General features: G+C 44.3%; 2 protein-coding genes, 1 pseudogene and 2 gene segments (V, D, J or C); 3 read left to right on the forward strand and 2 right to left on the reverse strand.

Annotated features, from left to right (window-relative positions):
• Positions 1-16,378: 16,378 nt before the first annotated feature.
• EIF2AK3 (eukaryotic translation initiation factor 2 alpha kinase 3) lies at positions 16,379-86,608 on the reverse strand. The gene is made up of 17 exons (XM_047852862.1): positions 86,086-86,608; positions 73,808-73,937; positions 54,818-55,012; positions 52,950-53,080; positions 50,714-50,948; positions 49,381-49,543; positions 47,947-48,087; positions 47,139-47,261; positions 45,598-45,818; positions 45,141-45,253; positions 41,388-41,510; positions 36,900-37,049; positions 35,131-35,908; positions 30,944-31,111; positions 24,988-25,089; positions 20,588-20,650; positions 16,379-17,581 (listed from the first exon to the last, which is right to left on the reverse strand). Exons 1-17 carry the CDS (start codon positions 86,394-86,396, stop codon positions 17,381-17,383), a joined length of 3,348 nt encoding a protein of 1,115 aa, XP_047708818.1. The 5' UTR covers positions 86,397-86,608; the 3' UTR covers positions 16,379-17,380.
• A 405-nt stretch (positions 86,609-87,013) lies between these two features.
• RPIA (ribose 5-phosphate isomerase A) lies at positions 87,014-162,048 on the forward strand. Of its 2 annotated transcripts, XM_047852509.1 has the most exons (11): positions 87,014-87,572; positions 89,857-90,010; positions 90,094-90,119; positions 139,758-139,818; positions 141,226-141,281; positions 148,537-148,596; positions 150,882-150,946; positions 152,387-152,455; positions 153,188-153,329; positions 155,537-155,636; positions 161,122-162,048. In XM_047852509.1, exons 1-11 carry the CDS (start codon positions 87,498-87,500, stop codon positions 161,217-161,219), a joined length of 906 nt encoding a protein of 301 aa, XP_047708465.1. In that variant the 5' UTR covers positions 87,014-87,497; the 3' UTR covers positions 161,220-162,048. The 2 variants fall into 2 exon arrangements, with proteins under 2 accessions (XP_047708465.1, XP_047708464.1); XM_047852508.1 differs by lacking the exons at positions 87,014-87,572; positions 89,857-90,010; positions 90,094-90,119 and adding an exon at positions 130,820-131,155.
• On the forward strand, positions 95,491-97,654 carry LOC125162006 (eukaryotic translation initiation factor 4B-like; annotated as a pseudogene).
• Positions 162,049-193,572: 31,524 nt separating the features above from the next.
• LOC125161553 (immunoglobulin kappa light chain-like) lies at positions 193,573-279,554 on the reverse strand. The segment is given in 4 exon segments: positions 193,573-194,098; positions 197,924-197,958; positions 279,042-279,336; positions 279,461-279,554. Coding segments are annotated over 4 exon segments (717 nt in total).
• On the forward strand, positions 212,680-213,510 carry LOC125161554 (immunoglobulin kappa variable 4-1-like). The segment is given in 2 exon segments: positions 212,680-212,812; positions 213,017-213,510. Coding segments are annotated over 2 exon segments (528 nt in total).
• Positions 279,555-288,358: the final 8,804 nt, after the last annotated feature.

Genomic DNA, 288,358 nt, shown 5'->3' on the forward strand with positions numbered 1-288,358 from the left:
CCTAGTCCCAATTCTGGCCTAGTGCATAACTGTGTTTAATCAATAGATTCAGGAGAAGCCTGCTTTGGTCAATAGACATTTTAATATTCTCAGAAGAAGACTCAGCTCCTCGTCCAGTTTATTATGGGGCAGAACATGGCTCCCTGCCAGCAGCCACCCCAAATGTCCTCATCCGTTTTGCATTTTTAGAGCCCCCCAGAGTGCCTGAACATAAGGGAGAGAGCAGGGAATCTGGAGCAGGTGCGGTGGGTGGACCCATAGTGCCACCGGGTGGGCCAGCCCATGTCAGGCACAGTGCAGACCTTCTCTAAAATCCCACCAACAGCTGTCAACCGCATTTTATAGCGGAGGAAACCGGGGGCTCAGGTGATCTGGCCAAATGTCACAGGATAGGAACATCTTCCTTCCATGAAACCTGACTTCCATGAAAACCTTCAGTTTTAGCGTCTGTAAAAAGAGGGTAATTATGTTCGTTTCGCAAGATGCAGATAAGAATGTGCAGGAGCGGGCCTTAAAAAGTTTTTTTAAATTTAACAAAGGGCTCCTTTCCAATTATTGACATAAAAGACGACAAGCTGACACCTGTCTTGCTGCCCTTGCTTGTAGATTCGCCCCTGCCCTGCGCTGCGCCCCACCCCCCAGCTGGAAGTCAACTTGAAGGGATGTTTTTGTCATTCCTGGGCCTGGGGAGGGGCCCTGATTATGACGCTGCAGAAACAGGATTGGGAGGCTCCACGAAAATGCGATAATGCGAAGGGCCCTTACATGTGTATATTCTTCAGAGTTTACAAAACACAGCCGCAGATGGTATCTCCCTTCAATCTCATTTCATCTCTGTGACACACGAGCTCTTGCTCCCATTTCACAGAGGGGACAAGTAGCTCAGGCTGAGGGGGGATGCACACCCCGGGCTTGTACGGCAGTGTGCCTTTTCTGGATCAAGCAGCCGTTCACCGTGGAGCAGTAGCTCTGAAAGAGTGCCTCGCATCGGAGCACCTTGGTGAAATGCTGATTCCTCAGCTCACCGGGTCTGGATGGTCAGTGGGTCTGGAGCCAACTCCAGAAATCAGTACTTGTATCCGGTTCGCCTGGAAGCTGGGTCGCTGGTGCTCTGTGGATCACAGTTTGAGCTGCAGCAAAGGATGCAGAGTTCTGGAAATCTCGGGGCAGACACCAGTAAATCCCTGCTGGAGATAAACACCACTGGGAGTGGGTGTGGGAGGGGTTGGGGGAGCAGGAGGTAGATCAGAGGAGGCACGTACTGAAACATCTCAAGAACGTTTGGGCCATGGGTGCCTGGGCCGCTCAGCCGGTTAAGCATCCGACTTCGGCTCGGGTCGTGATCTCATGCTTCCTGAGTTTGAGCCCCGCATCGGGATCTGTGATGACAGTGCGGAGCCTGCTTGGGATTCTCTCTCTCCCCCCATCTCTCGCCCTCTGCCCCTCCCCCACTAGCTCACACACTCACTCTCTCTAAATAAGTAAATCAACTTAAAAAACAAAAACAAAAACAAAAAGAGTGTTTGGGCCAAGCACTATGCCAGAATGTGTTCATTAATTTCCAAACATTAAAATATATATAGATATATCCTCCACTTACGTGAAGTGCCTAAAGTAGTCAAACCTAGAGAGATGGAGTGTACAGTGGTGGTTGCCCACGGCGGGGAGAAGAGGGGATAGGGAGCCACAGCAATGTGAATGTACTTCACGCTACTGAACTGCACATTTTAAAATGGGTGAGTCAATTTTATGTTATGTGTATATTTTATCACAATACATGTATACACACACATATGAAGGGGAGCTTCTCTGAGTATGACATAAAGCCTGGAAACCATAAATTAAAAAAATCAGGGGCGCCTGGGTGGCTCCGTCGGTTAAGCATCTGACTTCGGCTCAGGTCATGATCTCACAGTTCCTGGGTTCAAGCCCCGCATCGGGCTCTGTGCTGACAGCACGGAGCCTGGAGCCTGTTCCGGATTCTGTGTCTCCCTCTCTCTCTGCCCCTCCCCTGCTTGCACTCTGTCTCTCTCTCTCAAAAATAATAAACATTAAAAAAAATTTTTTTAAATAATAAAAATTTAAAAATCAACACATTGCCTACACGATAATCAAAATTTCTGCGTGGAAAAATTACCATACACAAAATCAAAAGGCAAAGAACAAACTGGGACAACACGGACAATACAAAGGATGAAAGCATCTGAGTCCCTTATACGCCAAGAAGAAAAAGACCAGGGGCGCCTGGGTGGTGCAGTCGGTTGGGCGTCCGACTTCAGCCAGGTCACGATCTCGCGGTCCAGGTCACGATCTCGCGGTCCAGGTCACGATCTCGCGGTCCGTGAGTTCGAGCCCCGCGTCGGGCTCTGGGCTGATGGCTCAGAGCCTGGAGCCTGTTTCCGATTCTGTGTCTCCCTCTCTCTCTGCCCCTCCCCCGTTCATGCTCTGTCTCTCTCTGTCGCAAAAATAAATAAACGTTGAAAAAAAAAATTAAAAAAAAAAAAAAAGAAGAAGAAAAAGACCAACAATGCCGGAGAAAAACTACTTTTTAATGGCGTCATTTGCCCTGTTAGCAAATATCTGTTTGACACGTAAGCACCTGACACAATTCTAAGTGCTGGGGATATCACAAAAGACAAATAAACAAATAAATATATAAAAACACTATTAAGACAAGGAGATTCAATACCCGTTGGGGAAAATGACAAAGTCAATGGGGAAAGTATATAATACGCTGGAAGGCAATGAGTGATGTGGAGAATAGTGCAGCAGGTGTGAAGGAGGAGACAGTTGTGCCGAGGGGCGTAGGTTAAGTGATTCATCAGAGCAGGTCTCGCTGTGAAGGTGATATTTGAGCAAAGCCCCGAAGGGAAGAGAGATCTTCTCACGGTGACGAGTGGGGCCAAATGACCAGGAAAGACCCTGAAGGGTCAGGCCTGGGAGGCCAGAGGGCAGCACAATGAGGTCAGGGAAGTCACAGGGTCCCACATTATTGTCTACACATGGGTGAGTGGTTGCAAAGATTCCTGGTCCTCTTTCACACAACATGGGAGCCCCCTGGCAAGTAATGAGCAAAGAGATGACCTAAGCCGATTTCTAGCTTTAAAGAGAGAGACTTTGGCCACTGGGTTACCAAAAGACTGAGAGGGACAAAGGCAGAGGCAGAGACGTGGATTAGGATAATCCACGCAGGCGGCGCTGGCCAATGGGGCCAGAGCTTCAGCTGTGGAGATGGTAACTGGTCGGCTTTGGGGTGTATTTGAAGGGACAGCCAATGGAATTTCTTAACAGATCGGCTGGGGAGGCCACGTGACAGGAAGAGACGTGTCAAGATGACGCCATGTTTTGGGCTTGTGCAAACTGGAAAGGTGAGCTGCTATTTTTTTGAACTGGGAGAGGGTTGGGGCGCCTGGGTGGCGCGGTCGGTTAAGCGTCCGACTTCAGCCAGGTCACGATCTCGCGGTCCGTGAGTTCGAGCCCCGCGTCAGGCTCTGGGCTGATGGCTCAGAGCCTGGAGCCTGTTTCCGATTCTGTGTCTCCCTCTCTCTCTGCCCCTCCCCCGTTCATGCTCTGTCTCTCTCTGTCCCAAAAATAAATAAACCTTGAACTGGGAGAGGATGACATCTGAAGGGCGTTTGGGGGGAAGATCGCTTTGGAACTGGCGACATTAAATTAGAAGTGCCTCTAGGACATCCAAGTGCAGATTTCGGTTGGCCACACAGGGGAGAGGTCAGGGCCAGCTGGGGATAGAAACTTGGCAGTGAACAGCCTTTGGAGGGTACTGAAAACCGGGACACCCGATGCCATTGGCACAGGGTGGAAGTGGTCCAAGGACTGAGGTCTGGGGCAGGTCAGGGTTGAGAAGTCAGGGAGATGAGGCGGAGCCGTGAGGTGGGAGAAAAACCACGGGCGTGTGGTGTTCTGGAAACCAGGAGAAGAAAGGTGTCAGGGAGGAGGGAGCCCTCATGGGATCAGTGGGGTCAGAGGCTGCTTCTGGGCCAGGAAGCAAGAGCTCTGAGAATTACCGCTGGATGCGGCAAGGCTGTTGATGACCTGGCAAGGAGCCCGGGTTGGGGTGAGGGTGGAGGAAGAGGGTAGGCAAGAGAGAATGAGACAGAAGAAACAGAAGCACTGAGTGTAGAGAACTGTCGAGAAGCTTCGCAGTAAAAGGCGGTGGGGGGAGGGGAGCCGGACAATGGGCAAGGACTCGGAAAGTTCCCAGAAACAGAAATACGTGTGGCTTTTAAACATATGGGAAGACGCGGAACTTCATAATCAAATAAACGACAGAGATGTCATTTTATACCTCTTAGACTAGGAGAAATTAACAAGTCAATACTGTGTTATTGGAAGAGCAGAGAAGCCAACTGTCATCCCTTGTTTTAGGACTTTAAATTAGTACAGCCTTTCTGGTTGGTAAAAATGCACTTACAGGGGCGCCTGGGTGGATTTCGGCTCCGGTCATGATCTCGTAGTTGTGAGAGGGAACCCTGCATTGGGCCGCGAGCCAGGCATGGAGCCTGCTTAAGATTCTCTCTCTCCCCTCCCCAGCTCGTGAGCACACACTCTTTATTTCTCTCTCTCTCTTTAAAAAAAAAAAAAAAAAAGTACTTACACTTCAGCTCAGTAATTCTACTCGTAGGAATGTCCCAATGCATAAAGTCACACAGATATTCAATGACCATGTACGGGTATACACACAGCATTATTATGTATGATATTTATAATAAAACCCTGGAAGAAATCTAGATGTCTATGAACTGGCCTCATGGTATAGCCATAAAGGGAACACAAGCAGCTGTGTGTACCAGATGGACTAGGAAACATTCTGGATGATCATTCTGGACTAGGAACCAAGGAAAGCAAATGTATATTGTCTCTCATTTGTGATGAAAAGAGGATGACGGGGCGCCTGGGTGGTGCAGTCGGTTAAGCGTCCGACTTCAGCCAGGTCACGATCTCGCGGTCCATGAGTTCGAGCCCCGCGTCAGGCTCTGGGCTGATGGCTCAGAGCCTGGAGCCTGTTTCCGATTCTGTGTCTCCCTCTCTCTCTGCCCCTCCCCCGTTCATGCTCTGTCTCTCTCTGTCCCAAAAAATAAATAAACATTGAAAAAAAAAATTTTTTTTTAAATAAAAAAAAGAAAAGAGGATGCCTACATTCATGCCTGTGCAGGTCTCAGAGATTTCTGGGAGCACACACAAGACACTGAAATCAAGGGTGACCCTGGAAGGGTGGTCTAGGGTTCAAGGTAGAGACATATTTTACTCCACATCCTTTTTCACTGTTTGAAGTTTTACCCATGAACATGTACTGTGTTAAGAATTCACTTTATTATTATTATTATTATATTTGAGAGAGAGAGAGCGAGCAGGGGAGAGGTGCAGACAGAAGAGAGACAGAGAGAGAAAAAATCTTAAGCAGCCTTCATACTCAGTTGCAGAGGCCCATGTGGGGCTCGATCCCACGACCCTGGGATCATGACCTGAGCTGAAATTAAGAGTCGGACACTCAACCGACTAAGCCACTCAGGCAGCCCAATAATTCACTTTGAAATAAAACTTCTGGGGTGCCTGGGGGCCTAGTCAGTTGAGCATCAGACTTGAGCAACTGGTGATCTAGCAGTTTGTGGATTTGAGCCCCACATCGGGCTTTGCACTGACAGTGCAGAGCCTGCTTTGGATTCTGTGTCTCCCCCTCTCTCTCTATTACATAAATCAACATTAAAAAAATTTTTTTAGGGCTGCCTGGGTGGCTCAGTCGGTTAAGCATTCAACTTCGGCTCAGGTCATGATCTCACAGTTCGTGGGTTCAAGCCCGGGTCAGGCTTTGTACTGACAGCTCACAGCCTGGAGCCTGCTTCGGATTCTGTGTCTCCCTCTCTCTCCTCCCCCACTCGTGCTCTGTTTCTCTGTCTCTCAAAAAATAAATAAATGTTAAAAGAAGTTTTTTTTTTAAATAAAAAAAAATCTTTTTAAATAAAACTTCTGGGGGCGCCTGGGTGGCGCAGTCAGTTAAGCGTCCGACTTCAGCCAGGTCACGATCTCGCGGTCCGTGAGTTCGAGCCCCGAGTCGGGCTCTGGGCTGATGGCTCAGAGCCTGGAGCCTGTTTCCGATTCTGTGTCTCCCTCTCTCTCTGCCCCTCCCCCGTTCATGCTCTGTCTCTCTCTGTCCCAAAAATAAATAAACGTTGGAAAAAAAAAAAAAAAGATTGTCCCATGGAAAGCCATGGGATTAAAAAAAATAAAAAAAATAAATAAATAAATAAAACTTCTGCCGTGGAGTCATGTCATGCGGAGTTGGGGGGACTTTCAGGTGATCTAACCCAGTGGTTCTCACACCCCGCCCATGGTCAGGCTGCATCAGAATCACGTGGGGGCTGCAACGACACAGAGCTGATGGGCAGATCACATCTCGTGGGGATATGTGGGGATAGCATGGGGATAACAGCTCCTCAGGCCATTCCGAAACACAGGCAGGAGAATGCAGTGGGCACCGTGCTCACCGCAGTGTACAATTCTCTGGAAAAACTGATGGCCTTACAAGCGTCAAACATCGTTCTGGCAGCTGTTTTCCCCACAGTCAAGAGTCAGGCAAGAAGATCCCAGCGAGCTTCCCCGTCAGTAAGAAGAGACCGGTGATAAAGCAATATAATGACTTGCACTAACTAATGCCCTTAACAGCCCTATGAGGACAGGCCCTATTACTATCCCCATTTTATAGATGAGGAAACAGAGGCACGGTAAAGTCACAAGCGAGAGTGAGTGGTCAAGCTATGATGTGAACCCCGACAGTCTAGCTCTTAAGATTAGAAACAGGAGAAAAAAGAAAAAAACACAAGGATTCGGACCGACAGCGCAGAAGCGCACCTCTGGTCGGGTCAGAGCAGCACTCCCTGCAACCTGAAAGTCCGGAGAAACCCTGGGAGTGAGAGACTCGAGGCAACTGCAAGGTCATTTGATGGAGAAGACAGGTGGGGGCACTCATGGGACAGGAAGAAGGCCGATGAGACTGGCTGTGCCCATTGAGAAGGACAGACCGACTGAATATCTGACCACCTTAAAGCAGTACTTCTTTCCTGGTGTGACGACTTCTTTTCTTTTTTTAACATTTGTTTATTTTTGAGAGAGAGAGAGTGCGCGCAAGTGGGGGAGAGGCAGAGACAGAGAAGGGACAGAGTATCAGAAGCAGGCTCTGTGCTGACAGCAAAGAGCCCGATGCGGGGCTAGAACTCGAGAACTGTGAGATCATGACCTGAGCTGGTCGGTTGTCCAACCAACGGAGCCACCCGGGGGGCCCTGGCCCGACTGCTTTTTTATGTTGTTGGTGCAGCCTGGAGCTCCAGCCTGCTCTCTCCACAGTCCGGCTTGGCTAGGCTACAGGAAGAAGGTTGAAATATATCTGAAACCTCACACATGCTCTATTGCAAATATTAATGTGCGTGTGGATCCCTTGGGGCTCCCGTTGAGATGTGGATTCTGACCCGGCAGGTCTGGGGGAGAACCTGACATGCTGCATGGCTGCCCATGTTCCCAGTCCAGCAGCCACACTATGAGTGGCAAGGTCTGTGCTTCTCTGCCTTGACTGCCCCTGGAAAACATCCGGGAGCTTTAAAAACTCCCAGTACCTGGGCCCCACACCCAGAGGTTATGAGTTATAGGGCTGGAATGTAGCCTGGCTATTGGCATTTTCTTTCTTTCTTTCTTTTTAAATTTTTAAGCTTTATTTATTTATTTTGAAAAAGAAAGCATGGGCAGGGGAGGGGCAGAGAGAGGAGAAAGACAGAATCCCAAGCAGGCTCCACACTGCCAGCACAGAGCCCAACTCCGGGCTCAAACCCACAAACTGTGAGATCATGACCTGAGTGGAAATCAAGAGTCAGAACTTAACCTACTGAGCCACCCCGGCACCCTTTGGCATTTTCTAAAGGGCCCAGAATTAAAAAAAAAAAAAAAATTATTTATGCTTTATGTTTATTGTTGACAGAGAGAGACAGAGCACAGCGGGAGAGGGGCAGAGAAAGAAGGGCTTCAGGCTCTGAGCTGTCAGCACAGAGCCCTGCCTGCAGCTCAAACTCTCGAGCTGTGAGAGCATGACCTGAGTGAAGTCGGATGTTTAACCGACTGAGCCACCCAGGTGCCCCTAAAAGAAAACATTTTTTAAGTTTATTTATTTAGGAGCAGAGAGAGAGAAAAAGCATGAGTAGGGGAGGGGCAGAGAGAGAGGAGAGAGAGAATGCCAAGCAGGCTCCAGAGCCCAATGCAGGGCTCAAACTCAGGAACAGTGAGATCATGACCTGAGCCAAAGTCGGATGCTTAACTGACTGAGCCACCCAGGTGCCAGTATTTTAAAATGTTCTCAATATAGATAAGAGGTGCTTTAGAATCACCCGGGGAGCTTTTAAATATGTAGGTTTGGGATGCCTGGGTGGCTCAGTCAGTTAAGCCACTCTCCAGCTCTGGTCATTATCTCACAGTTGGTGGGATAAAGCCCCAACATCTGTGCTGCCAGCCCACAGTCCGCTTGGGATTCTCTCCTTCTCTCTGCCTGTCAGGGCCCGCGTGCGCTCTCTCTCTCTCTCAAAATAAATAAATAAATGTAGGGGGAAAAAAATGTAGGTTCTAGGGCAACCATCCCTAAAGCTTTTTTGATTTTTAAATCTTAAAAAAGGTCCCCAAAGAAAGTGTATTTTAGTAAGCACCCCTGGAGATTCTGCTGCAGGTAAATGGTACTTACACTTGGAAGCTTCCCCCAATGCCGATGTCTGAGGGCTGTGATTACAGAGAAAGGGTTGGAGGGCCCCATTATCAGAATTGGCAAGTGCCCCATTGAACCCCAGGCTCCTACGGCAGTAGGGCAATGGGGAGTAAATCACATTTAAAGAAATAATCTCTTTACCTGCCTTTCCCACTAAGGTTAATATACCTGTGTGATTATTTCTGTAGAACAGATCCAGAAATAGACCTGCTTCGGGAAGAGGAATTAGCTTTCCAATACAGACAGATACTGACTAGAGAATTCATTGAAATGCATCCCAGGTAAATCTTTTTGCCATCGAATACAGGAAAAACGGGATTCCCGTTGTGGCTTTCATTTGTATTTCCCTGATGGGTAGCGACGTTGAGTTCTTTGCGTTCATTCGTTCATTTTAAAATACTTACAACTCACTTGTGATTTGCTTGATTACACCCACGGATGGGGTAAATCCTTAGACTTAGTAACCCTCACTTTCCTCCTCCATAAGACGCGGGCGATAACGTCTCCCAAGGTGGTTGTGAGGCTTAGGGTGCGATTTCATGAAGGTGCCGGACCGGGTGCGCAGCAGGTGGCCCCGAACCGTGTGCCACGGAACGCCACCAGGGGCCCGTCCTCCCGCCGCGCAGCGCGCCGGGGTCCCGGGCGGAGCCGCACAGCTGGAGGGCGGCGGCGGACAGCAATTACCGACCTGCGAGGACCCGCGGCTCCTGCCACCTCCTCCGGCTCCCGCGCAGCCTCTCCCCCCGCCGCACGCCCCCTTCCCCAACGAGCACCGCCGGCCGCGGCCCCTCCCCCCACCCCACGAAGGGCCCGCAAACCCCGGGCCTTCGCGCGGGAACGCGGAGCCCCAGGCTTCCCCCGGTGTCTTGTCGCCCCCACGTGGCCAGTGTGAGCTCCTCTGCCTCCCGGGGCCGGGTTCTTCCCCGACCTTTCCTGGCGCCGCTCCCGGCTGCGAGCGAGCCAGACGTCCGGCCCCGGCCCGGGGAGTCCGGGGCGCATCCTCACGTCTTTGATCTCCAAACCCTCTGGCCACACCGCGCCCCGGCTCCCCGCGGAGGCAATCGAGGGAAGACTCGCCTGCTGCCCCGTTGACCGGCAGCTTGGGGTCAAAGTCCGGGAAGAAAGAAGGAATTAGCAAACACGAGCCCCTCGCCCTTGCCCTACAGGCAGCGCCAAACCGCCCAGGATAACAACAAAGGGCGCTCCTTGGTTGCTTTAATAATAAGCATACTTTCACATCAGCATAACACGTTATCCTCACGTGATCAAAAGCCAGCCTCTAGTCCTCGTCACACGCATATTCAGTATCTACCCTTTTGCAGACTCGTTTTAGTGCTACATATTTTACTGTGCAGTGGTTTTTCTTTCCTTCTTCACCTCCTGTTTCCTTCCTTTCTGCTCTTTGGGTACCCAACAGGAATAGCCAGCGGTTCTTCCTCTGTCTTTCCCTCTGGTCTTACAATTATAGAGTTGCATATATGCACATATTTGTATGGCTCTAACCCACACTTCGGTCATTTTGTCCTTGCAATAAGTCTTGCCCAGTTATGCCCATTTTGGAGTTCAGGAAACTGAAGTGATGATTACACTTATCCATTTACATACTGTTTACTACTTACCAGTTTCTATGCTAAACATTGTATCTCTTCCTGCTGAATGTTCACAATGCTTGCACTTGAGGAAACAGCACAAGGGAAATCAAAAACAAGTAAATAGTAATGTGGCCCAAGGTGATGCCAGAGCCCGCTGAGGTCTTGTCACCTGTCACTCCCCTAAATGCCCTCTGGATTGAAGCGAATTCAGCCAAGTAGAATTGTTATGCTAAGGGGGCGGTGGTCTGGTGAGGGCATTATTACAAGCTTCCTGCTGTGTTCCTGTAGTTATCTGAATCTTTGTGTTCCTTCCTCACGTGCAGAACAGCAGTGAAAATATCTGAGTTGCAGAGGCCTTAGTAGAATTAAATGTGACCACGTTAAATCTTTCTAAATGATAGAGCAGGGTACAAAATGAGATCAATGAACATACGGTAAATGCTATTTATTGGTTTCCTTTCTCTAGTTAATTTAATAGTATTAATTCCAAAAGCAGTGTATCCTGTTGGAAGAAGTCAAACAATACAAAGGAGACTGAAGTTAATAATCTTCCCCTTGCTCCCCCTCCCCCAACTTCACTCTCCTGAGGTAGCCAGTGTGGCCTTGGGTAGGGTGTGGATACTCCTCTTTTTTAAGTTTATTTATTTTTAAAGATTTAAAAAAAAAATTTTTTTTAACATTTATTTATTTTTGAGACAGAGAGAGACAGAGCATGAACGGGGGAGGGTCAGAGAGAGAGGGAGACACAGAATCTGAAACAGGCTCCAGGCTCTGAGCTGTCAGCACAGAGCCCGACGCGGGGCTCGAACTCGCGGACCGCGAGATCATGACCTGAGCCGAAGTCGGACGCCCAACCGACTGAGCCACCCAGGTGCCCCAAGTTTATTTATTTTGAGAGAGAGAGAGAAAACGTGAGCAGGGGCGGACAGAGAGAAGGCGAGAGAGAGGATCCCAAGCTGACAGTGCAGAACCCAACTCGGGGCTCCAACTCACGAACTCATGACCAGAGCTGAAAACAAGTCAGAGGCTTAACCAGCTGAGCTCCCCAGGCGCCCCTGGGTGTGGATACTTTTAAACTTTCTTTATGCCTAAGGAAACATTTCATTTAAACAGATATAGAGGCTGCTGCTTTTGGTTGCAGTTGTCCCGGTCACACTCCTCTGCGACTTGCAGGTTTGTCGTTTATTTGCTGAATAGACATTTTATAACTCCACTTATGCTGCCGACTCATTTGTATAATGTCCACAGGCTGAATGTATTCTCACTCAGCCGCCCCCCCGCCCCCTGAGGATTTCTTCAACTGGAGAGAGAACATCCTTTAACCTTCATTACTTCTCAGTATCAAACCCCCCTCCCTGCCTCTAGGCAGGTTTGTGACCTTTCTGGATAGTGAGAATTTTCCCAGGATCCTCCCCCCCCCCCCCCCCCCCCCCTGAGGCACCTGAGCTCTGGGCCTGCAGACTCTCCGTTGTTCTTTAACCTTTTCCTACCCACATTCTTCCTGCCAGCAAGACAGGAGTCGATCCTGAAGTCGCTGTCATCCTGACGATGTTCTCTGGGTGCTCTCTAAAAGCTCACGGCATTTCAGATGAAGGCAGATAGGAAGCCAGGCACTGAGGCACCCCCTTTGGAGAAATCCTTCAGAAGGCAGCAGTACAGAGCAGTAGCAGGGGTCCTCCCCTGGGCTATTGGGGGCCAGCACCGCTGTAATGGCCGGACAAGGGATGTCTTTCAGCTCCCACTGACCTGGCTCAGGGCCTCTGACTCTTGCTGGATGAACGCATCCTGCCTGGTTCTGTCTCCAGCCCCTTCTCCCTCCAGTCAACCCTCTTCCTCACTCGCCACGACGATCTTAAAATTTCAGCAGGTTCTTCTGTTGGTGGGAATGCAAATTGGTGCAGCCGCTCTGGAAAGCAGTGTGGAGGTTCCTCAAAAATTAAAAATAGACCTACCCTATGACCCAGCAATAGCACTGCTAGGAATTTATCCAAGGGATACAGGAGTACTGATGCATAGGGGCACTTGTACCCCAATGTTCATAGCAGCACTCTCAACAATAGCCAAATTATGGAAAGAGCCTAAATGTCCATCAACTGATGAATGGATAAAGAAATTGTGGTTTATATACACAATGGAGTACTACGTGGCAATGAGAAAGAATGAAATATGGCCCTTTGTAGCAACGTGGATGGAACTGGAGAGTGTGATGCTAAGTGAAATAAGCCATACAGAGAAAGACAGATACCATATGATTTCACTCTTATGTGGATCCTGAGAAACTTAACAGGAACCCATGGGGGAGGGGAAGGAAAAAAAAAAAAAAGAGGTTAGAGTGGGAGAGAGCCAAAGCATAAGAGACTGTTAAAAACTGAGAACAAACTGAGGGTTGATGGGGGGTGGGAGGGAGGGGAGGGTGGGCGATGGGCATTGAGGAGGGCACCTTTTGGGATGAGCACTGGGTGATGTATGGAAACAAATTTGACAATAAGTTTCATATATTAAAAAAAAAAGAAATTGTGGTTTATATACACAATGGAACACTACTTGGCAATGAGAAGGAATGAAACATGACCTTTTGCAGCAATGTGGATGGGACTGGAGAGTGCTCTGCTAAGTGAAATAAGTCATACAGAGAAAGACAGATACCATGTTTTCACCCTTATGTGGATCCTAAGAAACTTCACAGAAGACCATGGGGGAGGGGAAGAAAAGAAAAAGTTAGAGTGAGGGAGCCAAGACATAAGAGACTCTTAAAAACTGAGAATAAACTGAGGGTTGATGGGGGGTGGGAGGGTGTGGAGGGTGGGTGATGGGCATTGAGGAAGGTACCTGTTGGGATGATCACTGGGTGTTGTGTGGAAACCAATTTGACAATAAATTTCATATTAAAAAAAAAAATTTCAGCAGGTTCTTTTTCAGCCCAGCAACTGTCAACGGTTTCGCATTTTCTCCGGAATAAGCCCCAAATTTTTAGCATTGACTCCTGGGGAACTCATCATTTTTCAAAGAGCACATCTGTCCCCAAACCACGCCCTTGTTCTTCTGGATTCTATCCAAGTTCCTGCACCCGAAATCTGGGAGCCATCTACTCCTTCGTCTGTATTCATTTAATTCCAGTGTCCTGGCCTTCCTGCCTCAAAAACAGTCCTCAAATTCATCTGTTTTCTCCACTACCATGATTGAGAGCTCTCTTATTCCTCCCCTTCCCCATAAGTCTTCCCCTGGGCTGTTTCTGCTGCCTTCTCCAGTCTTTTCTTAGTGCAATCCGGGGCGCAGAGCAACCAGAGGAAGCCACTCTGCTGCTCCAGAGAGGGGGTGCTCATGGAGGGATTAGGGATGCCAGGACTGTTGCAAGCAGTCGGCACATATTGTCCCCTGTTTATCGTTTTAAGCCATCGTGCACTTGAATTTAAAGGCGGCTCGTGGCAAAAGCATTATGAGACATGCCGTGGTTGAACTTTATCATATCTGGTATGTTCTTGACGGTCATGCGTGGACACGCATGCTGTGTTGTTCTTGTAATGTGTTGTCTCTTTGGGGGGGGGGGGGTGATACCCTTACAGGTGCAAGAATGTGTTTTATCCCCACCCTCAACAATTTGCTTCCTGTGGGGGAAGGTGAAAACGAGCCCCCTAGTGGCAGCTACTGTAGTTGCATGGGTAGAATCTGGAGGAGGACGTCTCCTTAAGCAGTGCCTCGCAAATCTAGTTGTGGAAGGAGCAAATGTCCCCAGAGGTGGACTAGAAAACATCCAGCGTTTCTGCTTACTCCTTGACTTCTCCAGGAGTCAGACCGAGTCACTCCATGGCCCATGGTTGGATTGGAAACTTGTTCTGTCTCCACTTTGTTGTAGAAATAGAATTGCTTTTGGTGCAAAAGCATCCAAGGAGAAGGGATCAGTGAGCAACAACAGGGAAAAGGCAGACCACCCCAAACATCATCAGTGTCTGCTTTTTAGTGGACCACTGGGAGGCAGAGGGCAGAGTAGGTGGCTCGTTGATGAAGTTCTCACGTCTTCCCCACCTCTGGACCAGCCCTCACTGGAGTACTGTTGCCTTCGGGGAGGGCAGAACCTGAAAGATGTGCGTGAGCTTCCTCCTGGCTCCGTGTGAGCAGGCATGGGTGGCTCTCCCACCAGAATCCGTGCAGCCTCCCACCAGCCTCCCATGCAGGCTTGGCTGGAGGTGGTGGGTGCACTCTAGTGACAGCTGAGGAAGGAGCTAACTGGGACTGCATCGGACAGAGCCACAAGGTGCCAAGTGTCCCAGCCCATTTTTCCTCTCATTTAAAGCATAGGGCCCCCCTTCTTTCCGGAAACTTCCAGGAATTGAGACTTCTGTCTTTAGCATTAGGATTGTTCCGCCATCTTGTCTCCATTTTTACCAAGTATTTATTGCAGTGACTGGTACGTTTCTTTGCCTCCTCATTTGGCCACTTCCCGAGGGCTGCAGCTATGCCTGTCATCCCCTTACATCCTCCAAAGTCAGCGCCACAACTGTGTGATCAAGTGCCAAGCTTTGTGCCAGATGTTGCTGGGGTGGCGGGGAGGTGCGCCCCTACCCGTGGGGACCTTAGCTACTAAAGAAGGCGGATTTGCACCCGAGGACTGGCTCATCTGCGGCCTGACAACGACAAAGTGCTGGAGGGAGAGGCGAGTGTGGAGGGAGGGGCCCGGAAAAGCGCCAGAAAACACCAGAAGCAACAACTTGAAGGGAGAGGTAGGGTGTGGAGTCAGGACAAAGGGCTCTGGGTGAGGACTCGGGAGACTCTGTTCTGGTTACGCTGAGGACTTGCCAGGAGCCGCTGGCCCAGCCCCTAAACCCCCCATGCCTGCTTTCCTGCTGGTGGCCAACGAAGGCACACGCAGAACGAAAATGGAAGAAGGCCGGATTCTATCATAAAAGAAGTGTGCAAATCCTCAGACAGCTTGGTACAAGGGAGTAGACAAAACCCTGACTAGAAACCGTAATACCTGTGTTTGGTTCCCGGGCACCTAGGTCCAGCGCCTGTCTGGGACCTGAGCGTCACCAGGAGAGGGCACCGATGACAGCCGCCACGGCCAGCTCTCAGGGCTGTGAGGGAGGGAGGGTCCGCAGCTGGGACTGAGGATCTCAACAGGGATCTCAACAGGATCCCTCGCTGGCGTGAAGAGGCAAGAGGTAAGGGGACAACTAGGCCGGCCAAGAGACGAAGAAGCAAGAGGGCGGCGGGCTGGCCAGGGGCCAAGCGGAACCCAGGAAGGACGGTGATGCTCGAGCCGCCGCGTGAAGCACAAAGGGTTGAGGAGACACACAGATGCCCGTGACGTGCTTTTCCAGCTTACAGATGGCTCCGAACTTTGTGGGGCAGACATTATTTGCGTGCAGAACGGAAGTAATCCTGCATTTTGGCCCCTGAAAGTTGTGCCTGGCTGGCCGGCGCCTCATCCGCCCAGCATGCCATGCGCCTCCCCCCGGAACGTGCCGGACGGACATTCTGTGTCGCCAGCACAGCCGGCGTCTCCTGGGCCCTGTTCTCTGCGATGGCTCCCTTCAGGGCGGGGTCCTCTTTCTGTTCCCAGTGCCTGGCACAGGGTAGGCCCCGAGCAGACGTCTCCTAGTTATGAGTCCCGTGATTTCTGAAAAAGACTAGGTTTTGTCAAGTCTTTGGGAAAGAAGAGAGAAAACACCGTTTGAAAAAGGTTAGAGAAAGTTTTCTTTTTTCTTTTTTTTAACATTTATTTATTTTTGAGACAGAGAGAGACAGAGCATGAACGGGGGAGGGGCAGAGAGAGAGGGAGACACAGAATGGGAAGCAGGCTCCAGGCTCTGAGCCATCAGCCCAGAGCCCGACGCGGGGCTCAAACTCACAGACCGCGAGATCGTGACCTGAGCTGAAGTCGGACGCTCAACCGACTGAGCCACCCAGGCGCCCCTAGAGAAAGTTTTCTTGAGAGTAGGGCTATGACCCTTCCTAGACCTATGATCCTGTTTTATAAATTTGCAAAACTACCATTGGGAGGCAATTCCCCCGAAGAAGAGCCAACTGTAAATAAGTCTTTAAGGTTTTATTAAATCATTTAGACTTGAAAGAAGTCACAATACTTAACACACTTAAGTGCGTTCTGTACACCACCAACCCAAATGGATTGAGCTCAGAATTTTTATAAATAAAAAATAAACATATTTACAGTGAAAAATAAAAACATGTTAGCTAGTTAGATGATGAAACTGTTACCTATAATCAGTTTGGGGCAAGTACCAGCCTACAGGATTACACATAAAACATCTAAGATTTCATTAGGTTTAAAAAGTCCATCATTGAAGAAGTTAGTCGTAACATACGATTCATGTCTCACTACAGCTGTTTCCTTCCCCAAACCGGAACTTGTGGCCAATTTACACAAAAAGCTTCATTTTCCCTTTATTGGAGGTAAAAGTACAAAAAGCTCTTAAACTCTCCCTAGAACCATCTAAGGCATAAAGCTGTTCAATACTACAAATGCCACTATAAAACTAGCTATGGACATAAACCATTATTATACAATTTGTGCCACTTGTCCTCCAAAATAGTGCAGATTCTTCATCCACCCACCAGGTCAAAGACGGAGTCAGCTTTTTTGGAAATTAGTTTCAAAATCACCACTGCGTCTCTAGAAAGCATATTTCGAGAACAATATAATTACATGTAGGAACTGTCATTCTTCTGAACTATAAAAATATTTCCCTTTAATTCTCTCTTTATATTTTAGGGATTGCTTCTACCCGCCCCCAGACAAAGACGAGGGCTATAAAGCTTGGCCAGCCAGTTTCAAGAGACCCACGAAGAACAAGGACCACACGTGATTTCGTGAGAGCCCTCTTCTGGAGTATAGCAGTACAGAGTTGGCTCAAATTAGGTTATGCCCCCAAATCCAGTTTAAATATGACTTAGAAAGAGCAGTCCAAAATAAGACTGAGCGAAGAACAAACTTTTCAAGTTCACAATTTCGGAAAGCCACATTCCTCAGAGGCCATTCTGTGTCACCTGTTAGGGGTGTGAACATAAGTTAAGGCTAAGTGCTTGGCAAAGGGCTCCAGGAGCTGCTGCAGTGTCTTGAATGTTTTGTTCCTGATGAACTCATGGAGCGAGACCTCTGCCTGAGTACAGTTTTTCCTAGAAATTCCAAGTCTTCAAATACAGCATTTTCAATAATGTTGGTAGCTTCAGGCCGTTCCATGGGGGATGGAGAGAGCATGTCTTGAACCATCACATACTGAAATATAAAAATTGTCTTGTCACGAAGGGCCAAGTTTAGACCGTGAAATAGTCTGCTAAATCAGGAATCAGAAAATGTTTTCTGTAAATATATTCAGTCTCTGGGCTAGTTTCTGACGCAACTTCTCAACTTTGCCAGGAAAGTACAAAAGCAGCCGCAGATCTTAAGTAAATAAATGGGCATGGCTGTGGCCCAATAAAACTTTATTATAAAATTAGACAGAAAGCTGCATTTGGCCCGTGGGACATAGGTTGCTAATCCCTGGTCCAAATAAGCACGGACCATTTCATGGTAATTGAATTGATTGTTTTCTAACATATAATAAAGGGTCTTAAATCATATGCTTGAAACACAGACATAACCTGTCTTTAAAAACAATTCCATCTTGGGGCATCTGGGTGGCTCAGTTGGTTAAGCGACTGACTTCAGTTCAGGTCATGATCTCGTGGTTCATGAGTTCAAGCCCCGCATCGGGCTCTGTGCTGACAGCTCGGAGCCTGGAGCCTGCTTCCGATCCTGTGTCTCCCTTGTTCACTGCCCCTCCCCTGCTCATGCTCTTTCTCTCTCTCTCTCTCTCTCTCAAATAAACATTAAAAAAAAAAAAAAATTCCATCTAGGGGTGCCCGGGTGGCTTAGTCAGTTAAGCGACCAACTGCTGATTCCAGCTCAGGTCATGATGTCGGGTTTTGTGAGACTGAGCCCCACGCTGAGCTCCATGCTTACAGCTCCGTGCTGATAGCACAGAGCCTGCTTGGGATTCTCTCTCCCTCTCCCTTGCTCATAGCTCACTCCCTTTCTCAAGATAAACATTACAAAAATAATTCCATCTTATAACTGCATATGAATGTACAATTATCTCAATAAAAATTTCAATTAAAAACAATCACACCAGAGGGGCGCCTGGGTGGCTCAGTCCGTTGAGCATCCGACTTCGGCTCAGGTCATGACCTCGTGGTTCATGAGTTCGAGCCCTGCGTTGGGCTCTGTGCTGACAGCTCGGAGCCTGGAGCCTGCTTTGGATTTTGTGTCTCCCTCTCTCTCTCTGCCCCAACCCACTCACATTCTGTCTCTGTCTCTCTCAAAGATAAATAAAACATTTAAAAAAAAAAATTAAAAAAATCACACCAGAGATCAGTACCTAACCCCTTTTCTTGATTTTTTTGAGCTCCCTTAATGTGATTATATATATATATATATATATATATATATATATATATATATATATATATTATAACACTTGTTAGTGTGGGTCCTTTTCTTTTTCTTTTTTTCCTAAAGTTTATTTATTTTGAGAGAGAGATAAAGTGAGCGAGCAGGGGAGGCAGAGAGGGAGGGAAAGAGAGAGAATCCCAAGCAGGCTCTGCACTGTCAGTACAGAGCCCGATGCAGGGCTGGAACTCATGAACCGGGAGATCATGACCCGAGCTGAAACCAAGAGTTAGATGCTTAACCGACGGAGTCACCCAGGTGTCCCAATGTAACATGTATTTTTCCAGGTGCCCCAATGTAATATTCTTATAAGCCACCTTGGAAATTGAATCATCAACTTTGAAAAATATATAACAAAGTAATTTTTAGTAAAATATATTTCATTTTAGCTTAGTGTATCTCTATATTATAAAGATCATTTTTTTTAAGTTTATTTATTTTGAGAGAGAGAGAGAGAGAGAGAGCGGGAGAGAGCACACGAGCAGGAAGGCGCAGAGAGAGAGGGAGTAACAATGCTAAGCAGGCTCCACGTTGCCAGCAGAGAGTATGACCTGGGGCTTGATCCCACAAATTATGAGATCACTACTTAAGCCGAAATCAAGAGGTGGTCAGTTGCTTAACTGACGGAGCCACCCAGACACCCCTATAAAGGTCATTTTTAAAAATTTATTTACTGGGGCACCTGGGTGGCTCCGTCGGTTAAGCGTCCGACTCGGCTCAGGTCATGATCTCACGGTTTGTGAGTTTGAGCCCCATGTCGGGCTCTGTGCTGACAGCTCGGAGCCGGGAGTCTGCTTCAGATTCTGTGTCTCCCTTTCTCTCTGTTCCTCCCCCGCTCACACTCTCTTTCTCTCTCAAAAAATAGAGATTAAAAAAAATTTTTTTTAATTTACTTATTATTTATGAGAGAGAGAGAGAGCACAAGTGAGTGAAGGGCAGAGAGAGAGGGAGAGAGAGTGTGGAGCCCAGAGTGGGGCTCGAGTTCACCCGAGAGGGGCTTGAACTCACGTCGAGATCATGCCCTGAGCCAAAGTGGAACACTCAACTAAGCCACCCCGGCACCCCTATAAAGATAATTTTTGAATGCAGTTCTTCACTGACAGATAAAGTTGGACTTTTTTCTAATTTGATAATTAACACCCAGTCTGATTTACTTCAGTTTAATTATTTAAGAAAATTCAAGATTTATAAAATGATGTGTGTGTGGACCAAATATGTTATGAAATAAAAATAACAAAAGTAGCAAAAGCAAACTTCAAAGGTTCATTACATACAATTTCTTCCATCAAGACCAGCTTAATTTTCCCTCCCACTCTGCTGAACCATTTTAGTGTTGCTCTGAGTGCTTTCACTCCAACACACATAATCAATGGAAATTAGTGACCCCCCCGCCCCCCGCCGCCCTGCTTTTTAAAGAAATCAGCCAGTTTTTAAGGTCCCTCCCAAATTCACTGAAATAAAGAGATTATTGGCACGGTCCCAGGAGCAGCTCTGTGCCCGTGAGTGCGCTTAGGAGTTCAGCCTTACTCAAGCCAAAGGACACACAGGATGCACACACAGGACATCACCCAGCAGGGAACACAGAACACGGGGCTGAGGGCCCCACCAAGGACCCCAGACCCAAGTTCAGTCTGTGATTTTAACAAGTTGTGTACGCTTGGGATCAGGTCCCTTTCTTCTCTAGACCTCTGGCTTCCTCATCTGTAAAATGGGAAACTGATGAATTAATGGCTCAAGACCCTTTAAGTCCTGAATTTGATTCACAAGAAAATAAAAGATTAGAATTATACAAACCTCACGAGGATATTTCTGAGTAAACAGTGGTGGAAATTTGAGATTTCTCACATCAGTTAAGATCTATAAAGAAAGAAAAGTGTTACCGGTTTTTAAATCGGTTTTGACATATGGATTTATTTGTTTAAACGTATTTTTTGATACTCTCACAGAGTGACTAAGAAGAAAATTGAGTGTTAAACAGACGGAAAATTTATCAATAGCTTTTCCTGACCTGACAATCTACACAGAAGTGCTTCCAGAGCACAGATCTTACATGCCATCAAATCATCAAAATCTAGAAAATAATTCAGATACAATTATGCTTGAATTGTACATATTATACTGACACCTCGATTTTAACTGAAAACACATTAATTTGTGTAAAAAAAAAACCTCAATCATTCATGAATAAATTATTTGTGACCTTACGTGGGTAACTTTTTCTATTTGTATCTAGCCTCTTTGTATTTGATATGAAAGAGTACATTCTTTCTTCCTCTCTCTCTCTCTCTTTTTTTTTAGTTATCTCTATCCCCAACGTGGAGCTCAACCTCATGACTTTTGAGATCAAGAGTTTCACGCTCTGCTGACTGAGCCAGCCAGATATCCCTGTTTTTCTTTTTCTTATTTTTTTTATTTTTTATTTAAAAAAAATTTTTTTTTCAACGTTTATTTATTTTTGGGACAGAGAGAGACAGAGCATGAACGGGGGAGGGGCAGAGAGAGAGGGAGACACAGAATGGGAAGCAGGCTCCAGGCTCTGAGCCATCAGCCCAGAGCCCGACGCGGGGCTCGAACTCCCGGACCGCGAGATCGTGACCTGGCTGAAGTCGGACGCTTAACCGACTGCGCCACCCAGGCGCCCCTCTTATTTTTTTTTGAGTGAAAACAAAACAAAACAAAACAAACAAACAAAGTTAATTGTGCTGAATCCTGAGTATAAAACGAAGCTTTTCAAAGTTCATTGGGAAATTTTCATACATGTTATCACTCTCTTTATGTTCCAGAGAAAGACATAATAGAGAACAAAACTTTTAAAATAAGATTCTCAGATTTATTTATTTATTTATTTATTTTTTTTTTTTTAAATTTATTTTTAGGACAGAGAGAGACAGAGCATGAACGGGGGAGGGGCCGAGAGAGAGGGAGACACAGAATCGGAAACAGGCTCCAGGCTCTGAGCCATCATCCCAGAGCCCGACGCGGGGCTCGAACTCACGGACTGCGAGATCGTGACCTGGCTGAAGTCGGACGCTTAACCGACTGCGCCACCCAGGCGCCCCATAAGATTCTCAGATTTAAGAGAAGATGGTGAATCCACGTAAAAAGAATGGAATGTTCTAAAAAGGAACAGTCTTGGACATTAAAAATTGGATTGTCAAAATAAAAACTTAGGAAATTGGAATAACGAGTTAAGGAACTCTTACAAAAGAACCGTACAAACAAATGGGAAATAGGAGGGAAAAAATTAGCCAATTATAGGATTAAGGCAGGAGTTATAGAAAAACAGAAAAGTGGAGAAGAATTTCTAAAGAACTAGCACAAGAAATTTACTAGAACTGAAGGGGTCACATCTTCTAACTGCAAGGACCTACCGGTGTTAAGTACATTAAGTGAGGGGAAAAGAGATCAATGAAAGGACTGAATTTCGTAAGAGCTTCCAGAAAGGAAAACAAAACGGTCCCAAAGATTCCACGTAAAAGAATCAGGTATCACAGAGGCACCAGCTCTGCACCGCTGGACACTGTAAGGCGGAGTCAATGCCCTCAAGGTTCTGAGGAAAATTATTTCCAATCCAGGATTAGAAGCTGGCCAATTCATCAATTACATTTAAAGACGGGAAAAATATTTTTTAGAAGCGTGGAGACTCTAAAATTTCTCTCTCATACATTCTTTTTGAGGAATTGGCTGCAGAATGTGCTCTAGCAAAATAAGGGAGTAGTGCAAGGGAAGGGGGGAAACGTGGAATCTGGGAGACAGGGACCCAGGCGGGGAAGGGCATGTGTGCCCTGGGTGACACCTTATAGAAAGTCCAGGGGGTATTCAGTTCAGATGGGAGGACAAAAGCTTTGAGAAGAAAGACTCCAAGAAAAGGCAAACAAAACAAAACCAAACGCCCAAAACCAGACAGATAAGCTCTACCGAGCACCGAGAAAATACCGTGTGATAGATATGTGACAGATTTTGAACACGTTAAAAATGACAATAAAGGTTCACAGAAAACGAAGCAATTGAGAAAAGGCCATTCTGGGGGGAAAATGTATCAGAAAGAAAACAGAGAGTATGTTATTTGGTGTAGCCCATAGAACAATTTTTCACGGTCAAGATAAATTCTGGCTTCATTTAAGTCAAATTTTTTTTACATAACTACATTTTTAAAATATTTTTTATCGAAATAAAATGTAGTTTTAACCGCTTAAAAGTGCCTTCGGTGGTTTTTATTCTGTCCACAATGTTGGACAACTATCACCACTATCTAATTGGAGAACGTTTTCATCACCCCAAAAAGCAGCCCATTAAACAGCCCCTCTCCATCCCCATCTACCCCCAGGCCCTGACAACTACGGATATGCTTTGTCTCTATAGATTTACATATTCTAGATATTTCACATCAGTGGCATGCTACACCAGGTGGCCTTTTGTGTCTGGCTTTTCACTCAGTGTAACACTTTCGAGGGTCATCGGTGTTGTAGCATTTGTCAGTGTTTCATTTCCTTTCGTGGCTGAATAACATTCCATAGCACAGGCACACCGCATCATTTTGTTTTTCATCAGCTGACTCACATTTGGGTTGTCTCTACTTTTTGGCTACTATGAAGATGCTACTGTGAACACTTGCATACAAGTCTGTATGTGGACCTATGTTTTCACTGCTTTTGGGGAAATACCCAGGTGTGGGACTGTTGAGTCACGTGTAACTCTATGCTTAATTTTCTGAGTAACTGACAAACTGCTTTCCCCAGTGGCTGTACCATTTTTCATTCCTACCAGCAAAAGCATGGGACTTCCAATTTCTCTATATCCTTTCTAACATTTGTTATTTTGTTTTGTTTTGTTTATTAACAGTTGTCATAGATGGTGTGAAGTAGTATCTCATTGTGATTTCGATTTGTATTTTTTTGTTGCATTTGATTTGTATTCATTTGTATTATTTGTATCCCTTCTTTGGCGAAATGTCTATTCAAGTCCTTTGCTCATTTTTTAATTGTCTTTTTGTTCTTGAATTGTAATAGTTCTTTGTATATTCTGAGCACTAGACCTTATCAGATCTATGGTTCACAAACATTTTCGCCCATTCTGTAGGGGATTTTCACTTTCTTGACAGAGTTCTTTGATATACTTGTAACAACATAAATTTTGATGCCGTATGATTCTGATTCTTTACATATGTTGGACCTGTTTCATATCTTTCTAGAAGTTTTTAGAGTGTTCTGAAATTTAGTCATCCCGGTTTTTTAATTTTCTTCTTTTTTTCCCATTTATTATACAGAGTACTTGGTAGGTCCTTTTGGTTAGAAAATATGAGCCCTTTGATACTATGTGAGAACTGTATCCTCTTCTACCGTGGACAGGAGTCAATAAATAAGATCTAAAACTGATATAGAAATGGTGATAAGAACAAACTTTAGAAATACGGAGGTAAGTACTGGGGATAGCAGTTAGAAAAGTTGAGGGTGACCACTTATGAACAATGGGGGAAAATGTGACAATGGCCTCCTTTGAAAAGACTTTCAGTAGTTGGGGCACCTGGTGGCTCAGCTGGTTAAGCATCTGACTCTTGATTTCGGGTCAGGTCATGATCCCAGGGTCGTGGGATGGAGCCCCTCGTAGGGCTCCGCGCTGAGCGTGGAGCCTGCTTGGGATTTTCTCTCCCTCTTTCTCTCTCTCTCTCTCTCTCCCCCTCTCTCACTGCCCCTCCCCCACTCGTGCTTGCCTGCTCTCAATCTAAAGCTTAAAAAAATTTTAAAGACTTTCAGTAGTCTTCCTTAAAAGCCACGGTCATGGCTTATTTTCAGAGAAAAAAAACATTATTATGCTTAATTTGCCAGTTTTTAAGTGTATGAGTATGTGGCCACTTGCCCTCAGAAAAACTCTTTTCTGACCAAAGACCACCGTCACTCCCTCTCCGCCCCCATTACTCGTGGTCCTAGCTTTGCACTTATTACAAATTGACTGAGTGTAGGATATTGTTAATGATGAATTTAAGCAACAAGGAATAATCAAATAATTTTTGAAAACTGAGCTTTAAATGGAAGTAAACAGTCTACAAATCATCCCTGTAAAGCTCATGTGACCTTTTCCACTTACAGTCAACTAGTCTGATGGTATCCAGAATAAGTTACTCTCCTTTTAAAATCCTTTCTTTTGTAAACTTGAGTATTTTATTCTTGCATCTTTTCTGAGTAGGGGGAACTTACCCTGACTCTCTCCATCTGCGTGCCGAATGGGTACAGCAGTTCAAACAGAATGAGGCCTAAAGAAAAGATGTCCACTTTATGAGAGTAGTTGCTTCCATGAATCTGCAATCCCATATAAAGAAGAAATATTAGAAAAAAATGAACAGAGGTCGTACAAAATTCATATAGCCTTAGTGAATCCCAAAGTTGACCTAGTCGCTTCTTGGTTTAAATGTAATCGTATGGGTAAAAACGTCAGCAAAGAGTTAATAATCACTCCCAGCCTCTTTTCTTCAACTCACCACAGCAAGAGTAATTAAACTACTCAGCACTACAGAAGCAAAGCCCAGGTACTGCTCTGAGATATGCATCAGTAAAATAGGCCCCGAAGAAACCTGGAGCCTTGCAGTGCTAAAAAAGTTTGTGGGAGCCAGTAAAAGCTGCTCAACTACCCTCGAGGTGAAGATTTTCAAAGCCAACACTATCTAAAGCAGATATCTCATTTCTAATCATCTTAGACCTCACCCATTTTTATGAGAAAATCTTCATTACTCCAAACCACTAATCAACTGTGGTTAGCCCTCATTATGGTACTTAATTGTGGACGGCTTTGCATTCTTAGTTGTATTTTACATGCGTATATTTCTTATTGTTCACAACTAGATTATAAAGTCCTGGAGGGAAGGAAACTGCCGCTTTTGTGTGCTTTTGTGTTCTCACCATCAGGCACTGGGCTAAGTATAGAGAAGGCCCTCAATAAAAACTTATTTGTTAAAATGAACAGACGAATTACAGCCCAACTGCTCTATAAAACAAAGCCTCATTCAAATTAAAAGTGACCTCCCGGGACTTAGAAGAACCCTTTTACGTGTGAAAATTACTCTAGGCAGAGAACTTCACGTTTGGCAAACATTAGAGAAGGGCGTTACTCTGAAAGCACTCCATGGTGGCATTTTTTTTTAATTTTTATTTTTTAACGTTTTTTATTTATTTTTGAGACAGAGAGAGACAGAGCATGAACGGGGGAGGGGCAGAGAGAGAGGGAGACACAGAATGGGAAGCAGGCTCCAGGCTCCGAGCCATCAGCCCGGAGCCCGACGCGGGGCTCGAACCCACGGACCGCGAGATCGTGACCTGAGCTGAAGTCGGACGCTTAACCGACTGAGCCACCCAGGCGCCCCCATGGTGGCATTTCTTAATGGGGGACCCGAAGCCCTCTCCCACCTCCTAAGTGGCAGCTGACACCAGACTCCCAGGCTCCTTCTACCAGCCAGCCTGCCTCTGTGTGTAAAGAGTGTCAGCTCGGGAGAGTGTCAATGCCAACACTGGTGACATTACCTTTCCCTCTTCCCTTCCCTCTTATCTTTGGGGGTTGGGAAGTATTCCAAACTCCCCAAACTCTTCAAAAACAGAGCTTCTAGGGCTACAGTGAAAAGGACGCCCTCACACACTATTTGGAAAATCACACACCTTCATGAAAAGCAACTTGCAGTAAACACTGACTTCCATTTAACAGTCCTATTTTATTTCATCCACCCAAAGGTAGGTGGAAAGGGGGAGATCTATACGCAGGGACAGTTATTTAAGTAATACTCCTAATAGCAAAACTTGTAAGTAAGTAACTAAAATGCCCAAAACGAACATTGAATAAATTGCTTCACAGAGAGAATACTATATACCCAAAGCGATTTTCTAAAAACATTTAATAATGTGGGAAATGCTTAATTTTAATATTTTATCCAAAATCTTATGGACTAGAATCCCAAGTTTCTTTTCCAAAATAAAGTATGTATAAATACGTGTTGTAAAGGGTGTATACATATACAGAAAAAAGAAATCAGAACCACTGTTAATGTTTTAGAGATTTTTTAGTAAGTGATTTAAAATTTTTCTTTATACATTCCTAGATTTCCTACATACAGAATAGATCGATATATAAGGAGGGGGAAAAAGTACGATTACGTACATTTAAAAAACAATGTAGCTTCGTGATCTCTACAAAAAGTGACCATACAAAGTGATCTCTACAAAATATCTAAAAATTAAGGAATTAAGTGTAAAATCTCAAGAGGGGTAGAATATAATATAAATATACCCTTTGAGAGTTTATCACTGTGCAATATTAGAACTTGGACCGTATTTCTTGGTAATTACAACCAAGAAAAAAGTAGCTGGTCTCTGCTCACTTATTTTCTCCTAGAAGGGCAAAAAAAATTGAGAGCTTTGATAAAATATATTTTAAAACAATTTCTTAACACAGCTTCTGAAACTTGGTTAAGACAGTTCATACAAAGTATTCTGAGAGACTTTTAAAGGGACATTTTTTGCTTTTAAATTTTTTTGGTAACATTTATTTTCTGAGAGACAGAGCATGAGCAGGGGAGGGGCAGAGAGAGGGAGACACAGAATCCGAAGCAGGTTCCAGGCTCTGAGCCGTCAGCACACAGCCCGACGCGGGGCTAAAACCCACAAAACTGAGATCCTGACCTGAGCCGAAGTCAGACAGTTAACTGGTTTTTTTTGTTTTTTGTTTTTATATATCTATAAAGGGACATTTTAGGAGCACCTGGGTGGTTCCGTGGGTTAAGCGTCTGACTCTTGTTTGACTCAGGTCATGATCTTGCAGTTTGTGAGTTTGAGCCCCACACGGGGCTCTGTACTGACAGTGTGGAGCCTGCTTGGGATTCTCTTTCCTGCTCCCTCTCTCTGCCCCTCCCCTGCTCTCTCTCTCTCACTCTCTCTCACAATAAGTAAATGAACATGTTTAAAAAAAATAAAGGGACATTTTATAAAGTGACAGTGTCTATATTGAAGAGTGTATAATATAGAATAACAACAAGGTAATTGTTAAGAGAATTAAGACTATTTTTAACTACCATATTTTCACTGCAGTGTCAATGGCAAAATTTCTCCGGCTATCCTTGATTTCTAGTATCTTCAACAACAACAAATATGGTATCATTTATGATTGATCTCTTCCTTTCTTAGATGGCAGCCCTTTCCTCCAACAAACACACACCCACACGTGTGCACGTGAGCACACGCATCAGCCGCAAGCCACAATCCAGTCACAGCACAGCAGTGTGGGGTTAGCTGAGTCCATCTAGTGTCTATGTTTCCACTGACGTTCACACTCACTCATTCTATCACGGTTGTAGGTGTTCGGGATAAAGCAAAACAAGACAAAAATTAGGTCTGTCTTCTGATAGCTCGTATTTTACAGGGGAGGAGAAAATTTCAGAGAGTTAGAAATGCTGTGAGAAGAATAAACAGTACAATGGGATAGATCCTGACAAGGAGCGGAGGGAGAGTCATCTCTTTCAAAGGGTGTCTGGGGGCAGGGGTGGAATGGGATATTGTACAACAGTTAAATAAAGTCTTCCTTCTCAAAGGCAATTCCTATGACTGGTCTCTGATATAACCTTCCAAAGATCATCTAATCCACAGATTCTCAAAGTCTGGCCTACAGATCCCTGAGGATCCCAACATCCTTTCAGGAGGCCTGCAAGGTCAGGACTATTTCCATACTCCTACTAAGGCATGATTTGTCTCCTCTCTATGTTGACATCTGCACTGTGGGAAGCTTAGCGTGAATCAAGGCAGCCACACTGAGCTGTACCAGTGGTAATGATATTCTTCGGTGCCACATACAGTTAAACAACAACAAAAAAGGCAGTTTCCCTGAGAATGTCTTTGCTAAAGCAGTAAAAATCCTTAACTGTATTCCATCTCGACCCTTAGGTACCTATCTTTATAATGGTCTGCATGACAAAATGGGAAATATTCATAAAGCATTTCTGCTCCACATCCAGGCCTAGTGGTTGTCTCAAGAGAAAGCGACTGTGCGGTTGTTGGAGTTATAATATAAACTGGTTGCTTTTCACCTGCCTCCTTAGCACAGCAGGCAGCGCGTCAGCCTCATAAACTGGTTGCTTTTCCCATTTTTTTCACCATTTTGACTTGAAGCAACAACTGGTCGACAAGCTATGGTTATTCCAACTTGGTTACCTGACAGGCATTTTCTTTCTTTTTTTTTTTAATTAAAAAAAATGTTTATTTTTGAGAGAGAGAGAGAGAGACAGAGTGAGAGTGGGAGAGGAGCAGAGAGAGAAGGAGACACAGAATCCAAAGCAGGCTCCAAGCTCTGAGCTGTCAGCACAGAGCCCGACACGGGGCTCGAACTCACAAATGGTGAGATCGTGACGTGAGCTGAAGTCTGATGCTTAACCGGCTGAGCCACCCAGACGCCCGAGACATTTTCTTACAGGTGAACAAAGTGAGATTGGCACTTCAAGGAAAACTGACAGTGTTTGTGGCTAATGATAAAAACTGAGCTTTGGCATGAAATCAGAGTTTGGGAAAATTCATATTCACCATGGGGGCTTCTTAATGTCTAAAGCCTTTTCTAGTGAGACTGGTAGAGATATTAATCCAAGTGATTTTTTAAAATACTACATAATGACTTGTGACAACTTTTGGAAAAGTTGCATAACTTAGGGAACCGACAGTTTTCTTTTTTTTTTTTTTTTTTAATTTTTTTTTTCAACGTTTATTTATTTTTGGGACAGAGAGAGACAGAGCATGAACGGGGGAGGGGCAGACAGAGAGGGAGACACAGAATCGGAAACAGGCTCCAGGCTCTGAGCCATCAGCCCAGAGCCTGACGCGGGGCTCGAACTCACGGACTGCGCGAGATCGTGACCCGGCTGAAGTCGGATGCTTAACCGACTGCGCCACCCAGGCGCCCCGGGAACCGACAGTTTTCAAGTTACCAACACACAATGTGACAAAATCATGCAACAGCGAAAGATCCTTTCAAAGTACAAAAAGGACCAAGGACGTTACAGTAACAGAATACAAACATTTAGTGACACGGTTTTAGACTCCACAGGGCAGATGACTTTTAAGAAACTATCACTTACTAAGTTTTGATGCACTACCAAAGACAAACCCTCACAATTACCTGAAAATGCTATTAAATACTCCTCCCTTTCCAACTATGTATCCGTGTGAGGTCCGATTTTCATTTCCTTCAGCCAAAATAACACAGTGCAACAGATTAAATGCAAAAGCAGATTGAGAATCTAGCTGTTTTATGTCCGATAAGGTTTGCAAAAAATGTACACAAATGCCACTCTTCTTGCTAACTTGTTTTTGTTTTGGAAAATACTTATTTCTCATAGAAATGTCTTTGAGATGCGATGGGTTCAATATTGCTATTTTTAGCTAGTAAGATTTTTATGAATTTCTCAATATTAACCTCTAACTTGGCAAATATTGATAGGTAAGATCCCATAAGAAAAACTCTTGGGTTCTCAATCACGTTTACAAGTATAAACAGGTATCGAGACCACAAAGTCCTAGGTCGGCTGTCGCAGAAGCATCTGTAAGCCTGTGAGTATGGTTAGCCTGATGGTGGTTGTGCATGCTTCTCTGATGCTCTCGGGATGCCCTGGTCCCACTACTCTTCTAGGCCCTGTCCGTTCTCAGTGCGTGTCCTTGGGAGACTAAGCATACCACAAGGCAACACATCCTAGCCCATCTACCACTAGTTCCTGCCCTGGTACATTCTAGAAGTTTCTTGTGAATTACTGGAATGAGCAGCCCAGTACAGTACTCTGGCTCTGGCTGGCTCTGAAACCAGTTTCTACATAGTTTACGCAAGACGAACTGGAGTTACGTTTGGGAGAGGGGCATTCCAAGTCTTTTTCTAAATTTCCGGTTGCTGTCAGCTTTTGGTGCAGGGGTGAGTGTGTTTTATGCGCTGTATTTTTCTTAATTCATCCCCAACTCAGGTTGTAGAAATGGCACCCTGGCTGTGCTGTCTGTGAATACTACTATCAGTTTCCATGATTTTCAGATTTTACTGTGTTGTATTTTAAGGAGAATGTGGATGGAGATTCCTGGGGCTCATCTAGTTTGTGGCCATTCTAACTGAAAATCCATTTTCAATTCGGAAAGAAAACAAAAAACTTGCCTGCTCTGGGCTCATATACAGTTTGGTCCCTACTTGTCCTGTGTGTCTGGCACACGCTGGCATTGGGGTCAGAACCATCTGCTCTTCCTCGTCCTGGTCCATTGCAGTCACTAGTCCAAAGTCCCCGACCTTGACCACATCGTCCACTGTAAAGAATATGTTGGAAGGCTGGAAAAAAATAAGACAGACAAAGGCATGGTGGGTGTATATGGAGAAGAAGAGAAGTGAAGAGAATTATTTAAATGACTGTAGAAGATATATACAAGAAACTAGATAGTCTCAAACATGTTTCTCTTTAAAATGGACTAATATAAAAATAAAAGCAATCATCCAATGTTGAGTAAGGAAAAGGGAGGGGTGACAAAGGGAGCTAGTATTGATTGACCATCTATTTAAACTCTGAGAGATTCACATTCTCCAGGACCCAGTCCTCAATCTCAGTATTCTGGACTCTCCTTGGGCAGGCTTTTTATGTTTATGACTTAAGCCATGATAGTTAACAGTAATAATAACAGCAAAGGCATACATAACACTGGTAATGCACCAGTTCTAAAGCAGTTCACCACTACTGGGGTGCCTGGGTGGCTCATTCAGTTAAGTGTCTGACTTCAGCTCAGGTCATGATCTCACAGTTTGTGAGTTTGAGCCCCGCACTGGGCTCTCTGCTCTCAGCGCAGTGCTCTCTGCTGTCCGGAGCCTGCTTTGGGTCCTCTGTCCCCCCTCTCTCTGCCCACCCACCCGGCTCATGCTTTCTCTCTCTCTCTCAAAAATAAACAAAAATTAAAAAAAAATAAAGCAGTCTACCACTATTAACTCATGTAATACTTACAACCGTATTAGTCCTTTTAGACCCCCATTTTACAGATATGAAAACTGAGGCCCAGAACAATTAAGTAAATTGCCCAAGGTTACCCATCTAGCAAGTGGTGGATCAGGGATTCAAACCCAGGAAATTCAAGTTCAAGTTTCCCTAAGAAAAAGACTTCTGGGGGCGCCGGGGTGGCTCAGTCGGTTAAGCGGCCGACTTCGGCTCGGGTCATGATCTCACGGTCCGTGAGTTCGAGCCCCACGTCGGGCTCTGTGCTGACAGCTCAGAGCCTGGAGCCTGTTTTGGATTCTGTGTCTCCCTCTCTCTGACCCTCCCCCATTCATGCTCTGTCTCTCTCTGTCTCAAAAATAAATAAACGTTAAAAAAAAAAAATTAGAAAAAGACTTCTGGTTCACTGCCACATGGCCAGCATTCAGGACAATCATTGCCCTATGGTAGCTTATCACTTCTATTTGATGAATGAATAAAACAGACTGACCTTTGGGTTTGTGTCTGAGAGGGGGAAGTAGGCTACCAAGGAGAATAAGAGCTCTTCACTACTACCTTGTGCTGCCTCTTCTAATACCCTAGGCTCCCATATATTCCCAGACCACTGTCCTGAGTTCTAAACCCTCACATACAACTATTTGTGGGATATATCCAACCAGATTTCTTGTGGGTTCCTCCAACTGCCCGCGTGAAATACATCATCGTTCCTTCAGCACCTATGCTAACCCTGGCTAACATAAACACTGTCGTAGCCCTTGAAATAAGGAGAAAGGAAGTCATTTAGCTCATGACATTGAATGTCACTGGGCCTCCAATACTGCTAAATAACACTTTACTCCTAAACTGCAAAATACGCTTCTACAGTTTCGACTCCGAAGCAGTAGGTTATTGCACAAAACCCAAAGTCTACAGTAATGGCATCCTGCTCTCCCCCAAATGACTCCATGTGAGAGACAACAATAGACTGTGCTGCCTTAGGTTTCATCTTTCTCCCTCCCTGCTTCTTTTCTGGGGTCAGTTGTTATTTACTAAACACTGTAACGGACTTTTTTTTTTTTTTTTGGTCTTCCAGCATCTCCCCCTGTGCTTCCACCAGAAATATCCTGACTTGCCTTGGGGAACTCCCTTCTTCCCAAGTGTGCAGCAACCCCCGTGGTTCGTGTGGAAGTTGTCCTGAGGCTACTACTCCAGAGGTTATATAAGCCAGTCAGCATGGTTCCATCCCCTGGCTAGGAGACTGGGTTAGGGGTGGATATGTGTCCTTGGCTTATCAATTAGAAAGAAACCCAGGATTTCTGATGAATATTGGGGGAAAGAGATACTTTTGTTCCCATGCCCTATGCAACGACCCTCAAAGACTTACAACATGAAGCCCTGAGAACTGCTGATACCTATCCTGAGACCGTGAAGGGAGACCATGCCTGAAAATGGAAACACGAAATGGCGATGGGGTAGGGCCAGGTTCCGGCTATACATCTCTTGATCCTAGATCAAGCTTTACCTGAACCTTGGATAGTTCAGTTATATGGCCAATACATTTCCTTTTTGGTTAAATCGGTACAAATGCTTTTTTCCCATAAACAAAAGAATATTAAAAATAAAATTGTATGAGCATACAGAATGTGCCAGACATTGTACTAAGGAACTAACAAGTGAACAAAACAGACGTGGAAACCAAAGGATAAATAATACAAGTGTGATGAGAATTTAAAGGAGAAATACCAGGTTCTATGAGGACACAGTATACCTGAGGAACTGCGAAAAGCCCAGTGTGAAGCCCCAGCTAGAGAGAAGAGACTAGAAGCCTGGAGAACTGGGGGATGGGGAGCACCAATGACAAAAACTGGGCAAGGAACAAAAGCTGGGGAGTGGAAGGGCCGCAAGGTTTAACATGGCTCAGAGCCTTGGGTCAGAATGAACAGAATGCAGACCCTTTTACACAGGGAATAAAAATTGTGGGAGTAATTTTTCTGGCACACTGGAAGTCTTTAAAAACAGTAGGTCTTTACAAAGGAACAGACTTTTTGATTTCTAGAAAAACTAAGGGGAAATTGGAATTTTTTTTGGTGGATAGACAAACGCAGAAAAAACCTTTAGACAACACTGTGGCATTAAACAAATATTCACTAATATCTCATTAACATTATAAAATTGGCAGACGGATACATCATCAGTGAAAACATAATTACATTGCCTTTCAACTTGGCATCTTGTGTGTATAGTAAGTGCGAAGTACAAGAAGAATGTGTTTCCAACCAGATGATAAACGTTTACCGTATTCAAATAGCCAGCACCCTTTGGTTAAGGGGATCTGGCTTCCTGGAAGTTGTCTTCTCCCTTTCAACCAAAAGAAATCATCTCTGAACTTTTCCTACAGTGCAAAATAACTCCTGCTCATCAGTGTGGGCCCACCCTAAAAATCACTGAAGCACAGTGATTATATATACCTCAATAAGGATTACTTTGGAAAAGAGGAACTATTCCTAACTCTTATCCCTGTTATTCCAAACTCTTAAAACATATTCAAGGATTAAAAAAACTACTGGTGATTTGAGAAGAAAATAACTTGTCCAAGTAGCTACTTTGGTGCCTGAAACAAAAGTGTGTGGTCACGTGCAACAAAACTGAAAATGCCTGCAATCAATAATTTCAGCTACTTCGTCATCAGGAGAGTATTTACATATTCCCTACACATGTGCTGATGATCGCTATGAACGTATGGAATACGGCCGAAATTAGCCAGGTAAAAGTTCCATATACTTATTTCAGTGACACACGTTGAAGAAATATTGAGTATTTTAGCAAGAATCTTATATAATTTAGCATATCATATTGCCACAATATTCAATACCGTATATACCAAAAATAGAATCAAAAGTTTTAGAGCTAGAAACAATCATGTGGCTATTTGCTTTCTTTCCCCATCCAGCTTCTCACACCCTTCCCCAAATGGCTAATGCGGAACCTATGTCTCCCCTTCCTTCGTGGGTCCTTTCACCATGCTACTCTGGGGCCCTCTGGAACTTATGTCAGGGTTACCCAAAGCCATAGGAAAAACAGGGTGTATCTGCTCAGGGTGGATTGGTCCTTTTCATCAGGAGGACCGGGAATACTTTTTACTGTAAAATGAACATAAGCACATTATAGAGGACAGGGTATGCTCTGCCCGAAGTTTTCAAAACACAGGACTTCTTTTTGCAGAGGTTCCTTCAGGCTATTTCCCCTGACCTCTGCTCCCTTCTCTGATGCCTTTACTCTCCTTTGCCCGAGGGCACTTCAGTTAGAGACCGACAAATATCGAAAGAAAGAACTGCTCTCAATCACAGAATGTCAGACTGAAACCCCTGGGCGGTGTTCCCCGAATACAGACCTTGAGGTCCCTGTGCATGAGCCCTTTACTGTGCAGAAACTCTACCGCCTCTGCGATCTGCAGGAAGATGTGCAGACACACGCTCCTCTCTCTCTCCTCTATGGTGCACCGACTGTTCATCCAGTCTTTGAGGTTTTCCTTTCTGCACAGCTGCATCTGAATGTAAAGATATACCTTCGGTGAACTGGGCTGGAGCTTTTCTGCAGTGTTTTTAGTGAGATCTAAACTCAAAGTGGTCGGTCTTGGAGGAGAAATAGAGAAGGTAGGTTCGGAAGAAGATTTGCTACTGGAATGCTTGAAAGGAGTCAGTTTATTAGCACAATGGTTGCCAATATGCAGGCGGTCAGTTTTGTGCTCTTCTTTCCTGGATGCATTATCGCAGCCAGAATCTTCAAACACTATAGAAGAGGATGTTCGCTCCCTTGACCTTCCATAAAGAGAAGCTTCAGAAGGACAAAGTTCAAAGGAGTGCCCCTCCTCATTGCCGTCCATGGTACCGTCTTCCATATCACACTCTGTAAGGCAACTGTCCTGGAGGTTGTAGGCTGCATCCACTGATTCACTGGTATCTCCGTGGTTCGTTCCTGATAATTCCAGTGGAGAGAACTGGCTCTCAGATGAACTTGTCTGGCCACAGGAAATCCCTACTGAAAAAGACCTCCTTTGTGAAGAAGGAGCTATGATCTCAATATGTTCCTTTGTAGAGAAAGGGTCCATTCTGCATATTTTAACAGATGGTCCATCCACTGGACTAGGAGAGCTGAGTGGCCAGTCTGTGCTACAAGTGGGAGAGATACAAAGGGAAGAGAGGGAGTATGTGCTGATTAAATTATGTGAACTATACTCTTTATTCTAAAAGCTTCATCTGTAAGAAAGCCAGTTACCAAATGACAAACAACACACAGATTAAATAAAAACATGCTATATGTGACAAAGAAAGGTCATATTCCATCCATTTCTTCTAAGAAATTTAAATTGGAAAGCTTCATTTTATACTCGAAGCCATTATCTGTTGTGCCAGAGCAGCCAAGGCCTTTATGCAAAACACAAGGCACTGAGGGCCCACCAAAGACAGGATTCCTCGGCGGCCGTGATTCTGAATCCCTTGTCCACACTGGGGCAGCAGCTCCCAGGGCCTTGAGCTGAGGACCACCTCACTGGGTCCTTCCATGGTTTGGCTACTGACTGCGTCTATAACAAGTGCCACCTGAACAAATGGCTTCATGTGGATCTGGGACTGCGTTTGGCACACGTAGGCGGGGATTTAATCCCAGCTATTTGGTAAACAGTCTGTCTGCAGCCTGCCTCTTCTTCGTTCTCATTTAATCCTCTTTACAAGAGCCTTCTTTCCCAAGATATAGGAATTACCTTCAGTAAGTTTAAGTATTTTTAGCTGCAAATACGTATAACCTACTTCGAAAAAGAGTTGTGACTTGTTAACTACTGAGAAACTAAACATCTAAAATTAAAAAAAAACTGGAGACAAAAGCAGACAATCTCTCTTGATGAGAAAAGCCACCGTAAATCCCTCAGTGATTTACAATGTGTAGAGCCCTATCTACAAAGAATTTCAAAAATTCAGGTTCTAAAAAATAAACTTTTCAATTAACAAGTGGCTAGAGAACGTTCTAAAACATGACAGAGAACAGCAGTTTTTCCTAAAACAAACAAGACACATCTCTAGTTACAGAAATGATATTTTGTTCACAGAAGGAAAAACTAGCCTAAAAGGAAGTACTAGCTTTTAAGTCTATGTCTAACCAAGTTACCTTTCATCTTTCAGCCAGATTTCATCCATTTTTTCTTGCCACTTCTCTGGTGGTGCCTCCAACCAAGCATTGAAATATCTCACAATTCCTGGATGGTCAAGCTTGGCTAAGGCTTTAACTTCTCGCATTACCTTTTCCCGAGCCAATTCCCTGAAATATAGAAAAAAGACAACACTGAAGGTTGCTCTTATCTGAAAAAGTAATCATATCTAATAGTAAAAAATAAGAAAATAAAAATCTCGCTTGAATGTAAAACTAGAAACAGAGGAGTTAGGGGCTCCTGTGTAGCTCGTCAGTTAAAAGTCTGACTTTTTATTTCGGCTCAGGTCACAATCCCAGGGTCATGGGATTGAGCTCCATGCTCAGCACGGAGGCTGCTTAAGATGCTCTCTCTCTGTGTCTCTCTCTCTGCCCCTCTACCCCATTCATGCACTCTTTCTCTTAAAAAAAAAAAGAAAAAGAAAAAGAAAGAAAGAAAGAAATGAGTTAGCCTAGTGGCACAATTCTAAAAATCCACGTGGTAGGTTTTGTATTTTAAAAAATACACGTATTTTACGGGCACCTGGGTGGCTCAGTCGGTTAAGTGTCGGACTTCATCTCAGGTCATGATCTCACAGTTCGTGAGTTCGAGCCCCACATCGGGCTCTGCGCTGACAGCTCAGAGCTTGGAGGCTGGACCCAGCTTCAGATTCTGTGTCTCCCTCTCTCTCTGGCCCTACCCCTGCTCATGCCCTGTCTTTGTCTCTCAAAAATAAATAAACATTTAAAAAAATTTTAAAAATACATGTTTTTAGGTTTTTTCTTCTAAAAATAAATGTTACAGACATATCTATTGTCTCTTGGATGACTAAAAATGAATGACTACAGACTGTTAAAGATTAATGTTTAATGTTTGTTAAATCAATAAAAAGAGGAATAGGTGTTAAGTATTCAGAAAAGGGAGCTCAGAATGGCAGCTCAGGAGGATGGAGAACAAACACACTGGTACATACATAATTGGCACAGCACATATTATGATGCAAAAAACCTGTATTAGCATGTTTGTTTGAGGCAAGTCTCACATACTGAATATCACAGGCAATGAAGTGTGTTAGAAAAGCGTCTGCTGGGTCGCCTGGATGGCTCAGTTGGTTAAGTGTCTGACTCTTATCTTGGCTCAGGTCATGATCTCAAGGTTTGGGAGTTCAAGCTCCACATCAGGCTCTGTGCTGACAGCGCATGGGCTTCTCCTGCTTGGGATTCTCCCTCTCCCTCTCTCTCTCCCCCTCCCCAGCTCACGCTGTCTCTGTCTCTCTCAAAATAAATAAATACAAGTGTAAAAAAATTTTTTAAAAAGAAAAGCATCTGGATTCGATTTTCTGCTGTGACGGCTTTTCTGATGGATCTAATCTCACAAATCTAGGGATCCCACTATCACCTGAAACAACATAATGAATGCAAGTGACGTCCTCCTCCCTCCCCAGGAGATGGATGGCCACTCCCACCCTGCCCTCTGTGCTTGGCTGTTGTTGTCCTACTCTCCCAATCTGAGAATCCTGCCACATTTTTGAATTCTTCAACTTCTAGGTCCCCACCTTCAGTTACCAAGTCCTATCAGCTCTTCCTTTTCAATTCATTACACTCACTCGTTTCTCACCCGTCCCCACTACTGCGCACAAATGTTCCACATCTTAGGACTAAGCTTACAAAAAAAAAAAACAAAAACCCAAAACACCCAAACCTAGAACCTAACAAACATTTATCTCTGACCCTTTCCTCATCTCAGCCACTTATACGTACCACCTCCAGAGCCACCTCCACTTTGATCGCGTCACCTCTCTACTCAAAGACCCAACTGACTACGAAACAAAGTCTAACCCCCCTTGCTTGGCATATAGGGTCCTGAAACCCACATCTTACATCTCCTCCACACTCCCCCATCCTTACCCTTCACTCCACCCACGCCAGAATGCTCACTGTTCTCTGTGCCACCTCCAAGTGCTTTCCCTAGAGCCCTTCTCGGGCCATCTGTGTAGTGAGACATCCCTCCCTCACACATCCGTCTACTGAGAGACAGGCTACTCTTGAACACCCAGCCCAGATGTCACCACCTCCATAAAGCTGGCCTTCCTTGATTTCAGCTACATCTGCACTTTTGTCATGGGAAGCTATTTACTAATCTAGGCCACCAGGTAACAGTCTTCCTTGTATTGTAATTATCTGTATATACACAAAATTATTTTGTATGTACACAAAAGCTTCAAAGAGTTATTGGTTCTCAGGGACAGAAGTTTTGCTTAATTTCATATCCTACGTGGTAACTTACACATATGAATATGCAAACTACTCAAAAATTATATATCAAAGAGAAGAATTAGTCACACAGTACACAAATCCATCCCAGTCCTGTGTCCCTATCTGTTGGACAGAATGTTTAACTACCAGTTACAAGGACACTGAGCAATCAGTGCACATTTAATCAAGAACCAATAGGAGCATGCTAAAATAGATGGAAAAGAAGGCATTACTCAAAGGCAATCATCTTAAGCATGACACTGTTCTGAGTCAGAAATCCTACTTCGAGGAATCTATCCTAAGGAAGCAGATGTGGTAAAACATTTATATTAAGGATGAACATGGGGCACCTAGGTGGCTCAGTCGGTTAAGCGTCCAGCTTCGGCTCAGGTCATGATCTCGCAGTTCATGAGTTCAAGCCCTATGTCGGGCTCTGTGCTGACAGCTCGGAGCCTGGAGCCTGCTTTGGATTCTGTGTCTCCCTCTCTCTCTGCCCCTCCCCCGTTCATGCTCTGTCTCTCTCTGTCCCAAAAATAAATAAACGTTGAAAAAAAAAAATTAAAAAAAAAAAATAAACATTTAAAAAGACAAATAGGGGTGCCTGGGTGGCGCAGTCGTTTAAGCATCCGACTTCAGCCAGGTCACGATCTCGCCGTCCGTGAGTTCGAGCCCCGCGTCGGGCTCTGGGCTGATGGCTCAGAGCCTGGAGCCTGTTTCTGATTCTGTGTCTCCCTCTGTCTCTGCCCCTTGCCCATTCATGCTCTGTCTCTCTCTGTCCCAAAAATAAATAAACGTTGAAAAAAAAAAATAAACATTTAAAAAGAAATAAATAAATAAAGATGAACACTGCAAAGCTGTTTTTAACTGCAACAAATTTGAAACCCAAATGTTTAAAAAAAAAACAAAAAAAGGAACAGTTAAAAATATTTCACATGTATCAGTTGGACTATCATCCAGCCATAAGATACTTTTAGCGTATTTTAGCATTTTAATAAAATACTCTTAATAACATGGAAAATACCAAGAATTAAATGAAGGAAGCAACAGATAAAACTGTACTGTACTGGTAACTATGCTACTAAGAAAGTAAATTTATGATCAGACAAAAAAATCAAAAGGAAACACCCTAAAATGGTAATAATATTTCTGGGGAGAAAAGACACAGATGAATTTTAATACTTTCTCTATTTCCCACAATAAATAGATTATTTCTAAATGGTGCTATGTAGTAAAGTCTATAGTCATCATAATTCACTGTGGGAAAGCCCTGAGTTGTTAAGAATCAAAAACAAGGGCAGATTTTCTAAGTAGAGACAAAGCAATCTCAATAGATCACCCCAGGGTGTCTGGGTGGCTCAGCTGATTGAATGTCCAACTCTTGGTTTTTTGTTCAGGTCATTATCTCACAGTTTGGGGGATCGAGACCCACACTGGTCTCTGTGCTGAAGGTGTAAAGCCTGCTTGGGATCCTTTCTCTTTCTCTCCCTCTCTCTCTTCCTCTCCCTTGCTCATGCTCTCTCTCTCTCAAAATAAACATTAAAAAAATAAATAGATCACCCCTTTTATTAAATTTTTTTTTTTAATTTTTTTTTTTTCAACGTTTATTTATTTTTGGGACAGAGAGAGACAGAGCATGAATAGGGGAGGGGCAGAGAGAGAGGGAGACACAGAATCGGAAACAGGCTCCAGGCTCTGAGCCATCAGCCCAGAGCTTGACGCGGGGCTCGAACTCACAGACCGCGAGATCGTGACCTGGCTGAAGTCAGACGCTTAACCGACTGCGCCACCCAGGCGTCCCTTTTATTAATTTTTTTTAAATTTTTTTATTTTAATGTTTTATTTATTTTTTTTTGAGACAGAGAGAGAGGCAGAGCATGAGCAGGGGAGGGGCAGAGAGAGAGGGAGACACAGAATCAGAAGCAGACTCCAGGCTCTGAGCTGTCAGCACAGAGCCCGATGCAGGGCTCGAACTCACGAACTGTGAGATCATGACCTGAGCCGAAGTCAGATGCTCAACCGACTGAGCCACCCAGGTGCCCCTAGATCACCCCTTTTAGACAGCTGGTTACCTGGTAGCCCTCAGAAGCTAAGATTCAGAAGGTCAGAAATTATGTTTCCTATAGGATCTATCGAATATAGGAAGAAGGATGTATTGCCTGTGGGATGAGTAATATGGTCCTAGCTCCAGGTTCACCATCAGTGCCCCTCCCTTACCTGTTGGGGAGACGGATTCTCTTGATAGCATAATTGCAGTCATCAACTTTATTTCTGGCTTCAAAGACAACTCCAAACCCACCGCGTCCCAGGCACTGAACCGGCTCAAAATCTGTTAGGTATCTTTTAAAAAAAAAAGAAATTTTAATAAGGTAATAGTTCAATCTTATTTTATGATGTATAAAAGTGTCTAAACTCTGTAAGTCTTGTAGAACTTATTTTTTTTTTTTTTTTAAATTTTTTTTCAACGTTTATTTATTTTTTTGGGACAGAGAGAGACAGAGCATGAACGGGGGAGGGGCAGAGAGAGAGGGAGACACAGAATCGGAAACAGGCTCCAGGCTCTGAGCCATCAGCCCAGAGCCTGACGCGGGGCTCAAACCCACGGACCGCGAGATCATGACCTGGTTGAAGTCGGACGCTTAACCGACTGCGCCACCCAGGCGCCCCTGTAGAACTTATTTTAATAGAAAGTGTAGGGTTTTTTTTTTTTTTAATTTTTAATTATTTATTTGAGTAAATGCTAACCCCAACGTGGGGCTTGAACTCATGACCCTAAGATCAAGAGTCACGGGCTCCACCCACTGACTCAGTCAGGTGCCCTCAGAGTGTAGTTTAAATTCTACTATTAGCATTCTTTGTTCTTCTGTTTATATAAATGAAGCAAACCCATTCTAATTTTTTCCAAGAAAATGTATAAAAAATAAAAAAGCTCCTGTTTAGTTGGGAATCACCTGTTAATCACTTGTTTTTATAGCAACCACACTACTGATCTAACCTGTCTGATACTTTCCATCACCTACCAAAATATTCCATCCTTAATTCTCTAAACTTCTGCCTCCTGTAGCATTCTGCACTCAATGAGAAAAACACAGTTTAATCCTATGTCAGTGCATTTTTATGGCAAAAATGTAATCAATCCTATTATATTTAAGTGTTTTTTTTTGTTTTTTGGGGTTTTTTTTGCCAGAAATCTTTCTAGGAACCGAAGATGTCTGCAATTGGCTGGGATGCCTCCTGAGTCAGTGTGCTCATCACCGACTAACTCAGCATCTGTGACTTAAAGGCCGGGCTGCACACTTAGTCTGGTCTCCCTTCCGCGCCCGACCTCACCGCTCTGTGCTGTGTTCCAGCCAGCCTGCACGAGGTCTCACAACTTCGGCACTTCTGCTTCTGCTATTTGCTCTGCTGAGATGGCCTACTTCTTTGTACTTAATGAAACTCTTGTTTTTCCTTCATTCTGCTCATCTCGCCATTGCCGTAGGGCCTTCCTACACCCATCTTAATGTTCTCACAGCACTGTTCACACAGTACTCTGAACTACTTAAACGTAATCTCGATATTTTGCAGTTATTCGTACTCAGCTCACTCTCCCCACTGCCGCTGAACTGTGGTGGCCTTGAATGCAGAAAAGCATTCTTGTTTCTCTTTGTATTTCCAGAGGCTGAGCTTACCTGGCAAACAGAAGATCTAACAAATATCTATCGAACAATATATGACAAAATAAATGAATGCATGCATGCCTGCTATGAAGTTGTTCTCCAGGCAGATGGGGAGTAGTTGAATTAGATTAGATTATCTTTAGTGTCTCTCATAAGGCTAAGTTTATTACTTTATGATTTGCACACTCCTATTAATTTAGTAGCTGGCTCAGCTGGCTAGAGCATGGAGTTAAGGAGGAGAGGCAATTGATCCAAATCCTCCATGGGCCAATTACCTTCACAGAGAATGAAGAACAATACTCTGTATCCCTAAAAATAGCTAGTCAAGGCACTTTGGTACAAATCCATCTCCCCAGCTACAAAGCCCATGAAATCCATACCCTACTTCTGAAGGGCCAATTGAATTTTGCCCTATATTAAAGAAAACATCCATATGAAAATAAATATATCATCTGAAATGAGAGACATCTTATTTAAGACTATAGACTCTATAAAGGTAAGTATCATCATGCCTAAGGTCCCAACTGATAAATCACAAAGTTGGGTCTTGAACTCATGACCGGACCCAGAGCTCAGGTTCTTTATAATGCCTACAATATAGTAGGCATTCAATAAACATTAGGTATTATTATAGAGCTTATGTATTTGAAAAACAATCAGCTGTACTCTCCATATTGAATAAAGTTAAAGGAAAATAAAGACTAATTCAATTTCAGAGTACATTATTCTAATTCTCTTCACAACAGCCTTACAGATATATATGCTTATTCACTAATCCCCATTCCTCCCTGTGTTTACCTAATTCTTCCTTACTCACAATCTAAGGTTCAATGAAAATGTGACCATATGACATTTGGCCAATGAAAATGGTCGTTTATGACAACCTCTTCTCCACTTACAGAATCATCACAACCAGACTGAGTCATTTATAGTTCACGGCTTTTTTCTTGTATGTTTCCGTTTTGCCCCGTATTATCTTCTCTCATAGATTTTAAGCCCCTTCAGGATAGGACTAGTCCTTTTGTTTTTCCCAAAGCCTGGAATACTTTCCTGTGCTCGGTTGTTTAGAGTAAATGTTGAATGAACAATGAATGGCTTCAGTAGTGGACTCTACCCGATGAAGAGCTGTTGGGTCCCTAGTTCGCTCCCTCTCTCTACCTGCTGGTGTTGCTGTCCACTGACATATTGGTTAGCATCTTTATTAGAAGGGTACTAAAGCCTTTGCCATTTCTTAGTCACCTAGTAAATTCTCCTTTGGGCAACTTGTAGCTAAGACAAATTGATTACAGTCAATTCTCCATTTGTCATAATACAGTATGAATGCACCGTAGATCAATTAGGTCCACAGATAAAGTATCACATATTTTAGCTGTAATTTTCAATCTTTCTGTCATCAAATCATTACCCTAGGTATTGAACAGTGAGGTTCTGTATCTCTTCCTTGTTTCCATATTACCAAGTGTTAAGTATGATATCAAAACAAAGGGAAAACATAGAAATAAACCATGTAATTGAAAAATGAACCACAGTACCATTCCCTGTACCACAAAGCATAAAAAACTATATACCTGATGCTAACAGATTCTCTCTTTTATTTTACTTTCAAATTATTTGAATTGCCTACTTTTCAGGTGACTCACCTCCCTCTTCTATTTTTAAAAATGACCTATTGGTGTATTCCCCCCATTTTTCTATTTCTTATTCTAGACAGAATAAGGATGAAATAAATAACTGAGGATTAAGTAACATATAGAGATTTATACCATACTCTAATAACACAATAACAATTTGGTACTATTAATGACGAGCCCAGTACGTGGTAGATCCTCAATAGCTAAGTTAAGTTCCGGTAAGAACTTAATTTGGCGGCTGAAATTCTGAACTTCTATCACACTCTATTTTTATCTTTCTTAGGGTACATGCCACTTTGAATAAGTTTAAGTTACTTGAGGGTTAAATCTATGTTTTACTTACCTGGACATTTGTGCATTAAAAAAAAAAAGTTAGGGGCACCTGGGTGGCTCAGTGGGTTAAGTGTCCGACTTCGGCTCAGGTCATGATCTCACCGTTTGTGAGTCTGAGCCCCGCATCAGGCTCTGTGCTGTCAATGCAGAGCCTGCTTCAGATCGTCTGTTCCCCTCTCTCTCTGCCCCTCCCTCGCTTGTTCTCATTTTCTCTCTCTCTCTCTCAAAATAAATACACTAAAAAAAAGTTAAACAGGATCTTAGTTTAGGGGTCATTTCTTCTTTGATTCCAACAGTTGCCACCAGAAGCTGCACCACACACACATATACTTTATGGTAAGACTTACCGCGATATATATCCGGAATTTTTTATGTCATTCCAGCTACTGTCCTTGGCGTCTCCACTTACAGAATCGTATTTACTTTCAGTCTGACACTGAGTTTCCGATTCCTTCCTTTGCTGGTAAGGTGGGGAGAAAAATCACTGTCAAAACTGAACTGAAGTTAGCTGACTATCTTAAACTATAAAGTAACATTAAAAAAGTAAACAATGTGGGCAAAAATAAGCGTATTGTGAGAACACAAAATACAGCATTTCCTTGGTCAGTGGGAAGTGAAACGGTAGGGGTGCAAGACAGATTGCAATGGGTCGAGGAGCGAAGGGGTCGTAGGTCAGTGGACAGGAAGGGATGGGCAATAATGATTTCATGGTAAACCTACGTAAATGTAGTACCCTCTTCCCCACCCCCACACATTATTTACCCCACACTTTGAGGTACATCAGAATTCTAAAAAAGGTCTTACTCTGTGAGGATGAGGATGGAAAAGCCTACGCACGATAAAAGTTGTTGCTATGATACAAAATAGAATAGTTCCGACTATTTCTTTCCACCAGTGTAAGAGGAGAACGGGATCCTTTCTGCGAATGTTCTTGTTGTAATTTGGGTTATCGAGAAATCGGACTGTGATCTGTGTGCTCCGCTTGCTCCTCTCCCTCTTGTAGTATGGTAGGTAATAACCATTATCTTCAAAAACAAATGTTAAAAAGTTTTTTTTTTTTTAAAAGATAAACCAATATAGAGCCACCTTTAATTGTTAAAAAATTCTCTATTTTCCTGTCACTTCTATTACCAATTCCTTTTATTAAAGTTTCATCTCTTCTTTAACACATTGCAATAGCCTCATTACCCTACTTTTTCTTTTTTCTTATACAAACCTATTTTCCTTTATTCCATAAGCATCACAGATCTTCTTTGTACTGAATAATAAGACTAGAAAGAAAGCTTAAGGGCCACCCCATTCATTACCTCATTAAATAATTCAATTCTTTAAATTCGGGAGAGTTAGACAGTACTCAGTCTTCCTCCAAGGATTTTAAACTTTACTTCCATTTAGACATCAATGAAATACCATCAGCCATTCTTCGCAAACTGAAAAGAAAACATCTCCAACGCGCTCATTGGTTCATTGCACGCTGTCAGAATGAGGTTGTCCTGGGAAGCAACCTGTCTTTTTGGCTTCTATTTTGTACCACGTGGACAGACTACACAATTCTCTCTTACCTTGTGTTCTGATCAGCATCAGATAAAGACTGATGTTTCTAGGCCAGAGCCTTCTGTTTTTGTCAATTTAAATTCTACAATAACTTCCCAGTTCCAGCATCTAGGGTGACTGATGAGGAATCTATGCTTTGGCCTAATGCAGATTTGAGAGTTTTTCTTAACATGTAACTGTTGGGAATACTTTCATATCTAAATACATCCTAACTTTAAATACCCATGTCAAATTTTACCTCCTCTTACTTTTGCGCTAATTTCCCCTGTCGAAGGACAAAATGAACATCACCTCATTTTATAGCATTTCACACAGTATTATGGGAAACATCTGTTTTCTTCATTATCCAGGCTGATATTATGTAGTTTATATTAAATAGGCTTTTAACTAAATGAGAGCTAATGACCAGAACGAATGCTTATTGAATACTATTTGCAGGACACCATGCTAGCTAAGACTGTATGTGTATTCTCTATCTCATTTAGGCCTCATAACAGCCCAGTAGATAAATACTAGGATTACTATCCTCGCTTTACAGATGAAGGAACGAAGATGCAGATAAGCTGGGTGTGCCCAACCTGGTGTCAAGGGCAAAACTGGGATCTGAACCCTAACAATCTAACTACGGAACCCGTACCCTTGGCCACCATTCACACTATGCCTCCCAAGATATTTTATTTTCTACCTTCCAATGACTACCTTTCATTTGAATTGCAACCATTCATTTCAAAGGAATAAATAAATGCAAAGAAACACCTCAGCATTTTCAATGCAAGCTTCCTCACACTCACCATATGGGTATTGCAAGATTGAAAGCGCACCGTTGCTGTACTCTTCATGAGAAAACTTATCGTTGCTAAGACATTTGTCGAATTCATCAGACCCTACCAAGACAGGAGTTCTGGACGGGGAATCTAAAAGAAAATGGTAAAATCTTACATGTTAAGGCTTCAGGGAAATTGCATGAACCTCATTCATTCCAAACACAGATATTCAGTCACAGTTCTGTTCAAATATGTTAAGTCACACAAATGGCTCAAAGGTCTTTCCCCCCGAAAAGCACAGCCTTGTAGAGAAGCTGAGTCAGTTAAACAAGTAATTAAAATAGGACGTGATGTATGTGATAAAAAACTACACAAGCTACAGAAAGGAGGAAGGAAGGTGGTCTAATATCTGCATTCAACTCATTTAAGTGTCTCATAGAATATGCTGTAATAACCAGATAATGTCTCATAAGTATTCTTCACTTGATCTTAGCCAAAAGGCTGAGAAGCAATTTTTCATAAATATTCTTAGCATAAATATGTTAAAAGCTAAATGATACTCTGTCACAGTCAGTGAACGGTTAAGAATATTTCTCTGTTGTCTGGAGAAATATCTTGGTAACAACTGATTTCTCTAGAAGCAGCTGTTATTTCAATGAAATCATGTAAAAGATAATTAAATTTCACTGACATCTCAAATGCCTTCCTAGTTTCTCAGAAAATAAAGAGCACCTATGAGTTGTAATCTCTGTGCTACTCAATACCAGGACAAAGACAGTCATGATTAGGCCTCTGAACACCTCACAAATATTACAAAAGTTCCTAATTCACTTACGAATTAAGGGCTTCCATTTGATTGTTGGCAAAGGAACAATTGCATATTCATTATTGACAGATTCCAAGGCCTTGGGACTTGTAGGAAACTTTTCTGAAATTCTGACTGATGACTGCAGATACAGCTGACCTCTGTACATTCCTGAGTCAATGAAAACAGTATCAATTATGTTGAGAATCAAGCACCAAGGATTTTTTTCCAAAAGGGTCATTTTGATTTAATAAAATTAGATTCACTCCAGGTATTTCTTCATGTGCTACAAAATGCTTTTCAAGGAATCAAGCCCGAAGCACTCAAATGTGACCCCAACAAAAATAGGGGCGGAAAGTTATAATAATTTTCAGCAATTACTGGAAAACTCTTCTAGTAGGGAAGTTCAAAGCAATTAATCCAGATGCAAATACAAACGTAGAAAGTTTTAGACTCTGAGGATATATGGGTAATTCACAACATACTGTATGATGGCAACATTTCTTTCTTTTCTTTTTTTAAAGTTTTTTTCTCTCTTTTTTTTAATGTTTATTTTTGAGAGAGCGAGCACATATGCACGCACACGTGCACTCGAATGGGGGAGAGGCAGAGAAAGAGAGGGACAGAGGATCCAAAGCAGGGTCTGTGCTGACAGCAGAGAGCCCGAGCCGGGGCTTGAACCCACGAACCATGAGATCATGACCTGAGTCAAAGTCAGACACTTAACCAACTGACCACCCAGGAGCCCCAGCAACATTTCTAAGCCTTTTTTTTTTTTTTTAATGTTTATTTATTTTTGAGAGAGAGAGACAGAGTGCAAGCAGGGGAGGGGAAGAGAAACAGGGAGACACAGAATCTGAAGTAGACTCCGGGCTCTGAGCTGTCAGCACAGAACTCAACATGGGGCTCAAACTCACAGACCAGACTGCGAGATCATGACCTGAGCCTAAGTCAGACGCTTAACTGACTGAGCTGCCCAGGTGCCCCTCTAAGCCTTTCTGATATAGGTCTCAGAGGAAAAGAATATGCCATGGTAATTGGAAGTTTCAGAATTGGATAAATGGATGGGGCACCTGTGGCTCGGTCAGTTCAATGTCCGACTTCGATTCGGGTCATGATCTCACAGTTCATGAATTTGAGTCCCACATTGGGCTCTGTGCTGATAGGGCGGAGCCTGCTTGGATCATCTGTCTCCCTCTCTCTCTGCCCCTTCCCCACTCATGCTCACTCGCTCTCTCTCCCCCCCAAGAATAAACATTAAAAAAAAAAAAAAAAAAAAAGAAGTGGATAAATGGAAAAAAACAGGAATGTAAATCAAAGTATAAATCTTAAGGGCAACCTAAGCCAGAGACTGTATTTAGGAATTACAACTACTATAGGCACCGCTGAAGCAGAAAGGAATGATGTAGGAATAAAACCTAAATGTCAGTATGTCCTGTCACTAGATAAGAGACATCTACTCACCCAAGTAAACGCTGTTTTCTGTGGCTCCTCGAGCAGCTTCTACAATGTCTTCTTCATCTTCTAAAACTTCATCATTAGATGCGTAACTTGTATCATCAAAAAGACTGATGGGAATGACTTTTCCGTCCTTAACCAACCAGGCAGACGCAATGGGAGTACAAAACTAAACAAAAATGGACAAGAAATGTTATAGAATTTCAAGCAGTATTTACATAATTCAACTCCTAAAATGACATTTAAAAATCACAATTGTAAAAATTTTTCCAGCTTAATGAGGTATAATCGACAAATAAAAAATGTATATATTTACAGTATGCAATGCCATATTTTGATACAGTATATACACTGTGAGACGATTAGCACAATCAAGCTAATTAACCTATCCATCGCCTCACATCATTATTTTCGCGTCAACATTTGAAATCTACCCTCATTTCACAACATACACATATATCAAATCATCACACTGTGTAGCTCAAATGTACATAGTTTTTATTCATCAATTATACCTCAACAAAGAAAAAAAATTTTTTTAATCTACCCTCAGCAAATTTCACGTATATAGTACCATTAACTATAGTCACCACACCGTACATTACATCCACAGAACTTATTCATCCTGCATAACCGAAACTCTGTACTCTTTGACCAACATCTCTCGATTTCTCCTGCTCCCCAGCCCCTGGCAACTACCATTCTAGTCTCTGCTCTGTGTGTTCAACTTTTAAAATTCCACATTCAAGAGATCACGCACTGTTTACCTTTCTGGGCCCGGCTTATTTCACTCAGCATAATGTCCTCCAGGTTCATCCACGATTTCACAAGTGACAGGATCTCCCCCCCTTAAGGCTGAATAATAGCTCACTGCGTATATACACGCACCCCATTTTCCTTACCCATGCCTTACTATGGACGCTTAGACTGCGTCTCTATCTTGGTTATTGTGAATAATGGTGCGCTGAACATGGCAGTGCAGATATCTCTTCGAGATATTGATTTCACTTCCTTTGAATATATTCAGAAATAGGATTGTTGGATCATATGGTAGTTTTCTTTTTAATTTTTCAAAGCCCCTCCGTGCTGTCTTCCATACGGCTGCGCCCATTTACGCTCTCAGCAGCAGCGCGCGAGACTGCGAACACCCTCACCAGCACTTGTTTTCTGTAGCCTTTTTCAGAGTAGCCATCCTAACGGGTGTAGAGCCGCACATTTCTTAGGGCAGAGAGAACAGGCTGAGAATCTAAAATGAGAGATATTTCCCTCTACCCAATAAGTTTGGTCAAACTGGGAAAGGAAAACAACGTATTTATAAATTCTCGGTGGGTTTAGGTACCTGGTATTCCCATTCCAGATGTCCTCCCTTCTTATTAAACGCCATAACCTTCCAGTCTGCAACCGACACCTTTATCACTGTGTCCATCATGGCAGCTTCCTGTTCTTCCACATCTGAAATAATTTTAGACCCTTCTTTGTTCCCACTGGGCTTTAAGGTGCTTTCAATAAATCCGGCTCTAGTTTCCATGTCTGGAATATACCGAAGTTCAAAGTGGCCAACACTGAAATTCCACCTTAAATTTACAAAGGTTTGTTTTAGAAATTTACACTTAAGGAAAGGGATCAAATCATAAAGAACTGTTCCAGATTCAAGAAGCAAACACTAAAATTTTGTGAGGAGACAAAGAGTAACTCAACACAATTTTCTGGGAGTGCTTTGCTGATTTATGCCACAAGAGGGCATCACCTTGTCCTGATCTGTTAGAAACCTGGGATCTGAGTTGTAAACTGACAATGGCTATGGGACAGATTTTCTCTCAGAAATTAACAAATGCTCACATTTCCAAATCAGAGCGATTTTCTCAACACACATCAAAGTTACCTTAAAATGAGGCCAGCAGCAGTGTGCTTTGTCAATTAAATTAAAGCCTGGACACATTTCATTCAAGTGCAGAGAAATTAATTCGTCCCAATAAATCAATGTACACAGCAAGATAAATGCATCGGTTTTGTATTTACATGAAAACATAGCCCCAAAAGGCAATGTAATTCAGTGTACCAAGACTGAAGGTCATACCACCTCAGCTCCAATCTCAAATCTCTCCCGAGATCTGTCAAGTCACTGAACCTTTCCTGAATTTCAGTGTCCTCATCCATAAAGTGGCAGTAACAATGTTTCTTCTACAATTAATACACAGATCACTTAACTTTTGACAGTATAATGACTTGTCACTGAGATAGAAAATGACCTAATAATCCTGACATCTATTAAAAAATAAACTTAAGGAACATGGATCTTAGACCCCAGAGTCTTCTTATTTTGGTAACTCAAAATTCTGTTGAGATGGACATCTGTTCCTGTTGGTGGCTGGACACCCAGCAAGCACTCAAACACTTAAGGAAACGAAATCCCAGGGGCGCCTGGGTGGCTGTCAGCACAGTCCGCTTTGGATCCTCTGTCTCCCTCTCCCTACCCCTCCTCTGCCTGCTCTCTCTCTCCCTCAAAATAAATAAACATTAAAAACATTTTTTAAAAAAAGGAAACAAAATCCCATCAGGAAAAAGAAGGTCAGATTGCCAGCAGATGCAAAGCCCTACTCACAGTCCAGTGAACATAGAAATACATTCTTAACTGATTTTAAGAAAACAGGAAAGGAAGCTGAATTATATTGCATCACATTAGATAATATCTGAAAGTCTGGTTCACTTTCAAAAGATAAAGATGAGATCTCAAATTATTTTTATTACAGAGGCAAGTTAAAATTTAAATATTAGGTAGGTTAAAGAAAAAAATCAAGCATGTGATTTAGGACCAACATAAGTAATCCAACCATCTTGGTTTTTAATCCCATATTTAAATGTAAAAATTACATAAGGAACTCATTATTTGAAAAGGGAAACAAAAAGGCATTTGACCAAATGAATTATACTTCAACGATTTAAGAAAATAGACAAAAATGTTATTTTAAAATTGGGTTGTCAAACACACTATGAAACTACTGACTAGAGAGAACTACAGGGTCAAAGAGGCCCAAGTTGAAATAAAGTGCATTAACTTTGTCTTAAGAGCTTTTCACTGATCTGTATGATCAGTGAGGTTGCTACATTCATCGTATGGGCCTTCCTCTGGTTATCATCTCCAGAAGCATATGGTGGGAGTCTCGATTCAGGATTTGTTAAAAACCACGAGACCATTTTCATATATTTATTATTATTTTTTAAATGTTTATTTTTGAGAGAGGGGGCACATGTTTTGCGCCCAGGGGAGGGCCAGAGAGAGAGGAGGGACAGAGGATTGGAAGCAGGTTCTGCACTGACAGCAGAGAGCCCGATGTGGGGCTCGAACCCACAAACCGTGAGATCATGCCTGAGCCGGAGTCAGATGCTTAACCGACCAAGCCACCCAGGTGGCCCCCATGAAGGCCATTTTTAATTTAGGGCCTACATTTCTCTTAAAAGAGCTGTGTGTTTTTTGGGCAAGAAAACAGCTCAGGAAATTTCCATAAAGAAAAAAATCTGATAAATTTGGGTTTTGCTGAACTAATGATCAACAGCCACATCATCTGAATACATACTTCTCATTGCCACTGCGAGGTCCAACAGCTCTAACAGTTTTCTGGGAGCGTTGCAGAAGCAGGATGTCTTCTTGTTCCATTTCATCATTATCCCACTGGCGACAACCCAGAGCTGAGCAGATATACCTCACCTGAAAAGACAGACAGAAATTTTGTAAAGAATACATAAGTTACAGGAGATCGGAGATATTAAAAGAATCTACATGATTTATAAAAAAAATTGTGGGGATCTGTAATACCCGAGTATTAAGAAACATCGGTAAGACTACCAATTCCAAAAATGAGTTACTTAGAACTACAAAAGAAACAATAAATAAATATTTATTTCTGGAATTATTAAGGGAAAATCCTTATTTTAAGGATTTAGATAACTTTAGTTTTATTTGGGGGATTTTCAAGGATGATACACGAGAAGACATAAACGGTTGTGATCTCTTAGCAAGAATTTCATTAATAAAAGTCCAGGTGTATTAAAAAAAATTGGCCTCAGAGTTCCCATATGATGGAAGAATTTGGTTTTTAAAGACGTAAATCTCTTTTAGTAGCTATACTATTTAAAAGTACCTCCTTCAAACCTTCATTAGAAAAACAAAGAAGGACTCTTAGTATGATCTGAGCTAAAATCTTCACAGAAAGAAGCACATGTGCTAGAATACCCGAATTTTGCAGCAGCACATCAAATAGAGAACCAGACGATAGGGGTCAATTCCACTGTCTTAGAGATGAGAATACTGAAGGAGATAGAGGGTCACAAGGCCTCCTCAGTACAAAGCAGATGTGGGTAGTGGAGAAGGCAGAAAAGCATCTGCAAGAGCAAGAGGGGGCTATGGGCCTAACACTTAAATAAGGAATCGTTAACGTGTGAAAAAGTCAAGGGGCAAAAGGTCATTTTTCTATTCTTCCTTGTTCTAGTCTTAAGTCTATATACAAAATATTCACATATCAAGGTTAAGAGTTAAAAAAAAGGTTTTTACCTTTCTTTAAAAAATAAATTTTTTTAATGTTTATTTATTTAATGTTTAAATGTTTATTTATTTTTGAGCATAAGCCCGTAAGGGGCAGAGAGAGAGGGAGACACAGAATCCGAAACAGTCTCCAGGCTCTGAGCTATCAGCACAAAGCCCAACGTGGGGCTCGAACTCACTAACTGTGAGATCATGACCTGAGCTGGAAGTCAGACGCTTAACTGACTGAGCCTCCGAGGCATCCCAAGACTTTTACCTTTCTAAAAAGGATGTATTTAATTAGTTACTCCTAATAAGAGATTTATATTGTAAGACCAATCTTAGAAGCAGATGATGGTTATATCCTGAAACCTAACATTAGAGAGAGTCTGGGTCTTAATGGTATAACTTTTTCTGTACACAGACCTAAGTCAAATTGAACCTTGGAAATTTCTCAACTTTTAAAGTTTCAAGTTTTCTCATCTGTAAAATAAACACAACTTTCCTCTTGGAGTACAGGATCAAACTAGATAAATAAGTAGCAATTATTCTTATTGAGATTATTATTAATATTTGGAGGGTTCTTCATCCGTCCAAATGGAAACAAGAATGTGTGACCTCTAGGAACATCATGAAGATTTCAATATAACGTATGAAAAACACAACTGACACACACTAGACCTTATTGATTCATTCTCTTCCTCCTGCTTTTCCTGGCTCTGCTGTTTATTCTGTTGTCTCGGATACATTTAGTTTTCTTAATAATATTTTGCCCTTTCTACTTTGTAATTCATTTATTCAAACAAATAATATCCTCAGGGAAAAATAATAAACCTCAGCCAGTAATAGTATAGCTTATTAAGTTATTTCCTCTCACCCTATTTATTCTGATTCCTCCCCAAATAATCCAACATTTTCACTCACCTTTCCACTATATGCACTGAGTCCGTATGTAGTGAGAGACTTTCCTCCAACCAAAACAACATCGTCTCCAAATTTATAAGAAGATTCAAGAAGTGATTCAACTGTAAAAGGAACAGTTTCCATGCTCTCACGGTCCCGGTCCCACTGAAAGAGGTCTCCATCCAGGGAAGGAATGATCATCTTATTCCCAAATACCTAAAACAGAAGGCAAAATTTAAAGAAATATTTTTTATTTTAATGTTTATTTACTTTTGAGAGAGAGAGAGTGCAAGCGAGGGAGGGACAAAGAGAGGGAGACACAGAATCCGAAGCAGGCTCCAGGCTCTGAGCTGTCAGCACGGAGCCCAGTATGGGGCTCGAATGCACGAACTGCGAGATCATGACCTGAGCCGATGTCGGCCACTTAACCGACTGAGCCACCCAGGCGCCCCCAAAACAGAAGGTAAATTTTAACAGGGATCATAACTTTACAAGTAGTGACAAAGAGCTGGAGTCTTGAGCCTGATGTTCTCTAGCCTCCTTCTGAGCAGCATGTGGAGAGGCACAATTTATCAACCAAGAGCAACGTAAAAAGAGCTGCCCATCTCTCCTGGGGTCTACGCGTAATACTCTAGCACGGTTTTCTCAAACTTTGTTTGTGATGGGTGTCCCATAATGATACATGAGCTACCAAAAGAGAGTTTTGTGATCAAGTGAATTCAAGGAGAGGTTACAGCAACCCATATGCTAATATACAATACATTTTTCTAGCAAACAGATAGTATATGCAGTATTTTCCAGACCTGTTTTATCCAGGGCAATTACTATCATAGGCTCAGATCCACGGAACACAGGTCAATTCAAGCAGTATCCCATCTTTTATTTATGTTCTCAAATCTGCTATGAGCCGGAACCCTGGTAACAAAGCTTACTGATTTTATGCTCTTAGTTGTCCTTCCTTCTTTTAACAATGTGTATTGAGAGCCTACTATGAGCTGGGCATGAGTATGTTGCTTGGGGAGAGACCGCTGAGCAAAACAAATTAAAAAAAAAAAAAAATCACTGCCCTGTGGAGTTCAAACTCTGGTGTCAGGAGACAAACGACATAATGAATAATCACAGTATATGAGGTGATAAATAACACAGGAAAAAAATAGAACAAGATAAAGGGAGACTAGAAATGTGTGTGGGAGGGGAGGGGGACTGTCAACAGGGAGCACAGGGTAGACCCTACTGAGAAAGTAACATGTGAGCAAAATCTCAACTTGGGCCAGTTAACCATGCTGACATCTGGGGAATAGCCTTTGCAAACGCCATAAGGTGGAAGCACGCCCTCCACTTTGGAGGAAGCACAAGGAAGATGGACAGGCTATAGCGGGAAGGGCCGAGGCATGGAGAGCAGGCCGAAGCCAAGAGATGTGATGGCTCCAATTAGGTTGATAGCACCAGAGGTACTGCAGGGTGTCAGAACTGGAAGGCCAAGCCCAGAGGAGCTCATGGGGGATTCCCTGTATAGTATAAGCAAAAGAAAAGAGTTCAGGGTAACTCTAAAGGTTTTGGCTATGAACACCTTGTTTCTGGAGAATGGGTATTAGTGCATGGCTTTGTGACACTGACCTTTTGGTATTTAAAATATATACGATTTGACTTAACTTCAGCTAAGGACAACACTGTTTTCCTGATCATCCAGGCCCAAAACTTTAGAAAAAGAGAATATAAAAGAAGTATGGGTTTAATCAACAACCAAAAAAAAAAAATTGCAAATAAAATGTTGACCTTAACTTTTTTCTAACAAAATTTCTCTTTGTATTTCTTTGTTCCTCAATCCTATCGTTAAAGAGATACTTACTTGAAAATGCCCATACTGTCACTAAAAGTGCTCACACATCCTCCCTCCCTCTAGCTCGGCCCCACACCCTGGGATTCTAAAGGGCTGGTAGAAAACCACTATTCTAATCTACTTCTCTCTTTCATTTCCTAGTTCAAATCCTTGTACCTCCTGCCTGAACTATTATAACAGCCTCTTTACAGTTCTTAACTGGCAATTTCCTCAATCTCAACTCTACCTATCTTCTAGATTAATCTTTGAGTCAGAGTTAAGCTTGTTATGACATTATTCAAAAATCTTCAACAGTTCTGTGTTATCTTATAAAGACCCCAAATCCTAAATCTGATATTCAAAGTTCTCTAAACATGACCTCAAACAACCTTTTCTTCCTCCTTGTCTTCTACTATTCCCTACATGGGCAGAAATTGGGCATCACCACTTAAGCATAATTGTTACTGTTACTGTTTCAGTTATGTCATTGTCAATGTCATTTCTTCTTCCTGGAACACCTTCCTGTACCAAAAATGCCCACTGAAATCCTATCTGGCCTTCAAGTTAGCTTCATTTATGTTTTTGCTTTGAAAACCAAGAAAATTTTAGCAGTGTAAGATTGCTGACAAAAAACTGCCCATTCCTTAGTACTGTACCTTGCTTTCCACTCTATGAGCTGAGACAGCACTACATTCTCAAGAACTGTTTATTGTACCTCTAAGAAATCTTACCCTATATGCTAATGCTTCTACGTTTATGTTTACAATGTGTATACAGTGGCTGTGAAAGCAATACACCCAAACCTAGTGCCTGGGTTGTGTTATCCAATTCTACTTCCCACCAAAGGAATCAAGGCTCCTCAGAGAAATGTCTGATTCCAAGGGCTGGGGCAAGGTAGGCACAAGATGAGACTTTAGAATCTTATTATTCTAGAGAGTAAGGATATGTTCAAACCAGATAGAAGTATACCATTCACCAAATCTGGTCACTGAGCAATTTAAGGACCAAAATAATTGAGTACTGAATTAAAATGTGACTGAAGAAGAAAACAAAAGAACTCGTGAGTCCATACTGATAACAAATAGATAAATAATACATGGGGGAGAAGGGAGGGCTGTTACTGCAATAAAATGCTAAGTGTCTACTGGCAAATATGAAGGGAGGGGTGAAGTTAGAAAAATTAGCATTTTGCAACCATCACAGTAAAGACTGCATCAAGCAAAATTCAGCAATGGTGTTAAGTCTAAGAAGGTGGAAATTTTGATGAGGAGTAGGATATTTGCATGGTCTTAAAGTGTCTCTCCACGCACTGCTTATTAGTTACAAGAAACTAAACATAGAAACAAAAGCAAAAAAACTCCAATAATTATAGAGTGGAGAATTTAGATAATACCTTGACCAGATGATCAAAATTAACATCATCAATAAGTGACAGATGTGATTCCCTAGGAGAGGGCACATCACCTACTCAGTATTCTAAGCCAAGAATGTACAATCCAAATAACCAGGAAGCACTGGATAAGCACAAAACGAAGAAATGTCTATTTTTTTTAAATAAAAGGGCAGAGAGACTGTATTCTTCAAAAATATCAATGTCAGAAAAGACAAAGTCTGTAGAAAAATCTAGATTAAGAGAGCCTAATGGGACAAATAAATGAACTACCTGACCCTAGACCAGAGGCTACACTAGAGGTTAAAGACACTATAAAAGACATCACAGGTATCTTTCAGAGATATTGTGGGTTTGATTCTACACCACCTCAATAAAACAAGTCAAGTGAACTTTTGGTCTTTCAGTGCCAATAAAAGCTATGTTCACATTGTACTGTAGTTTACTAGGTATGCAATAGCATTATGTCTAAAAAATAACATAATACCTTAATTAAAAAATACTTTATTGCTAAAAAATGCTAACCATCATATAAGCTTTCAGCTAGTCACAGTCACTGATCACAGAACACCATAACAAATACATGACAACGTTTGAAATATTGCAAGAATTACAGTGGTGACACAGAGACACGAAGTGAGCAAATGCTGTTGGAAAAACGGTGCTGACAGACTTGCTCAATGCGGGGTTGCCGCAAACCTGCGATTTGTAAAAACAGTATCTGTAAAACACAGTAAATGCGGTATGCCTCTACTAGGTCAACTGATAAATTGAAAAATACAGACATTAGATTAAAGTATCGACATAACTTTACAAAGTTGATAACTGCTGTGATTATGTAAGAGAATATCTCTATCAGGAATACAAGTGAAGCATTTAGAACAAAAGGCCATGATGGATAGCTGATTTATCTCTACATGTTTTAGGGGGGAAAAAGTGTGTAGGAGGGGTAGGGGGAGGAAAAAAGAGAGAAAGAGAGACAACTCAAATGATAAAGCAAACAAGATTTGGGGTAAGTAAATCTGGGTATATAAAGGTTGGCCCTTTCTTTTTATTGTTATCATTTTTATTCGTGCAACTTTTTGTAGTTGGAAATTATTTCTAAAGAAGAGGTCAAAAAGAAAAGAAAGGTAATAAAATCTTGCAGGAGCTCTGTAATTAAACTCAGAAGGCGATACCATTAGCAAAGGTTCATCTTGATTCTGGGTATTTAAAGATCTCCAACTCTTACTCTTTATTGACAAACATTTGATTTTAAGTAAATTCTTGAATGGCACCAGTATGTATACCACCTCATATGACCTCAGAGTTTTCACATTACTATTTTATCCTTTTTTTTTTAAGTGTGTTTATTTTGAGAGAGAGCAAAGACACGGGTGTGCGTGTGACTAAGGGAGGGGCAGAGAAAGAGGGAGAGAGAATCCCAAGCAGGCTCCTCACTCACTGCCAGCACAGACCCTGACATGGGGCTCGAACCCAAAACCGTGAGATCATGACCTGACCCAAAATCAAGAGTCAGACGCTTAACCGACCAAGCCACCCAGGCACCCCTATTCTTTGCTTTCTTATTTTACTTTTTAAAAATCAAAACTTTCCTTTTTATCTTTTGTAGAATGTCCAACTTGAAGTTGTCATTAAGAGCGGATTTAGGTCATTCGTATACATACCCTATAAAAACAATATGTAGGCAATATGATCTCCCATTCTCCCATTTTGAATTACCTATCAGTTAGAAAATCAAGTATTTACTGTTGTCTCTCTTTCGTATTACGTTAGGTATTCTCTACCCTATTTACTAGAATAGTAAATTCAGATTATGATAAAGTTAAAAAATGGGTAGTTCGGTCGTCTGGTCAAGTCAACAGCAGCACTAGTTAAGGACAAACAGGGAAAGCAGGTGTGCATCACTACAAGAAAGAGGAAGAGGGGCTAGAAGGTCTGTAGTAAACAGATAACACTTATTTTGACTTGTTTCCTCTTCCATTAACAACCTCTTTTCTCCTAAAACACTAGCAGATCCTTAAGAAACACAATGGCTCCTCAGTGCAAAAAATCAAAAACTAAAAAACCGCTAACAAAAAACTGCCCAACTAATACAGATTAAAATTCGTTTCTGTTTTAAAGATGATCTATATATATGCCTCCAAATGTAAAAGAAAACAAACATCCTGCTATTAAAAATATGGTTTAGGGGCGCCGGGTGGCTCAGTGGGTTGTGTCTGACTTTGGCTCAGGTCATGATCTCACAGCTTATGAGTTCGAACCCTGCGTCCAGCTCTGTGCTGACAGCTCAGAGCCTGGAGCCTGCTTCGGATTCTGTGTCTCCCCCTCTCTCTCTGCCCCTCCCCTGATCGTGTACACTTTCACTCTCTCAAAAATAAACAAACATAAAAAAATCTTTAAAAAATATGGTTTAGTGCTTGCTTTGGCAGCACATATACTAAAAAAATTATACACATATATACATATATATATGGTTTAAACAACCAAGAAGATTTGAGGTGATTGACCATATTGAGAAGAGCTGCCTTATTTTAAAAGTTAGACGTTCAACAGCGTTAACTCAGTGAGAAAAGTGCAAAACCCAAAACAACAACAAAAAGCATTCTATGATTCAGGACATCATGTCGTATTTCTAGATCGTGATTTTAAAAGCTCACTTTGAAAGAGCTGCTCTTCACTAATTGGCTGCTGATGAGTCATACCCATGGCCGCTAACCTTTGCACTGATCTTTGTAGAGTCTTTCAGGCTGCATATGTGAAAGCAGATGGTGCTTTTCCTTGAGAGGCACAAGAAATGATGTATGCATGCGGTTCAGGTAGTGAGATGACATCACCCCTCACAAGAGCATTACCTCACCCTCCCAGCATAGGAATGAGTCACTCGATAGTCAGCTGCAAATCTCTTGGTAGAAAAAAATGTAGGTTACGGTGATGCATTTTTACATCCCACTGATTCGTCTCTGCAAGCAGCTATTTGTTCTGATTCGCTGCTCTGCTTCTCACACTAATTGCGTGACTTGCTTCCTCCATCAGTCACTTTTTAAAAATATAAATTCTTGTTGTTTTATGGTTTCCAACCCCCCCATTTGTTTTTTCCTGTGCATAATTTTAAAATGAAAGGTTGTCACACTGGTGGGCAAACTCAGTACCAAAGAGCCAATCAAGATCTTTATCCATGCAATCGCAAAGCAGTAGGGTGAAATAATTCAATTTCTATTTCTGAACAAAACCTAAATGGCATAATGAATACCAGTGGCACATGTAATCAGGGAGTGCTATTTGAAATCAGAATGTGAAAATAAGAATTCCATTTCCAAGTGACAGGAGGAACTTCAACCGAGAAAAATGTAGGAAGTGCTACTACTCCAACGAATATTACCAGAAATAAAAACAAAAATTCTTCTAATTATAGAAAATATATTTTTAAATTTGGTTCTTCCTTCTTTTTCTAGGTACCACGCACCCACCACCGCCACGGACACATATATTTTCTGGGGTACATTCAACTTTAACTTATTCTGAACATTTTGAAACATGTAAAATAGAAAGAGACTAATAACCCCCCATGTATCTATCACCCAGTTTCAACAATTACCAAATTTTGCCAATTGTTTCGTCTGTTCCCCACCCACCCACGACATATACTTGTTTACTAGAATGATTTAAAGTAAATCCCAGACATCATGCCATTTCACCTACAAACATTTCAGTATTTATTGCTGAGAAGTAACTACCCTGCCGATATCACATTTAACAGAATTGAGAGTAATCCCTTAAAATCATCTAATATTTAAATCTCCTTGACTGTCTCAAAGATGTACTATACAATTGGTTTGCTCCAACAAGGAACTCAAACTCCACATATTACATTTGATTCTTTTTTTTTCCCCACAAGAACCCCTTAACTCCCTTTTTCATGCACTGATTTACTTGAGACACCAGACTATTATTCATCCTATAGAATGTCCCACAGCCTGGAGTTTGCATGTCATTTAATTTGTTCTTTTGTCCCATTTTCTGAAAAGTGTGTGATTAGACCTGGCGCTTTGATCTGATGCAGGTTGGATTTTTTCGATAAGAGTACTTCATAGGTGGTGCTACATACTTCCTATTATATTGAAGGCCAGCAAACTATAGCTTATAGACCAAATCTGACCCACTGCCTGTTTTTATCAGTAAAGCCTGATGGGAACACAGTCACACCTATTCATTTATGTACTGCTTTCTTACTACAACTACATAGACCATCTGGTCCACAAAGCCCAAGATATTTACTCTCTAGCCCTTTACAAAAAAATTTGCCAACCCCTGTGTTATGTCATATTTGTTACTATTATTCATCAGTAGATTTGGAGGAGTCAGCCTGACCCCTCCATTTTAAAGTGTTCAATCAACTTTTCACCATTTTAGTATCAACTGATGGCCTATTATTTCAATAAAGGGAATAAAACAATGATTTCTAATTTTATATTCTTTCTGAATTTATTAGCAAGAACTTTCCCTCATGTAGTTTTGGAAATGGGATTTACATGCACTACTACTTTCTCAAGTAGAGAACATTAAACACTTTCAAATCCAAAAAGTTGCATCCAGTATGTTCCCTAACTCAGAAGGAGGGAAAAAGAACATGCTGGCCCTGAGAGCTACAAAAGCCAAGTCCCAAGTACAAGTTTAAGAAGCAATAAAGTGAAAAGGGAGGAGAGGGTAAGCAAAAGGGGTGATAAGAAGCATGTGGTGGGGCGCCTGGGTGGCGCAGTCGGTTGGGCGTCCGACTTCAGCCAGGTCACGATCTCGCGGTCTGTGAGTTCGAGCCCCGCGTCAGGCTCTGGGCTGATGGCTCAGAGTCTGGAGCCTGTTTCCGATTCTGTGTCTCCCTCTCTCTCTGCCCCTCCCCTGTTCATGCTCTGTCTCTCTCTGTCCCAAAAATAAATAAATGTTGGAAAAAAAAAAAAAAAAGAAGCATGTGGTAAGACTCAGGCTTATCAACAGTAGAGATAAGGAAGAATGAACACAGCCTGTAAGGGAAAAGGAAAAGGAAAAAACGATTCTAGAATATTCACTAAAAGGGCACACATCTCTCTCCCACCTCAAGAACTCCAAGCATCTCCAGAATAATGCAACAGCTGATGCTTCTAATGATGACCTCAAGGACTAAAAAGATAAAATTCACGAAGACTGGGAAGATGTAAAATACATGAAAAACACTCCTTTGGAAGCGTTAACTTGTTGACTTTTTTTTGTTATACGGAAACCCCTTTTTCCCTGAACAATTCCTTTCCTGGCCATGCTAGCTGTTTTGCTAACCTAGGTAGGGAGACAACAGCAGGCATCCAACATATGAAATGGAGCCGGGTCCTCGGGGTGATGAATGCACCTCCTCCAGCCTCATTCCTGGGTCCCTGCCTTCGCCTACTGCTTGCTACGTGACCTTGGACAAAAATTAACACTGCACCGTTTTACAAAACTTCTCACGTTAACTGACTGCACTTGATCTGCAAATTCAGTCTCCCCAGCTGTTTTAAAAGGTGTGCCTTTTGGTTCCCAGACCACTGATGTTTCTACTGCTTTGGGGATCTACAGGCCTCCTGCTTTTCCCCACTCCTGTCCCTGTTCCCCCCAGCTCCTCTACAGTCAAAACAGAAAGGGATTTGGACACTCTCTAGAATTCAGTTAAGACCAAAGGAGGATGTCGTGGTCAATGAGGAACAGGTAGAGAGAGGAAGAGCAGGAGCGCGTTGACACGTGGTGAGTTCCCAGAGACTGAGAGGGCTCTCCAGGTAGAGATGTTAAGGAGGCATTTGCCTGAGTCGGTCTTCAGCTCAGAGGAGAGGTCTGAGCTGAAGAGAAAACTTAGAACTGCTGCTGTCATGGGAACAGAGGCACAACCCCCTTGAAAGAGAGTAGGGTGAGAAGATGACCCACACCCAAACTTCTAGAATTCTAACATTTAAAAATCCCGGCAGGGTGATGAGTCAGGGGAGACTGAGAGAAAAAGGTGCCTCAAGTCTACTGGCTTTAGTAGGATTTTAGGGACTCTCCTGTTTTCTTCCAGGTTCTGTTAGTTGGTGTGAATACTTTACGAATGTTTATATATATAAATACTTCCCCAGTTTGAGATGACTGGATTGAAATACATATGCCTCACTGAGACAACCTTTTGACTCATCAGAGTCTCACTGAAAGTCTCAAAGCAAAAAAGAACGTCAAGAAATGCTTTCCGTTTTGACTATGGAGGAATCTCTCCCACTTAAAATCCGTCAAGGGCTTCTGATGGCTCAGGATAAAATCCAAAATGTTCAACACAGCTTACTAGACCCAGTATGACCTGGCCCTGGCCCCGCTCAGCAGACTCATATCTGCGACTGCCCCCAACCCTTGTCTTTGCTGCCTTTCCTCTCCTTCTCTCAGCTCCTTGAGCACACTGTGATAATTCCCACGGCAAGGCCACCACACAGGCTACTGCCTCTCCCAGAGCACTCTCTCCCCACCCCTCTGCCCATCTCTTGCCTGGACAGCTCCTTGTCCTCTCTTAGATCTCAGCTGTAAACTGAGATCCCTTCCGGGGAGACTTCTCCAGCCTCCTATCCAGGCAGGTCGGGCACCTTTGCGAAGGCTCTCTAGGGTCCACCCTTCCATGTGGCAGTTACCACAACTCAATTACATTACTTATGCTGTGATTATTTCATATCTGTCTCCCCAGCTGGCTCCACAAAGTGCCACATGAGTTCCACGAGGGCGAGGGTCTCATCTATCCTGGGCACTGCTGTACCCCAGTGCACACCCTGTCAGGCTCCCATGGCACTAACGATGAGTTCTGTTTTGGATGTGTTAAGTTCAGGTACCTTTGACTTTTCCACTAGGCATGTCTAAGAGGCAGTTAAGCGCTCACAATATGCTGAGCAGCATGCAAAGTCTGCTACGTACATGATGTCTTTCAGCAATTATTCTGGATAAAGCACATTAAGAATTATGATTATTAGTACACAAAACACAAATACATTGGTAAGTACTGAAATATTTCAAAAAGCATGAAGCATCGGAAAGAGGGCAAGGAGAAGTCCAAAGATCTAGGGTTGAGTCTCAGCTTTACTACATCAGACACATCTCTGACCCATTGTGAGCCCTAATTTTCTAATCTGAAAAACAGAGGCTAGTAAGAGTATTTATTTTACAAGGCTATGTAAGGCTGAAATATGAATGGGTTTGGCATCACTTTGCAAACTACAAAGTACTAATCAAACAAGACTTGTTATGTAAACGTAATGTTATTTTGAACCTCTAATGTAATTCATGTGTGTATGCGTATATACGTATACTTATTAAAAGTGTTTAAAACAAAAATATAAACTCTTAATCTGAATACTTGTAAATTCATCCTGAACCTTCTTTTATTTTCTATAAATAAACTTCAGAAATAACTAAAGTTCATGAACACCAGATTTCAAAAGTTTCCAAAAAGCCTTTAGAATTTAAACAGCTGCTCCAAAAGTAAATTCACGGAGAAAGTAGAGAGCTGAATTATGCCATGTCAATTATTTCTTTCCCAATCCTGGATTTACAACCCCCATTTAAAAACAAAGCCTTGGGGGGGGGGCGCCTGGGTGGCTCAGTCAGTTGAGCGTCAGACTTTTGACTTCAGCTCAGTTCCTGATCCCGGGGTCTTGGGACAGAGCCTCGCGTCAGGCTCCATGCTAAGCACGGAGCCTGTTTAAGATTCTTTCTCTCTCTGGGCCTCTGGGTGGCTCAGTCAGTTAAGCATCCAACTCTTGATTTCAGCTCAGGTCATGATCTCACAGTTCACAGGTCCGAGCTCCATGTTGGGCTCTGCGTTGAAGGCACAGAGTCTGCTTGGGATTCTCCCTCTCCCCCTCTCTGCTTCTCTGTGTTCTCTCTCTCTCTCTCAAAAGTAAATAAACATTAAAAAAATAAGATTCTCTCTACCTCTAGCCCTCTTCCCTGCTCTCTCTCTCAAATAAAAAAACAAAACCAAAAAACCAAAACCTCAAAACTAAATAAAGATGAATTCAATATAAGAATTAAATATATCAAACTGTTACCAGTCTTAAATTTACCAGAAATCTCTATCAACCCTAAAATTCTCTTTTATCACATAGACATTCTGAAGGACTGTAAACTACTTTATTGATCCCAAAGATGAACAATATTAAAGTTAACAGGCATATTTTTGAATATTTTAATTCTTCAAAAATGATATACTATATATGGAACATAAAATGATAACTTTTAATAAACCAAAATGAGCAACCTACCAAATGACTAGGTACCAGAATTAAGTATTTGTGACTTTAAGAGAAAAAAAATGTTGAAGCATTGTGCTAAGGAAACACTTTTTTTTTTTCCCCCTGAAAATACTGAAATTGCTGTGATGGGGAGAATGAAGGAATCTTTTTTGCTGAAAGTGTTCCTGGGCATCGTACCTCACAGACTAAGGAAGGGGGCATGGTTAACAACTAATTAGATGATCTAACACGAGGGATTATGAGAACTTTCAGCAGATCCGGGTATTAGTCAGAGAAGGCATCCCACGTGACATGCTTAAGAGGAAATGTTTTGTTTTTTGCTTAAAAAAAAAAAAAGAAATGGAGACAAAAACAAATCCCGAAGCAATGTGTTATTAGTTATCATCAACAGTTGTGAATTAATGCCCAAGAGCATTGAGATACTACATAGATAATTATTTAATTCATTCATTCTTTCTTTCCTCAACCTATAGTGAACCTATAGAACAAAATACCTCAAGGAAAACTATCAGACTCACTTTGTAAGTGTACTTTTTGCATTCATGATGAAAAACACAGATTTCAGTAACTATCTCTGCCTTCATTTAGATCATTATACATTCATGAAGTAGATAATGTGCATGCAAAGTCAATTTCCTAAAAAATAGGGTCAAATCAATTTCTCACTCGGCAACATGCATGCTAGAGTAAACTAGTTTACTTCACAGCAATGCTTTCAGCCGTGCGAAGGGATTAATAAAACAAAATTGAATCAAAGCATGGTTTTATTTCTATAATTAAAAGAAAAGCAATTAACCTAAGCAATTATTTACATATTGGCTTGCTACATGACTGAACAGTGACTTTTCCAAATAAACCGCAGTCTTCAATGACACAGTCAGGCTCAAAATATGCTAGTTTGTGTACAAATGAAAAACTGCAAAATGACCAGACATCTTTCAGTGTAAATTTGAGAACCTTTAAAAGAGATCACCGATCCTCTTTTAATAAAGCACCACTCAAAGGGTCTACTGGTGGATTCTTTGTGAACAAATCAAGTTAACCATTAAAAGTATGCCTTTTCTAAAGGATCCCCCTACCTACGAAGGCCTTTCTCAATGAATGCATTCTGATGAGGGGCGGGGAGGAGGCTGGAAAGCTCCAGTATCATAGCTGTCTGTTTCTGCACCTGTCTGAAACAGAAAGGCGGTGTCCCTTGGGGAGAAACATGCCAAAAATAAGAAAAAACCCCAAACTCTAAGTATAGACTTATAATAGGGTTGTTTGCTCTTTTTAAGAGGGGGAAGAAAAAAGGCATTTTAACAGAAAACTGAAACAAAAAAACAAATATGGTATCTCTAAATAAAGAAAAGGTAAAGGTATTATCTAAGGAGAAATGAGTTACATGTATACAATTATGCATCCTAAATAAAGATAAGGAAGGTCTTTGTAATTAGGAATATGTTCCAAGACATAGACAAATAGATAGTTCAAGGATATTATATCTACTTAGATTTGGTGAAGTGTGATCCAAGTGTCACCCAGATACCCCAAAGCAACACTATGCTAATACGCTACAAAACAAAATTTAAGACAACCAATGAGGAACCACAGCGAAATCTCTTTAGTGCTTTTTCAAGGTTTAATCTGCATATAAATAACCAGAGGAAAGCAAATCAGACTTCACTTCAGGTGGTCCTTCGAAAAATTAAAAGCAAAATTCTTAGCTATTATCATAAGCATTAGGCTTAGAACCTAGGGCACAACTGTTAAAGCTGATGGAGTGAACTTAGGTTTACCATTTATTCCCTCTCTCTCTCTCTCTCTCTCTCTCTCTCACACACACACACACACACACACACACACACACACACACACACCAGTTTTAGCTTGGTTTATTATCAGTATTCTTTTGAGAAAGTTTGTAAATTACCTAGTCAAGAGGAAATAATGGTAAATCAGATCAGGCATCTCAACCACCCTGCAGCATACAGGTGATCCTAAATATTATATAATATTGTTTTTAATGGAGCTGTCAATCTCTCTTATCCTGTATGTTAATTTTTTCATTGACATAATAAAAACACCACTAAAAGAACGTAATATACTATTTTATATGCCCTTTACATTAGAAAAGTTTAAGGACAATATCATCAGAGCAGGCCAGGAGGCAATGAGATATGCACCTAATGGCAATTTCTAATGAATCTGTGCTTTATTTTTTAAAGCCTTAAATGTGGTTTAAAAAAAAAAAGGGGGGGGGAAGTTGAAAAGTTCCTCTCGATAATTTGGGAGTTTCATGTATCTGATGCTACCTGATTCCTGAAGTTATGACAATCTTTAGGATTTAGTGTAGTCCCATAATTTTACAGAGAAGGAAATTAAAACTCTGCTGAACTGAAGAATTTAGCCAGGCCACAGAGTCAGTGAACAGAAGAATCCAAAGGAGAACTCAGGTCCCTGAGTCCCAGCCCCTCCTCCACAATCCCACACAGCATGAGAAGTTCCTGTGTGGCTTTATTTTATTATTCCAGCAAAAGTGCATGTGATTCATCACTGACTGCTCTATGATTAATAACTTTAAAATTATTTAAACAGTCAGGGCACCTGGCTCACTCGGTCGGTAGAGTGTGCGACTTTTGATCTTGGGGTCACGAGTTTGAGCTTCACGTTGGGAGTAGAGATTACTTAACACATAAAAGTTAACAAAAATTATTACACAGTCTATCAAATTCTCTTCATTAGATTCATAAGTAGCTTTACCGATTGCTGTACAGGGAATACACCTTCCTCGGCCTCTGGGTTTCATCCGTTTCTTCTTCATACCACTCTTTTTTTTTTTTTTACATTTATGTATTTTTGAGAGACAGAGAGTGAACAGGGGAGGGGCAGAGAGAGAGGGAGACACAGAATCCAAAGCAGGCTCCAGGCTCTGAGCGGTCAGCACAGAGCCCAGGCGGGGCTTGAACCCGTGGACCGTGAGATCATGACCCGAGCTGAAGTCAGATGCTCAACCAACTGAGCCACCCAGGCACCCCTCCTTCATACCACTCTTGATGAAAGCTTAGAGAGACTGCCATTCTAATACAGGAGTCCCCACATGGGGTCATGGATCTATCTATTGTCACCTGGGTGGCTTTGGCTCTATCTCCAGGCCAGTTCCTTCCACCTGCTGTATCTACCCCTCCTCCCTACACTACCCTTCCCTACCAAACGCTGAGCTTCAGAAAGAGAAAATTAACTATTTCTCACAAAAAGTTAGGGACCTTCGTAAAATATTTTATCAGATGCATTTAAAAAGGTATAGTAACTCCATTGGTGTCATATTTAGGGCATTTCAAATAGCAGTTTTTGAGCCTCTTTTTGCGGTATTTTGTCCAACTTGTGAACACAACTTGTAGCTGTTGAGCAACGCACACCCTACTGAGTACCAGAGGACTCAAGCTCACGCTACATTCCTGTTTGCCTTCGAAATATTCTTATACTATTTCTATCATACACTAGCTCAGCAATTCTCAAACTGTGGCTTGTGGATGCTTTTACAAGTGCAGAGAGTCAAAAAGTTCTGCTGCGAAGGTGTTACTTGCTTTCTCACTGGGGTGATATCCGCACTGATGGTATAAAAGCGATGGTGACTAACACTGGCAGCGCCTTAGCACGCCATCGAGCACCCAACTACTGGTCACTGCGTTTCTCACCAGCACACACTTGCGGCAAAGAGAGAGAGAGAGAGAGAGAGAGAGAAAGAGAAAAGTTTCACTCAGGAATGTTCTGGTGAAGCGATATAAAGTTGATTTCATTCATTTGGGACCTGAGTACACGTTTTCACTCTTCTGGCGTGACTGCCGAGGACACACTAGCACTTTAGCCACACGCTGAATGAAACACGCCTTGAGGAAAAAGCGCTTGTGTGACGGACTTTGGGGGCTGTTTGTTCACAGGGTGCCATTTCTACTCGAAAAATTGAGGGGATGTGATGGTTATGAGAGCTGGGTGCCTGTCAGACATTTTCTCAAAAATACACAAAGTGAACCTCTCACTGCAAAGAGAACAACTGACCATATTTGTGGGGGAAAAAAAACCAAAAACCAGTTTTCAAATGAAAATTCGAATTTTGGAAAACCTGTATCTACCAATGTAAGCTCAATAGTTTCCCAGTACTTAACTATTTTTCTGATGAGATTAGTGGTGATAATAACACATTAAAAAAAAAATTTTTTTTTTTAATTTTTTTTAACATTTATTTATTTTTGAGACAGAGAGAGACAGAGCATGAACGGGGGAGGGGCAGAGAGAGAGGGAGACACAGAATCGGAAGCAGGCTCCAGGCTCTGAGCCATCAGCCCAGAGCCCGACGCGGGGCTCGAACTCACGGTCCGTGAGATCGTGACCTGAGCTGAAGTCGGACGTTCAACCGACTGAGCCACCCAGGCGCCCCTAAAAAAAATTTTTTTTAATTTACATCCAAGGATAATAACGAATTTGATCTTTAAATATTCTATAAAGAAATGTGTCAACATCTGGAAGATCTGTATAACTCACTGAATCAATATTTGCCAGATGACGTTAGAACATCATGCATGAGTAAAAGGCAAGACAGACAAATGGATGTTAATGTAAAAGAGTACAAAATGTTCACTGATACGGTTTCAGATTCTACAGTGCAACTAACCTTTAAGAAACTTCCATGTGTTTTGGTAGAGTATCAAAAAAGAATGACCCGATCACCTGAAGAGGCTTCTAAAATACATCTCCCTTTTCTAGCCACGTATATGTATGTGCCTGGATTTTCTTCTTCATATAGTTCAGCCAAAACAACAATGCAACACATTGAGTGCAAAAGCAGATATGAAAATCCAGTTATCTTCTACCAAACCAGAAAGTAAAGAGACTTATAAAAATACAAAACAAAGCCATGCTTCTTACCAAAATATTTTTAAACTGGAAACTATTCTTCATAAAAATATGTTATTCATGCTCTCATCCAATGGGTTCATTTTTTAAAATGATTTAATAACAACTCTTTTTAAAGTTTCTTTGAGCAGCCTGAGTCTGTAAAGGGGAGGTGCACACAGGATGGAGAAATGGCTCCAAAGCCCGAAGAATGGAGTATGGTCAGGCAAGGCTCGGTTTAATCCCAGCTTTATCGTCTAATCGGTCTGCCATTTCAAGCAAATAACTTCTCTGAGCTTCCGCTTCCTCTTCTACAAAATGACCCTAACACATCGGCCACAGGAGGATCTTTGTGAGGATCACACTGTGTGTAAAGCACCTAACGTGTATATTACAATGCCGGTAACAGTGTTGTTGTCATTAGCGTTATCTACATAGAGAACACGTAGTCTCAAGAAATGGTCTCAAGAACTTGGGGCAGCCGTAAAGTCTAGAAAACCTATTATGTTATCCCAGATGGGCAGTATCTTTTGAGTTTCTGTTGTCACAAAATAGAAAATGAAAATCTAGGTCTGAAAAGAGGCCTCAGGCTTCTTCCCCTGCATGGAAGGTGGCCAGTGAGCTTTTCATTTACTGTTTCAGGGTGACACAGTGAAACTTTGGGAATGTGCTTGAGATTCAACATTTCAAAGTATTTTCTCCAAAGGGTCTAGGGTTTGGGGTACGTGGGGAGGAAAGCACTTAAAACAAGAGAGCCCTGATAAACCACAGGAAATGAGAAAGTTGAACTGTACCTAAGAAAACAGCTAACGTAACTTAAACCCACTCAACAGCACTCAGGGCATCATAACTATTTGCATTCTACTTTGTCATACCATGCAATTTATCTTTCGTTCGTGAGTATATTTTAGTTTGCAAACACACACATGCTTTGTACCACCACAACACACTGTAATATTACCTCAGATGTAAACAGCTTACAATCTTCTGATTTTGCTGATCATCTTTTTATGTCTAGTTTAAAAATAAAGCAAAACATGCATACCCAAGCATAATCCCAGCAGAACACAAATCAATGAATGTTTCGCTTGAGTAGTAATTCACTTGAATATTATACCCGATTCACATTATTGTAATTTATAATAAAATTGCTATTTATATTAATAATTCACAATACAACAGAAGTTCAGTATTCTCAGATTTTTTTCAGCACACTGTACCGTCTGATAAACGGTAAGCACTATGAAAACCCAGTGAGGGCTCGGCACACACAAATGTGGAGGCGGGGCAATTTCCCAAAGCACCTGCCTGGGTGCTCCAGGAAGGAATCCAGGCTGGGTTTATTAGGCTGGGTTTATTAGAGTGTAGCTGGGTCACTGGTAGCAGTTTTTTCATCAGAAAATTCCATCAACACTAATCAGGTCATTCTTAAGCCCCTCATGTTAGGTTTTGTCCTTTCCAAATTTGATACCAACTGGAAAGCTTTTTGAAAGGGAACAGTTGGTGACGAAAGAGAAAAAAGAACACCCACAGGGAGTGTCCCGGAGGAGCAGCCTGGTAAGATAGGAGGCTTGAGAGTATTCTGGAAAACAGAGGTGACTGCTCCCGTGTTGGCAGTCACAACTCAAGAGAGGGGCTTATTTGATTTGATTTGATTTTTTATTTTTTTTTAATTTTTTTTTCAACGTTTATTTATTTTGGGGACAGAGAGAGACAGAGCATGAACAGGGGAGGGGCAGAGAGAGAGGGAGACACAGAATCGGAAACAGGCTCCAGGCTCCGAGCCATCAGCCCAGAGCCCGACGCGGGGCTCGAACTCACGGACCGCGAGATCGTGACCTGGCTGAAGTCGGACGCTTAACCGACTGCGCCACCCAGGCGCCCCGAGAGGGGCTTATTTTAAATGACTTAAACAAGAGAATAAAGCTCTAGAAAAGGACAGAGACTTAATCTATCAGAGTCAAGACGAAAGGTGAGAAAAAGAAATTTCCCTCATTTAACCTGCACCGCACCCAACCTCATCAAAGTAAGCAGTGTCCTCACTTACTGATGAGGACACTGAAGCTCTGCGGAGCTGTGTCGCCCGCTCAAGTCTTGGAGTCATGTGCCATAAGAGTTTCAGAAGCACGGTTTCTTTTTTTGTTTTTGCAAGTAATCAAATTTGTCTAAAATTACACTCAAAGAAAATGTCGTGCTTTCCATTAGCGTATACACTGGAGGGAAAATGTAGGGAATAATTTATGGGATTTTGCCGCATGTATTTCTAACTATTAAGATGCAGTTAAGATACTTTTATTTGTTATTATTCCTAGGCACCTTGTGATAATAATAAGGCGGAAGAAACGGTGATCATGTTATAGCTCAGATAAAGAGCTATAGTGATACAGCAGACAGTATTCTCAGTTACTCATTTATATGATTAACTCCTTTAATGTTCAAAACAATCCTAAGAAGCAGAAGACATTACCCACTCGTTTTATAGGAGGGGAACTGAGGAACAGCAAAGTTAGGTAATTGCCCCAAGGGGACACAGCTCGCAAAAGGCAGGTAGACCTCACACCCAGGCCATTAGGCCCTGAGCCCCAGCTCTCTAAGCAAATGCAGACTACAAGTGTCAGCAATCATTATTAACTGTTTCCAATCAATCTGTAATAGAAAATCCTTACCTCCGGTTTGCTGAGGCTGGATGAAACCAAGGAGCCGGATCCCACGTCCAAATCCCACTGTTTTTTACCACGATTCTCAGGATCCAAGGCAGCAATTCGCCCATCTAAAGTGCTGATAATCACTAATGATCTATAAATGTAACAAAATAATAAGACAAAGTTTAAAAGATGTGTACGATATTGGGCACTGACTGCATACACTGGAAAGAACACCAGACCGTCTCAAGGCCTGGGGGAGGAGGGTCCACCTCCTCACAAACACAGTCTTGCTACTACTATCTGTCGAAAGCCCACCAGGCTCCCTGCAGTAGGTCCTCTATCTGTTTCTATCCCTTGTGAAGAGCTCCAGACTCCCAGGTCACCCCTCGTCCCCACACTGTAATCCCTACATGGAACTCAACGTTCCCGGTTTTGCCGTCTTTTTCCCTTCCCTGAGCCCTGAAAGCCTTAACCCCGAAACACAGTTCTCCCTGAATGTTCACTTGCCTTCTTGCTGGAGTAGAAAGCCAGCTCTTCCTGAGGACATTGTTTCCGGAGCAAAGAGAATTCTTTTTTCCAAAACCCTTGACCCTTGGGCCCCGTGACAGGGTAGGCGCACTCCTCGCGCCTCACTGCCATTTCCAACTATTTCTCTCCTCTCGAAAACTCCTCAGGATCAGACTGCCCCACCCATTACCCCTCCTAGTAATTGTCCACTGACCCTTGGGCCACTAGCCGCACTCTTTGAGGATTTTAGCTCCTGGTTTAACTGTCACTGTTAACACGTTCTTTGGGTTTTCATTATCTGTTTACCTTGCCTCAACCACTGCCAAGGTGAGACCCTAGCCCTTGGCATTACCAATCACCGCATCTCCCCTGCCCCACTGAAATTTCAAGCATTCCATCCTCTGCCACCAACCCCTCTTTCCTGCTTATTTCCTCTACTTCCCCGATTCCCACAAATCTCTGACCCCACCAGGGATCCTGTCACTTTGACCTTGAGCTTCACTACCATTATGCCCTCACCTCTTTCTTACCCAGTGTAAATTCCACAGTCCTTCATTTTAAGCACTTCCTAGCTTCCTAGCTCCCCCCACCTCTACTCCCTGTCCCCTCTCGCTTGTCACACTTGACTGGCAGAACTTCGACCCCGGTTAAATCCAACGTTTTGCATTTTCTCACTCGCCTCCGTGCAGTTGAATGTGGCCAAAGAAAAACATAACCATGCTGACTGGGCTCACTTTAATCACGACCACCAACGTGGAAGGGGCTATTAATGATGCTCTGCCATCACAGCACACTACTCTGGTCTGTATACTCACCCACTGTCCTAGGTTGACAATGTCATTTCTCCTTTCTCCTCAACTTCTAACACTAGCTCTTCTAAGCTCAGGCATCTCGGGGACAGATATAACCAAAAGAAATCCCACCATCACATCTCTCAGTTTATCAGCAAGGGACCCAAGAATTCTACCTACCCTGCTATCACTGCAGGTGAACTGTTCGTTCATGGTTCCACCCACTACCGACGTTTCTGTTTAGAAAACAGATCTCTATTTGCCAGTCCTCGCATCTCCTGTCTTGCTCTCACATCAGTCATTCCCCCTCTACCAGAGCATCCTTGTCCGCATTCAAACCTGGTATTATTTCCCCCAACTTAAAAATGAAACCAGTTAAACAAAATGAACCCTTTCTCCTCTCTAGCTTCCATCCACTCCTTGCCTGCCTCTGGAACAAAACTCCTTGAAAGAGTTCTTCTATATTCTCTCTCCAAATCCTCTCCCCTTTTTCTGGCTTAAATAATTCCTAATCAACATTTTGCCTCTGCCGCTCCACTTCAAAGATTCTTGTCGGGGTCATTAAAAACCTTCATACTGAAAAACCCCACGGTCAGGTCTCCGTTCACTTGACCCTCTAGCAGCACCCGACCAGCGCCTTCTCCTTGCCCTTCGTGAAACGCACTCTTCATGCGGCTTCTAAGATCTGATTTTTTTTCTTAGTTGTACGCTACTCTTCCTCGGTTTCGCGTTCTGGTTCTTTCTCATCTCTTCTAGCTCTTAAAGTGTTCTCTACCCCCATGTACTTCATCTGATGGTCTCATCCAGCCTCATAGCTTAAAATACCATCTATATGCCGGCAATTCCCAAGTTTGTATCTGTCCCTGAACTCTGGACTTACATGTCTAACTGCCTGCCGGATTCAGGTGGTCTTACAGGCTTCTCAAAGTTCGCACATCCAAAATCGGTACCCCCGGAATGACTACCCCGATTCCTCAAACTCATCCTGATTTTCCCTCAGGGCCTTTGCAGCTACTGTGCCTTCCGTCTGGAACATACACTCCCAGATCCAGAACCGGTCTTCAATAAATATTTGTCGAATGAAAGACTGTGTTGTACACTTGTTTTAGGAATTTGTTAGGTATGTTTGTCTGCTTCAAAGGCCATGCAAATTCCACCTACAGATAGTTATGTTCCACTTTAGGATTATAAATACAAACTTCTTCTTTTCTATTTCACTTGAAGGACAAAGCATACAAAATCAAAGTGAAGCTAGAAGTTGACCATGACAAAAGAGTTCAACTCATTGGAAACCTTTCAAAGCACTTAATTGTTTATCAAATGAATAAATGTATCAAGTGGACAAATAAAATTGTTAATTTATTTCCCAAACTATACACCAATTCTCATTTTGAATTTTCCAAATGGTAACTCATAATCTAATTTATGAAAATAAAGATTTTTGCTGCATTACGAACGCTAGTGACTTTAGATAACTAACCAAAAGAAAGAGAACAACTTAACTCCCCTCCCCACACATTACTCTGCTTTTGAAAGAGATCTGTTGGGAACTGGGGGAGAGATGGATACTACGAGGAAGAATATTATTTTATAGTAAAGGGTATAAAAACTCCATACCTTAGATGTGCCAATTTACAAATAAAAGCAAGAGAATCTATCATTAAGCCAGCACTCCAAGGTTCACAGCCAAGTTACCTCGTTCCTAGTGCCACTGTAGAAATGTCTAATTCTGTTCAGTAATCATTAAACACAAATAAATAGCGGAATGAAAGCCACTCTAATTTAAACAAAACTTAGTATAAGCAAACAGTGTTAACCTTAACCCATGAAAAATTAAGGAGACCACTGGAACACTTCAGACACTATTTTTAAAGTTCAGAACCAACATTGTTTATCACCCCTGACATTCTACTTTAACAACAACAGCAACAAAAACCTTTATTTTTTGAGTATGTAGGTATTTGGGCTAGAGGTATATAGACAAGAATGGTAAAATTCTAGGTCTCATCTTCAAAACAAAGAAAAACCCAACAATAAAATATGCATATGTGTATCTTAGGTGGATATAAAAATACACTTTAAGAAGTCACTTGGAGTTTAACATCTAACTGTTCTTTCACTGAAAACCTATCATATGAGGTGCATTTTAACTGAGTCAAAGATTCTGTTTTAAAAAATTTTTTTAATTTTTTTGTTTATTTATTTTTGAGAGAGAGAGAGAGAGAGAGAGAGAGAGAGAGAGAGATGGAGATGGAGCAGGGGAGGGGGAGAGAGAGAGGGAGACACAGAATCCAAAACAGGTTCCAGGCTCTGAGCTGTCAGCACAGAGCCGGATGTGGGGCTCGAACTTGGGAATGGCGAGATCATGGCCTGAACTAAATCAGACGCTTAACTGACTGAGCCACCCAGGCGCCCTGATTCTGTTTTTTTTTTAAAACAAGATATTTTCAGATTATATACCGTATCCAGAGAAGAAGTGTAAATTTGGGCAATAATTAGAAGAACTACAAACCTGTGGGCAGGAACAAATAAGTATATCACTTTCTTAACTGCCTTTTGATATTTAATGTAATCTGTTTCTTCTATGTGAATGCAGTACCCTTAATTATTTTAACCTGCTTGATAGAAATAACAGTAAATCCCCTACCAACTCTGTTAAGTGTCAACACACACACACACACACACACACACACACACACACACACAAACAAAGTCCTTCATCCGCTCGTCTGCAACCCGCTAGCCATAACATTAACTATGGGCTCCTTCCCAAGCATGTCTCTGGAAGCAAGTATCCCTTCTGCTGTGGCTGAAATTGAGCAGCGCTACGGGGCAAAAAGGAGATGCTATCCTTTGGACTATTGTATCTAATCACATTCTAAGAGAGAGATGCTCATCCATATACTATCGATTGAGAAAAGCATCCAGTAGACAGATAATGCTGAACGCACGATAATCAGAGAACAGCAGTAAGCATTTAGAACAAACATCAATCAGAGCTGCAAAATGAATATCCTCCCCAAATAGGGAGAATATAAAGCCATTTTATCTCCCCACAATTCACTCGTGCTACTTTCAGGTTTCTATGAACAAGAATGATAACCCCTTAACTTATTCAAGAATTGAAGGGAACTGCAGACGCAGCATTTCCTGTGGGAAGAACTGGAGCTTTTTCTTCTTCTTCTTTTTAGGAATGGGAGCTTTGTGCACATCCCCATGGCTCTGCTCTTCTGCTCTCAGCTTCATTCCACTTGCTTTTTCACAGGTAAGATACAGCTATTTCACCAGTTCAGAATAACTCAGACTTGCCTGATCATAAAAATAATCTGGGGGTGCTTGTTAAAAGCCATTAAACATTCATGGGTCCCATCCCCAGAGGGCTTGGGAGCTATAGCTTGACAAGCACCCCAGGTTGAGCCTTGCTATAAGGCCAGTTTGGCAAACACTGACTTCCCTCAAAGGGCTATTTCCTTAGCATAAAAAACTAATCTATGACATGGATGAAGAAGGTCTATTGATCAACTTTGTCAATTAATTCTCTTGAAACTTCTATCCCTCACTTACACCTTGCTTTAGTTTACAAAGGCATTTGTTTGGAGGATTCAACCGCGCGCACTGTTCTCTTATGCATCACCCAATCCTTGGAAGCCACTTTTTTTTTTTTTTTAATCTTTATTTCTTTTTGAGAGAGAGAGAGACAGAGTGTGAGCAGGGGAGGAGCAGAGAGAGAGGGAGACACAGAATCTGAAGCAGGCTCCAGGCCCTGAGCTGTCAGCACAGAGCCCCACTCAGGGCTCGAACTCACGAACCGTGATATCATGACCTGAGCCAAAGTCGGATCCTCAACCGACTAAGCCACCCAGGCGTCCCACTTGGAAGGTACTCTTAAGAGAGGTTTTCAACAATCTCCTCCTAATGCCAGACCCATTCTCCTCATCAAGTCTGTCCTGCAGCAGCAGCTGAAGGCCGGGTCTTGATTCTGGACCTTCTCTTTCCCTGGCTTCCACAAGGCCACTTCCCTTCACCCCATCATTCCTGGTGCTCCCAATCTCCAGCAAGCAGGCCATGGAGTTCTAGCTTTAGCCAATGCCCATGGCTTTGACTTCACGTGGAACATGACGGCTCCCAAACCTATATGGTATTTACCATCCACCGTCTCTCTACCTGCTCTAGTTCCATTTCCAGCAGGGCGCACCTGTTATCGCCACAAAGCGTTCAGATGAATCTTCTCTCCCACATCCTTCTCCATTTGCCTTGTCACTTAACACTTACATGAGACATCATGTCTACCTTCTCCCTCACGTTCTACATTTAGACAACAGTCAGGTACTATTGATTCTATTTCTGAAGCTTTTAAATCGTCTTCTTCTTCTTCATTACCGATGCCCTTGTCCCAGAACCGATTCTCACTTGTCATCAGAACACCTTCAAAAGCCTTTCTGACATATTTTCCTGCCTCAGGTCTCTCTCCCCTGTGCAGTTCCAACAGTTTTGTTTCTATAATAGAGATCTGATAAAGTCCTGAAGCTCCCTGCGCTCACCGAATAAAGGCCACACTGCTTGGTATAGCACATACAGCCTTTCATAATCAGGCATAACCCCCCATCCCACTGCCACGTGCATGCACGCACACACACGCACGCGTACACAGGTTTCTAAACTTTCCAACAAAGTTCCCTTTTATTCTTTATCTTGCCATCTTAAATGATTTCGTTTGCACAATAAACATCATTTCTAAGAAACTCCCCCATTTGTAGAGGAAATACTTAAGTACCAACCAAAATACCGAACATTTCTTGGGGCACCTGGGTGGCTCAGTCGGTTAAGCGTCCGACTTCAGCTCAGGTCACAATCTCGCCGTCCGTGAGTTCAAGCCCCGCGTCGGGCTCTGGGCTGATGGCTCAGAGCCTGGAGCCTGCTTCCGATTCTGTGTCTCCCTCTCTCTCTGCCCCTCCCCCGTTCATGCTCTGTCTCTCTCTGTCTCAAAAATAAATAAACGTTAAAAAAAAAATTACAAAATACTGGACATTTGTTAAAAGTCATAGGTAAGATTACTATCTTAAGTTTGATACAATTCTAGTTCAAAGCCAAGAAACCTGACTGTTTAATTAGGCTTCTCCTCACTGGATATCCACTTCCCATTTAGTTATTTAAAAATACTGATAATTTCATGGATCTCCACTTTTGCCTTGGAGATCCAGGAGCCCTGGCTTGAGAATCACTGCTCTGGGCTTTGCAGCCTAGAGCGGCCTTGACACTTCACATTCAAGGACTCACACACTCGATATCCCCATTGGCTTTATTCTCCAACTACTCTTATATCGCTCACTATCCATTCTAGTGTAGTTAATTCTTCAACACAATGATCCCCCTGTCACAGCTGGGACTTACAGGCAAGCTGAGCTGCCCATGCATCCACCCGTGGGCCCTAACAGTGCCTGGCCCCTACATGAAATGCAATGTTTGTTGAATGAAACATCTTCGCAGGGCAGCCACTATTATACATATAAAAGAAACACAAAACAGAAGCTGAGAAAGATGTGACTTGCGTAAGGTCATGCACCAAACAAGAGGTTTTGGACAGAAGCATGAATTTAGGTTTTTAAACTCTATCGTTCTGTTAACGATAAGTTTTCATAAATAGCAACTACTATATTACTATAATGTGCAGCTTTTACTCATTCCAGAAACTTCATCAAGATGCCGTCTATCCTGTTATTGCTCTGATTTGCCCTCAACTGAGCAGAAATGACCTTACGCCACAATGAATATCCAATTTTGAAAAACCTTTTGCTCTGACTTCAGACACCCAGAATACCTGCCTATTTACAATTAAGTTTATCAGAGTCTGGTAAGTAGATGCTAAATTCTTTCATACAATAATTTTAAAGGAGGCTTACTACCTGTAGACATTTCCCATGCGAAAGAGAAGCAGGTGACAGGAGAACATTATATTGAGTGAATAGTTTCTACATTAACAACTGCATTTTAAAAAAAAATTTTTTTTCAACGTTTTTTATTTATTTTTGGGACAGAGAGAGACAGAGCATGAACGGGGGAGGGGCAGAGAGAGAGGGAGACACAGAATCGGAAACAGGCTCCAGGCTCCGAGCCATCAGCCCAGAGCCTGATGCGGGGCTCGAACTCACGGACCGTGAGATCGTGACCTGGCTGAAGTCGGACGCTTAACCGACTGCGCCACCCAGGCGCCCCACAACTGCATTTTTAAATTGCACATTTCCTTTCTTTGAGGGAAGGGAGAGGGGGAAAAAAACTTTACAAAATTAAAGATGCAATTTGGCTCTCTCTTTCTGCCCCTTCCCCACTCACGCTCTGTCTGTCTCTCTCTCAAAAATAAATAAACATTAAAAACAATTTAAAAAAAAACAAACAAAAAAACAAAGGGGCACCTGGGTGGCTCAGTCAGTTAAGCGTCCGACTTTGGCTTAGGTCATGATCTCAGTTTGTGAGTTCGAGCCCCGCATCGGGCTCTGTGCTAACAGCTCAGAGCCTGGAGCCTGCTTCGGATTCTGTGTTTCCCGCTCTCTTTCTGCCCCTTCCCCACTCACACTCTCTCTCTTTCTCTCTCTCTCTCTCTCTCTCAAAAATAAATAAACATTAAAAAAAATTAATAAATAAATAAAAATGCAATTTGGTTAAATCTGCTTTAATGTAGCCAGGAATCTTCACCTAAACATATGCTCTTATTCAAGAAAGCATAGGTTCTTGTCCAAACACAAACTAGTACTAATTAGACTGTACTTCTTAGTCCTCACCTACTAAGTAAATCTTCAAATCAAACCTCCTTTATTTAAACATACCACAGGACTAGCCCTGCCCCAAATGAAAACAAACGATGTCAAAAATCACCTGCTATACTTCATAGCTTTGCCACATCAGCTAAACCTTCAAGAATACCATTTAAGTTTTCAATGTTGCAGACAACATGAGTACCAGATATCCTTTCTCTATGAGATTAGAACATTTTTGGACACACTCTTTCTGCTTTGTTCTAGGAGCCATTTTTAATCAAAATGGCCATTTACAAATGGAAAAGGGTGAAATATAAAAAAATAAAATTAATCCCCCCCCTTACATTTAGTTCTGTAACCTACAAGTTCTCCTCTTTGTATTTTATCATATTTTGTAGTAAAAATGTCCAGCAGCAGCTCCTCTCTTACAAAAAGGGGGAAAAAAAACAGATGAAGTTCCCAGGCAGTATTTGGGAAAAGAAGCAGCATGCTAGAGTCACAGCTCAGAGCAGCTGATGAAAACCCAGGCCCTTTCTGCAAAATGCCTCAGTGTGTAAAGGCTTCCGAGTTCAAATAAAGAAGAGTATCCTCAGGGCGCCTGGGTGGCTCAGTGGGTTGAGCATCTGACTTCGGGACTTCGGCTCAGGTCATGATCTTGCAGTTTGTGAGTTTCAGCCCCCCATTGGGCTCACTGCTGTCAGCCTGTCAGTTTAGAGCTCGCTTTGGATCCTCTGTCCCCCTCTCTCCCTGCCCCTCCCCTGCTTAGGCTCTATCAAAAAATAAATAAAACATTAAAAATGTTTTGGCTACTTTTCAAAGAAAAAAAAAGTTTATTTCCTCATCTACATGCTCTTGAGATGGAGAGTAAGCAGTTTGGATAAAACCAATGAAAACTCCACCAAGAGAAAAAAAAATGAGCCTGTGGGTCTCATATTGCTTCTTGGGCATCAAAAGACAACAAGCAAAAATAACAACCTTAATTCCCCACCTCCCTCTTTTTAAAACAGTTTTGCAAGTACCATACTTCTTCTTCACAGCTGTTTGTAATAAACGCTTGGTTAATTCAAATCTGTTCCTCCTCCTTTAAATAAACAGGATATTGGTCTATTATTATGCAACGCCGATATTGTCTGGTTTTTCACTTTTTTAAAGAGCACTTAGGAAGAAGTTTTATAGACCTGGCATATGTCTCTTTTGTTGACTCTATCAATTTGCTTCTCCAAGGCTTCTCCAACTTTCCACACTATCTCAAGCTACCAGGAAGACCCCTAACCACGGGCCTATCTCTTCCTAGAAGATTCTGTTTGCCCAAGAGCACTTACTCTCTGCCAGGCAAAACTCCTCTATTTTCACTCTCCTTGTGTCTGAGAAAGAAGTGGTCCTCCTGTTTGCCAAGTAGATCCTCTCCAACGACTTCCATCTCCTCCTCTATTCCTTTCTCCTCCAACCTGTCTCTACAGGTTCCCTCCTCTGAACGGATAACCACTCCTAGAACTTGCCTGCGGTCAAGCTGAGCAGTGCAGGAAGGAGGGAGTGGGGCTGAACACCATAGATGAATCCTTACCATCTTGCAATCTGAGCACTCTGTTGCTTGACTTAAATTCTTTACGCGTGCTTACCACCAAATCCCTCATTCTTCTCGGTCCTCACCCTACACCTCCAACCCAACGCGTGGGATTTGTCTCCTCTGCTGGCTCATCTTCTCTAAAATATAAGGCATTTCTTTTTTTTTTTTTCAATGTTTATTTATTTGAGAGAGAGAGAGAGAGAGAGAGAGCAAGCAGGGGGAGGGGCAGAGAGAGAGAGGGAGACACAGATTCCGAAGCAGGCTCCAAGACTCTGAGCTGTCAACATAGGGTCCGACGTGGGGCTTGAACTCACAAACTGTGAGATCATGACCTGAGCCGAGGTTGGACCCATAACCAACTGAGCCCACTCAGGCGCCCCAGATGTAAGGCATGTCTTGAGGTCTATCACGAGCCTCCTCTTTCTTACAGCTTCAACTCTGTACTCTGATTTCTCTCCAACTACAGGCCATCATTTTTAGCTGCTTCCCAAATTACTCCTTCTGGGTGGCCTGCCTATACCTCCAAGTCACCATGCCCCAACACCATGCCCCTTACCTTTTCTTCCCTGCTCTCCTCAATTTCCCCACTTCCCCACGTGTACCCCCATCTTCTGACCACCCCGTCTCAACTCAGTCTGTGGACAGGGGTGCCCAGGGAGGAGGAAATCAATTCATTTGCCAGGAACCAAGATTCTATCTCAAATCTCTCAAATCTCTCCCCTCTGTTCTATATCCACTTAACAACAAACTTAAACAGACCTGGCATTCAAGATACTCAACACACTTCTCCAACTGTAATGTGCATGGGAACCATATGCCGATCATGTCAAAACCCAGATCCTCCTTCAGTGGATCCGGATGGTGCCTGATTCGTATTTCTAGCATGCTCCCAGGGCATGACGACGTTACTAGTGTTAGACTCTACATACACAATCTGGTCCCAACCTATTGTTCTAGCCTCATCTTCCACAACTCTCCACCCAGCACACATCATATGTGCATGTCTGTATCTCCCTCATACACACAGGACACACACACACACACACAGATATACAGACAAAAATGTTCCCTAAACATCCTTTCCAGCTTCTGTGCCTCTTCCTGTTTCCTCAAGTCCAGTGTTTGTTCACCATGATCCTACTCACATTTCATAAACCAATTCACTCTGCCATGGCCTCTTCTGAGCTTTTTACCTACTTCACCCCCAAAACTCCACCCACTGAACATCACAAAAACCGTGGGACACTTGGGGCACTCCTTCTGTTCTGTAATGTCATTACGGGTCTCCTCATCTAATCCTCACTGCTAGACGACACGCACCTCCTGGAAGACAAGGACTATCTGCCTCTGACCTCTGTTAACCCCAGGGCATCCTGGGGGCTGTCAGTGCCAGTAAGCACCTGCTGCAGTGGAACTGTACCTAAGAAAAATGAAACATCTACTTTACTTCATGCAACTTACTTTGACCAGGTGCCTCAGAAGTTTAAGGAAAACAAAAACACTCTTCCAGGAAAGGTAATTAGCAAAATCTATGAAAATTTTGTCAAATGTTTGCTATTTAAAAGGAAAAAAATCTACATACAAATGTTCCAATAGTGCCCAGAAAATTGTGGTACTATCCCAGGCGTATAGATTGAGGTTCTGATATTTAACTGAAAATGAAATCTAACTTGTTAGGATCTAGCAATTGCTATATTACAAGCTTACAATACTTTCTAATACAGTTCCTCGCCCTCTCTGGTTTAATTTACCTAACGCTCCTTCTATCACTCGGTTTGTTAGAGGGGACATCACTTTGTCCCCCACTTGTGCTGACATTAGCTGCCTGCAAAATACGTTACTATTAAAACGTCTTACATTTGTGTCCAGTCTTTCAAAGGTGTTTAAAAAGATGTAGCCTAATGTAACATTTTTAAGGAGGCTAAGCAAATCAACCAAGACAACCGTATCTTAAATGTTTACATCTCTTAAACCCTCTAAATATCAAAGAACTGCCAAAATTCAACACCTACCCACAGCTCTTAAACTTTGGTGCGTGCAAGAGTTGCCTGGAGTGCTTGTTAAACCTGCAGATTCCAGGTTCTTAGCCCAAGAAAGTCTAATTTGGTACAACTGGGGTGGGGCCTAAAAATCTGTACAGTTAAGCAGCATCCCAGGTGATCTGATGCAGATGTTCTGCAGATCTCAATTAGAGCAACATTAACCTCACCCCCTGGTCCAGGGGCCAGCCACTACAGGGGTGTGTTTAAAGGGAATTACAGAAACCTCTTTGTAAAGTCCTTTCCCCGAACAGCTATCACCCCAGCAGGGATACTGGGGTGATCCACAGAAGACAAAAAAGGGGAGGGAGTCCCTGCAACATGAATCAAGTTCGAAAACAATGAAAGAGGGAGAGTGCTGTTTCTTTCCCACCTTTGCGCTCCATTCCCTGAGCATCCCCCAGACACCTTCGAGGATGCTGCATTTGCTCGCAAGCGAGGACGGGGGAGAGGCCAGTCGCTGGCCGGGGGGATGGGAACGTGGCTCTGCGCTCACCCCTCCCCCCCGGGTCACCGCACGTCTCCGTGTGCTAGTGGCCACTGCCGAGGGGGGAACCACGGACCCCACAGCCTCCGCGAAGCGCATGCGTAAACAAGTGGACTCCCGGGTCGCAGTCCAGGGCGCTCAGCCCGCGCCGCTCACCTGCCTCGCGGCTGTAGCTCGGCCTCGTCGTCGGGCTCCGGCTCCCGCGGCTCCTGCTCGACCGCGGCCGCCGGCACTGCTTCGGCGTCCTCCACCGTCACCTCGGCCGCAGCCACGGCCCCCGCAGCCGGCACCCGCGCTGCTGAAGTGGGAGCGGCCGCGGCGCCCAGGCCGAATGCCGCCTCCACCTTCGGCGCGGGGAGGTCGGGGGCGCGCCCTGCGGCCACCGTGCCAGCCGCGAGCCCCAGCAGCAGCTGCAGCAGCAGCAGCAGCGCCCGCACGAGCGGCCCCGGGCGGGTGGCGCGCTCCATCAGCGTCCCACCCCGCGCGGGGACATGGAGGTGCAGCCGCCGGCGCCTGCTTCTCCCGGTGCTAAAAGCCCCTGACCAGGACCAGGACGCGCTAGGGACCCCGCCGCCTCCCCGACCGTCTGGGCTGCCGAGTGGAGCTGGCCCGGCCACGTCTTAGCCCGGCCTCCGCCACCGCCACCCGAGTGACAACCTCCCTCAGTCATCGCCCATTGAACAAACTTTCGGCGCGTCTCTTCTCTGATTGGCTGCGGCCACCGCCACTCTGGAGACCTAGGTTTGTCCTGTTGGAGAAGGTGGGCTTTTCCCGGATGTCAACATCACGCCTACCAATCAAATCGTATTGCCGTCTTCCGGCGCCCGGCCCCCTCCCGGACGCGGTTACCAATGAGAAACGGCCCTTCCCGCAATCTTCTTACCTGATTGGTAGACCCCTCGGTACCCGGAATACATTTCCCCGGAGCAGATTGGCCATCGCTGTGGTTGGCCTTGCCCCTCAAAATGAGGCGCTAGAGCAGACTTGAAGATCATTGGTAGAAGTGGATGCTCCTCAAAGGTCTGAGATAACTTCTTCTTGATTGGTTGGAAGCGGCACTTAATACGTGGCGGATTCTGACTGTGGAGAGGCTGGTCCCAAGTGAAAGGAAGAGTGGGAAGCGAGTCCCTGGTGGCCGGGAGGCGGCCGACCTTAAAGGAGCTGCCACTGTGGCTCTTCTAAAGCCTGGTCTGTTTGGAAAGCAAAAGCGAAGTAGGGAAAATGAGTGGCGGTACAAGACGTGTGGTCCCCAGAAGTGGAAGGGGCAGGACGGGCTCAGCAGAGTATCCTGCTTGTGGTCGTGATGGTGCTGAGAATTACTGCCTGCTAGAGATGCCGGCCTATAGAGGATCCAGTCTCCCTGACACGCCCCCCTTCCTTGTTATAAAGGAGAAGGAGTCCAGGCCCTATGCGGCGACTAATTTGTCTAAAGTCACACACCTACTACTTGCGAAACGATGACTTTAATCCAAGCCTTCTGACCCTGGTCTGGCATGCTTTGTACCTCGTTTATAGGGCTCCGACGAAGAAAGATAAGACTGCAAAAGGTCAAACTGGAGAAAATTTGAATGTTCATCTCAGGCGATGGACCTTTTCATACGGCAGTTAAAGAGACCCTGAAAATTTTTGAGCAGATTGAAACGGTAAGATGCGTCCATCAGCAGTGTATTCAAAAGAATAACATCAAAGATGAGGAAGGTAGCTGGGAGGCTGTAGCTGGGAGGCTATTGCCTCATCAAAACTCTGAAGTTTTTTTGAAAAATATTGGCATACAAACATTCTCTAATTTCTTCCGTCCTAAAGCAAAACAAACAAAAAGCCTGCTTCCTCTTCCACCTCCTGCCACACTTCCTTGCTCTTCAATACAGGAGAACTCTCCAGCGTTCTAAACATCTTGTCTTCAATTCTTCTCTTCCTCCCAAACACACTACGGTCAGGCTTTCAAGCTCCAGTCCACCAAAACTGCTCTCACTGAAGCCATCATTGCTAACTTAAAAGGACAACTCTGTCTTCATCTCATCATCTGTATTTAACCCAGTAACTCAGTGTTTCCTGTGTAAAAAACACTTTTCACTGGTTTTCCTGCCCCACAGGCCAGGTTATGACCCTCATTAGGCCTCATTTTATCTGAATCACCTCATTAAAGGCCGTATCTCCAAATACAGTTACGTTCAGAGGTACTGGGGGCAAGGGCATCATAGGAATTTGGAAATGGGGGAAGGTACACACTTCAGCCCCTAACACTCGGGTGCTCAAAAGACTTGTTCCTTCACTTCTTTCAAGGCTCTGTTACCTTCCCAGTGAAGCCTCTCTGGACCACCCTTTTAAATATTGAAACCCCTCCCACAGGTCACTTCCTAAACTCCTCCCCTGATTTATTTCTCTCCTTAGACCTTAAATACTGTCATCTTTTTTTAAGTTTATTTATTTTTGAGAGAGACAGAGACAGCATGGGTGGTTGAAGGGCAGAGAGAGAGGGGGAGGGAGAGAATCCCAAGCAGGCTTCACGCCATCAGCACAGAGCCCGATGTGGGGCTCGAACTCATGACCTGAGTGGGAACAAAGAGTTGGACACTTAACTGACTGAGCCACCCGGGCACCCCAGGACTATCATTGATATATCTGTTTTGCTTATCATCTGTCTCCTTCCACTTCTCTGTAAGTTCTAATGAGGATTTGCTCTTTGATATATTCCTAAATAGAGCCTAAAACGATGCAAGTTGTTTAGTAAATGTTTAAAAAATATTTATTGAATGAATGAATGAATTCATTCAATAGAAGGGAAAGAGACAAATGGACAGGAAGAGATTGTAGTTGCTGTAGATAGAAGGGAGTCATTAAGGAAATCCCAGAGTATCAGGGGAAGCAAAGGTATGCCTTCCATGGTGAAAGGTGAAGAAATACCCCTAAAGAGTAACTTATTTTGAAAAAGAAAATAGATGAGAGAGTTCAAACTAGCTGACCATGGTTTACTCAACAAAACAGGAAATAAGATCTCTTGCCAAAGTGAGGAAGGTGTGAAAAAATTAACTTGAGATGAAAAATGATCGTTGACTACTTGTAATGGCCCATTTGAAATTAGCTAGTGTATATATGTTAGTGAACCTTACCTCCATGGTTTTGTAACTTTTTCAAAAAATGATCATGGCATGAACAGTAATCCAAGCTAATGAGTTAGGAGTCTGCTTGCCACCCGCAATTGATGTGGAAGTTTTGTTCCTTCACTTCTTCGTTACTATTCAGGGAGTACCATGGGAGTAAGGGTGTGAGCAAAATAGGCATGGTCCCTGCCCTTCTGAAGCTTAACATTTATCTGGTTAGGGAGACAGCCACTATTTTAATAATCACACATATATTTATATGATGAAAACAGGATAAGTGCCAAGATGAAAAGGCACAGACAGAAGAGCACAGTGGTGGAAAATGCCAGGAAGGAGGGTCAAGCTTTATACTCAGAAAAAAAAAAACAAAAACCCATGGAAATATTTCCATTTTGGAAAAAGAAGAGTCATGATCATGAGTCATGGTCAGCTGACTAGGAAAATCACTTGAAGGAGGGAAGAGAATAGCTGCCAGTTGGGGGAGAGCATGGAGAGTCATGGTAGCTGCCTGGGAACCTTGGCCTATAAGTGTGAGTTCCTCAGGGAAGTGTAAGAATATTTGGGACCAGGAAGGATAGCTGATCAATAAGTCTGAGCCACAAAAGGAAGCTGGTGTGCTTAAGTATCGTAGCCTGGGGTTGCCCAGTTTAGAATTGACATTCTAAAACTGAGCATGGTCCAGAAGGTGAGCAAGGCAGGCCAGCGATTTAGAATCCGAGGCTCAGTCTGTTAGCAGAGAAGCCTGTATCTGGTGCTGCCTGAATTTGCCCTCTGTCCAGAGCTTTCCTAAAAGCCCCACTGAGGGACTTCTGCTTACCTTTCCCAGGCCAGGACCATGTCAAATCGTCATCTGGAGCCACAAAGGAGTCCTACTGGCACTCTGAACAAAACTGGGGTTCTGCTAGTGAGGATGAAGGAGAGAATTGGTAACCCACTTCATCAAAGTATAATATGTGTACTTATGGAAAGTGCCTGCTTGGGTAAGTTTCAACAGGTGTATACGCCAGTCAAGATAACCGAACATTCCCACCTTGCCTGAGAACTTCTTCGTGTCTCCTCACAGGGTCCTTCTTCCACCCCAGGCTGCAGGTAATCAATGATCTGTCTTCTGTCACCGTAGACTTTCTACAATTTTTAATGTAATTGTACAGTATATACTCTTTTTGTGTCTGGCTTCCTTCACTCAACATGATGTTTTCAAAGTCAGGCGTGTTCTTGCATGTAGCAACATTGTATTCATTTTTATTGCTGAGTAGTATTCCATTGCATATTGTTGTAACATTGGGAGATTTCCAATTTGGGGCTACTGAAAGTAAAACTGCTATGAACATGCATGTAGAAGTCTCTGTGTACATAGGTGTAGTTTTTATTTCTCTTTAGTAAATGCCTAGAAATGGAATATTGGCTCATGTCGTTGATGTATGTGAAGTTGGTAAGAATCTGCCAAAGAGTATTTGTGCTCTGGCTAGATCAATCAATCCCCGAGTGAAGGATGTGAGAGTATAAATTCTTGTTTTAAGCCATTGCATTTTGGGATGGTTTCTTACACAGCATTATTATGGCAATAGTCAACTGATATAGCACTGTATAGTTCACTGTGTGGCAAACTCTGTTGGGTGCCTACCCGTATAAATTCTTCTCTTTGCAAATGCTTTGACTAGCAATTTCACGAGAGAAGATGTGTCAATGTCCAGGGCTGCCTGGGTGGCTCAGTTGGTTAAGCGACCGACTCTTGGTTTCTGCTCACGATTCGTGAGATCTAGCCCAGCATCGGGCTCTGTGCTGACAATGCGGAGTCTGCTTGGGATTCCCTCCCCGCCTTTCTCTCTGCTCCTCTCCCGCTCTCACTCTCTCTCAAAATAAATAAATAAACTTAAAAGCAAAGAAGATATGTAAATGTCCAATAAGCCAAACTTATTCCACCGTGGTTTCACTTTATACCTCCTACCGGTGGCATACGAGACTCCCAAGTTGTTCCATGTCCTTAACAACACTTGATGCTGTCAGTCTTTTAATTCTTGCTTTTCTTGTGAGTGTGCTGTGATATTTCATTGTGTTTTGGGTTTGCATTTCCCTGATGGCTAATGATTTTGAGCGTCTTTTGATTTTGTGCTTGTGAAACGTTTATACTCATATGGAACTCATGCCCTTCACCTGGGGGTTTAATCTAGCCAGAACACATTTTTCTTCTGGCCATGGCAGAAACACAAGAAAGATGAGTGGACATTACAGGGCCTCTTAAAACTGGAGTCAGGGGGCGCTTTGGTGGCTCAGTTCGTTGAGTGTCCAATGCTTGATTTTGGCTCCGGTCATGATCTCAGGGTTTGTGGGTTCGAGACCCACCTCAAGCTCTGTGCTGTGTCAGAATTCTCTCTCTCTCTCTCTCTCTCTCTCTCTCTCTCTCTCTCTCTCTCTCTGCCCCAACCCCACTCATGCTTTCTCTCTCTCAAAATAAATAAGTGAACTTAAAAAAAAAACTGGAGTCAGAACTGCAGTACTGTTGGGCACATGGGTGGCTTAGTTGGTTGAGTACACAACTCTTGATTTCAGCTCAGGTTATAATCCCAGGGTCATGGGATCGAGTCCTACATTATTAGGCTCCACACTGAGCATGGAGCCTGCCTGCGTGGGATTCTCTCTCTCTCTCCCTCTGCCCTTCTCCCCTGCTTGCATTCTCCCCCCCGCCCCCCCGCACCTCTCTTTCAAAAACAAAAAATAGGACTGCAGTACTGGCACTTCCACTCGCATTCCATTGGCTAAGGCAAGCATATGGCCAGGCCCAGTATCAATGAGGCAGGAAAATATGCCTCTTGTGAGAGAAACTGCAAAGTCACTGACAAAGGGCATGGGTACAAGATTTCAGAGAGCAAAAATCCAATCTACCACAAGTGCTGTGCATGAGAGTCATCAATTAGATCTGTGCCTGAATCTAGCATGAACAATTGCTTCAAAGCAATACACACAATGTAGATATCACTCCGTATCTATTAGGAAAAATACTATTTGGAAAAAACGTATCAAGTGCTGGTGATGGTGTAGAGGAACTGGAACCCTCATCGTGGCTGGTCTGAAGGCAAAAATGGTGAACTATTTTGGAAACACTTTGGCCACTTTTTATACAATTAGACATACACTCACCAAAAGGCTTAACAGTCCATTCCTAGGTTTTTACCCAAAAGAAATGAAAACATTTGTTCACACAAAGACCTCTATGTGAATGTTTCCCCGGGTTCCTCATTAATTTCCCAAACTGGATACACTGAAAATGTCTATCAACTAGTGAATGGATAAACAAGCTGCAGTTCTGCCTTGTGATGAAATGCTACTTAGCAGTAAAGAAGAACACCACACATGTATATTTCAGACCTCTGCTTTTATATGTCTGCTAACATCCCTGGACCCAAAGTATGCCACGCTGCCAAGTGCAAAGTCAAAGGGCAGAGAAGCAACATAGCCATATACCAAGAGGCCACCACTAGAGTGGAGATGTGTATTACTACCGCAAGGCAGAGAAGATTTGTGACCATGCTTTATTCTACCACACCCACCATGAGTTCCCTTATCTGAGTGACTGAGTCTAAAGAAATGCGTTGAGGCTTCAGCGGGATAGTAACTGATAATTATCAACTCCTGAATTTACACAGTTCAGTCCAGTCCTGGACAGATATAAACTATCGTTTCTGGGGGCGCCTGGATGGCGCAGTCGGTTAAGCGTCCGACTTCAGCCAGGTCGCGATTTCGCGGTCCGTGAGTTCGAGTCCCGCGTCAGGCTCTGGGCTGATGGCTCAGAGCCTGGAGCCTGTTTCCGATTCTGTGTCTCCCTCTCTCTCTGCCCCTCCCCCGTTCATGCTCTGTCTCTCTCTGTCCCAAAAATAAAATAAACGTTGAAAAAAGAAAGAAAAAAAAAAACTATCGTTTCTGGTCCCCTTGGAGATCTTTCCAAAAGTGGGATCTGCAGGCATGTGCACATAAACGCAGAAACAAATCCCTACGTATATACCCACACATGCAAATGTATATGGGCTGTGTGTGTGTATATATGTCCAGTGTCCAGTTATACATGCCTTTCCTCTAAAAAAAAGGTGACTCTCAGATTTTCAGAGGCTAAACTCTTGAGAAAAAGGAGGGGCGCCTGAATGGCTTAGTCGGTAAAGCGTCGAACTCTTGACTTTGGCTTCAGGTCATGATCTCATGGTTCGTGGGATCCAGTCCCACGTTGGGCTCCATGCTGACAGTGCAGAGCCTGTTTGGAATTCTCTCTGAGCTGAATTCAAGAGACAGACTCTTAACCACCTGAGCCACCCAGGCACCCCGCGTTTGTGTTTATTGAATTGGCACCAAGTAATCCTATTTTAATTGTTATAAGCAACAGAGAAAAAGTAAGTTTCATATATATATATGAAGTTTCATATATATATAATTCATTCCTGTCAAATAAAACCCAAAAAAACAGGGGCGCCTGGGTGGCGCAGTCGGTTAAGCGTCCGACTTCAGCCAGGTCACGATCTCGCGGTCCGTGAGTTCGAGCCCCGCGTCGGGCTCTGGGCTGATGGCTCGGAGCCTGGAGCCTGTTTCCCATTCTGTGTCTCCCTCTCTCTCTGCCCCTCCCCCGTTCATGCTCTGTCTCTCTCTGTCCCGAAAATAAATAAATGTTGAAAAAAAAATTTAAAAAAAACAAAACAAAACAAAACAAAAAAACCCAAAAAAACATAGTATCCTCTAAGAGCAAGTGTTCTACATGGTTCAAATAAAGAAAAATGGTGGGAGAATCAAATCCTCATACCACATCTAATTTTATGAGTGGGCCAGACTGAAAACTGTATCTTAGCTATCAGTATTTGGTCAAATGCTTCCAGCTCTGATCTAAGAGCTGGTTTTAGACCACATCTCTCACTGAGAATGATGGTAAATTAGATTAAAAAAAAAAAACAAAAACCTTTGAAGGTATCAGAAAGCAACCAAGGCATCTAGGACTCAAAGGGCTAAGAATAGGAAAGGAAGAAAATATGAGATCAGAGTGACATTCTCCATCATTCCCCCCTGAGACATTTGCTGAAATTATAAGCAAAAAGTGCAGGACCTAGACCCAAGCAGAGAGGCGCATCTTAGGGAGCTTTTAGGAGTCTCAAGGCAGAACACAACGTGGAGTTCAGGGCTAACAAGAGAGCCAGGATTGGAAGGGCTCAGATTTCAGAGAAAAGAGAATTATTGAAAAGTGAGTTAATATTCCACCCCCTTTTCCCACCAAGGCATTTGCTGGTTCCTTAGCCATGCACCGTGCAGGTAAGGTATCAAAAGCCTGAGCAGAAAGAAGGAGATAATAGGCTGACAAGTGAAATGGTCTCATCAGGCTTAGGGAGTCAAAAAACAGAAGCCAAGGCCCAGCAAGAAGTGGGAACTCTGAAAAACACCTCCAGCAGAGACTCTGGACAGTCTACAGATGGAAATAAAGATAAAGTGGAAATAACTTGCCTTAAAAAAGTAGCCTCAAAATACTATATACCCTTACTGGATTAGGGTGACCTGCCCCTATTCTTTCTGCCAGGAGAAAGTTAAATGATCTCTGGAGAAGGAAAACATATAGAGCTCCTACAATTACTCGTACACAGTGGTTAGCATTTGAACAAAAAATCTATCAGCTATGAAAATAATTATGATTAATATCCTACATGCTGTTGTTTCCTCCATGTCATTTCATGGTTCGATAAATAGTTCGCTTCTTTTTTCGTGCTGAATAATATTCCATTGTCTGGATGGACCACAGTTTATTTATCCATGCACCTACCAAAGGACATCTTGGTTGCATGTAGGTTTTGGCAATCATTAACAAAGCTGCTGTTAACGTCCATGTGCAAGTTCTCGTGTGGGCATAAGTTTTCAACTCCACTGGGTAAAAGGTAAGAATTTATTTAGTTTTGTAAGAAACCCAACAAACTGTCATCCAAAGTGGCTGTACCGTTTTATATTCCCACCAGCAACGATTTAGAATTTCTGTTGTTCTGCTTCCTCACCCTTGCCAGAATTTGGTATTGTCATTGATTTGGATTTTAGCTGTTCTAATAGGTATATAATGGTATCTCATTTCAATTTGCGTTTCCCTAATGACACATAATTTGAGCACATTTTTATATGCTTACTTTGCCATCTACATATCTTCTTTTTTTTTTTAATGTTTATTTATTTTTGAGAGAGAGCAAAAGCGTGGGAGGTGCAGGGAGAAGGGGGACAGAGGATCCGAAAGCAGGATCCACACTGACAGCAGAGAGCCGATGCGAGGCTCCAACCCATGAACCGTGAGATGATGACCTGAGCCAAAGTTGGATACTCAGCCAACTGAGCCACCCAGGCGCCCCTGTATATCTTCTTTATTGAGGTGTTTGTTCAGGTCTTTTGCCCATTTTTTTATTGGGTTATTCTTTTTCTCTTTGTCGAGTTTAAGATCTCTCTGTATATTTTGGATAACAGTCATTTCTTAGGTATATCTTTTGCAAGTGTTTTCTCCCAGTCTATGGTAATGACAAGTTTAAGGCACGAAAGATTACTAAAAAAGAAAGGGGGGCATTTCATAATCATAAACGGGCCAATCGCTCTCCCTCTCCCAACGTGACAGCCCCAGCAAAAAAAGAGTAAGAAGGGGAAGACTGTCTCCTTAACAGACTTTCTGGCCGAAGATGGGGAACTGGTGGAGGAAGCACCTATGTCCCCAGACCAGTCGGCTGGGCTGAGGAGACAGATAACCTGGAAGGAGATATTTCAACCACTCGACACAGTCATGATGACCATATGTATAGGATTCCTCCAATTGACCATTCTATCTGCCCACTGCTCCAAGGGCTGCTCAGGAACCCAATATCAAGCAGGCCCATCTTCCCAAATTGCCACCTGCACTGTTTTTCTAGGGAACTTGCCCTGTGCTGTGACAGAAGACTCCATTAAGGAATTCTCTGGAGGATTCGATATCACTGCTGCTGTACCTTTACCATGTGAACCCAGCAACCCAGAGAGGTTCAGAGATTTGGGTTATGCTAAGTTTGAGAACCTGAGTTTGAATTCCTTGCTCAGTGCCCTGAGCCTCAAATGAAGATTCTCTATGTAACAGGAGAATCTGAGGGGATGTCGCTGCTCAAACGCAGGCTAAAAACAGGAATGGCCATTTTTGGGGTGGAGACAGAAATCAGGATTCTGACAAAACAGGTACACACTGGAGGGCCCATCTTGCAACAGACAGCTTTGATGACAGTCTGCCTAGAAGAGGTGATGATAGCTTTGGAGACAAATGTCAGGACTGTTATGGTGCAGGCCAGTATTGTGATGGGCATTGGGATGTGGTACCGTCATGGCCCGCACCAGGATATGGATTGATAAGGGGCTGGCATCACTGTATCACTATGACGACGGAAGCACCGGAGACTATGACGGAAGCTATGATTCCAGGATAGGCAGGACAGAAGAGCATTTGGTAGTTGGCATCATAGGGATGATATCCACTGAGGAAGAAGGGACCGCTATGAAAACAGATATGACAGAGGAGATGATGGGTCATGGGGCTCCAGAGATTATTGCTCTCAGGATGGTTATAAGCATGGTGCCTTTAGGCACACAGGTCCCCCCAACAATCTGAGTCAACGGCCGTGGGGTACTTCCAAGGAGGCTAATTCCTCTGCCAGCAGCGCACAGTCCATTTGAACAGCCTATGGGATGGCAAAGCCTGTCGACATAGGCGCTAGAGAAGTGGAAGAGTGGCTACAGAAGGGGCAGGAGAGAGAAGGAACAGAGGAATGTCAGCTGGATGAAGCAAAACTAGAATGTCAGCCTTGGGAGAGATTCCAAGATGGCAAGGTGAAGAAACTCAAGAAGGGAAACGGTTGTTGAAGACAGGAAGTGAGTCATCATGGACTGGGAACTTAGCCCCATTTGGCAGACATGTGCAAAGAACAGAGCATGAGAAGTCTCTAGAAAACAATCAAGAGGAAGACTGTCACTCTCCAACTTTGAAACCTCCCAAACCTGAACAGCCTCTGGAAGCAGAATGTTCGAGTGCAGTGAAGTTCTAGCCCTCCTGCTCCATCTCAGAGCTCAGACGCCGCAGCAATCCCCTACTTGGGGTGGGGGGGGGGGGTTCCTGCTCAACCATCTGAGAAAAGACCACCATGGAAAGATGAACTTGAAGTACATGAGGTGAATGTCCCGAAAGGTCAAAGTGGGAACTCCAGCTGTGGTTCAGGAGATGAGGGAAGAAAGACCACTGGAAGGAGTCACATAGGAAAGACGGCAAAATGGATCAAGTTCCCCGATCTGCACCTGAGCCAAAGAAACTTGAAGAAAATCTGGCCTCCAAGTTCAGTTCTGCTGTCTCTGTTGTCTCTGTTGCTGCTGTCTCTGTTGATGGTGGAGATGAGAATGAGGGAGAAGATTACACGGAATAGACCTCTACATTCTGTGCTTCCTCCTACCCTTTCTCCACCCTGGGACATTCAAGAACAAATCAAGCCTCTACCTAGAAAAGATAAAATAAAACTCACCATTTCCTGGGGAGAAAAGAAGGGGAATCAACTTACCAGGATGATTTAATATTCTGGGACTGGGGGATTTTCTGGGAGTTGGGACTTCCTGTTTTAACATAGAAAGTCTTGGGGTGCCTGGGTGACTTTGTTGGTTAAGCATCTGACTCTTGCTTGATCTTGGCTCAGATCATGATCTCACGATTCATGAGATCGAGCCCCGCATTGGGCTCTGTGCTGACAGTGTGGAGCCTGCTTGGGATTCTCTCTTTCACCCTCTCTCTCTGCCCCTCCCCTACTTGCCTCCTCCCTCCCTCCCTCCCTCCCTCTCTCTCTCTCTCTCAAAACAAACAAACATTTAAAAAAAAAATAAGGGGCACCTGGGTGGCTCAGTCAGTTAAGCGTTGACTTCGGCTCACGTCATGATCTCATGGTTCGTGGGTTTGAGCCCCACATCGGGCTCTATGCTGACGGCTCAGAGCCTGGAGCCTGCTTCAGATTCTGTGTCTCCCTCTCTCTCTGCCCCTTTCCTGCTCACGTTCTGTCTGTCTGTCTATCTCTCTCTCTCTTAAAAATAAATAAACATTACAATTTTTTAAAAAATAATAAAATAAAATAAAATAAAATAAAATAAAATAAAATAAAATAGAACGTCCTGTGCAAACTGGGATATGTTGGTCACCTTTTATGGTGGCAAAAGACCAGGGAGCCTGGGTTCCAAGCTAAGCAAAGGCTTCCTTGCAGTCTCTGGTTTCCTCTGTCTTCCATCCTTACATCAATACAGCCTCAACTCCGCTCACCCTGCCTAGTAACCCAGCTTACAGCTCTGGTGCCTGCCTGCCCCTCCCTTCAATGGCCACACGGTGGGTACATCTACTGTCCTGGCAGCTGGACTCTATCTGTCTCTCAAGGGTTTTGTATTCAAAAGAGGGAGAAGGTACAACCTTCTCCTGCTTAAAAAATAAAAAATAAAAAAAAAAGGAAAGAAATATATGTATATATTTCTACGCCTCTATTTCTGTATCTCTATATCTCTGGAAGAAGAAAACTGGTCACAGTTTTTGTTTCTGGGAAAACAAACAGGGTGGCCAAGGCACAAGGGTAAGAGATTAGGAGGGAGGCTTTTCCCTTTTTTAGTAGCTTTATTGAGATATAATTCACATTCACCTATTCACCTATTTTAAGTGGACAATTCAGTATTTTCTAATTTTTGACAGATCTGTGCAACCAGGAAGGAGACTTTTTAAAAATATATTTATTTTGAGAGAGAGAGAGAGATAGAGAGGGAGAGGGACAGAGAATGAGTGGGGGAGGGGCAGAGGGAGAGAGAGAGAGAGAGAGAGAGAAAGAGAGAGAGAGAATCTTAAGCAGGCTCCACACCTAGGGTGGAGCCTGACACGGGGCTTTGATGCTTCCGGGATACATGCAATGAAAAGTCACATGGGGTGCAAGCCACACCCCAAACAGCAAGACCCCTCAGTGTTTTCATTGGTTGGGTGACTTTTGTTGCCAACCATCAGAGAACGGAGGGGAGCTCCTCCTATGACTGGGATCCAGTCTTCCCCCTCTTGCATCTCCAGGGACCTGCTTCTTTGCAGAGCACTGATTTCAGCACAGCACTAGGTCAGAATTTTCAGGTGCTTGTCACCAAGCATGGCTTCCTGGGATAGCACCGTGTACAAGGGGGTGATCATACATTCGGTCTCACAACTCCCTCCAACACGGCACAAGTTAGAACATCTTCAAAAAGGTGTTTATGTTTATCTGAAGTGTTCTTTCTAAATTCACTCTGATTTGCAACAGTGAATCTATGTTACCTGTGCATTTTTTAAGTTAAAAATAAGTTAAAATTAAAGGCCTCCTACGGGAAGCCTTCCTGACTCCTCCCTCATTTCCTCATGATAGTTTGGTTCCTTTAGTTTCCATAAAATCCACCTCTAGCTCACCTCTAGCACAGAGCTTATTCGAAGGCATTTTAATCACCTGTTTAATTACCTAGGTCCCCTTTAGACTGTGATTTCCTTAGGGCAGGTGCTGTGCCTTTCATAACTGGGTCTCTAGGGTCTTGCATGGAGCCTGGTGCACTGAGCCCTTCATCTTTCCACCTCCCCTAAAGTGTCCTGCTTTTCACACCCAGCTCTGTCAACAACTAACCTTACCACACACGATTCTCAAAGAACCCAAAGAAGACTTCTTGTCTTCAACCGGCTGGCATATCTTACTAAGCCCTGAGTACCCAACTGTATGCAATAATATGAGAAAGTGAGGATTCCAGAGGGACTTGAACACACCCATCTTAGGAATGCTAGAAATTAAGGCAAGTCCCAGGCATGTCATTTAGGTGGGAACTACATTCATTCATACGTTCATACCTCTGGAATGAAAGTTAAAGGAAGGGAAGAGGGCGGTGAGTTAGGGGCTGGAACTAGATCTTGAGACAAGATAAAAATTGGAGGGAGGAAGGGCAGGGAAGGCACAAATCTCTGCTTTGGAAAACAAATTGTTGGAGGGACAGAGCATCATGCAAACACTGAACTTACACAAATTCCATTAGGTATACTTGGAAGAAAGGAAGGGAGGAAAGGGGAAAGAAGAAAAGGGGGAAGGGGTGGAAAAAAAAGATACAAGAGGAATAAATATTTACATGATACAAGCTTTCATAATTTTTTTAACATACCAGAGATCCCATACATTTGACACAGTTGTCTCTAAAGAGCTTGAGAAGGAAGACGTGACATCTATTTTCCAGTAGTGTGTAAGGATTCAGCTTTGACCACTTGGATTATTAGAAAAGGTTGTTGTTTTTTTTTTTAAGTTTATTTATTTTGAGAGAGACAGAGCGCGAGTGGGGGAGGGGCAGAGAGGGAGAGAGAGAATCCCAAGCAGGTTCCATTTGCGCAGTCAGCACACAGAGCCCGATGTGGGGCTCTAATCCATGAAACCGTGAGATCACGGGTTGAGCCGAAATCAAGAGTCGGTCACTTAACCGACTGAGCCACCCAGGCAGCCTGGGGATTATTAGGGGAGCTTTAAAAAACAAAACAAAACAAAACAAAACAAAACACAACTGCCTGCATCCCACCCGCAAAAATCTGATGTAATTAATTGGCCAGAGGTGCAGCCTGGGCTCCAGACTGGTTAAGAACTCCCAAGTAATTTTCTTTTCCAATTTTAAAAATTGTGGTAAAATGCACAGAACATAAAATTTAACATCTTAACCATTTTTAAGGCTATGGTTCAGTGGGGTGTAAATATACTCATAGCGTTAGGCAACCATCACCACCATCCATCTCCAAAACTCTTTTCATCTGTAAAACTAAACCTCTATACCCATGGAACAATAACTCGCACCCCTCACCTCAGCCCCAGGAAATCATCATTCTACTTTCTGTCTATATGATTTTGGCTATTCAAGTATCTCATAGATGTGGAATCATACAGTACTTGTCTTTTGCGTCTGGCTTAGTTCAACTAGCATGATATCGTCAAGGTTCGTCCATGTTGTTAGCATGTGTCAGAATTCCCTTCCTTTTTTAAAAATTTTTTTTTTTAAATGTTTATTTATTTTTGAGACAGTGAGCAGGGGAGGGGCAGAGAGAGAGGGAGACACAGAATCCGAAGCAGGCTCCAGGCTCCGAGCTGTGAGCACAGAGTCCAACACGGGGCTCGAACTCACGTGCCACGAGATCATGACCTGAGCTGAAGTCGGACGCTTAACTGAGCCACCCAGGCACCCTGGAATCCCCTTCCTCTTTAAGGCTGAATAATACTCCATTGTATGTATATAACACATTTTGCTCATCCATTTCACATTGTAACTATTGTGAATAATGCTTCTCTGAACATGGGTGCACAGGTATCTCTTTGAGACCCTGCTTTCAGTTCTTTTGTGTATATACCCAGAAGTGGAATTGTGGATCATATGGTCATTCTATTTCAAGTGTTGGAGGAACCTCCGCACTGTTTTCCATAACGGCTGCGCCAATTTACGTTTCCACTAACAGTGCATAAGGGTTCTAATTTCTCCCCATGCTTGTCAACACCTGTTATTTTCTGGGTTTTTGGTAGTGGTCATACTAATGGTTGTGGGGTGGTGTCCTCTTGTAGTTTTGGTTTGCATTTCCCTAACGATAGTGATTTTAAGCGTCTTAAGATGTGCTTAATGGGCATTCATATACTGTTTTATGAAAAATATCTATTCAAGTCCTTTCCTTGTTTTTGAGTCAGGTTGTTCAATTTTTTGGCTGTTAAATCTTAGAAGGCCTCTGTATATTCTGGATATTAATCCAGATCCCTTATCAGATACATGATTTACACATATTTTCTCCCATTCTGTGGGTTGCCTTTTTATTCTGTTGAATAAATCATCAAATGGGGGCACCTGGGTGGCTCAGTCAGTTGAGCATCTGACTTCAGCTTAGGTCATGATCTCACAGTTCATGAGTTCGAGCTCCACGTCGGGCTCTGTGCTGACAGCTCCGAGCCTGGAGCCTGCTTCGGATTCTGTGTCTCCCTTTCTCTCTGCCTCTCCTCCCCTGCTTGTGCTCTGTCTCTCTCTCAAAAACAAATAAACATTAAAAAAATTTTAGGATGTCTGGGTGGCTCAGTCAGTTAAGCATCCTACTTTGGCTCAGGTCATGATCTCACAGTTCCTGGGTCCGAGCCCCACGTCGGGCTTTGTGCTGACAGCTCAGAGCCTGGAGCCTGCTTTGGATTCTGTGTCTCCCTCTCTCTCTGCCCTTCCCCCGCTCTCTCTCTCTCTCTCTCTCTCTCTCAAAAATAAACATTAAAAAAATTGTTTTTAACTGGAAAAGGTGGGGGGAGGGTGTGAATCAAGCATTTCAGTACACACTATACCACTGAGTAATCAAACATGATGAGGGAGGCTTCTCTTTATAGAAGTATTCTACTAATGAAGAAGTAAGGATAGAATTAGAATTCTGCCGTTTTGTACCTCTGATGAATTAATGGGTGTAGACCCTAGAGCCAGGCAGTGGCATCACAATAGATAGACAACCATATGTGATATACCACCGGCTAAAAGTATATGGTACTACTTATGAAGTCATCTTGCTACCAAAGAAATGTTAAAAACCAATCCTAAATTGCATCAAGCCTATAGATATAAACTACCAGTTCATGGGAAAGACAAGGGACAGAGGAATATTTCAACTAACTCCACGGGGATGCAATAAGCAAAATCTGAACTATGAGAAACAACAAACAAATTACAAGGGGTAAAAAGAGATGGGGGTGATCCTGTAGATTAAAAGAGATTAAGAGGGGCGCCTGGGTGGCTCAGTCAGTTGAGTGTCCAACTCTTGATTTCGGCTCAGGTTGTGATCTCACCTTTTGTGAGTTTGAGCCCTGCGTTGAAACTCCCCATGAGGCTCCGTGCTCATCATGTGGGGTCTGCTTGGGATTCTCTCTTTCCTTCTCTTTTCTTTCTGCTCCTCCCCTGCTGGCGCATGCACACATGCTCACTCTCTCTCTCTCTCTCTCAAAATAAATAAACTTAAAAAAATAAAAGAGATTTAAGAGATATCAATCAGTTGCAGTGTGTGCACCTGTGGAGAAAAGAGTTAACACAGCAGGCCTGAGCCTGCTACCCTAAAAACGCCTGCTCGCAAGGATGGCCCTTGGCTGGCATCTGGGAACTTAGATTGGGGTGGGTTCTCACCATTCCCTAATAAGTATGTCTCACTTTGCATAAACTATAAAAACAATGCAATTTGTGCTGAATACCTGCTTTCCTACTGGGAGTCTGGAATTTTGGTACATGCCAAGCAATGGGTGCCCATATATGATCAGCCCTGAGTAAAATCCACAGTCACTGAGTCTCTAGTGAGTTTCTCTGGCAGACATTTCACATGTGTTGTCCTAATTCGATGCTGGAGGAATGAAGTGCATCGTGTGTGGCTCCTTTGGGAAAGGACTTTTGGAAGCTTCCTTCTAATTTCCTCTGGAATTCATTCTGTACGCCTTTTCCCTTTGCTGATGTTGCTTGTGTCCTTTCTTTGTAATAAATTATAGCTATGAGCATGACCATATGCTGAGTCCTGTGAGTCCTCCTAATGAATCACCGAACCTAGGAGTGGTCTTGGGGACTCTAGACATAGTACCTTATTTGGAGGCTGATAAAACATACAAAAACAAACAAATAAACAAACAAACAAACAGTGGGGGGGGTGCAGAGGATGGGAAATGAGAAATGAGGAAAATCTGAACTCAATATAATGACACTGAAGAATTAATTTTTAGATGATGTAATAGTATCATAGTTCTGTTTAAGAGATACGTATGTTAAAATATTTGTGGGTCAAACGATATGAAGTCTGAGATTTGCTTCAAAATAATCTGGAGGGAAGGGTTGGAAGTAGGTAAGCGTATAGATGGAAAAAGATTGGCCATGAGTTTAAGGGTCTTGAAGCTGGAAGTATGTCTATGGCATTTCATTGTGCTATTTTGTCTACCTTTGTATATGTTTGAAATTTCATGCAATAAAGAAGTTTAAAAGATATATATCTTGGGGATCTTTTAATTTCAGCTCAAAGACAGCTTCCTTGTTTGCTTGTTTTTTTCACTGCTGCAGAATATCTCCTTATATAGGGTGGTCTCAGTTCTATGTGATTTGCCTTGCCACTGTCTTTAGGACCTGACCCTCAGGTCACACGCAAGAAGGATGTTGGATATTGGATAGCTCACGGAATTAAAGGAAAGGCTGAATGAACAACCAAGTCTCTGAAAGTACAGGAACTGTGGCAGTTTTGGGGGGACTCGAGAAAGGAGATCCCCATGGACAGGCTCTTAGAGATAAGTCATCAGGAGAGAGCACCTCAGTCATTTTTTTCTGTGGAGTCACACTGTCAAAGTTCACCTTCCTTGGAGAGAGGGATCTTTGACCGAGCTTGGATTATGAGTCCCTTCTCAGCTGGAGAAGGGCAGGGCCCCTTGGTCAGCAAGCCCCTCAAGCATTCAGTGGGTGGGAGAGGGGTGCGTTCCTACAGGGAAATCAGAGTTCCTCTATCAGCGGATGGTGGGGATGGATGCTGGCTGAACAAAACAACAAACGTCTGATACTGAGGAGAGGAAGAACTCTGGGTGGGGCCTTCGCATGGCCAACTAGGGAGCTGGAGTTACCAGAAGATTGGGTAGGCGGTAACAGGTCAATCTCTTGGGCTATAACCCAGACCCTTGATTTTCTTTTCATTGGCGTAGCCTGAGAAACAAGGGCTGCACTAGAGAGGTAGGGGACCAATGACCTCTATGTTTAAAACCTCAATGTTTTAAACACCCTGGACATTAAAAAATATAGTTCAGGGGCACCTGGGTGGCTCACTGGGTTGAGCGTTGGATTCCGGCTCAGGTCATAATCTTGCAGTTTGAGAGTCTGAACCCTGCCTCAGGCTCCACGCTGACTGTGCGGAGCCTGCTTGGGCTCCTGCTCTCTTCCTCTCTCTGCCCCTCCCCCACTTTCTCTCTCTCTCTCTCTCTCTCTCAAAATAAATAAATAAATGTAAAAAATATATAGTTCAAATGAACCAAAGAGAAGAAACAACACAAAAGATTCCTGAGCAGGAGGACTCGCTGTATCTCAAGGCAAGAGTTCTGCTATGTGCTGTTGACAGAGAAGTTTCCATTTGTCAGTCCAGTCAGCCAGCCTTGTGTTTAGTTCCTTCCCAATTCACCTGTACCACCTTCTCCCACAGATCCCACTGCTTGAGAGTCTCGTATTGCCCGCTGAGGGTTGTCTTCACTGGGGACGCTGAATTGTGAAAGCAGAGAATAGTAACACTCCTGATCACAAAACCAGAGCATATAAATAAACCCAGGAGAGTGGATTTAGGGAAAGTTAAAGAAGTTGTTAAACAGTGGAATGATTTATCCAGGAAGCTGTGGAATTCCCTTCCTGAGATGTCTGTAAATACACAATAAAATACATTTGTAGCTAAATACCAATTTAAATATGGCTTTTCTGGGTGCTTCCGGTCCTAAGATTTTATTCTCTCGAGAGCCAAAATGTAAAAATAGAAAATATAATGTGTCTTGGGGCGCCTGGGTGGCTCAGTCGGTTAAGCGTCCGACTTCGGCTCAGGTCAGGTCACGATCTCGCAGTTCGTGGGTTCGAGCCCTGCGTCGGGCTCTGTGCTGATAGCTCGGAGCCTGGAGCCTGCTTCGGATTCTGTGTCTCCTCCTCTCTCTGTTCCTCCCCTGCTCACGCTCTGTTTCTCTCTCTCTCTCTCTCAAAAATAAAGATTAAAAACAAAAATTAGGAAAAAAAGAAAATACGGTGTGTCTTTCTATTATCATTTTGGTGCCTCTTTGGGCACATTGCATAATTGCTGGCTTCCACGTTCTGAAGCTTGGTTGCTGAGATTTGGAGAACGAGCAGCTGTTATCTCTGCTCACCAGTTTTCAGAAAGATCTATATAACCTTTGGCACAGTGGTTACGAGAGGCCCAGGAGGTAGCGTTATTAAATTCTAACCTTGCTTCACTCACAGTGGCACTGAGTCTCTCTGGCAAGTTCCTGACTTCTTTCTTAGTAAGCTCCACTACTTTCTCCTCTTCCTCCCTGCCTTTTTGCTTCCTATCACTTGTACATTTATTTTGATCAATCCAAGGCACTAATGGTATTAGGGACATTATTTAATTCTTGGTTATCTTTTGAATGTGCACCGCCGGGAAAATAAACACTTACCCTCCCTGCCTCTATTCTATTGGTTATAGAATAATTCCCATTAATTTTCTCTCAAATGAGTGTAGTCGGGGGGCACCTGGGGGCTCAGTCGGTTGAGCGTCCGACTTTGGCTCAGGTCATGATCTCGTGGTTCATGGGTTCGAGCCCCGCGTCAGGCTTTGCGCTGACAGCACAGAGCCTGCTTGGGATTCTCCGTCTCCCTCTCTCTCTGCCCCTCCCCCGCCTCAAAAATAAATAAACATAAAAAAAATTGAAGCGAGTGCAGTTGGCTGGTGAAAAGAGTTTGAATCAGTGCTGATCCAGCACTAGAAAAATAATTCAGCGTTCACACTCTTGATCATGAGTCAGTCAGTGCCATTTTCCTGGGTGGAATAGAAATAGCACCGGTAGCTGGAAGATGAAGAAGGCAAGAGGCAATCCTGACTGGCTGGTGACTGGGTGGTGCTGTCCGGTCTCCTGCTGCCCCCACCGGCGTGGGGGCCCTCTGGCTGACTGCCATCCCACAGCACCTGTGCCCGAGCAGGCACATGATAGGATCTCGGTAAATATCAGCTAAATGACAAGTGAATAAGTGAATGGTTGAACGAGCAGTGTTTGCCTGGACTTGTTCTCTGGCTGGGACCGTAGGGCTCTCCGCCCTCCTCTGAGTGCCGAGTCTGGACGACTTGGAGGGAAGGGAGCTGCTGGGTAAAGGCCAGTGCCAGCCCATGCCTCACCCTTCCTCCACCAGCCGCGTTCCGCTGTCCGCCCGCTAAGTCTGCCCCTCTGCTCTGTCCTTGGGACACAGGCTTCCTCTCCCGTGGCTGCACTTGGAGGTGAGAAGATGTTTCCATACTTTGCGCTTGCCGGCCCTCCACAGCTCCCTTATTTCTCTTTGAAAGCAGCTTCCTGGCAGGGCCTGAATTCGAGAAGCAGGTAGTGTGTGCTGATGATAAGCTCTTCCTGTTGGCTTGGTAATTGTGTTTCCAGTGGGGTGACAATCACCTGACCTCGGAGCCCAGCCCCCCAGTTTCACTCAGAGCGGCCAAGAGTGGCTCTGATCTGTATCTGCTTTTCTGAAACCCCAAAGGCAGAAGCGGCTGTGGCCTGGCTGCTAGTGGGTGGGGCCTGGAGGAGCCGTGCCTTTATTTACCAGTTTGTTCTGGGAGAACGGGCAGGACCTGGAAAAGCCAGACTGTGAGGTGGAGGAGTGGCCCTTCGGCCACCTCACTGATGACCCTCTCCCTCATTGCTAAATTAGGGGGCAAAAGTGCTGTTTAAATTTATTTATTTTTTTTAACGTTTATTCAGTTTTGAGAGAGAGCGTGAACAGGGGGAACGGCAGAGAGAGAGGGAGACACAGAATCCAAAGCAGAAATCGGGCTCTGGGCTGTCAGCACAGAGCCTGACACAGGGCTTGAACTCACAAACCGTGAGATCATGACCTGAGCCGAAGCTGGACCCTTAACCAACTGAGCCACCCAGACGCCCCAAAAGTGTTGTTTAATGGAAGAATCTTGATCTTGGTTCTGAAAAGAAGGTAGACAGAGAGGCATTTAAAAACATTTTTTAAATGTTTATTTTTGAGAGAGAGCGAGACAGACAGACAGACAGACAGACAGAAGGTGAGCAGGGGAGGAGCAGAGAGAGAGGGAGACATAGAATCCAAAGCAGGCTCCGGGCTCCAAGCTGTCAGCACAGAGCCTGACGTGGGGTTCGAACTCTCAAACCGTGAGATCATGACCTGAGCTGAAGTCAGAGACTGAACGGACTGAGCCACCCAGGAGCTCCAAGGCAGTTTTTATATATAGCTCTGGTCTCCCACATTCCTCAGAAATTTTTTTTTTTTTTTTAACTTTAAAGGCCAAGTACACCATGAACTTGAATGTGCAATAGGTAGCCATAAACTGCTGAGCTCAGCAGGGAGGAGAAGAGACAACCCCCAACTAAGGGTTCTTGGAGGATGGCAGAGAGAGAATGTTCTCTCTGAAAGGAAACTCTTGAACTGTAGTACTGTAACAGGTCATCAATGTATCTACTTAACTCCCGGCCAGCCTAACCACATGGTACCACCATTCTGCACAGGCGTTTGAGTCTATTTCTCAGCTTATGGAAATACCAGAGATTCTGCAGAGGCATTTGAGTCTATTTCTCAGCTTATGGAAATACCAGAGACTCGTTTTGTTTTGTTTTGTTTTGTTTTGTTTTGTTTTGTTTTGTTTTGTTTTGCTTTGCTTTGCTTTGCTGTGTGGCTAAAGGAGGAAACTCTAATTGGTCTTCTGCATAACCAAAGCCTATAAATAACCAAAATCATACAGAAAGGAAACTTTCAGAAAAGCCCTTTCAATATAAACCCTGGCTGCTATGACTGGTTCTTAGTTCGGATTCAGTTTCTCAGAGGTGTAAGGGCCTCAAAGAACTTAGTAGCTCCTCACTTTTCTTATTTAAATCCAGAAGGCCCTTTGTGCACACGCTAGGAAGAGACCTGTGGACATAGGCCTTTATTGTCATAACAACACAACAAAGCCTCTTCAGTGAATGAAAGATGGGCTGGGACTTGATGGGTTCAGGAAGGGGGAGTTTGGCTGAAGAAGCCCATCACTGTACAGAAAGTGTGGGGAACATGCCTAGAGAGGAGGGGGCCAGACTACAAAGAAAAGAGCCTTCCACATCAGACTAAGGGATTTGTTCTGCAAACAAAAGAAGCTGAAAGGTGGGGAGTAATAGGAAAAGCATGTTAAAAAAAATTTTTTTTTAACGTTTTATTTATTTTTGAGACAGAGAGAGACAGAGCATGAACAGGGGAGGGTCAGCGGGAGGGAGACACAGAATCTGAAACAGGCTCCAGGCTCTGCGCTGTCAGCACAGAGCCCGACGCGGGGCTCAAACTCACGGACCGCGAGATCATTACCTGAGCTGAAGTCGGCCGCTTAACCGACTGAGCCACCCAGGCGCCCCAGGAAAAGCATGTTTAAATTTTTGTGGGGTCGGAAGTGCCTGGGTGGCTCGGTCAGTTAAGGGATGGACTTTGGCTCAGGTCATGATCTTGAAGGTCATGAGTTCCAGCCCCATGACGGGCTCTGTGCTGACAGCTCAGAGCCTGGAGCCTGCTTTGGATTCTGTGTCTCCCTCTCTCTCTGCCCTGCTTGTGCTAATGCTTATTTATTTTTGAGAGAGAGAGAGAGAGGAAGAGAGAGAGAGAGAGAGCATGCACGTGAGTAGGGAAGAGGCAGAGGGAGAGGGAGACACAGAATCTGAAGCAGGCTCCAGGCTCTGAGATGTCAGCACGGAGCAGACGTGGGGCTGGAACCCACGAGCCACCATGACCTGAGCCGAAGTTGGACGCTTAACCGACTGAGCCAACCAGACACCCCAAGCACATTTGTTTTAAAGTCTCTGAGAAGTCACAAGAAACTGACTTGACTCTGCTTAACCCGGGAGGAGATTGTATTGCTGAGAACCTGATTCCATTTTTCTAGACAATCTCACGACAATGAATTTGTAAGTAGCTTCTTCGTACCAGAATACTATCAATCAATTTAGCACCAGGCAAACCCCACTAGCAAGTGACCTCAAAGTAAAGCCCCACTGATGGTAATGTTACGACGCTCAACACTCAGTGCTTCTAACACAGTCTTGCACAAAAATTCCTGGGCTGCTCACAGGTATAGTCCCCATGCTCCCTAGGCTTGGCCAGTCTGCAGTTCTGGTTAAGTTTCTTTCCTCTATAGTTTGAAGAACGAAGGGGCCGCCTTGCTCAGACCCACACCCTGCTCACGTGGTCCTGTTTTGTGGGCTGCCGCTGCTCCCCGCTGCTCACTCACTGCCTGCCAGCATTCATGGAGGCCTTCTACACGTCTCTCCATCAGGTTTGTCTCCTCTCTGGCCAGCAAGGAAACTCATTTCAGAGGGGTTGCTCCTCAAAGAGCTGCGGGGCCCCTGTGCCGTGGTTTTCCCTTTGATGTTACGCTTCTCCTTTTCTCAAAGCCCAAAACCCGCTAGCTCACTGGATGTGTGTCATGGGGAAAACTGGACCCGGTGGGTAAGTCACCTCCTGGATTAGCCAGGGTTCTCCAGAGAAACAAAACCAATAGGAAGTGAGCATATGCGTGTGTGTGTGTGTGTGTGTGTGTGTGTCTGTGTGTGTAGAGACGGAGAGTAAGAAAGAGACTTATTTTAAGGAACTGGCTCATGTGATGGCAGGGACTGGCCAGTCTGAAAATTTTAAGGCAGGCTGGCAGGCTGGAGACTCAGGGAAGAGTTGATGTTCTGGTCGCAAGACAGTTTAGAGGCAGAATTCCTTCTTCCTTGGGAGACCTCGGCCTTTTCTGTTGAGGCCTTCAACTGATTGGATGAGGCCCACCCAGGTTATGAAGGATAATCTACTTTACTCAAAGTCTATTGCTTTAGATAGTAATCTCATCTAAAATATACCTCACCATGACATCTTGGCTGGCGTTTGATGAAAAACTGAGTACAATGGTGTAGCCAAGTTGACACATGAAATTAACCATTACACCCAGGTGTGCTGTGGAGTTAGGCTCACTCTGCCAGGCTCCGGGGTCACTTGCAATGCCTTTCCTCTCAAGCTGCTTGTCCCTCTGTGCAGTCTGGGTCCCTGGTGCCGGGCCCTGACTAAACACTTAACTCACGTACAGTCACATTACACTAGTGTAATGTGGACAGAGCCCTTCTCTTAAACGTATCAAACCAGCTTTAGTTTACCTGGCATTCTATAGTTCTGTCTTTAAAGTCCCCTTGCCAAAGAGTTTCTCCATCCTTCAAATACTAAAAGCTTTAAGTACAATTATTTAAACACCGAACAGAATGACAGCATGGAAATGGAGAGTTGCTGGCTACCAGACAACAGAGGGAAGGCGACCATGCCATTCAATACCTTGATAGTCAAAGGACTAGATTTGGAGCCAGGGAAGAGATTTGCAGATGTTGATGTGTGGTGGGGAAAGATGGGTTGCACACAGTCAGGGAACTTGTGTCATGCTCTACGGGTCCAGATGAAGGCAGAGAATATTTGCAGCCATAGTGATTTGGTTACGCCTACCTAGACCCAGCCTCAGATTCATTAAGACTTACTTGTCTTTGTTTTTGCGATTTTATGGTTTCATCTACTAAATATCTTCTAAATTTCACTCTTCTCTCTTCCCATTCTGAAATCTTACCCTTGCCTTTTTTTTTTTTTCATCTTTCCTTTTTAGAGATGTCAATACTAGGACTCTTTTGGAAGCTAGGCTTCTGTGCCCAGATGGTACCTGGTGACTAGCCATGCAAATAGACTTTGAAACTTTGTGTTCATTTTACACAATAAACTAGCTCAAGGGTCATAGCATTGAGAAATGTTAACTTTTCTAATACTAACAGTGTATAAGAGGGGTCTAGGTGGGTGGGGCCACTTAAGTCTTGTCAAAAATGAAAAACTGTATCTAATCCAAGATGGCCTCATTATGGACTGTGGAAGCCATGGCAATGGGAATGCCAGAAGGTGGAAGGAGAATGCATATACACTTTGGGAAATGAACAACGCTGCTGTTCATGCCTGTAGCTAATTTTTCAGTCTTTGTAGGTGGGATATATCCAGCTCTGAATGAAAAAGCATATGTACCTAAAGCTGGAAAATATTTTGGCATATAGCCTAGATAAGACCCTCTATTCATATACATATCCTATAACATATAACACCGCATATCCTTGAATGCCATTATGTTAAAATTTTTTTGTTATAATATGGGTCCATCTTGGAACTAAACCAAGGATTTATCTGCTATAGAATACAGTGGACCACACTAGGCCCCAAGATGTGGAGCCTGAGAGTATCATCATAATGAACATTGCTCTAATCCAAAAGTATAATTGTGTGTACAATGCATATTCTTAGGAATATGACTGGTCTGAAAGCATTCGTATCCATGATGAAACAGGATGTCATCTATATCCAATTCATTTCTGTGACCACTTAATGAACGTGTGTAACATGGTGGCTATTGTGTCAAGTATCTAAGAAGGAGACTTTAAGAAAAGGGTGTAGAGGAACCTGGGTGGCTCAGTCAGTTAAGCATCTGACTCATGATTTCCACTCAGGTCATGATCTCACAGTTCGAGAGATCGAGCCCAGCACGGTTCGAGAGATCGAGGGATTCTCTCTCTCCCTCTCTCTTTGCCCCTCCACTGCTTGCATTCTCTAAATAACTAACTAACTAACTAACTAACTAACTAAATAAATAAATAAAATTAAAGAAAAGGGTGTAGTCCAACCTGCAACTCCCTTGTCTTGGAATATAATCCTCATGGTAATTTGGAAACGTTAGTATTTAGCACCATCCTGATTTTCATGGTCTCTCCAACTAGAAAGCAAGTCCTTGAAATAGTATCATAGGTCTGTGATCGCTTGAGACCCTTAGCAGGGTAAGAGAGTGGGAATTAGCATGTCATCTCAGTGAGGCCAGTACAAATGCTCAGCACTGGCCAAAGCACAAAGCACAAAACGAATGTTTCTCTTTTGGGGGGTTGGTAGTTTTCTAACTTTACTGTATATTTGATTTTTAAAATCCTAATGCTCAGACTATACCCTAGATCAACACAATCTGAATCTCTGGGAGTGGGAAGGAGGCATCAGTAATTTAAAAATCTCCCCCAGCGATTCCAATGTATGGCCAAGTTTGAGAACCAGTGTCTGGCCAGCACTGCTCAAACTTTAATATTCATACAAATCACCTGGGGATTTTGTTAAAGTGCAGCTTGTAATTAAGTATGAATAAGGCTTGAGATTCTGCATTTCTAAAAGCTCCCAGGTGATGTGGATGCTATTGGTCCATAACTCACTGGATTAACGAGGTACCAGAAACTCTGAGGAGGATACCAAGACTTCCACTGGGGGTAGAGTCAAGATGAAGTGAGACCAGGTATAGTGGATGCTGTGGATTGTGTCCCTCCGTGTCTGTTCCAGCCTCTTCTAATGTGCCTTCCTGCACTATAGAGGCAAGAAACTAAAAAACTTCATTTCCCATTGCATCTAGGGCTCTGAATCTGATTCCCATCCCACGAGTTGTAAACACTCAGGTGATATTTGAATTCAGGACTGAGGATGGTGGCAGAATACGAGGTCCCCATTTTTCTGTGTGGATTGTAGCGAAAGTTCTAGAGCTGGATGGATTGGGGCGGCACCTCCCAGTGCAGCAGAGCTCCTGGTAGACTGTCCTCAGTATGGGCTTGGGGATTGTTCCTGAAGGCTCAGCCTTCTAGATTCTGTGTCTTCAAGCCTTCCCACGATGCCGTAAGTTTAAGGACACGGAACTCTCTTATATGTGAAAAAAAAAAAAAACCCATGTTTTGTTTTATTTAGGTTTGTTTTTTGCTAGCCAAAGCCAAAGTCCTTTGAACTGGCATCCAACCTGCAAGAACTACTAGAATTATTAAATGCTTATTTGGAGGACTTTGAAAGAATGCCTTTCTGGAAGGGTGGGGGGACTCAGAGCTGACAATGAAGGAGGAGTTGAGGGGTTAAGAGAGGGAGACTCCCTTATTTTCCCAAGATCCCAACTGAATGGGAGTTTCCCGAGTCTGGGGTGAGGTTGTACCTGGGGGCCAAGCTGCCTTCTCTTTTGTAGCATGTCGCATCCCAACCTTAGGGACCAAGGAATCACTGTAAGGTGTCTGACAACCCACAAAGGCCTTTTATTTATTTATTGGGGGGGGGGGAGGGGCAGAAAGAGAGGGAGAGGGAGAGAGTCCTAAGCAGGCTCTGCACAGTCAGTTCGCGGGGCCCAATGCAGGGCTCCAACTCACGAACCGTGAGATCATGACCAGAGCTGAAATCAAGAGTCAGATGCTTAACCCACTGAGCCACCCAGGCGCCCCTACAGTAGATTTTTAATTATGAGTTTTGTTCAGTCAACAAATACTAGAAAAACAGCTGCTAGCTAGTAGAGGTCTACAAGATGTTTTCTCACATAGGTTAAACAAAACAAAACAAAAAAAAGGGCGCTCATACTCAGAGATTGGGTATCCCTGCCCGGTCCTTCTTGAAGTAGAGATTGGATGTTCCCGCTGTGATACAGGTATAAGAAGAGTTTGTTCATAGCTGGGCAAGCAAGGGAAACCTCACAGCCCCTCTGCCCTCACTTCGCGTGGAGATTCTGGGTCTGCTGTTCAGTTTGGGGGCTCTGGGTTTTGTTTTTATTAAGAAGCCTCCATTCTCGGGGCGCCTGGGTGGCGCAGTCGGTTAAGCGTCCGACTTCAGCCAGGTCACGATCTCGTGGTCCGTGAGTTCGAGCCCCGCGTCGGGCTCTGGGCTGATGGCTCAGAGCCTGGAGCCTGTTTCCGATTCTGTGTCTCCCTCTCTCTGCCCCTCCCCCGTTCATGCTCTCTCTCTGTCCCAAAAATAAATAAACGTTGAAAAAAAATTTTTTTTTAAAAAAAGAAGCCTCCATTCTCCCTCTGATTCAAGGTCACAGGGGGAGAGAAGTCCCACTTGGAAGCAGTCTGTGGTAGCAGCGTGAAAAAAGCCAGAAAATTCCGGACCCGTCGTACAAGTATTCACTCATTCAACAGTTCTTGACTCTCAATTATGTGCCAGGGAAAATACTCGACTCTGAGGGTGTTTGCTACCAGCCCCGTCCTCAGAAAGCTCCCAGCTGAGTGAGGGAGACGTGCAAATATGTGGGTGACCAAATGCAATGGTAAAAGCGACAGGATGGGGTGTTTTCAGTCAGGACCATGCTGAAAGTGATGGTGGCCTATCAATACAGAGAGTCAGTCATCTATCCTTCATTTTATACAGACTTCACCTCGGACTTTACCAAAGAGTCAGTAAGGGGAAGCTCATCTTTGTAGACATCTGTCTGTTCCCTCAGAGCCTACCCCCCTAAGGCTGGAGGACAGAACAACACTGGCTGACCATGCCTTGTGATTGGCTCAGACGAGGTTTGGGCCCCCCACCCCCACCCCCACCCCCACCCCCACCCCCATGCTCACCTGCCCTCCCCCACTGCTGCCCTTCTCAGGTGGCCCCGTTCTCAGGCACGGTCACTAGCACAGCTCTGAGTCATTACCACGGGACGTCTGTCTCTGCTCCCACCCTGGTCCTGCCAGATCAAACACACTGGCCACGGAGGCAATTCGCCGAGGAGCCCTGAGACCTGTTTGCCTTGACCACTTGTCACACTCGCCGCCCCATATCCGTGATTGATTTACGGGCCGTGTCCCAGGCCACAAGCCGGACTCCACGCTGGCGCCTGGGTTCCTCTGCCCCACTGTCCCTCTTTGTTTCCAGCATCGCCCACCCAGGTGACAGCCTTTCTGGCCCAGGCGGTCTGCCTTTGCGCGATCCTCCTCGCTTGTTTTAAGCCCTCATTTCGTGGCTGCTTTAACCACGCTGGACCAAATGCTCTTCACAACAGAATGCAGAGCTGTGTGTCTCCCGTGCTCCTTGGCCCCGGAGGGGAAGGAGGTGGGGCATTGCCGAAGACTGACCGCTTGTAGTTGAGTGTTTTCATTAGCACCCCCTGACCCGCCTCGGTCTGCCCCGAGTTTCATTCCCGAATCACGGTCCGTCTGCCTAGGCCCAGTCCAAAGGTGAAATGGGGTTTCCAGAAACCTATGGGCAGCATGACCACTTGGGGAACCTGCTACGGTTCGCTCGCTCTCTTACAGCTCTTGCCTTTGCTCCCCAGATTCTCAGCGCTGCCCTGTGGCTGGGGGGTACCCCGTAGGCTCCGCTGCTCTCTGGAACCTGACCCCTCCAATGGCACATTGGGGCTGAGTATCTGCCGTGATGGGGAAGGCTGGTCCTGTGTGCCCACCCCCGTTCATTTCAAGGGCTATGGCGGTTGCATCCTGAGATTCTACAAGAAACTTCCATTGGTTTTCTGCTCGGCTCCTGCGTCACAGGGGGCAGAAGGGGAAAACTGGTGGGATCCGGCAGCGAGTGTGCATGTCAGGGCTGAGAACGCTACAAGTGTTCATTGCTTTCGTGTTTCTCTCGTTTTTCCGCCACAGCTCCTCACTGTCTCGTCTCTCTCATCAGGGTGAAGTAGTGTGGACATGTTCCACATGCTTGGCATCTATCTCTGGGGGCACCATCCTGGGGCCGCACCGCAGACTCTTGGTGAGGTCGCAGGCTGGGCGACTCAGCTGCTTCTTAGCTACAAAGTAGGGAGTGGGAAACCAGGGTGAGATTCTGGTGGAGGAGATGTCCTTGGTGGCGGTTCTCTTTCCTTGGACCATGCTCTGTGCCTCACATGGCAGTGGGCAGGGGGGGGTGGGGGGTGGGGGTGGTTCTTCCCTGTCCAACACGGTGAGTTTAATCCAAACTGAATGGTTTCTCCACTTCTGCTCCAGCTCCCTCACCGTCCAGTCTTCCCACAGCAGCCAGGGAGATCTTTTTACAATGCAAACTGGGTCATGTCCTCCCCCCGTGTTAAGACTCTCCCATGGTTTCACTTTATCAACGACAAAATCCAAACTCCTTCCCAAGACCCATGAGTCCATGCCTGCACTGGCCCCTGCCTGCCCTGACAAACTCACCTCTTTTCCCACTTCCCTTTTCACTCTGCTCCAGCCGCACTGAGAGGATTTTGCTTTCACCAACACTTGTGTGGGGGTCTCGGCACATTGTCTGTAACACTTTCCCCCAGAACTTTCGATAGCTCCCTCCTTGGCTTCATTTGGGGCTCAGCTCAAATGCCACGTCCTCAGAGTGACCTTCTTCTGGCCCGACTGCATTCTCCTGGGCTTTGCTGTCTCCGATTTTCTTGTGGACGCTGCCCCAGGATTCAAAGTGTAGCTTAGGTCTACCGACGAGCTAGATGTGGTGCCGTGGTTGGCAGGCCACCTTGTAGGACTTTACACAGGGGGATTTAATAGAAAAACACCTTGCAGTAAGCATGCACACACAACCTAAAAGCAAATGTGCTGTATAGCATGATCATTTAACATGGCTCTGGTCCCCAGCCCTTCACTGGTATCTGTCATATGAGCCTGGATAAATATTTGCTATATTGTTAAATCAAGTTTAATTGAGTACATTATTGGACAACATTCAAAACCCCAGGGCCAGAAAATCTGCGGAAGTTGGGCTGTTCCAGAAATTCTTCACAGCAGGACACAGAGAAAGACTTCATAATCTAAATATAGCTGGTTACCATCGCCTCCAGTGACTAAATTGACCCTTCAAGAGAGAGGATGGTCTGCCACCTGGTGGTCCCTTTTAGCATCGCTCCCCCGTAAACCACCATGAATTCCTGCGTTAGCTCAATGTATCATAGAAGGTTAAGAGCAGAGAGAGTCCCTATGTTACGACTATACTTCTAACCACTAAAATAGAAAAACCTGACAAAGAATTAAAAAATTTTAATTTCTGTATAGTGGACACACAATGTTACATGAGTTTCAGGTGCACAACATACTGACTCAATTTCTCAGTACATTGTGCTATGCTCACCCTGAGTGTAGCTATTGTATAACTTTACGACAATATCATTGACTATATTCCCTATGCTGTGCCTTTTAGCCTCGTGACTGATTCATTCCATAATTAGAAGCCTGTGTCACCCACTCCTCTTCACCCATTTGCCCATCTCTTTACCCCCCCAAATATCTTTAAATGATTTGTGAATTCTTTTATATGAGGTATCTCATAACAGGGTAAGGAAAGAAGGGACACAAAAGTCTATGGAATATATATGTTAACTAGAAATTCCACATAGATTGCCTCTCTTCACCACAACCTCGTGGTATAGTCTTATATCTGTTTTACAGATCGTGAAATGGATACTCAGGGACTTTAAGACATTTCTCTGAGATTAAACAAGAAAATGAAGGGCACAGCACAATTCTTTATAGCTCCAAAGATGAAGTCAGGCTTTAATATTGCATCTTCCCGCTCATTTAACAGATCACCTGCTAAAAAATTAACTTCATTGCTGTGTAGTTTACATATAATCTAATTGTATGTTTTAACATTTTATGTTGAAACATTTACACATATAATATAGGAACAGGAAGTTGCAAATTTTGGAATTTGGAAAATTCCAAAACTGGAAAATTGATATTGGTACAGTGTTTGTGTGTGCTATTTTAGCATATGTGTAAATTCATGTAACCACTACTGCACTCAAGAGACCGACTGTTCCAGCACCACAAAGACCCCCTTTATAGTCACACTGTTTTGTGCTAGTCTCAGCCTGTCGACAGCGATGCTATTGGCTAGAAATGCCCGTATCGCCCGTACTGTGAGCCCCCACAGACATTTCCCCTTTTGGAGCCGATGATGTGGCTGGACTGGCCCTTGTAGTTTTTATTATGATCATTGGACACACCTCATCAACAATCACTAGAGAACTTTGAAAAAACAAGGTTTGTTACTCCCAAGTCCTGGAGGGTACCCTGCTTGTCCGGGGCCACACAGTGAGGTTGTGGGTAGAGAGAAACAGCATGGACTTGGGGCTCTGCCTCTATTGGGGTCAAGGGTGGCGTGCCTGGGGTCTCAGGTTCACCCTTTGGGGGAATGAAGACGTGGAAAGGGAAAGCAGGGTCACTCAGATGGTCAGTTATCTGGGTCAACCAGGGCTTTCTAAAAGGGGAACTTCATGGGTGGGGCAGTTTGGCTCTTTATCTAGTGGTGTAGTTGGCAATGTGTTTATTGGAGATGGACGTCTCTGAAGTGGAAAAGCTTAATGGCAGGCACTTACATTACAGTGAAAAAAAGGTGTTAGGCATCGACACCACACATCCTCACACCTCGCTTGCCCACCATTCCTAAAGCCCGTCACCATTAACCTGTTCTATAATGTCCTTTGACAATGTTATTTAATTGGAACCAGGCAGTATGTGACCTTTTGAGATTGGCTTTTCTTCACTCAGTATAAAGCTCTGAGGTCCATCCATGTTGTTGTGTGTGTCAATAGTTTGTTCTTTTGTAGTGATGAGTCTAGTGCCATGGAATGGATGTACCACACTTTGTTTCACCACCCACCCACTGAAGGACGTTTTTCTTATTAGACATAAAACTTTTGTTGGGTGCCTGGGTGGCTCAGTAGGTTAAGCGTCTGACTTTGGCTCAGGTCATGATCTCATGGTTCGTGAGTTCGAGCCCTGCATTGGGATCTCTGCTGTCAGCATAGAGCCTGCTTTGGATCCTCTGTCTCCCTTTCTCTCTGCTCCTACCCTGCTCATTCTCTCTCCCCTCCCGCCCCCTACCCCCCACACATACAAATAAACATTAGAAAAAAGAGAATGCTTTTGTGAACGTTCATGCCTAGGTTTTTGTGTGTGGACACGTTTCCATTTTTCTGGACTAAAAGTCTAGGAGTGCAATTGCCAGGTTATATTATAGTTGCATGTTTAGGGTTTTTTTTTAAGGTTTTTTTAAATGTTTATTTATTTATTTTGAGAGAGAGAGAGAGAGAGTGTGTGTGTGTGTGCACACACGAGTGGGGAAGGGACAGAGAGAGGGAGCTAGAGAATCCCAAGCGGGCTCTGCGCTGTCAGTGCGGAAACTGATGCAGGGCTCAATCTCAAGAACCATGAGATCATGACCCAAGCCAAAATCAAGAGTTGGACACTTAGCTGACTGAGCCACCCACGCTCCCCACATGGTTAGTTTTTTAACTAAAGTAGTTTGCCAAACTCCTTTCCGGAGTGATGTACTATTTTATCTTTCTATTAGCAGCGTAACAGAGATCCACTTTCTCCACATCCTTGTCAACGTTGGGTATTGTCACCCATTTTTATTTTGGCTGCTTTAATAGGTGTAAAGTGATAATTCTAGGGAGGGTCTCAATTTGTGTCTCCCTAATGGCTAGTGATGTTGAAAATCTTTTTGTGTGTTCATTTGCCTTCAGTATATCCTCTTCAGTTAAATGACTTTCATGTTTTCTGTTTGGAAACATGATTGGATTGTTTGTTTTTTTTTCTTCTCTCTCTCTCTTTTTATAATTCTTAAAAATATTTATTATTTTTGAGAGAGAGAGAGAGAGAGTGCTAGCAGGGGAGGGGCAGAGAGAGAGAGAGAGAGAATGAGACACACAATCCAAAGCAGGCTCCAGGCTCTGAGCTGTCAGCACAGAGCCTGACGCGGGGCTTGAACTCATGAACCGTGAGATCATGACCTGAGACGAAGTCGGACACTTAACCAAAATGAGCCACCCAGGTGCCCCCCCTTTTTTATTAAGTTTTGAGCATTCTTTTTTATCCTAGATATGTGTCCTTTTTCAGACTGGTGGCTTGCAAATATTTTCTCCTAGTCTGTAGCTTGTCTTTTCATCCTTTTCATCATTAACAGCATCCTTCACAGAGCAAAAGTTTTTAATTTTGATGGAAATCAATGTTTCGATTTTTCTTTTATGGATCATACTTTGGTATCACGTTTAAGAACTCTTCACCGAGTCCTAGGTCCTGAAAGTGTTCTCCTATGCAATTGTGGTATTGTGATATAATAGGAAATATATTTTGGTCTTTATCCATTGGCACACAACTCCTAAAACCCTTGTGATTTCCCAAGTGATAAGAGCTATAAGAGCAGCCTTTGTCATAGTATTTAACTTTTGTTCCCAGCTCCTGAAATAGCTTGAGATCATAAAGGTGAAAGCAATGTCTTGTGTTATTCATTACAATCCCCTTTCATCAACACCTGAGGTCAGGTTAATGAGGTGACTTTTAGAAAGCCCTTAAAGATGGGGTTGGGGGGAGCAGGGATGGGGAGAAGCTGGTTGCTGGGGGGAACCAATCTAGTGATTAGAGAGTTGTAACTTTCAGCCTCACTCCCACCTTAGGGAGGGAGACTGTTTAATCACCGATGGCCAGTGATTTAATGAATCATGCCTATGTAATGAAGCCTCCATAAAAATCCCATAAAATAAGGGGTTTGGAGAGCATCCAGGTTGGTGAACAAATGCAGATCCTGGGAGGGTGGTGCCCTGGAGATGGCATGAAAGTTTGGAGCCCTTTCCTGCATACCTTGCCTTATGCATCTCTTCTATCCGTCTGTTCCTAAATTGTATCCCTTTATAAGAAACTGATAGGGGCGCCTGGGTGGCTCAGTCGGTTAAGTGTCTGACTTTGGCTCAGGTCATGATCTTGCGGTCAGTGAGTTCGAGCCCCGCGTCAGGCTCTGTGCTGACAGCTCAGAGCCTGGAGCCTGTTTCAGATTCTGTGTCTCCGTCTCTCTCTGACCCTCTTCCGTTCATGCTCTGTCTCTCTCTGTCTCAAAAATAAATAAATGTTAAAAAAAAATTTATAAAAAAATAAAAAAACTGATAATCTAGTTTGTAAATTGTTTTCGTGAGTTCTGTGAGCTATTCTAGCATATTATTGAACCCAAAGAGGGGGTTGTGGGAACCTCCAATTTATAGCCAATTAGTAAGAAGCTTAGGTGATAACCTGGGACTTGTGATTGGCACTGAAGTGGGGGCTGTCTTTTTTTTTAAGTAATTTTTTTTAGTTAAATTTGTTTATTATTTATTTATTGAGAGGGGGGAGGGCACGAGGAGGGAGGGGGCAGAAAGAGAGGGAGAGAAAGACTCTCAAGCAGGCTCTGAGGTACTGTCAGCACAAGAGCCTGACGTGGGGCTTGATCCCACAAACTGTGAGATCATGACCTGAGCGGAAATCAAGAGTCAAATGCTTAACCAGCTGAGCCACCCAGTGCCCCTGAAGTGGGGGCTGTCTCTTGGGACCGAGCCCTTCACCTGGAGGGTCTGCGCTTACCCAGATAGATTGGGTCAGAACTGAATTGAATTATGGGATGCCCAGTTGGTATCTGCATAGAGTCAAAGAACTGGTTGGGGTAGGAAAACACCCACATATCTGGTGTCAAAAGTAAGTATTGAGAGTGGCAGTAGAACAGAGAGGAAAAAGGAGTTTTTCTTTTTATCTTTATTTTTGAGAGAGAGAGAGAGAGAGAATACAAGTTGGAGAGGGGCAGAGAGAGAGAGGGAGACACAGAATCCAAAGCAGGATCCAGGCTCTGAGCTGTCAGCACAGAGCCCGATGTGAGGCTTGAACTCACGAACCACGAGAACATGACCTGAGCCAAAGTCGGACACTTAACCAACTGAGCCCCCCAGGTGCCCCACTCACCTCCCATTCTTAACCACCTGGCATCACGCTCTTGGCCACATACTGGCCCCTCAGACCTGATGGCGGGTGTGAATGCTCTGGTTTTGACCTGGGACACGAGACTGCATGGGGTGGGTGGCAGGGGAGGGGGCGAAAGGAGTTTTCCTTTTAGTGATCTTTTAAACAAATTGTGGTTGTATGATTTACACTTAAATCTATGAACCATTGTGAATTAATTTTTTGTATGGTGTGTGAGGGTTAGATTGAGGGTCTTTTTTTTTTTTTTTGTCTTTTTGTTGTTGTTGTTGTTGTTTGTTTGTTTTGCTTAGGTTATTTGTGGTAGGCTGAATAGTGGCCCCTCCAAGATGTCCAAATCCTAGTATCTGGGACTTGTGAATGTTACCTTATATGGCAACAGGGATTTTGTAGATGTGATTAAGTTAAGGTTCTTGAGAGGGGGTGATTATCATGGATTATCCACGTGGGCCAGGTGTATCCACAAGGCTTCTACAAAAGGGAGAATTAGAGTGAGCAGTAGGAGATGTGACTATGGACCAAGATGTTGGAGGGGCACCTGGGTGGCTCAGTTGGTTAAGTGTCCGATTTCATCTTGGGTCATGATCTCATGGTTCATGAGTTTGAGTCCTGCATTGGGCTGTCTGCTGTCAGCACAGATCCTAGACCCCATCTTGGATCCTCTGTCCCCCTCTCTCGCTGCCCCTACCCTGTTTACACTCTCTGTCTCTCTCTCTCAAAAATAAATAAACATTAAAAAAAAAAAAGATGATGGAAAGATGTAGGAAGCAGCCATAAGCCAAGAAATGCAGGCAGTCTTTACCAGTGAGTACAAAGACAGGACTAAAAATTAGTTCTTCTAACTCAATTCCTTTTTCTTTCCATTACATCATATAGTTCTGTATGATGTTATATGTTAATCATATGTTATATATGTTAAATCATATTTTAATAAACTGTAAGCAATTATAGAATTTCTGGGTTGTACAAAATTTTAACATGTTAATTTTGTTAACATCCATCCATTCATCCATTCACTCATCCAATAACCATACACTGAGCGTCTACCTTGTGCCAGCATAAAGCTCTGAGGATATGGACATAAGAAGGGCAGGCTCCAGGCTCTGAATCAAGAAGCTTGCCCTCTTAGTGGGCAAAAATAGGCCTAGGCATGTACTGTGTTTCAGTGTGAAAAGTAGTGATGTGGTAAGTTTATCCAGGAGGCAAGGCCTGAGCTGGGTCTTAGGGGATGAGTAGGAGTTAGTCAGATGACAGTGCAGGCTGGGGGGATGACAGGGCTGTGGAGAGGACACTCTAGGTGGAAACACCAGTCTTGTAGAGGCATCGTGGCATGACAGAACGTGGTGCCCTGGGGAAACTTTGTTGGCTGGCTATGATGGGCGCTTGGTCACTGAGGATGCAGTGAGGAAGGACAGTGCTGAAGGAAAAGGCAAAGGTCAGCTCATGGAAAGCCCCTGCACACCTTGTCAGGAAGTTTGGAACTTAACGTGAGCACAATGAGGGGCCATTGTAAGATTTAAGCAGGGATAATGTGATCAGATTTGTTTTTTTGAAATTGCTCTGATGGTCGTGGAAGGGAGTTGAAACTGGCGAAAAGGACAGAAGTTATGAAGCTGCTGTGGTGATCTAGAATTGACAAGAGCCTGAACTGGGGGTGGGGGGGGGGTGGCTGTGGAACATAAAGACAAGGTCTGGGCTGACAGTTACAAGGGAGGCAGGACACATAGATAGAAAGTGATTATTTGGATATAGTGAAAGAGGGGACTGTTCCTAAAACCCTGGCTTGGAATTTGTTCATTCATTCATTACAATGGTTCTGGTTTGTTAGTTGCCTAAATGTATCATCTGCAGGGAAATAGAGACATTTCCAATGATCCGGTGTTGGTTATGATGGTACTTAACTAGAATAGCATTGTAAATCAACTTTCCCTTGCTTTGTGTCAAATATCTAGAATGAAAATTGCCCACAAAAGTATTTTTATTCCAGCAATTTTTTTTCCTTTACCACATTGCTCACTCACAGACCGTGTCCCTGACAGTGGCAGAGGGTAGTTGTGTAAACAGTAGCTGCCGACTCATTTTAATATTGTATTGATTGTTTAATGTATTTATAACCCCACCTGTTTCCAGGAGGAGCTCAGAACAGTCTACTTTGAACCACAAATACAGTAAGGGTGAACGCGATAGCAAAAGATAGACAGTCTTGGTCCTCCAATGCACAAGTGTCCCTGTGCTGTTTTCAGCTTCCTAGCATCCATTTCTTCCTCCCACCCAGTAACAGTACCCAATTTTTATTCTACCCCTCCTTTCCATAGTCCTTGGGCCAAGGTGACTCTAGCTTCTAAGGAATTTGAGGTTCGAACTAAATAAAATCCACCCCACCTCCCACCTCTACCCCCATTGGTTCTGAGTGGGCATATTCCCTAAGTTGGTCTAATTAAAGTCAAGCTGAGGGCTTTTGCTCAAAGGGTAGGAATGTCTGGAGACACCACTGGTCACAACTGCAGAGTGTGCGGGTGCTACTGACCTCTAGTGAACAAAGACCAGGGATGCTGCTGTTCCTTAAAACAAATAATTGTGTGGTTCAAAATGTCCACAGTGTGCTGAGTCTGAGAAATCCTGTGCCAGTTCCCCATAGCTTTAGAGAGATAGCATCCATGGGAGCCTTAACATTAGCATTGTAGGGAAAATTTTGTGCTTCGGTGGAAAACTCTGCATTGTCTAGATGGCAGAGGACACTCCTCTGGGTTATCTGATTCTATGAAAGCTATTTCAAAGGTCTGTAAGCTATAGATAACCAACAGCAATACAAAATTGTTCTTGATGGTAGTCTGCTCGTCTACATTCATTCTTCTCTAGGGTCATGGGAAGTCTGTCTAGCAGAGGTTCAATTGACATCCCAGTCCCGCTGTGGAATAAGTTTGTTTTGCCCCCACTGGCGTGTTCATTTCAATATCCCAATTCCATATAAATACATGATTTTTTTTTTTTTTACTTTAAACTGGTTGTAACACCTTCCTAGTTTCCCTCATTCACGAGCGACCTGAAACAGTAAACAATGTGTTCATTTTTAACCTGTGTAAGAGTCCTGCTTTGCCTATTTTTGTAGACTTCTCTTTTAATAGCATCATCTGCCTTTGAGGTGCCGAGGGAATGGGGTCACTTCCATGGGAAGATGCTCTGGTCTCCGGAGTGGAAGCGGGAACCTGGACTTCCATGTGAGCTTCAGGACAACAGGTGTTTGTCTGTGTGGCCCATTGCTGTAGTCCTGGTGCCTAGCATGGAGTAAATGCTCCATAAATATTTGCGGAATGAATATATGAGACAACTGAGTGGACACTTTCTGCTTGGGCTGAGTAGGTTGAGAAGGAAAAGGGTAAGGGAAGACATGTTCTCTATGGAAACAAAGAAGGGGAGATTTCTTGAAGGAGAGGGAAAAATTGATAATTTGTGTTAAATTTTGTAGGGTGTTAGCAAATTGGGGGCCCCTTCCGTCGCTGGTGGCTGTCTTATTTGGTACATATTGCATGATCCAGTCTAGGTAGTTGAGCATAATTTGAAAGAATAGGTGGTGACTTCTCTCCTTAGTGGATAGTGTGGCTTTGGGATAAATGTATTTCTTTCAAGGACTTCTGGTGTAAAAGTTAAAGGCATTCATAAAATAGATAAGGTGCAGCACTGCCTATATTTTGGTCCTGCTGAATATATAAGGGGACAATACAAGGTAAACTTAAACATGCTTGACTAATAGGAAATGTGCCAAAAAGTAGGAAAAACTTCTTTAAATCCACCAGCTGTGTTCCGTTACTGAAAAGTATAAAGTTTGAGCTTCTGAAAAGTCTGATCATAGCTTTTGTTGCCTAATAGCAGGAACTTTTGCTGTTAACCAGGAGGAGTACACAGAGATTTCTTGGGACCTTGGCTCTAAGGGAATTTGTTACAGTTAGTTCTGGAACATGCAAAAATTAATCTAGACACAGACCTTATAATCTTCACAAAAGTTAACTCAAAATGGACCACAGACCTAAATATAAAATGCAAAACTATGAAACTAGGAGATAACATAGGAGAAAATCCAGAGGACCGTGGGTTTGGCAATGATTCTTTAAATGCAACACCAAGAGCATGAGCCATGGAAGAAAGAATTGATAAACTGGATTTCATTAACATTAAAATGTTCTGCTCTGTGAAAGACACTTTCAAGAGAATTCGGAGACAAGCCACAGTCTGGGAAAAAATATTTGCAAAAGACATATCAGAGAAAGGACTGCTGTACAAACATACACAGAACTTTTAAAACCCAACAATAAGAACACAAACAATCTGATTTAAAAATGGGCCAAATGCCTTAACACACACCTCACCAAAGAAGATACACAGATGACAAATAAGCATATGAAAAGATATTCCACATCACATGTCAACCAGGAAATGCGAATCAAAATAACCGTGAGATACCATCACGCACCAATTAGACTGGTCTAAATCCAGAATATTGACAACACCAAATGCTGGTGAGGGTGAGGGGTAGCGGAAATAATAATTCATTGTTGATGGGAATGCAAAATGGTACAGCCCACTTTGTTTGTTTATTTAGTTATTTTGAATTTAAATTTTACTTGGCTAACGTGCTATGTTAACCTAGTTAACATGCAAAATGGTACAGCCACTTTGGAAGGCAGTTGGGCAGTTTGTTACAAAACTAAACCTCCTCTTACCATATGATCAAGCAATTGTGCTCCTTGCTATACCCAAAGGAGCTGAAAACTTATGTCCACACCTAGATCTGCACCCTGTTTATGGCAGCTTTACTCACAATTGTCGAACCCTGGAAGCAACTAAGATGTCCTTCAGTAGGTGAATGGATACATGAACTGTGGTACGTTCAGACAATGGAATATTATTCGGTTTTATTTATTTATTTATTTTTTCAACGTTTTTATTTATTTTTGGGACAGAGAGAGACAGAGCATGAACGGGGGAGGGGCAGAGAGAGAGGGAGACACAGAATCGGAAACAGGCTCCAGGCTCCGAGCCATCAGCCCAGAGCCCGACGCGGGGCTAGAACTCACGGACGGTGAGATCGTGACCTGGCTGAAGTCGGACGCTTAACCGACTGCGCCACCCAGGCGCCCCAATATTATTCGGTTTTAAAAAGAAGTGAGTTATCAAACCACAAAAAGATGCGGAGGAAACTTAAATGCGTACTTTTAAGTGAAAGAAGCCAATCTGAAAAGGCTACATAGTATATGATTCCAAGGATGTGACATTCTGAAAAAGGCAAAACCATGGAGACAGTAAAAGATCAGTGGTTTCCAGGGATTAAAGGGGAGGGAGAGATGAACAGACAGAGCACAGAGGATTTTTAGGGCAGTGAAACTACTCTGTATGATACTTCAGTGGTGGATACATGTTATTATACATTTGTCCAAATCCAGAGAATGTCCAACACCAAGGGTGACCCATTATGCACGCTGTGGACTCTGGGTGATAGGTCAATGTAGGTTCATCAACTGTAATAAATATATTGCTCTGGTGGGGGATGTCGATAGCGGTGGAAAGCTACGCATAGGTGGGGGCAAGACAGTATATATGGAATCTCTGTACTTTCTGCTCAATTTTGCTATGAATGTAAAACTGCTTTCAAAAGTAGAGTCTAGGGGTGCCTGGGTGGCTCAGTCCGTTAAGCGTCTGACTGCTGGTTTCAGCTCAGGTCATGATCTCATGGTTCGAGAGTTCAAGCCCTGAATTGGCTCCTGCGCTGACAGTGAAGAGGCTGCTCAGGATTCTGTCTCTCTCTCTGCCTCTCCTGCGCATTTTCTCCCTCAAAATAAATAGTCAGTCTATTAAAATATTATAATCAAAACATCTGAGCCATAAACCCAATAAATATTTAGATTATAATTTAGAAAAAAATTGAAGCCTCGGAGAGCCTGGAGTTAACCAACTTAAGAAAAACATGCTGATGGGTGTGCTTGGGTGGCTCAGTTGGTTAAGCATCTGACGCTTGGTTTTGGCTCAAGTCATGATCTCATGGTTTGTGTGTTCGAGCCCTGGATTCTTTCTCTACACGTGCTATCTCAAAATAAATAAACTTAAAAAAAAAAAGTGCTCATTTCCTACAGCTTCTTTTCCCACTAATAGAACTTTATGTCAGGCCACTTAAATGGTACTCAGGATGTAACCTTTTCCAATGGGGTGGGGGTGGGGCACAAGCAGCTGACCTCAGGTCTGTTCCTCTCCTGCTTGCACCCTACCCAGGTGTGGTACTACCAGGCCCAGGGGCCTCTACCTGAAGTCCCTTTCCTTTAAGCTGTGGCTGGGCCTTGAGTCAGGGAAATCGGCAAGGAAACAGTTGCTGTAAAAGAAATCAGGAATGCCTGCAGTGTGCTTCTTACATAGCCAACAGCTCCTGAGAGACAGGAAAAACAGTTGAGAGGCAGTTATTTGGGTCTGTTGTTTTATCACTGTTTCTTAGTGAAACTCGTTCTTAAACTCTTAAAACTGCTTGTAAGCTAATCAAAGCGGGAAATTATTCTGTGCCATGCCTGAGGTGGAGTGGGGGTGAGGGTGGAGAGTTGGTGGATGAGGGGAAGGAGGAGCCAAGGGCTGATGCCCTATATTCATTCATTCCGTAAATTCAGGCATCCAGTAGTGAACAAGAAACACAAGTTTTCTGTTTCTATTCTTGAAGTGGGAAATACAGGCAATAAACAAAGAAACAGGTTATTTAACAAGATGATGTTAGAGCAGAATAGGAGATGACGGGCATGAGGTGGGGACTGGGGGGCTGAGGATTGGGACAGGGGTACTTTATTAAGCGTGTGGGGAAGACGACTGAGCAGGCAGAGACCAGAATGAGGTGAGGGTGCCAACTGTGTGAGGGTCTCTAGCTAAAGGTGCGGTCAGTCTTAGAAAGGGCCCTTCTGCCTTCTCTGGATAACTCATTTATATACCAAGGTGGCAGAACAGGTTATTTTCTTTCTTTCTGGCCTCCTTCTTGAAATGAGACACAAATCCATTCCTTCTTTGGGGCTGGGTACCTGGTAAGTCTGACTGATGCTGCTCAAGGCTTCACAGAGAAATTCTTGGCGTATATCAAGACAAATGAGGTCATATGTATATATGCCAGCCTAAGCTAAGGAATGGGATAAGTGCTGTGGAGTTCAAAGGGGAGAAGGGCAATTCACAGGGCAACAAGAAAGATGTTTGGTAATTAGGTGTTTGCCCTGCTATACAGATGTTAGATAAAATTTATCATTGGTAATAACTCTCATTCTAGACAAGACACCCAATTTAGATACTTCTAGGCAGTTAAGGGAGGGGCAAAGTTTCTCTTGAGTTCCTCGGGGTCTGGATTGCTTTCAGTTCAAAACAGTCCACATGACAAAGTGGCACATTTTGGGGACACCTGTTCTGAATCCCTTCTTAAGGCATCAGCAAGGATTGCCAGGTCTCTGCCCGGCATCCATCCTGGAGGAAGTAAGCCATCCAAAACTGTCTGGTGCAGAACAACGTCTCAGGTTGGGAGCTCTAAACTTGTAGTCCAGGGCCTTCAGCTCTAATGATAAGATTTCAGTGTGTAACAGGACTCCAACCGTCTCAAGGGTTAACTTGCTTCAAGCTTATGCACTCTTTGCTTGCTGACCTAAGTCCCTTGGTCTACAGCAGAACCGGCCTAATTTCCTTGAGATTTGCCGGCCTTGAGGAATGAAGGCCCACGCTCTCCCAGAAGATAAGGCCTTACTACAGTCACAAACAGCCGCTGCTGACTCCAGCAAGTCTGTTTAAGGTCACATCCACATACGACTAGCTGCCTGGCACCTGCTTCTCTGCACTTAGCTCTCCTCCCTTTTCCAATGCCTTCCCCTTAAAAACCCTCAGGCTTCGCCTGATCAGGGAAGATGGTCTTTGAGAAGTTAGTCTACCATCTTCCCAGGTTGCCGGTTTCCTGAATAAAAAAATAACCTTCTTTTCCCACCGTTACTTGTCTCTCGAATATTGATTTTCCAGCAGGGAGCAGCTGAACCTGGGTTCAGAACCTGTTCTCTGTCCAATAACAAGCCCGCGCAAACCGCTTGTGCATTTCCCCGGGGAGTGTCTAGAGCGGTCACTCGCAAAAGGGGGCGACGTCTCCAGAACAGCGATTGGCCTAGGAACTCCACGGCCACGCTCCTACTACTGGAAAAACCGACAAGGTCAGCTTCACCACCCCTTTCTCGGTTGTGACGGCAGAAAGAAAAACCCCCGGGACCCTCCCAAGCGCGGCGTATTACCAAGCCTAGGTATGACGCCTAGGTTCGGACTTTGGCTACTTGGGCCACACGGGCCGTCGCACCGAAGGTCGTCGCGGGCTATTTGCTCGCCAGTCGCGCAGCATTGTGGGGCTGGTAGTCCCCGTTGGTGCGTGGGTGCGGGCTGCCGAAGCCACAGAACTACACCTCCCAGCAAGGACTCCGGCAGCAGCGGGCGCCACGTTCTGTGCGTGAGCGACCACACTTCCGGACGAGCCGGGGGGCGGGACCGTGGCGGAGGCTGGAGCTTGGCGTCGGGATGCAGCGCCCCGGGCCCTTCAGCACCCTCTACGGGCGGGTCTTGGCCCCGCTGCCCGGGCGGGCCGGGGGCGCGGCCTCGGGCGGAGGCGGGAACAGCTGGGGTGTCCTGGGTTCCCACGTGCAGCCTCCCGGGCGCACGCAGTCCGGGACCCGCGCCGGCGTCGGCGGTACAGGTACCTACGGCGGGGACGCCAACGGCGCCTGCCCGGCCCCCTCCACGATGTCCAAGGCCGAGGAGGCCAAGAAGCTGGCGGGCCGCGCGGCGGTGGAGAACCACGTGAGGGTGAGCAGCTCCGGGCGTGGGGCTCCTGTGCTCTGCCTGACGGGCTCCTGTTGCGCGCTCTGGGCGGGGGGTGCGTGAGAGGAGAGAGGGTGCACACTTTATCCGGGTTTAGATCCCTCCCCCCGCCCCCCGCGCTTTTCCTTGCTCCTTAAAGATCTTTTAGATGTGGAATCAGTTGGGGGCGAGTTTCCTAAAAGTTGAGCTTTCTAAAAAAGACTCCTTGTCCGGCGGGGTAACACTTTGCAAAGTGGAGTCTGGTGGTGTCTGATGTGTTTGGAGTGGGGCTGGCGGGGACTTGCCGTGCGGCTTCCTTATCAACAAATGGCAAATGGTGAGTCCTGAGGCTGCCAAGAGCTCTTCATCGCTCTTCATTGTGCTGGGAAGTCTGTGGAGAGCTGTTTTGAAAATTGCGTTGAAATTTCACTCCAAGGAGGTTCTTAGCGTGGCGCGCGTCCGGTCCTGAGTGTACTCGCTAGCGAAAGAGAGACAGGAAGACTCAGGCTTTAAACCTCCTGCTTTTCACAGGGGTGGGTGGGCGCTTGGATTTTGGAGGAAGCTGTTCTTTAAGGTTGGGGCGCAGAGATGTCTAGGTGTTACCGGTGAGGTCGTGGCCCCACTTGTTAAGTGGTGGGTGTGGTGCTGTTTAGTGAAGTCTCTTAACCGGAGTGGATTTGCTTAAACTTTATCAGTCAGGTTAATTATCTTAATTGTGGTACTTCCTCGGAGCCAAGTGGAGTATCTCTGCTCTTTGGTGGAGTTTCCTGGGCTCTGTTGGGCTTTTTGTCTCTCTTTTTATTTCTTAGAAAGTGGTATCAGATTCTCTCTCTCCTTTAATGATAGTTCTTTACGTTTACATTTGTTAATGCTTCAGCATATAGAGTTACTTTCCATTGATATATGATGTTTGATCCTCAAACAGCTCGACTAAGTGGGAGGGACCAGTGTGGTAACTTGTTTCTACAGAAACATGTTTTGTAGAGGAATGCCCAAGGATCCTCCGGGACCCAAACTGAGTGACTCCTCTTCCAGTGCCCTTCCACTAGCTCCCCAGCTGCCCTGTTCTGGTGTATTTTGTTCCACGTCTGGTTAGCAGTGGAGTTTTCCATGGGAATTCTCAGAGACAATGCAAAATGTGCAGTCTGGCTCTGCTTTTGGGATTCAGTGCCTCAGCTGAAAAATTGGGACAGTAAGCTGAAATTTCAAAATGCCTGTATAAAATGAGCAATTAATAGATGAGTAAATGAAATCTGTACATACCTTTTCCTATTATTTACATTAATACTTGCTGACATTAAGTATTCTTGACTTTTGTTTTATAATGTATTTGCTTACATAAAAATCTGTAAGCCCCCACCTGAGGCTAGAGCTACAAAACACTGGATTCCAGCCACATTATTCTGTGATCATGGGGAGAGCTTCGTTGGCACTTTGGGGGCACCTCACACCAATCTCAGTTGCATCTGCTTTGCCTACAGAGCTTCTTCCTGAGATGCTAACATTACCTGAATTTTGTATTTTTCTGCTTTTAAACGTTGATTTGTTCATTTCATTCGTTTGCCAGATATTTGAGTGTCTCATATGTGTCAGGCAGTTAGTGTGGTGGCCAGAAATGTTGCTTCAGGGGGAAGGAAAAATCATTTCTTGTATACTCCTGCAAACAGGAGAGTTCAAATCTACACATTTACTGAACATAGTCATGTGCCTGATGGTCAAGGCTTAGCTACTAGCTTTCCTCTGGGGAGTTGGGGGAGAGGGGTATCCTTTGTCCCAATCTAAGCCATATTTTCTTCCAGTGCCTTATGTCTTGAAATTGTTCACTTGTGTCAGTTTATCAAGGTGGTCATGTGCCAAGTCCTGTTGGTCCCACCTTTGGAATGTTGTTAGAGCTGACCCTTCCCTTTGACCTATCACCTTTACCAGTTTAAGCTCTCCCCATGGCCGGAGGACAGCAGTTGCCCTTATCTTGTCCACTCTGCCAATCTACCAAGTGATCCATTATCATCTTCTGAAGCGCTCATCTGCTCTTGTCACAGTGGCCCTCAGGTGGCCTCATTTTAATGTCCCTGTTAACATCTAAAGTATCTATTGCGAGCCCGGTACTGGGCCAGCTGGAGAGAATGCACAGACGAGAGGCTGTGGTTCTTTTCCTGAAGCCCACAGTCTTGTTTCCTTCTATAATCCTTTGTCCTCCATGTACCAGAACATTGGAAAAGTCAGACTACTGGCATATAGTGTGTTTTAACATCACTACACTTTACCTAGAATACTCGCTCTTGTCCTCTGACCTTGCCTGTTAAAGTCGTATATGTCCTTCAGGGTTTGGTTCAAAGACCATTTCCTCCTGTCGGTTTTTCCTTAGCCTCCTAAGTAGCGGGGAGATCTTTTCGATTTTGTAGTGCTTTATACCTCTTAGATGCTTTATGGTGTCTTATGTTCTAGTCATCTGTATGTTTATCTCTCCTATCCTCCTAAAGAGTAAGTAAGCTCTTAGTGGATAGTTAACCTTATCTTTGCTCAATGTTGGTTGCAGCAGGGCCTGCCTGGTACATGTTGGTTGAGTTGGTGGAGTGTGGACACAAATATGAAGGTTGTGGGGTTATTGGTGGCCCTTTGCTTAGTTAGAATCTCTGGAGTGTAGGGTTTCCAGTTGCCCAGCCCATTGGTGTTCCACTGTGGTGACCACTTCCACATCTGGATGGATGGAGAACCTGGAGAGTTCTCAGCTGAACCCTTTGGGTAGCCACCCTGACCTCAGATGTGCCTGTTCCTGGCAGTATAGCCACCCAGGATGGGTTACCATGCAGGGCCGTGTTCTCCTGAAGGTCTGTAGCTCCCTTTGTTCTCTTTGGAGCCTGGCTTTGTTTCTTTGACCGGCTTAGCTTGAAGTTGGTGAGCAGTGGCTCCAGTTGGTCAGCAGAAGTGTTTCATATGACATGTGGTTTGGTATTGCCCATCAGAAGGGGCCCGTTCCTCCTGAAGAGCTTGCTTGGCAGCCGCCTGCTGTTGGGCCACCTCACAGGCAGCCTTTGGCTGTCTCTGTTTCGCTTTGGCTAGGACACTGATTCCTGGGCCAGTCATTTGATTCCATGGTAGGAGAACCACGTGGTTGAAGAGCTTGCGCCTGGCAGACCTCTGTAATTCCTGGCCTCCTCCACAAAGGGAAGAGCCTTGCGTAGAGCTTGTCTGACTCACCAGAGTTCATCTGTGTGCCACCTGCCTGCTGGGAGCCTGTGAGTGACATCAGTGTATGGTAATGAGGATGACTGTATAGCTAGAGCTGTCAGCTCCGGGTCAGGTGTGAGAGTCAGGTCAAGCCTACGTAGGCATCAGTAAATTAAGTAATTTTCTCATTCGTGAAGATATCCAGCTATTTTTTTTTAAGTTTATTTATTTATTTTGAGAGGGAGAGATGTAGAGAGAATCCCAAGCAGGCTCTGTGCTGTCAGATCATGACTTGGGTGGACATCAAGAGTCGGACGCTTGCCTGGCGCCCCCAGATATCCAGCTATTTTGGCTGTTTTTGTGTTGTGACCTACCATTCATGTGTCTTGAAGACCTTACTGTTGACGTTTGCGCAGGTAGCTAAATGACTACTGGATGATGCATTGCCTTCATGAGGGCATCACTGAAGGTAGAGTACTGACCCAGAACAAGCTCTCTTCTGAGGGCCCCATGGTGGATTTGGTGATTTGGGAACTATGAGTTAGTCAAAGTGATTTCCATCAGGTAGCAAGCACAGAGGCTAATGGGTAAAGCCATCAGTAGGTAGAGGCCCAGCTGGAAGTGCTTTAGTGGCTGGGATATTAACATTTCATTTCTTTTTTGCAGCTCTCTCCGCTTGTTGGTCATGCTTTCTAATCCTTTACAGTTTGAGCTGTGGTCTTGCTTTGAGAAGGACAGTATCAGATACGGGCCCAGGGGCTAGCATTGGGTATTTGTCCTGTGGGGAGTGAGGGGTGTTGGCTCTAGCTCTCAATTTGTCCTGAGTTGCCCCAGGATTTTTTGTCTCCTATGAAGTATTAAAAAACAAAATTCAACAGTAAAATTTAAAGATCTATTGGCTTTATTCAGTGGTTCATGAATCGGGCAGCATCCAACCTAGCACGTAGAAAGGAACTCCAAAGAGCTTTGCAAAATGAAAGACTTTTCTAGTCAGAAGGGACAGGACCTAGGAAGTTATACTAGGCATAAAAGCAGGTTGGTTATTACAAGGTCACTTTGCTATAGGGGATGGCAGAGTTCTCTCAGGCAGATTACCTAGCTAGTGCTGATCAGACAGTTCCTGACTGACTGGCTTAAGATTCCCTTTCTGGAAGAGCCAAAACTGTAATTAAGTCAAGTCTTGGTTTGGTGACCTGGGGCTTAGCATAAGTGACTCCATTTGGAGCCCCCCCCCTTTTTTTTTTTTTTTTAAACACTCGCTGCTTCCTATCAGGCAAAAGATTTAGCTTACTTAAAATGAATGTGCAATTTAAGCTGGCTTTACAAAAATGTTCTGCAGGTGAGTACTGATAGATTCCTGACCAATCCCCAGGGGCAGTCAGAAAGGAAAAGCTGTACAAAAAACACAGAGCCTAGGTATACCCTAAGAGTGAAAAGCAGAGTTTTCTAGCTTCAGTGACTTTTCAGGGACTAATCACAGGCATCTTCAGGTTGGTGGCATCACAGGGAAACTTCAGGGGGGCACCAAGCCCGCCATCTAGAGCCTCCCTGACGTGAGCAGAAGGGGTAGAGTCCAAAGTAACCTTTAGGGTGATGCAGCCTGGCCAGGTCTGAGGAACCAGAGAGGGTCCCTCAGGACCAGTCAAGAGGGTCCTTGGCTTCACACAGGATCAAAATCAAACTCAAGCTGGTAGGAAGTGAGAGCAGAGTTTATTGAATAGTGCGAGGGATAGATTGTAGCAGACCTGAGTGTCTGGGAGACCCAGGAAGGAAAGGAGAGAGACTCCCATTTTTGCTTGGGGGCCGGGGTTTTTATTGAGGACAGTGGCCCTGGGGTATGTGCCTCTCAGGCATCCTGGAACTGGTCAAAACAAGGATGAGTGCAGGGTACCTCTGTGGCTCAGTTGGTTGAGCATCAGACTCTTGATTTAGGCTCCCAGGGTTGTGGGATCGAGCCCCGTGTTGGGCTCTGCTGAGCGAAGAGCCTGCTTGGCTCCTTGGGATCCTCTCTCTGCCCCTGCCCTACTCTCTAGCTCTTTCAAAAACCTAGAAATAAATAAAAATTAAATAAAAAAAGGATGAGTGCCCAGGTATTCCCCATAAGTCACTTATACCTATGCCCTGGAGCTAGGAGTCTCCGAAAACCCTTCATGATGACCCCGCCCCATCAGTACTTAGATGTTATCTATTGTGCTAGAAGACTAAAGATACCCTGAACTCCCTGACCTTTATTTACAAGGAGGACATACTTTTATCGATAGCATAAGGCATGTTTAGGGTGGGGGGGGGGGTGCAAGTCCGAGGGATGAGGTTGAAGTGGTGGTGGTGAGCGTCCAGAGCCGATGGCCAAGAATTCTTGTGATGTCTTTGGTGCCAAGGTGCCTTTGTTAAAGCATGGGGACAGGACCGGTGGGCCAAAGAGCTGCTCTGGGGTTCGAACTGATTATATACCTGGGAGTTTGGGGGAGGGTGTGTGTGTAAAGGCAGTGGGAAGTTCTCAGACTTTCATATGCTGATGAAGACTCAAGATACTGGAGGCCTTGCTTTTGTTGAGCTAAAGTTATTTTTCCCTCTAGCAAAGTATTAACGTTAAGACCATGGGGAGTTCCCGGAGGAATGTTTTACTCTGCCTATCTCAAGTATTTGTCAATGGGCTGCAGGTTATAAAGAAATTTAATTTTATCTACATTTTCTTGCCATTGTTCCCCACATCACTATGGAGGGGGAGGGTGATGTTAGGGTTTCGGGAAGCTGAGTCTGTAGGTTTCGGGAGATTGCCTTTTTTCTTGTAAATCATTAAAACAGTTGCAAAGTGATGGAGACCCACGTCCTGCACGACTATGATCTCTGTCAGTTTGTTTTTCCCTTTCCTTTGGTCTTGGGCGGCCAGAAGTGCCTGAGGAGTGTCACATATCCCACCTGGAGAGAGGGGTCTGGGGTGTTAGCTTGTGCTTTGCCGTCAGCTTGCCTTTGGCTCCCTCATCACTTGCAAGAATAGAAGCAGGAAAAAGCAGGGTTTTTTTCCCCCCATGGGGTCTCTTCAGTTTCCCTGTCTGAAGGGGATGGCAGACGTTTTGAAATAGGAAACCACATCAGCATCCGTCCTCTTGATGCCAGAAGGCTGCCTCACTACGGGAAGAGGGTGAAGCTTAGTTAGGATTATGAGAAAGAGTCTTCACCTGCAGTAGGGACAATGGGTAAGAGTGCTGTGAGTACAAAGGACAAGAAACAGGCCTCAGGAGAAAGGGGGAGAATCCCTGTGAGCAGATGAGGGGCAGAGTAGGGGCCCAGCGGGGGTCAGTTAGACCACAAACAGCAAAACAGGGTCAGGGTACTACAATCAGGAACTAATGTGGAGCTCACTCAGTTCCTAAGCAACTTCCTGCCAGACTAAGGCAAAACAGCTAGAAACCAGAGCAAAAGCTACCATTCATTAAGCACTTACCGAGAATATTTATTAAATGTTAATATAAGTCAAATCTCACAACAATCCCTTGTGACCTCAACCCTAATTATCTCCACTTTAGGGAAGAATTCAACACCATAAGGCAAAATTTAAGGAAATGAGCAAAAGACATTACTAAATATCCTTTCTTTGGAATGGCCTTCCACAACTCTGTGGAGAGACCTTTAACTTGTAGAACGCTCTTAATGCACGTAATTTTTGTTCATAGAATTGCAAATTTTGTGAGATTCAACTGATTATTATCCTAAGACTCTTGTAAATTCATTTCAACATTTCTTGACTGCATATGAATTTCGGTTCTAGGGTTTTTCCTGTGGACAGGTTGTAACATCTTTTCCCATTCACTCATTAATTTAATGAGCTAAATGAAATCTATGACCTATTCATTTTATATTGACATAAGTCTCGTGATTTTCTTTTTTTTTTGGTAAATAATCTTTTCACAATATCAGTTACCTCCTACATAACCTTACTTTGAATAAGCAACTTCAGGAAGTTCAGTATGCTGAAATATTTTGTGTCAAATTTCGTAGAGTTCCAGCAACTGATTAACAACTCATTGTGCAAGGGGAAGCCCAGAGTGAAAATTTTTTGGCTGTAAATGATGAAGTTTTGGGGTGATGGTGGGATGGTCCGTAGCCGATGGCCAAGAAAGAATTCTTGAAGAGGTCTTTGGAGCAAAAAGGTGATTTTATTAAGGCACGGGGACAGGACCCTGTGGACAGGAAGAGCTGCACTGGGGTCATGACAGGTTACTCACTATGTATGTGTATATATATATACGTGTGTGTGTGTGTGTGTGTGTGTGTGTGTGTATACATATATGTGTGTGCGTATGTGTATGTATATATATATACATAGGGATATAGAAGTCTCTAAGGGATTTTGGAAGCAAGGTTTCCAGGACCTTGAGGGGCTAGCTGTTAGCTAGGGAAATGCCATTTTTTACTGTTTTGTAAAACCTCAGTCATGAGACCTTTCAGATGTATATCGGTAGGCAATAAGTTCAGAGTATGATTGCCAGCGTATATCTTGGGGTGCTTGAGATTAAGGAAGTAGACTTACAGGTTCCTGAAGGTTGGGACAATGTTCAGCCAAGGTTCTCTTTTGTTCCTAGCAAAGTGCCATCATGGAGACAGTTGAGCTCCTAGAGGGGGGTTACTCTGCCAGTTTCAAGGACTTGTCAATGGACTGTAGGCAGTAAGGGAGTTTAATTTTTCATTTGCCTTAGTTTCCCACATCACCATGGCAAGCACTTAAACCCCTTTCCTTTGTTCTTGGGTAGCCAGGAGTGTCCAGGGAATATCACACATATTTCCACCCTGGGGGGCGGGGGGTGGTGGTGGTGCCAGCCTGTATTTTGCCCTCAGCTTACCCCATGTTCCCTCATCAATGAGCAAGACAACAGGCCCCGAATTAAGTCACTTGTGTTAAGCCTGTATCACCAAAAGAAGATTTAATTACATTTTCAACCCTCCCAGAAATGGAATGTTCTGTTAGTCCATCAGGAATTGTCTGATCGGCACGAGTTAGGTAATCTGCCTGAGTGGCCCCTACTGTCCCCTAAGGAAAAGTAACCTGGCAATAAGCAGTCTGCTGTTTTGCCTGCTGTGACTTCCTTGTTCACACTTCCTTCTGGCTGTAAAAGTCTTTCATTTCGTGTAGCTCCTCGGAGCTCCTTTCTGTCTGCCAGATTGAATGCGGCCTGACTTGCTCAAATAAATTCTTAAAATTTTTAATGTGCCTCAGTTTACCTTTTTAACAGGAGGAAATGGTGATGTTATTGTCAGATGAGAATAGAAGGAGCTGTTGATAAACTGCCATGGGCACTAGGCTAAAGTACTCTCGGTTGGTTCTGTTCAGTGCTTATGTTGCTATCAAATGGGCACAGCACCTTGATCTAGGAAGTGGGCTAAAGAGGGCGTCACATATGGTATTAATGAGTTTTTGTTTTTCCTCTCCTTTTTTTGGCAGAATAACCAAGTGCTGGGAATTGGAAGTGGCTCTACAATCGTTCATGCTGTACAGCGAATAGGTATGCTCTTGGGCTGTCTGGGTGTTTTGTGGGGGCCACGGGGATGAGGATGTGGAGGAGGGGGATGGAGGGGGCACAGCATTGGCACCTGCCCAGCTCTGTTCTTCTGAGAGGTATTCTTGGGCCTCTTCAGCCAACTTTGGGGGATGCCCTGGCTTTGTTTACTTTGCTCATGTGGAGGGTAGGAGCTGATTTAGGAGAAGAATTCAACAGAATTTTAATCCTCGTCAGTGGTCCTGTGTGTGGCCCCTGGGGCCCTGAAGCAAGGCTTCTAAAGCCTTTGGGTCCCTCAGTTAATTTCAGGTGGACAAACTGAGCTCAGAGCAGGCTCGCCTGTCCGTGACCCTGGAGTGGATATGAGGCACCCAGAGTTGGTGGCTCCTTCCTGCAGGTACTGGCTTACTGATTAGGGTGTCTCTGAGTTTAGGAAAGGCTCTGGAATTATCGGCCCCTGTGGCTGCTCAACAGGTTTTACTGCCCTGCTTTTGTTTGTTAAAACAAAGCCGAGGAGAGACTTGCCTGAATGCTGATTGCTTCTTCTAGGTGCCAAGGCGGGGGCAGTGCTCAGGAGACAAAGTCCAGGAACACTTTGTCTTTAAAAGAGTGGCTGTGGTGCTGGCGTGATGGCTTCTGGAATCCTTATTGCCTTAACACGGGCTTTTGTGTTACATACCTTTCTACCTTACCATTGAGTGTGTGGAGGATTGCAGGGCAAAGGAATTACTGTGCATTTCATAATAGTGGCTTCTGAACCTCCCATGATGCAGACCCAATGAGTCAAAAGATTGGAGCTTTTAATAAGGTAGTTTTTTCTTAAGATTCCCCCCCCCCCCCCCCCCCCACTGAAATGCACAAATCCAAAAAGAATAAGTAAACCCTGTTTAACCGCCCTCTGGTGGCCTATAAATGATTATATGTTTTATGCATGTAAAGTTCTCTTTTTTCTGTAAGAGGCAATATAAGGAAGTAGTTAAGACTGGAGCTAGCTGGACTGCATGGGATATCAGCTCTGCCACCTGTTAGTGATAAAACGACCCAGTGACTTTACCTATCTGTGCCTCCGTTTCTTCATCTGTAAAGTGGGAATGATAATTGCAGCTTACCTTTGGGTTGTTAGGATGAAAAGAGTTCACATGTACAAAAGTCTTTGAATATTGCCAGGTACGTAGTAGTAGTAAACACCTGACATGGCTCTATTCGTAGTTAGTATTTACTCCTGTCCCTGTCTTGTGTGTGCGATGTGTGTTCACAAACTTTCTCACCAAGGCTGGGAACACAGAATGAAAGGCGGCTGTCAGTGGGGGAATAGACCTTTCCTTTTCTGTTGGATCTGAGCAGATGTGCACCTGACAAGAAAAATAAAGTGAGGAGAGTGAAAAACCACCAACATGGCTTTTGTCTCCACAGCTGAAAGAGTGAAACAAGAGAATCTGAACCTTGTCTGCATTCCCACCTCCTTTCAGGTATGTCCTGCTTTCCATTCTGCATCTTGGCACTTGGCTGCTGAATCTTGTGGGTCCCGAGGACATGGAGGTGTGGCTTTGGGTTGTGTACCAGGGTTGCTGTATAGGTGGGGGAGCCAGGAGCAGGAGAGGAGTTTATTTTCTGAGGATTGCTCCTTAGAAGTGTGGCCTTAGATGCATTCACGTACTCACTCTGAATATTTGAGTGTATCCTGTGGCAGCACGGCGTAGTATATGCAGAGTTTTAAAACTCTTAGCTGGTTGGGTATTTGCTCTAGTATCTGGAAACGACATGCTTTTCTTGCTATTTAAATTTTTTTTCAACTTTGTGTAATAATTCTCCACGGAATGGATGAATGGAAGTGGGTGTTTGCTGGGTTTTTTTACCTCCTTGCTCCCCAGTTCACAGGCAGCTTTCTCTCCTAATCCTCCAGTACAGTTACATTTTGGTGCCGCATTACTCAGTGTTTCCAGAGTTGTGATTGTCCAAACTACAGCTGAACTGTGTCCTGTGCTGTGATTATTCCTCCTTAACCTCCTTGCTACTTTGTTTTCCTGCAAGTGAAGTAAATGTTGCCTTTGCTTTTTTCATTTGCTTGGTTATCTGTGTACACTTTACTAATTCGGGCCCAAGCTCTTACCCAGATGGGAAGATCTCACTTCTTTCTGGGTATTCCGCTCCATCCGTCTCGTCTTGGCCGAGTCTCTGAGTCTTCGGGGTTGGTGACGTGTTACATAGCTTTGCAGTCAGGAACCTTCCTTCTCTTCTCCCCTTTTGGATCGCCCTGTTTCTTGGTCCTGTTTCTCCTCATTTCTCCCTCTGCTCCACCTCTTGTTTTCTTCAGTTTTGGTGAAGTACATCCTTTAGGAAGCTGTCTAAGTGTGTGGGATGCCAAGTTGTTGACAACTTTGGATGTCTGAAAATGTCTTTAAAAATTTTTGTTGTTTTAATTTTTATTTTACTTTTTTAGAGAGAGAGACAGAGGATATTAAGCAGGCTCCACACACAGCACGGAGCCAGATGCGGGGCTTAATCCTATGACCCTGGGACGGTGATCTGAGCTGAAATCGAGAGAGGGATGGGATGCTCAACCCGGGGGCCCCTGAAAATGTCTTTATTCTAGCCTTTCTTGAAGTTGGTTATTTGACTTAGAGAATTATATACTAGATCTTTTCTGAGGAAGTTTGAAGGCATTTCTCTATTGTGTCATTTTCCATTTGTTGAGAAAGGAGTTTGATGCCATTCTGATTCTTGATCCTTTGTATGAAACCGGTTTTTTACACTCTCTGAACCCTTATACCCTGATAGTACCTTTTCCTTGTGTCCGGTGTTCTGACACTTCACCATACTGTGTCTTAGTGTGGGGTTCGTTTTTATCTATTCTTCTGGGCACTTGCTGGGACATTTCATTCTGCAAACTCATACTCTTTAATTTGGGGGAGTTTTTTTTTTCTATCATTCCTTTAATTTTCTTGCCTCTGTTTTCTGTGTTTTTTCTTTCTAGGATGTTTGTCTTATTCTTGGTGCTCGTGGCCTGTTTTGTCCTATTATCTTTTTAGTTTTGTCTTTTGTAACCCTTCTCTAAAAAAAAAAAAAGTTTATTTATTTTTGAGAGGGGTGGGGAAGAGGGGGAGAGAGAGAGGGAGACACAGAATTTGAAAAAGGCTCTGGGTTCTGAGCTGTCAGCATGGATCCCGATGCCGGGCTCGAACCCACGAGCTATGAGATCATGACCCGAGCCAAAGTCGGACGTTTGACTGACTGTGCCACCCAGGCTCAGCCTAATGACTTTGTGTTAACCTGATTACATCTGTGAAGACCCTATGTCCGAATAAGGTCACAATCTGAAGTACTGGGGGTTAGGACTCCAACCTGGTTTTTTTTGTTTTTTTTGTTTTTGTTTTTTTTTCAGGGGAACGCAGTTCATCCCATAACTCATGTTATGAGTGTGGGAAGCTCGTGTTGTCTGTGACTCTGATTTCCCTGTGTATGCAGGGCCACACTCACAGGGGACCCGTGTGGAGTTCAGTCAAAGATGGGAGAAGGGAGAGTTGTAGGACTTGCAGATGGGAGCAGGTCCTACCCCTATGGTTCTTGAGGTCAGTGTACAGAGTTCTCCATGTTGTGGACAGGGGTACGGACCGTTTATGGCCAACAGGCACATGAAAAGATGTTCAACGTCGCTCCTTATCAGGGAAATACAAATCAAAACCACACTCAGATATCACCTCACGCCAGTCAGAGTGGCCAAAACGAACAAATCAGGAGATTATAGATGCTGGAGAGGATGTGGAGAAACGGGAACTCTCTTGCACTGTTGGTGGGAATGCAAATTGGTGCAGCCACTCTGGAAAACAGTGTGGAGGTTCTCAAAAAATTAAAAATAGACCTACCCTATGACCCAGCGATAGCACTGCTAGGAATTCACAAGGGATACAGGAGTACTGATGCATAGGGGCACTTGTACCCCAATGTTTATAGCAGCACTCTCAACAATAGCCAAATTATGGAAAGAGCCTAAATGTCCATCAACTGATGAATGGATAAAGAAATTGTGGTTTATATACACAATGGAGTACTACGTGGCAATGAGAAAGAATGAAATATGGCCCTTTGTAGCAACATGGATGGAACTGGAGAGTGTTATGCTAAGTGAAATAAGCCATACAGAGAAAGGCAGATACCATATGGTTTCACTCTTATGTGGATCCTGAGAAACTTAACAGAAACCCATCGGGGAGGGGAAGGGAAAAAAAAAAAAAGGTTAGAGTGGAAGAGAGCCAAAGCATAAGAGACTCTTAAAAACTGAGAACAAACTGAGGGTTGATGGGGGGTAGGAGGGAGGGGAGGGTGGGTGATGGGTATTGAGGAGGGCACCTTTTGGGATGAGCACTGGGTGTTGTATTGAAACCAATTTGACAATAAATTTCATATATTGAAAAAATAAATAAAAATAAAGCTAGGGCAGATCCTGTCCTTGTATTATTGCTTGTTGTCTGGGAAGATGAGGGTCCCAGGGCTTGCAGAAGTTGAGCGGGGCCTCCCAGCCATACAGTTTCTCATGGGGCTCCTTTCATGTGCTGGACTATTTGTTTATTTATTATTTATTTATTTTTTATGAATATAATTTATTGTCAAATTGGCTTACCTACAACACCCACTGCATATTCCAACAGATGTCCTCCTCAATGCCCATCACCCATTTTCCCCTCTCCCCTACCCCACCATCCACCCTCAGTTTGTTCTCTGTATTTAAGAGTCTCTTGTGGTTTGCCTCCCTCCCTCTCTGTTTGTAACTATTTTTTCCCCGTCCCGTCCCTCATGCCCTTCTGTTAAGTTTCTCAAGATCCACATATGAGGGAAAACAGTGATATCTGTCCTTCTCTGACTGACTTATTTCACTCAGCATAATACCCTCCAGTTCCATCCACGTTGCTGCAAATGACATGATTTCATTCTTTCTCATTGCCAAGTAGTATTCCATCGTATATATAAACCACATCTTCTTTATCCATTCATCAGTTGATGGACATTTAGGCTCTTTCCATAATTTAGCTATTGAGAGCGCTGCTATAAACACTGGGGTACCCATGCCCCTAGGCATCATCACGTGCTGGACTTTGGATGGGAACTGGGATGGGTGGCTGCTGGTGGTGGTGGGGAGACAGAATTCAGTTGGACATGGTGATCACTGAGGATATGCGGGTTATCATAGGGATGTGAGGCTCCTATGCATGGGAGGTGTTAATCATCATCTCCAGTGCCCAGTGTGGTGCCTGGCTTTTAGGCACTCTGTACGTGTTTGTTGGATGAATTAATGCTACATTTACGTGGGTCATTATTTATAATTAAATGGTAGAGAAGTAGAGATGATGTGCCTTTTAGAGGAAGGAGAGCCTACTCCTTGCCCGGGGAATTGGGGAGGGCTTCCCGGGAAGGATGACATTTGAGTTGGTCACGTGGGGCAGGAGTTTGGGAGAAGGTAGAGGAGGAATGCCAAGACCTCGAAGAACTCCTTTTAAAACTGTTACCGTTAATAGCATGTTATTATATAAGATGACTTCAATTCCATTTATAAATGGGCCTGTCCTCTCTGCTTCTTGTTCTTTTACCATTCTCTCTGTTTTCCTTTCCTTCTGATTCCCTTCTTAGTCCCTAGGTAAGAGAGGAAGGCAGGAGACTATTTCTGGTCTTCACTCTGTCCTTAACTTACCACTGTGACCTCTCTGGGCATCCATTTCTTTCTTAAAACAGCGGTTTGCACTAGGTAATTCCTAGAATGAACTCAGAATGATTGCTTATTTACCCAACTATTGGCTCAAATGATGCTAACTGCTGTAGGGTGGCAAGAATATGTAAAATGTGCTCTCTCGTACTCTGATTATAATTTAGATGGACAAAGAAGACATCCTTATGGAACATTTACATTGTCCAGTGTAGACCAGTTTCCTGATATCCAGTTTTTTTATGTTATATATCTGAATGCAGTTTAGTATTTCTAAAGTACATAAGATTAATAGGAAATCATAGTACATCACACAGTTTTATTTGCATGGTAGACTATCACATTGAACTCTGTGCAGTTTGTATCATTTTTCTGACACCATCTGTATTCAATATCTGTTGCTATGGAACCAATTACTCCCAAATTTAACAACTTAACAGCAAACATTTATTATCTCATAGTTGCCAATGGTCAGGAATCCGCAGTGGTTTAGCTAGGCGGTTCTGGCTTCGGTCTCTCATGAGGTTACAGTTAAGCTGTTGGCCAGGGCTGCGGTCATCTCAAGACCCAGCTGTGTTCCAGGCTCAGTCATGTGGGTGTTGCAGGCCTTCATTCTTCACAGGCTGTTTGGGAGAGGCTCTGTTAGTGTCTCCAGGACATGGCAACCTTTTCCCTTGCTGTGTGATAAGAGAGGGGGTGGAGGGAGGAGGGAGAGATCTTGCTAGAGCATGCCACCCTTACCTACTCCCCGGCATTCTTTATAAACCAATCTCAGAAGTATCTGCATCGCTTCTGCTGTGTGCCATTGGTCCCGCAGACCAACCCTGGGACTCTGTGGGCAGGGATTATCCAAAGGCATGAAGACCAAGTGGTGGGATGGTCATCTTAGAGGCTACCTTCCAGATTTTCCCATTGTTCTTACAGCTTCAGGGTCTGGAATTAGGATGGTTTCTCAGCGCTACTTTTGGAGAAATCTAGGAACTGAGAAATAATTCTGCAATACCATGTTTATTGTTTTCTCCCTTCATTATGTATTTATTTTGAGAGACAGAGCAAGAGAGATCAGGGGAGGGGCAGAGAAGGGGAGAGAGAGAAAGAATCCCAAGAATCGATGCTGGGCTCAAACTCACAAACCGCGAGATTGACCAGGGCTGAAATTAAGAGTCAGACATTTAACCGACTGAGCCACCCAGGCTCCCCAGAATCATGGAGTTATTTTTGTTTTGAATTTGCTACTTTCAGTCAGTGTTTTATTTTAGCTTTTTATATGGAAATTTTCATACCTCAAAAAGGATAAAGAACCACATAATGAACCTTCATGTGCCCATCACCCAATTTTAGTAATCACCAATTCATGGCCAATTTTTTTTTTATCTGTACCCCATTCTCCTCTACCTTGGCTATTTTTTTTAAGTTTATTTTTGAGAGAGAGAGTTGTATGTGTGCGTGCAGGCAGAACAGGGGCAGAGAGAAAGGGAAAGAAATAATCCTAAGCAGGCTCCATGCTGTCCGCATAGAGCCCAGTGTAGGGCTCGATCCCATGAACCATGGGTTCAGGGGTTAAGTTTCCCCTTATTTGTCTTATCGTTTAAAAATATTTTTTTATAGTTTGTTTGATTAGGATCCCAACAAGACCCATATATTGCAAATTCCAGGATCTTTTTGGTTTGACTCTTGGGATTTTGGATTTGAAGATTGACATTGGTCATTTCATCCATCCCAAGAAAACTTGTCAAGGGTCATGTGGCTGGTTCATTTAAGATTAGAGTTGAGACCTTCTGATTCTTAATCTCAGGTGCTTTTCATTTTAAACAAAATATTTTCAAGACATGCCTTTAGGAGAAAGTTTTTTTTATCCTTTGGTCCCTCTGCTTATGGTAAGCAATGACATGAATACAGATCCTTATCACTTGGATTTGGGTGGTCATACTTGAAGATTCAAGGTGTATTTATTCCAGCTATAAATCCCACTCAGGGCCATGTGGTAGCAGTAATCACTGCTCTCTTGTTTTTGGTCAGCCTCTTTGAAAGGTTATTATGAGGCACGTCTATAAAGTAAATCCCAGGTCTTTCCCAGTGTGGTGTTCTCCATTTGCTGAGCTCTTCACTTAGCCATTCTGGTCATCCTGCCTTTAATGCACTCTGCGGAGTGCATATATTCTTTGGCTTATTTTTTAGTTTTAAACATTTTTTTAAGTTTATTTATTTTGAGAGAGAGCAGACACACATGTGCATGCAAGTGGGTGCGGAGCAGAGAGAGAGAATCCCAAGCGGGCTCTGAGCTGTGAGCGCAGAGACTGACATGGGGCTTGATCGCAGTAACTGTGTGAGATCATGACCTGAGCTGAAATCAAGAGTCAAATGCTTAACTGACTGAGATGCCCAGACACCCCTTTTGCTTATTTTTATTCAACATTATAGCCTGGAAATCACTCTATCCATTCAGTTCCTTTTTTAGGAAGTTTTTTTTGTTTTGTTTTTTTTTAATACTGTATTACCATAAGCTTTAGGAGTCCATGGCATTGTCTTTTTTTAAACTTCTTTATGTTTTAGAGTGTGAGTGGGGTAGGGGGTGGAGGGGTGGAGAGAGAGAGAGAGAGGGTGGGAGGGAAGGAGAGAGAGGGAGAATCTTAGCAGTGTCCACACTCAGCGTGGAGCCACATGCGGGGCTTGATCCCATGACACTGGGATCATGACCTGAGCCGAAATCAAGAGTTGGATGCTCGACCAACCCAGCCACCGGGTGCCCCCATGGCATTGTCTTAAATAGCAGATCATGGAGGAGGAACTCTTAGCCTGGCACTGGCTATCTTCACTGTATGCTGTTTGCCTTCTTCTGGCTCCCGGGATGAATTAACTTAGTTTTGCCATTCATAAAGCTGTGTCTCCTACTCTTAGTGGGCACAGTTGGGTTTGGGAGAGAGCCTTGGTTGGGACTCCGTGTCTGACACTTAAATCCAAAAGAATGCTGAGAATCTGCCACGTGCTCAGAGTAAATGATTGTGGGTGCTTTTTCTTGTCCTCTGTAGGCCCGTCAGCTCATCTTGCAGTATGGCTTAACTCTCAGTGACCTGGACCGACACCCAGAGGTAAGAGAGTTGGGCTGCTTTGTCTTTCGGTCTCCTTTTTTAAGGCTGTCCCTTGTTCATCGACTCGATATCTTGTTGAGTCTTGGAGAAAGGTCAGTGAGTCATGCTAGATTTTCTCCTGGGAATTTGAATGTTAAATCTGGCTGAGGTCACTAGAGGAGAGGTTGTTATTTTCCAGTACATTCCCTGTGGTTAACCCTGAGGGCTCAGTATGAGTGTAGTGAGGGGGGACTGGACAAACCCTGGGTGGATCCAGGGCTTCCTGTGGTCCTGGTACAGAAGTGTAAGAGCCCGTGGAGCTTACCACTAAGTGGAGATAAGAAGTAATCTTCTGAGGCAGCCACGGACATTTGAAAACAGATTACAGTTAGGTGTTATGTTACAGCAAAGGTGGTTAAACACAGAGGCTGAGTTGATGAGAGTGAGCAGCATACTCACAGTTAGCATTTACTGAGCCCTGCCTGTGCCAGGTATGGTGCTAAGCGCTATGCCGATATTAAACTACTTAACCTCCAGTAGTCTTGAGGGTGCATACCATCATTATCCCATTTTACGGATGTGAAAAAGACACAGAGAGGACAAGCCATTTGCCAGAGCCACGCCTTTTGTAACTGGTAGAGAGCTTGAATGTGAATTCGGATGCTTCTGGCTCTGGAGCAGTGCTCCTTAGAAGGGTTTTGTGGGGAGAGGTAAAGTTTGAGCAGAGCTTGAAGGCGAGGGGGCCAGGGCAGGAGACGGCGTTCCGGAGAGGAGTAGATGGGAGCCACGGGAGCAACTCCAGGCCGGCCCGTGGCATACGTGGACGGTGCCCAGGCTGGCTGGGGTGGCAGGGACTGAGTGAGTAGAATACGTTGGCGCACAGTGGAAGCGGTTGGAGTGGGGAGGAGTTATGGCAGCTCGCAAACCAAACTGCAGAGTGGGACTCGATGGTCTACTAACCTGTGTCGTCCTGGTACCTGTGGGCCTCCGAGGGCTTAGTAGGAACCATGGGAAGGGCTTGTTGGGGGATTTCTGTGGGCAGAGCGGGGCACCATGTGAATTTGTGTTCCACACTGTGAGGAGAGCGGTGTGGGCCGAAGGCGGGCCTGCGGCTCCTGCAAAGAAGGCTGCGGCCTTCCAGGCCCCAGAGAGTCGCCCTGGCGTGGCCTGGCCCTCGGATCCGCGAGGGGCAGGGAGAAGTGGAGCAGGCTGTCTCTTCAGACCAAGGGCAGGATCTGTGAAAGGGTGGAAGCACGGTGCCGCTGAAGCTCTGTACACTCGCCGCCTGTGTCAGGCCAAGCAACTTGAACTGATTTGTACCCTGAGGGTTTTTTGTACTGGTCTTTTAAATAACCATGCTTAACACTCCCACCTTGTTCGTGCAGAGGTCAGTAGTGAAGAGAAGTACATAGCTTCCTTGATTTTACATTTCAAAAGATAAATGAACCCATTTTGCCCCTGACTGCTCTTGGGTTTGGTGGTGGAATTTCCTAATGGTGGCAGTGGACAAGCCCTGACAGGTGCTTTGGGGGGGTTACAGTGGGGGTGCCTCAGGTAGTGTCCAGTTGCGGATCATGTCCAACGTGTGTCAGCTTTATAACTATACGTTGGTTTTCTGTGTCTGCTTGAAACTGTCTTTCTTTTTGCCACACTAGTATGGAGACTTCTGAGTCAGCGTTTCTCAGCCTTTTTTCTGTTGCCCCCCTCCAGTGAAGTTTTAAGTTTCTTTAAAGATGTTTTATTTATTTTTGAGAGAGAGAGTGCGAGCCAGGGGAGGGGCAGAGAGAGGGAAACACAATCCGAAGCAGGCTCCAGGCTATGAGCTGTCAGCACAGAGCCCAACATGGGGGCTCGAACCCATGAACCCCAGGATCATGACCTGAGTCAAAGTTGGATGCTTAACCGACTGAGCCCCCCCCCCCCCCCATGAAATTTTAATGCCACAGATGTACTGTGTATCTTTTTTTCTTCTTGGGGGTGATGTCACCCATGTTGGGGTTGTGTGCTCTCAAATAATTCTAGCTCATCCACAGAGAAGCCCATCAATAAGAAAAGGGAGTGAAATGTCGTGGGTAAAAGCGGGACCCAGTGTGGTTTCCAGGCCTCCTGTTTGTTTCCTGGTGACCCTAGTGGACTAGCTTAACCTCTCAGAGCCTCAGTTTCTTGACTGGTTAAATGGGAACAACTAAAAGTAGCTAATAGGGCTGCTAAAGATTGGATGAACTATTCCATGTCCAGGCTTTGCACAGAGCCTCACCTCCCAAGGCTTTTAGTTTCTTTGTCTTTCCTTCCTTCCCCCAATGCAGATCGACCTCGCAATTGATGGTGCTGACGAGGTAGATGCTGATCTCAATCTCATCAAGGGCGGTGGGTAAGTGTTGTGGGGACTTTCTTGCTGAAGAGTATCTGCCAGTTCATCCTTAGCAAAGCAAAGCAAATTGGAGGACAGAATAAACAAATTGCCACCGTAATGTATGCCAGCTTGTCTTCGTACTAGGAAGTTGATGGCCTTTGGCTGTAGAGCCGGCTTGGCATTTCTAGTCGTGAATAGCAGTCTGGTGACTAGGAACCTGGGCCTCTTTGGTGAGGTTATTCATCTTAATGGATTCTCTGTATCTACATTCTTCTGCTGATTCAGATTTTAAAAACTGTACAAATTAAGCCAAATATATTGTTGGGGCTAGATTATTAGGTCTGTGGGCAGGGGAGTGTGTGATCTTTGTTTTAAAGCTTCTCTTAAGCTCTGTGAGTGCTTGGTTATATATTTATTCATTCATTTGGAAAGCATTTCTTGGGTGTTTTTTTGTTTTGTATTGTTTTTTTTTTAAGATTATTTTGAGAGAGTGTGTGAGCGAGCACTAGTGGGGGAGGGTCAGAGAGGGGGACAGAGGATCTGAAGTGGGCTCTGTGGTGACAGCAGAGAGCCCAACATGGGTCTTGAACCCACCAACCTTGAGATCATGACCTTAGCCAAAGTCAGACGCTCAACTGACTGAGCCACCCAGGCACCCCTGGGTGTTTCTTCAGTGTTGGTTTGGAGGGAAGGAAATGGTGAGTTGAAGAAGGTGAAGGCCTGTTCTGCCAGTTCTCATAATCAAGCAGACTGTGGGGTGACACAGAATATGTTTAATATTTCACCGTGCTCTCTCTGCTTCATCACTCCCAAATGGCAGATAGTGGACAAGACAGGTTGTTCAAAGCTCGTCCTTCTCAAGTTATAGACCCTTCCATTCATGCCATGCTCAGATTCAGATGACTTTTCCCTGAGCACAGATGCATCTTAGATGGGATTGTGCCTGGCCTGAGTGGGAACCATTTCTCCCAGACACAGACAGGCTTGTGTTTTCATAGTGCATTTCTTAGCTCGGGCTGCCTTAACAAAATGCCATAGACTGGGTGGCTTCAACAACAGACATCTTTCGACAGTTCCGGAGAGTCTAGCATGTTGTTGGCTGCCTTGTCATAGTGCCCTCACGGGGTGGAGAGAGAACAAGTGAGCTCTCTGGTGTCTCTTACAAGGACACTAATCCTGTCAGACCCAGGGCCCCACCTTTATGACCACATTTAACCATAATTACTTCCTTAGAGGCCCCATCTTCCAAGTGCACATCGGGATTTAGGGCTTCAATATATGAAATTTGAGGGGGACACAGTTCAGTTCGTTGCACAGCATGATGGAGTTGGGGATCTTCCTTTAAGAATCGAAAATTACGTTTCTCATTAAGTGGATTTGGGTTTGTTGTATCTGACATTAGTTTTCAAATTGAGTTTGTGTCCTACCTTGTGTTCATTTGCCTCTTCCCATCCCCAGAGGCTGCCTGACCCAGGAGAAAATTGTGGCTGGCTATGCTAGTCGCTTCATCGTGATTGCCGACTTCAGGTACATTGTTCAGTGTTCTGAGCTGTCCACTGAGGAGGTAGATCAGACCCCAGGCCTCATCGCCATTTTATGGAGGAGCAAATAGAGAACTCGAAGGACTGTGTGACTTTCTGAGACTTGATGGCTAGGACTTAGGGCAGTGTCTTGGATTTTGTTTTGTTTTCACGCTGAAGGTAGATACTGCTGTGTTACGTGTGCGTTGGAAGGAGGGGGAAACAGCTTAACCGCTTGTCACTCTTGTGACAGGAGCACGTCCTCACGTACTGCTCATTTGATCCTTGCAGGGAGCCTCAGAGGAAGGACAGGCCCTGCCCACGGGCAGTGACTCAGCACGCCCTGCTTCCTCTGGGCTCACACGTGACTTGTGTTGTGCATCGCCTTTGACCAGGCTCTCAGATTCTCCTTCAAGGAATCTGATAGAAGGCGCTTATGCTGAGCATGTTAATAAACAAGAAAATTGTATGTACTTATAAGATATTATAGCTGTAGAAAGAATATAAGTAATAAATACCTGTGTAATAATCACAAGCCAGTCATAACCACTTTTAACATTTTTGTCATATTTACTTCAAATACCTCATTTCTTAAATAGTAAAATATAGCTAATATATTTGAAGCCCTGTGTTCTTGTCTCTGCTGACCTCTCTTGTCCTCTCATTGTGTCTGAATTTGGTTTTTATCTGTGTCATTGAGCTTATTTATATTTATTGTACTTTTTGACTTTCTTTTCAGAAAAGATTCAAAGAACCTTGGGGATCAGTGGCACAAGGGAATCCCCATTGAGGTCATCCCAATGGCCTATGTCCCAGTGAGCCGAGCTGTGACCCAGAAGTTTGGGGGCGTGATTGAACTTCGGATGGCTGTCAACAAGGCAGTAAGTGGCCAGGGAGGTTTCTCAAGGGCATTCCAGGCTCTCAGTGTGGGGTCCTTTTTGCTTCTGTTAGGACCTCTGTGCCTAGCCTGGGTAGTCAGCTTTTATTTATCTATTTTTAATCAGGTTATTGGTTTATTTTTAGAGTACTGGCTTTACCAGTTTCTATATTCAAACTCGTGTAGAGAAGACTACATTTAATGCGGTGCATATCCCCTGTACAAGTCGGGGAGTGATTCTTTCTGTCTGTCCTTTGGGGTCTGACGATCCTCAGGTGATCTGACCTTTGTACCTGCGGCCTGGACCATCGTGATTAACAGTGGCTAAAGATGGGCTTTGGGAAGCCCTCCACACCGGGCAGCAAGTATTTTAGGTTTCATAGTGTCATTTTCTTTTTCTTCTCTTACTTCATTCTGTTATTAAATGTGACAAGAAGTTGAGTTTCTTGGGGAATATGAACTCCTCTCTAGGAATATGCTTCAGAAACTTAGTCCAAAATGTTTCTCTTCAGCTTTTAGAGTGGGCTACATAGAACTTTTTTTTTTCTCTTACACTTAAATAACCGAACAAGCAAAAGTGATAGCCCAAAAAATGAACTGTGATTATTGACATAACTGTATAACAAGTTTGAAAGATACAGAAAACAAATCCTCTGTGACTCTTCTGTGATGAATTTTTATATTGGTGTGTTTTTTTTTTCCTGGTGTTTTTGTGATGTTTTAAAAATCAGTTCCCCCCCCCCCCCCAAAAAAAAATCAGTCTCTAATTCTACTGGTTGTACAGAGCTCTGAGCGTGGTTCCCTTTGTAGCTGAAGAGCCTGGAGGAGACTGTTGGAGGTCCTCTGTCGTGGCTGCCGTCACTCCAGACAAGAGCCCCAGCCTCCTGCCTTCGTGGGGGCTCTTCACGGAACTCCCACCCCTCTTCCTCCCGTCGACAGGGAGGCTTGGTTTCCTTGCCTGTGACTGTAGGGTTCTGTCAACATTTGTGGTCCCAAATGCCTTCTAGTGCCCAAAGCTGTGGAGGAATTTTAGATTAAGTAACTAGAACGACCCCCTGTTCTGAATAATAGTAATTCATGGTAGCCGCACTTTATCTTTTCATGGAGGTAAGTTTTATTTAATTATAAGGGAAAAGGAATTTATGGAATTAAGTAATTATAGTAAACATAAAGAGGAAGAGAAGGACAAAGACAGGTTAATACATCAAATCGGGTATGCACAACTTGCAGCCTTCTGGCTGGGGAAGCGCAGTGAACAGCCCGGTTGGAGTCCCGATTGAGGGTCCTGGGCAGAGCGTCCTCCTCTCGGGTGAGGCTTCCAACTAACTATTGCCACCAGGGCAATAGAAATACCATCCATGTGTGATCTACACATTAAGTTTGTCTAAGTGCAGTCCTGAACAAGCTGGGTTTTTTTTCTCTTGTCATATCTCACAGTCTTAGGAGCCTGGGCATTTGTTTGCTCTTCTTCCCTCCCAGATCCACCAGGGGACCAGCCAGGTCTGGCTTCAGGAGGCATGGGAGGCTTATAAATCCCTCTTGGCATCAGGAACAGAAGGGCCAATTCTGATCCAGAGGCCAGATACAGAACACAAGCCAGCTAAGCCCCCCACGGTTACGTATGTGCGGCTCTGGACAGAAATGCATGACGAGTCACACAAACAAGTTCTATGCAGAACATCCCCTGGGTTTTTTTGACCCCAGAACCCATTTCTGCTTCCTGTTTTGGTGGGAGCGCCTGCTTGGGGAAGCCATGGGTACGATAGCACTGCCTTATTTTGCATTACCCGGCGCTTAATGTGAAGCGGTGAGAATGTTGCATCCTGTTGATAGTCTGTTGCTGTAGTTTTTCATTCTAACAATAGTTGAGAATTATTGAACCCTTACTGTGAGCCCTCATTGCGGTAAATGCTTGCCCATATGGTTTATACATAAGCTGCCTTATAAAGTATGTATCATTATCCCCTTTTTGTAGTTGAGGAATCTGAGGCTCACAGAAGTTGATGGCTCTTCTGAGCCTCCTCTATGCCTCTGGAGCTCTGATTCCAGAGCTCCTGCTCATTACTTCTTCATGGCACTGCCTTCTAGAAAGCATGAGGTGGGGGTACTGGTTGGAGCGTGTTCATTAAGATACTTGTATTTGGGCATCACCTTCACTTACCTGCCCACCTATATCTATATCCTTGGTAAATATGGAAAATTACCTTCTAGGGTCCCGTCGTGACGGATAATGGAAATTTTATCCTGGATTGGAAGTTTGATCGGGTGCATAAATGGAGTGAAGTGAACACAGCTATCAAAATGATCCCAGGTAACATGAGTGGTGTTTATCGAGCATAGACACCCAAGCACTTCGTGACTGTCCCCCACCTCTGGCTATAGGAGGCACGAATGGTGTGGGGTTTTGTAAGACTTGGTTGAAAAGAATTTCCTTTGTACCATGCTTGGAGTTTCTGACTTCACACCTTTGCTGCCCCCAGGAACAGTTCTTGATTACCTAGCAGCTTTGTTGGTTGTGCATTTCACAACCCATTCCAACTGGGATAGGCCTGGAGCTGATGGAGTGTCAGAGGGGGGTTGGCTTGAAATAACCACACCTGCCCTCTGGATAGAGCCTTCCCGTCCAGAAGCTTAACTGTAGCCTCTCTGATTTGTTGTGGGCTCTCTTCTTAAGCAGTGGGGAAAAATGACACCATTCACCCATACTCATTAATTACATACCACAGGCCAGGTGCTGTGCTGCATGTTACAGGGAATGCTCCCATTTCTAGAATATGACTCTTTCTCAAGGAAAGTTCATGTATACCTGGTTTGGAAAGCGGTGCGTGGCTGTGTAGAAGCCATGCCTACAGATAAGATAGAATGTGCTACATTTGCTGGAGAAATACCAGGAGTCTAGAGTGCACATGGGTTGATTCCTTTGGAGAATGTGGGAAAGTTCCAAGGGAGAGAGGTGGCTTTTGACCTCTGCCTTAGTGTAGTGTAATCTAGACACTGCACGAAGTGTTTACAAACCCTCCAGTTGGCTGAGATCGTTAGAGAGGAGGACAGGGATCAGGGAAGGTTCAACGACTTGCCTAAGGGCTGCGGTGCCAAGAGGGGAGCCCTGAGTTGTTTTCCTCTAGACCCTGAAGCTTTAGTCCTTACTTCCTCAAGTGCCAGGTTGAGGAGGGGCATCTGTGACATGAACACTGGGGTGGGAGAGCCTCTACTGCTTGTAGCAGGGATCTGGGGCCCCGGGTAAGTAAGGCTGGGTGGGCAGTGTAGAAGGTAGTCATGTCCCCAGGCCAGAGGAGTATTGAAGGCCCGGGCGAGGGGATCAGATGGAGGAAGCAGATGTGAGAAATACCAATCATACGGTATTGAGAGACTAAGATTCTGACTGGGAATATTTCATGGCATAGCATATTTTTGGGCCAGAACTGGCTAATGGGGCAGGTAAGGTCAGTTTAGCAGATTGTAGGGGCTAGGATTAGATCCAGGAGCGGGCTGCCTGGATCAGGTTCCTAACCCAGCCTCACTCTGGCAGTGTGACCTTTGTGCAGTTAGTTAACGTCTCTGTGACTCATTTCTTCCTCTGTAAAAGAAGCTAATATTACTGCCTACTTCATAGGATTGTTGGATTAAATGAGTTAAAATGGTGCCTAGCACATAAGGGAGGGAGTGTTTGTTGAATGAATAAATCCCCAGGAAGAAAGGATAGTATTGTCACCATTAATGAAACATCCTAGATTTTAAGTTATCCATGCTATTTGGGAATGAAAATGGTGTGAATAAAAGCCATGTAATAAGGAGCTAAGTATTCTTACTGGAGTCTGTGGTTTTAGACTGACTATCTTTAAGCAGATTTATTAAGCACAAAAGATGAATTGAATTGTGCTTATTCTCACTTAGTGTTCTCATTTAACGGAAGAAGTAATGAGCCGAGAGAGCAAGAGGAAAAGACGATGTAGAGGTCACTAGTCACTGTTAGTAAAATGGGAGCGTCTGCCCCTGATGATAATGCAGATAGACCCAGGGGGCGGTGTAGGAAGCTGCTCACTAGTGTGGGCATTGTGCCCCTGCAGGTGGATTTCTTGCAGTGCCCACTAGGTAGCTCTGTTGCTCCTGCTCAGACCTTTCTTGGCTTACTGAGACCTGGAGCTGTTGTTCGTGAGGAAGTTTCTCCGATATTTGCCCTCTGCCTCATTAAGTAGAAGCTACAGCCTGGAGAAGTTCAGAATCTTAGTAGAAACTTAAACCAAAGAAAATGAGGAAAGAGAGGCTAGATGTTAAATTATTCAGTACGATGCCACCAGAAGCATCGATGTGGCTTGTTGCCTCCTCCCATTCTCTCCCCTTTTCCTCATCTGGTCTGTTACTGCTGGACTAAAAGCCAGGGAAGGGAAGAGGGCAGGTTTCCCTGTCTGCCCCTACCGCCCTGCCCTTGCCCGTGTGTGTGCGTGTGTGTGTGTGTGTGTGTGTGTGTGTGCGTGTGCGCGCGTGTGTGTGTGTGCGCGCACGCGCGCGTGTGTGAGGACACTCAGAGGACAGCTGGACTGGTGCTTGGCTACTCACTCGCTCTGTTGGCTGTTCCATTGGGTTCCACCCAGAGCACAGAGCTCTATAGAAGGGCCAAAGCTCACAGGTTCTTGCCCCTGTGCTCACAGTGAGCCACCTCTGCCCTCTCTGCCACTGGGGCATGGTCAGTAACCCGAGCAAAGGTGCTCTGAGATCAGACCAACTCCTGTCCTTCCTCTCTACTCTTTCTTCGAAGCCTTTTCTGAACCTGGTTTGACTTTCTCTTGGCTCAGGAGGAAGCTGTCACCTCGTATTGCAGAATTGTTGGGTCTTATGTGGCCTCTTTGCTTCCTTTGGGAGGCTTTAGTCGGGTTGGTGCAGGGCCGTGCCAGCGACCTCTAGGTTTCGGCAGCTTTTTCTTCTGCTTGATGGCTTTTCATCACCGATAGATGATTTTGTTTCTTTATGTATTGGGGGATTTCTTGCGAAGTTTTAATTTTAAAATTTGTTTTATTTTACATTGTTCAACGTTACAAGAGTAAACCGTGAAAAGTCCCTTCCTTCTTTCCCTCCATCTTTTCCTGTCGGATGGTGCCAAATTGCCCTCCATGGATTGCACCAATTTACCCTTCTAACAATTTTCCCTACACACTGGTTCATCAAACTTTATTTTCCTGATAGTTGAACAGTTTTATTCATTGTGGCATGTATGTATATATGTAAATATTTTTGGTAAATGTTGCATACATTTAATTCGCATCACGGAATAGTATTCCATCGTATTTCTGTGTGTGAAAAAAAGTGTTTGTCTGGAGATTCTATTCTTGATGAGCATTCGTGTGTTTCTGGGTTTAGGCTATTAGAAAAAGTGCTGCTGTGAACATTCTTATACGTGTCTTTTGATGACCATGTGTGTGCCTAACAATTGCATATATACCTAGGAGTAGAATTGCTAGATTGTTAGGTATGAATACATTCAGCTTTAGAAGATGTACTAACAGGTGTTTTCCAAAATGATTTTGCCAATTTCCTCCCACTGTCAGTGAGTGGAAGTGTTTTTGCATTCTAGTCAAATTTCATTATGTTCATTCTGGTGAATATTTGCGTTCTCTTTTCACTAATTAGTTTGAGCATCATTTTTTATGTCCACTGACCATTTTATATAGCTTCTTTTGTAACGTACCTCGTTAAGTCTTTTGCCCGTTTTTCTACTAGGTTGTCTGTCTTATTGATTGGGAGAACTGTCTACATATTTTGATGCGGGTCTTTTGTTGGATATATGCATTGCAAATGTCTTCTTGAACTCTGGGGGAGACTTCTAAGGCCGATAGTGTGATCGAAAATAACTGGGAGTGTAAATAGCCAAAGCAGTGTTGAGAAAGAACAAGGCTGAAGATATTCCAGATTTTAAGCTATATACTACAAAGCTGTAGTAATCAAAATGGTATGATACTGCCACAAAAATAGACACATCAATCAATGGAACAGAATAGAAAGTCTAGAAATAAACCCACGCGTCTATGGTCAATTAACCTACGACAAAGGAGGCAAGAATATACAATGGGAGAAACCGTGTCTTCAGTAAATGGTGTTGGGAAAACCATGCGGCTACATGCAAAAGAATGAAACTGGATCACTGTCTTATACCATACACAAAAATAAACTCAAAGTGGGTTAAGGAGGCCTGAAGCCATGAAACTCCTAAAAGAAAACATAGTAGTCTCTTGGACATTGGCTTTAGCAACATTTTTTTCTGGATCTTTCTCCCCAGGCAAGGGAAAGAAAAGCAAAAATAAACTATTGGGACTACATCAAAATGAAAAGCTTTTGCACAGTGAAAGAAACCATCAGCAAAATGAAAAGGCAGCTTACTTGATGGGAGAACATATTTGCAAATGATGTATCCAGTAAGGAGTTAATATCCAAAATATATAAAGAACTCTTACAACTCAACACAAAAAACTAGCACTCTGATTAAAACGGGGCAGAAGATCTGAATAGACATTTTCCCAAAGAAGGCACACAGATGGCTAACAATCACCATGAAAAGATGCTCAGCATCACTCATCATCACGGAAATGCAGATCAAAACCACAAAGAGTTATCGCTTTACTCCTGTCAGGATGGCTAGAATCAAAAAGATAAGAAATAACAGATGTTAAAAAAACACAAATGTTGGCAAGGATGTGGAGAAAAGGGAACCCTCATGCTCTACTGGCAGGAATGTGAATTGGTGCAGCCGTTATGGAAAACAATATAGAGCTTCCTCAAGTTAAAAATAGAAGTATCACATGATCCAGTAATTCCACTACTGGGTATTTATCCAAAGGAAATGAAAACACTAATTTGAAAAGATATATGCACCCATGTTTATTGCAGCATTATTTACAGTAGCCAAGATAGGGAGCAACCTAAGTGTCCATTGAGAGATGAATGCATAAAGATTTGGTGTATATGTGAAATAGAATGTTACTCAGCCATAAAAAAGCGATCTTGCCATTTGCAACAATGTGGATGAACCTAGAGGTATTCTACGAAGTGAAATAGTCCTAGAAATACAAATACCATATTTCACTTACATGGAGGATCTATAAAACAAATGAACAAACAGAAAACAAACAAACAGAAACAGACCAATGGTTGCCAGAGACGAGGCATAGGGGAATAGGCAAAATAGCTGAAGGGGATTAAGAGGTCTAAACAGTTATAACATAAAGAAGGCACAGGGATGAAAAATACAGGGTAGAAAATATAGTCAATGATATTGTAATAACTTTATATGGTGACAGATGGAAACTACACTTAACCGTGGTGAGCATTGTGTAATGTACAGAATTGTTGAGTCACTATATTGTGTACCTGAAACTAACCTAGCATTATATGTCAACTATACTGCAATTAAAAAAAATAACAAGTGGGAGTGGAGGTTACTTAGTCAATGGAGGGGCTCTCTGAAGAGAAGACTTGTCATCTGATGCCTGAAGGACAAGAGAAGCACCATTCCCTTGAAGTGCTCAAAGACGACTAGTTCCACAAACAGAATAGCATGAGCAGAGGCCCTGAGGTAGGTAAAAAGTTGGCACATTTGGGTAGACAAAGATGGCAGGGGAGAAAGGGATTGTAAGAAGAAATAAAAATGATCAGAATCTCTTTCATTGTTCTGGGAGGAAAGACCTCAGACCTGTCATTTGTCCAGTGCTGCTAATGGTGGTTGCCCTTACCGACCCTACTATCCTTGACCCTTCATGCCTTGGGGAGCTGACACTTAATGCTTATTTTCATCCTTCATCCTGCAGGCGTGGTGGACACAGGCCTTTTCATTAACATGGCTGAGAGAGTCTACTTCGGGATGCAGGACGGCTCCGTGAACATGAGGGAGAAGCCTTTCTGTTGACCGTGCAGGAGCGAACTGTGTTCACCTTGAGCCCCCGGCCCACAGCTGAGGTGGACATGCCTCTCCAGGAGCCTTTGCCTTAATGTCTCTGTGCCAGATAGACAGCTGGCAGGGTGGGGGTTGGGGGGTTAAATCCAGTCTTCTGAAGTATTGTTATTTAATGTCTTTTTAAAAAGAGAAATATAAACCTATATATTTTTACTATTAAAAATACTGTTTTTTTTAATAAAGTAGAACTTGATTTCATGTTTTATATGAAACATTTACCAAAAAAAAAAAAAAAAAAGGGAACTGTCTTTTAAACTTTTAACTTGAGCCTGCTGGTTAAGCATCTGAATATTGAGTTTGCTGAGAAACGTAAATCAAAACTTTTCTTTAACCTGGTGAAATGAAGGGCCCAGCCAGCAGTGATTCCCTGATGCCTTACTGGAAACATTAGAGTTTACTTTTCTACCATGCTGTCTTGTCTTTAGTTTTTGTTGTGATCACGTACAATACTTAGGTACATATTTTAAGGTGAGGTTTACAGAAGTCTGGCGAGTGGAGCAGTGTGGTGTAGAGTGACTCAGAGTGTAAACCGTCAGGGAGAAAATGTGGTTCTTTTGCTAAGACTTGGGGGTTCCTTCAGACCCCCGTTGTGGGAAGCAATTGGCCAGAAATACTTGCCAGTCCTGCCAAAGCACTGCTGTGAAATGTGAAATACTTTTTTAAGTACTTGTCTTTTTGTTATTGTTTCTCTTCCTTTATTATTACTTGCATGGGGCGTCAGAAGCTGTCATCTCCTCGGACTGTTTGAGGGTTGAAATAAAACAGTGTGGTGCCACTTTGACTCTTTGTCTTTACTGTTTGCAGTCATTTTGAAGTAAAATCGGGATCAGTTTGGCTCCCCAGCGTACATTGGGTTTTTGATAAGGGGTGGAATTAACTTGAGAAATCTTGAGCCAAAAAGACCGGATTGATAGTTCTGTATTTCTGAGAGAGCTCGATGTCAACTTTATTCCACAGACCTTTGTCGAACGCTGTTTTCTTTGTTAATGGAAGATAACTCAGCTGAACAGAAGTCGCAGATTATCCCCAAGCGTTCTGTTAGTCAGACCATTAGTCGTAGAAGCTGACAAGCATTAAGCAGGTTACCCGTATTCCCTCTTTATTCTCCTCACCAATATTCAGACTGTGTGTGCCCAGGGAGCAGTGAACTGCCAGAAAGCCTCACAGACAGGGAGAGGGAAGGCCACGATCCCCTCGGTGGTAATTCTGGATGGGACTGAGGAATGCAGCTTGCTAGGTGTTTATGCCCACAGCCTTTGGCTCCCTTGGGCCGACCTCGCTCGAGACTCGGAGTAGTCCTCTCCCTCAGCCTGCCCTCCATCCTGAAGCTTGGATTGTAACTACCAAGCTTGCTGGCTGGCCTCTCAGTTCCTGCTAAACCAGGTAGCACAATGAAAGTTAACAGAACCAGCATTAAAGAGGCTCTTTTCCTTGCCGACTTCCTTCTCTTTTTCTTTGCTCTTGAGGTGCTGTTTATTTATTTATTTATTTATTTATTTATTTATTTTTTTTTTTAAGAGAGCGCAAGTTGGGGAGGGGGGCAGAGGGAGAGAGAGAGAGTCCCAAGCAGCCTCCACACTCAGCATGGAGCCCCAAGCGGGGCCTAATCCTACGACCCTGGGACCATGGCCTGAGCTGAAATCAAGAGTCAAGGGCTCAACCTACTGAGCCACCCAGGTGCCCCAGGATGCTCTTTAAAAATGGTTGCCTCATACTTGCCAAGGAAACCTATCGTTAGGAGTGCTTTAGTTTTCTACAAGCCTGCTCTGGACTAGATGATGAGTTTTGTACAAAATGGGCATCAGATCTTAGCTGAGAAAACTTGATAGAACCAGTTTTTGAAATCCTTTAAAGCTCTTGTGGCATGGGTTAAATTCAGGGATAAAGATAAACAAAGTTAAACTGGGTGTCTGAAAGCCACCTGCATGCTCCACATCCCGTGGACATTTTCAGTGGGTTTCAGGGCCGTTCGCACCTGTGGCCAGACTGCAGCTCCAGAGAGTTACTGTGAGGTTCTCCTTCTCTTGAAATAAACAAAACATCCGCCGTGCTTTAGGCACACATATAGCACTTTGTTCTAGAGGTGAATTTTGATTGAAGGTTCTTCAATAAAATTCTAATAAAGTGTGATCTTGCAAGTGATACATGGGGTGGAAAAAATTTTCAGGCACATGATGAATCCAAGGGGCACAGGGCAAGCTGCAGGTTTGGCATTTGGGAAAGGTTATAACCGAGTTAAGCTGCCACACTTTTGGGAGGCATAAGGGGGGGGGGATCACTTGCATTTGAATAAAACCTATTCAATTTTGGTTTCAGCTAGAGCTCATAAAGTTTTGATTTACTTACCAACCTTTTTCTGAAGTTCCCATCATGCGCCAATTTCTAGTAAGACCCCTCTCACACCCTAGATGCTTCCGCTGTGGTGGATGAGCCTGGCAGGTTGACCGAGGAATGCTGCGATGGCACTGTGACATGAGGGAATTATCAGCATAGTGGGGAAGAGGTGGGCGAGTAGGTGGGAAAAACGGTTATCAGGTGACTGGCGACAGCCCCCTACCTGTCATCACTCCCCTTGTGCCAGGTGCTATTCTGGGCCTTTGCCCTGTTACCTTAGGACAACTTCATGATATTTATTCTCTTAATTTGCAGAGTGAGAAACTGAAGTTTTGTTTAACTTGTTCAGGTCATACACTGGAAGGCAGGCCAGACCTAACTGGCTCCAGGCCTTACTCCTAATTCAAGGTGGTTGTAGGACTCTGAATAGTTTGTATTCCTTAATTCTTGTGTCCATCATTTGCAACTTGAGCCACAAGTAATTTGTTAAAGGACCGAAGTTAATGAAGTGGTTTATTTGTGTGTGTGTGTGTGTGTGTGTGTGTGTGTGTGTGTGTGTGTGTGAGTGTAGGTTCATGAGTCATCCTATTATATTAATTTCTGTTTCTGGATGAGCTTTAATGGCAGAAAGGAATAGAACACTGCACCAACCTAGGGTGGGCCATGGAAAAGTGCACTTTGGAGAAGTCCTCCTCATCTGCCACCATTGACTTTTCCCCTCCCCCATGCTTGTTCCCTCTTTTCCTTTCCAGGCCTGGGGAATAGGTAGTTAGGCACAGCGGCAACAGCAGCATGGCTTGCCTGGGAAAGGGTGTTTATGGCCAAGGTTGTTAGTTCCCTTTAGCCAGACTCTTCAGAAACGCGTGGTTGGACAGAGTTGGTTTTATTGACCCATTGAATTAGGGAAGTCAACATGCCATGCAGGGCTGTGGGGTGTCTCAGAGGGTGTTGGGGCCTAGGGGATTTGGGCCTGGGTCTGGTGCTTTGTAGGAGGGCTCAGGGAAGCAGGACTCTGCTCCAGATTGGATTGGATTGCATTGGATTGGATTGGATTGGATTGAAATGGATTGGAAGCAGGAAAATTCTGTGTTCGGTATTTTCATTTTTACCAAGAAGGTGAGAAGGATGAGGCTAAAAATCTGGGACTGATAAGGAAGCAGCAGTCGTTCAGCCAGAATATGGGGACGTCTGGTCCTTTTTGTGATTTGGACAACGTTCAGTTTTGGTCTATGGTGAGATGTAGTTATGGAGTCGTCTGGTTTTTGTCTTCGTCCGTCACAGTCACAGAGTAGTCATGTCTGATGGAGTGAAATTGTTGATGTTCCCCAGGAGAACACCACAGCCTTGCTGTGGGTGCCAGGCCAGCCCGTAGCAGCACCGAGGCCTGACGAGAGAGCTGGTGGTACAGGGCTACGTTTCTCTTTCTCAGGATATGTGGACCCCAGGATCCAGGAGGCCTGAGCATTCTCTGATCACCTCTTCTCTCTTTGATTAACAAGTATTGAGCACTTGCTGTGTACTGGACCCTGGGATGAAGGAGTCAGGCCACAGATACCCGTGACGTGGCTCCAGCATCCAAAGACGTCATTGATGCCATGACAACCGTGCCTCCTGACTCTCTCAAAGGCCTAAGTCTGCTCACTGCCTGTCACACCTGGCAGCTGAGGCAGCCAGATTTAGGATTGCATCAGTCTCCACTCCCCGCTAACCCAGTAATCAGATGATGTTTTTGTCATAGGTTCATTGCCTCTGCTCTTTTGGTAACCGGGTTGTCTGGTAGGGCAGCAGCACACTCCAACAGAGCCTAGCATTCAAATGTGCCCGTGTTGACTCTGCAAATAAACATCTGTAGTGGTGCTTTGAGAAGGGTGAAGGGTGTGTTCATGTGGGCGGTGGGATGGGACTGGAATCCAGAGAGGGAGGGAAAGGCCTTCCCGGGGAAGGCAATTCCAGTGTTCCGTGGTCAATACATTATGCAGAATGATGCACGAGATAAATTCAGCATTGAAATTGATTCCTTTATGTCAGATCACTGAGAAGTATCTCTGCTCAGCAGCAAGGTGGGAGAGGAAACAGCTCCGTCTCCAGGAACTAGAGCCCTGGCTGCCTCTCTGTAGGCCTTGGCCTCGTGTCGGTAAGACTCCAGAATGGCTCCCTGGTGACAGAACTACATTTGAGGGCATTCCCAGGTTCGGGGGTGCCCTGGTCTGAGTTTCAAATAGAGCTGTGCTCATCTACATTTTATTTCAGAAGCCGTTCTCAGCGGCGGGTTGGACCAGTCTCCAGTCCCGCATGAGTTCGGAAGGTTCCAGAGCTCTGATCTGATTTTAGCCACGCTAAAAAGGTGCAAAGAAACAGGCGAGATGCACTTTGATAACATCTTTTATTTAATCCAACATATCTAAAATACTACCATTTCAAGGGCACCTGGGTGGCACAGTCGGTTGAGCATCTGACTTTTGATTTTGGCTCCGGTCGTGATCTCACGATTCGTGAGTTCGAATTCTGTGTTGGGCTCTGCGCTGAGTGTGGGGCCTGCTTAAGATTCTGTCTCCCTCCCTCCCTCTGCCCTCTTGTGCGAGCTCTTTCTCTCTCCCTCAAAATAAATAATAAACTTAAAAAGAAATTACTATTTTGACATGTAGTCAATATTTGACATTTTGTACTCAGTCTTCAAAACATAGTATGTATTTTACTTCCTATCTCAGGTTGGACTCGTCACTTTTCAAGTGTTCAGTAGCCACACTGGTGAATGGCTAAAGTATTGGTGAGCACAGTTTTAGAATTTAAGACAACTCCAGTGTTGTCCTTGTTCCAGCTTTTTATTTTGTTGTTGGTGGTGGTGGTGTTCTGGCTTTTTATTTTGTTGTTTGCTGGTTTGTTTAGGGGGAGACAGACCAAGTGTGTGCTAGAAAGCAGGGGAGGGGCAGAGAGGGAGAGAGAGAATTCCAAGCAGGCTCCATGCTGTCAGCCCAGAGCCTGATGTGGGGCTCGATCCCACAAACCATGAGAACATGACCTGAGCTGAAATCAAGAGTCGGACACTTAAGTGACTGAGCCACGCAGGCGCCCCTGTTCTGTCTTTGTAAAGGCTCCTTTGATATCTTAGAGCAAGCCTGAGGATCTCCTGTGGCCTTGGACGTTTCTTAGAGCCCACAGAGTTGAGACAAATGGAGGGCTCCCCAGGGGGTCCACTCAGTAGCCCCAGTTTAGACTGAGGTCATCTGTACTTCATCTGTGCTTCTTGACCTTATAAGTAGCCTTAACTGCAGGGAACAGAATACCATTCTTTCGGCTTCTGAATTAAGTGATTAGTTTAGTTGCGTTATAGTGCTTTTTCTCAGAGAGGTATGTGTGATTAAGATAGTCACCTGGTTTGGAATATCAATCTTCCACGTAGTAGCTTTTGGAGAGGTTTCACCTCTAAGCCTTGATTTCTTCACAGTATAATAATGTTACCTTTTAGAATTGTCCTGAGGATTAAGAGTGCTAATTCATGCCAAGTGTTTAGACCAGTTAGAGGCACATAAAACACTTAGTAAATGTCACATTGCTATTAGGCTGCTTTGGACTTACAGTTTCCAGGTTTCTTGCTGAAAACAATTTGGTGGGGATGCACAGTGGATGCAGAGACCATGAGCTAAGTCATAGATAACATGGAGGTTCACTGGTCTCTACTTTTATATGTATGCTATTTTCCATAACATTTTTCTTAAAATGGCATGTCAATTTCTGTCCTGGAATTTGCAGAAAGAAAAAATTGTTAGGATAATTTGACATGCCCCAGTGAAATGCCATATAGGTTTACTTGAGATAAGTGTATGTGTGTGTTCTGCTTGGGGAAGTCAGGGAAAGACTGGTACAGTAGGTGGTCATTTAGCTGAATCTTAAAAAAAAAAAAATGTTGAAAAATTTTTCCAGCTTTCATGAGATAGAAGTCCTGTTTATAAGTACCCATTTAAAGTGCACAAATAAGTGGGTTTTAATATGTTCACCGAGCTGTGCAACCCCCAATCAATTCTACAACATTTTCATCAACTCAAAGAGGTACCCTGTGTCCGTTAACAGGCATTCCCTGTGTCCCCCCAGTACCTCCCGCCCCAGCCCCAGGCAACCGTGAATTCACTCCTGTCTCGATGGATTCCCACTCTTCTGGACATTTCATATAAATGGAATCTTATAACATATGGTCTTGTATCTTGTTGCTTTTATTTAGCATAAGGTTTTCAGGGTTTGTCCATGTTGTAGCATAGATCAGGCCTTCTTTTTTCTTTTTTATTGCTGAATGATATTCCGTTGTATGCCTGGACCACATTTTATTTATCCATTTGTCAGTCGATGGACATTTGGGTTGTTTCCATTTTCTATGGCTAATGCTGCTGTGAACCATCATGTACAAGTTTCTGTATGGTGTATGTTTTCATTGTCTCCTTTTTGTTGTTGTTTTGGTCCTCTTTACTATCTTGATTTAAATAAATATTTTTTAGCATACCTCTTAATTCCTCTGGCTTTTTTTTTTTTTTCATTTTTTTTCTTTTTACTGTATATATTTTGGTGACTTTCTCAGCGGTTGCTCTAGTGGCTGAATCTTAACGGAAGAGCAGAAGCCCACCAGGCAGGAAGCAGTGGCTGAGAGAAGAGTGAAAGAGATGGAAAGAAGCATTCCACGAAGTGGGAACAGAATGTGCAAAGACAAGGGTTAGTGAGGACCTGGTGGGTACAGATGACTTGGAGGAACTATGTGTGGCTGACCAGTAATGCCTCCAGAGGGAGAAGAGATGGAAGGCAGGGGACACATACTGAACGGCCCTGTTCACCCAAGCTAAGGACTTTGGCCTTAATTCTCACAGTGGGGGTAATTGGCAGCGGAGTGGCATGATCAGCGTTCTTGCTGGCTGCAGGGAGGAGGGTGGGATGGATGAGGAAGAGCCTGGGCCAGGGATATCAGTTAAGAGTCTATTGTAGCAGTTCTAAGGAGCTTCCTACTTTACTTGAAGACTTTCTTTAAGGATGATGGAATGTTTTCTTTCCCATGTCAGGGCACAGCAAGTCTGGGCTGGGAGAGAAGCTTCCACTGCCACTGCCAGGAACCATTCTTTCATGTGGGTAGTTTTTTAAGTGTTTGTTTATTTATTTATTTTGAGAGAGAGAGGGAGAGAGAGGGGGAATCCCAAGCAGGCTCCATGCTACCAGTGCAGAGCCCGATGTGGAGCTTGATCTCACAAACGATGAGATCATGATCTGAGCTGAAATCAAGAGTTGGTGCTTAAGGGACTGAGCCACCCAGGCACCCCTCTCATGTGGGTATTTTGTCTGAGGCATTATGCAGTGTCACTAGTTACCCCAAGGGCAGGGACTCTGAAACTTCCTAAATCCAGTTAACTTGAAAGTGTTTCCATTAAAGCGACCCATTATATAAGAGTCCTACAAATACAATAAGATATAAAATGAAAGTAATGAATGTAATTCTTGGGAAGGAGCCACAATTATCAATATCTGTAGAGAGAAATCAGTAAGTATATAAATACAGATACAAAAGGCAGGTACTGAGTTTGACAGATTATTTTTGGTTTGTTTCTTTTCCCCTACCCTCTGAACCCCCTCTTTCTATTTGGGGAATTCTTCACTGTAGGAACTTGCTGTGGACATAGTTCCCCTGCTCTCTACTGAAGTGGAAATGTCCATTCTCCCTGCTCTCTGGCAACCAAGGCACAGAGCTAGGCTTTGCCAGTTGGCTGTTCCTGCCCAGGATTTGAATGTAAAGACGATGTCTCAGTTATCTATTGCTGCATAACAAATCACTCAAAACGTAGCGGCTTAAAACAACCACCACTCTTCATTTGCACACAGTCCTATAAGTTGCTCAGACGTTGGTGGGATAACTCACCTCCATTGCATGTGGCTTCAGCTGGGGCAAGCTGGCTGAGACTGAAACGTCTTGGGAGTGCCTGGTTCTCTCACTCTGTATGTGCCATCTTGGGCTTCCTCCCAGCATGGCGGCTGGAGTCTTGGAAGGGGCATTCTTGTGGAAGCTGCAAGGCTTCCTCAGAAATTGTACAACGTCACTCTCACTTTTATTACTTAAAGCAAGTCAGAATGCCAGCCCAGGTTCAAAGAGGTGGAGAAATAGACTCCACTTCTTGAAGAGAGAAGGAATTGATGCAGAGTTTGCAAGTTGTCACAGGGAATGACAAAGATACAAGAAGAGTTTAGTGTTCATTCTGCTGGTGGCATCTAGAATTCGGTGGTGGGCAGCAGCAATGCCAAGAACAACACTCAGGACAGCAGCATCAATAGTGGCATTTATTCAGATCTTTTCAGGGATAAGTTCTTGGTCATATTTCCAGCTTACCAGGTTCCCTTGGTTCTATTTTTGAACCTAATTTTCTAGCCTTCCTATCCATTTTGGAGCTGCATACTGTGCTTTGAATAAACCCCATTTCTGCTTAATTTAGTCAGAGCTAACTCCTGTTGTTTGCATCTTAGAACATTGACTGATGATGCCCCAGTCGATAAGAGAATGACTAAGAACTGTATAGTAAAATAGATAATTTACAAAACAGGAAACGCACACGACTAATAAACACCTGGAAAATGTTCTACCTCACTAACAATGAAAACACAGCACATCTAAGTTAAAGCAATAACAACAACATGTCTTTTTTTTCCTACCAAATTATCAAATAAATTAATGTTGCGATTAGAGTTGCAGAGAGCATAGTGAAATAAACTCTCTTAGACCTCTGGCTGGATTGTAAACTGGTGTAACCTTCTTCCTGGGGATTTTTGGGGCAGTGTTTACCAAGAATCTTTAAATGGATCATTCCTTTTTAATCCTTTCCAAGAATCCAGTTGAAGCAAACATTTAGAAATGTAGCTATAAACGTATGCATGAAGATTTTCATACCAATGTTACATTTTAGCAGACATTGGAAACCCGAATGATGCACGTCAACGAAGGTGTGATGTAGTGTGATATTACGCAGCCATTGAGAAAGACTTGTCAAGAACTAAAGATGCAGGAAAACTTTTATAGAATAATATTGAGTGATAAAATAAAAATTATTGATGTGACATATCTCAGCTAGGATCGAATCAGAAAAGTAAACCACTCTAGGTATTTCAAACAAAGGGAATTTGTTGTAGAAAATGCTTCACAGGTGATGGAAAGGCAGAGAAGCCAATCATTATGTAGAAGCAACCCAGAAATAAGCCACTTTAATCCCAGGACTGGAGAAGGTGCCAGAAGTTGGGCAGTTGGTGGAATCTAGAACCATAGAGGAGATGCAGCCACCGGTGGAAAATTCCTCCTCAAAGCGGAGGAAGGGACAAATATCTTATCCCTTCTTCTCACTTTCCAAGCTTTTACCAGTGGTCTCCCATTAGCCAATCTAGCCAGAAGCCAGTTGGCATTCGAGCCAAGGGCAGGAAATGGATGAGAGACTAGATGGGCAATGACTGCCCCACAGCGTGATCTCAGCTAGATTCAAATTGTGCATATTACATGATGTTGAAAGTAGTTATTTTTGCTGATGGGATTAGGTATGATTTATTTTCATATGTTCTGTATATTCTAGAGAACGCAGACAATGTTATTAAGATAAAATATGGCACGTGTGTGGGGGGGAGATGCCAAATTTTTACGAAGATAATAAGTATGTGAGTATGGATGTGGCGCAAACAGTCTCATTAAGCTGCAGACTTTTGTCAGGGGCCTTCCAAGGGCTGGGTGTTCTTCCGCGGTGGGTGCCAGCAGGGGGCGCTCCAGCCCCGCACACCAAAGCCTCCCTGGGCTGAGCCTGATACACTGGAATTTGCCCAGCCATTGCAGAGCAGAACCCTAAGGGAGACATTGCCCTGTTGGCTGGCCAGGGCCCCCAGCGGTTTGCCTCTGCCAGTCTCTCTCAGAGCTGCCCCTTCTTCTCATTATAGGCTACTGGGAGGACTCATGGGAAAACCAGCCACCATCGGAACTCGTGGGTCCTTCCTTGGCCCTTTGGAGTGTTTGGCATGGTGCCCGTTGGACCTGAGGCCTTACTGGTACTGGTTATGCTTACACGGAGGTACCAGCGGTCACTGGGGAGAGCTCTCGGCCCTAAGTGTCATATACGAATAAACGCTCTATAAAACCATCTTGGCTTTTTCCTAAACAAGTACCTCAAATTGATGGGTGCAAGGCTCCACATCTTACAGTTTCTGCAAGGCATGTCACTTAAAGTGACTGACTCTGAGAGATCAGTTTGGGCCACTTAACCAACAAAGTCAGGAGCAGTGAGAGCTGCATTATTCAGGACATCTCTTTGCGTTAAGCTGTGTATCATCATCGTTTGGTACTTTTGCTCTCTTAATCTCTCTCTGATCTCCTGGGTCCATAAAGCTCTCCCACCGTTGAAGGTGCAGGCCGAGCTGGGCCAGAATTCCTGCCTGCCTGAAGTTCCTCCAGGATGTTTTCAGGCGGATCATTTTTCCTGGACATCTACATACAGGTCCTCAAGGGTCACAAGAGATAATTCAAGAGAATGAGGAAGCCTTCCCAGGGGAGAATGAGTCAGACTTTGAGTAGCGGACATTGCAAAAATGTAATGGGGCTCTGATACTGAAGGTACCTGTAGCCTCATGAGGAGCCACCGTGGGCTGCCACTAGGGCCCCCACAGTGAGTGCTTTCAACCTGCAGCTCGTACAGAAACTGGGGTAAGAGCTGGGTGCTGGAGTGCCCCCCCATCCCCCGGCTGTGTACCCATCACAGTTTGCTCTGTGTGTGTGTGTGTGTGTGTGTGTGTGTGTGTGTGTGTGTGCGCGCGCACGCTCACGCACATATGGTGTATTGAAAAATCCAAGAGAGGTCCGGTGAGGTGGGAGAATAATTTCCTGTAATTCTGGAGAGTTTGTCCTTTCCTTCCCTTACTCTCTAACTGTGAACATATGTTTTTATTTATGTGGCTTTTCCCCCTAAGGAAGTACAGGATGCTTTACAGCTTTATGCTTTTCTGTTTTGGGAAATGAGATAAAGCCTCTTAAAGGAAAAGATTGCTTTGGGTGAAATGTCAATAGAGTGTGTTAAGAAAAATACAGTTACTAAGGGTAAAGAGGGTGATGGATGCCATTTCAGAAATTTGTGAAAAATAAGCACGTTTTCATCAAAGTAGACTATATCAGGCATGAAAAATTGAGTTTCTGAATAAGCAATAACTCAGGCTGATACTGTTTGCAAGTGTCGATCTTGGAAATTCTCGAGGTACTTTGCACAGCTGAGAATTGTGTTCTCTGGGTTAATGCCTCAGATCAGCTTCTTTCTTTTAAGTATAATTGTCTTGGGTTTTATTTAATGCCTTCTTGTTTTTTTTAAATAAAAAAAAATTTTAACGTTGATTCGTTTTTGAGAGACAAAGAGAGACAGAGCATGAGTGGGGAAGGGGCAGAGAAAGAGGGAGACACAGAATCCGAAGCAGGCTCCAGGCTCTGAGCTGTCAGCACTCCCAAACTGTGAGATCATGACCTGAGCCAAAGTCAGACACTCAACCGACTGAGCCACCCAGGCTCCCCCCTTCTTATTTTTTATTGAGATATAATTCACATGCAATACAAATCACCACAATGCATCCTTATTTCTAAAACAGACCACTATTTTATCAGATTGTGGGCATAGGGAGTTTTATACTTACGTTTAAAAGTTTTGGGGAGAAAAGAGGAATCCTTTTTCTAAGTAACCTTATAGATTTTAATTGTACATGTGTGGTAAGTACTGAGGAATCATAAATTTGTTTCAAGGGGCAAAATATATTTTTGTGTGTTTTCTTTTCTGTAGGAACTCTATTAGATCATGTCTCAGTGTATATCAGAGTATAAATAATGATAGAGAGTAAATGATCCAAAACATCCGAATAAAAGACTGGATTCTAGAACTTACTTTTCTGAATCACTTTCTGTAATTAAATTAATCAACACTTTTATAATCTGAATTTTATAGTAAGGATAATTTTATTTTTTTAATTTTTTTACATTTATTTATTTATTTTTGAGAGACAGAGACAGAGCACGAGTGGGGGAGGGGTAGAGAGAGGGGGACACAGAATCCGAAGCAGGCTCCAGGCTCTGAGCTGTCACCACAGAGCCCGATGTGGGGCTCAAACTCACGAACCTAACCGTGAGATCATGACCTGAGGGGAAGTCGGATGCTTAACCGATGGAGCAACCCCGGTGCCCCTATAGTAAGGATAATTTTAAATGAATCCCCCAAATTTTGGTTCGAGATTTAGTTTAAAAATTCTTTTGCTCTACAAGGAGAGTTTATACAGCTTGTACCTCCAGGTCTAGCTTGTTATGTCTCTTCTAACATACCAGCTTTTTTGGTTTCAATCCACTTTTATTAAAAAAAATCTACTTTAGAGCTAAAATGCTTTATTAAGAATTTCTTAATCTGGAGGATAATGGAGTGGTAGAGAGGTTTGAAGGTTTTACCAAGGGCATGTATTACTGTTCCAAAAATAAAATGGAAACATTTGCAGCAATCAAGTGGGTCAAATATTTTGGTCTACTTTAGTGTTTTCATTAATGTATTCTTGCCCTTTTAAGTACTTTCAAGAATGGAACCGGACAAATGGATGTGAGCAATTCGAGAGAAGTGACTTGATTAACTGAATCTTGCATCTGTCCCCAAACGTGCCCTTGTGACTTTAATTTAGACAGTTGGTCCTCAATCCAGAATGGCGAAACATATTTTGATGGTTCACATGTCACTTGTCAATAAAAGACAACTTAAGATTCTGAGAAGTATTAGCTGTAACTGGTGCAATTTTACCTTTGAGATCAGTTCACACTGTTGGGAGGCCATTAGCTCTTATGTTCATCTGGCTAAGTAAAGCATTTTACCTTGGGTGCTGGGGAAGGGTCTCCTCGGCTGTGGAATGATCTGACCAGGGGCTGGCACAGAGCTGGTACTCGGGAAGGATTGGTAGTATCTGAATCTGCAAATAAGACAGTGGTTTCTTTCTGACCTTCACCGTGCAGTGTTGGAAAGTTGTCCCCCACCTTCTCCTGTTCCTGAATACTACTTTCTGGAAAAATTATATTCTAACAAACATTTCGAAGGAAGAAAATTCACAATCTTGCACTTTAACACAGTAGTCTTAGCGTTTTTGTTGGTGTTTTTCTCCCCAATCTTTGTTCATAAGCACATTCAAAAAAATTTTTTTTAATGTTTTTATTTATTTTTGAAGGAGAGAGAGAGACAGAGCATGAGCAGGCAGAGAACGGAGAGAGAGGGAGGCACGGAATTCGAAGCAGGCTCCAGGCTCTAAGCGTCAGCACAGAGCCCGATGCGGGGCTCGAACCCATGAACCGCGAAATCATGACCTGAGCTGAAGTCGGACACTTAACCGACTGAGCCACCCAGGCGCCCCACATATTTTTTTTACATAGAGCTAGTTGTAAGTGTGTAGAATTGCATACTTCACTTTACAAATGCCCCATTGAGTTTTCCATGTTGCCTCATAGACTTTAGAACCTTCCTCTCAAATGAGTGTAAGTCATTGAGTTGGCTTTCCTTTATTTCCTTGGCCATTTCTCTGATTGGTGGGTGGGTGGGATTTTTCTAATGTTTGATTTTGAGACTTCAAATTATTGAGTGCAAGGGAGTGGAATTTCTGTGGCTTTTGATACGTGTTACTAAATTCCTTTTCAAAAGGCTATACCTATTCACAGTGCTGAGTGTCTCACAAGTGTTCTTTTTTCAACCATATGAGGATTGTTTTACAGGCTATTTCCACACCTTTATATCTCTCCCCTCCACTCAGCAGAAAAATGTGGTTCAAGGCGAGGTAGGACATACATACATGCATGTATGTTTACTGTGAATGACTAAACTTCATCTACTAAATTCTACATTATCATCTCACTGAGAAATACAGACAACCCACTTAGCTCCTGGCCTCATTCTGGCATTAGTTCCTGTATGATAGCCCGATTCTGTTAAGTTTTTGTCACAAAGCCCGCATAGTAAAGTGGAAACTTTGACTTTCTGTTTCTGACTGTGATTGCAGGTGTCTCTCCAGAAAGAGGGAGTTGAGGGAACTTGTTCCCCACCGTTCTACTTACAGAGGACTAAGTAAATACTCAGCATGGAGTCAGTAAGGAGAGAGGGTCTGTGCGCCCGCCACACGTAGAGAAAACAGTTTCATCTCAATGCTGATGAGGGCAAAAAGGCACACGGTGTTGCTTTTCATGAAGTCAATTCTGCGTGTAGCCCTGGGAGCTGTTCTTTGGAAGGTTGCATGCAATAAGCTTCCCAAGAGTCTCCTTGAACTTTGGCCATTTCTCAACATACTATAGTGCCGAAGCAAGCTTTTTTTATCCTCAGTTTTATTTTAGATGGGAGAAGTGACTCTGTCAGCATCACATAGGAGCAGAACCAAAACCAAGTATAAGCCTGCCTTCGGATCCAGTGTCATTTTACTGGGTTTTATCTCCATTTTAAGCCGCTTGACTATTTCAAAACATGCCATTGAAGGGTAGAAATCTCTCAGTTAGCATCCACTGCCCTGATAAAGGGAATACTAGATCAGTCGCCTTGGCGATTTTGTCCAGTGTTGACACTCAAACAGGATACTTAGGGATTTCTGGATTTCACTTATGCTTTCTTCTGACTATATTGTCTGTATAACCTGGGTAACCTCCTGATCTTGCTGTCGGACTCTGTTGGTGTAGTCCCAGCACCCACTGGGTGAGCACATGTCGAAGGTGGTAAGCTCCTACGGGTCTGTGGAGGTCTGCCACAAGGTGCGCATGTCAGGGGAGTCCTAGTTTGATCTGCACCATGGGCCCAGTCTCTGGCAGAGTGTTCTCTTCATTTCTCTTTGGCCATTCACCTCTTCAGATGCCGTTTCATTTGGGGAAACTTGACCAATGTTCTCCACTGAATCTTGCCCGGCCTCTTTTCATATTAAAGTGGTTATTTTCACATTGTAGATAGAAAATCAGGTTCAAAGAAAGGACCTTAAAATGTGTTCCTATTTCCGTGTGAAAATCATAGCGTTGTAGGTCTGGAAGGGGCCTTCTTCATCGCTCAGTGCAGCCCCCTCATCTTACAGACTGGGAGGCTGAGGCCTGGGGATGTGCTCAAGATTGTTAGCAAGGTGATGGCCAAGGGGGGACTCCAGTCTACTGCTTTTATTAAATTTTTTTTTCAACGTTTATTTATTTTTGGGACAGAGAGAGACAGAGCATGAACGGGGGAGGGGCAGAGAGAGAGGGACACACAGAATCGGAAACAGGCTCCAGGCTCTGAGCCATCAGCCCAGAGCCCGACGTGGGGCTCGAACTCACGGACCGCGAGATCGTGACCTGGCTGAAGTCGGACGCTTAACCGACTGCGCCACCCAGGCGCCCCTAGTCTACTGCTTTTAAAGACGGTGGAGCAAGCGTGAGATGCCTGCTATTCTACAAAAGGGGAGCAGACAAGAGGAAAAATGTCCCAGGTCAGAAATCAGAGGGAAATAATAACTACAGAGCCTCCATAGAGTTGTAAAGTCCTTTGTAGCTTATGAAGCTCTTGCAGATGCAGAAGTATGAATACATAAAATGAAATTTAGTTGATATTTTATGAAATGGATTCTTTTTTTTTTTTAAGTTTATTTATTTTGAGAGAGAGAGGGAGAGGGTGGAAGGGCAGAGAGAGAGGGAGAGAGAGAATCCCAAGCAGGCTCTACATGGGCAGCACAGAACCCGATGTGGGGCTTGATCTCAGGACCGTGAGCTAAAGCCAAGAGTCAGATGCTTGGTCAACTGAGCCACCCAGGCGCCCCTTACTAAAGTAACTTGGCCTTAGGTGTTGAAGTGACTTCTGAATTATTAAAGAAAGAAAATTACTAAAGAAAGGAAGTCTGCTCTACTGGTCTTATTTCACTGTAGCCATAATCTTTTAAAATCTATTCAGTTTATTTTAATTAGAATAACCCATTTCTTAAGTAAAGCAGTTAACAGGGAATTTTTTGAGGTTGCTTAACAGATTTTGGCAATTTCCTTAGCCCTGCATTGGGTATTTTTTATTTCATTTTTTGCTAAAGAAATGGGGTTTGTGGATTTTGATAACTGCACATAATAGATTAAAAAAAATTTTTTAAAAATGTTTATTCATTTTTGAGACGGGGTGGGGGGAGACAGAGCGTGAGCAGGGGAGGGGCAGAGAGAGCGGGAGACACAGACCCTGAAGCAGACAGCAGGCACCAAGCTGTCAGCAGAGCCCGACGCGGGGCTCGAACTCACAAACCATGAGATCATGACCTGAGCTGAAGTCAGACGCTTAACGGACCGAGCCACCCAGGCGCCCCTGCACATAATAGATTTTAAATCATCAGGCTGTGATAGAACAAGGAGGTCTGATGACATGCTTAAAACTAAAACTCACAGAATCCTTTGAACTTGGATGGAAGTTTCTTGGGAGGGGGAGGGTACTAGAGAGTGGCCTCTGTATCATCGTGGGTCCCTGAGGACAGGATTGATTGCTCACGTTCCAAAGTGAAGAAACAGCAGTGAAGGGTTTTGAAAGGTTAAAGCAACGCTCGCATGTGGGTTCATAAAAGTAACGAGTAGTTACCTTTACTCAGGCCCTCACTGGTGCTTTCATGCTGTCACGGTCCTTACAATAACCTGCAAAGAGGTGCTTTGTTATTATCTGAAAATTACAGATGCAGCGACTGAGGTTTTGGTAGTGTTAGTCTCAAGGCCAATCAACCAAGTTAGTGGCAGAGCTAGATTCGAAGTCCAGTCTACCTAGCTCTGAAGTCCCTGATCTTTCCTTTGCACTTTTATTATACTCAAGAAGCTATGACTATTTTTTTTCCTGTTTTTCTTGTCGGTTGATTCCAAGAGCCAATGATTTCCTTTTTCTGGACATGCTGAATAGGGAGTGTGGGCCTTTAACTCCTCTGTCTGTAATCTGTGGCTGGGCTGGACCTTTCTCTTCTTCGCATTCCTCCTGCTTGATCAGCACATGGCAGGGGAACTTCACAGGAGCCAGAGTATTAAACATTCCCTTTCTCTGACTTTGCCTTACTTTTCCCCTTGGTGGTAGGGGACAAGCTCTGTAGTAACTGAACTGGGAATCTTAGGAGGAGAGGCCCCCACTTCTGTGGGGTGCACATCAGCAACATTTGGTTCCTCCACTGTGGCTGAAGCCACCTGACCTGGACCCTCATGCCAGCCCCATAGTGAGAAAACCCTGTTTTTCATTTCTTCTTTTGCAAAGGCCCATCTGGATAGAGCAGGTGCAGAGGTGGGTTCTTAAAATAGACGCCTTTTTTCCATGTGACGTGGCACTATGGAAGCCCCCTTGCTTCTTTACCTGTTGTTCAAATTAATGACATGATGAAGATCTGTGCCCTCATCTTGGCATTTTCCTGACTTCTGTGGGACCTTTCATCTGTCAGTTGACCTTTCTAGTGTCTTCACTTGTAAGATACAGGACTTGTTCTTGGCAACCTCAACGAGTATCCTTCCTAGCTTTGATGTTCTGTGTCCATGTTTCTTTTTTTTTTTTTTTTAACGTTTATTTATTTTTGAGAGAAAGAGACAGAGTGGGAAGGGGAGAGGGACAGAGAGAGAGGGAGACACAGAACACGAAGCAGGGTGTAGGCTTCGAGCTGTCAGCACAGAGCCCGACGCGGGGCTCGAACTCACGAACCAGGAGATCATGACCTGAGCTGAAGTCGGACGCTCAACCGACTGAGCTACCCAGGCGCCCCTCTGTGCCCATGTTTCTGATTAGGGCTCAGATCTTTGAATTCGCCATCTCTGTCTTGTTTAGTTCCCCCAGCAATATTATTCTAGCAGAAATAGCTGGGCCTCAAAATGATTCTTGATGGTTAGAGTATGTCATCTCACCATCTTGACATCCCATTTGCTCTATATCAGCAACCCTCTCTAGGGCAGGTGTCAGGAACCACTTAAAAGCTTGAGTAAGTTTCCATGTATGTGTTTGGGATCACAGAAAACAATAGGTGATTTATTTTATTTTAAATTTTGTGGATTTTCTACTAAACTGGTACCAAGGCATGTTATTCTTTTTTTTTTTTTAATGTTTATTTATTTTTGAAAGAGAGAGAGCACGACAGCAGGGGAGGGGCAGAGAGAGAGGGGGGCAGAGGGTCTGAAGCGGGCTCTGCACTGACAGCAGAGAGCCCAGCATGGGGCTCAAACTCACAAACATGCCCTGAGATCATGCCCTGAGCCGGACGCTTAACCAACTGAGCCACCCAGGTGCCCCAAACAATAAGGTGATTTAATTTAACATCAGGGAAGGTTATTTCCCTGTTCTTCCTTTCTGTCTTAAGGAATTAAAGATTCCTTTCAAAGTTCTAAATCTTAAGAGACTAGATTTTAAGAAATTGATATTTATAAAACTCTTCTCTCTGTGTGTGTGTGTGTGTGTGTGTGTGTGTGTGTGTGTGTGTGTGTGTGTTTACTGAAGGTCAAACCAAGCCTTGAGTCTCAGTATTTTTGTTTTCTGTTTTGTAGAGTAGGAATAATATTTCCTTCATGGGGTTGTTGTGGGAATTAGCTCAGCAAGAGGTTGGGGTACTGCTTGATACAAACTAGGCACTCAGAAAATGCTTGTTCTCCCAGGATCGTGTAAGTTCGTTTTTTTCTGCTCCTGAGTACTAGCTCTTGGTTAGGCTTGAGGCTGAAAAATTGGCCCTCCGATGTCAAGGAGCTAGCAACGTTTTAACGAGACCAAATTAATACATATGAAACAATTCGAGAACAGCTTGAGTCAGGACATGACTGATCGCTGCCTGGGGACAAGGTATGCCTCCCTTAACAGAGCAGGCACATTTTCACAGCAATGGTCTCTGAGTCTCATTTTCAAGGAGAGTGGGGTGCCAGCACACGTGACCATCCTAGGAAAGAGTCAAGACCACAGGTTGTAGGGGTCCAACAGTGAGGGGAAAGCTAAGGAAAATTGTCCACTATCAATAAGAGAGAATGAGGCGTATCATTCAAAATGATCATTGCAACATGTAAATAGAAAAGAGAAGTGCTGCGAAATAGTGAGCGAGAGAAGTTGAACACAAAATGGTCTTAACGGTGTGGATTATCCTGTAGCTTTGTATGAAGATGCATAGTTAAATATTAGATGAGAATAGAATGTGAGGAATCAAAATAATAGATGTGTTAGGGTTATGGATTTATGGGTGAATTTCAAAAACATTCCTTTTAGTAGGCTTTCAGGTTTAACAATTGACACCAACTATTTTGAATAATTTCATAGTGAATAACGACTTGTGCTGAATATTATGCCAGTCCCTGGATGAAGGTTCCATCCTTCTTTGGGGTAGGACTTCTTCTGTGATATTCATTGTGATCTCTGTCTTGAATGGCTTGTTGTTTTTGTTTTGTTTTGTTTTGTTTTGTTTTTGAAGAGAAAAAAGTACAACAAATCCAGGAGATTATGGAGACCTCTTCCATTTACATTTCTGTAGATCTTCCTTCTCGAATTCCCTACAGCCTGATACTGAATCCAAAGGAAGGGAGAGGCCCTGGGAGCTCTGATTTTGAACTTTAGGGATTTGGCCTGCTACTTCTCTAGAAAATGCCTGGTTCTCCCAAGCTTCAGTCAGCCTTAATAGAGGCACATATCCCTTCAAGAAAAACCAATATACCACAGTCCACTTGGCAAATGGATAATTCAGGTGGTGATTTACATTTTATTTTGGCAGATGGACCCTTCATTTTCAAAAGAATTCTTCATGAGTGTCCCTCAAAAATGTATTGACTTTTCAGGAACACATTGATTTCATGTGGTCACTTACCCTGTAGGTAGTATGTGTACTTAGGCTGGTTCTTCCGTAGAATGAATAAGTGGGCTCTTGTCAAGGGGAAGAAACTGAGGAGATACAACATGGCTGTGACCCTCCAGCTTTCAATTTAATTTGGGTCAAATCAGTTCAGCCCTGTGCAAGCCAATCCAGTGCAAACTAGTCCAATCTAACCAGTCCAAGAAGCATGTTGGTGTTTGTGTCAGTGAATCTAAGGAACATCATCTCCCCCCGAATTAGAAGTGAACAAAACAGCATGGCTTGAGTTGGCCCTTTTCCACTCACCTTGTGTGCCAACTTCTCAAGGCCTCCTGGCCTATGTGTGCTTAAGAATGTAGATTGGAGGAAGGGGAACTGGACAGAGCCTCGATGCCTGGCTTCTAGGCTTATTTCAATTTCAACTACTAACAGCATTGAGTAAGTGGTCAACCTCTTGAGGCCTTAATATCCTAATTTATTCAAATAGAGACAGTAGTCTAATTTTTTTGAGCACTTCTCTCCAGTCCTGGCAGTCTATGAATTCACCTTCAGCTTTTTTATACAAACTTTTTGATTATTTGAAACCAAATTTCCACTACTCTGATACTTTTAGTTGGCTCTTCTCAGAACATCAGTGTCCAATTTAGCACTATTCTAATTATTTTCCTTATTTGTACCCATTTTTTTGGGGGGGGGGCAAGGATTATGTTTTTTTCTGCAGACTTTTCTACAGACTTCTTGAGGACAGGGCTTGTGACACTCATATCCTTGTATCTCCTCATGGTGACTCAAACTCTTGGAACCATTGTCAAAACAACATCTTCTTGGTGATTCTGTCCTTTCTTTTAGGGTATCTCTCACATCTTTGTAACAAATTCTTTTTTTTTTTAATTTTTTTTTTGACATTTATTCATTTCTGAGAGACAGGGAGACAGAGCATGAGTGGGGGAAGGGCAGAGAGAGAGACACACACAGAATCCAAAGCAGGCTCCAGGCTCCGAGCAGTCAGCACAGAGCCCGACCCAGGGCTCAAACTCATGAACCGTGAGATCATGACCTGAGCCTAAGAAGGTATCACGATTTTAAATACATTCTGGAAGTTTCATAGATGCAGTATTTCTTTTTAGAGTTAACATTGGAAATAATGTCACACACACGTTTTTTTAAAAGATATATTCTTTTAACTAAATAAGATTGTTTGACAAATTTATGTGGAGAGGGACACAAGATAATCCTCCAGTTGTTGGCAGAGCAGTAATTGCAAGTCGTTCAGTCCAAACACGCAGTTCTTTTCTGTCAGCTCCATGACTTCTTGCCTCTGGTTGAACCACTGTACCCGAAAGTGGACTGATCCTTTCCGTTCCAAGTGGAAGTGCCCACTGTGAGCTACCATCACAGAGGTGGCGAGAATGGCCGTGGTGCTGGATGGGGCATGGTGCCGGTGGAATTGGACTGGATTAGATTATCTGAGGTCATAAGAAATGAAACTTGGCTTGCAGTTGGCTGGCTCTAGAAGGTGCGGTCTCCTATGCTTCCATGCAACGTTCTGTGTGAACGAAGGCAGCACAGAGCGGGCACGCTGTACAGGGACAGAAAAGGAATAAACAGACCATCCTTGAAAGTCACAGATGGAAAAGCAGATTCCAAGGGCGGCACCGCTTTTCAGGAAGACCTGGGTCATCAGATCCAATGGGGGTGGTTCCAGGCAGGTGACGGTGTGGAGCAAAGAGAGCAGCGGGCTTGAAATCAGAGGACAAATATCTAAGAGTTGGCCTTTCCACTTGGGCAAGTCTTTCAGTCTTTCTGGTCCTGTTTCTTCATCTGTAAACTAGGGTAGTATTGTCACACTCTGTGAGTTAGCGTGTCCAAATAACAAACAAACACAACCAGACACACAGAAAAACAATCGGTATGATAGTTCTACCAACATGTATCAGCATCAACAATTCACTGTTCATTTGCTTATTTATTTTTTCAGTAAATGCTTGAACAACCAAGGCCCGGTGTTTTGTGCTAAGCACTGCAACAAGTAAAAAATTGTATAAAGATCAAGGTGTAGAAATTCTAGTTCAGGTCCTCAATAAATGGTAGATGAGTCATAAACTGAAGCATGGAAATAAAGAGTGACTTTCTGTAGGTCTTCCAGCTACTATTATGATTCTCCAGTGTTATTTTGTTGCACAGTTTCCAAATGCCACATTGCTGGTTTCTTTATAATAGACAAAAGGCCCTGCCTTTTAGGAGACTAACTTTTGATGGGAAATAAAGACAGGGCTACTTGGGGCTCACGCAAATCAAACGCGTACGTGATGGATGGGACATAGTGAATTCAATAATGTGGGAAATCGAGGGAGAGTGGACTCTGGGTGAAATCAGATTTTCTCCATTTTTCACAGATGATCTTTTAGAGGCAGTGGAATTTTTTTAGGTGAGCTGGAAATAAAACCAGTTTCATTAATTTTCAGACTTACCTGCAGAAAAATAGCTAATAAGAGTTACCAGGTTCATAAATTTGATGGCCTTACATTTAACATGTGACTTGTTATTTTGGAGTACATAATGAATCTGTCAACATGAGTGAAAAAGTTATTTGCAACTGCCACATCAGGTAGGCTTTATGAAAACATAAGCTCTGGGAACTTATTAAATTTTACTTATAAACTCTTAATACAGAATACAGTGACCAAGAAGAGTATATTCCTCTTTCTTACCTAATAATTAGGGTTTACTATATTTCTGAGCGACAGTGTATTAAAAACGAAGCAAGGGCTGAAGGTGGAGAGAGACAGTGGCAGGGGTGAGAGACACTGTAGACAGAAGCACATATCTGGGGGTAGGTGTGTATTGGGATGAGGGCAATGAAGGCTGGATTATGTCATTTTCCACAAATGTCTATTTAGCTTCTCCTGTTTCAAGAACTTTGCCTTTTTTTTTTTTTTTACAGTCAGTTTAGGAGACACTGTATCTTTAAGCATTTACAATCTTAGAAGAGCAGGGAGGGCGTAGGAAGGAGAAGGCAAGCTAACACAAGGGCAAAAGCCTCAGACCCTTCTAGTCCTGGGGCTGATGTGGATTTTGTCACTAGTGTTGCATTCCGAGGAAAGCTTTCCATTCCTAGGTGGCTGCTCTGGTTAGGATAGTCAATGGAGACTCATCAGAAGGATATAATCCAGCAACAGGAGGTATACAGTGAGGGCAGGCCAGCTGATCAGTATCTCAGTGCACAGCGGTTCTCAGGAGCCCATAGCCCCGGCTCTCAGGGGGAAAGACCTCTGATCAGATCTCTACAGAGCCTACCCTGTTTCTCTGTTTCTATAGTCTTTTCTCTCTTCCTTGCTATTTCCATCCCTCTTCTCTTTTGTCTTTCTTCCAGCTCTCTTTGTTATCCTTTCCCCTCTAATCTTTTTGTAAATGTACTTTAATTAAACACACTATGGAATTAAATTATAGACATTCGTTTGCTAAATAAAATGTGTACACACACACACACACACACACATTATTTTCTGTTTCTTGAAAAAAGAAGACAGAATTAAAAAATCTCTCCAAAATGTAGAAGTCTAGAGCAGATTACAGTTGACCTTTGAACAACATAGGTTTGAACTGTGTGGGTTCACTTATACATACATTTTTCTTTTGGATAAATACAGTACAGTGCTGTAAATGCATTTTCTCTCTTATACTTAATAACGTCTTCTTTTCACTAGCTTTACTACAGGAATACAATATATAATACATTTAACATACAACATATGTGTTAATCAACTGTTTACGTTATCATTAAGGCTTCTGGTTAATAGTGGGCTAATAGTAGATAAGTTTTCCAGGAGTTAAAAGTTATATTTTTTTGAGTGGATTTTTGACTGTGTGGGGGTTAGGGCCCTTAACCCCTGCATTGTTTGAGGGTCAACTGTATTTGTTTGGATCAGTGATCCTCAATCCAGAATTTCCTCATGTCTAGATTATTGTCTTTGGTGGACAACAGAAGAAAATACATATTGGAAACCCATATGTGGAGTTTCAGGTTTGTGGAGAGTACAGTGAAAATTGGATGGGAGTAGGTAGGAGTTCTTCTCACATTATCCAGGTTCAGGGAGCAGATCTGAGCATGTGTTTGGTGACTGAGGATCTTGAAGAGCTCAAGGTGAGTGTTCATAGGTCATGCTGCTGCCGTAGAGGACAGGGACTTCTGTGTCCTTCTCCAGCCGCCAGCACACAGACCAGGTACTCATAAATGTTTATAGAATGAAAGAATCCAGGAATACCTGTGGGATCAGAAGTTGTAAGGGACTGGGTTGAATATATTCTGATTCTTGGGGCGCCTGGGTGGCGCAGTCGGTTAAGCGTCCGACTTCAGCCAGGTCATGATCTCGCGGTCCGTGAGTTCGAGTCCCGCGTCGGGCTCTGGGCTGATGGCTCAGAGCCTGGAGCCTGTTTCCGATTCTGTGTCTCCCTCTCTCTCTGACCCTCCCCCGTTCATGCTCTGTCTCTCTCTGTCCCCCCCAAAAAATAAATAAACGTTGAAAAAAAAAATTAAAAAAAAAAAAAAAAGAATATATTCTGATTCCCAGGTTATTTATCTATGTATTTTTAAAAAATGCTTATTTTTGAAGGAGAGAGACAGAACACGAGTGGGGGAGGAGCAGAGAGAAAGGGGACACGGAATCTGAAGCAGGCTCCAGGCTCTGAGCTGTCAGCACAGAGCTCAATGTGGGGCTCCAGCCCATGAACCATGAGATCATGACCTGAGCCAAAGTTGGATGCTTAACTGAGTGAGCCACCCAGGCGCCCCTGTGTATTTTCTTATTCTCTATCTGTGATGTTTGTTTTTTTCCTTTGATATTTGTTTTTTTTGCACAGTGAAGGGCAACAAACCAGTTCCAGAGAGTAGAGGACTTCTGTAAATGAACCATTGCCCACCTGCTCATGAACCAAGTGGGTAGGAAGACGGGTCTCAGTTGGCATGTAGTCCAAGAAGAGTTTATGATGTCTCAGATTCTAGAGCCTTCTTTTCCACAAGGATATAAAAGGCACCCTCAGTTCACTCTCCTTCTGGCTGGGAAGACTGCTGTATGGTTGGGCCACTTGAAATCACATGCTGATGACTGGGAGCACATTTCCTTTCTTTCAGTATAAAATATTGGTCTTTGGGAAACGCACCTTCCACCTAAATCCCTGCAACACTTTGACGTTCCATTATGGTGTCAGGCAAGCTCAGGGGAAATACACTGAACTGAACTTGATCCTTAGGCCTGTGGGTGAGATACTGTGTCAACAAATAGTTCTTCACTGTACCTTAGTTTCTCCATCTTTCAGACAGAGATTTTTCTTGCCTTGACATGTCAAATAGGTAAAGAGGAACAGAAGGATTGTGATGTATTATTGCAAATTGGAAGAAATGAAGGTTTCAGGCCAAATTTAAAAGGGCTTCTTTGTGGAATGACTGCAAGGAGAACATCCATTGAACTCAGTCATGGAATCCAAGAACCTATTAATAATTAAGAACAAGAAAAGATCATGGATTGAGCATATATTCTGTGCATGCCTTCTACTAAGTGGGTTATGTATAGTGTTTCATTTAATGTCAATAGTGATGTGGAGACAGAGGTTTTAGTACTATTACTTTATTATAGACAGAGAACCTGAGACCAGGAGGGTGTTAATTCCAATATAAGTTATAAGTGATGAGTCCCCATGTCAGAGTTCATTGATGGAAGCTATGGCTTCCCACTTGGAGGGCTGGAGCACTGCAGTGATTTATGAGGACACCCTTAGTGTCAGTAAGTCCCAGGCTGGCTAATGTTTGGGCAGGAGGGTGAAGGTATGTACCTTTCCTGACCTCCAGCATGTGTTATGTGTGGTTCCATAGAGCTCCCTAGACACCCCGCTGTCCATCCCATTGCTCCATGTTGCAATTTCTGTTAACTTGTTTCCACACTAGGCTGGGAGTTCCTTGAGGTTGAGAGCTGTCTCTTGTTCACTGTGTTACCTGCAGAACATAGTACAGAGCCAGGTACATGAAGATGCTAATCAATGTCTGTAGAATGAATGAAGGTGGGCATCCATACATCCAATCATATAAACGAGTTTTGTATGTAGTAGTTAGGGTTGCATGGTGTAGATGGGCAAGCAATTAACATGGTGACTTGGGTAAGGACCAATGGATGAGTAAGTGGTTGTGTGGCCGGGTATATGTATTGGTGGAAGGGGAATATAAGAGAAGAGAATGTTTCTGTCATGGGTGCTAGGAAGTTTACTGAAATGTGCTCTGTAATGTTGCCATGACTCATCCCTATTTTTCCTGGCCTTCTATCCCTGAGGTGCCCAAACTATTATTCAACGTGAATCATTTCTTGCTGCCCTCAAATACTTCCAGGACCTCTGTGGGCTTCACGAAGCATCTACCTGCTCACAGTGTCTTTGTTACCTGCAGCCTGTATGGGTCCTGTCAACATATCAGACCTCTGAGAGGGTGCTGCCTATTCTGGGTTGAGGTTTTCCAGGGAGAGAACCCTGGGACTGGAGCCGGGGCGGTGGGTTTAGGTAGAAATGTATCAAGCAAAGTTAGGGTCAGTGTTACTTCCAGCCAAGTGCTGGACACAGACTTGGCCAGGTACTGTGAGGACCCAGGTGCAGGGGGCCATAGGAACTACTGGAAGGGCGTGGAGTGCACTGCCCAGCCTGTTGGAGGAGGATGGGAGTGAAACCAACAGATGTGCTCAAGGTTCTATTTTCAGTTCCCCAAAAGGTCTTCTCCTTGACCAAAGCAGTGTGACCGTTGCCATGACAGTTGCTATCTTGGTCCCTGGGACTCTCCCTCCAAAGGTGGCATTACTTTTTTAATCTTCTTAGGCCAGTCACCATGAAACTCGATACTAACCCACCTGGGGTGGGGATGGGCAGGGCCTGTCTGCGGTCTGAGCACTATGATGATGGAAGATGTTTTGGTACTAAGAGGGACCTTTGGTTAATGAGTTATTTTTCCAAATGAGACCAATACTCCTAGCTACCTTCAGCATGGCTGACTTTCCAGTTTTGCTGAGCATCACAGATTTCTCTCCCGAAATGTCCATAGTGAGCTCATTGTTGCATCTGGTAACAGATGGGAAGAACTCTAGCCTTGAATCTCAGTCTGTCTCCAGGTGATTAGGCCATGCCATCTAGCCTCTGCTCTTCAGTCTCCTGACCTGACTTCCAAGCTCTTTACTCGGTCAAAGACCCAGGGCTTCTTTGCCCCTAAGAATGGCAGCTGTGAATAGAAGTTGTGAAGGGACCACAATGTGTTGCAGTTAGGGCTGTTGATCAGGCTGCCTGAGTCTGAGGCCTGACTTTGGTATTTACTTATTGTGTGACCTTGGACATGGTATTTACACTAAGTCTTAGTTTCCTTGTAATACAGACTACACATGGGTTTGTTGGAGGATTCAGCGACATGATCATCGTTGTCAGTGTTGGACATTGTATGCATTGCTATTATTATGGAGTAAAAACCTGTTACAAGCTGGCATGTGTTGAGACAGAAGGAGTATTACAGAAGGTTTTCTCTGTGTACTTTTTGTTTCCTACATTGACCATCAACATTTTATCATGGTGTCGTAAGTTGAAGGCTGTACCTTATTTGTTCTTTGAGCCCATGGTGAAACAAAAGCTTGTGTAATTTTTTAAGAAAGACTCAGAGAGAGGGAAGACCTTCATTCACTCTCTAGTCCAATCTTTTTGTTAGTTTTAGAGTCGCTTGAGGCCTTACTATTACTCTGACAAACCAGTGTTACTGAAAACCTGCACAGAACCTGCTGAGTGCAAACTCTAAGACATGGTGGTTTGGGCTTGATAAGCTTGGTTTAAGTTACGGTTCTACCTCTTGTGAGCTCTGTGATTTTAAGCACACTACATAACCTTCCTTAGCCTCAGGATCCTCATCTATGAGGCCAGGTTAATAAATACCTCAGTGTGTGGTATGAGAATCAAGGTGGTCGTGCTAGTGACAATGCTAGCAAATGACAGTGTTCTCTCCTCTTCTGCTTTCCCCACCCCATTGCCCCTGTCCTCACCGTCATCCCTTTTCTCCCTCTATGCAGAGAATCTTGCTGGTTTCAGGGATACAGAGGTTCCAGAGTTAGGAGGTAGGACCTTCTTTTAAGAGATAAGTAACCACATGGTAGGGGTAGTAAGAGCCATTCAAGTCCTTAGAAGAGATTGTTAGGACAATGGAGGGGTAGAAAGGCTGAGAGGAGCTAAGGGGAGAGACCAGAGGTATCTATGGGGGTCTTTCCCATGCCAGTGGTCTCTAAGAATTCATGGAAGGAATTGGCATGTGGAACCTAGGGGACAGGAAGTGGCGGATGGTAAGGGGACTCCCTTGTGAATTCCAATCTTCTTCATCTTCTCTTAGCTTCCCCCTTCCTGGAGCCTTTACTTGTGTACTTCTATCTACACAGTCTTCTTGAATCGCTAAAGCTCCACAATCTAAATTCTACATATTTATTGAAGAAGTTACGAACAATTCCCAGCATGTCTGTGGACCTCTCTGCATCAGTGCGTGTGGACACTCCCTTCACTTCTGTCTGTGGTTGAGCCGTGTTCCTAGCGAGGGGCAGCACCTCCACCTGTGTTCCACCCACCCCATCTCACCTACTCAAGGGCATCGCTCCAGCATGTTTCTCTTGTCTTTCCTGCAGCACCAGATTTTCTTCTTTACCGGATTATTCTCATCAGCATTCCAAAAGGCTGTCATTTCTCTTCTTCCAGATACTGCCTTTTTCCAACTCTTTCCTCCAAAGACTTGGCCGTGCAAACTGTCTCCAATTTCTTTCTTCTCATTTTCTCTTGAACTCATGCTGATCAGATTTTTGCCCTTGCTGTTCTATGGACACTGCTTTTATCTAGTTCACCAATGACCCCCACATCTCTAGATCCAGTGGTCCATTTTCATTCCAGTTGATAACAGTTGACAACTGATCAGTTTCTCCTCCGTGTAACATTTCTTCTTTTGGATTCCAGGACAACACCACTCTCCTGATTTTCCTCCTTCTCTGACCAATCCTTTCTGTCTTCTTTTCTGGTTCTTCCTCATCTCACCAACTTCTTAATGTTGGAGTGCTTCCCATCTTAGTGCTTGGGTTTCTCTATCCCTGCACACCTGGTGTCTATTCTGTCACAGTCTGAGGGCTTTTAACACCATCCTTATGGCGATGACCACATTTACGCCTCTAGTACTGACCTCTGTCTTCCACGTTACAGGGTCTTCTATCCAGTTGTCCACCTGTCATCTCTGCTTTGTTGCCTGGTAGGCATCTCAGACTTGGCACATCCACAGTGGAACTCCTAAAGCTTCTGCAATCAAGGCAGTGTCTAATGACAAATAGATCCCGGAATGGAATAGAGCTTTTAGAAGTAGACCCAACTTTATGGTCACTTGATTTTCAACAAAGGTATCAAAGCACTCCAACTGGGGAAAGGGAAGTTTTTGGGGTTAAAAGAATTATGGCTGGAGAATAAGTTGAAAGACATCAAATAGTAGCCAAACTGAGCTACTGTTATTATGACGATGACTAATACTTGTGCCTTCCTCAATACATGCTAGGCTGGGTGTTCAGTGGTTCACATGAATTATTTCATTCAAGTCTCACAACAGTCTTACAAGTAAGACTTTCTGATGAAAAAACTGAGGCACAAACGTCAAGTAACTTCCTGTTATGACTTGTGAGCATATCTTCCCAGGCAATTATATATGTACAATGATGTGGGAAAAGAACATAACAATGTGTCCACTTCATCTAGCCAGACTCATGGTAATGGGTGACTTGAACCCTAGTGCTAACTCCCAGTGCTCACCCAGTAGGGAGAGAGCACAGAATCCCTGGCTTCTGTCTTGGAGATTCAGCCTTAGGTCCTCCAGTGGCCACTCTGGCCACTGATACAGTTTTAGTAAAAGGTCCCACCTTGTTCACATTGATACCAACCCTCCCTCTCCTCCCCCCAGCATAGGTACCCAGGCCTAATGGCACCTTCTAGAAGGATGAAAAGAGGAGAGACCTCAGGAAGATGGAATGTTTAACTCTTTGTTCTATGCAGCACCATAAGCCCAGGAAGGCAGAATTGTATACGTTTTCAGAGAGCAGAGTTAGGCAGGTGGGGATCTGATCCCAGGCCCACCACTGACCATGTGGTCTTGACCTTAGCCTCTTTTATGTATAAATTGGGTGTAAGATATTTCTTTTTTTAAATGTTCATTTATTTGTGAGATAGAAGCATGAGGCGGGAAGAGGCAGAGAGAGAGGGAGAGAGAGAATCCCAAGCAGCCTCCACACTGTCAGTGCAGAGCCGACATGGGGCTCAAACCCATAAGTTGTGAGATCATGATCTGAGCCAAAACCGAGAGCCAGATGCTTAAACCGACTGAGCTACCCAGGTGCCCTTGGTGTGAGATATTTCTTGATGTGAAGTTATTTTGAAGTACCAGTCATCTATATATCTATATCTATATCTATATCTATATCTATATCTATCTATATGTAGAAAAGTGCACAGATTATACAGTTTGACAAATTTCCGCAGTGGTACACATTACTTAACAAAACTCCAGAAGCCCTCCTGCTAGGCACCACCTCACCCCATGCCCAAAAGTAATCCCCATCCAAATTTCTAATTGTGGTTTTAACTGGCTTGGAACTTTATATAAATGAAAATATACAGAATATATCTTTTGGGAGTGCGTGGGTGGCTCAGTGGTTAAGCATCTGACTTTGGCTCAGGTCATAATCTCACAGCTTGTGGGTTCAAGCTCAGTGTCCACTCTGTGCTGACAGCTCAGAGCCTGGAGCCTCCTTCCGGTTCCGTGTCTTCCTCTCTCTCTGCCCCTCCCCCACCCATGCTCACTCTGTCTCTTCTCTCTCAAAAATAAACATTAAAAAAATTTTTTTTTTAGTTTGGACTCTGTCTCCTCTCTCTCTGCCCCTCTCCTGCTCATGCTCTGTCTGTCCCTCTCTCTCAAAAATAAATAAACATTAAAAAAATTTTTTTAAATTATCTTTTGTGTTTGGTTTCTTTTGCTTGTCATGTTTATGAAGATTCATCTATGCCATTCGGTATAGTTATAGTTTTAAAATTCTCCTTATGTAATGGAATTTCAGTGTGTAAACATACTACAACTTAGTGACCCATTCTATTGTTGGTGGGCATTTGGATTATTTCCGGTTTTGGGCTTTTATAAATGAAGCAGCTCTGAAAATGTGCACAGGTCTTCCGGTGGACAGAGACACAGTCATTTGGAGTGGGATTGCTAGGTTATACTGTATGAATCTCTCTCCGCTTTCTAGAACTTGCCCAACATTTAAAATTTTTTATTTATTTTTATTTTTTAACAAAGTTTTTAAAGTTTATGTGTTTTTGAGAGAGACAGAGACAGCATGAATTGGGGAGGGGCAGAGAGAGAGGGAGCGAGAGAATCCCAAGCAGGCTCTGTGCTGTCAGCACAGTGCCTGATGCGTGGCTCGAACCCACAAAACCATGAGATAATGCCCTCAGCCCAAACCCAAGAATGGAATGCCCAACCGATTGAGCCAGCCAGGTGCACCTTAGAACTTGCCCAACATTTTAATGAACATTTTTAACCTTGCAGTAAAGTAAGGTTTAAATTAGGTTGTGGAAAGCACTCAGTGTGGTTTTTGGCAGATAGAGAGATCACATTCCATTAAGTTAAAGTGCCATAATGGACTCTACCATTTCCCTATTGCGTGTTCATTTAGATCATTTTCATCGTCTTGTTATTTTATGTAATGTCACAGTGAATGACTCTTTATAGATGTTTCTTTCTTTTGAAAAATTTGCTTTGAGTAAATTCTTAGGTAAGTTCAACTGGATCAGAAGATATGTGACTGTAGAAACTGTCACCCTTAAAAGGACTCTGAGGATCTGCTGAGGAGGGGAAAATGAGGAAGCAAGCCTCTTACACCATGGCCCTGGGGGTGGGCAGGATATGAAGACAGGTCGCTTATGGCTTTCATGGGGTGTCTCGTAGAGGACAGGAAGGTCAGGTAGAATGCGGGATGATGATTTTTATACGTGGTGGTGATTTTATAGCAACTGGGTGTTTAGTTGCTTAGAAGATAAACTGGGTAATTGGAAAAAAAAACAAAACAAACTATACCAACTATTAACAGAGGAGGAAGAGGGAAACCACTGGTGCAAAGATTCACTTTATTTATTCATTCCCCCCCAAATATTATTAGCATGATTAAAGCCAAAGAGGGGGAGGCAGTAAGGTGGGGACAAGGGCCTGCAATAGGTGTGGGTCTCCGATGGGGAAAGGTCCGGAGGCCTGAGGAGGGAGACAGAGAGTCTGGGACTGAGGCGCAGGTGATGAGGCCTGCTAGGCTACTCTCTCTGACACTCGCTCCTGTTGAAGCTCTTGACGAGGGTGGAGGCCAGGCTCTTGTGAGTGACCTCGCAGGAGAACTTTTCATGACTTTGGTACTCCGTACTGGACATCGTCAGGGTGCTGCTGAGGCTGTAGGTGCTGTCCTTGCTGTTCTGCTCTGTGGTGCTCTCCTGGATGCCTTTGTTTTGGACAACGCCATCCACTTTCCACTTGACATTGACCTCTTTGGGGTAGAAGTCATTCAATATGCACACGATAGAGGCACTTCCTGTATGTAACTCGTCCAGAGATGGTTGGAAGAGAAAGACAGATGGCTGAGCATCACTCCCTGAGGAAGGAAGCACAGAGAATGGTTGTTAAGTAACAGGGAAGTTCTCCATTTGGGCATATTGTTTGTGGGCAATCCCGGAGCCCGTAAGGGAGACAGAGCAATTTATTCTGTGTAGCAATGAGGGACACCAGGAAGCAGATTTATAATCTCCATGATTTTGAGTGTTTCTCTAGTCCCTATCTCTTAAGAAAGTTTTACACTGTTTTGTTTGAACTCTTTGCAGCCATTTTAAGGGCTTTTTTGCTTTTCTGACCTCACCTTCTTTCCTTCAGCTGTGTTCCCTGCCCCCTGCCATACACCCAGTACTTTAGGCAAAGAAACAAAGGCCATTTAGTCTGACGCCCTCAAAGTTTAGAAGAGAAAACAGGTCTTGGACCCCCTTACAGAGATCATTCCTCCGTGCCTCTCCCAGAACTGTGTGGCAATATCGGGCTGCTTTTTCCTTCCTGGGTTTTCTTTGAGTGTGTTAGAGCCAGACCCCCCCTATAGAGTGACTTTGAGCCCCGAGTCTGTGCCTGGGCTGAGGCACAGCCCTGTTACCTTCTGTGATCAGGCTAGCAACTCTCCCACCTCCTTACAAAGGCCTTGAAGGAAGACTGAGCCCTCGTCTGACAGCTGTCATGATATGGGGCGATAACAGACCAGACAATGGGGGTCAACTGTAATTTTGGCCACCTGCCTACAAGGAACTATCTAGCTTCGGTTCTGACCATGAGCAGCTGCCAGATGGCGTCTGGGAAATCCCCCCCCTGTGGGCATTCAAGCTGTCTGGTCAGAGAGCAAGGGCTAAAATAACAAATCAAGAATCCTTTGCTGGGAGAAGACTGCAGATAAGTGAACAGGTTTTTATAAAGCTAACCTCCATTAACTAAGCATTTCAAAGTAAGATACTGAACTTTCTATGTTTTGATTTTTTTTCTCTTTTCACCTTCATTACTAATTTTTTTATGAGAATTTTATAAAATAGCATTGGCCACAAAATAGTGTGAATTTTAGAAAAAAAGGAAGGGAAGTATTCTAGAAAGACTCCTTGATGCCTTTAAAATATCCATCCTGCATTCAAATAATAAACGATTAGCACATTGATATGGAAAGTCTTACAAGACATTTTATTAGCTTTTAATGGAGTTTAAACTTCTAAAATAGGTTTTTTAAAGGCCCTAAAATAGTTTTAAAAAGCTACATGGTTTAAATAGTTCTAAAATAGTTCTCAGAGTTTTAAAACAGCTCTGAAATAGTCCTATAAAACTGTTGCAGACCAAAAATAATCTTTCATAAGTATCACTTTTGAAATCAGCTGAAGTAAACAACAAAAAATTAAACTATTTTAGAGGGTATGGAATTAAAATACTCAGATTAAAAATTTTCTATCACAGAATGAAAGTATTGGAAAATATATTTATATCAAGTTTTTATTAATGGCATTTGTCTATGATTAGATATTTCATACAACTGAAAAATAGTCCTTCCCAAGCCATTAATTTTTTGAAAATTAAAAACATGTCACAAATTTATTTTTTTATCTGATGGTATTTAATGTGAACTCAGTAAAAGTTAATTGACTAAAACTGGAATGACCAGACGGCCTTAAATTCAGTTTTTGCTGGTAAGGATTTTACTCGGAAAGAATGATATATATTTCTTTCTTTAGGATTGTACTTTTATTATTTAAATATATTTGATGAGAGGATATTGAAATCATTACATGTCACTGAAAACAAAAGTAGCTGTAACTTTTTTATAGTCCTCTAATGGAAATTTTCATATAACAATGACTGAATTTTATTTCTGAAATTTCTAATAAATCAGACTTCTCCCTGTTTCTTCTATGTTAGCTCAGTGCCCACTACATTTCTATTCTTTTTCGTTAGTGCCATTATTCGTATCACTGTGTCGGGAGAGCCGCCACAGTAGAGTTGAACAGGCGAACGAACGTGGAGTGGCCGTGGCCTTTAGTGGCTAGGCGCACTGCCACACGAGTGCTGTGGCCTGATCACGAAAGTTATTCAGTCATGACAAAAGACCGCCATGAGGTCTATAGACCACGCAAGATGTGCCATGGCTTCCTTGACGATATAAAGTGGCCAAGTAATAACGGAGGGAAAGAAAAGAACACACTCACTAAAGTATTTACTATTTTTCTACAAGTCCATGGGCATTCAAACATGCAATTATTTTATTTTACTTAATTTAAACGAATGTTTTCAAAACTGAGATTTTCGCGATAACCATCTTTTCCCATTACAATAAGAAATCATCTCACGTTTAGTCTAATATAGAAATTGGATTTTTACAAAGAAGGTAGCTATCAGGATATAGAACTTCTGTAGAATTTTTGAATATTAACAGTTTATCACTCGTCTTAGGCTCCAAAGATAGCATTGCAGCTGATTCTCAATTAAGCTGCAGGTTTTACATGGCAAACAACTACGCTTTTCTAACTTCTTACCAATTTTTCATGCATTCTATGGATTTTAATTGTTATCTTATAAAATTATTTATCAGGAGAGAAAACAGGCTAAGAAATAAATTTCTGTATCACACAGCACAAGCAAAACTCGCTATAACATCTGGTAAAACTCAGCGAAAATTAGTTCACTTTTTCTCTCGAGCTTCAAAGATTCGTTTTCATCTACACTATTTTTTTTTTCCTTTTGAACAATGGAATTTAGATTAAATTAATTTTTTTTGTCTAGAAATCCATTTTTGGAGCTGAGTTTAACTTTTGAAATTGATGACAAATCTGAAATGGTCTCATGTACCCGTCCGCACAAAATTCATCCTTCAGTCTCTGAAAGTCATCACTGATATTTAGACCCAAATTTCAACAGGCAGCAGAGAAAAATTACTTACGTTTAATCTCCAGATGTGTCCCTTGGCCAAAGGTGGTCCACTGTATTAACTTGATTACTTTTCCCTCAACAAAACCCTCTTTTTGCTGCTAAGCTCATTAGATTGATGGATACAGAGAAAAATCTGGCAATTTAGATGCCATGTCAACTAACTGTCTCTTTGCTCTTCCTTGAGACAAATTGATTTTCAGTCCCTTACTCATCTGATTTTCAGAAGAATCCCGTGCTCTTCAGAATTGACCTCAACTCACACTCCACACATGAAAACCCCCAAATTTCACAGCGCTACCAGAAAAGGACTAGAAAAGGGTACTTACGTTTGATCTCCAGCTTGGTGCCTGGGCCGAAAGTGAGCCACACTGAGGGCTTTGACGCTCAGCCCCCAACAAAAACCTCCTTCTGACGCTGATCGTATAAGAAAGTCCGATTCCGAGAAAAATCCAGCTGTCTTTCCCCTTCTCCCCACAAAGCCTACTCTCATCACAAACTCAACGATTTGTTTGCTTAGCTGAAAAGTTGGCTATTTTCTCATTTTCTGCTATTTTCTTTTGGGGCACCAGGAGTGGCTCATTTTACCAAAATGTCACAAACTTGAACAAATATTACAACAGGACGAAAACCTCACACATAATTGAACAAAAAGGTACTTACGTTTCATCTCCAGTTTGGTCCCCTGGCCGAAAGTGAACCACAGTGATTTCCCTTAACCTCCACCTCTATGAAAACCCACCCTGAAACGGTAGTCTCTCTCTCCAGTGACCCTATTTTGATTTGGAAATCTTAAAAATCAGCGGTCAGCTAGCCTCCAGTGGAATGATTTTCCCTCCTCTGTACCTGGTCTGGGAATGAGATTTGTTTTATCCCTGACATGTAATTAATTAGAACACGTGAAAAGGCAGGGGGGCAGGGGGGAGAAAAAGCAAACCAATTAGACAAAAACAGTGAAGAATCAGTTGAAAAAAATACTTACGTTTTATCTCCAGCTTCGTCCCCTGGCCGAAATTGTACACACAGTAGTTCCTCCTAATCTCCTTCCTATACAAAAACTGAATTTCCTTTTCTGACAACTGAGCAAGGCTCTGTGTAGAACATATAATTATGCTCCCCCATAGATTTCTGAAACTATCACTTAGACAAGTTATTCTCACCCAATGACTGAATCCCGTTCCTCACAGAAAATGTGTAATCCACTTTTGAGTTTGTTTATAGACTTTATCTTTGCCTTAGAGGATGTCAGATCCTGGTTGCAAAACGTCAGCTTATACAGATCGCTTCATAGACCCGGGAATCACAAGACACAAACAACTGAAGAAGGAAGGTTTGGGTTTTACTCACGTTTGATTTCCAGCTTGGTTCCTTGGCCAAACGTCCACCATAGTGATAGCTCCCCATTGTGTCAATATACAAAAACCCTTCTCACTAAAGGGGACCAGAGGCCCTGGGTCAGCTGCTGAAGCTTTACTCTGTTTTCCAGCAGGTGTCGAACCCTCAGGGCTTCCCTGATAGAGAACGTTTTTTAGGTAAGATCTAAAATCTTGGAAGAGGATATATTTATGTCTACGGGCTGATGACCCCTTTCTTTAGCCATCTACCCTATCCGGACTGCCTAATTTATTTATTTGAAGGTAGGCTGAATGGAAATGACAAAGAAAACAAGTAAGTTTTAAAATTTTCACTCTTTTATACCTTCTCCTGGGGCAGGGGGCTTTTGCAAGTGATAAACCTCATTCAGTATAATTATGGGATTCTAGTTTCTCTCAGTTAAGGATAATTAAAGAGTGTCTTCGTGTTTGACCTCTCCTTTGCCATGATGTTTCAAAAACGGTAGACTAAACGTATATCAGATCAGATCAAGGCCCATGTTTTACTTTGAAACATATTTTGGCATCAAGCTGTAGAGGACATCTGAGCCCAAAACAAAGATCAAAGATCAATAGAGTAGAAAGTAGACTTTACTTAGTTGATCATCTGTTGTCAGAGGGGTACCCACCACGTTCAATGAGATGAACCATGTACAGGATGGTTCTTTGGAGCTGCCGGGGAATCGTGCCATGCCATGGTGTTTCCGTGGTAATCCCATCAAAGTGTGTGTGTGTGTGTGTGTGTGTGTGTGTGTGTGTGTGTGTGTGTGATTTTGAGAGACAGCGTGAGGGAGGGGCAGAGAGAGAGGGAGAGAGAGAATTCCAAGCAGGCTCTGTACTGTCAGTGCAGAGCCCAATGACTTTTTTCAAAACTCAGTTCAAGAGAGACCTTCTCTTGGATTATCCCCCAGCCAAATGACTCTGCTTTGCAGAGTACAGAGACAGATCTAGAACACCTAGTTGTTCTTATCTGCTGTCAGATTCTTTCTACCCTACTGGATTGTAAATTGTTTGATGTTTCATTGTCTTGTATTTGGAAGGCCCAGTCTAGTACCTTCACTTGGCAAATGTTCAACAAACATTTGCAGAATGAATGAATGAAAAAAAAAAAAAAAGACATTCCACAATGAAGAGTTGAAAATCAATAATGAACCAGAGCTAATAAATTATAATAAACCAAAGACTAATACTAACCACTGAAATAGTATGTTTCAGGGGCACCTGGGTGGCTCACTTGGTTAAGCATCTGACTTTAGCTCAGGTCATGATCTCAAAGTTCATGGGTTTGAGCCCCACGTGGGGCTCTGTGCTGGCAGCTCAGAGCCTGGAGCCTGCTTTGGATTCTGTGTCTCCCCACCCCACCCCCCGCCCCCGCCCCTCCCCCGCTTGCGCTCTGTCTCTCAAAAGTAACTAAACGTTAATTAAAAAAAAAAAAAAAAAGAAAGAAAATATTTGGAGCTCCCGGCTGGCTCAGTCAGTTAAGTGTCCAACTTTGGCTCAGGTCCTGATCCCATGTTTCATGAGTTCCAGCCCCACATCAGGCTCTGTGCTGACAGCTCAGAGCCCCCAGAGCCTGCTTCAGATTCTGTATCTTCTTCTTTCTCTACCCCTCCCCTTCCCTCTCTCACACTCTGTCTCTGTCTCTCAAAAATAAATAAATGTTAAAAAAAAATTAAAGAAATAGTAAGTTTCATAAGAGAAATTGTAACTGTAATTCTGAAAGGTAGGGGTAGGTTTCCTTGATTCTGTCAGCAGGAGCTTTGCTATTGTCTTTAATAGCAAAATCAGCAGTGGATCTCACCAGAAGATGAGGAAAGAGAGGAATCATGGAGGTAGACAGAAGAGAGAAACTGGCCAGTGGACATTTAGTGTGCAAAATGGTTGACTGAGGACATAGTCAACATAGATCCTAAAGAGGACAGAGTGATTTTTCTCTGCAGAGATACAAGCAATACTAGCCATAATACTTGACATTTATTGAGCACTTACAAAGTGTCAGACATTTTACATGAATCATCCACATTTAATTATTCCCCAGAATCTAGGAACAAGAAACTGATATTATCCCTGTTCTATAGATGAGGAAAATTGAGTTCAGAGATGTTAAGTAACTTCACCCTAATAGTGAGTGGCAGCACTGGGAGCTCATGCACTTAATTGGCCCTGGGAGTAGAAACACCCAATGGAAGCAGCATGGATGGCCGATGACATTGGGGTGGGAGAAGGAAAAGGGATCTCCTTAGACTGTCCTAGGGACGGAAATGAGTAGATGACTGTGCTCAAACGTATATACAAGACTGATCATTGAAATGTTTAGAAGTTGAAGAAATGGAAAATAACTGAAATTTTCACCAATAGGAATTTGGTTAAATGGATTATGATAGAACTTTGCAATGGTGCACTAAGCAACCAATAAGAGGATGAGGTCGGTTTCTATATAGTCACAAGGAAGGTGTTTGTGAAAATACAGGCCATGGAATGACATGTTTTGTGTGATATTGATTCCATTTTAATGGATATATATGGATATAAATACAGGATAATTCCTGAAAGAAATACAACAAGTTTTACTCAGTAGTTATCTCCTGGGCTTACAGAGGTATGTTGTTTGGGAAGAGGAGAGCAATGACACTTCCTTTTCCCCCTTCTGTATGTTGTAGATTATCTGATTTTTAAAAATTAGGTGAATACATTCATTTTGTGGTGTTCAGAAACAATAAGGCTGCAGCAATTTTGACAAAAAGTAAACTCTGACATTGCCTACTAGGATTCTCAATATTCATGTACAATGTATAAATATAACTTTAAATGATATATACACGTGCATGAGGGTTTTTTTGGTCAATTAGTGTTTTTCTGTAATCTTTAAATCAAGAATTAATCTGGTTCTGTATAGGAGATACAAATGTAGGATATGTGGGCGTGATGTAGGGGCTGGAAAGTGGGAATGATAAAGATGATATGGCTCTACTGGGGATTATGTTCCTCAGTGAATAATGTGAAATTGGGAACTAATGTGAAGTTGGGATCTACTGTGAAGAGTGCGTCTAAATTATTGTACTAATATAGCATTTGCTACAGTATTTGCTTATCATAAGAACTATTGTGACAGAAACTATTTTACCGATCCCATATAGTCATGATCAATAAGAATGGCTGCTGTGATGTTGTAACATAACACGGATCACTGAGAAATGGTTGAGATCCTTAATATGTGTATGGTTCATCATTTGAAGGTAAAGGTTGTCTTCAAAGCATCTGTGAGGTTCTGCCAGGATCTACCATTCTACAAAACGCCCATGATGGACCTTGATAATACTGATTTACTGAGGAAAGGCACACTGTCAGTACACTAGTCTGACAGGTTCTTGGATTTGTGTATAAGAGTGATGGAAATAAAAATTTGGGGAGAGCATTCCAACAAACTCATCACTGAAGCTGTTTCCCATTTGACCCCCAGCAAAGTTAGATTCTTAGAATAAATTCTAAACTGCTTGTGGAAGAGAGAGAGAAAGCAAGGGAAAGAGAGTGAAACAAGAGAGACCAAATGCCCACCTGTAAGTCATCCTGAAAACTATTGCTAAACTGTCTAATCAATGTTTTTCACATCTACCATATCAAGAAACACTACTTTTGCCCTTTAGTTGGCGTAATTGACCAGGCTATTTGGAGACATCCACTTCACTCACACCGGTAACATACAGTAAATCAGCTAACTTGTCCGGGACACTATGGCATAGTTTTGCTTTTTGCAAGATTTGAGGATGGTGGTTTCCTTACCTGGCTCTGGAATATTTGTGTCTGATAATCCATCTTGAAGTCTGTGGCTCAATGTTTTTTTCTAGCTCATCAATCACAGTGGAGTCCAAGATAGGTGGTTCTTTTTACATCAGCTTTACTCCTCCTTAGGATTGTAATGGCTATCATTTATACTTGATTCAAGTTGATATCCCATAAGGTAAGGATGAAATTCTTGAGTCCACATTCACTGGTGCCTAGAACTTGATCAATTGGTGGTCTTCCTGCTAGAGTGCCACAAATTGACACCTATCCTGAATTCCTAAGGGCAAGGTGGCCCCATAGCGAGAAGAAGGGAGGCAGAGGAGGTTACTTGAGAAATTGCTGCTTCCTTAGTCCTTTGGAGCTGTATCTGTTTCCACTCATCTCTGAAGGAAGAGGTGCTGAAAGAAGCAAAATCCTTTGTTCTAACATGTGCACATGCTTGTGCCGTAGACATGACCCAAGATTTTGGACCTGCTCTGGAAAATGTAGATGTTCATCATGTTTCCAAGAAGACATTAAGGCTGCGGGTATTTTCTGACTTCCTAGAGTGAAAAAGAAAACAGCAGTAACAGTGCAGGGTTTATTACCCTTGGAGAGGCTTGCCACCCAGATTTACATGTCAAGTGTTGTGGTTTCTGGTTGGTTATACACAAGCGATGAGTCCCTCGAACTCTGCTCTGGAGTTCCCTGCCCCCCTTTGTTTGTCCCCTTGGCATCTAGCCCTAGCCCTGTGTCCTCTTTTATCCTACTACTGAGAAACCTATCCTGGACAACTACTTTGATTGGGCTAGCTCTGGATGCAGTTGTGAAATTGATGATTTCAGGCTTGATTCTTCATACTTGTTTTCTCCCCCACTGTCAGATCTTCAGGTCCCTCATGGGCACTCTGCTTTCCTCCCTGCTGGCTCAGGACCCAGCCCTGAGTGCCCTCCACCCCCCACCTAGTCTTGCTCATCTTGGGTAAGGACCTGGGCTCTGGATCTTTTTTGCCCACAGTCCCAAACTGCCTTATACCTTCAACGTGTATAGTCCTGATCCCATGCAGAAGGATTCTGATCTCTCACTGCTTTCTGTTCCCATTAGCTTTTCTTTTCAGCTCTGTGGGTCTTGGTTACCATTTGACCTAATATTGTATTGTTTTTGCCTCTTGCCCTATTCTTCCTGTTCTTGTGGGTTTATTTCTTTAAAATAATATTCTTAAAAGTCTTTTTTTTTTTGTATTTTAGGGTGTTTAAAAAAAGTTTTTTTTAATGTTTATTCATTTTTTGATAGAGACAGTGTGAGTGGGGGAGGGGCAGAGAGAGGGAGACACAGAATCGGAAGCAGGCTCCAGGCTCCGAACTGACAGCACAGAGCCTGTCGCGGGGCTCGAACTCAGGGGCTGTGAGATCATGACCTGCACCGAAGTCTGTCAGAAGCCCAACCCACTGAGCCACCCAGGTGCCCTTGTTTGTTTGCTTTTAACAAGCAGGTATTGTGATGGAATGTATGTGTTTAATCCATCATCTTAACCTGGATCCTCTCTTAATTGACTCCTTTGAGTTCTAACTGGGGTTACTAGGCCAGGTCCTGGCTCTCTCTCTCCCCCTAATCAGCATACACATTCTAGGGCTATTCGTCTATTGTTGGTGAAAGAGGAAGCACAGATTACTCCTTTCTCCATCACTGCCACCCCCCCAACACCCCAAGTATCCTGATTATCCTGGCTGATAACACAGAGTTACAAACAGGGCAGAAGGATGGGAAGAGGGCAGGCCTACAGGAAAACGAATGCACTTACACACAAAAGCAAAACCGAAACCCAACACATTGAAACAAGGAATAATTTGGACTTAAAAAAAAAAAAAAAAGTTTATTTATTTATTTTGAGAGGGAGTTGGGGAGGAGAGGAGGGAAAGGGGGAGAGAGAATCCTAAGCAGGCAGGCTCTGCATTGTCAGAGCAGAGCCCAATACGGGGGCGCTCAATCTCAGGAATCTAGAGACAGTCTCACAAACCTTGAGATCATGACCTGAGCCAAAACAAGAGTCAGATGCTTAACCAACTGAGCCACACAGGTGCTCCTGATTTGGACTTTTAAGTTGAGTATAATGGACCTGTCCACCACTCGTTCAAAAATCCCCCTTGCAATGACAGAAGAAATACAAAAATGAGAATACAGTTACTTTGTGATTGGAGAATCATGCAGGATCCCATTAGCAGAAAAAAAGTTGTGGAAAATCACAAAGATTTAAATTTTGTGATTCAATCGATGGAGAAACTGAAATCTAGAATCTTCCATTCCATTGCAAAAATAGAAGGGGTCTTTGAGTAGCCCGTACTAATGTTCCCTCAGAAAATCGTGGAGAGCACGCACCTCAGAGTTATTAGGGACTGGGCCTGTGTGTGGGATGGGACTAACACCTGGGCTGCCCCCATTGAGTTTGCACTCACCCACCCTTCAGGCTATGGTGATAGTGATGGGAAGAAAAAGAGGCCAAGTTACAGGCATTCAAAAGCAACGGGATAAAAATCTTCCAGGCCACTAGAAGAAACAAAAAATGGACAAAGCAAATTAAACCAGTCTGGCAAAATTCAGGAAGAGGAAATAAAAAAGTCAAGAGAAAAATGTTAGATAAATAGAATTACAAAATAAGATGGAGAGACTAAGTCCAAACAGAACAGTCATAAACTGTAATAAATGCTGTTAAGTTATTCAAAACTTGAAAATGAGGCACAGAGATGACTGACAGTGAAGACTCTTTCCTTGACCAAACTGTACTCTGGCTCCTCTGAGCTCTCTTCTCAAGTGGACCCCGAATTTTGGGCTTCTGTGTTCATCTTTGCGTTGTCCAATTTTAGCAAGAACCCTGTTAAGTCAGTTTAACCAGAACGCGCCTCCTTGATATCTGATCACTGATGAGGGAGCATAAGGCAAGCTGAGGACAAAGCACAAGCTTACAACAACCCCCAACCCTGCCCTCCCCCCACACCTCCCACCCCAGGTAGGATATGTGTGATATTCCTCAAGTACCCTGGCCCCTGGCTGCCCATAAACAAAGGAAAAGATAGAAAACAAATGGTGAAAGGATAGAGTCTCCATCAGTTTACAAATATCTCATCCCCGAGGGCCTAATCTCCAGGAATTCCCTACTGGTTTAATGGTAATGCTTTGCTAGAGGGAAAACCACTTTAGCTTGACAATAGCTAGGCCTCCAGTAATCTGGAATCTTCTTCAGCATATGGAAATCCCTTCAAGAAACTTCCTCTTGACTTTATCTCCCCCAACTCCACTGTGTATAAGCAGTCACTCTTCACAACCCCAGTGCAGCTCTTTTCTGCCCACTGGTCCTGTCCCCGTGCTTTAACAAAATCATCTTTTTACACTAAAAGATGTCTTCAAGAATTCTTAATTGGCCGTAGGCTCCGAACCCCACCAACACTCCAAAACCCAATCGATCACCATCAACATCTGATGGGCTCCTCACCTTCACTGTTCCCAGGCGATGTCTGATCACCCCGGCGCGCCTTCAGCAAGAGTCCCGTTAGATCGATTTTACCAGATCCTCCCTTGAACTGGATGTTTTCTCTTAGTCATTTTTCCATCCGCTGACCCCCCACTCTGCTCCTTGGCTATAAACTCCCACTTTTCCTTGTAGATGGAGTGGGGCCCAATCTCTCCTTCCCACTGTGCAGTGTTTCCTACACATTATCTTGATGATCCTACGTCTGCCTTACTTTTCTTCAACGAATGTCTTGAGTAATTGTTTCTTTAACACTATGTGTCCTTTCAGGGTCATTTGACTTGCTAGAGAAATGAAGTTTTTAAAAATTTCTAATTATACCTAATTAAAAACTAGATTTCAAAGAGTTGCATGTTAACCTAGAGAAAACTGATCATGAAAATGATAAATTATTTTTGTCTGGGGAGACAAAAACATCTGACTCTTGGTTTCAGCTCAGGTCATGATCTCATGATCTTAACGATCTCATGGTTCATGAGTCTGAGCCCACATCGGGCTGTGCTGCCAGTGTGAGCCTGTCTCTTGTCTCCCTCTCTCTCTGTTCTTCCTTGCTCACACTCTCTTTCCAAAAAAAAAAAAAAAAAAAAAAAAAAAAAAAAAAAGTATCCAATCAGAAAGGAGAAATTCCTTAAAAGGTGAGGTCAGTGTGTTCTTAGAAAATGTAGGGATGCAGTTAGGAAATGGAACGTCCATAGTTCTCTGTTTCTTCTATGTATTTTGAACCCAAAGTCTGTGAATTATGGTATTTTGATGATAGATAAGAGTTCTTACTCACCATTGTGCTTTCAGTGACTAACAAGTGTCTGGCCTCCAGTTGGTGCCCAATACATATTTATTGAATAAATGAACGAAATGAGCAAGTATTCTTGAGGAGTCACGGGAAATCCTTGTTGTTTTCTCTTTGTTTGCTATGGTCCCCTCTGGTGTTTGTCTTCGGTAGTTTCTGAAGCCCTGGAAACTGGACAGTGGTGCCTTAAACCAGGATTGTCTTCATGACAGCAGACCCAGAAACCATGTTAGACTGAATAGAAAATAGACTGGGTGCCTCCTTGGAGGGGTTTTGTAGGTTTGTGGACTGTTTGAACTGGCAGAGACAAACTGTGTCTCTCCCCGTTGGTAACAAACAGGAGGAGGCTAGGTGTCTAAGAGAGGAAGTGATTCACTCAAGGCTACACAGGTAGGGAAGGACTGGGATGGGGGAAGAACCAGATGTTTTGCCTCCCAGTTAAAGCACTTCTATTACATTTCCTGAGGCACTTGGAAGAATATTTGCAGACCAGGAAAATTCTCTGCACAGTTGCCATCTGGTCCAAGTCTGACGGGACATTTTTAATGCACTTTCTGAAATCCAGTGAAAGAATGAAAAATGACCCTGAGCAACATGAACGTATGTGTCTTTCTTCAGCATGTCAGCTGCTGTAGGACTCAGGATACCAAACAGTTTTTAAAACTGGAAAGAGCTGCAAAGTTATATTGCAAAAAGCATGGGTAGAGGGAGGGGTAAAGATTTTGGTCTCAAGGCTATCCTCGTCCCGTGACATGATTTATATTTCTAAATAATGGTGGTCCGCACTCTTTTACTATTTCCTGGACAGGTTTTGTAAAACAGAGGGTTGTTTTTTTTTTTTTTTTTTGAGGTTTTGGTAAAACTTAACCATACATTTACCTGGACCTGGACCATGATTCAAACAAACTTACTGAAACAACAGTGTGTAGAGATGATCAAGGTGGTTTGAATAAAACCTGGGAATTAGATAATATTAGAGAATTACTTTTAGTTCTGTACCATAGTAGCATAGCACTTAAGTTTTTTAAAGTCCTTTTCGGTGAGCAATGTACTAAAATTCTTAACAGATCAGCTTCAAAATACTCCAGTGTGTGTGTGTGTGTGTGTGTGTGTGTGTGTGTGCGCGCGCGCGCGCGCGCACATGTGTGGACATGTATATGATCTATCTTTGTATATGATTGGCCATTGCTGTAAACATTAAAAATGAAAATAAAAAGAAACAGTGTCACATTTCCTAGAGCGACTCACCACACACTAGTCAGGGTGCAGTTGTGAAGTTCTGCCAGTAGATGGCAGTGTTGTATAAGCCAACAAACCTACATAGGTCTAACGGGATGATTGAGGTTTCTGGGTAACAAAACTATTACAAGCCAGGTCAGATTTTATTGTTTTTAGACAAAAAGTCATGGAAATATTTGAAGAGAGAGAGAGAAAAAAAGGCAGGTATAGAGCAATCTTAAATTATTTTTAAAATAAGTGATTTATAAGTCTTACTGAGAATTTAGATAGGATAGTAAAATAAAACCCCCTGTAAACTTATTACCCCTGTATAAACATTTGGTCCACCCCCGTCCCCTCTTTCTGTTTGTCTACCTCCAGTTCTATTTCTTAGTGTATATTGATTTTCAGTGGTCAGCCCCACATACAGGGGAAGCAAATTTATAGATAAGTGGTTGATGAGCACCAAGCCTTTTGGATGATTCTCTTTTGTAACCAGCGTGATCCTTAAAAAAAAAAAAAAAAAAAGGAAACTAGATGTAATGATTTCCCTGTTTAAAACTCTTCAAAGGTTTCTCATTGCAGTTAAAAACCCCTTGTCACATCCTCCTAGGCCTACACCCGTGGTTCTCGTTTTTGGCCGCTGTGATTGGAACCTCCTGGGGAACTTTAAAAACTACTGATGCCTGGTTTCCACCCCTGGAGATTCTGATGGAACCAGTCTGGGTGGTCACTGGCCACCGGGATTTTCATGAACTTTCTAGGTCATTCCAGGGTGACTTGACCTGACCCCTGGCTACTGTCTAACTGCGTTTCTTACTCCGCCCCCTCTCCCTTTGCTCCATTCCCCAGGCCTTCTTTCTGATCTTTGGTTTGAGTTCTTTCTCCCCTCAGGGGGACCCAGAGCCTCCTCACTGCTGAGCCAGATGCCAAGAGCCCTTCAAGGCCAACCCCAGATTCCATCTCTGTTATGGTCCTGGCCCCTGGGGTCCTCCTTCCTATCAAGAATCTGGAACTTTGGAGGGTGGGGAGTTTAGCAGCTAGAATCTTTCATCCCTGGTTGTACTTGGGAACGTGTGCATCTTTAGGTATCAATTACAATATTCACAGGCTAATTTTGTCTTCACAGTGAAGATGTGTGAGTCTGAGTGTTAAAAGTCATCCAGGCTCTTTGGAGTCCTTTATGCAGGATCAGAACCAGAGTGAGGCAGGAGACGTACTCGCCTCAGGCACAAAACTTAGGGAGATACACACACACACACACACACACACACACACACACCGCTCAGTAATTCAGATAAAATAATCTTTTAATGCAATATTTAAAAATCAAAATTTATGCAAAAATCCATGATAAAAAATATGAGAATTGGAAGTAAAGACTGGATCTAGCTTGTGAATAAAGAAATATCAATGGAGGGGGCACCTGGGTGGCTCATTCAGTTAAGCCTCCAGTTTGGCTCAGGTCACCATCTCATGGTTTGTGGGTTCGATCCCCACTTCAGGCTCTGTGCTGACAGTTCAGTGCCTGGAGCCTGCTTCAGAGCCTGCTTCTCTCTCTGCCCCTCCCCTGCTCGCACTCTGTCTCTCAACAATAAGTAAAAATTTTTTTTTTTTAAAAACAGAAGTATCAGTGGGGACTGTTTAATTTGTGGCTGTAGTATACTTGAGAGAATTTGATTCTGTGCCCTTTCTTGGGCGTTGTGTCTCAAGCTAGGGTGATAGGGATTTTCAGAAGTATAACATTTGTGATGAGAATACTTTATAGTAAAACGCAAATGGACCAATCGTGGGAAAGAATGCAAAATTTCTCTGAAGGTTTAAAAGAAATAAAAAAAAAAAAAGAACCGAAGGAATGTTTTCTCAGAAAGCTTTAGGGTGAGTCCTCAGAATCCTAGAAGATACCCATTTTGTTTATTCTGCCACTAGGTGTGGTCAGCGAATGTGAGAGGCAGTCATAAAGTTTGTAATTCCAGAACATCGGGGGCACCTGGGTGGCTCAGTAGGTTAAGCATCTGACTTAGGCTCAGGTCATGATCTCAGGATTCATGGGTTTGAGCCCCCCATCAGGCTCTACACTGACAGTGTGGAGCCTGCTTGGTATTCTCCCTCTCTCTCTCTCTCTCTCTCTCTCTCTCTCTCTCTCTGCCCCTCCCTGGCTTGTGCTCTCTCTCAAAATAAATAAATAAACTTAAAAGAAATACAATTGGATTTTCCCTTAAAATTTTTCCCCCCAGGGGGAGAGAATTGGAGAGTACAGACATGTCCCACACTGTCTTGCCTGGATTTCCCATATATACAGCCCAGCAGTTGAGTCCTACCCCGTGAGAGCTTTGTAAAGTAAGAGAAGGAATAAGAATGGTCTATGGAAAGAACAGTGGGGAGGCAGAAACGAATGCTATGCCTGGCAATCTTACAGGTGGGACCTGAGGGATGTGAAGAGTGTTATCAGTCAGCGTTCTCCAGAGAAACGGAACCAATAAGATATCCATGGAGAGAAAGATTTTGAGAATTGAGAATGTGGGGGTTGGTGAGTCCAGAATCTGTAGAGCAGGCTGGCAGCCTGGAAATTCAGGTCAGTGTTGATCTTGCAGCCTTGAGTTGGAAATCTGTAGGCAGGAAACTCAGGCTGAGTTTCTATGTTGCATCTTAAGGCAGAATCACTTCTCCTTTGGGAAACTTCAGTCTTGCTTCTTAAAGCCTTCAACTGATTGGATGAGGCCCCCACCCTCATCACGGAGAGTGATCTGTGTTATGCAAGGTCTACTAATTTAAATGTTAATCACACCAAAAGCTACCTTCAATGAGAAAGAATGAAATATGGCCCTTTGTAGCAACGTGGATGGGACTGGAGAGTGTGATGCTAAGTGAAATAAGCCATACTGAGACAGACAGATAACCATATGTTTTCACTCTTATGTGGATCCTGAGAAACTTAACAGGAACCCATGGGGGAGGGGAAGGAAAAAAAAAAAAAGAGGTTAGAGTGGGAGAGAGCCAAAGCATAAGAGACTCTTAAAAACTGAGAACAAACTGAGGGTTGATGGGGGGTGGGAGGGAGGGGAGGGTGGGCGATGGGCATTGAGGAGGGCACCTTTTAGGATGAGCACTGGGTGTTGTATGGAAACCAATTTGACAATAAATTTCATATATTGAAAAAAAAAAAAAAAAGCTACCTTCAGGACCACATCTAAACTGGCAATTAACCAAACAACTGGGCACCATAGCCTAGCTAAGTTGACACGTAAAATCAACCATCGCTAGGGGCGGATTGGGGGGCTGAATGATGGGAGAATTGACCCTTTGTCAGGGTGAGGTATGGATCCCCAGCTTGGATCTACTTGATACAGAGTATAGCTGGGTCTTAGGAAATTTCTCACGTCAAGGAGCAGTGCAGAGGCCACGTGGATGCCCACAGAACAGCCAACGGACCACCTCACAGAGTGGGCACCAGGCATCTGCCACACTCAGAGACAAGATTGGAAGAGTTTCAGTAGCTGGATACCTGAGGCCACAGAAACCTATGCCGTCCTTATGGGGATGCACGCTCAGTTTCTTAAGGGAATTGCATACCCCCCACCCCCACTCTTCCCTCTGCTGGAGAATCAACAGCAGGACCAGGAACAGGCAACCCTGAGCTGACTTCTCAAACCATTGGATGGAACTAAATTTTTCTTTTCTTTTCTTTTCTCTTCTTTTCTTTTCTCTTCTTTTCTTTTCTTTTCTTTTCTTTTCTTTTCTTTTCTTTTTTTTCCTTTCCTTTCTTTTCCTTTCCTTTCCTTTCCTTTCCTTTCCTTTCCTTTCCTTTCCTTTCCAATGTTTATTTATTTTTGAAAGAGAGACAGAGACAGAGAGACAGACAGAGTGTGAACCTGGTAGGGGCAGAGAGAGAGGAGGAGAGAGGATCCAAAGCAGGCTCTGTGCTGACAGCAGCAAGCCCACTGTGGGGCTGGAGACAGATACGGGGCTGGAACTCATGAACTGCAGCATCATGATCTGAGCCAAAGTCAGATGCTCAACTGACTGAGCCACCCCGGCACCCTGGAACTAAATTTTCTTGAAAGAACCTAGATTTCATTAATTCGCTAATTTAACGCAAAATGGAAATATTGACTTGAAAAAATAGAATAACTAAAATTCAGGATTCAGACTTCCCTTAGCTCAAATTAGGGTCCTGCTTTTCTCCTTGAGTGAGTAAGTTCTGATCCTGTCTTCCCATCTCTCTGGCCCTTTGTACAGCCCCAAAACCGAGCTCAGGGGTTTGTGGCATTCTTACAGATCTGAGGCATAAAAATGGCTTTAGAGTCCCAATATCTTTGGTCAGAGATTTTATAAAAAGTTGGGCCCAAAGTTCTCCATTTCCTTCTTGTGCCTTCCATTCCTTTCTCCCTCCCTCCCTTCCTTCCTCCCTCTCTCCCTGCCTCCCTTCTTCCCTCCCTCCCTCCCTCCCTCCCTCCCTCCCTCCCTTCCTTCCTTCCTCTCTTCCTCCCTCTCTCCTTCCTTCCTTCCTTCCTTCCTTCCTTCGTTTCCCAGCATATTTTATAATTTTACCAGGATTATTATTATGAAGAGCCTAGCTCATCATTTCTGGAAACTCAACCCATTTAAAAACATTCTTGAATTTAAAATAGAAGCTCGGGGCGCCTGGGTGGCTCAGTTGGTTTGGCGTTTGGCTTCGGCTCAGGTCACGATCTTGCGGTTCACTAGTTCAAGCCCCACATCGGGCTCTGTGCTGACAGCTCAGAGCCTGGAACCTGCTTTGGATTCTGTGTCTCCCTCTCTCTCTGAGCCTCCCCAGCTCACACTCTGTCTCTCCCTTTCTCTCAAAAATAAATAAGCATTAAAATTTAAAAAATAAAATAAAATAGAAACTCATCATTAGATCTTGTAGCCGTTTGTCATTTTAGAACTTCTGAGTTGTTCTAAGAGCTTCTAAGTTGACTTCTGTGTCTCTAGTCCTACAACTATATTTTTGGTGATATTTTTGGCTCTTTAGATTCACATTGGATACTTTCATAACCCACTGCTCATGCAGTTTGCTTCTTTACTCACCAGCTGCTTTGCATAGGCCCCTCCAGGCCCAGACCAGCTGCTCAGGTTTGATAAAAGGGCCCTTTGCCATGTGAGCTCAGCTGCATCGGGCAGGCAGGGACAGCACGATGGTGACCCAGAGGCAGGTCCTCATATCCTTGTTGCTGTGGGTCTCAGGTGAGAAATTTAAAATTTGCCACAATCCTTTTGGAGTAGTATCAGTTTAGAGTTAAAAACATTTTTTTAAGGTATAGTGAGAAATACTGGCGATTTCCAAAATAGACCCAATTATGCACGGACAGGTACAACGCTCTTCAGACGACGTATTTCAGTGTCACGATAAAGTGCGTATGTATCATCATTATCTACTCGTGTTTGCAGGTGCCTGTGGGGCGATCACGATGACGCAGTCTCCAGGCTCCCTGGCTGGGTCTCCAGGTCAGCAGGTCACCATGAACTGCAGGGCCAGTCAGAGTGTTAGCAGCTACTTAGCCTGGTACCAGCAGAAACCAGGGCAGCATCCTAAGCTGCTCATCTACTCAGCTTCCACCCGGGCATCTGGAGTCCCCGACCGATTCAGTGGCAGTGGGTCTGGGACGGATTTCACCCTCACCATCAGCAACCTCCAGGCTGAAGACGTGGCGAGTTACTACTGTCAGCAGTATTATAGCTCTCCTCCCACAGTGCTTCAGCCTCGCACACAAACCTCTTCTCCTGGGGCCGAGGGTCAGGGAGGCTTGGCTGCACCTGCTGCTTCCTCGCTGCTCGGCCCTGAACATGCACATTCCTGTATCTGCCTGAGAAGCCACCTCTCCCGACTTATTCCTTGGAGGGTTGTTCAGGGCCCAGGGGAAAATTAAGGGGGTTGGCTTTTTCTGGATCCCTTTTGGGGGGAGATTAGTGAAGACAAATGCCGTAAAGATGTCTCAGAGAAGCTGTCAGGAGTTTTTGTGTCGCAGGAACCTGTGCGTTTTTCACAGACAGACAGCATAATTGACCCAGTAAGGTTGTCTCTACCCTTTGGGGAAGGGTCCGGTGGATTTTACACCCTGATGGAGGAATTCTCTCTTCCCTGTGCCTCCTTGACTCTGGAACATTTCTCGTTTATTTCCTTATTCTCTTGGTCTCCTTTCTTCACCCGCAATCACCTTCCAACTCAGGACCTTCCCAATATTAAACCTTTGACCTCTCCTATTCAGAACCTCCGACGTGGAAGGTAGCATCCCTATTTTCCAGCTTTCCTGAGCAATGGCCCTGACGTTTGTTTCTGCTCTGTCTCCTTCCGTACCTCCCTTCTCTCTCCTCTCCATTTCTTCCAGGTGTGCTCTTTCTCACAAAGGCAATTCTCTGATTCTCTCACCCCGTCACTCTAGAAATATGAGCTAGCTAGTGTCCCTCAGCACCTCGTTCTCGTCATTTGTCACCTCTTTCTTTAAAGTCGTCCCTTAGGCATTCAGGTCGAACCTTGTGACTGAAGGAAATCATGGCTCTAAGTGTTGCATAACCTGAGTCCCTTGGAAAACATTTAATTGACATGCCCATTTCATTGTAAAAACAGAAAAAATCCCAAGCCTTTTAAGTATGATTTCTTTACCTCCTTCTGAGATACATGGGTTCAGGAAAAGACCACAACAAACCTGATCAGGGTTCTCTGAACACTCTTACCTACAGAACAGCTTCTCATAATGATTAGAAATATTGTTAAAGTACCCATATTAAGGAATCCATATAATTCATTCCAGATGTGTTTTATTTTAAAAAAAAAATTTTTTTAATGTTTGTTTTTGGGGGAGAATCAGAGTGTGAATGGGGGAGGGGCAGAGAGAGAGAGGGAGGCACAGAATCCGAAGCAGGCTCCGGGCTCTGAGCTGTCAGCACGGAACCCGACCTGGGGCTCGAACACAAGAACTGTGAGATCATGATCTGAGCTGAAGTCGGACACTTAACCAACTGAGCCCCCCAGGTCCCCCCCCCCCCCAGGTATGTTTTCTGAGCGCTTACTATGTATCAAGAGCAGAGATATTTGCTTTCACCCCAGCCAGGGGAGACAGACAATAAATAACCTGCATCAGTGAACACTTACTATGTTGTTTTGGAAGTGCTATAAAGAAAAATGAAGGGGATCAAAGCTTGCTGGGGTAAGAGTGAGTAGAAAGTTAAAATCAGATGATGTATCGGTTAGCTATTCTCGTGTAATAAATCACCCCTAAAATGTAGTGACTTAAAATGGTAGCATTTTTATTGCCGGCATGTTTACTGGTTGGCTGAGTAGTTCTGTTGCTATGGGCCAGGCCTGATTGATCCTGATAGGTCTTGGCTGGCTTGCTCGTGTGTTTAAAGTTAGCTGACAGGTCAACTAGGTGCTCCGGTTATAGAAAGGCTCACATTTCTCTCCTGTCTTTCACATTGCCGTGGTTGGCTATCAGCTGGGGCTGTCTGGGCGACTGGGCATCATGTCTCTCATCATGCGGCAGATTAATCCCCACTTTCTGTGGCAGGTGGCAGGGTCCGAAGTGAGGAGGTAAAAGTACATGAGGCATCTTGATGCCTAACCTTAGTGCTGACACAATTCCCTGTCTGATGCGTTCTAAAGGTCGATACAGTTGATCCTGTTGAAGAAGAAGGTGAATAGACCCCAGCTCTTGATAGGAGGAGCTGCAAAGTTATACTGCAAAAAGCATGGGTAGAGGGAGGGGTAGAGAGTGGGGGATCTGTATTTGCAGTCAATCTACTATAGACGGTCGTAGAAGGCTGCACTGAGAAGGTGTGACTTAATCAATGTTTCAATGTGGTGAGGAAAGGAACCATAGGAATACTCCAGGCGGTAGAGTTGTAGTTGGTTCTAAGTAGAGGAAACAGCACATTTCCGAGGCAGGAATGTGATCAGCATGTGGGGGAAGTTGAAGGAAACCAATGTTGCCAAAGTGGAGTGTACAAGGGGGAGAGGAGTAGAAATGAGATCCAAGAAATCACAAGGAGGCCACCTGATACAGGTCTTCGTAGGCTCCTGTAAGGATTTGGCTTTTATTTTGAATGATGTGGTAAGTGGGAGAGTTTTGAATAGAGCAGGGCATACTTTGGTACATAGTTTAACAGGATCTCTCTGGGAGGCAAGACTGGAAAGATAACAGTTGGGAGGCCAGTGAGATCTTCCAAGCTGGAGAGGATGACAGCTCGGGTCTGTGGCAGTGGCAGTGGAGGAGGTGAGAAGTGGTATATTTTGAAGACAGGAATAACAATATGCTGATGGTTTTGACAGGGAGTGTGAGAGAAAGAGAGCCCTCAGGGTGACTCCAGAGTTTTTCTCTGAGTACTAGTAGGAGGGCGCTGCCATCTGTTCCAATGGAGAAGACTGTGGGCGAGTGAGTGGATTTGGGGAAGGAGATCAGGAATTTGGTGTTGGACATTTTAAGTTTGAGATGCGTATTAGATCTCCACACGCAGCTGTCAAGTATCCGTTGGATATACGAGTCTAGGGTTCAGGGAGAGAATCGGACCGGAGCTTGGAATATGATAAGCAATGGCATGAGCGTTGCCTAGATCAGAGGCCCAGCAAGATGGTGCAATGCTCTGGAGTCCAGAGCAAAAGGCATATCAAAGAGGAAGGTGTTGTCAGTGTGTTAAATGCTGCTGATGGGTCTAGTGAGACGAGGACTGGCATGTGGCCATTGGACTTGGCAATATGGAGGTCACTGGGGACCTTGAGAAGTTTCGATGAGATGGTGGAAGTAAGAACTTGAATGTAGAAAGCTCGAGCAAGAACGAGGGTAGAACATCTGGGGACGGCGGCTGTAGGTAGCTCCGTCAGTGAGCTTTATGGTGAAGGAGAAGAGTGAAATAGGCCATAACTGGAGGGAGATGTGATGTCAGAGAGGTTTTTTTGTTTTTTTTGTTTGTTTGTTTGTTTTGTTTTTAATGTTTATTTATTTTTGAGACAGAGCATGAGCAGGGAAGGGGCAGAGAGAGAGGGAGACACAGAATGTGAAGCAGGCTCCAGGCTCCGAGCTGTCAGCACAGAGCCCGACGTGGGGCTCGAACTCACGAACTGTGAGATCATGACCTGGGCTGAAGTTGGATGCTTAACCGACTGAGCCACCCAGGCGCCCCCCAGAGAGTTTTTTAAAAGATGTTCACATACTGATGGGAATGATGCCAGAGAGGGGAGAACGCTGACAATTCAGGAAAGGAGAAGTGCCAAGCAATTCAGTTGAGGAGGCAAGGGATGTGGGTTCTGAGGGAGTGGCCTCCGATGGGAGGGCTGTCTGCCTCCCCACAGTGCTGGGAAGAAAGGCGGAGTGTGGCAACACCCAAACCAGCGGGTCAGAAGATGGACGGGCAGCCCATGGATGTTCTCCTCGGATCCCCTCTCTTGACCTAGGAAATAGGAAATGGGGTATTTGGCTTTGAGGATGGGGGAGGAGCTGTTAGGACTTGAAGAAAGAAGGAAAGAGAAAGAGTGGAGACCGAATAGATCAGGGAAATGAGATATGATTGTGGGGCAGGATTAAGGGCCCTCAGGAAGTGATTGCTCATGAACCTGAAGTTGGCAGAAGTCAGAATTGCTGTGTGTTTTTCTCCAGCAGGCATGTGGGATTTTGTTGCACAAAGTGAACGAATGGAAGGCTGAGGAAGTTCTTGTGTATAAGGGAGTCGTTATAAAGAAGGATCGCGGAATTTAAGCTGAGTAAAGAGGGAGATGAGAATATGAGGGGCGTAGGGATAGAGAAAATGTAGAAAGGTCAATAGATATGTTAAAAGATAATTTTCAGAGAACAGTAAAATTATGACTCTCACGGAGATACAATATTAATGAACGCATGTTAAATTATTTTACTCACATGACGACTGTGGAACTACGAAGATGTTCTAACTGGGTCAGAGGAAAAGTGGAGGCAAACTGGTGAGGTAAGAAGTCAATGAAATTACTACTAGACAGGACAGAATCATGCATCTATCAGTTACCAACAGTTTATAAAGAGTTGCAGGATAGCTCAAAGACAATGAATAGAGGTAGGATCTGATAACCCGGACAGGAACACCACAGACACGCCGTATTTTCCATGGAAAGACAACATATGTTTTCCTAGAGATGTCAGGTCTCAGTCTAATGAAAGCGAGCAATTATTGGCTGTGGCCATGCCAGGTGGAGTGAGCTGCAGAGCTCTTAGAAGTGGGCAAGCCTGAGATGCTTAACATTTTAATGATGGAGAAGCTGCCATTGTTTTCTAACGATGTGTCTGAGGTGGGGCCATGAGAGTGAGTGATCAAGATTGGGTGGGGAAGAGCCAATTGGAGGAGAATCAGTCAAACAACTGAGAGAGCAGGATAATGGAAGGCTCATACACGAATGTATTGAAACCAGCAGGCACGTGACAGGGTCTATGAGCCAGGAACTAAAACACCGCAGAAGTGAAGACAGACTTTGGGCCTGGTGTTTGCGTGCACTAAGGAGTGATACTGGGTGACATAGTCTACCTATATTGATTTCAAAGACTGTGTTTTCACTTTTTGGGTAGGAGGTCTAGAAGTGGCAAATGAAGGGGGCAATAGGAGCTCCTGAGACGTCTGCCGAGGAAGCACAAAAGCTGAGGGAGCTTTTAGAAGAGACCGAGGCTACAGGGCATGTCAGCGGTTCAGAGGGTGTGAGTTGGGAGAAGGTTTTAAAGCATCAAGTCCTGGTGGCTCAGTTGGTTAAGCGTCCAACTCTTGATCTCGGCTCACGTCATGATCTCACGGCTCATGAGATCGAGCCCCATGTCAGGCTCCGTGCTGACAGCGTGGAACCTGCTAGGCATTCTCTCTCCCACTCTCCCTCTCTCCCACTTTTGAGCACATACTCGGTCTCTCTAAGTAAATAAATAAAACAAAAAACCAACAACCACTCTTCTTCAGGAGCACAAGGACCTGCCCCGAGGGAACTCTCCACTTGGGGACGTTCTTTCACCTGGAATGCAGGAGCAGGGGCCCGAGGGTCTGGGATGGTGGCACCACCTTGCTACCTGTCACCTTCCCCAGGCTGCTCAGACCCTGTCCCTGGAAAAGACCCATTTATCAGCATCTGGCTACAGGGCCGGACCTGTGGCAGAGGCATTTGGGCCGAGGTTGATGCAAATCCCCACGGAGGACGAAGGTAGAGAGGTGGAGCTACCAGAGTCAAGGCTTGTGGTGGCCCCTGTGCTGCTGCCTTCCAGCCCCTCCCCTGGGCTGCCTGCCCTCGTCTGGCCCAACCCCTGACAGATGACAAGCAACTAGAATTATGGGTTAGGAGATGATGAATCACGTGTGGTTGAGCCCGCCCCTGTTTGGGGGAAGGTACTTGGGAGGGCATCTTGCAGAAGACAAAGAATTAGCCCATGGGAGAGAAAGTGTTTAGGTGGTAGGTAAAGCCTGTCCTCTTGACCTGTGAACTTGAGTTCACATGGGTTTTTCTTCTGTGCTTGGTCCCAGTGCCTGTACATGATACATTAATGTTAGATACAGGGTGAACGGGAAGTTGGGGACTGGTTGTTCTCCACTCTGAGTAGGAGTGACCCGTCCACCTGTGAGGGCTTGGGGGGGACATGACATTGGTTTTCAGGACTGAGCAACTGGAGAGTCCCAGTCTTACCCAACGGAGGCAAGTTCACTGATTAGTGTAGGTCTCTAGCCTTCACCAAGCTTCCATGCTCACCCCTCCCACCCTTTCCAGGTCCTCATGACATTTCAGGACTTGGTTTCAAGGCCATCTACTCAGTGGAGCGGACTTCCCCTCCCCATCTGAACGAGGCCCCCCTGTTTCCATCTTTTATAATCCCACAGCTTCCTCTTCCTGATAATAATCACAGCTTGAAATACATCATTGTGCTTATATGAAGTTTTAATTGTAGGGATTAAGGGAAACAACTTCTATCCTAACGTTAAGACAGCCGCAGGTCACTCCCACACAGGGTTTCTCAGACAGACTAGAAGACAGAGATTCAGGAAACTGGTCACAGAGTCCCTTGGGACATGCTTGAGCTCCACTTGGAAATTTCTGGTGACCCCAAGTCCCACAGGGTGCTGTGAGAGCAGGTGTCCCCCTTGAGCACAACCTCAAGGTCTTCTGAGCTGATTTGCATGTTGTGTCAGTAGACAAAGCTCCAGGCTGCTCTTGACATCCTTAAAGGCAGAGCTGGTCAGGGACCTTGAGGAGCAGCCTCTAGTCCAGCTGTCAGAGACGGGGTCCGGGGCTCCCCTGATCTTCATCCTGCAGTTCTGGGTTCCAGGTGAGAAGGGGCACACAGAGAAATGTTGGGCAAACTTACTGTGGCCATGATGCTTTCGATGTCTTTGGGCTCCTGCTGGCTAGAGCATGAAAGCTGTGCGCGTGCGCGCGTGCACACACACACACACACACACACACACACACACACACACTACATCTTCCTTATCCATTCGTCTATCAATGGACATTTAGTTTGTTTGCCTATCTTGGCTATTGTAAATAATGCTGCAGTAAACATAGGGGTGTATATATCTTTTAAAATTAGTTTTTGTTTCTTTGGAATAAATAGAATTTATTTGTGGAATTATTGTACCATATACTATTTGGATTTTTAATTTTTTTTTGAGGAAACTCCATACTGTGTTCCATAGTGGTTGTGCCCATTTGTATTCCCACCAACAGTGTTAGAGCATTAATTTGGGGATAGATTATTTTTTTTAATTATTATTATTTTTTAATTATTTGTAATTAAATTCAAATGGGTGTAATTGGCTGTACATCATCCTTCCCATTAAAGGAATATGATTGGGGGCAGGCAGAACACAGGTCCTGGGTCTTTAGTGTTATTTGATTGGAATGATGTGTTCACCTATGAAGGATTAATGAATGAAAACCAATGCCTCTTCTTCTTCTCCTATTATGAATGTCATGTTGAAATTATTTTTGGAATACTTGATTAATTCCTAACTCCTGTAGTAGCTGACAGAGTTAGACAGAAAATTATGATGTTACAAAATGTCCAGACTAACGAATTTCTTATAATATTATGTCTGGTTTATTTTTCATGCCTCCTTCTGAGATGATAAAATCCAGTGATAGCAAGTGGGGTAACATTCATGGACTATGGACCCTTTGGTTTGGTCTAATCAAGATCTGGCTATCTGTCTCCAGTGTGTTCTTTAAGCATAAGACTAGAATACAAGTGTCCCCTCTGAGCATTTTTTACTATCCTTGGTAATGAGGTGCAGTAGATTAGGTGGATAGGTAGCTAGCTAGATGCTATTCTTTTTTTTTTCAATTTTTAAAAAATGTTTTTATTTTTATTAAAAACATTTTTTAATGTTTTATTTATTTTTAAGACAGAGCATGAGTGGGGAGGGGCAGAGAGAGAGGGAGACCCAGATTCCGAAGCAGGCTCCAGGCTCTGAGCTGTCCGTAACCAACTGAGCCACCCAGGTGCCCCCAAAAATGTTTTTATTTTGGAGGGAGGGAGGGAGGGAGGGAGGGAGGGAGGGAGAGAGAGAGAGAGAGAGAGAGAGAACACGAATGTGAGCAGGGGAGGGGCAGAAAGAGAGGGAGGTACAGATCTGAAACAGACTTTGGGCTCTGAGCTGTCAGCACAGAGCCCAATGCAGGGCTCAAACTCACGGAGCACAAGATCATGACCTGAGCCAAAGTCGGATGCTTAACCGACTGGGCCACCCAGGTGCCCCTAGCTGCTATTCGTATAATGCTACTGTAGTAACAGTGTGGGAGACCCAGGGGATGTCTGACGGATGCATACACTTGCCCACATAAACAACCTCATCTGTGCTATCTACTTTAATAGCTACCTCTCATCAGAAACCACTGGTGGTTGTATATATGGTGCAAGGCAGTGATTCAGTGACGAGACAGCTTGCAGGCATGCACTAGATGAATCTATACAAAGAAACACTAACCAAGGTTTCCTGTGCATTCCCCTGAGGTAGAAATGCATTTATGTGTCCCCTGTGTGAGCACATGTATACGGGAGCACAGACTCACAAAAATTGGTAGTTTTCTTTTGATCTAAATACTTCATAATCCCCACCCTGACATGTGTATTTGTATATATGTCTATAGATATATGTATAGTTTATATATATACCACCTTTGAGATGAACCATACTATTTATTGGTCTTTTTGATGTTAATTCCAGAAAGAGGAAGAGAGATTACTTTAGGCAAGAGAGGCTTAAGTCATTTCTAAAAACTGACAAACACCAACGTTTCTACTTACTCCTCAAGGGTAGAAATTAATATTTATGTCACCTTTATATTGTGTTGACTGCTGTTATCAATGAATGTCTTCAGAAGAGGATGAGAAATTACTGTAGGAAAGAGCTGTCAGACAAAATGAGATCCCAACTTGGGTTTTTTGGTTTCTGCTCTTTAAAAAAAAAAAAAAAAAAAAAAAAAAAAAAAAGAAACATTTCTTTCTTTCTTTTTTTTTTTTCTGGAAAGTTTTATTAAAATTTTTTTAATGTTTATTTATTTTTGAGAGAGAGAGAGAGAGAGAACGAGCAGGGGAGGGGCAGAGAGAGAGGGAAACACAGAATCCAAAGGAGGCTCTAGGCTCTGAGCTGCTAGCACAGAGCCCAACGTGGGGCTTGAACTGGTGAACCATGAGATCATGACCTGAGCTAAAGTTGGTCGCTCATCAGACTGAGCCACCCAGGGGCCCCAAGTTTCATTTATTTTGAGACAGAGAGCATGTGCAGGAGCATGCGAGTGGGGGAGGGGCAGAGAGAGAGAGAGAGAGAGAGAATGAATGAGAATCCCAAGCAGGCTCCATACTGTCAGTGCAAAGCCCGATGCAGGGCTCGAACTCACGAATCGTGAGATCGTCCCTCGTGAGATCATCCCTCTACCGTTGGCCTCCAGGATTTCAGCCCCGTTGAATGGTGGTTAATTTAGGAATGTGCTTTTACTTTGGAGCTTATTATGGAGCACATCATTACTGGGTACAGTGGCTCTTGCCGGCCTTCGGCACACCACGAACATAAACGAAATCATCATTATTATCTAATGAGTTCCTTCTCTGGGCAATATTGTTGCCCGCCACTGCCTTCCTTGTTTGGTGGTTATGAACTACTAAGCTGAGTACTCTGTAAACAGTCGCAGAGTCGGGTGTAACTTCAGCAGTATAAAGTCCAGCAGTAAATGCAATCTCCCCTCTCTCTCGAAGCACACTCACACTTAGCCACGCGCTCATTTAAACTCTTCCCTAACTGGGGCGCCTGGGTGGCTCGGTCGGTTGAGCGTCGATGAGCTCCATGAGGAGCCATAAGCTTTATAGTCACATGCGAAGCTTTTCCTGGTAGTGGCCTGTAATGGTACGATAGCATGAAAGCCAGGCTATCATAGGCTGGGAATGATGGGGTCAACACATGGGTATTACTTTGGTGCCATTATTGCTTTCTCATCAGATCCAAGCAAAGTGCCTTTAAGCAACCGATACTCGATGAAATAGCATTGTCCCCATGCTAGAGGGAGAAGGTACACAGATCTGTGGCTCCCAGGTACTCGGAGTTCACAAATTTAAGGTAATCTCTTTGATGTTTATGTATGTAGCCTTCAGGTTTGGAAAAGTATTTGGGATTTCAGATGAAATTTAGGCAGCGGCACAAAAGCGTTAAGCCCAAAGTCAGCAGATGATACTCTTCGGGGAGGAGGTAGGGGATAGCTGTTCAATCTTGGAATTATGGAACTGAACTGTTTCCAAAAGGAACAAAGATCTAAGAAATAATAATAATTGACATTCTAGTGGTCATCATAGCAAGAGCAAACCAAGAGAAAGAGAGAGAAAGAGAGAGAGAGAGGGATAAGGGGCAGAGAGAGGGAGACAGAAGATCTGAAACAGGCTCTGCACTGACAGCAGAGAGTGCGATGTGGGGCTCAAACTCACCAACTGTGAGATCATGACCTGAGCGGAAGCTGGACGCTCAACCGACTGGCAACCCAGGCGCCCGTTAGGGACGAGTTTAAATGAGCGTGTGGATGAGTGTGAGTGTGCTTAGAGAGAGAGGGAAGATTGCATTCACTGCCGCAATTCGGAACCTAACCTGGATCCATTGGTGCCTTTGACTTTTTCCGGGGTGGAAACGATAGGTGTGGCAGAAGACAGGGACACAGCCACGTGAATTTGTCTCTGCTTCAACACGAGATCATCGGCTCAGCTGGACAATGTCGTGGAAAGTTGTAATAGTCTCTCCCTTATCAAGTGTGTCATGTCCAGCCTGGCAAACGGAGAAAGGAGGCGAATGTGCATTCGCATACCGGAACTTTGCAGGTACCAATGGGTCACACAGTTCCACATACTGAACATTCTCACTGGCAGCCAAGGCCGTCCCACTGATGGCTTCGGAGGTTTTTGTAACAGAGTATATCACCGTGAGAGGTGCGTGATCATCTCGTTGACAGAAATAATATGCAGCATCTTCAGATTTCACCTTATCAGCTCTCAGGATAAGTCTGTTCTATGCCCACTGCCAGTGAACCAGGATGAAATCCCAGAGATAAGAGTGGAAACACATTTAAGAGCTTGTCCTGGTTTGTGTTGATGCCCGTGTACATCATCATCAATGTTTTGGCTCGGCCGGCTTTGCCGTTGATGGTGACTCTGTTTACTGGAGCCATTGACAAACGTGGGAGACCACGGGGCACCTGGGTGGCTCAGTCGGTGAAGCGTCTGATTCTTGATTTCGGCTCAGGTTGATTGAGCCCTGTGTCCAGCTCCATGCTGAGCATGAAGCCTGCTTGGGATATTCTCTCTCTCTCTCTCTCTCTCTCTCTCTTTCTGCCCTCCCCCCCCCCCCCACTTGTGCTCTCTCTCTTTTTTTTTTTTTTTTTAAATTTTTTTTTTTCAACGTTTATTTATTTTTGGGACAGAGAGAGACAGAGCATGAACGGGGGAGGGGCAGAGAGAGAGGGAGACACAGAATCGGAAACAGGCTCCAGGCTCTGAGCCATCAGCCCAGAGCCCCACGCGGGGCTCGAACTCACGGACCGCGAGATCGTGACCTGGCTGAAGTCGGACGCTTAACCGACTGCGCCACCCAGGCGCCCCTCTCTCTCTCTCTTTCAAAAATAAACAAACTAACTAAAAAAAGTTGTTGGAGACTGTGTGAGTATTGTGTCTGCCCTGATGTCCGTTTAGGGAAGAAAATAAGAAAGATACACTGAAAGCATCATGCTTGGAGAGAATGACAAAAATCAGTTTCTTTCTTTTTTTTGAATTATTATTTTTTTGGAGAGAGAGAGAGTGCATGAGTGGGGGAGAAGGTGGGGAGGGAGGGAGGAAGGGAGGGAGGGAGGGGAGAGAGAGAGAGAGGAAGAAAAAGGGAAAGAGAAAAAGAGAAAGGGAGAGAGAATCCCAAGCAGCCTTCATGCTCAGCCTGGAGCTGGACAGGGGCTCAATCCCACAACTTAGAATCATGACCTGACCTGAGATCAAGAGTTGGACACTCAACCATCAGAGCAACCCAGGCACCCCAGGCAAATCAGTTTCTTATGAAGATGTAATATTTTTTATAATTAAAAAAAAAATTTTTTTTTGAACGTTTATTTATTTTGGGGACAGAGAGAGACAGAGCATGAACGGGGGAGGGGCAGAGAGAGAGGGAGACACAGAATCGGAAACAGGCTCCAGGCTCTGAGCCATCAGCCCAGAGCCCGACGCGGGGCTCGAACTCCGGGACCGCGAGATCGTGACCTGGCTGAAGTCGGACGCTTAACCGACTGCGCCACCCAGGCGCCCCATTTTTTTTTTTTAATTTTTTTTTTTGAACGTTTATTTATTTTTGGGACAGAGAGAGACAGAGCATGAACGGGGGAGGGGCAGAGAGAGAGGGAGACACAGAATCGGAAACAGGTTTTTTATAATTTTTTTAAAAGTTTTTACTTAATTTTGAGAGAGAGAGACAGAGTGCGAGCAGGAGAGGGGCAGGGAGGGAGGGAGACAATCCGAATCAGGCTCCAGGCTCCGAGCTGTCAGCACAGAGCCCGATGCAGGGCCCAAACTCATGGACCGTGAGATTATGACCTGAGCCGAAGTCAACACTTAACCAACTGAGCCACCCAGGTGTCCCTCTGATAACCAACTGGCTTTTATGAAAATTCATATTGACACTTAAATATTAGACAAACTTGGAGACCTTACATGGCTGGGAAAATGTGGGTATTTTCCTTTCTCTAGTTCACGTTTGCTTTGAGGAAGTTGCCCTGAGTTCCTCTCAGAAAATATTGAAGCACATGCTCTCCAAACATCTGTGGCTAAATTTCAGGGTCCTTTCTCAAGAGGATGTGGCCTCAGCTTCAAGCAGTGCTCTCTGGCACATGAACTGCCTTAGATCCAGGGACTGAGTCAGAAGATGTGAGTGCAGGCTTCAGCTCACCTGACCTAGAGTTTTCCAGTCATATGCATGAAATTCTCCAAGGGTCTACACATCAATTTAATCCCTAATAACCCATGGTCGATTAGCCACTGCTACAGATCCCTATTTCTGACATCACTTGGCACCTGTTGTCCCTTTTGGTAATTATACACACGTTACCTGTGAAGGTTATCACTACAACCTGGCCTGTGCTGCTCCCTGATTCCATTCGTCACAGGGCGACAATGGGAAATCCGTTCCCCGTAGGAATCCCAAGATTCCCTGAGAAACCAACTCTGAGAGAGAGAGTTTAGACTGTTTATTCAAGAGTGTTCTTGAGGGGCGCCTGGGTGGCGCAGTCGGTTGAGCATCTGACTTCAGCCAGGTCACGATCTCGCGGTCCGGGAGTTCGAGCCCCGCGACGGGCTCTGAGCTGATGGCTCAGAGCCTGGAGCCTGTTTCCGATTCTGTGTCTCCCTCTCTCTCTGCCCCTCCCCCATTCATGGTCTGTCTCTCTCTGGCCCAAAAATAAACGTTGAAAAAAAAAAATTAAAGAGTGTTCTTGAGATGAGCATCCCTGGAAAGGAGAGACAGGAAGCAGGATTGGACAGAGAGAAATTGAGCTGTGACGTAGTCTCGAGAAAAGCCACTGCCAACCCCATAGGGAGGCCTAGAGAGGCAGTGGCTCTACAGAATTGATTTGGATTGGCGTAAGAAGGCTGGGCCTTTGTACCCTTGCATCGAGTAGTTATTGTCTTTCCTGGAAAAGAAGTGTAACCTTAGGCTAGGCGGTCTTCTTCCGCCAAGGTGATCTCCTCGGAGGGCGAACAATGGAGGGTGGCCTGCAGGAAGCCCTCACAGCACCTGCAGGAATCCTTTATCATGAAGGGGAATCTAAGCATGTCACCACAGGCCCGCCTCTGTGTCCATTCCCATTAAATCAGTGAACACATGTCATTGGAGGCATCTCATGCCAATATCCCCTGGGTAAATGGACCAATGTCAATCCAGGCGTGCACAACTAAGAAATTATTATCATTTGTGGTTATATCCATAGGCACCGAGAGGTATGTTGGTGAGGATAAGCTACCTCCCCTCAATCTGATGACCAGAAAACAGCACAAGCAAATTTCAGACGTTCTGAGCCTGCATGAAGCCGCTTACTAACAAGAGGGAGCAAAATAGACATCAGATCTGTTACACAGACCCACCTGCCCCCACACCAAATGGCAGGAGAAAGAAATGAAAAAAGATTAGGTCTCATTAGAGTTAATAATTGCTTTTCAAATGTATCATTAAGGAAGTAAATAGAGAAACCGTAAGATGGGAGAAGATATTCTCATGCACATTTCTGACAAAAGATTCATTTTCAGAATACAAAGTACTCTCCAAAAAAGACCCAACTATGTGTGTGTCTGACTAGAACAGGCACTGCGCAAGAAACAAACTATCTAAATAGCAACTCAGTAGTAAATATGGTAAGTTACTTAAAATCATTAGTCATCAAGGAGATGTAAATTTTAACAATACTCCTTCAGGATCCACCAATATGGGTATAATAAAAAGTCTGACAATAGCAACTATTGGGAAAGGATCTGCAGCAAGTGGAAAGGTTATACATGGTCAGTGGAGCGTAAAGACGGTCCCCGTTTCAGAAAGTTGTTTCATAGTATCTACCAAAAGCAACCTTAGGCTAACGCTGTGACTCAGCGCTTCCGTGCCTAGGAACACACCCATGGGAAGTGAGTGCATAAATCCACCAGACTTTGAACGAGTGTTCTTCACAACTGTATTGATAACCCATTGAAATCTGAAACAATTCATTAATTGAAAAATGCAGCCGTTGTGACGTATTCTTGTAACAACAAACTATTCTGCAGTGAGAAGGAACAAGTTACTGCCCCGCTGACAACATAGAGGAAGTTCAAAGAACGTGTTGGGGCCAACGAAGCAAGACACCAGAAAGGCCATACCTTACGATTCCATTTGTATGAAGTACAAGAACAGGGGAAGTCTGCTCTACACGGTTAGGAAACAGAAAGGTGGTGGTGGCCTCTGGTGGCGGGGGGGAGGGGAGAACGGAGCATGGAATTGACCGGACGGAGCATGAGGGAAGAGTGTGACGCTGGAGACCGTCTCTGTCTGAGTCCTCGTGTGAGGGGGGATGCATATGGTCACGTTCATCCAGGTGTACACTTTAAATTCACGTTATACACAGCAAATGCACTTTATTTTTTAAATGAATGAGTTCACCAATGAGTGGTCATTACAGACTCAAGGATCAGATTGTTTTTTCCATCTTCTTCCCTGCAAGCACTGGTACCTGAGCCCTGAGCCCTGAGCCCCTCTGATTTCTCATCTCTAGAGGATTATTGTGCGACTGATTCCTCGAGATGGGTAAGGCCTTAGTGCATCGTTGAACGCGTAGCAGGTCTTCGAGACTTGGGCAAATGGCAATAGACTGTGTAGTTATTGCTGTTGAGTAGTGGTAGTAGCATTTTCTTGGATATAGGCTCCCCCCCCACCCCCAAGTTCTCAGAGTGGATCTCAGAGATGGAATTCAAAGACCATGGACCATGGACAAATTTCTTTGCAGGCTCCCCTAGAGATCTCAATATTAGATTAATTGAAGGTTTGAGGGTTTGGGGGTGTCAAGAAAGAAAGCTTTGGAAAGACAAAGTCCCTTGCAGGCCATCACCCTTGAGCCCCGCAAGCCCTTCCCCAGAGCACGCCCTGCCCCGACCAACAGACCGCGGGGCACAGTGCAGCTGCTGGAACCCCGGCCACCTGACAACCGTCGCCGCAGGAGCAGCTCCAGCCCGGGAGGAGGGTTTATGCTCGGGGCTGCAGCACCGTGGGAGGAAGCGCATAATCCTGCTGGCAGTAATAAACGGCGGCGTCATCAGCCTCGACTGTGCTGATTTTGAGGATGAATTCTGTGTCAGACTGAATCCCAGAGAAGCGGTCTGAGACTCCAGACTCTAGGTTATCGGCATCATAGATGATAAGCTTGGGAGGCTTGCCTGGTTTCTGCTGATACCAGCTTAAGTAATCACTAACGCTCTCATTGGCCCTGCAGATGAGGGACACGCTGTCTCTCAGGGACACAGAGAGATGGGTGGGAGACTGAGTCAACTCAGCGGTCCCGCCGGCAGCTGGGAAGGAAACAAAACACAAAGTCACGGTTGTTTACGAGATCCCACTCCATTCCCTCCCAGAAGGTTCTGGCGTCCTGGTCTCCTAAGCTGAGAGCACCTGGGTCTCCGAGGGGAGGGGAGATCCCGGGTCAGAGATCCGGGTCAGAGCCCTGGGGAGACCCCCCAGTCAGGAGGAGAGAACGGCCACCATCTCGGGGATGTCCCCTGCTCCGCCCTCCTCACCTGGGAGGCAGGCCAGCAGAAGGCAGAGGAGCTGGGTCAGGACCCCCATGTTCGATCCAGGGCCTGCCTCAGGTTCTTTTTTTTGCCCCGAATCACTGAGCAGCCTATTTATGGGGATCCTGAAGAGCAGAAATGTGGATTCTCTGGGGGAAACATGCAAATCAGTGAGGGGTTGGGCAGGTCTGGCTGCAGCCGCGAAACCAGGGCCCCTGTAGGGCCCAGTGCCAACTGGGGGTTCTCATCGGACGCAGGATTCACATCCAGTCCCAGAGGAGCTCCTCCAGCGTGTTTGTAAGAAGAAAGCATCTCTAATTTTTCTGATCCTCTTTTGTCCACAAGGTTTAAGAGTTTGTAACTGGAAGCGAGGAGGCACCTTTTTTTTTTTTTTAATATAATTTCTTGTCAAGCTGGCTCACATAGAATGTATATGGTGTGCTCTTGGTTTTGGGGGTAGATTCCCGTGATTCATCGCTTAGACACAACACCCAGTGCACATCCCAACAAGTGCCCTCCTCAGTGCCCATCCATCACCCACTTTCAAGGATGCACCTTCCAAGAATGAGAAGAAAAGTTAGATGGCCATTCTAAGTTTTAAGCTTTAATATGAATATATTAAAACCATCTTCTGGAGATGGGTGTGAAATACCAGTTCTGGTTCGATACGTTCCCTAGAATAGATACTATGAGCTATGGGGGAAAAGAAGAAGGGAGACAGCTGACGTGTTTGGAGGAAGCCTGGGCTCTGCCTCTGGAGGCCTGCACAGTGAAGCAGGCTCACAGCCTCCTAGCACCTATTTCCATGGATGCTATCATTCTTTAGTGTGGAGGTGAATTTATTTCGTATATTACCTTTTTCTCATTTTGTGTATTAACTTTCTCTCTTTGCATAATCATGGCTGAGATAATTGTGTCTTCTTTTTCGCCGATACAGCTCCAGTGTTCTCATCCGGAGCACCTTCTCTTTATTTTCATAAATGAGTCCGTTTGAAAAGGTATATGCATTCTAACTCTTGCTATTCCTAGTATACTAAGAGACTTCGTAATTAAAAATTAGAAATATATGTGAAAGTTTATCAGCTAGCTTCCGATCATTTATCCATATGATTGAATTAGTTTTTTCTGTAACTCATTATTGTGTTCAATTACATTGACAAATCATCTGGGCTCACTGGAGCTCCAGGATCATCGTCCTGCTTAAACATACAATGCTTTGGAGATGCTCTTCTTTTTTTTAAAGTTTATTTATCTATTTTGAGAGAGAGAGTGAGTAGGGGAGGGGCAGAGAGAGAGTGAGAGAGAGAGAGCATCCCAAGCAGGCTCGGTGCTCGAACTCATGAACCAGGAGGTCATGACCTGAGCGGAAACCAAGAGTTGGGCCCTTAACCCACTGAGTCACCCAGACAAATTTCTTACAATACCGTGCCTGGTATTCTCTTCCTACTTCCTCTCCTGAGATGATAAAACTCATTGATAGCAGGTGGGGTAATATCCTGGACTGTGGACCCTTTGGTTTGGTCTAATTAAGGCCTGGCTGTCCCTGGCGTCTTTTCTAGGCACAAGGCCTGAATACGAGTGTCCCCTCTGAGCGATTTTCACTTTCCTTGGCAAGAGGTGCCTGAATCTAAGGGAAGGCTGCCAGCAAGTATGTGATTCAGACAGCTCTATGCGTCATTTTGAGTCACTGTATGTGATAGAGGACCTAGGGCCACCAACAATGAGAAAGCAGTGGTAGAAACAGAAAAAAGAGAACGATTATGAAACAATTATAGCCTACATTGTACCATTATTGTGCTCGTGAATGCCTGACAACCAGATCTCCAGAAAAATAAAATTCTGGTTTGTAGTATTTGCCGATTTCCATAAAAGTAGTCAAATACCTAACACACTTCTTTCAGCTCATGATAGAACAAGACTAAAACCATTAGGGAAGAGAAGATGTAAGCAACATTACCAACCAACCTGAAATAATTGCTAAAGAACGGTCTAGCACAAGTGGAAAAATGTGTATCCTGGTGTAGAGTGCATGGAGCGTGCACCAAGACGAAAAACTAAGTAAACGTAAAAGTGTGGAGAGCAGACAGAAAATGTTCTTTGGCAACAAAATAATTAAGTTAGAAGCAGTTACAATAAATTATTCAGAAAATCCTAGGGGCGCCTGGGTGGCGCTAGTCGGTTAAGCGTCCGACTTCAGCCAGGTCACGATCTCGCGGTCCGTGAGTTCGAGCCCCGCATCAGGCTCTGGGCTGATGGCTCAGAGCCTGGAGCCTGTTTCCGATTCTGTGTCTCCCTCTCTCCCTGCCCATCCCCCGTTCATGCTCTGTCTCTCGCTGTCCCAAAAATAAAAAAAAAAAAAGAAAATTAAAAAAAAAAAAAGAAAATCCTCAAATATGAAGCAATACCTTTCTATATCACTTATGTGTAAAAGCATAAATTGTAGTAATGGTAAGTGAGTATTAGATGATACTAAGTATCCCTAAATGATGAGAAAAGCACAGCACATCAAAATTTGTGGGATGTTGTTAAACAATACCTAGAAGGAAATTAATAGCACTAAATTCCTGTATTCAGAAACAGGAAATGTTTATTTACTTATACTTACTTATTTAATATTTTTGCAGCATAAAGCGTATAGTCAGTGATATTGTAATAGCATTGTATGGTGACAGCTGTGAGCATAGCATAACGTATAAACTTGTTGAATCAGTATGTTGTACACCTGAAATAGTATAACATTGTGCATCATGTATGCTCAAATAAAAAAGAGGAAACATTGAATATCAATGATCCAAACTTCTACCTTGAACATGCAGAGAGAAAGAAGTTCTGGTCCAAGACAGTGGTGTAGGAGGCTCCTGAACTCACCTTCTCCCAGGGACACCGGGAATCTACAGCTACACGTGGGACAGCTCCCACTGCAAGAAATCCAGAAACAAGCGGAGGGACTCCTACACATGGGGTTAAGCAGGAAACACCCAGATTGAAACAGGTGCACAAAGCTGGGACACATTCTTGCCATAAACTCCACCCCCAATACAATAACATACGATCGGGAGGGGACTTGTAACTTCCTGCTTTTCCCTGAAGAGTGAAGAGTTTGGACCCAACATCTAGGTCCCCAATTTGTAAGACTTCTACCTGAGGAAACCCCCCTCCCCCCCACACCACCAAAACACTGTGATCTGGAAGCCAGCGGGGCTTGCAGGAGACCCACAAGACAACAGTAAACAAAGAAACCGATCTCAGGGCTCAGCACAGAGGGAGCAGACAGAAATGCCCACCTGCCAGCTTTACCCTCAGAGAAGCCTATTTTCATATCTTAAAAGCTGCTGCCCGAAGGTTAGGCTTTCTAATATAGAACGCATCTAGGGGCTGACTGCATTCCTCGCGGGAAATCAGGGAAACCCTTGTTTGCACTGTCTTCCCATTCTCTCTCTGCCCAGCTCCAGGTGCCTGGGGTCTCCCTGGAAAGAGCCTCTGCACTTGTCTGGTTCCTCTGCTTATACAGCTGTCATCCATGGGATGTGCCCCTTGATCTCCTGGCTCTGGTGGCCAGCGAGGACACACAGGACTGCAGCAAACAAAGACAAATAAATATTAGCAAAAATAATATTTGTGTGTTATAACTTGCAAAATAATACTGGGAATAAACTCGCAAATATTGCAATAAACCTGCAGTAAGTTTACAGATAAACTTGCAAAGATAATATTTGTGTGTTATAATTTTATAAATACAACAAATATGTACATATAATAGATGATCATACTTGATTAATGTGACATTTTGACTGGTTATAAGATTTTTCTGGATTGCTTTTCTGCAATTTCATTTATTATGGCATCAAAATTTGTACTTTGAGCAAATTCAATTTCCATATATGATTGAAAATGACATGAGTCTTTCTTGGCAAATACAAGACCACAAATGTCTTTTGATCATTTTTAATTCTGATAGGGAATATTTTTTGCTGTTGCAACTGTCACTTGAACTTTGAGGAATACTTTATAGTTTATGACAACATTACAATACATTTCTGATGAATCATTTTGAAATATAAATTTTAATATATCTAGACCTGATGATGCTTATAGAACCATGTTTAAAAACGATTTAGCTCTTCACACAAATAGTTTTGTGTAAATCTGAGTTTAATTAAAAATTTTTTTAATGTTTATTTTGAGAGAGAGAGAGAGCAGGGGAGGGACAGAGAGAGAGGGAGAGAGGGAGATTCCCAAGCAGTCTCCAAAGGTCAGCACAGAGCCTGATGCAGGGCTCGATCTCCTGAACCCTGAGGTCATGACCTGAGCCCCAACCAAGAGTCGGATGGTTAACCGAATGTGCCACCCAGGCGTCCTGATCTATACATTTTCTTTTTTTTTTTTTTTTTTAATTTTTTTTCAAAGTTTTTTTATTTATTTTTGGGACAGAGAGAGACAGAGCATGAACGGGGGAGGGGCAGAGAGAGAGGGAGACACAGAATCGGAAACAGGCTCCAGGCTCTGAGCCATCAGCCCAGAGCCTGACGCGGGGCTCGAACTCCCGGACCGCGAGATCGTGACCTGGCTGAAGTCAGACGCTTAACCGACTGCGCCACCAAGGCGCCCCCGGATCTATACATTTTCAACGGAATATACAATTCAGATTCATTTTCAGATAAGACCATGTCCTATAAAACTAATGCCATTGTCCATTGCATGAAACCTTTGTTGGCATTATAGTACCAAATTTGTTGCTTCAAAAATAATATTTAGGCTAAATGGTCTTAAAATGTTACCTTTTGGGAAAAAAATTTCGTATCATTTTGCATCCTTCCTGTGCTATATGAGGTACATTCTCTGCTCTGCCTCTTTTAGGTTATTTTGAATCCTCAGAACCCACTCTGAAATTCCAAGAACTCCATTTTTCTCTCGGAAAAAGGGAATTGAGACACAAATAAAAACTTCTAGGATTAGGTTCTTTTGTGTGTGCACCCATGCGTGTGTGTGTGTGTGTGTGTGTGTAGTTGTTGTTTTACTGCAGTATAGTTGATACTCAATGTTCTAGTGGTTTCTGGTGTACAACATAGAGATGTGACAAGTCCATATGCAACGCTAAGCTCACCCCGAGTGTAGCTACTGTCTGTTTCCCTACACCGCTATTACGATATCAATGACTATATTCTCTGTGAAACTTATTCATCCCATGATTGGAAGCCTGTACCTTCCACTCCCATTCGGCAGTTTTGCCCCTCCCTCCTGTCTCCTTCCCCTGTGGCAACGACCAGATTGTTCCCTGTATTCATGGGTCGCTTTCGCTTTTGTTTGGTTGGTTTGTGGGTTTTGTTTTTTAGATGTCACACATAAATGAAATCCCATGGTGTTTGTTAGTCTCTGTCTGGCTTATTTCACATCGCATAAAACCCTCGTGGTCCATCCATGCTGTCACAGACGGCAAGATTCCATTCTTCTTTGTTGCTTAGTAAAATCCCATTGTATACACAGACCGCATCTTGTTTATCGGATTAGGGGCGTATATGCGCTAGGAGTTTACAAAAGTCTATTTTGATGCTTGAACATCAAATCCTTTTTTTAAAAAATTTTTTTTAACGTTTATTTATTTTTGAGACAGACAGAGACAGAGCATGAACGGGGGGGGGGGGGGGGTCAGAGAGAGAGAGGGAGACACAGAATCGGAAGCAGGCTCCAGGCTCTGAGCCATCAGCCCAGAGCCCAACGTGGGGCTCGAACTCACGGACCGTGAGATCGTGACCTGAGCTGAAGTCAGAGGCTTAACCGACTGAGCCACCCAGGTGCCCCTCAAATCCTTTTATTAATCATTCTCAGCCACGTTTGCTGTGGCGATAGTGTGTATGTAATGCTGTCTAAGGAACACGGTAAAAGAGGGGTTAGTGTAACTTGTAAAGTAGAAGTTCAGAAAGTGGGAAAATAAAAATAATAATGCTGAACAATACCAAATATTATTGTATCCTAATATATCCAAATATGGCAAAATTTTTTAGCTCCAAAATGTATTCAACTTGTGTTGTCACCAATATGCCTCCATTGCTGACCCTTCAGTGACGAAATGTACTTGACCCAGGCACACAACGGGGAGCGTCTGGACGGGGTGCAGGTCTGCTCTCCCTTTCGTCTTACTGCTCAGAGGGCACTGTGATCACCTCCGTTCCCGTGCGGGTCATGCCGCGCTGGGCTGTCGCAGCTGAGGGGCCACGGCATGGTCCAGAGCCCGCAGCTGCACGTTATGCCCTGACTTTCCAGCGTCTGCCTCGTAGGGCCACTGAGAGCCTCTGCTGTGTCTGCTCCCCACGCAGGCCACACTTGTGGAGGGAGGTGACGCGCCAGACAGAAGGTTTGTGTTCGGGGCTGAACCACTGTGCGAGGAGCATGTGTAGCTTGGTAGCAGTAATAAACTCCAAAGTCGTCAGCCTCCACCCTGCTGATTCTCAGGGTGAAATCTGTCCCTGATCCGCTGCCACTGAACCTGTCTGGGACCCCAGAGTCCCGGTTGGAAACCTTATAGATCAGTCGCCGTGGAGACTGGCCTGGCTTCTGCAGGTACCAATTCAGATAAGTATTTCCATCACTGTGCAGGAGGCTCTGACTGGCCCTGCAGGAGATTGAGGCCGGCTCTCCAGGGGTGACGGGCAGGGACAGAGGGGTCTGCGTCATCACGACATCCCCACTGGATCCTAAAATAATGAGAGAGAAGCACAACGTTATGCAGAAACCTTAGAAGCCACTTTTATGATTTAAAATGTTTTTGAATTTAAGGCTAAATCACTTTTGGTGATTTGATTCCTACTCCAGAGATATCCACTTTCCAAAGATAACCCAAGAATTGCAGGCACAAAGTGGCCTCTTCCTTTCCAGCATCTCACTAAATGTCTCACTTCTTTGTTCCTTTCAGTTTCTTCTTGATTTCCCAGACCCCCAAATTAAATTCCCCTGCCGGAGGGCAGTCCCACCCATGGGCAGAACACACGTGGGGACCAGTAGCGCCCCCAGAGCTCTCCCTCCACACCCCATTCTCCTTTCTCATCCCCCCTCTGCCCTCACCTGGGATCCAGAGCATCAGCAGCCCCAGCAGCTGAGCAGGGAACCTCATTTTGAGAAGCTGAACTGATGAGTCCTAACAGGTAAAGAGAAGGTCAGAGCTGGCCTTTATGTCAGAGGGAAGGTCCTCCCCAGGGGACAAGATGCAAATTCCCTGGTGGGTGTGGCAGAGTGGAAAGAGCCAAAGGCAGGGGGCACAGGTGCCTCTCCTGTGAGCAACATAACTTCAAATGTCTTCTGTGTTGGGAGGAAAACCAACAGACAAATTCCTTACTGCCTGAGTGGGCAGAAGGCTCTAACTGTGAAGGTCAGGGTCTCTGGGAGGACACGGTGCCCATAGCCCCACGGTTCTGAGAAAGCTCCAGATACCCTGAAGATGGAGACTTGAGTGTCCAGAGGCAGTTGCTGGCAGGTGAATGGCCGTCCTGCTTGGATTCCTCTCAGCTGATGTCCGGGACAAAACAGTGTCACCCCAATCCAGCTGATTGGCAGAGTATCTCCAAACCACAGGATGAGCTGGAGAGAGTTCTAGAGCCTCTGGTGTCTGCTGTTTCCAGATTAATGGTTTAAGATAAGTTAATCATGATTAAATAATGAATTAACTCACCCTGGGACCTCGGGAATTATACTGCATGAGAAGACGAAAGTACAAAGAACTTGACATATAGACAAGAATCTCTCACTCACAGGTAGAAAACTAATAGCCCTACCTAGGAGACTAGGAAAGGAGAAAGAATTTTATACTTCAGGCAGTGAGTGTGCAATTTGTGGTAACCATTTGTTACTATGTGGCGTATATCGTGTCATACTTCTCTGTCTCCCTCTAGATATTTAAGTAGACAGATAGTATAGACAGGTAACACACAAACCATATGGTATATATGAAATATATACACCCCAAATCAAAGAGATTTCTTAAGGCAAGCACTTTCTAAGTAGATTGGACAGAGTGAACAATGTTTCGTTTTGAAATATTTTACTTTATTGTCATTTTCTTTTTAAAAAATATTTATCTACTTTTGAGAGAGAGAGAGAGAGAGAGAGAGAGAGAGAGAGAGAGAGAGAGACACAGAATCCGAAGCAGACTCCAGGCTCTGAGCTCTCAGCACAGAGCCTGATGTGGGGTTCGAACTTGGGAATGGCAAGATCATGACCTGAGCTGAAGTCAGACGCTTAACCAACTGAGCCACCCAGGCACCCCTTCATTTTCTTTTTGATGCTTATAAAATCCCTTCGTATACAGAGACTTTCTCATCATGTATAACCAGTTTCTGTCAGAGGCTCTGGTCTCTTGTTAGTGCTGTCTGAGAAGCTAAGTCTCGCACTGGTTTATGTCAGGCAGCAACAACCATGAGTCAATGAGTTCAAAAAGAGATTCTGTATGTGAGAATAGCAAAACGTGGGATAATTACTTAATGTCTGGGTATAACTTGTATCCATGACTGACATTTTCTTGAATCTTCATTTCAGGACAGTCACAGTGGAATCGGGCACGGTTCAGAGCCACTGGGGGGCATCAGTTTACCAACCATCCTTCGTTAAATAGGGACATGATCTGATGATTCTAACTGTGTCAGCCTGACTTATGGCCTATTGACTCGTTTGTGAGAATTGTGTCAGCCTCAAATGATCTCACAACAAAAGTCACTGTCCTATAAACAAAATCCTGGAGAAACTGAAGGGATAGAGTTTGTGGTTTTGTTAGATCTCAGGCAAATTAACCCCAAATCATACTGAACTGAAAAAAAAAAAAGCTGAATACGTACAATTGTGGACATGATTACACAACGTAGGTCAGTGTGAATACCTTCTAGAAATCCTCCAGGAATAACCAAGGTTTGAAGAGATACTGTGTAACAGTGATATTCAGAGTGAACCCTGGGGCCCTTGGGTGATGCAGTCAGTTAAGTGCTGGAGTCTTGACTTTGGCTCAGGTCATGATCCCAGGGTTGTGGGCTTGAGTCCTGCGGCGGGCTCTGCACTGAGTGTGGGTCCTGCTTGGGATTCCCTATCTCTCCTTATGCCTCTCCCCCACTCGCGTGTGCGCTCTCTCTCTCTCTCTCTCTCTCTCTCAAAAAAAAAAAAAAAAAAAAAGGAAAGCCTGAACTCTGTGGAGGGACCCAGTTGCTGATGACATATTGTGATAGAAGTAAGAGTATAATAGACCGTGTCCCATATTATACTAGTTGACATTTTATTTACCCTTTTGTGTGTTTTCTTCATTGATCTTTATAGTGGTACCCAATGCAATCCTGAATTTTCTTCTTGACAATTCTAGCCCTCTTAATCAATCCTGCTAGCGAATGAATTAGAAAGCTAAGCAATTGAAAATGAAAAGAATAGGGGCGCCTGGGTGGCACAGTCGGTTAAGCGTCCGACTTCAGCCAGGTCACGATCTCGCGGTCCGGGAGTTCGAGCCCCGCGTCAGGCTCTGGGCTGATGGCTCAGAGCCTGGAGCCTGTTTCCGATTCTGTGTCCCCCTCTCTCTCTGCCCCTCCCCCGTTCATGCTCTGTCTCTCTCTGTCCCAAAAATAAATAAACGTTGAAAAAAAAAAGAAAATGAAAAGAATAAAGACAAAAAAAGGGAAAATTACAACACAATATTATAAACCTTAAGATGAGTGAAGAACTACTCATTATAGGTGTTAGATTATGAATCACATAACACTGTCAACTATACTAAAAAAAAAAGAATCACATTACACATTATCATATATAAAACTCAAAGTGTGGAAAATCGCTGAAACTTATTCATGTATCATGTTTCTTTTGTGTGTGTGTGTTCAGTGTTGAAAATGTTTGTTTTACAAAGTTGTCTTTAGAATGCTTGAATTGCAAAGAGTATCACTATTTCCTACAAAACTGAACATGAAAACTTTAAAGGTTTCCTTTCCCGTTTGGTTTTGGTTATCTCAAAATGTCTTGCCTGAAAATATCCAGGAAATGTGAAATCTGATAAAAATTCTTTCTTGATCAGGAAAAGGCTTTGAAATTTTCCTATACTACCTGTAGACTGAGGGAAGAGGGCTCCTAATTCCAAAGAAGAATCTTTCTGTCCTGTGTGTTTATAAACTACGTCGTACCCTGGGCAATAAAACGGACCCCATCAAAGCTTGTCACTGCGCATTCGTGCAAAGAAGAAGCATTTGTAAGTGGTGTAAGAAGAATCTCCGTGGGGTCCGGGTAGGGAACAGGGCTCCAGGCGTCTCAGTCTTGGCCACCGTCCACCAAACGAGCAAGGACTTACCCAGGTGGCTTTCACTGCAGTTTTGTTTCTGTGCCGCAGGGTGTTCACTGGGACCCGTGACACTGGAAGCCAGGGTGGGATTTGTGTACCTCGGGAAGATGTCTTGTGGGTGTAACCATGTGCGTTCATTATCCCGCGGCCAGAGTGTGCGGGGTGGGGAGTGTGATGCTGTTATACATCCTGTCGACTTGGATCTATACATTTTATCTACCCGAACAGCTCAAACTCATCCTGCCTTGGCTAAGATGAGAGACAGAAGCCTGTGTTCTGAGTTCCAGTGCAAGTTCTTTCTGATAAAAGGGGAGCTTTCTTGCCTGAGAACTGATGCAAGCCATCCAGCAGAGGGAGCTTCTGCAGTTTCAGGCCTGTTGAGTAGATTCTTGGGACCTGCGTGAAACTGGTCACCTTTTCTAAGTAACTGCAAATTGTCACCCACTAGAGGACAAACTCACGGATAAATATTCTGGTCACAGGCAGCTCACATACACCTACGAATGCATCGATCTTCTGACTTTATACGTGACGTCTCGGCCATGTGAAGCAGGTCACTTATGAGCTTCAGTGATCTAGAACCTTCACATCCCTGGCTCTACCTGCGTAATCTGAATTACTTCCCAATATGGTAATTTCTTTTTTTTTCTTTTTCCTTGGACTAAATAAATAAGGAAATACATGTTGTCGAGATACCTGAGATTCATCTGAGTCCTGTGGAGAAATGGTTGCAATGTCTTACGTTGCCTGTGAAGGCTATTCTTATAAGGATGCTACTCCCTCGGGAGGCCCAAATCACCACAGTCTAATAGGGAAAAGTGAGACAGAAGTTTCCTTTGGCCATCTGCCACCTTGTCATCTCTCTACTTTTATGAACTCTTTACTCTCTGTAGGAATTTTTATTCTGAACCCCAAAGCCTCTCCCGTGAGGGCTGGAACTTCTGCTCTGAGAAGTCTGATGAAATCCCACGACTTTCTTGTCATTTAAAAAATATTCTTCCACTGTTTTTTTTGTTTTTTGTTTTTGTTTTTTATTTTTTTCAACATATGAAATTTATTGTCACATTGGTTTCCACCCAACACCCAGTGCTCATCCCAACAGGTGCCCTCCTCAATACCCATCACCCACCCTCCCCTCCCTCCCACCCCCATCAACCCTCAGTTTGTTCTCAGTTTTTAAGAGTCTCTTATGCTTTGGCTCTCTCCCACTCTAACCTCTTTTTTTTTTCTTCCCCTTCCCCATGGGTTCCTGTTAAGTTTCTCAGGATCCACATAAGAGTGAAAACATATGGTATCTGTCTGTCTCAATATGGCTTATTTCACTTAGCATCACACTCTCCAGTTCCATCCACGTTGCTACAAAGGGCCATATTTCATTCTTTCTCATTGCCACGTAGTATTCCATTGTGTATATAAACCACAATTTCTTTATCCATTCGTCAGTTGATGGACATTTAGGCTCTTTCCATAATTTGGCTATTGTTGGCTGTAAACATTAGGGTACAAGTGCCCCTATGTATCCGTACTCCTGTATCCCTTGGGTAAATTCCTAGCAGTGCTATTGCTGGGTCATAGGGTAGATCTATTTTTAATTTTTTGAGGAACCTCCACACTGTTTTCCAGAGTGGTTGCACCAATTTGCATTCCCACCAACAGTGCAAGAAGGTTCCCATTGCTCCACATCCTCTCCAGAATCTATAGTCTCCTGATTTGCTCATTTTGGCCACTCTGACTGGCGTGAGGTGATATCTGAGTGTGGTTTTGATTTGTATTTCCCTGATGAGGAGCGACGTTGAGCATCTTTTCATGTGCCTGTTGGCCATCTGGATGTCTTCTTTAGAGAAGTGTCTATTCATGTCTTCTGCCCATTTCTTCACTGGGTTATTTGTTTTTCGGGTTGGAGTTTGGTGAGCTCTTTCTAGATTCTGGGTACTAGCCCTTTGTCCAATATGTCATTTGCAAATATCTTTTCCCATTCCGTTGGTTGCCTTTTAGTTTTGTTGGTTGTTTCCTTTGCTGTGCAGGAGCTTTTTATCTTCGTGAGGTCCCAGTAGTTCATTTTTGCTTTTAATTCCCTTGCCTTTGGGGATGTGTCAAGTAAGAGATTGCTACGACTGAGGTCAGAGAGGTCTTTTCCTGCTTTCTCCTCTAGGGTTTGGATGGTTTCCTGTCTCACATTCAGGTCCTTTATCCATTTTGAGTTTATTTTTGTGAATGGTGTGAGAAAGTGTTCTAGTTTCAACCTTCTGCATGTTGCTGTCCAGTTCTCCCCCAGCACCATTTGTTAAAGAGACGGTCTTCTTTCCTGCTTTGTCAAAGATTGGTTGGCCATACATTTGTGGGTCTAGTTCTGGGGTTTCTATTCTATTCCATTGGTCTATGTGTCTGTTTTGGTGCCATCTTCCACTGTTTGAATGTGAGATAGATAGATGTTTTTTTTATTTGTATGCTCGCTGTTTGTCTCCAGGAAAGTTTGATTCAACTGAGAGGGTATGAGCGAGAGAGAGGAAAGAATACTTGAAGAGGACACTAATCTGTTTGATCTTTATGTGATTTATTGAAACTGTCTATTCTGTCAATAAGAGAGGTATGATTTGAGTGCAGATTGCCACAGCAGTAGCATATCCTGTCAATGCAACACTCCAGAAGAAAATTCTGGCACCATTAAGACAACTATTTACATTAGAACCGTCAGTTTTGTCCCTTCTAATTTCTCAAACACTAAACACTAAACGCTAAGCACAGAGAAATGTTTCCTTCTCCACCCACTGGAGCATGGCCTTCCCCCTTGTCTCCTCCGAGCAGAGAGCTCCCTCATCAGTGCAGAGAAAGAACATTCTGAGCTCAACCCTGAGCTCTTAGTTCCTTAGAGAAGATAAGGAAACAAAATTTGCTCAATATATCTCTCTCAGCACTTCAGGGTCCTTCTTCCAAGACCTGGCTGGTGAGCTTGAGACGTTGAACTGGCTGAGGTCGAGGACCTGAGTCAGAAGCAGTGACTTTTTAGGCTTCAGCCCACCTGACCTAGAGTTTTCCAGTGAGAGAGACAAAATTCTCTAAGTGTCTGCACATTGATTTAATATCCTACAATATGTGATCAATTGTCTATTGCCACATATCCCTATTTCTGCCATATTCTGCCCCTGCTCATTTTGGAAAATGAACACCTTTTGTGTATGAAGGTCATTATGACAATCTGGCCTGTGTCACTCTCTGACGTCCTTGGTCACGGGCATTATTCCCTGGACAGCAGACTCACATCGAATTTAGCACATGGGACGCTGATTGGGGAATATTCTTGGGATGAACATCTCCGGAGGGAGAAAGGAGGACTGGGGAGAGGAGGAAGTTGGGCTGTGATGCAGACGGACAAAAGCCGAAGCCGTCTCCACAGGCAGGTGCAGAGCTATGACGGCTCTCCAGAGTTGACGCGAATTGGAACCCAGGGGCCAGACCCTTGTCTGTGGTATCATCTCTTCCTCTTCATCCTGTACCTTTTTTATGCCTCTTTGATCCACTTGTCAGAGAAGCAGGCCCTTTAATATTGGTTCCTATTTTCCTCTCATGTTGCCTCATTTTCACTTTTATTTTTGCTTTTTATGGAAAGCAAGAAGAGTTTATAATATTATTTTTGCCGTCACTCTAGCATTTTGTTTATATATTAGGGCAAGTTTTGAACTTTGCGATGGGAGAGAAAAATGACTTTCAACTTGGTTTCAGGGAAGACCTCAAATTTGGTTCCAGGTCCATCCTATGTGAATATTTAGGGAGGAGGCAGAGTGCCCCCTGCACATTGTGGGGAAGGTGTCACAACTCACAGACACAGGGCACCGATAACCACCCGGTGGTGGAGACGCTCCAGTCCATAAAAGCCAGGTGGCTGTGTGTGACCTGCTGTGTAGACGACACCAAGCACATACATGATGAAGTCTCGCAAGGAGCACAGACTCCTGGGTCCGAGTCTGCTCTTGGGCAGCTTGTGTGTCCGCACTTCACCTGCTACAGCAGCTGCCTGTGGCTCCTCAAGGCGGGTTGGAGACCCAGCTTGAGAAGGACCAGCCCATAAGGAGTCTCAGCGTCTACCAGTCGGTGAAGAAGAAACTCCTGCCGCTCACCAGGCGTGGATGGGGGCGGGGGCGGTTCCACCATCTCTCCCTGAGGTGATTAATTTGCTAGAGCAGCTCACGGAACTCAGAGAACACCTACCTATGTTTCCAAGTTTAGTAAAGGATATGATAAAGGTTACAGATGAACAGCTAGATGGAGAGACACATAGGTGAGCTCTAGGCAGGTCCTGCGGGCAGCAGCTTCTGTCCCCATGGTTTGGGTACATCACCCTCCAGGGTGGATGCATTCACCAACCTGGGAGCTCTTGGAGCCCCGCACTGTTGGGATTTTATGGAGGCTTTGCTCACATTGACAGGATCCGTTATTATCTCTGTGTCCAGCCCCCTCTCTTCTCTCTAGAGGATGGGGGAGGGTGCTGTAAATGCCATGCTTCTAATCACGGCTCGGTGTTTCTGATGAGCAGCACCCATCTAGGAGCCCACTCAGGGTCATCTTCCCAGAACAAGACCTGCTCCTAGTGCCCTTATCACTTAGGAAATTAGAAGGGGGTTAGGACCTCTGTGCCAGGGATGGGGCACAGAGACAAATACATGTATGTTCTATCATCTCTCAGGCATAAGTCAGGAATTCTGTAAGGTCACCATCATTTCAGAGGTCGGGTGGCCTCGCCTGGCTGCTCTACCACAGTGTCCAGGGCGCCAGAGCAGAGATCTGGACTGTGGTTCTTTAGCCCTCCTTCCTTGTGCACTGCCTGGAGGGACAGCGCTGCCTGAGGTCCTTTCCTCACTTGGAGCGCTTTTTGGTAGCACAGATGTATTTGTGTATTAAAAAAATGAAATATGGAATACAGGTATTGTATCTAAAAGAAAGTACGCTAAGTAAACAAAAAAGGTTCTCGTTAGGAAAGGAATGAGTTCTGCTTGGAAGAGAACTCCCAGTCCCCTTTCCCTCTAAAACTTCTGCTTATGAAGTCCAATTAAGAGAGAGAAAAGGGAGGATCAAAAGTTATTTGTATGTTCTCTTTGGTGGGAGAGCAGAGAAACTTTACACGGGTTTCTGCTTTTATGGGGTTCAACTGAAAACAACAACAATCATTTAGAAGATTTTGTCCTTTTACTCCAGTTTCCGTTGCTTTTACCTAATGACCCGTGGCAAGGCATTCTCTGAACCCCAGATATTTTTTTCCCGTGTGAAATGTTGGAGCATCCCCACCTGAAGCTGGAGGGAGCAGGAAAACAGAGGTGGAAGGGACAGAGAGGTGGTTGGCGGAAAGAGTTTGTAATCTTTATTAGGTAATGTAGGTGACTGATCATTAAGGGAATTCCAGATGGAATGGAGTCAAATGGAGACAAACTGGAGCACCTTCAAGGGTCCGCAGCCCAGCTCTCCCTTCCACTCCTGTTCCAGCAAGTCAGTTGGATAAAAGACTCATGAATCACAAGCTATGAGCAAACTTAGGCTCCATTCTGGGTGGTGCTTGGGGGAAGGTAATGATACAATGTACCCAGATAGGTTGAGAGAAATCGAGAAGAACTCAACTATTCAATGTGTTGGCAAATGAAAGACTTAGTTGATCACCTCCATCAAAAATAAATAACCTTGGGGCTCCTGGGTGGCTCAGTCGGTCAGGCCTCAGACTTGGTTTCGGCTCAGGTCATGATCTCAGGGTTTTGTGAGTTCGAGCCCGCATCACGTCTGAACTACCAGCACAGAGCCTCTTGGGATTCTCTCTCTCTCTCTCTCTCTCTCTCTCTCTCTCTCTCTCTCTCCCTCTCTGTCTCTGTTCCTCCCCCACTCACACTGTCTCTTTTGCTCTCAACATAAATAAATGAATAAACTTTAAAAACAAGTAAATAACCTCTAAGGAAATGGCATTTCAATGAATTGCTGTGTTTACTGACAATAGCCAAGGAGAAGAGGCAGCAATCTGCAAAACACTAGGGTTTTATAGAAGTGACTTCTGTCAGGTGATCCAGCCAGCAACCTTCTGTTTTTCATGTGTCCCAACCATTTTGGGAGAGCGTCTTCTCTTCACTCTTTAGTCACATATGAAGTGAGATCTCCCTCTGTGTAGTCAGATTTAATCTATGATGCCTAGTCACAAAAAAAAAAAGTTTTTTTTTTTTTAAATGTTTATGTATTTTGAGACAGAGAGAGAGAGAGACAAAGGTGAGGAGGGGCAGAGAGAGAAAGAGCAAGATAGAGAATCCCAAGTAGGCTCCACCCCCATTAGCACAGAGCCCAATTTGGAACCGATCTCACAGACCACACGATCATGACCTGAGCTGAAATCAAGAGTTGCATCCTTAACCGACCTAGTCACATTGGTGCCCTTCACAGAAATGTTTTTAAAAGCAAAAACAAAACAAAACAAAACAAAACAAAACAAAAAAAGGCATAAGATTACAAAGAAACTATATTTAAATACTGATATCAAAATGTTTCAAAAATTAGCAATACAGTGATATATTCTTTATCAATGTATGAAATGACAAGGTCCAGTTGCAATAAGAAAAATTACTCTGTAAAAGGCATTCTCCAGAGTATAAGGAAACAAGTCACAGACTGGGAGAATATACTTGCAAAAACACATCTGGCAAAGGATCGTTATCTCAATTTACAAAGAATGCTTAAAACATCAAAAAGAAACAATCCAATTCAAAAAGGGGGAAAAGGTCTGAACAGATACCTCACGCAAAAAGATATACAGATATCAAACAGAATCGGAAAGATAACCAACATTATGTGTCATTAGGAAATGTAATTAGAGACGCTACTATGCACCCATTTATTTTTATTTGCATATATATTTTAAATAATTTATTGTCAAGTTAGCTAACGTACAATGGAGTCTTGGCTTCAGGAGGAGATTCTTATGATTCATCACTTACACACAATACCCAGTGCTCATCCCAACAAGACTATACGCCTATTTAAATATCCAAAATCTAGAACACAGACAGCTCCAGATGCTGGTGAGGATGAGGAGAAGCAGACTAGCATTCATTGCTGGTGGAAATGCACAAATGGAACAGCCATTTTGGAACACAGTTTGGCAGGTTCTTACAGAAGTAAATGTACTCTTACCAAACAATTCGGCAGTCACATTTTTTGGTATTTACCCAAAGGAGCTGAACACTTATGGCCACAGAAAAACCTGTACACCGATGTATATAGGAGATTTGGTCATCATTCCAAAACTCGTATGCAACCAAGGTGTCTTTCCAAAGGTGAATGGATAAATAAACTATGGTGCGTTAAGCAATGAAACGCGATTCAGCTGAAAAGGCATAATCTGCTGTCCATGGGAACAGTAAAAAGTTCAGCGGTTGCCAAAGCTTAGAGGGGAGAGAGGGGTGAATAAGCAGAGTACGGAGGAGTTTTAGGGCAGTGAGATTATTCTGTGTGATACTGTATTGGATACTCAACATGGTACATTTGTCCAAACCCTTCAAATTGTCAACATCAAGAGTGAACTCTAATGGGAACTGTACATTTGAGGTGATAATGATGTGTCAGTGTAGCTTCATTGACAGTAACGAATGTGTCACTCTGGAAAGGGATATTGATGGCGGTGGGGCTGTGCATGTGTGAAGGCAGGGAGTCTATGCGAATCCCTGAATGTTAATTACATAGGCCATGGAGTCCAGTATCTTGGAATAGGCAGTTGTAGGCAATAGAGAAGCTTTATTTACTCACCCAGAATCAGGATCATGTTATTGTGGTGATTTAATCATTCTTTCACTTCTAGTGCACCGTGCTATGACAGGAAATTGACAGGAGCCCAACTTAGGTCAGATAGAATTTTTGAGCACTGTTTTAATTGAGATCTACTCAAAGCATATAATTTATATATTTTTTTCAATGGAACATACACTACGGGTTCATTTTTGGGTAAGACCATGTTCTGGAAAACTAATGTATTTATCTATTGCACGAAATCTTTTTTGGCAATATCGTACCAAATTAGTCACCTCCAAAATAATATTTAGGCTAGGTGATCTTAAAATGGTCCCTTTTGGGAAACAAAGTTCGTATCATTCTGTACACTTCCTGTGGTATACGAGGGACATTCTCTGCTCTACATCGTCCCGCTTGTTTTGTTTTCTCAGAACTTGCTTTGGAATTCCAAGAAGTCCCTTTTTCTCTCAGAGAAAGGTCATTGAGACAAATACACTCTTTTAGAATAGGTTCTTCTGTGTGTGCGCACAGGCATGCGTGCATGTGCGTGTTGTTGTTGTTGTTGTTTTATTCAACTATGGAGATACACAATGCTACATTGCTTTCCGGTGTACGACATAGGGACGAGACAAGTCTGTACGCTACGCTGTGGTCACCACAAGAGTAGCTCCCGTCTGTCCCCACAGACACCATGAGAAGAGCACTGACTGTATTCCCTATGCTTTCATCACAGTGACTTATTCGTTCCATAACTGGGAACCTGTCCCTCTCATTCCTCTTCGTCTGTTTTTTCCATCCCCTTTGCCCACCTCCTGCCTGGCGACCCCCAGTGTGTTCTCTGCATTCACGTGTCTGTTTATGCTTTTGTTGTTTGTTGTTTGTTTTGTTTTTCAGGTTCCATACATAAATGAAATCCTCGTCGTATGGCCTTGGTCTTTCTGCGTCTGACTTGTTTCACCTACACAATACCGTCACGGTTCACCCATGTTGTTGCAAATGGCAGTATTTCCTTCTCTTCAATGGCTGAGTAAAATTCCATTGTATATGTAGACCACATCTTCTTTACAGGATTAGGAGCTCACATGTGCTGTGAATTTACAAGAGTCTATTTGGTGCTCGAACCCCAGACACTTTTAAGAATTCTTCTCAGTCATATTTGCTGTGGGGGTAGTGCATATGTAATGCCGTCTGGAGAATACTGTCCAAGAGGGATTAGTGTAACTGGTAATGAAGAAGTTCAGAAAGTACAAAAACAAAAAATATCTCTACACGGTACCAAATATTACCGTATTGAAAAACAGCAAAATTTGTTAGCTCCAAAATGTATTCAACTTGTGTCGTCACCAATAGACCTCCATTGCTGACCCTTCAGTGACGAAGTGTACTTGACCCAGGCGCACAACGGGGAGCATCTGGACGGGGTGCAGGTCTGCTCTCCCTTTCGTCTTACTGCTCAGAGGGCACTGTGATCACCTCCGTTCCCGTGCGGGTCATGCCGCGCTGGGCTGTCGCAGCTGAGGGGCCACGACATGGTCCAGAGCCCGCAGCTGCATGTTATGCCCTGACTTCTCCAGCGTCTGCCTCGTAGGGCCACTGAGAGCCTCTGCTGTGTCTGCTCCCTATTCAGGCCACACATGTGGAGGGAGGTGACGCGCCAGACAGAAGGTTTGTGTTCGGGGCTGAACCACTGTGCGAGGAGCATGTGTACCTTGGTAGCAGTAATAAACTCCGACGTCGTCAGCCTCCACCCTGCTGATTCTCAGGGTGAAATCTGTCCCTGACCCGCTGCCACTGAACCTGTCTGGGACCCCAGAGTCCTGGTTGGAAACCTTATAGATCAGTCGCCGTGGAGACTGGCCTGGCTTCTGCAGGTACCAACCTAAATAGGTGTTTCCATTACTGTGCAGGAGGCTCTGACTGGCCCTGCAGGAGATTGAGGCCGGCTCTCCAGGGGTGACGGGCAGGGACAGAGGGGTCTGCGTCATCACGACATCCCCACTGGATCCTAAAATAATGAGAGAGAAGCACAATGTTATGCAGAAACCTTAGAAGCCACTTTTATGATTTAAAATGTTTTTGAATTTAAGGCTAAATCACTTTTGGTGATTTGATTCCTACTCCAGAGATATCCACTTTCCAAAGATAACCCAAGAATTGCAGGCACAAAGTGGCCTCTTCCTTTCCAGCATCTCACTAAATGTCTCACTTCTTTGTTCCTTTCAGTTTCTTCTTGATTTCCCAGACCCCCAAATTAAATTCCCCTGCCGGAGGGCAGTCCCACCCATGGGCAGAACACACGTGGGGACCAGTAGCGCCCCCAGAGCTCTCCCTCCACACCCCATTCTCCTTTCTCATCCCCCCTCTGCCCTCACCTGGGATCCAGAGCATCAGCAGCCCCAGCAGCTGAGCAGGGAACCTCATTTTGAGAAGCTGAACTGATGAGTCCTAACAGGTAAAGAGAAGGTCAGAGCTGGCCTTTATGTCAGAGGGAAGGTCCTCCCCAGGGGACAAGATGCAAATTCCCTGGTGGGTGTGGCAGAGTGGAAAGAGCCAAAGGCAGGGGGCACAGGTGCCTCTCCTGTGAGCAACATAACTTCAAATGTCTTCTGTGTTGGGAGGAAAACCAACAGACAAATTCCTTACTGCCTGAGTGGGCAGAAGGCTCTAACTGTGAAGGTCAGGGTCTCTGGGAGGACACGGTGCCCATAGCCCCACGGTTCTGAGAAAGCTCCAGATACCCTGAAGATGGAGACTTGAGTGTCCAGAGGCAGTTGCTGGCAGGTGAATGGCCGTCCTGCTTGGATTCCTCTCAGCTAATGTCCGGGACAAAACAGTGTCACCCCAATCCAGCTGATTGGCAGAGTATCTCCAAACCACAGGATGAGCTGGAGAGTCTTCTAGAGCCTCTGGTGTCTGCTGTTTCCAGGTTAATGGTTTAAGATAATTTAATCATGATTAAATAATGAATTAAACTCACCCTGGGACCTTTCAAGAAGATGAAAGTAAAAAGACCTTGACTGAAAAGAATCTCTCACTCACAGGTAGAGAACTAATAGCTCTGCTTTGGAGAATAGGAAAGGAGAACAAATTTTATGCTTCAGGCAGTGAGTATGCAATTTGTGATAACCATTTGTTACAACATGGTGTGTATCCTGTCATTCTTCTCTCTTTCCCCCTAGATATTTAGGTAGGTAGGTAGATAGATAGATAGACAGAAAGACCGACAACACACACACCATATGGTATATGTGAGATATGGATACACACACAGAAACACACAAACCCCAAATCAAAGAGATTTCTTTTATTTAAAAAAATGTTTTTTAACGTTTATTTATTTTTGAGAAAGAGAGACAGAGCATGAATGGGAGAGGGTCAGAGAGAGAGGGAGACACAGAATTGGAAGCAGGCTCCGGGCTCTGAGCTGTCAGCACAGAGCCTGACATGGGGATTGAACCCATGAACTGCGAGATGATGACCTGAGCCGAAGTCGGACGCTTAACCGACTGAGCCACCCAGGCGCCCCTCAAAGAGATTTCTTAAGGGAAGCAAAATCTAAGTAGATTGGACAGAATGAACAATGTTTTGTTTTGTAATGTATCATTTTCTTCATTTGATGCTTAGAAAATCCCTTCCTATATGGAGGCTTGTCATCACACATTAGCAGTTTCTGTCAGAGGCTCTGGTTTCTTGTTAGCGCTGTCTGAGAAGCTAAGTCTCACACTGGTATGTTAGGCAGCAAAAACCATGAGTCAATGAGTTCAAAAAGAGATAGTGTATGTGAGAATAGCAAAGCCTGGGATAACTATTTGATGTCCGGGTGTCACCTGTATCTATGACTGACATTTCCTGGATCTTCATTTAAGGACAGTCACTGTGGAATTGGGTGCATGTTCAGAGCTGCTGGGGGGCATCGGTTTACCAACCATCCTTCATTAAATAGGGACACGACCTGATGATTCTTCCTGTGTCAGCCTGACGTATGTCATATTGAATCATGACAATTGTGTCAGCTTCAAGTGACCTCACAATAAGAGTCACTGTCCTATGACCAAAATGCTGGAGCTTACAGGAAGAATAGATTTGTTGTTTTATTAGATCACAGGTAATTTAAACTTAAAGTCATACTGAACTGAAAAAAACACAAATACATACAATTGTAGGCATGATTACAGAAATAAGGTCAGTGTGAATATCTTCCAGAAATCCTCCAGGAAAAAGATTTTGTAGCAAGGTTTGAGAGATATTGTGTAAAAGTGATATGGAGAGTGAACCCTGGGACACATGGGTGGCTCAGTCCATTAAGTGTTGGAGTCTTGAATTGGGCTCAGGTCATGATCCCAGGGTCGTGGGATTGAGTCCCATGTCTAGTTCTGTGCTGAGTGTGAAGCCTGCTTAGGATTCTCTGTCCTCCTGCTCTCCCCTTGTTGAGTGTGCTTTGTCATTTCTCTCTCTCTCTCTCTCTCTGCCTCTCTCTCTTCTCTCCACAAAAAAAAAAAAAGTAAACTCTGTGGAGGGAGTTGGTTGCTGATGACATATTGTGATAGAAATAAGAGTATCCCATGTTCCATATTTTGCTGGTTGACATTTTTTTTACCCTTTTGTGTGTTTCCTTCCTTGATCTTATTTACAGCCCTAGCCAAGGCACGCTGAATTTTATTCTTGGCAGTTCTAGTGCTCCTAAAGAATCCCGATAGTGAATTCGTTCAGAAAGTTATGCAGTTGAAAATGGAAAAAAAACAAGGCCAAAAACAGAGAGGAAAGATACAAGATCATCTTAGACATCCTAGCTGAGTTGGAAGAACTAGCCAGTACAGATGTTAGATTACGAGTCACATTATAGAACAGTGTGTCAACTATACCGAGAGAAAAATCACACTCCACATTATTGTGTGTGAAACCTCCAAGCGTGGAAATATGGCTGAGAATTATTCATCTGTCGAGTTTCTTTTACTGTGTATCCATTTGGAAATGTTATTTTTACAAAGTATTCTTCAGAATGCTTGATTTTTCTTTCTTTTTTTTTAATGTTTATTTATTTTTGAGACAGAGAAAGACAGAGCATGAATGGGGGAGGGTCAGAGAGAGGGAGACACAGAATCTGAAGCAGGCTCCAGGCTCCGAGCTGTCAGCACAGAGCCCGATGCGGGGCTCGAACTCACCGACCGTGAGATCATGACCTGAGCCGAAGTCGGACGCTTAACCGACTGAGCCACCCAGGCGCCCCAAGAATGCTTGATTTTTCAAAGAGTATTACTATTGCCTATGAAACTTAACATGAAAACTTTAAAAGTCTCCTGTGTGGTGGCTTATCTCTAATTTTCTTGCCTGAACACATCCAGGAAATATATAATCTTTTAAAAATTCTTTCTTGATCAGGAAAAGGCTTTGTAATTTTCCTACACTACCTGTAGACTGAAGAAGAGGGCTCCTAATTCCAAAAAAGAACCCTTCTCTCCTGCGTGTTTACAAACTCTGTTGTACCCTGGACAATAAAATGGATGCCATCAAAGCGGGTCGCTGCACATTACACTCAAATAATAAACATTCGTGAGCGGTGTAAGAAGAACTTCCATGAGATCCAAGTAGGGAGCAGGACTCCAGGCATCTCTAATCTTGATGACCATCTACTGAGACCAAGGACTTAGGCAGGTGACTTTTATCGCAGTCTTGCTTCTGTGTCACAGGCTGTTCATTGAGATCCGTGAAACTGGAAGCCAAGGTGTGATTTGTGTTCCATGGGAAGAGGTCTTTTTAGTGAAAGTGTGTGAGTCCATTATCCGGGAGCCAGAGTGCGAGGGGTGAGTGTGTGAGGCTGGTATACATCCTGTAGACTTTGATCTATAAATTTTATCAGCCTGAACGGCTCAAAGTCATTCTGCTTTGGCCAGGATGAGAGACACACAGAAGCCTGTGTCCTGACTGAGCCCAAATGCAAGGTCTTTCTGATAAAAGGTGAGCTTTTCTGCATGAGAACTGAGATCAAGCCATCCAGCAGAGGGAGCTTCCCCAACATTAGGTCTATTGAGTAGATTGTTGGGACCAATGATTGAAACTGTTCAACCTTTCTAAGTAATTGCAAATTGTCACCCACTAGAAGATAAACTCACGGGTAAATATTCTGGTCATAGGTTACATACACCTACGAAACTCTGAATCCAGTGGTGGAACCAGGACGCCCAACATTTAAAGCTGGAAAATTGTCGCCAGTAGAGTTTTTTTAACCCTCATGAGGAAACCCAGCTAATCCCATAGTGACCCACGATTCCTTATGAGAAATGCCTAGATCCATCCAGGTTTCTCTGCTGTTCCAGAAATTCATGCAGTGGTTTCTAACCGAGGCAGAGATTGCAGGAGTTTCCAAACAGCTAACAGTGGTTAGTATATCAATGGTTTCAAAAGGCCAACCTGAATTTCCTCATATTGATGACAAACCTGTAATCAACAGAGTTGCAAAATATCTAAGTTTCTTTGTTTTATTTGGAATTCTATTTAAAGAGTGTCATGATTCACATTTCTTTTTTTTTTTTTAATTTTTAAAAAAATGTTTATTATTGAGAGACAGAGACAGAGCATGAGCATGGGAGGGGCAGAGACAGGAGGAGACACAGAATCGGAAGCAGGCTCCAGGCTCTGAGCTGTCAGCACAGAGCCCGATGCAGGGCTCGAGCTCGCAAACTGTGAGATCATGACCTGAGCCGAGTGGAGTGCTTAACTGACTGAGCCACCCAGGCGCCCCTCATGATTCACATTTCTGATGCAAGGCATAGGCCATTTGTTGACAAACAAGGGAATCAGGGAATGAGAAAGTGTTCTGTAAAGAAAATCATTAGAACATGTAGTTCAACAGGAAAAATCATAACTGAGGTAACCTTTGAGGGAGAAAGCATCTGGGACCACGAAGTGGCCTTCAGGAGTGGAAGCGAGGCGTGCCTCGGGGAAACACGGCCTGTTCCGAACGCCCTACACGACAGGTGCCAGAAGAAAGAAGTGGGCTGTGTTCAGGTTCAAACGATGAGATTCACACTCCTTCACTCACGCTTTACACTCTCATTTCTTTCAAATGAGGCACAAAGGCACGAGATGCTGCGTGAATCTTGTGTTCTGACGCCTCTTTAGGGACGTTCCTTGTTCACTGTGCCCTCACGCCTCTAGGGTTTTCCCCCTCTGGCCCCTAGGACAGCTGTGGCTTCGTGTGCAGCACGAATAGTGCAGGGGAGGCATCGTGTCCGTGTCCCGCTCAGGTTGGCCTCGGTAGTCCCTGCACAGGGCACCACTACGCGTGTTTTCAACCACCTCCAATACTATGGCTGACGTGTAAGAATGGGCAAAGAGCATCTCTGCGTAGTGACTGTGGTTTCTGCTCTACCTGAGTCTATCTGCACAGTCACCCTGAGTTCTCATCTTGCTGAGCTGCTATTAATGGATCCCCGAGGGAGGAGACAGCCGGAGTCCGTCAGATCTCAGAGCCAGATGGCATCTCTGTCCCTGCTCTTGTATTTCCTGCTGCTCTGTGTCCCCGCTGAGAAGAGGAAGAGGACAGCGGAAATGTTACTCTGAGTATCCTTGCCACGGGAGCTGGGATTGGGAGTCCTGGAGGGTCTCATCACATTAGGTATGTGCCTGAGAGAATTTTTCTCCACGGAAACGGATCCTTCGGCCAAAAGTGTGTCCTTTGAGAATTCAAATATATGCGCGTATTCATATGGACCAAGTCAGGGTCTGTATTTGTGTTGAGTTGTGGATGTCTTAGAAATTGCAGCTTTAAAAATAGGCAATGGTATGATGCATTCTCCAGCCGCCCAATTACACATCCCAATTACAAAAGCAAGGTTGCTTGGTGCCCATAGAAACGAGGCAGGAGTCCTCAGGTCCTGCTATATGACACTTCCACAGGGGCCTCAGGTGTCCCAACACCCTTGAGTGGTAGTAGCTCCTTTACTCTCACTCTCAGCAGTGTGGGGACAGCTGATGCTGCTACCTACGACAGTCACGAGTGGCCAGGACGCCACAGTGTGACCTTCATAAACAAAAGTCTGCAGTGCTTCGGGGCACAGCAGTTTCCTGCATGATGCATGGGTCCCAGCTTCCTAGGTAAGACTGCCATTCTCCTGCGGGACCTCCTTGGTCTTGCATCGGGGGATGAATTCCTTCCTTATCAATGAGGTTATAGTCCTTCTTTATCCAAAGACCTCACACTACTGTCACAGAGGAAAGATAGTAAAGCATAATGAGCTTCCTGAATAAGTCTAGTGATTCGGTCAATCATAGACTAGAAGAATACATATCGACCTACCACCTAATATTCACAAGGAGACACTTTCTTCCGGCCTGAGGCCACAGCGATTATCAAGGCTGCAAGTTTCCTGTCCAAATGGAAAACTGAATTTTCATAATGGAGACGGACATTCAAAGCAAAAGTTTTCAAGAATAATTGATTATGTTGGCAATTAGAAATAAACTGTAAGCTGAATGTACAATTGAGAGGAAATGCATTCTTACGTGCCAGGGACCAGGCACCATACAGACCTGAGGGTAATGAAATTTTGCTAAGAGAGAGTAAAGGAGACCTGAATGAACAGAGAGATAAAACACATTCATGCATCTCAAGACCCAATATATCTATCTCAACAAAGTGATCTGTGGCTTCAACGTATTCCCGATAAAAACCCAGTTATTATGTATTCTGTAAAGCAAATTCTAAAATGTATAGGGAATTCAGAGAACTAAAAAGAATCCAGGCAATTTTGAAGAGGAAGAAAGAATGTGGGGAGAATACTCTAGTGACTATTAAGACTGATTTAAAGACTCAGTAATGAGGACTCTATACTTGTCACAAAGATATTCAAAGAGACCAGGGGGATAAAACATAGTCCACAGATTTATATCTCTTGAGATACTTAATTTGCGATCAACGTGGCTCCTCAGGCAACTGGCAAAAGAACATTCTTCCTCACGTAGTGTGATGGCTCAAGTGGGTATTCATACTGAAAGAAAAATTAAATCTGACCCCCTACTTTATACCATATCAAACAATCCAGCCAGATTATAAATCTCAAGTACCATAATAAAGCTTCATAAAAAAATAAGTAGTAATGTATTCATCAATTTGGTGTATGAAACGGCTTTTCAGATAAACCTTGAAGAGCACCACACATAAAAGATTGATAATTTGGGCTGCATTGAAATGGTCACAGGTTTCAAAACTATGGATAAGGTTAAGTACAGACAGGAGAAGGAAATTTGCAAGGATCATAATTTAGGTGTCCATTCCATGCTTTTCTTTGTGTTTATTTATTTATTTTGGGAGAGAGAGGGAGCTGGTGAGCAAACGAGGGAGGGGCAGAGAGAGAGAGAGGGAGAGAGAGAATCCCAGCAGTCTTCATGTCACCAGCACAGAGCCCCGATGCAGGGCTCGATCTCACAAATGGTGAGATCATGACCTCAGCCAAAATCAAGAGTCGGTCGCTTATTGTTATTCTCTCTGTGAATTACAGGAGCTGTGACCTATGTCATGAGGGCATTAATAGATTTCGCCATAATGAAAAAAATGATTTGTTAATATCTCGTACCTGGAACTCATAGCATGAATGAGGACATAGAGACCATGGGACTTTCATAGGCTGTGATGTTTACTTTCTCACAGTAGGAAAAAAATACCTCCATTCATACCTCTCGGATCTCCACAGAGTTAGAAAACATATATTCAGGTTAAGTATGCCAACTGGTGTATTATTTAGAAACAAAGACCACAAAATTTCGTTTAAGTCAGGTTAGGTACTATGCCTAGTCCTGGATGCCAATTTTTGATGGGGAGTTACTGGAGTCATATTAACCCATTTGATTCCTAAGATAACTGTATACACACATCAAAAATATGTACCCCCATGTGTGTATATTATATACAATTACACATACATGCATATGGACACGTGTTTGCATATGTAATTTTATTTATAAAATTTAGACTTAATCACTTAAGTCTAAATTATAGATAGATCATCTATAGATAGATGATCTACAAAAATTGTCATTATTATTACTCTATGTAACCTTAGTTAGATGTTTCTACCAAGGGATAGATTTTACCCTTTTAATTCAAATATTTAATTTTATAAACATTTCTTTATGTTTTTATATCCTCTTATGAAGGGATTCACAAGTATTCATTTTTATGCCATTGGTTTCAATAAAACCTGTTGACCTCCATGCAAAGATGCGTAAAAATTGTATTAGTCGGATTTTACACAGGATTTTAACAAATTGGCCAAAAACTCAATGGCTTATAATACTAAGTATTTGTTTCTACAGTCACGGGTGTTCGTGTTAACAGTGGTTTGGATGATGGACACAGGGCTCAGTGTGTGGTTCTTCTGCAGGCAGACGAATTGTTCTTCAGCCTATAGATTGTGTTTGATCTGGCCAAGACGGAGGGTGTGGTGATTACCCATGGTACATCATTCTCATGGCAAGTTGTAGGAAGGTACAGAATCCCAAGCCCAGCAAATTTAAGTCCAATCATGGCCAACACAATCGCATATAATTTTGATTTATTCTTAAGTCTTCATAATTCTTTAAGTAGTTAAAATACATTATTCTATTTAATTTTTAAGTCATATGGTCATGCTATTTCCAAATAATTATATGTTTCAGTGCTTACGATCTAAATAGAAGCTTATGGGACACCTGGGTGGCTCAGTAGGTCAAGCTTCCGACTCTTGGTATCAGCTCAGATCGTGATGTTGCAGTCGTGAGATTGAGTCCCACGTGGGTCCCCGCAATAAGCAGGGAGCCAGCTTAAGATTCTCTCTCTCCCTCTTTCTCTCTCCCCTTCCCCTGCTTATGCATACTTGCTCTCTCTCAAAAATAAATAAGCATTAAAAAAATAAAATAAAAACAGGTGTGAGATTTAATTTTGTGTGAATTAGGTAATAAAATCGGATATGTTGTTAACATGTGGTTTTTAAAAAAAAATTTTTTTTAACGTTTATTCATTTTTGAGACAGAGAGAGACAGAGCATGAACGGGGGAGGGTCAGAGAGAGAGGGAGACACAGAATCTGAAACAGGCTCCAGGCTCTGAGCTGTCAGCACAGAGCCCGACGCGGGGCTCGAACTCACGGACCGCGAGATCATGACCTGAGCCGAAGTCGGACGCCCAACCTTCTGAGCCACCCAGGCGCCCCTAACATGTGGTTTTAAACAGAAACTTCATAAATGAAAATAGAAAAGACTGCTTAGCGGAAGTAAATGTGCTCTAAAGCGGGGCATCTTACACCTTACACACGTCTCCTGTATCTTGATAGATGAAGCTCCGTGTAAGTAGTGTCAGCCAGAGCCTGCTAGTTCGCATCTGTAACGGCTTCCAGGGGTGTCCATGATGCTCTGGCTTCTGGAAAATTTTGAGCAAGGAGATATTTTCATATTAAGGAAACACAATGCTTCATCCACACTTAGTTTGCTTTTTAATCAAGAAAGTCTTTCACGGTGTCAAACTATTCTTATACCATGTGATGCGATTTCCTCTTTTCTCTTTTCTGGGCCGCTTGACAAAATTTTCTTGTTATGAATTCACACCTGCTGATGGTAGCTAGAAGCATGTCCCAATGTATCTGGGGCCTTCCCCTGACTGGGAGAATGCTGAGAGGATGTGACAATGGCGGCCATCCAGGCTGTCTGCTGTCACCACCCACCCCTCCCCCCGCCCCCCATCACCACCATCACTTCTGGAAGCACGTTTCCCAGAGCCAGCCCCTTCCCTCCGCGGTTTCCTACGGGGCTGCTCGCGGAGAGGCCCTACCTTAGATGGACGTCAGCAGACGAGGATTCAGGACCGTCCATCAGCACCTGCAGGCAGAGGCGAGGACAAGGGAGGGTCGGTGAATCACCTGGGGGGTGCTGCAGAGACTACAGCATCAACACCCCCATCCCTGGCCTTCCTAGACAGTCCTGAGGACCACGTAGTTAGGCAGCCTCTTACACCTCATACAGTGTATAAGGCAGTGGCATATGTTCTCTGGCTTATGGGGGACCACGGAGGAATCACCTATTTTTAGTATCTGCTTCCCTTATTATTATATACCCAGGCCTTTGAAAGAGTGAAGTTTAGACATTACTTCCCTATATTAAGCAATTCCTGCTTGGAATATCTAGAGTGGCTTCTCTTTTGCTGCGTGAACCCTGATGGATGCCATTGCCCACATCTCCGTCTGGATTACATTGGAAGAGACATTGTCGTGTCTGTGTCGCTGGACTGAGGAGGGGGAAGGGCAGTCAGGGGGCCGAGGCGCCTCCCTGCCCTCCTCCCAAACTTCCCAGTGACCCCCCCAGAGCGGGGCTGCGTCTGACAGACTCTCTGAGCAGATACAGGCACAGGAGGAGCGGCGGGGGCAGCCCGGCCTCTGGCATCTGCGTCCCTGGTGGTTTATGGTCTGGTCTGTAACACTGTGCGAGGGAGATTGTTACTTTGCTGGCAGTAGTAAGTGGCAGCGTCTTCAGGCTCCAGGCTGCTGATGGTGAGGGTGAAATCTGTCCCAGACCCACTGCCGCTGAACCGCGACGGCGCTCCCGAGATGGACTGGGAAGCATACTTCTCAAGGAGCTTCGGAGCCTGATTTGGTTTCTGCTGATACCAGTGCAAGTTGGTGCTGATGCCCTGATTGGCTCGGCAGGTGATGGTGGCTTTTTCTTTTAGAGTCCTGGACAGGAAGGCTGGGGACTGGGTCAGCACAACCTCACCACTGGAGGCTGAAACCACACATGAAAAACATTAGCAGAGCCTAGAAGCCCACATTCTCTAGTTAGGGAGGAGAAAGAATGCTATTTATTTTAGAATTTTTCAGACTTAGTCAGTACGTCACATTCGTTGTCAAAAGAGTCTCAGGAAGAAAGAAAATCGGTGATTGAAAATAATCCCCCCACTTTTACCTCGGTCCGAATATTCTCACCTGGAACCCAGAGGAGCAGAAGCCCAAGAAGTTGTGATGGAGACACCATCTTGCTGTTTTCACTGGGTCTACTTTGCTCGGGCCACTTACCCAGAGAGAGACTCTCTCTCTTATAAGCTCCCGAGAGGCAGAAACACTTCAGATCTAAGGGGAAGAGTATATGCAAATTATGGGCCTTTTGTATTGTTCAAAGGCTCAAAAGTTATGTTGGGTCCACAGAAGCCCTTACCCTTCTCTGGCTGGATCAAGGCTCCCTCTTCTGGCCTGTGGGGGTTTTGAAAGAGCTTACCCCATGCTGGACCAAATGCAAGATCCCCCAGCAGGGTAATGACACCTCATCTAACGCAGTCCTCTGTTGGAGTCTCCATGCATCCGCGGTGAGCAGCAGGTCACATCCTGAGTCCTGGCCCGGGGCTATGTGAACTCTCTGCTCTCTGTCACAGTGCACTGTGTGAACACAACATGAAGCGTCCCACCGTACCGCACTCTTTTGATAACATCATGGTCTTAGACCCGATGGGCAAGAAACGGCGAGGACGTAGATATCCTGCAAAAACACATGTGCTCCGACAGTGGGGTGCAGATCCTACAAAAACCCCCGGGCCCGCCTCGCTGGTGGCTGTGTCAGGGGTCCAGACGTCCGAGCGTGGCAGGCACATCCTCTTCAAGGTAAAGGAATAGAAATCGCATCTTGTACCTCCGGCCACTGAGAAGGAAGCACGATATTTTGTAGGCATCTCTGGAGTGTTGAAGCAACACATTGGAGAAACTACACGAACTACACTTTGAGGTCACCAGGTTAGAGTGGGCGCAGAGCCGGGAGGGAACCTCTATCAGGTTTAGGTCAAGATGCAGGTGGCTCTAGCATTTGGGCCCATCGCCTGGTGGCACGTGCATCTGTGTTAGATGAAGACACTGTGTGGACGCTCTGGCCGGCCCAGACAAAGAGTCGTAGCATAGACGTCAAGGGTTCTACAGCAGGACTTGGCCCTTCGCAAAATCAATTCTTCACTGTTCACAAAGCGGTTCCCAGAATGGCACGGGCCCCGGTGGACATGTCCGTGGTTCATCAAGTGACCGTGTGTCTCAGCTTCCCAGCATAAACCCGAAATGTCAGAGACCCCAAATGAATGGTAAGATTGGGTGGAGCTCAGCAGCGGTCAGTCCCAGGAAGGCGACAGCACTGTCTTTAGTTTTGGACCCAAGCCGGTCCAGTGGACACACTCAACTCACAGGACAGGAGTTTCAACTCTCTACAGTACTTGCCACTCTTGCCCCAACACCTCTGCCTCAGCTCATGGTTTTAGCCTCACGAGGGTTTATATCAAATGTATGTTTGTATTTCTGCATTCTTGGTGCCTCGGCCATGAAGGAACCGCCTCTCCCCAGGTTAGCGCATTCCCCCAAACAGTAAAAGCCTTGCCCAAGCGCACACCTTTGATACGCAGGCCGGACAATCCCCACATCCCCCCGTGCCTCCTTTCAGTCAGACCTGCGGTCTGTGAAGTGTCCCCTGCCCTAATCGCCCCAGGTACCCGGCTGCAGGGGACACTCCTGTGGTGTGCAGCCTGCTGCAACTTTCAAACTGTCCAATCTTAGGCCTAAGCGGCTTGCTTACTTTGCGTCCCTATTTCTTCTCACGAAATACACAGTAAAGTACACGGCCTACGGTTCCTCTCTCTGCCCACCCCTCTCACCTCCGTGCTGCCGTGTCGCCTTGGGACCCTGCTGTGTGTTCCGTTTCTGTGCGTATAGTAAAAACTACTTACTGCATTATAGTAACCTTCCTGTCTTTGTTTCTTAAAATATCGGGTCAAAGACGCAGGGCTTCCCAACCGGCTGACGCCAGAGAAAGAACTCCAGGCTCCGTCCGGGTTGGCATCATACGTTGGTGTACGTAAAATCGGACAGTTCCCATACTGGAGCTGTAACCACAGAGTGTGAAGTAAGATGCTGACGTAGTAGATACTCAAAGAGTGTGAAGAGTCGTCGACGTGATGGGGCTGGAGAAGTGGCCTCAAGGATGTGCACGCACTACTGGGTGGTGGCCAGTAAGGGCCTGGAAGAAGGCTGGAATGATAAAGGAGGAAAGATCAGAGACAAGAAACTACCCGGTCTAAACGAAAAGGAGAAACTAAGCCAAAAAGAAAAGAAGAGACAAGACAAGAACAGAGTCTCTGGGATACACGGGACCAAACGGAAGATCTAACATTTGTGCCACTGGAATCCCAGAAGGAGGGGGGAGAGAGGATGGAGATGAAAAATATTTTGAACAAAAATCGCTGAAAGGTTTCTGCATTTGGCGAGCCCTCGGCAAGATAAACCTGAAGAAATCTATGTGAAGACACATCACATTTTAATTTCTGAGCACCCAAGGAAAAGAAAAAAATCTGAAAGTCGGAAGGAGTGAGATCGCGCTTAGCCATAGGAGAAAACCAGTTGAATGACAGGAATTCAATTCAGAAACCATAGAGGCCAGGAGGAAATGATGCGGCATTTTTTTTTTCTTCTGGATTTAATTGACATACAACATTGTGTAAGTTTAAGTTTTACCAAATGTGATCATTTGATATACGTTTACATTGTGAAATGATTATCACAATAAGGATAGTTAATGCGACCATCTCCTCACATAGTTTTCCTTTTAATTTTGTGTGTGTGTGTGTGTGTGTGTGTGTGTGCATGCGTGTGGTGAGAACATGTTCAGTTAGCCTCTTGTAACCTTCAAGTGCAATACAATACTATTAACTACAGTCACCATGCTGTACATTAGATCCTCAGAAATTATTTATTTTATATATGGAAGTTTGTACTTTTTGATCAGCACTTAAACTTCCCCATTTATCTCACCAGCCAGCCCCTGGCCACCACAAATCTACTCTCTGTCTCTACGTACTTGGCTTTTTTAGATTCCACATCAGTAAGTGATTATTATACAGGAATGTCTTTGTCTTGCTTATTTTGCTTGGCATATTACTGTCAAGTTTCATCCACGTTGTCACAAGTGGCAAGATTTGCTTCCCTTTCATAGCTGAGTAGTATTTCATTGTGTGTGTATGTGTGTGTATCACATCTTCTGTATCCATTTATCCATCGATGGACGCTTAGGTTGTTTCCATAGCATGGCTATTTTAAATAAGGTGGCAATGGACACGGTGATGCATATATCTTTTTGAATTACTGTTTTTGTTTTCTTCAGATAAATACCCAGAAATGGAATAGCTGGGTCATATGGTAGTTCTATTTTTAAGTTTTTGAGGAAACTCTGTACTGTTTTCCATAGTGGTTGCACCCATTTACATTCCCACCAATTTACATTCTCCACCTCCCTCTCTAACGCTTGTTATTTCTTGTCTTTTTGATCAATGGGTACTGAATTTTATCAAATGCTCTTTTTGCGTCTATTGGGACAATCCTATGTTTTTACTCTTAATTTTGTTAATGTGATACAACATATTGATTGATTGATGGCTGGTGAGCCATCCTTGCATCCCTGGAATAGTCCTACCTGATCGTGGTGTATGATCATTTTAACGTATTGTTGAACCTGGTTTGCTATTATTTTGTTGAGACTTTTTGTATCTATGTTCGTCCAGGATATTGGCATGTAATTTTTTTTTTCTTGCGGTATCCTTGTCTGGTTTTGGTATCAGGGTGATGCTGGCTTCATAAAACAAATTTGAAGCATTTTTCCTCTTCAACTTTTTGGAATTTTGAGAATAGATAAATTTTATTAAATGTTTATTTTTGAGAGAGATACAGAGACAGAGCATGAGCAGAGGAGGGGCAGAGAGAGAGAGGGAGACACAGAATCTGAAGCAGGCACCAGGCTCTCAGCACAGAGCCTGACATGGGGCTCGAACTCACAAACCATGAGGTCATGACCTGAACCAAATTCAGACACTTAACTGACTGAGCCACCCAGGCGCCTTAAGAAGAACAGATCTTAAATCTTTGAATGTTTGGTAGAATTTACCAGTGAATCTGTCTGGTCCTGGACTTTTGTTTACTTGGAGGTTTTTGATTACTGATTTAAAAGATGGTATAATTTATGATGAGGAATAGTTCATGGAATGCATGTGAACATATACAGCTAGTATAAATGGATAAACCATACCTTCTATCAAGTTGGCTATGATTATTTTATGACAATGTGTAGATATGTTTGTGTGCAGGTGAGCGCACGTGTGTATATGGTCCGATCCTTCCCATGTGCTGTGCTCATTCCTGAAGGAGATCATGCTCTCTTTCAGGATTGTAACTACGATAAAAATAACTGAATTTATACTTTAAGTAAAGGATTTTTAATGGCTTAAAAAACAAGTTTTGGCAATCTAAAGAAAATAATGATCTTTTCCCTGGAAAAGCCTGATATCACCATATTGGCTTGCATTTTTCATGGTTTTCCAGGTTAGGAACAGACCATTGGAAACAATGCTTCTTTCGTATTTTCTGTGGTGACACTTTGCAGGCCAAAAAATAAAATGGGGATATTTCCAATTTCATTACCTTATTAGGTTGGTCCCGAGTACAAAATCTTTTGGCAAATTTTCGGTTGCAATTAGCAGGAACCTCAAATTGCACTGTATTAAATAGTAAAGGGAATCTGGGCACTTAAGCTAATGAAAAGTCCAGAGTGGAAGGCTTCAGGAAAGGTTTGATCCTGTCACTTATTTATGTCACTACCAGTTCCCTCCTACCATTCCACGTTCACTGCCGTGGTGCTAGTTCCATACTAAGGGAAGCTTTAGCATGGATCCCAACGGATTCTGGTGTTGTATGTTCCTTGTACATACAGTATTCATTCCTCACATCCTATCGGGAATTCTGAGATTCTCTGCAGATGGTCAAGCTTCAGTAATGACCATTCTTGACAGATTTCTACAGACCACTGCAGTCAAGGAGGAGAACTTGCTGAAAGAAAAATCTACTGTCCTGCGTTTCATCCTTGGAATCAGGTTGGAATCAGCATTACCCAAACCAAGTTTACCAAAGAGTAACAGAGAGTCTTGAGTAGAGAAGCTAGATGGTTTGGAGGAACCATCTGTACCCAATGCTCTGAGTTAAGGATTATAGGAAGAAACAGTGAGCGCTTCAAAGGGGAAGTCACTATAATTTGAGGCAAATTAAGAATCAATGCTTACCTCTTCTATGCAGATAAAGTTCATGTTTCAAGAAAAAATGGAAAAAGAGAAAACGAAAGGTGGTTCTCTTTGCTAGAAATGAGTATTAACCATACCAAGTGCTCTGATGAAACTGGGTCTAGTTCATTTTTATATACGGTGTTAGGGTATTGATTTTTGTCATTGGCCTGTGTCCGGGGTAGTTTCAGGCTGTAGGGAAGTGGTGAATTGAAAGACTACTGTCCGTGATCAAGAGATGATTTAGATACGTGACAATATGTGAGACTACAGTTGACTTTATTTTTCCAGAACAGAAGGGTTAGCCTGCACAGACGCGTCCTCTCTTCTTCTGACTCTGTTCATGCTGAAGGATGAGGTTCCACCAAATGGACTTGGACATCCACTGCCCCATTCACCCTGAGTGATGACACTGCTCCAGGGCAGGGAGCAGCAGACATGATATCTGTTTCTTTGTTATCTGTCCCTCCCACTGAAAGGAGAGAGCTAGGAGGTCGGAGGTTCTGTTTGATTTGTTTTAACTGCTCTATGCCCAGGAGAGTTCCTGATGCTGTTCCTCATGTAATTCTGGAAGTATTGTTGATTTGGAGTCTGAATAAATGAAAACTGCCCCCACAGAACTGGGAGCTGAAGCTATTTCACCTACCGCCCCCAGAGGAGCGATGACCCCATAGGTCAGTCAGTGAATGGGGGGTGGGGAGGATCTGAGATGTTGTTTCAGACACTGGTTGACCTGCGGAGCAGCGACAGGGGTGATTCATAAGTATGTGGTGACACATTTTCTGAGATGGTGTTTGTGCAGAGGGACCTGTAAGAGGTCTGCTTTGGATGAACCGAGGCGCCTTTGAGTTGTCCAAAAGCAACTTCAAATACGTATTTAAAATTCGGAAGAGAGCCAGAGATAGAGACATAAACGTGTGCGCTGTATCTTCATCGTATCCAACAGCATGAGTATATTCCATGTCCTGACATTGTATTTACCTTGTTTCCATTAGGTTGTGAAAATTGTATACTCATAAACATACATTTTACTACAAAGAGTGATTTATGTTTTTAGGCTGACTTCAGCTGATTTGAAATAGAACAGTTGGTGCTGACAAGCATTTACATTTGGGGATTTGGCTGGATACCATTGCGAATCATAGTTTGAGGTGATTTCTGGACCTCTTGTGGCAGACGGTCACTTTCCCTCCGGTCGTGGTATTTTGTCTCTTTCTTTCCATTCTGTGCTTCACAAGTCACCGAGCAGACCCTTTCATACTCTCTGATGCTTTGCATAGGCTCCTGACGCCCTAGGCTGGCTGCTCTGAGCTCTATTAATAGGGTTTCCTGGGGATGGGGCCTGGGTGCATCAGACGGGTCACCAACAGCAAGATGACGCCACAGCCCAACTGCTCCTCTTCCTGGTGCTCTGCATCTCAGGTGAGAGGCCGAGAGGAGAAAGATCTTTATAAAATTGGCCGATGACTTTCCCATGTGGCGTGGATAAAACATTTCATTAGAAAGGTCTGATTTCCTATGAGAAATAAGAAAACGTACATTTTTCGAATATGTATTTTACTATATTAGTGATGCCGTGTACGGCCACTGTCCATTTGTGACTGCAGGTGTGTCTGGGGACATCGTGAGGACCCAGTCTCCCAGCTCCGTGACTAGGTCTACAAGAGAGAGCGTCACCATCAACTGCAAGTCGGAGCCAGAGCCTTCTATACAGCTCCAGCCAGAACTACTCAGCCTGGTGCCAGCAGAAACTGGGACAGGCTCCCAAACGGCTCATTTCCTGGGCTTCCACCCGGGCATCTGGAGTCCCCGACCGATTCAGTGGCAGTGGATCTGGGACGGATTTCACGTGAACCTCACCATCAGCAACCTCCAGGCTGAAGACGTGGCGGGTTACCACTGTCAGCAGTATCCTAGCTCTCCTCCCACAGTGCTTCAGCCTCGCACACAAACCTCTTCTCCCGGGGCCGAGGGTCAGGGAGGCTTGGCTGCACCTGCTGCTTCCTCCCTGCTCAGTTCTGTCTCTCCCTAAGCTGTATGAGTTGCAGGTCTTCTGGCTTCATCGTGGAAGAACGTGCAAGGCTCGAGGGAAGATTGAGTAGCCTCTTCTATGTCTCTTGGGCAAGGAAGTCATTCTGTGAAGGCTGTAATGACTTCCCATGGACCCTTGTCTCCCTTTCCCAAGAGTTTTTGTATCTCCTGAATCTGAGTTGTTCTCACAGATAGATTTATATCACTGGCCCGCTCATGGCTTCGGCTGCATCTTGTGGAGAGGGGGCCAGTGTGCTTTCGCGGCAGGATATGCTCTCCGGGAATGTGGCACGTCAGCGTTCCCTGTAACCATCCCATCACCTGCCTCACTGCCCAACTCAAGAAACCATTACTCAGTGAGTTCAGAAGACTGCCCTTCGCTCAGCTTCTCTTCTCTCTTCTGGCAAGAGGCTATCAGGAAAAGGGAAAATGGAAATGGAAAAATAATATCTCACTGGATCTCAGCTAAAGACTTGCAAAAGCATTTAAGGTCACACTTAGAAGGGGCGGGACTATGTGAGTTTTAGAGAAGCTGCATAGACCTCACAGGTAGGGCTGGAGGTGACTTCATAGTTCGATCTCTGACAATGAGTCTGGATTTAGGTTCCAGGATCTCTAGGGCATCTCTGCGTTTCCTGTTTCTGCAGTGTGAAAATACTTGCATATTCTTCTGGACTCTTGGGGCTGTGTCTCCTCTCTGCCACCGGGTCTCTGTTATGAAGACTCACCCATTCTCACTACCCTGATCTCAAGGCATACATGAGTGTGGAAGGAGGATCGAATGCTTACTGAGCATATAGACAGGCTTCATTCTTTTTTTTTTTATTATTAAATTTTTTTTTCAACGTTTATTTTTGGGACAGAGAGAGACAGAGCATGAACGGGGGAGGGGCAGAGAGAGAGGGAGACACAGAATCGGAAACAGGCTCCAGGCTCTGAGCCATCAGCCCAGAGCCTGATGCGGGGCTTGAACTCCCGGACTGCGAGATCGTGACCTGGCTGAAGTCGGACGCTTAACCGACTGCGCCACCCAGGCGCCCCCAGACAGGCTTCATTCTTAAACACCTCAGTACCTTATGCTTTCAGCTTCTATCTTTTCTCTGGATTCGTGGCAAGCTGACATAACCCCAACCTTTACTGCCTGAAGAGAAGCAGTATATGCAGTTACTGCTGTTGTTCTGGGTTGCTCCATAGGACTTAAATACAGACTCAAAAATTGTATTTGACGTTTCAGTGAACAGACAGTGTTTTTCTCCTGTGGTTTGGACACAAAGTGGCATGTCAGCCACTTTCCCATCATGAGGGTGCCTGTTATTATTAGGCTGAGGACAACAGCGCAATGACGTGGAAACTGTTTGATCTTTATTTTTGAGAGAGGCAGAGACAGAATGCGAGTGGGTTAGGGGGAGAGAGGGAGGGAGACACAGAATCCGAAGCAGGCTCCAGGCCCCGAGCTGTCAGCACAGAGCCCGATGCGGGGCTCGAACCCACGAGCTGTGAGATCATGACCTGAGCCGAAGTCAGCCGCTCAACCAACTGAGCCACCCAGGTGCCCCGAAACTGTTTGATCTTTAAGTCATTGACTCAGTCTGCTCTGGAACCCACACTTTCTCTAACCCTCTGTTACTTGTACTGACAGCATCCTATGTGATATTTAAAATTTGGTTCTCCATCGTGAAGTATTCTACAGTAGATGCTAGATAAACAGGACTTATTTATAAGAGCCCCAAAGTAGAAACAGCATAAATGTCCATCAACCTATAAATGGATAAACAAAATGTGATCTGTCTATTCGATGCCATGGTAACTAGCAGTAAAAGGAATGAACTCCAGATACACCACCACCCTGACCTCCACTATAATCACTCCCTCATTTTGCTTTACAGCTTTGCCCCCGAAGGACGTCTCACAAACGGTTCAATGTTTCCTTTTTTTTGGACTTTACACGAATGAAGCTTCTTTCACCAACCGCATATTAGGTTCATACGCTGTTGGCGTTCGTTGAAGTTGATTGTCGTTGCTCTGCGCGCACATATTATTGTATGAGGAACACCATTCTTTATTTAGTCTCTTTCCTGATGACATAGAAAAAAATCTTAGCACACCCGAAAGAAAATCCTCCCATTTCGAAGGAACAAGAAGACTGACAGCTAATTTCTCAAACACAAACAGAGGGAAGCAGAGACTGAGGCATCTTCAAAATGACAAGAAAAAGAAGCCACATACTAGAGTTCAGTTCTCAGCAAAGTGTCCTTCAAGAATTTATGTAAACTTGGGGCGCCCGGGTGGCTCAGTAGGTTAAGCGTCCGACTTCGGCTCAGGTCATGATGTCGCGGTCCGTGAGTTCGAGCCCCGCGTCGGGCTCTGTGGGGACAGCTCAGAGCCTGGAGCCTGTTTCAGATTCTGTGTCTCCCTCTCTCTCTGACCCTTCCCCGTTCATGCTCTGTCTCTGTCTCAAAAATAAACGTTAAAAAAAAATTAAAAAAAAAGAATTTATGTAAACTCAAGACAACTTGGGAAATGAGTATCTCTGGACATGGGGCCTTTACTCACAAATATAAGTAATTTTTATTAATAATCTTTAAGAATCAATGACCAACAATGGGAGATTGTTTCCGGAGAGAATCAGTGAGGCAGTTCCTCATCCCCGGAAAGCAGGGGAGGTATTTCCTTCCACGTTTCCTCACGGTCCCTTCATGATATCTCTTTAGTATACACAGGGATAGATCCACATTTGCTGTGAGACGAAATAATGTCTCTTATCACCTTGCCTTGAACAAATCCTTACATAAAATCTCTCGCTTCTAGTATTTTCACTTACTCTTTGATAAGCGATAGGTAACTTTTTGAAAACTGCTCTAACATTCATAGATACAGACATGACTTTCAGCTAAACGTTCCAGTAACAGAACAGCGTTCCTCTTGTGACTAAAAAGATGACTTCAATGTGTAGTTATTTAATATGAGCCCCAATTCTAGGTCCTCAAAGCATAGGAGGCTTTTAAACCCAGAATGAGTTAGAGTGCTGGATAAATTTCTGTGCTAATGAATCAATAGCTGAGTGTCCTTCAGTTTGTGACAGAAAGATCTATTTTGCCCTGCCTGCCGGTGGGTTCTCTTCTCTGGATGGAACCAGTGCCTGTCTTTTATGGAAACTCGTACTGAGGATAATTAGATGCCAGGTCACACACTGGGATGCTCGTTTTCCCAGTGCTTTGAGGGTTCAGGGGTGTTTGAAGAGAACTCAACAGATAGGCAAGGTCTTAGTTGAGCAACTGCCAAGGAAACAGGAGGCAGATCTGTGGGGCTGGGATTTTCTGATACAAATTACACGAATGTTTCCTTGACAGATTCTTATCGCCAAGGAAATTCACTTCACATAACTGGTCCATGGAGCTTTCTTTCCTAAGAAGTTCAAATTAAGCCTGTCCGGACAGGGACAGACAGGTGATACCCCGGACCAGGTGGATGCTCATTTTGTAAAAGCACCGAGAACCTTCCCTCTCGGAGATCCACTTAACTTACACAAGGAAGCAGATGGACCACGTGATTTACAAGCCAGGACCTCCTCCCCTACGCGCAGAGGACTTGCATCTCTCTTCCTCTGAAACCACACGATTCTCAGAGTTGCTTTTAAGGGGCCTTCGGCAAAGAAAACGTGTACTTCTCCTTGAAAGGACTTGGCCAACAATAGATTTTCAGGCTCCAGACCTTACTGCTGTGATTGAGAGAAAATATCCCCTGAGGGGCCCTGGGGAACATTTCTGGAACCATTTTGTCAGGGACTGCACATTGACAGATGAGGCCATCATTTGTTCAGGTCAAACTAGAAGTACTTGGAGAATCTGAGAGAGGAGGTTCCCCTTAATATATTCACCATTAACTGCCTGCACAAACTTGGGATATTGATGACCTTCCCCGAGCCTCAGTTTCCTCCTGATAAAAAGTGTAGATGTGAACGTGGTGTTCTCCTGTTTCTTTAACATCTGACATTTTGGGAGGGGGAGCAAAAGAGAGTCTGAAAGCCCAGGGAATTCAACAAGACCTGAATGAAGTACGGTTCTAACTCTCACAACCTCCTCTTTGGGGTGACGAAGGGAACAGGGAAAACTGCCGAAGATCTATGTCCCCGTCTCTGGAGGAAACAGCTGTTCACTAGGGGTGAAAGAGGGTGAAGGCAGATGAGGCTGCTAAGGGCTGTGGTAGAGACGGGATCACTGTGGTTCTCACTGGGGTCTGGCTGACTGTAGCAAACCGGCACATCCTCCGCTTCCGGGCTGCCCGTGGCGAGAGTGAAATCGGTTCAGATCTACCTGCCCTGAACTGGGCTCAGGTGCCTATGGCCTTGGGGGGTGCCCCATAGATGAGGAGCCTGGAGGTCTGCCCACGTTTCTGCTGGTACCAAACTAGCCTCTAGGGCTAGGTCAGGATTGTCCTGTCACCTGGGGACAGAGAAAGGGAGGCTGCAGACTACATCATCATGGTTTCTCTGGCGGTAGCCGAGGTTGGACATGAAACACAAAAGTCGTCCATGTAATCTAGACCTTAACTGTTGTCTTCCCAGCAGAGCTAGGATGGTTGGTCTCTGTGGAGCTTTAATTATTGGGCTGACTGTGCATAGGCGCACAGGACTCAACAACATCGAGAAACTTTTCATTGACATGCAGAATAATCCCATGTTCCTCTCCCCGGGGAGCCAGAGTAATAGGAGGCAAAGAAAATGAGCTGGGGCTTCCAGGGTTAACTCTGTGTCCCCAGTGAGGAAGATGTCCCCCCAGAGCACTCACCTGGGCATTGATATGCATCATATATGTTCAAATTACTATTTTTGAGAGTGTTCAATGTTATAAGAATTCTTTCTTGGTTACAAAGAGGCTTTGAAATGTCCTTATATATCTATATACAGAGACCATAATATTCCTAATTCTAAAAAAGAATGTCTCCTGCCTGATAACCAACCATGCTGTGGCTTGGTCAACGAAACTGACCGTGAGTCCACACACATGAGAAGTAAAGGGGTGCAAGGCATCCTCGTGGAGAACAGAGCAGTTCTGTGAGTCTCTCTATACTTGACCATCATCAGCTGAATGAGGAAGGACTTACACAGGTGGATTTTAATGTAGATTTGTCTCTGTTGTCAGACGATCTTTGTTGGGGTTCCATAAAATGGGAAGACAGTGTGTGATGTGGGTGGGAAGACAGGTTTGGTGAAACAGTCTGAATCTGTTTTTTTAGAATCAGGGTTTGTGAACGGAGAATGTGATACTCTTCTATGATGACCTATAGACTTTGTCAGCTCAGATATTCCAAACCCACACTGCTTTGGCCACCATGAGAGATATGCAGAGCCTGTTCCCTGATCGGCCCAAAAGGGACTTCTCTCTGATTTAGAGGGAGACTTTCTATTTGCATGAGTACTGAGGTCAAGCCATCCAGCAGAAGGACCTTCCCCAACGCAGGTCCCTGGAGTGGATTCCTAGGCCCTGAGGCACCTGTGATTGAAGTTGGTCATCTTTCCTAAGTATCTGCTCTCACTAGAAAGTATACCCAGCAAGTGAAACTTGGGCCCAACAAGAAATGAAAAGAGAAATTAGATATTGTTTTAAAACTAAAGAAAACAGTGTATCGAAATTGGTGGATTGTGGGGTGCTTGTTGACTCAGTTGGTTCTGACTCTTGACTTTGGCCCAGTTCATGATCCCAGGGTCATAGGATCAAGCCTTGCATCAGGCTCTGAGCTGGGCATGGAATCTGCTTAAGATTCTCTCCCTCTCTCCCTCTGCCCCTCTCCCTTACTTGCGTGCACCCTCTCTCTAAAAATAAAAAAAAATAAAAATTTTAACAAAGAAAAACCCCAAAATTGGTCGTTTGCCAGAAACAGGGACTTCGTCACACTGAATTTATAGCATTAAATGTGTTGGTTATTTGTAAAAGTCACACATCAGTCACCTCTCACAATATCATACCTGCTCTGAAATTACGGAAGATTCTTTGCACACTCAGAATCCAACACTTTTACTGATTGTTCTCGGTTCATCCCACCTGACACCAGCTGGTTTAGAATGTTCCCTTAAACATATCAATGGAGTGGGAACATAAGTACTAACAGGAGAAATAGGAAAGTGGGTAAATATCAATTTCATAATATTACCAGATCTGATCTTCTTAAAGATAGACCCAAATTGCTGAACTCCAACATGTATTTAACTTGTGTTCCACAAATCTGACCCACTTGTCTGCCTGTCATGCGGACTGAGTTGACACCCGTAGGCCAAGCAGGGCGAATTGCGATGTTTTCAGTCACCTCTCCCTTTTTCTCATGACTGCTGGCTCCAAGGGCTCTCGGGCCCCTCCACGCCCCTGCTGCCTCCACCCAGCAAGGACATGCCGTTTCCAGGGCCTCGGTGTGGGGTGCCTGAGCTGCAGCCGAGGCCCTTGTGGCCCAGAGCCCTCAGCTGCAACCTAGTCCCCTGAGTTCTCTAGCATCTTCTTACACACGCTCAGAATCTGCTCTGCCTGCTCCCCAAACAGCACATGTGGGCAGCTGGGCAGTGACAGGCAGGGAGGTTTGTGTTTGGGGCTGAACGATTGTGGGAGGTCTGTGTGTACCTTGCAGGCAGTAATAAACTCCAGTGTCGTCAGCCTCCACCCTGCTGATTCTCAGGGTGAAATCTGTCCCTGACCCGCTGCCACTGAACCTGTCTGGGACCCCAGAGTCCCGGTTGGAAACCCTATAGATCAGGAGCCGTGGAGACTGGCCTGGCTTCTGCAGGTACCAATGTAAATAGGTGTTTCCATTACTGTGCAGGAGGCTCTGACTGGCCCTGCAGGAGATTGAGGCCGGCTCTCCAGGGGTGACGGGCAGGGACAGAGGGGTCTGCGTCATCACGACATCCCCACTGGATCCTAAAATAATGAGAGAGAAGCACAACGTTATGCAGAAACCTTAGAAGCCACTTTTATGATTTAAAATGTTTTTGTATTTAAGGCTAAATCGTATTTTGTGATTTGATTCATCCTCTAAATGTACCCAGTTTCCAAAGAATTGCAGGCACAAAGTGGCCTCTTCCTTTCCAGCATCTCACTAAAGCACTGCTCTTTGTTCCTTTCAGTTTTTTCTTGATTTCCCAGGCCCCCAAATTAAATTCCCCTGCTGGAGGGCAGTCCCACCCGTGGACAGAACACACGTGGGGAGCAGTGGCACCCCAAAAGCTCTCCCTCCACACCCCATTCTCCTTTCTCATCCCCCCTCTGCCCTCACCTGGGATCCAGAGCATCAACAGCCCCAGCAGCTGAGCAGGGAACCTCATTTTGAGAAGCTGAACTGGTGAGTCCTGGTCAATCAAAGCAAGATTAGAGCTGATCTTTTATGTCAGGTGCAAAGGTTTTATCTGAGACTGTGTACGTTAGCCCTCCCTTAGGGAACGATATGCAAATCTCCTGTGGGCACAGCAGCCGGGAGGAGGCAGTGGGGGTGGGGGGGCACTCCCACGTGAGCAAAGTAATATAACATGTCTGTGTTTGAAGGGAAATTGAGAGATAAAATCGATGCTGCCTAAAGAGTACAGGCACACACTGGGGCACCTGGGTGGCTCAGTCGGTTGAGCACCCGACTTCAGCTCGGGTCATGATCTCAAGGTTCATGCGTTCGAGCCCCAGAACCTGCTTCAGATCCTCTGTCCCCTTCTCTCTGCCCCTCCCCACCTGCACCCACCCCCCCAAAAATAAATACATATTTAAAAAAATAGTAACTTGTGTTAAATGTTTCCTTCTTTTCCTCGACCAGTTTAGTAGTTCTCTAGAACTTTCCCAGTCACCTTTATACTTCTAAATAAGGCTGAATTCCATACATATTTGGTGAATCTTAAGCTTTTTCATGTTTATTTAAAGAATTATTTTAATGTGTATTATTTTTTGAGAGAGAGAGAAAGAGAACAGGGGAGGGGAAGAAAGCAAGAGAGAGAGAGAGAGAATCCTAAGCAGGCTCCGTGCTGTCTGTGCAGAGCCCAGTTCGAGGCTCGATCTCATGAACTGTGAGACCATGGCCTGAGCTGAAATCAACAGTCGGATGATTAAACGACTGAGCCACCCAGGTGCCACAAAAAGAAATGGAATTCTAAGCAAACACTGAACTCTGGTCACTTGGAGTTTTATTCTCAGAAGTAGGCATTAGCAGGTTTTGATCACCTTCTATGTTTTTCAAGATTGCTCCAATAAGTGAACACGCTGCAGATGATGGGAGCCGGGCATCACCAGCAGCCGCTGGAATTACAGCCGGAGACTGAAGGAAAAACAGAATGGGGCTTGCGGAATTCTTCAGTAAGACTATGCCCTCTCCTGACTTTGAGTTATTTTTATTTCTATGCCATCATTTACTTCGGGATAATTTACACTCACCCAAAATTTCACACAAAAGAGAGTTCCTATATACTCCCGCCCTGGCTTCCCCTAACGTATCACCTTGCATAACCACAGCCTACTTATCAAACCTGAAAATTAACACGAATCCTGTGCTATTAGCTAGCGTTAAACCCATATTTCTGCCTCACTGCCCTCCTGCGAGGGCCCCCCACCGTTGTCACCTCCCCCCCCAGCTTGGTTTTCCTCTGAGAGGAGCAGCTGCCCTGACTGATCCCTGGAGGAGGCAGCTGTTGGGTTGAGCGGAACCGCCGCCCCCACGCGGGAGGGTGTGTTTAGGGTCGTCACGCTGCGCAGGGTCGTAGTGAGGGTTCTGTGTGCACAAGTGTGCGTGGTGTCCCCACGCTCCATGCTGCCTATTATGTGTGCGCAATCTGTCCCTGACCCACTGGCACTGACCTAGGCTGGGCCCCCGGGGGGCCCTGTGGACACCCTCTGCGTCAGTGGTTCCAGAGATCGGTGTGGCTTCTGCTGGAACCGGTGCCATGGATGGGACTGAGACTGGCCCTGTAGGAGATGGAGACACGCCCTCCCACTGCCACCGACAAGAGGGATAGAGCCGGATTCAGCACAGCCACCCATGGGAAACTGGAAAAGGGAAGAAACTTACCATGGAAATGCAAATAGGAAAAAATAGTTCTGAAAGAAAGAAATGATGTACCGGGAGCACCTGGGTGGCTCAGTCTGTGAAGCGTCCAACTCTTGGTTTCTGCACAGGTCATGATCTCAACAGTTCCGTGAGTTCGAGTCCTGCGTGAGGCTCTGGGCTGGCAGTGTGAGCCTGCTTGGAATTCTCTCTCTCCCTCTCTCTGCCCCTCCCCCTCTCGTGTGCTCTCTCTTTCTGTCACTTTCTCTCAAATAAACAAACATTTTTTTTAAAAACGTGAATCTCGGGGCGCCTGGGTGGCTCAGCCGGTTGGTCAAGTGTCTGACTCTTGGTTTCAGCTAGGTCGTGATCTCACGGTTCGTGAGTTCAAGCCCCGCATTGGGCTCTGTGCTGGCAGTGCAGAGCCAGCTTGGGATTCCCTCTCTCTCTCTCTCTCTCTGCCCCTCTCCATCTTGTGTTCTCTCTCTCTCTCAATAATCGAACAACATTAAAAAATATGTGAGTGTTATCTGCAGGTCTCCAAAGCCATGACCCCTGGCCTGGGGAGAACCAGGTTTCGCACTTTGTCATGCGTGCAGGAAGGGAGAACCTTGAGCTGGGTCGTCTTGACGGTTACTTATAATAGTTTCGGGCTTTCTAACTCTCAATCTCGTCACCTCCTGCATTACGCATGTTACATCCTATTACCTGATATCTGCAAAAGGAGGGGTCTGTTTCTGTTGCCTGTTTTTTTCTCTCCTTGATTTTGTTGGCTTAGAATTGTTGACTGAAAACCATACTGTGTTGTGTGTACTTAATCCTTGTGTCGATTTACACACACAGTGGCCGTGAAACAGTTTAGTGGCGATTTTCGGCTCTGGAATGATTTTTTTCATCCAGAAAGAGATTACATTTGAGTCTGGCAGCCTGAAACGCTAGGGTATGTCACCCTCATCCAGTCAAGGATTGCACTGTGCTTTGAGTCTGGGCTCCCGCATGGGTCATACATTGCCCAGTTCTTCCCTCCTCCTAGGGGGTGGGCCTGCCAGGATTCCAACTGGAGTCCTTGAAATTTGTCAGAATCCCTCCTTCTTTATAGTCCTTGAAGATTAATTAAAAAAAATTTTTTTTAAGTTTATTTGGAGACAGGGAGAGAGAGAGAGAGAGAGAGAGCGCGCGCACAAGTGGGAGAGGGGCAGATGGAAGGAGAGACAGAATCCCAACTGGTCTCCTCACCATCAGCGCAGAGTCCGATGTGGGGCTCGACTCACGGGCTGTGACATCATGACCTGAACCAAGATCAAGAGTCAGACGCGTAACCAACTGTGCCACCCAGGTGCCCCGAGATTAATTTTTATCTATGGCTGTGTGAGATGGCTGAAGGCTTTGCTCAGCTCTGAGGCCTCTTGGCCTGTCCTTTATCTCAGATTCTCGCCGGAAAAGAGAAAAGTGGGGCTCGACTCTATGGGCTTTCCTTCTTTCCTTATCTCTTTCAATATTTATGTTTTAGGGTTTTTCCGTGGAGGTGGGAAGTACTCCGTTTCCAATTAATAGGCATTTTTTGAGGCTGACGATATGCCACCTACCAAGAGAAGTCGAGAGGGTGTTTATTATCCCTACAAGGGACTCCTGGAGACAGCAGGATGTGCACGAGCAGGTCCAGGCTGGTTTCCACGGGACAGCATGTTGAGCATTTATAATCGCTAGGGAGTGGGATTATAGGCACTAGAAGCACCCTAGCTTGAGCTGGAGACTTGTGAGGGGTGAACGTTCCAGCTTCTACACAGACATGGGCAGAAGGGGAAGATAGATTTGACATAGTCACAATACGGAGACTTTCAATCCTTGGGCATAATATGGCCTTCCATTTACGTAGATTGTGTGTGTGTGTGTGTGTGTGTGTGTGTGTGTGTGTGTTTAAAGGATATTCTGGAACTTTGAGTGTATTTTGTTATTTTCCCTAAATACTGGACGCTTTTGAGGCACTTGGAACTCGTGCGCTTTCTAAGTTTAATTTTTAAGCATGTCTTTCAGTTGCATAGAAATCAAACTGACTTTTGCATGTTGATTTGAATCCAATGATGACCTATTTCTCCTATTATTTCTAGTAGCTTCTTTGTAAAATATTTGGAATTTTCTCTGCATACAATCCTTCCATCTGCGAATTACGTTGGTTTCCACTCTTCCCTGCCCGTGTCTGTTTGTTGCAGATGTGGGTGTCTTCTCACGCCGGCCGGGACCATCGGAGGCGTCCGTTCATATGAATCTGATCTGACGCCCTTAGTGGTGAAATTGTGTTTGAACCTGGTCGTGCAGCGAAGGCTGAGGCACAGCCAGGGATCAGAGTTCAAATCTTGTCATGGACTTGCTTTTCAGAACCTCAGGATTTCCGAACAGAACAGACATGCTGAGCTGAGCACCACAGCAGCTGCTGATAAAGAAGCACCTGGTATAATGAGATAATCACTGAAGGTTATAGAGGTTTTTGTCTCTCGTTAAATCACTGTGGATGCCGCTGTTATGCTGCTGGCAGTAGTAAGTGGCAGCGTCTTCAGGCTCCAGGCTGCTGATGGTGAGGGTGAAATCTGTCCCAGACCCACTGCCGCTGAACCGCGAGGGGACCCCAGTTTGCAACGTGGATGCACGATAGATCAGAAGCTTAGGAACTTTCCCCGGTTTCTGCTGAAACCAGGCTAACCACGTGTTAACATTCTGACTCGCCCGGCAGGTGATGGTGACTCTGTCTCCTGGAGATGCAGACAGCGAGGATGGAGACTGGGTCATCTGGATTTCGCAGCTGGCTCCTGAGATGGGGCACAGAGAAACAAAGACCCACATGATGAATCATGTCATAAGAGGACGCGGCTGGAGGGCCAGGCAGTACTGGGCGCACTGGCTGAGTAATTTCCCAGTGTTCTCCTTCCTTACCTGGGAGCCAGAGCAGCAGGAGGCCCAGGAGCTGAGCGGGGGCCTTCATGTCCATGCTGTGTCCTGACCGGGACTGGGTCCTGCACAGGGTGTGACCGGCCCATTAATCAGCGTTCAGGGAAGTGGGCTGTGCTTGAGTAATATGCAAATCAGCAGAGGAAGGGCCAGGCTGGGCACAGCTGCGGGGCTGGGTAATCTCAGTAACAAGCCAGGCTCCTGTCTGCCAGATGCCCGAGCCTGACCAGGGTGGCACACACGTGCCTGCAGAGAACGTGTCTCTCCGTGGGGTCATGGCATAGAATCAGTCTACTGTCCTTTGAGGAAAGTGTCTTGTATTCTCTTCAATGCTCATGATATGCTTTCTTTGCCTCCCCTCCATCTAAGATAGGTTCGATTGAGAATGACACATTTTAACAAACTGCAAGCCATTTAACAAGCTCTGCATCTGGTAGGTTGGGATATTACCGAGGCCAGACAATCTTTCTCTTTGATCTGATTTGCTGATGGCCTCGGTATGGTCCGTTGTCAGCACGGAGACAGAACCCAGAGTATCTACAGAGTTCCCCTGTACATGTGACCACACAGTGACTGATATACACGTGAAGAATCTGCTGGGTTTGTAGAAAACTCTTTCTGAACTTGGAAAAAAATAAAATGAACAGAGCATCAGTGAACTGTGTGACAGCTTCAAGCAGTCTATTTTGCGTATAATTGGAGGTCTAAGAAGAGAATGTGGGGAGGGGAATACAAAAATATTTGTAAATATATTGGCTAAATTGTTTCCAATTTTAAGAACTCATTCCTAGGGCTTATATAATTAAAAATCCAGAATCGGTTGGACTGTTTGTTTTTTTTAGTTTTGAGTTGTGTGAGTTCTTTATATATTTTGGACATGAACCCCTTGTTGGATAAGTCATTTGCAAATACCTTTCTCCATTCATTAGGTTGCCTTTTGGTTTTGTTGATGGTTCCCCTTGCTGTAATAAAGCTTTTTATTTTGGTGTAGATTCAATACTTTATTTTGCTTCCTTTCCCCATGGCTGAGGATACACATTTATAAGTAGGTTGCTAGGGCCAATGTCCAAGAGATTACTACCTATGTTTTCTTTTAGGCAGTTTATGATTTCAGGTTTCACATTTAGGACTCTAATCCATCTTGAGTTTATTTTTGAGTGCGGTACAAGAAAGTGGTCCAGTTTCATTGTTTTGCAAGTAGTTGTCCAATTTTCCCAGTATCACTGTGTGTGTGTTTGTGTGTATAATATGTGTTTGTTTGCTTGTTTGTGTTTGGGAGGGGGAGGGGCAGAGGGAGAGGGAGAGGGAGAATCTTAAGCAGGTTCCATGCCCAGCTCAGAGCACTACATGATCTGAACGGAAATAGGGAGTCGGATAATTGACTCCCCATAATCATTTTTGAAGAGACTGTATTTCCCCCATTGTATATTCTTTCCTCCTTTGTCACAGATCAAATACCGTGGCTAAGTATACAAGCCCAAGATAAACCCTACAATTGGCCCCTACCTCCCTCATGGTCCTGGTTGTGGTTGTAAGTAAGTTTCTCGTAGTTGAATGATCTGGGGAATATTGAGAAATTGTTTCTAAAATAAAGACATGAATCTCATAACTAAAAGATAGAGTCAACCCCAGGCAGCCGTCCTCTTTGGATCCTGAAGGCAACACGTCCATTTTTGAGAGACTTCCTCTGACTCATTTATTGATTTGGTAGTAAAGTTGGCTGTGTCGAGTGAGTCCCAGAACAGAAGAGGAGTCCGCACCAAGTTCAGCATGCAGTGGACTTATGATTCAGTAAGCCAATGATGCTTAAAGTGCCTGTGGAACATAGGGACAGTGCTTGGAGGTTCCAGAACCACAGTACAGACCTCTAGGGTATCGAAACAACAATGTTATGGTCTCTCCTAAAGATAACCTATCCCTTGTGGGATAATAGTCCTGACTTCTCATTGAGCCCCGGTAGAGACTACCTGTAGTCTTTAGGACACAAAGAAGCTGTGTGATCTGCATTGTCCTTTATGAATTCAGTGGGATCTGATGCACCCAGATATAAATGCATATGTGCACAACAGCCTCCTATCATCAGGTAGAAGTGGGATACACAGGCTGGTCCTTGACGAAGTCCCCAGGGCACACGTGCTATACATATAGAAGTTGTTCAAACTGTCTTGGAACCTGCACTTGCTGAATTCCTCCTTTACCCTCATCCTATACCCACAGCCTTATGTGAATTTTCTCTACACACTGAATGAGAAAGAAAATAGTTCAGATTTAATTTACGTGGGATATGCTGTCAGCCCTCCAAGGTAGATTTTTAGCTTTAATGACCACTTTAAAAATGGCGGGGGTGGGGGGGTGGGGTGGGGAGGAGAACACGTGGGAGGAAATTCATCTAGTGGGCAGAGCTTGGGGTTGTGTTTTCCAATCCATGTTACCTCTCAGAGAGAACCCAAATCAGAGATCTACCACATTCAAGGGCACTCATTAACGGTGTGGTCCGACGGTCAGAAGATTGGATAAAACGACCTGGGAGGTTGGTGACGAGAGGCTCCAAAGTAGAGTTTTATGAATGGATCTCTGGACCAGGCACCTACTGTAAGAGCATTTGTGTCCTATGCAAATGCTCATGACAACACGTGCCCTGTACAGGGAGCTCTCAATCATCAGGCAGACGAGATGACCAACTCCGTGGAGGTCAGTTAGCCTCTTTCCCAGACACGCTGGTGCCTGTTCGTTGAGCTCAGGCATCCGGTGGCCACGACGAGGAGGATGGAGGTGAAGCCCGGGCTCCACAACACAGACGTCCCCTAACTGGGACTTACGTGGCATTTTCCCACCAGGTAATTGCACAACAGTTTAAAGGAAAAGATTAATCCTATCCCTGAACCCTTATCAGGCTTCAGTGCCCAGGGGATCCAGCTACCCATCTGGTAGTAGCTATATTTTATGCACCCCCTCCACCAAGAAGTGGACAGCCGTTTGTCACCACTACAGTAGACCCTACGTCTGGCTACTGCTTGGCGTCCTTGTCTACCATGCTACTGTCAGCACCTCGGTCTGTGGCTCACAAAATTCTTGGCGTCATGCTACCTGACCGACAAACCTGTGTCAGCGGAAGATGCGAGGGGATGTTGCCGAGTTGAGAACGGACTGCAGGTGGACCAGGGGAGAAGCTGGCCATCTTTGAGGAGGGTGCAGCCCTGGTCCGGGTGAAAGATGATGGAGGCTTGCTCCAGGTCAGGCAGTGGAGGAGGTGAGAGCTGGTCCGATCTGGGATATATCTGAGGCTTGAGATTATTTATTATGTGACTGGCTACCCCCCAGTGCTAGTGCTTCTCAGGGAATTTTTCCACGGCTAGCTATGCAGAATTCCTCTGGGTGGTGACACCACCCACCCCGTTCTATGATTCAGATTTTCTGGTTAGAATCCTGGCTTCCTGTCTGAATGACCTCGGACACATTTCATAACCTCTCTCTGCCTCATAGCCTTCTACTGGAAGAGGCAAATAAAACATCTCATATTAAGACTTAGCTCAGTTTATGGCACATAATAAGCATTAAGTACATATCTCAGCCGTTCTTCTCTTGGCCGTTGTTAAACTTATAATTCAAGGCACTTATGGTAGGTGAGAAGAACACTGCCACCTGCTCCTCCCATCAAGCGTGGAACTGATCTCTTTAGGACTGTCGAGACTATTTCTTGACTTCTTGAATCGAAGTGCACCCTTGGGACGTGCTGTGTCAAACAGCATGTGGTGATAGGGGCCCCAGGCCAGTTCTGGAGTCCGGGCCTCGAGAGGTTTTGCAGCTTTCACCTTCCATCTCAGAGTGCAAGAAAGCCGATCTAGCCTCATGGTCGATGAGAGGCCACGTGGGGCCCTGAGGCACCCGGCCAACAGCCCGCACCAACGACCGGACATGTGAGTGGGCCATCCAGTGGTGTGACAGGGAGTGTGGTGTGCTGGGGGGCGTGGTCCTTCCTGTGGGAACAAGTGTCTTGTCATTGGCATTGTTCACAATTGCCGGTGGACGGTGATAATAAAAGTAGCATTGCTATCAATTTATAAATTTCTACAGTCAATTCACTCTTTGGAGCCCGCCCCCGCATCACCAGGTCAGGAGACAGAGACTCTTAGGGTGTGGAATCTCAAATAGAGGCACGTCACACCTCTCACGCCGTGGCCTCCTGCAGGAAGCAGGTGTCTTGGTTCGAGAACCGGCATCCACGACCCAGACAGGGGATTTGGGTGTGGGGATGTGTCGCTGTGGGAGGCCAGCTGAAGTGCTGCTGACAGTAATATATCCCGATGTCCTCAGCCTCCACTCCGTGGATGGTGAGGGAGAAGTCCGAGCCAGAGCCACTTCCCCGGAACCTGGACGGGGTTCCGGCGGCCCGGGCAGACGCCCCAAAGATGAGCAGCCTGGGAGCCTCATTGGGTTTCTGTTGGTACCACGCCATGGAGGTACCTACCTCCGTGCTGCTTCTGCAGGTGATGGAGACGAAGCTGTCCCGAGATGCTGCCAGGGTCTCTGGGGCCTGAGTCAGGACGTGCCACCCTCCGCTGCCTGCAACGACACCCGACCCAGGCACCGCAGTGTATTATTTCGCTCAAAGCCTTTGAGGAAACGTGGATGTTCAGAAGAGCCACATCATGCTTAAACGTGGCACAAACCAGAAATCAAGTGCCCCTGGGCCTTCCCACCTTTGCCTGTGTCCAAGAATTCACGTAGTTGTCCATGCGTCCTGGGGCCCGGGACAAGTTATGAAAGGTGACCCAACAGGGCACAACCCCACCTTGAGAGGCAGATGGACGAGTCCCTCCCTTGTAGCCAAGCTCACAGACAAAACCTCTCCATGGCTTGGTCACAGCCTCGTGTCTGACTCCCTGCCAGGCGTGATCTCCCTGCCCAGCTCTCACTGCCACCCACGGCCTCCAGGACGCAGGTCTCAGTGGCCGGTCTGTCCCCATGTGCAAGATTCTGAGTGTTTATAGTTTACTTTCTGGTCTCCAAGAACCAGCACTTACCAACAGAGAGTTCTGAGGTGGAGTCAGAACCGCAGGTTAACAAGGACCCGGATGTGTGAGGGAACAAGGCTGTCGTCTGTAGGCGTGAAGGGCCTGTGCGGGAAGTAAGGGGACCTGGGGTGGGTGAATCCAGAACAGGAGCTGCACACACACGCTGCACTTCCACTCGGTGACCAAGAGGAGACACACTGGAGGTGCCCGGGTGAGGAGCCTGGGAGCCAGTGGCAGGAAGAGGAGGGGGGATGCCATGTCAGAGCTGTCGGCCCTACCCCTGTCATCGACAAGGTCCCAGACCTTCAGCAGCCCCAGGGCAGGAGTGACAGCCGGGTGAGGCTTGTGCCCCCAAGAGGGGACAGGAAGACAGGACCTGTGTTCCTGCAAGCATCTCGGTCATTGATGACGAGAGTGACTTCTGTCCCCACCCGCTGCCCCTGACCAGGCAGGCATCGCGTCCAGGGGGCAACGTGAGTAAGCAGGAGCCCCAGAGCCCTTCCTGGTTTCTGCTGATTTCAGGCTAAGGCAGTGTTCCTCTGCTGGCTGGCCCTGCAGGGAATGGTGACCCTCTCTCCTGGACCGTAGGGAGGGACACAGGAGATGTCCACACAGTGTCCCCACTGGCACGTAAGTGGGAAAGCCAACATGGACATCCCCAAGCGTTAATACTAAGCAGATAGCTCATTCAGTTTGATGTATTACTGGTCCAAGTTTAAATGTCCAAGTTTAATGCCAACAAGCTGAGGATGAAGCCTGAGTCCTCCTTCCTCACCAGAGTCAGTCAGCAAGAAGGAAGGAGCAAAGCCGGGGTCCCCATGTCCCCGAGGTTCCTGCTGAAGCTGACCCTTCCCCAAGAAGGTAGGGAAGTGCTCTGAGACACAGCCATCACAGAGGAGATGGGCCAAGGCCACGTTGGTCTAGAGCACAGCCACACAGAGGGTTTTCTCCACCACCCAGCACAGAGACAGCTCCTCTCAGGTGTCCCCATCGCACCAGAGAACCCGTTCAGCCTTTGGAGCTCCTGGGTCATAACTGGGCAATATCACTCTTGCTCTCTCAGTATTTGAAGATCAGGACTAGGGTTCTTCTTTGTTGTTTATTGTGGGGTTTGCCTGCCATCTAATGGCTCTGGTGTGATATAGCAACTCAAAGGATTTTTTGATGTGGGGTCCCTTTGAGTCTGGGCTGTGAGACTCTTCACTGTCGTTCATGAAGTTGACACTATGACGTCCATCACTAGGCCAGAGTCTGTAGGGAACACGAAATGATTCCTCTCCTCACTAAACCTTGCACCCAGTAACGAAGAAAATACTAACGCGTAGCCGGGTTTGGTTTAAAATGGATAAAATGTGTTTGTCATCCTTCAAGTGTGATTTGCATGTACCTCATCTCTTGACTTCTTTCAAGACAAGAAATTGTTTCTACCTTCATGCGACTGAAAACAACTCTAAGGCATTAATTATTTATTTACAAGATTATTGAAATGGCACTGGATGGTCCTTGACTAAAACTCAGGTGGCTCCTTCTAGACCTGGGGTTTCTGGTTTGGGTTTTGGTTTTCTGTTTCAATTAAATAGCCACAGATTCATCAAGTCACTGATTAAGACCAGGCAAGTAGGGGCCTGGGTAGGGGGAAGCAACTGAGAGTGAAGTCTCGTGGAGATGTGTTTTGTGGGGTCTCTGTTGGGGACTGCATCACTGTGGGAGGAGGGAAGGAAGATGGCGGCAGCTTCAGCCTCCTGGCTGCTGATGGTCAGTGGGAAATCCCTGTCAGACTAACTGGCCCTGAACCATCCCGGGACCCCCAGGCTGTAACTGGGCAACATGGTAAATGAAGTGCTTGGGTTTTCCCCTTTTCTGTTGGGACCAGTTCAAATCGGTTTTCCCATCAGTGTCCTTGAGACTTTCATTGGCCTTGGGGGTAATGATAATTCTCCCTCTAGAAGCTCCAGACAGAGACTGGGGACTCAGTCAAACATAACGTCACCATAAATACCTGAGGTTAAAAATGAATCAAAAAAAGACAGGAAATAAGGATGCAGTGTTACCTGCCTCTGTATTTCATCTTCATAATGTAAAACCCTGTGAAATGTGTTCCATTACACTATCCTTACTTACGATAACAAATTGTGTACATAAATCTTTAAAAATCTAAAAGAAAACACTAGAAATATCTTAGCAAAGGCTTTGGGTTCAGTGTCGATCTCTAAAATACCTAGGGGTGCCGGGGTGGCTCAGTCAGTTAATATCCCACCCTTGATTTCGGCCCTGGTTATGATCTCACGGTTCATAAGAACCTGCCCCACGTCGGGCTCTGCACTGACAGCACAGAGCCTGCTTGGGATTCTCTCTCCCTCTTTTTTTGTCCTTCCCCCACTCAGATTCTCTCTCTTTCTCTCTCCTTCTCTCTCCAAATAAATAAATAAAAACATATATAATATCTATTGTGGGTTAGAGAAGATTTTGGTATCTAGAGATATTTTCTAGGTTGATAACGTAAAGGAGTCAACATTATTAAGATTAAATTTTTCCCAAATTGATATAAATATTCAATGTAATCCAATTAAAATTCCTAAAGGACTTTTTTTCAAAATTGAAGAAATTGATAAACTAACTTACATGAAATTTATATGATCTACAATCTCCAAGGAACTCCTAAGAAGTAAGATAATGTCAGAAAACTAATAATGAGAGGTTTTAAAACTTATGACAAAGCTGCATAATACAGTGTAGTGTATGCTGGGTATAAAGATAGACAAACAAATAGAACTAAACAAAAAGTCCAAGAAATGACCCACATGTACACCGTCCCTTGATTTCTAACAAAGGCAGTAAGGTGGATTATTGGTCATTTTTACTTTTTAATAAGTTATAAAAATGTAAATAAAAACCTTGGCCCAACTCATATCAAGCAAAAGCACGAGTTAGTGAAGGATCATATTTCTACATGTAGGCGTTAAGGTAATTATGCTTTAATGAAGAAAGTGTCGGAGGGTATCTGTGGTCCCTAAAGGGGGGGTAAAGTTGTTTTAATATATTTTTTAATTTTTAAATGTTTTTATTTATTTTTGAGAGACATAGCGCTAGTGGGGAAGGGGCAGAAAGAGGGAGACACAGAATCTGAAGCAGGCTCCAGGCTCTGAGCTGTCAGCACAGAGCCGGACAGGTGGCTCAAACTCATGAACTGTGAGATTATGACCTGAGCTGAAATCAGACGTTCAACCGAGTCACCCACGTACCCAGAAAGGGAGGCAAATACATTTTAAACAACATGGCCATATAATTGTGGGAGGGAAAAATTCGATACATGAGACTTCATCAAATTAAGAATTTCATTTCAAATAATCATTTAAAAGGTGAATAGACGTGTCGTAAAGCATGAGAGGATACTCCAATCTGACAAAAAGATTATTTCTGAATGTATAAAGAACTCCCTACAAGAGAAGAGACAAGCCGTATATATTTATGTATAAACATACAAATTACCTATTATATCAATATGATGATAGGTAAGTGTATATATCAGTTAAACAAGCAAAACAAGCACTTCCCAAGAAAAAGAATATCCAAATAGCTAATCGGAAATAAACATGAAAAATTTCTCGACGTCTTCCTCATCAAGGAAATATAAATGTTTACCACCGTACCATTTCAGGATCTAGCAATATGGATATGATAAAAAGTGTGGCATAAGAAGTGTTGCAAAGGATTTATAGCAACTGGAACTTGTACATAGGTGACGGAGTGTCCGTTTGACTTGTTGGAAAACCATTCGGCAGTGCTTGCCAGAGCCAAACATATGCCAGCCCTGTGATGCAGACTCCATTGCTAACAACACACCCAAGATAAGCCCCCGTGTCTAAGT

Source organism: Prionailurus viverrinus, chromosome A3 (assembly GCF_022837055.1).
Source record: "Prionailurus viverrinus isolate Anna chromosome A3, UM_Priviv_1.0, whole genome shotgun sequence".
NCBI lineage: Eukaryota > Metazoa > Chordata > Mammalia > Carnivora > Felidae > Prionailurus > Prionailurus viverrinus.

Excerpts from the sequence above, each read along its gene's own strand:
- RPIA (XM_047852508.1), top strand. The coding sequence starts at position 130,871 with ATGCAGCGCCCCGGGCCCTTCAGCACCCTCTACGGGCGGGTCTTGGCC. Across the intron at positions 141,282-148,536 it reads GCATTCCCACCTCCTTTCAG|GCCCGTCAGCTCATCTTGCA; the intron begins GTATGTCCTGCT and ends TGTCCTCTGTAG. Across the intron at positions 150,947-152,386 it reads AATCTCATCAAGGGCGGTGG|AGGCTGCCTGACCCAGGAGA; the intron begins GTAAGTGTTGTG and ends TCCCATCCCCAG.
- EIF2AK3 (XM_047852862.1), bottom strand. The coding sequence starts at position 86,396 with ATGGAGCGCGCCACCCGCCCGGGGCCGCTCGTGCGGGCGCTGCTGCTG. Across the intron at positions 48,088-49,380 it reads AGAAAACAGCGTTTACTTGG|GAATGTACAGAGGTCAGCTG; the intron begins GTGAGTAGATGT and ends TCATTGACTCAG. Across the intron at positions 20,651-24,987 it reads CGCAGATGGAGAGAGTCAGG|ATCTTAACTGATGTGAGAAA; the intron begins GTAAGTTCCCCC and ends CTTTCTTTATAG.